At 38.5% G+C, this 283,693-nt stretch overlaps 9 protein-coding genes and 2 long non-coding RNA genes across 17 annotated transcripts; 5 read left to right on the forward strand and 6 right to left on the reverse strand.

Moving 5' to 3' along the window:
- Positions 1–15,544: 15,544 nt before the first annotated feature.
- Positions 15,545–16,507, forward strand: LOC131676298 (uncharacterized). Its single transcript, XR_009303112.1, has 3 exons — positions 15,545–15,942; positions 16,012–16,155; positions 16,216–16,507. It is a non-coding gene; the product is annotated as an uncharacterized LOC131676298 (long non-coding RNA).
- A 13,476-nt stretch (positions 16,508–29,983) lies between these two features.
- Positions 29,984–32,064, reverse strand: LOC131677431 (uncharacterized). 3 transcript variants are annotated; one of them, XM_058957258.1, is made up of 6 exons: positions 31,925–32,064; positions 31,752–31,865; positions 31,586–31,701; positions 31,011–31,070; positions 30,424–30,941; positions 29,984–30,362 (listed from the first exon to the last, which is right to left on the reverse strand). In XM_058957258.1, exons 3-6 carry the CDS (start codon positions 31,670–31,672, stop codon positions 30,257–30,259), a joined length of 771 nt encoding a protein of 256 aa, XP_058813241.1. In that variant the 5' UTR covers positions 31,673–31,701; positions 31,752–31,865; positions 31,925–32,064; the 3' UTR covers positions 29,984–30,256. The 3 variants fall into 3 exon arrangements, with proteins under 3 accessions (XP_058813241.1, XP_058813239.1, XP_058813242.1); XM_058957256.1 differs by having other exon boundaries at positions 31,586–31,865; XM_058957259.1 differs by lacking the exon at positions 31,752–31,865 and having other exon boundaries at positions 31,925–32,056.
- Positions 32,065–37,959: 5,895 nt separating this feature from the next.
- On the reverse strand, positions 37,960–157,700 carry LOC131677432 (unconventional myosin heavy chain 6). 2 transcript variants are annotated; one of them, XM_058957260.1, is made up of 16 exons: positions 156,572–157,700; positions 105,576–105,694; positions 91,865–91,927; positions 57,055–57,162; positions 56,026–56,997; positions 54,794–55,959; positions 53,220–53,720; positions 52,096–53,032; positions 51,675–52,037; positions 51,390–51,619; positions 50,537–50,714; positions 49,526–50,480; positions 48,962–49,468; positions 48,601–48,902; positions 48,096–48,539; positions 37,960–41,252 (listed from the first exon to the last, which is right to left on the reverse strand). In XM_058957260.1, exons 1-16 carry the CDS (start codon positions 156,594–156,596, stop codon positions 40,971–40,973), a joined length of 7,152 nt encoding a protein of 2,383 aa, XP_058813243.1. In that variant the 5' UTR covers positions 156,597–157,700; the 3' UTR covers positions 37,960–40,970. The 2 variants fall into 2 exon arrangements, with proteins under 2 accessions (XP_058813243.1, XP_058813244.1); XM_058957261.1 differs by lacking the exons at positions 91,865–91,927; positions 105,576–105,694; positions 156,572–157,700 and adding an exon at positions 60,099–60,293.
- LOC131677434 (uncharacterized) lies at positions 70,337–71,225 on the reverse strand. The gene is made up of 4 exons (XR_009303349.1): positions 70,973–71,225; positions 70,851–70,916; positions 70,643–70,799; positions 70,337–70,587 (listed from the first exon to the last, which is right to left on the reverse strand). It is a non-coding gene; the product is annotated as an uncharacterized LOC131677434 (long non-coding RNA).
- Positions 157,701–158,698: 998 nt separating the features above from the next.
- Positions 158,699–159,221, forward strand: LOC131695017 (cytochrome c oxidase subunit NDUFA4-like). The gene is made up of 3 exons (XM_058983554.1): positions 158,699–158,814; positions 158,890–159,036; positions 159,102–159,221. Exons 1-3 carry the CDS (start codon positions 158,773–158,775, stop codon positions 159,219–159,221), a joined length of 309 nt encoding a protein of 102 aa, XP_058839537.1. The 5' UTR covers positions 158,699–158,772.
- Positions 159,222–159,227: 6 nt separating this feature from the next.
- On the reverse strand, positions 159,228–160,219 carry LOC131677435 (cytochrome c oxidase subunit NDUFA4). The gene is made up of 3 exons (XM_058957262.1): positions 160,054–160,219; positions 159,771–159,917; positions 159,228–159,466 (listed from the first exon to the last, which is right to left on the reverse strand). Exons 1-3 carry the CDS (start codon positions 160,093–160,095, stop codon positions 159,404–159,406), a joined length of 252 nt encoding a protein of 83 aa, XP_058813245.1. The 5' UTR covers positions 160,096–160,219; the 3' UTR covers positions 159,228–159,403.
- Positions 160,220–166,543: 6,324 nt separating this feature from the next.
- On the forward strand, positions 166,544–168,364 carry LOC131677437 (NAD(P)H-hydrate epimerase). Its single transcript, XM_058957264.1, has 3 exons — positions 166,544–166,886; positions 167,465–167,982; positions 168,047–168,364. Exons 1-3 carry the CDS (start codon positions 166,839–166,841, stop codon positions 168,270–168,272), a joined length of 792 nt encoding a protein of 263 aa, XP_058813247.1. The 5' UTR covers positions 166,544–166,838; the 3' UTR covers positions 168,273–168,364.
- Positions 168,328–183,006, reverse strand: LOC131677436 (osmotic avoidance abnormal protein 3). The gene is made up of 6 exons (XM_058957263.1): positions 182,756–183,006; positions 172,375–172,856; positions 172,159–172,308; positions 171,401–172,090; positions 170,348–171,341; positions 168,328–168,711 (listed from the first exon to the last, which is right to left on the reverse strand). The coding sequence occupies exons 2-6, from the start codon at positions 172,444–172,446 to the stop codon at positions 168,422–168,424; spliced, it is 2,196 nt and encodes a 731-aa protein (XP_058813246.1). The 5' UTR covers positions 172,447–172,856; positions 182,756–183,006; the 3' UTR covers positions 168,328–168,421.
- Positions 183,007–192,390: 9,384 nt separating this feature from the next.
- On the forward strand, positions 192,391–196,098 carry LOC131677438 (wolframin). The gene is made up of 4 exons (XM_058957266.1): positions 192,391–192,607; positions 192,729–194,185; positions 194,247–194,947; positions 195,383–196,098. The coding sequence occupies exons 1-4, from the start codon at positions 192,529–192,531 to the stop codon at positions 195,843–195,845; spliced, it is 2,700 nt and encodes an 899-aa protein (XP_058813249.1). The 5' UTR covers positions 192,391–192,528; the 3' UTR covers positions 195,846–196,098.
- Positions 196,099–206,207: 10,109 nt separating this feature from the next.
- Positions 206,208–261,866, reverse strand: LOC131677439 (sialin). 4 transcript variants are annotated; one of them, XM_058957270.1, is made up of 5 exons: positions 260,962–261,866; positions 209,330–209,498; positions 209,152–209,260; positions 207,722–209,028; positions 206,208–207,083 (listed from the first exon to the last, which is right to left on the reverse strand). In XM_058957270.1, the coding sequence occupies exons 3-5, from the start codon at positions 209,234–209,236 to the stop codon at positions 206,826–206,828; spliced, it is 1,650 nt and encodes a 549-aa protein (XP_058813253.1). In that variant the 5' UTR covers positions 209,237–209,260; positions 209,330–209,498; positions 260,962–261,866; the 3' UTR covers positions 206,208–206,825. The 4 variants fall into 4 exon arrangements, with proteins under 4 accessions (XP_058813253.1, XP_058813250.1, XP_058813251.1 ...); XM_058957267.1 differs by having other exon boundaries at positions 209,152–209,498; positions 260,962–261,865; XM_058957268.1 differs by lacking the exon at positions 260,962–261,866 and adding an exon at positions 249,058–249,501 and having other exon boundaries at positions 209,152–209,498.
- A 5,031-nt stretch (positions 261,867–266,897) lies between these two features.
- On the forward strand, positions 266,898–281,600 carry LOC131677440 (RNA pseudouridylate synthase domain-containing protein 1-like). The gene is made up of 3 exons (XM_058957271.1): positions 266,898–267,670; positions 267,736–267,979; positions 278,912–281,600. The coding sequence occupies exons 1-3, from the start codon at positions 267,434–267,436 to the stop codon at positions 279,331–279,333; spliced, it is 903 nt and encodes a 300-aa protein (XP_058813254.1). The 5' UTR covers positions 266,898–267,433; the 3' UTR covers positions 279,334–281,600.
- Positions 281,601–283,693: the final 2,093 nt, after the last annotated feature.

Raw genomic sequence — 283,693 nt, forward strand, 5'->3', positions numbered from 1 at the left:
CGCTTAAAAAAATTGGTTTTTGAAGTGCATTTTTTTCACGTTTGCTCGAGTTGCAGTTTTCCAGTTTCGTTCCGCCGGTATTTGCGGCTAAATTAGGATAAAACGGGTCAAAATAGATCCGAAGTTGCGTGGGATATAGCAGTCATCCGTGTGCGGGAGGTTGAGCCACAGCAAATTAAATTCAATTTGCACTGCAGGTAAATTATACGCATTTAAAACATAAATCTAATACCGGGAAGAATGGATCTGTGGATGTGATAATCCATCATAAAAAGCCCGCTGCTTCTAATACTGCCCAAGTAACCAATAAGCATGCTGAATGCGTCTTAACGGCTACTTGATAAGCACTTAAGTCGTTTTAAATGCTATTTAAAAGTCGCTTTTGGCAAAATATACGGCTACATTACTGCTGTGCTATGAAAATGCTTTTTTACTACTGTTGTGCACTCAGAATGCTGCTTACTGGCAAGAAGTTTTTAAACAGTTTTTCAAATGCTGATTAACAACAGTTATGCATAACGAATGCCAGCATACTGCAAGAAGCATCCGGAATGCAAATTTTACGCTACTTTACTGCATACACTAATGCTTGTTGGTTACCTGGGTGATCTTTCTCTTCTATCTACAGGAACCGACTCTGAACTAATTTATTTCAACCGGCCCCAAATCAATAATCGTACAAAGAACCGTATGATGGAACCAGTATACGAAGAACTTGGGCAAGATGTTGGGAATAATTTGAAAGGTAAAAGTTTATCATTTTTTCAAAGGCGACTTAGTTTTGCGGTTTTTAATTTCGTGGATTTATGCGTCCATAGAGTTCTTTACGGATACAGTAAACTCTATTTTCTTGACGTTTATGAGTGTTGTTTACATGAACTTTGTCGATTCGATTCGGTCGCAGTAAATCGCGAAGGATTGAAGTCGATGTAAATAGTACTAGCAAACTATTTTAATTTATGACGTCACTGTAAAGTATTCAATTCATGCACGATGTTATATTTACGTTGGTGATCAATCATTGAATATAATTAAAATATCCCGTTCTCTACGTTGTAGATACCATTCCATGGAACAGTAGATAAAGTTTTGTACAAAACCCAGTGAGGTAACTCCCAACAAAAGTGTTTCCCGATCAGACTCTATATAACAAAATGGAGTGCTTCGATAAAATTGTATTATAGACTCAAGAGATGTTATAATATTTTCAAACAATTTTAGATATTTATCGTGCAATCGATATTTGTGAAATTTTAGGTATCATGACATAAATCACCCACCCATGGGATCCATTCTTATATCGTTATTTATTCATATATTATTTTTCTTTCTTTTATTTACCACGGCTCGATGCGTTAGCCTAACTGAGCCGTGCGAGTTTTTCTGATTTTTACAATATGTAAAAAAGAAAAGTTAATTTTCACTATGCCTGTACATTGGGTCTTGTTTACGCAGCTGCGAGATTTGTTTTTTTGTGCTTACGGGTCGCTGTTGTAGATCGGTTTTCATCGGCATCTGATCAATTTTTGGTGGTGTTGGTAGTTGGTTGGGAAGCATTTGGCATAATTGTTGTAATTTCGCTGTTCGTAACGGTAGTTGGTTTAGTGGTACTGCCCAGTTAAACATATTCCGGAGTCAGAATGGATTCCAACTCAAATGCAACAACCGATTCCGACTTCGGAATTTCGGTTTCGGAATCGATTGTTGAATTTGAGCTGGAATCCATGCTGACTCCATTCAGGATTCCGAATCAAATTCGGAATGGTTTGACCGGGTGAGCCCGATCGTTGTTGAGTTAAGGGGTTACATACCTTTTTTGCGAAAAATGTCAAGCAAGTTCGAATTTAGGTAAAAGCATAAATCAACGATTTCATTACATCAAACTTATAGTATTTTGGCAGAACATTTTTCTGTGAAATAAACAACAAGTTTTTACATTTCTTAGAAAAGAAATGTATAGAATTCGATCAAACTTTCAAGATTTTTTCCGAGGCCCGAAGGGCCGAGTCCTATATACCAATCGACTCAGCTCGACGATTTGGGACAATGTCTGTGTGTGTAACGGACAAACTCTCATTCGTGTTTCTCATGATAGGCCTCATTAAATGAAAGGCAAATCACCCAGACAGAACGATATTAAATAGTTTTTGATTCTGATGTTTAGTTTCCAATATATGAATGTTTGAAGGTGCAAAAATCGCGTTCTTTGCAGTCTTTTGAAATTTTCTGCCGAAATTGACAACGTAACTGAACAATTTATATATTTTTAGAAAGTTTATACGAATACCTTTCGAACTATAGATAGCTATAGACTACGGGTGAATGACCTGATGGTTAAAACCCCAATAAACAAAAAAAAAGATAGCTATAGATTGTTGAAATCGGACTATCATCAAAAGAGATATTTAACATTAAATGCGGACAAGATTTTTATCATTTTCCATAGCCAGAAATAAGACCAAAAACATTCAATGTATTATTAGCATCAAAACAAATTATTTTAGGTCAATAGTATCTTCGGAGAATTTAAAGCATACAATATGCCCTTTCTTTTGGCCCCTCCCCAAGGTTTAGGGGTTTGACGGTATTGCAAACATCATCAAGCATCAATTGCTTTAAGATGGGTATTGCATTACGCTTCGATAGTGGTACATCGAGGAGACCGAGAGGGCTTATGCGCCTTTTTTATGTTATATGTTTTTTCATACTCCGCACCAGCGCATACCAACGCTAAACCACTGGTCTATGGGCGGTGGCGTGGCCGACTGGTGGATCGACGTAGATTGACTTTTGCTGTGTGCCGTGTTTGCAAATATTGACGGGGCTCACGGAGGGAGTCATTGTGTGTCCATTTATCGGTCGACTTTGTCATCGTGCATATACTAATTAAATTAATTTAATAATTAAATTAATTTAATAAAGTAGAATAAGTAGAAACCTATTAGTTGTAGCTTTGTGATAATCGTAGTTTTTCGTACTAGTGTACAACTGTTATGTGCTAGTCGTATGTGTATTTATGTATGTATTCGTCTGAGTATTTGTGACAGTTGGGTTAGGGAATGGATGCAGAACTGACGTATATGATAGAATAGTGGCTAATACTTCTGGTGATCAATCTGAGCATTTGGTTCTATTCATTAGGGAAAGTCGGGCTGGATAAATTAGGGTAAAATAAATTTACCGACGCACGTGAGTCATCCATTCCCGGCCAGCATAGCACGATGAAAGTCTAACAGCATGCAACGGTCACGTCCGAAAGTTTTACCAGTCTGGGCTAATGCCTTCAGTTGAACCAATCAAAAAAGTGACGCTCATATTCACTAAACAACACATTCCATGGTGACATGACCTAGAACTCAAGTTTCCCCATAGGGAAACGTACCATAAACTAAAAATTAAGCATCAGATTCACGGTCCGCGCGCGATCAAACAAGAATACACGCTACATCATTATAAAATCAAAATTATACACGCGAAGTCACACACACACGTGACAATCACGTTAATATACAAATGCTTGAGCCCTTCGCGACCATCCCCGGCACCTACACCCGCGATCTCGTAAACATGATAGCATCTCGGTGATAAAGTGAATGTCACAGCTCCTATAAATTTTCAAACGCGGTCTCAAGCGTGAACCTAAAAACTCCCACACTTACACGATCATGAATCGGTCACTTCCGGATGTTTCTATCCTTGATATCAGCAGACCAGGTGCATGCCTTCAATTGGATCAATTAAAAAAAGAAAGCTCTCATATCCACTGGACACCACGTTACATGGCGACATGACCGAGGACTCTAGTGATATGGGGATAACTTACTCCCTGTCAGTATGTGAATTGTGCACCAAAGATCAACTATCAGAATGAAGGTCCGCGTGACCATCCAAGAACGCACGCGTATATAGGAAATGCCACACGGTTACAAAATCCAGTCTTGTACACGCGAAGTCACATGAACGCGAGCACACGTGACAAACACGTTAGCATACGAACGCTTAAGCCCTTCGCGATTAACAACGCACACCTACGTTCGCGATCGCGCAAACTTAGTAACATCCCGATAATAAGGTGAACGTTTTAGCACTCACAAAGTCTCAAACACGAACCTACAAACGTCCGTTTTCGCGCGCTCATGAATCTGTCACGTCCTGAAACCATTACTCTCTGTCCTAAAAACTTAGGTCCACTCTAGTGATATGGAGGATCTCACACTCTTTTAGCTTCTTAGCAGTACACCAAAAATAAAGTATTAGATTCACGGTCCGCGCGCGATTATCCAAGAACACACGCGAATATGCGAAAGGCACACGGTTATAGAATGGAATTCATACACGCGAAGTTACATACACGTTAGCACACGCGGCATACAAACGCACACGCGACATACAAACGCACACGCGATCGAACACGTTAACGTACAAATGCTCGAGCTTTTCGCGATGATACACGCGATCGCGAGTCCCTACGCCCGCACATACCTGAACCACTGATAACTGACATACAAGTTAAGTTTTCAACTTGTGTAAGAAATAAAACTGTCGCTTTGAAACAGCGAGTAGCAATTTGCCATTGGTCGGCGCTTCGATCGGCCAGCAATCGCTATACGGAACCTGTGTGCAAACTTGGATACAATGGTGATTCACGTATGCAAACCTGTATGCGATGGTGATTTTCAACGTATTTTCATTTAAATGTTTACACAGGTTTTTCGGGAAAGTTTGTTTTAGCTTATATGTCTGTTCTCTGTGCCTGAACCTTACAATGAATATCACATTCAGAATCACGGCCCGCTACAATTGGCCTAATGCAGTGTTTTAGTGGGCGACATTGTCTGTCTCGTCTGCAAATTGTAGTATGTGATTCTGACGGGGAGCCCTTCCGAGAACCTAGCTCTACAGCTCCAGTAGGACAACTCTCGAAAAAAAAAACGATATGCCCTTTCTTTTGGCATTGTAATTTTACTGATTAAACCTCCTAAGAGTGAGATATTTTCATGAATTTTCTCGGAAGTGATTTTATTGAAATAATGCCTTTAGCAAATTTGTAGCTTTTACTTTTGCGAATAACTTTACTGAAGTCATCAAATACATATTTCAAATACTTTAAAAGTTATGACTTGTTGTTTCTGGATTTCCCTTTGTCGCCTATTTATTGTTCAATAATAATCCATTTAAATGAGCCAAATATTATTTCGATAAAGCGAATTTCGCATTTCATTTTTCTATCTACAACCGCTAGAATAACTACCGAACAATTCCAAGTTGTCTAGATGGAACTTGATCACTTATCGGTGCAAAAAATTCATTTGCGCGAACCTTTTGACTTATAACCATCGGATAGATCTGAAACATATCTCGAAAAATGAAAAGCGAAATAAATAACTCTAAGCAGTGGTGTAGCCAAGAGGATGCTTTGGGATTTAACCACACCCCCTTCCCCCCAATACCCAAAAAAATTGGATTGAAGTTAAAAAAATTTTGATGCTGCCTGATTTAATTCAATATTACAATAATTATCTGATCGGTACATTGATAACCTATTGTTTGAAACATCATGAGGACCTTTGAAAAATTGTGGGAATGCGATCCTGATCTGTAACTGATCTATTGGTCTTGATCTCACAGTTGTCTAATAACATCAATATAAAACGCCTGCCTAAAAACATTCCAATAGAAATTCATTCCAGTGTTCTGAAATCAATCATAATCATAATTTCCTATCATATTGAGTTCAGTTTTGAAAGGGTTTACTGCAATATGGATTGGGGTAATTTTTTAATAAGAAGCGAAACTGGGATTGCTTTAATGTCTATGAAACTTAGAACTGTTCATCGAAAAATTGCATAACTTCCAACATTTGCTGAAAATATTTTTATTTTGGGAATGCGTCGATTTGAAACAAAAACGTTATAGAGTTAATAGCTGATAAGATAGAGGTACGGCTACACAACTTAGCGTCGCGTACCTCCAGTGAACCAATTACAAAATACGGAAAAAGGTAAACTTGTTACACCTGATACTACGTGATTCAGGTAGACAGATTCCTACGTGCCAGTTATAAAATCGAATGGCACACCATTGAAGATCTTGTGCTGCACTCAAATTTAGCCTACACTCTTTAATATTTTTAATTATATCACAACCCGTCGTATGAATAGTAGGCGCTGTTCAGGCAGCAACGAATACTTGCTCCATAAAGACTGAGTCTGGTTCCTCTAAACCAACACACAGTACTGCCAGCAAACAAACAGATGACAAACAAGACCCGTAAGACCAACGGACAAACAAAAACATACAATAGTGTCCCCAAAACATCATCAGCGATGACGAGTATGGTAGGTGAATAGAAAGCGGACTTACTGACCCTCAAGTAGCACATGGCGAATCGGCAAATGGATTCTCTAAGAGAAAGAATATCTTCACTCGTAATAACAAATTCAGTAAGCAGTACTGTAAATACAGAAAAGACTCACAGCTCTATTGAGCGAGCGAACAGAACTGTGTCAAATAAACAAATATTAATGAACCTGATTTGATAGACATGAAAAGCATCGAAAAATTGCATTACTTCCAACATTTGCTGAAAATATTTTTATTTTGGGAATGCGTCGATTTGAGACGAAAACGTTATAGAATTAATAACGAGAAAACCACCTTCCAAAAGTGGGGAAATTTATGAATAATGGCATTTTCCGTTCCACAAATTTAGTATCTTCGATGATTTTACAAACGTTATATATATATATATATATATATATATATATATATATATATATATATATATATATATATATATATATATATATATATATATATATATATATATATATATATATATATATATATATATATATATATATATATATATATATATATATATATATATATATATATATATATATATATATATATATATATATATATAATTTTGTCTTTTTTCGGAACGGTGCTAATTCGAATGGTAATTGGTATTGATAATCATATGCAAAATATGACCTTTTTCCGATAGCTCTAGTTCACTCACAAGAGTATTCAAGTTTGTATGAGAAAATATATGAAAACTAGGCAATTGAAACAATAAATTCAGTACATAATGCCAGTATCATCTTGTGCATCCCAAAATCGGTAGATATATAGCTTAAGGTGTAAGGATCAACATTGCCGAAGACTGCAAATTGATCCGGTTTTGCAGTATAAAGATACTCTCATATAAAATTATATGTTGCCTTTCTTTCTCGCACATGCTTAGAAAAGGAAATTTCAAAAAAAATTGGTTGGTCTTCAAAGTTAAATAATTTTTTAGGGGAACCTCCAATCAATATGCGATCTTCAACAAAGCTATTCGCTATAAAATAAACTACGCGACCGTAAGCTTTAAGGTACGTAGAGTTATTATGGAATTTTTTATTGGAATTTAAGTTTTTATTTCCGAGTTTCCATATATATTACTATAGAAACATGAAACCTCTTGTGGGTGGACTAGAGCTATCGGAAAAAGGTCATATTTTGCATATGGTTATCATTACCAATTACCATTCGAATTAGCAGTGTTCCGTAAGAAAGTCAAAATTGTTGCCAGTCTAAATGTATATACATGTGTGTGTAACGTTTTTGAGTATGTACAAGAAAAATGCTTGGTGGTATGCTATCGATAAATCGATAAATTAGGTTTTTAGGGAAAGTTTCCATTATATCATTCGTTACTAACGTCTATTGCTAATGTTATTTGTAGGCTGACTTTTTTTGGAAACACAGCGGTCGTAGCAATGGAGAACACACAGGATACATTCAAAATTGGGTTCGAAATCAACAGAACAATGCTCCTAAAACTGTTCGACGTAAGCGACAGGCAGCTCCAGAATTGAATGAAGATGAATTGCAAGCAATTGATGAACTATCCGCATTCGACAGTGAAAGAGATTACCAGAATGTCTCCCATCTGGTGTCCAAAACATTACCCTATCGCCAAATGCTACGTCAGCGGAAAATTGCTCCTTCGATGTTATGTATGGAATTCTCACACCTGCTGAGGCATGGTATCATAATGATAATACTCACCATTACTTTGCAAGAGCATTTTATGGACCCCTTTCGTTACGCAGAGTTTTCCTTATTATATTATTGATTGCTTTTTTTCAGATCGATGATGAGTTTGATCGAATGTATCCAAACAGAAACGCTATTGGAACAATTTCTTCAATTTCGTCGTTCTGCATGATGCTCGATCATTCTTACAATGAGATAGCTTGTCGTAAGTACAATTAAATGCTAACTAGACTTGACTGATGAAAAATTAGCGTCACCTAAATAATTATCATTTAAATGTTGTTAATTGCGTGACGCTAAGTCCAGCTTGTTAAATTAATTTTATAATTAATGTATAATTAATTGCTATATTTTTTTAATTAATTGAATTCAAATATCTTTAGTCAACATACAAAAAAAATATTGTGCAATCGCTCATAACAAAACATTATTTAAATACAGCTGCGATTCATTCGCTACGCTATGGGCTCGACTAAGTTATCTAACTTGGTTTGTTAGTTGGATCGACAGATAAATGGCCTGCGTTAAGCCAAACCGAGCTAAGCGCCATAATTTCGTGTATTTTTCGTACCAAAATTAATTTTTCGATAACTTATCATTTACATAGAAAGTTAAAGAACACTGGCTTGCTTTCGTTTGCTATTTGGGTTCCCAAAACATAACAGATATTAGAGTTCCTGGTGCTACATTGGATGCTGGAGCGATTTTAGATAAAGTACCTCAAAATGGCGCTTGGTCCTCTTTGGCTTAACACAGGCCAAATGTTAAAAGGCAAAATGGCTATGGCTGTAGTTGCAGTGTAGAATACATTTTTACCTTTAACCCTTGTGAAGGCAAGCTAAAATCCTAACATTAAAGGGCAAGCCGGGCCTCTAAGGCCCGTCTAAATTCAAGCTCCTTTTTTGCCGTTCTCATATAGAAAGGTTATGCAATCGGTCGAAATTTCGACTTTTTAACCGAGACCCGCAGGGCCAAATCTCTTATACCATTCGACTCAGTTCATCGAAATCGTAAAATGTCTGTATGTGTGTGTATGTATGTATGTATGTATGGATGTATGCATGTGGCAAACAATCTCACCGATTTTTCTCTGAGGTAGCTGGACCGATTTGTACAAATTTAGTCTCAAATGAAAGGTGCAGCCTTCCCATCGGTCGCTATTGATTTTTTTTTATTGATCCGACTTTTGGTTCTGGAGTTAGGTGTTGAAGAGTACAATCACACAGCAAATTTCCATAGAAACTGATACCACCATGATGTCCAAATGATGCAATATATATTAAAATATGTGCAACATTACTTGGCTTTGCATGTCTAGATCATTAATGACCCACCGAGGGTACTTCGACCACATTGGCCAGCTATGGCGGTTCTTGATGCCCCGGGGGAACTTACCAAGTTCCTAAGATAATGTCATACCTATCTCTCAGCGAATTCTTTTCCGATTTTTACAAACTTGGTTTCAAATGAAAGGTACAGCATTCCCATTGGCTGCTGTTGAATTTCTAATTGATCCGACTTCCGGTTCCGGAATTACAGGATGATGAGTACGAACACGCAGTAAATCCCGATTTCAGCGTATAAGGCGATGAATGTAAAAAGCTCAATTTTTTTTCCAAAAGGGTAGTACTCGGAAGATCACGTCGACTGTCGATTGGTTCTAAGCTCCATTTCGTTTGAACACGACCAATAAATGTTTCTGGGTTGCTATCAATTTCTTCTGATGCATAACCGGAGTACATATTCATATTTTTCTACATCAAATTCATCATCGGAAGCAATATCATTCACATCTTCTTCCTCGCTTTGCAAATCAGTTTCGGAATCGTCTGCTGTTGAATTTGCTCAAATTTCTTCCATTACTTCAGATTCTTTGAGACGATTGAAAACATGGGCATATCGTCTTATAGCCATTTCAATTTTTTGTTGTTTTTAGATCCTACAATTTGAATTATTACGAAAACTATAACAGAAAGAATAGACAACAAATAGACAATAACGACAGAGTTAGGTTATGTTGTATCCAAATAATTGTCAAGTAGACCACAGTGAGTGAAATAAAAGTATTTACCCAAAAAAATATGACACACGTCATTATCGTATGCTATTTCTACATTTCTTATAAAAGAAATGTATAGAATTCGCTCAAACTTTCAAGATTTTTTTCTTAAAAGAAAAGGTAAAAAGATAAAATCAATCAAAACATGAAAAAATTCCTGCTAATATGACGATGAACTCATCCAAATGTTTTTTTCAGATAAATATTAATGTATAAAACCCGTGGTATTCCTAGTAGTAGTAGTAGCCTAGTATTGCATGCACACCGGGCCTGCCAGACCCGGCTTGCCTTTTTGTGCATATAAAAAATTCAAACATAGCTGCGCAAAACTCCATAGATGAAAATTTCACAATTCTTTATTTTTGTTATAGATTTCAAAGCTACTTATCAAAATTTCCATGCCCAAGCTTATACTGCATACACATTTTTTTGTAACTAAAAAATTGTAACGTGCCGGGCCTCTTAGACCCGGTTGCCTTTTTGAGGGTTAAATATTTAATATTATTTGATCGTCAGAATTAGAAATTTGATAGTTGCTAAGTTGCTTACAACTTACAAACATCATTTATAACATTTATAACTTACAAACATCATTTATAATATGTGTGAAATGACATTAAGTCATCCCTAAACACAGAAAATATGTAGTAATACATGTAGTAATAATAATAAAACACAATAGACACTGTTCCAACAATTAACATTTTCTTATTTCCAACAGCCTCGATTCAAGCATTGCTGAAGGTGATGTCCGAACTAACATCGCAAGGCAATATTCGCAAAGCGGAACCATCAGGATTACCACCTCTCGAAGAATTCGCTTCAGTATTTGTTAGATGGCTGCAACCGGGAACCGACATCGATCATTTCCTTGAACATGTCCCAGGGGAGCCACCGTATATCCTATGTTCAACAATGGCCTTCGCCGAAAATAAGTATTATATTGTTGTTTTGAGGACGGCTTTTGATTGTGGATTTATGTTCGTTGAGGCTTTAGATTTACTTATTAAGGCATATAAAGTTTTCAATTTCGAAGTACCAGGAAAGGCTAAGAAAGTTTTGGAGTTTTTTGACCTAATCTATGGATTGCACTCAAATAGTAGACTTAGCAGTGTAAATAATCTTTTTGCAAAAATTAAGTCAGCTACTAACATGTAAAATTAGATTTAGGTGATCCCATAATGATCAGGTCTTAGAAACCTTAGAATATTCGTCGCATATTTGAAAGATTTTTAGTGTCACCACTTAGCTCCTATGATCTGGAACTAAAACATGTAAGAACAAATGATAAACTACTGCTACTGTAGGTATTCTATGGGAATCCCCATACATGTGAAAGTTGTGCGTGGATACTATAAAATCTTATAAAATCCTTGTAATAAACATTAAAATCGAATATGTATGATAGGCGATTTTGTTAAATGCTCTATCAATTTCATTCAAATGTTTCGCTTAGTATGTAACTATACCGTTAATGCATATAGTAAATTATCATTACAATTATAGACGACAATTAGAATGAAATTGAGAGAATATTTGATAAAATTGTTTTACTCTTTTTATTTCATTTCAATTCACAGGATAAAATGTATAGAAAACAAAAAATGCATTAAAAAACTAATCTACCGTTGGTTAATCCTATTTTATGCATTGTTAGAATAAAATATCAATAAGCATTCCGAGAATAAAAATACATTATGCTATGATAGCATATTACCCAGTTTATGCATCCCGATGGGTGAATAGACCGAATATGGTTTTTGCATAAAGTTTATGCTATTTAGTATTTTTCTTTTTCTCCGTGTGGGGCCCATTTTATTGGCTCGAATACTCGTCGAAATGCCAATTGACGATAGGATCCGGAGTGTTCATTTGTGTTTACATTTTGCTAGCGTTGCCAATTTTATTTTGTGTCCACCAACCAATGTGGCTACATTTCGACGAGTTTTGATTCGAGCCAATAATATGGGCCCGGCAAGCAGCAACCCACTGAGACGTCCAAAAAATTGTTTCAAAATCGTTCAACACGGGTCCAACGATGGACGCTCGTTGAACGGTTATTTGGACGTTGTCCAAATTGGTCCAACGAACGTCCTTCACTGAAAATGAAAGTTACTTATTTTTTGGGTTAAATTTGCTCACTGGGAAGTTTATACATGGGCAACCCAAAATTAGGTAGAAATTTGAACATGGCGATTACCCATAATTTGAGTTGGTCGCTGTGAACTTCGTGCTGGGTAAGAATTGAATAATGACGTCAACTCAAATTCAAGTCCATCGCTTTGTACTTATATTTTGGGTAGCCCATTTCAAACAAAGTAGTAGGTAATGTTTTTGACAGGCATTGTTATTGCTGTGAATAAAATTGCATGAAGGGGCTCTGGAAAAGAATGGTAATTATAATGCGTAATGCAATAATTTCAATTAAAATTAATGATTAATTTATCTCAGCCTAGAAACTTAGGATAAAGCAATTAGCGCTGGATCTAAACATGAGTCGGTGAGTACTGAAACGTTGTTTATTTTTTGATTGTGGGTTCATGTTGAGTTGCTCATATCATTTAAATAGCGGCCACCGCATCATTCCGAAACCTCATCGGACCTCGAAAGACACATTGAACTCATGATGGGACGTTGATGATTCATATTTTTTGGAAATATCTGAAATGCATATCGCTAGAATTAAAATAGAATATAACTACTAGAGGGCAAAGGCAGCGGCTAGCGGTGATTAATTATTTTCTCGCTCTTACATATGATGGGCCCATTAGATTGACATTTGTTGCCCCTGACACACGCAGGTTAAAGTAATGAGTAACAATAGCAGCTACAAAGTGATACAGTTTGGCAATTACATACCAAATGTTCCAGGCTGCAACAATTCTAATTCGAGTCTATTGATCAAAAGCAGGCAAAAACCTCAAGCGGTGTGAATTTAGTAAACGGGGTAATTCTAAAAGATGCGACGAAATGTTGAATGATAAAAGGTCGAATATAGCAAATGATTGAAAATAACAAAGGTTCCAATGTTACTAAAGGTTTAATGAAAAAAGGTTAAAATTCAAAAAAAGAATAATGTATTCTCACCGTTATGACGCGTCACCTCACCTAGTTTGGTGAGGTGAGAGCGAAAAAGCGATCATCGCAGTCACTTAGGTGACTATAGTCACCCAAGGTGACAGAAGTCACGTGGCAGAGCGATTCCAATAATTATTTTGAGTGACGACGGTCACCGTAAGATGGAAAAAAGTGACCAAATTCTCACCTAAAAAATGTAGGTGATTAGAACCAAAAAGTGTTGCGTTTACTTTCAGATTTTTTTTGAATTTTCGGGTAACATTTCCTTTTGGATAATGGCAGTTGGGAAGTTTCTGAATGACGTAAATTGATGATAGGCGTTTTTTTGAAATTCAAGATGGCGGCTTCTGGTTACAACAAACACTTAAAACCACCGTTAATATAGGTGTCATTTGAAAGGTAGTGTTTAGTAGAAGGCAAAAAATGATGGTTGGAGCCATTTAAAAATCTAAGATGGTGGATTCCGATTATCACAAAACACTGAAAACCACCATCAGCATGGGTGTCATTTGAAAGGTAGTAATTAGTAGATGGCAAAAATTGATAATTGGCGCCATTTTGAGTTCAATGATGGCGGCTTCCGGTTACTACAAAACATTGAAAACCATCATCAATATGGGTGTCAATTAATATGTAGTGTTTAGTAGAAGGCAAAAATTAATGATTGGCGCCCTTCTGAAATCCAAGATGGCGGCTTCCGGTTGCCACAAAACACTGAAAATCACCACCAATATGGGTGTCATTCGAAAGGTAGTTATTAGAAGAAGGCGAAAATTGATGATTGGTTCCATTTGGAAAACCAAGATGGCCGCTTTCGGTTATCACAAAACACCGTAAATCACCATTAATATGGATTTCATTGGAAAGGTAGTAATTAGTAGAAGGCGAAAATTGACGATTGGAGCCATTTGAAATCCAAGATGGCGGCTTCCGGTTACCACAAAACATCAAAAACCATTATCAATATGGTTGTCATTTGAAAGGTATTGATTAGTAGAAGCCAAAAATCGACGATTGGCGCCATTTTGAAATCTAAGACGATTGCCTTGGTTTGTTTGATAGAGCCAATCAAACGAATTTTCATGCGAGAGGTGACAGAATGGGGTCAATACACTGACAAAATTGGGGGTAGACTGAATCAGGCACAAGTTTGGCAGCCCTGTCAGATTTCTGCGCGTATCCTGTCGGGTTAGTTCAGCTAGGATGAACTCGGTTTCGCTCGCGTTTTCTGGCAAATTTTGACAGGAACCGAGCTAAACCCTGGCATAACTCGGATATAAACTGTGTAAAGATCCTGGCAATTCTTACCTGGTAGAATTTAGCATGAATCGAGCAAAACATCTGACAAAGATGTGGCAGGAACCGTACAGAGATCTTGGTCGTACATTTCTGGCTCGATTCTGGATAAAAGCGAGCAGCATCCGTTGGTTTAACCGCTTCTGTCAGAAACGGTTGTTGCATTTGAGCGAATTCGTTGCCAGAATTCTCGCACAAATCGCGCAAAATGCTCGCAGAAACTCTGTCAGCATCAATTTCGCTTTGTTCAACTTTTGCTAACTTTCTGCTTGCCACGCTGACCGGGCGGTGGCTGATAATATCGGGTCTTCCCTATATTTCTAAGTACTTCGAAAATTATGTTTCTAGAATCATCCATTTCGTAAACTAGCATACGGTGAAATGGAAATCGTCGTACTGACGCTCTTCCTTTTTTCAAATCATCTATCTATTGCTTTTAACCCTTTCATGTCCAAAGTTTTTCTAGTGCATGCAGGGTTTCAAAACTATTTTTCCTTGAAAACAGTGAGGTTAAGAAACACGAAATCTTTTTTCATAAAGATAGGAGCTTCCCTCGCAGCGCTAGAAGCTGCTCAATTTCTACCTTCTAATGGTCAATTCCCCTAGCATATTCGATTTGAAACAGATTTTGCTTAGTGACCGCACCCCACAACCCATAACTCTGGAATCGGAAATCGGATCGAGATGAAATTTAATAGCCATTTACGGGGATAAAACACCTTTCATTTTAGACCAAGTTTGGTCGAATCTTCGGGAAACAAATGAGACTGTAATTCTGAATTTGGATACTTCCGCCGGGGCTTCCGGAACCGACGATGGTGGCCAATGTGTCCAAAGAGACTTTTAATGGCTGTTAGTGACCTAGTACTACAAATCTAAGTAGATGTGGCACCATTTTGAAAAAGTTTTCACCTTTATACATTCATTACAGAATTTTGAAAATCGACATTGTCTGGCTAATCGTACTCTTCACTCTGCAATTCCGGAACCGGAAGTCGGATCCATTATAAATTCAATAGCAGCCTATAGGAATGTTGTACCTTTCATTTGAGACTAAGTTTATGAAAATCGGTTCACCCATCTCTGAGAAAAGTGAGTGAGATTGCGGTCACATACACACACAGAATTGACGGATTGTATCGAATGGTATGTCACTCGGGCCTCCGGGTCTCCGTTTAAAAGACGGTTTTCAGAGCAGTTTTCTATTGAGAAAGGCAAAACGTAAGTCGTATGAATAAGTTGTAGCAAATAGTGGCACATTTTACACTTTTATAATTAGTGGCTCATGTCCCTTCAGATTTGACCGCACTTACCACTTGATGACGTCCCAGTTTGATATTTCTTTTGAGTGTTTTGAGAAAACTGAGAAAACGAAAATCGTCAACGCAGGCCTGGATACGGTTAATGAAATATAAACAAATTTTGGTATCCTCGCATCGTTGTCCGGAGCAGTTGGATATGTAAGGATATTTATTATTTTTAATCTAGTCCTGTAATTTAATTCTATTAATCGAATCGTATATTTAAAGCATTGTCATCAATAACCCCAGGGTTGAAAAATTGATTCGGTTCTGTGACTTCGAATCTAAAGACTATGGCGTGTGGCATCGAAGAATTCATTCCGTGCATTTTAGGTCGTCTTGTTTCAAACACCTATTAAATCTATCTAAAGGGTAAATGTTGCAAAATTACACAAACTAAACATTAAAAATCTGACACGTTTCGTTTTGTAGATGATGATCGAGTTGCACTTTTTGTTGCCAACGAACGGAAAACAGCGACCAGCTGCTGCATTTGCTCCACCACCCGTTTTTTATAAGAGATCAGAGATGTGTATTTTCGCTCTGCAGTTTGTTGCTTTTAGCTAAATAGTTGAAGAAATTTTTCTCTTCAAAATATTTGGTAAGTAAATAAGAACAGTTTTGCATGTGATATAAGTTGTTATCGTGGGCGTGGAAACGACATTTATTCACTATTACTTATGGATACACTGGAAGATAAACTAATGGCGTTTTCGTTTTTGACTCAGCACTACACCAGTGTAGTCGAAAAAACGAAAGCGCCATAAGACTAATTTAATTTCTACCACTTTTTATAGATTATTTCTGCTGCCTCTGCACTCCTTGCTGTCGTTCGATTCCGTTCACGTAGCTTCGACGTGCTGCCTCGTTGGTAGCGAGCCGCGTGGCTTGTTTCGATATTCCACCTGTTGCTATGGGCCTTGGTTGCGTTTAGATGACCTCGCATCTGCGTGGTGACTTCAGGTATGGTTAAGATGATCGGTCGTGGTATAACGTATATATAATAACATTTTTTGCAGGAAACTATTCAGTCATGTCAAACTGAGGCTTCCAATAGTCAACACCGGTGAAACAACGTCATCTCGGTTATTGACTTCAGATACATCGAGCAATACGGAACATTTGAACAAGACTGTAGCTTACCCGAGCTCCGAGCCACTACAATTCCATTTGACTTTAGTCATACCGGCTGGAATATAATATAGAATTTTGGCTGTCTAAGAGACAAGTATTTTAATTGTGCATTCATTTTTTTTTGTTTTTTGGTGATGATTAATTCATTTCAAATATATTTGTAGTTGGGACTGTGGCCACATTTGCAATTATGGCGCCACTGACATATGAGCAAGCGTATGGGGGATAGACCACTAGTGAATAATTGTTCTTAAACCTGAGGGGTAACCACCCATATTGAAGTGTTTTGTTACCAGCCGCCATCTTGGATTTCAAAATGACGCCAATCATCAATTTTCACTTTCTACTAATTACTACCTTTCAAATGACCCTCATATTGATGGTGGTTTTCAGTGTTTTGTGGTAACCGGAAGGCGCCATCTTGGATTTTAAAATGGCAGCAATCATCGATTTTTATCTTCTGCTAATTACTACCTTTCAAATGACACCCATATTGATGGTGATTTTCAGTGTTTTATGGTAACAGGAAGCCACCATCTTGGATTTTAAAATGGCGCCAATCATCAATTTTCGCCTTCTAACAATTACTAACTTTCAAACGACACCCATATTGATGATGGTTTTCAGTGTTTTATGGTAACAGGAAGCCGCCATCTTAGATTTCAAAATGGCGCCAATCATCAATTTTCGCCGTCTAACAATTAGGGACCATTCATAAATTACGTAACGCAAAAATTGCCCAAAATTGACTCCCCCCTGCCCCTATGTAAAAAATTGTCACAAATTTTTCCATCCCCCCTCCCCTGTTACGTAACAAATTCCAAGAAAAAATTTTTTTTCTTCGATGAAAACATGTTACGTAACGATCTAGTTAACACCCCCTCCCCCCTATGTCACAACTTGTCACAACTTGTCGTACCCCCTCCCCCCCCCCTAAAAGCGTTACGTAATTTATGAATGGTCCCTTACTACCTTTCAAATGACCCTCATATTGATGGTGGTTTTCAGTGTTTTGTGGTAACCGGAAGCCGCCATCTTGGATTTCAAAATGGTACCAATAATCGATTTTTATCTTCTACTAATTACTACCTTTCAAATTACACTATTGATGGTGGTTTTAAGTGTTTTGTGGTAACGGGAAGCCGCCATCTTGGAATGGCGCCAATCATCATTTTTTTCAAAATGGCGCCAATCATCAATTTTTGCCTTCTACTAATTACTACCTTTCAAACGATTTTCAGTGTTTTATGGTAACAGGAAGCCGCCATCTTGGATTTCAAAATGGCGTCAATCATCAATTTTCGTCTTCTAACAATTACTACCTTTCAAATGACCATCATAGTGATGGTGGTTTTCAGTGTTTTGTGGTAACCGGAAGCCGCCATCTTGGATTTCAAAATGGCACCAATCATCGATTTTTATCTTCTACTAATTACTACCTTTCAAATGACCCCCATATTGATGGTGGTTTTTAGTGTTTTGTGGTAACCGGAAACCGCCATCTTGGATTTAAAAATGGCGCCAATCATCAATTTTCGCCTTCTACTAATTATTAATTTATTATTTAAATGATAGCCATATTGATGGTGGTTTTCAGTGTTTTGTGGTAACCGGAAGCCGCCATTTTGGATTTCAAAATGGAACCAATCATCAATTTTCGCTTTCAACTAATCAATACCTTTCAAATGACACCCATATTTATGGTAGTTTCAAGTGTTTTGTGGTAACCGGAAGGCGCCATCTTGGATTTCAAAATGGCGCCAATAATCAATTTACAGCTTCTACGAATGGCTACTTTTCAAATGATACCCATATTGATGGTTGTTCTTAGTGCGAATGCCAAGCATCCATATAATATATATTGGAAGCCTAAATTTTGGGTTATCCGAACGTTACAGAAATTTTGGGTTATGCGCTCGTTATAAATTTTGGGTTATGCGCTCAGTACTCAAACTTTGGGTTATCCGCTCTTTACTCAAATTTTGGGTTATCTGCTCAGTACTCAAATTTTCGGTTATCTGCTCAGTACTCAAATTTTGGGCTATCCGCTCAGTACTCAAATGTTGGGTTATCCGCTCGTTACTCAAATTTTGGATTATTTCATCGTTACTTAAACTTTGGGTTACCCGCTCTGTACCCAACGCTTGGGTTATCTGTAACCCAAACTTTGGGTAGTCCTCACACTACTCAAAATTTAAGTTCAAAGCTTGTTACCCAAAAGTGAGGAGATGCACTTTAGTCCATTTTGGGTAGGATTCTACCCAAAATTAGGTAACGGCTGGTAAGCGTGTTCATTGGACGATTTTGAAACCAACCGTTCTTAGAGGGAACCCACTGAGACGTCCAAAAAATTGTTTCAAAATCGTTCAACACGGGTCCAATGATGGACGTTCGTTGAACGGTTATTTGGACGTTGTCCAAATTGGTCCAACGAACGTCCTTCATTGGACGATTTTGAAACCAACCGTTCTTAGAGGGAAGTCGTATAGTCGTGATTCGCCGGCAGGGTGGTCAGACCTACCGATTTTGGTCTTCCCTACCGATTCACGGACGACCAAGGCAAAACTACCGATATTTTGTTATTCCTACCAAAAACTACCGATTTTTATCGATTTTGGACACATCCTACAAAACATTCATTTTTTGGGTTGGAGCTTATTAGGATTTGGTCAGAGATCTATGTTGTCAGTAATTTAAAATTCTATGTCAATACTACGTTTTTGGGACAACAACCTGGCCTACCGATAACTACCGATAAACTTTTAGTGACCCTACCGATATTAAGGAATTCTATCTGGCCACCCTGTTCGCCGGTTGGGCCACAGCCTCTGTTCAAGTAATGAATTTTATTCGCTAGTCGGACCGACTGACAAATGTCAAAAACTCGCAAAAGAAGACGTCAGTAGTGTAAATTCATCTGATAACATCTTTCATTGTCAGATTGACTATCAAAGTAAATTCACCATGAGATTTTGGCATTTAGAAAGTTAAAAAGTGACCAGCCAGCGAATCACAACTGTACTTGTCTTATGGGTTCGGATATATTATTGTCCTAAAATAAAAACTAAAAAAGGTTTTCTCGATAGTTTGGCTCTTGGAAATGAATGAAGGATTCAGATATTAATTCACAGTAATAATCTGATTTAATCCCTATTGGATTAAAACAAAAAACGATTGATTTCAACTTTCTAAATGTAACGACAAATATTTCCAACCAAAAAAACTTGATAACGATTTTAAATTGACTTTCTGTAAATGTAACAGTGAAGTGGATTCTGACATGATCAGAAGAAACAATTCATAATTCAAATTGCTATTTATCTTAAGATTTACCCAATATGCGCAATATATTTCTTTAAGCCACATTATATTTTTTAATCCACATTGCGACTTTTCAGCCATGCACCATCGGGCCGTGCATTAAATTACGCGCCCATCAAATTTGCATCAGTGCCAGTGAGGCAACTGCAACAAACGTCAAATGTTTTTTGTTTCGGTCGCACTCCAATGTTTCCCATATAGAGTACTTGACAATCTGTAACTGCATTAGTGTGTTCAACGATTTGTTTTCTTCTACCTGCCATAACTGGAGGAATTGTTTGTTATCTTTTCGTATTATTTGCATGATGGAACTTGACCAACCGATATTATACGTCTCCGGAATAAGTTTTAACAGCAACGTAGAGCATTAACACCGTTAGAAATACTTTAGATGAGCTAATTCAAGTGTTTAAATTGGCTGACAGTTTTAGATATGACAGCTGGAGGAAAAGAAACCCCCAATTAGGCTGTTCGCAACGCTGATGTATTCTATATGGGATGTTCTATTATACATCACCGAGTAAAACAGATCGATCACAATGCTGAGATGCAGTTCTATTTTTCGAGCACTTTTTTTGGATCAGATTTAAAACAGCTCGACTATTCTGTTTTAAATTTTCCACAATTTAAAACACGAATAGAACACGGTTCTAAATTTTTTCATTGGTATCCCGTATAAATAAATACCATTCCAGAAATCTTCGGAACCATTTGCTAACTATTCATATAATACTCACCATATTGGGAATACTTCTGATACATTCCACCATTATAATTCAACTATTCTCGACAAACATATGATTACGGCCTAAAAGCCAACTGTCAAAATCCAATTTGAAGGGAAATTCCAGACAAACCGTTACTAGTCGAACACAGTTCACAACAGTTTATGAAAGAGAAAACTTTTCTCTTTCATTTACTACCAACATCTGTGATTGGCGTGTAACGGTTTGTCCGGAATTTCCAGTCAAAGTGAATTTTGACAGTTGGCTTTTAGGCCGTAATCATATGTTTGTCGAGTATTATACTATCACACTCATTTTAGTTACCATTTCCAATACCTTCCGTGTATCCTATATTGAAGATTTGTATACTACATTGTACTTTTGCGCTAGAGGTTAATATTGTTCTGGTGGTCCTTGTTATTCACATATCTGTTCACGCTGCTCCAAAAACCTGTAGCTTAACATGATCAAAAATCCTCGTCTTGTAATATTACGGCGATAGCTCAGTTGGATAAAGCGACAGTCCAGTTAGTCCTCAACCAAGCTCTCTTCAGAAGATTGCGTATAACAAATTGCAATTTCATCAATCGATAGAATTGAAATGTGAAAGGGAAGACATTTTTTTTGCGCCAAATATTTTATGCATCGCTAGATCTAAAATATGCATGCCACCATAATCTGTATAGTTCTTGAATGGTATGTTGTCAAAATGTATATGGAAAACAGCACATTTTGGTATGGTGACTGTTCTTAACGACCCGTTGTTTGTATGGTCGAGCATGGAAAAACGACACTGGTTATGTTCGATATTATACCAGGCAATGGGTAATTTATTGTTGAACGAACCATATTGAAAATGGTTTTTCGACGTTTGATACAATGGTAGGCATATGCAGGGCCGTCGAGAGCCGCGCCGGGCCCCGGGGTTCGAAGTACTGACGGGCCGTACCATATATGACTTCTTATTTCAACATCGATTAGAGGAACTATACAAATGTAACCGTTTCAATTAAACTATTTTTTATGAAAATTGTTTATTTGATACGATTCAATGCGTTAGCTTACCAGAGTCGTCAGTATTTTAAATAAGTAATAGATGAAAAAAATAAAAATAATAAAGGAATATTTGTTTGTGGCTGGCCATTAGAATGACTTGCGTCCGATTTGCCATTGCAATTGGAAACCTTTTTTGCGACATTGCCATACAGTCCATATCGCCATCGTTCATACTCCCTTGACGCACGTTAATGCTACCATCGTTAATGCTGCTCAGAATCCGAGCTTAGAAAAATTGACATCCCTTCGTGAGCTTGAAAGAGAAATAAAATTCTATTTATTCCCGCCGCGATGAATCGAAGGTTTGTTTGTTTTCCTCGTCCGTCCGCTCTGAGATCATCAAGCAAAAGTGCACCAGATATAGATTATGCAGTTCAGTTATGCTCGAAAATGTAAAAGAACTTCTGCTTTCAAACTGTCCACATAATAACAAATGAATGCTTTGGTTTGTGAGTGAATTTATATTTCCTCTGCACTCAACCATTCGATTCTGCATAAAATTTCAGTCAGTTTGGAAGTGAATGAATGAGGGAAGCATTGAAACTGAATATTAAATTCAGCAAATTAATCAGAAATAGGCAACTGAATGTAAAATTTCACACCACTGATGCTGCCTTGTTTCTTATTGTTGGTACATGTTGATGATTTTGAGGCACTGGATGCAGCTATTGCAGTTGTCACTATGACCTGAACGAATTTTCTTTATTGGTTTCTGAATATGGTAAAATCGGTTTTGGAATCAGTTGTTACATTTGCGCCAACATTCAGAGAGAAAACATTCCGAATGCGATGAATGGGATCCAACAGCGAAGTCTGCTGTTAGAAAGACTGAGACAGAGAGTTGTGAGAGAAAGAGTTTCAACTTTTGGTGAATACTAATAGGTAGAATAAGTATCTAGTTCAATTCCCACATTTTTCTGCATCAAATGTGTACACTGGAACCTCTATTTACGGACCAAGCCAAGGGTTCGTAAATTGAATTAGTTCGTTTTTTGGGATTTAGATCATAAAAAATTCGCTTCACATTCTTATCAAAATTCGTTGGTTGAGCAACATTATCGATAACCCTAACAATATGGGTATTTCCGGAACGGGCTTGACAAGTACATGATGAAAATGGATATTTGGCACCTTTTTGAAATCCAGGATGGAGACTTCCGATTGAACAATAATCTCGATAACCCTAACAATTTGGGAATTTTTGAAACGGGCTTAATGAGTAGATGATAGAAATGGTACCTTGGAGCTATTTCAAACAATATCTGTATAAACTATGAGGGTATTTTTAAGCGGGTTTGCCGAGTAGATGAGCGATGCCCTTTTGAAGGCCAATATAGCGTCTTCTGGTTCAGAGAAGTTTTCTATAATCATATCATCCGCATCACAAATCAATATACCTATATCAATTCTATGATTATCTTTTTCGAAAATGTCAATATTTTAGGTTATAGAGATGTCTTAACTGGAATTCGCCATCTTGGTTTTCAAAGTGGCTTCATTCATTGATTTTCGTCATCTACTCGTCAACCCCATTCCGAAAATATCCAACTTTTATTAGTAACATTAGCTAAGAATATGATAAATTGTAAACAACTTCATACTGTACACTTTGACAAACACTTGCGATAAATGAAACCAGAATGGTTCTATTGCACTGTTGAATGAATCTAATTGGGTTACGTTCACGTACTTCAGAAAACCATTGGAATGATTGGAACGTAGTTTTTATTATTGAGAGGGAAAAAGCCGCGGGAGTGGATTTTCAAAAGCTCCTTCTCCCGTAGGCACAAAACCTCTATCTTTTAGGTATCAACATTTAACAAACAAACCAAATGATACAATGACTAACACTAAACACTGCTTAAAATAAACACTTCTTAAACTCTATCTTACATAGGTAAAGTATTAACATTAACATAAAAAATTGGCTAACACTATCAGGTTTGGGAAAGGGTGCGCGAAAACAATTTTTTTAAAGAAGTGCGAGACAAATTGAAGTCAAAGACATTGTAACATTGATTGAACACTCTACACATGCTGCTGGCGGGTTCATTTTTGCCATAATTAGTACGAGACACTGGAAGACGGACAAAAGAGTAGGAACGAAGGTTTCGGAGGCGAATATCAATGTTGAGAAGACGGAGTAAATCAGGGCAGTCAATGCGAGACAATAACAGATCAGACACAAAAGACGCTTTGGTCACATTGCGGCGCAAAGACAGTGTTTCAAGACCAATGAGGTTGCAACGATCTTCGTATCTGGGCAGATTGTAGGGATCGCTCCAAGGCAGGTGGCGCAGCGCAAAACGCACAAATTTACGCTCAATACTCTCGATGCGTTGAATGCTGTTCTTGTAGAAAGGAGCCCAAACAACGGCGGCGTATTCCAGTGTGGAACGAACGAGCGAGCAGTACAACGTTTTTAAGCACTGTACGTTAGTGAAATGCTTAGTAACCCTAAAAATAACTCCTAGATTACGCGAAGCCTTAGACGAGATAAAAGCAATGTGATCCTTAAATGTAAGCTTTGAATCCACAAGAACCACTAAATCTTTCACTGTAGTTTCTCTTTTTAATTTGTTTTGCAAGATAGTGTAGTCGAATGTTACGATGGAGCGTTTTCGTGCAAACGTAATCACAGAACACTTCGAGGCATTCAAAACCATCCTGTTAGTCATGCACCAATTAGCGAAAATGTCTAACTGAGATTGCAAAAACAAAGCATCAGAGTAACTTTTAACTATATGGAATAACTTATAATCATCGGCATAAGACACCTTGAAGCACTTAATCAATGAATCCAGATCGTTTATGTATAGAAGGAAAATATAAGGACCGATATGGCTGCCTTGAGGTACGCCGGACGTTACGTCGAAGGATGAGGATAAATGATTCCCGATTTTAACAGACATTTTACGGCCTGACAAGTAAGATCGAAGCCATTGGTTGATTTTAATGAAGGCGGCCGACAGATCGGTGTATATTGCATCAGCCTGCAATCGATCCTGTAGCGAGCGAGCGATAAATGAGGTGTAGGCTACTAAATTAGTGCAAGTAGATCGCCCGGGTATGAAACCGTGTTGAGTTTCTGAGATGTATCTAGAACAACAATGTGTTAAAAACTCGAGAACGATGAGCTCCAATAATTTCGATAGTGCACATAAAGATGCGATTCCTCGGTAATTGGGAACTTCGCTTTTGGATCCTTTTTTATAAACCGGAAAAACGTAAGATGATTTCTAGATGGTAGGAAACACTCCGGAACTTAACGATATATTGAAAACGACGGACAGAGGTAGGCAAAGCAACGACGAGCAATTTTTAATGATAGATGATGGGATTCCGTCAGGTCTAGGAGTGTTAGAACACTTGAGTTTTGTGCAAGCTTTTTGTACAATATCGGAAGATATCGTGAAATGAGGTCCAATACTAGTCCTACGGGGAATGTTGTCGGCTGCTGCGGAGACTTGTTGATTATTAAGAGTATCATTGGTAAAAACACTGCTGAATTGTTGGCGAAATAACTCACAGATGTCCGGCAATGAAGTCGCTTCTAAATCACCCAGCGACATAGAAGTGGGTAAACCTGACTCACGCCTCTGTTCATTAACGTAATTCCAAAACTTTTTTGGATTGTTACGAAGGTGACTCTGAATACGATGAAGGTAGGAATTGAAGAGAGACTTATTAAGTCTCTTGTAACAATGATTTAAAAAGATTCTGATTCTTTGCATATCGGTTCGGTATTTCGAAAACTTTTTTAGAGCTGACCTTTTGGCCAATTTAAACTTTTTTAGTGTACGATTCGACCATGGAGGATATTCACAGCCATGATTGAGTTTTTTAGGAGTAAACTGGTCGATAGCATAATTCAGTACGTTCGAAACAATTTCAGCCGCTGCGTTTGCATCAGATTGTGACAAGATTTCATTCCAATTGATACGAGACAAGAAAAGGTGCATTCCTCGAAAATCTGTCTTGCGATAGGCATATGTCAGTTTCTCAGTGGTATCTTCGTACAAGGTACACATTTTCGGAGAAAACAATGAAGAGCAGGGTGGTGTTGGCATAGTTTAACGAGAGGAGCTGGAGCACGACAAACGGCAAAGTGATCGGAGAGCTCCTGGCTTCCAAAGCAAAGATCCAAAATACAGTTGTTGTCATTAGTGACGTCACATAGTTGAACTAGCCCCGCGGTGCTGTAACCGTCGAGTAGCTGAGTGATACACGTGTTAGTTGATGAGTGTGATGAGTCTGGGTACAGAAATGATGTATTATTGCGAACCCAATTAATGCCGCTAAAGTTGAAGTAGTTGATTGTAATATATTTGCAGTGTCGACAGAAACAATAAACTTCATCAATTAAATTAAAATAAATTTAATTCAGTTAAAAATGCGGGCCCCCAAAACAGACCCGGGCCCCAGGGTAGTTGCCCCCCCTGACCCCCCCTCTCGTCGGGCCTGGGCATATGGTACAGATTTATGCGGGATGTGTGGCGACTGGCAGCAGAAAAAAACAATATGTGTCACATAAGACACAAACAATAACAAAATCAAATAAATAACATTTAGAACAGGGGGCTAAATCATCGCATTGGGAACCCGCATAAATGTGTACCATATGCCAACCATTGCATCAATCGTTTCAAAACCATTTTCAATATGGTTCGTTCAACAATAGATTAACCATTACCTAGTATAATATCGAACATAACCAGTGTCGTTTTTCCATACTCCACCATACGAACAACGGGTTGTTAAGAACAGTCACCATACCAAAATGTGCTGTTTTCCATATACATTTTAACAACATACCATTCAAGAACCATACAGTTTATGGTGGCATGCATATTTTAGGTCTAGCGATGGATAAAATATTAGTTGGAGAAAAAAACCTCTTCCCCTTCACATTCCGATTCTATCGATTAATGAAATATTATTTTGCTCTCGCCATCTTCTGAAGAATGCTTCGTTGGCACTAAGTGAACTGACACTTTATCCAATTGAGCTATCTCCGTAATATTGTTAGACGGGGATTTTTGACCATCTTAAACTACAGATTTTTGGAGCAGGGTAAACAGATATACGAATAACGAAGCCCACCAGTGCAATTATAAACTCTGGCGCCAAAGGACAATGTAGTATATAAATCTCCAATATAGGTATTGGAAATAATAACTAAAATGGGTATGGTAGTATAACAGTTCAATTATAATGGTGAAATATATCAGTAGTATTCCCAATATGGTGAGCATTATACGAATAGTTTGGAAATGGTTCCGAAGATTTCTGGAATGGTATTTATTTATACGGGAATACTATGTTCTAGATGTATTTTGACAGATCCAAATTATCCGACGGCTTGTCATTTTGAAACAAATTTACATCATAGCATTGCGAACAGCCTTAGGGTGAATGAAATAATTTGCGTAGAACTCTATAGAAACAACTCGACGAAATGCTAGATAATATCGAGATAAACAATATTGCTTTTTTTCTGGGTGTATTGGACAAGATTGCATGCAAAATTATCACAGTTGATTTGTCGTTTTTAGCCATCACCCAGTCAAAAAGGGCAAGTTGCTGACTAGCGGGGGGCTATTTGCCAACTCGGATGCGCTAATTGCTCCACAATTTGCCAGCAATTTGCTGGCAATTAGGGGGCTATTTTATATGCAACATTTGGGCGATTTGCCGCCGTCATTTTTTTTGCCGCTCTACCCGCCCTTAAATCGCCCCTAAATCGCCCAGGGAACGCGCCATTTAATCGCCCTTAATTGCCTGATATGAAAATTAAAAATAATAATTATTTTCGGATTCACTATCTACTCACATAATTTTTTTCGGTACACTAGGTAATCACCACCAGACTATAGGAAGAATCGATGGAGAAATTCGTATTGCACACCAAAACTTATCACAATCTGACTTTCATTTAGACTCAGAGATCTTGTTCCACTATACTTACACACGATTCCACAATAGGGATCTTTAATTTGGAAAAATTGTGCCAGTTTTTCATATGTATTGGTAGCGGGTGTCCTTACGAGTACACTCATATTATTCTTAAACCTTAATTCAATAGTAATTCTTCAAAAGGGCGAATGAGACTTTTGTAAACAAACTTATTTCGCTCATTATTCCGCCACCGAGTTGAATTTCATGAAAAATACACATGAATCAACATCTTTACCCTTGGTAGAATCATTTTCAAATGTTTTCTGTCTTGAAATGATAACAAATTAGGAGAAATCAGCAAAACAAAAGTTTGTTTACAAATCTTATTAGCCCTATTCAAATGTTGATATGGAATTATTCTTTTATGATTTTTAAATTAAAAAAAAACCAAATTAAATTCAACCAGCAAACTGACAGTTGTCCTACTAAATGACGTATCTGCAAATATCTCGTTCGCCTCATTGTTAACCGGGACAGCACCCCACACAGCATAATCTGGTACTTTGTCAATCCGCTAGCAACCTGCCATCCCAAGTTTCATCTGCAAACTATGGTAGATCTGATAAGGCAACCTATAGGGTCGTGCAAGTCGCATGGGTTTGGATGTGTTATTGTCCTAAAAGGAAACAAACTAAAAAATGTTTTTTTCAATAGGTTCGGGCCAAAAAATTGAAAAAGGACTGAGATATAAACTCACGGTACTAATCTGCATCAGAATATGCCTTAACCCGCACACCCCTAAAGGTCCCTATTTTCCACATTCGTTGGCTAAATTAAGTGCACTAAACAAACAAAATACAAGCGGGAACACGCCAATTGTTTTAAAAAAAAACAATTTTAAACTTAAGCCAAACATGAACCGCCATGTTTGAAAAACGCAAAAAACAACCAAGTCCATTTCAGCCGCCAGAAAATTTGTCTAAGTATTGAAATTGCCTTTAAATCGCATTCGCAAATTGCATTTGTTCCTAGGGGCAATTAGCACAGGCGAGTTGAGTCAAACGTCAAACTTTTTAAATCGCCTGACCATGTTCGTCCGCATTTTTTTTGACAGGGCATTTCTGATGGGGAGTCCCACAAAGAAGTCCAGCATTGTCACAAAATCGTGCAACACTGGTCCCACACTGGACGCCTGTTGGGCAGTTTGTTGAATCAATGTATTACTTATTTAACGATCTTGAAACATCTTTTTCTTTAGGGGGTGCAGTGACATTTTTTTGTTCAAATCGGTTGCTGCTAGTGATGTTCAAGTTTTCAATAATCGACTTTTATACGATCTTTATTATTATCTATTGTCTATCTCGAGATAATCTACACGGAAACGAAAAACTACCTAAAATTGAGTTCCTTTGACTCAATCTCGTGGTATCGTGGGGGAACTTAAAATTAGGTAAACCGTGTTGAAGGTAGTTTCCATTTAACCACGGCAAAAATTACAACTCATTGATAGGTTGTTTATACTCAAATTTAAGTTGAATTTACCTAATTTTGAGTTCACCCCAAACAACTCAAAAGTACCTTCCTCCACGGAAGACCTCCACTGAGTCGAATCTCTCTTTTTGTTTTTGACAACACTAATAAGTGCGAAAGCGACGCACAACTCAAAAGTAAGTTAAAAGAACTTTTCTGCAGGTTGTTTTATTTAACCGTGTAGCATCTCGTCGAGTTGCTCCTATATGGGAAACACTCGAGCGCCAACGTAACAAAAATAAACGCCAAAAATCTTTTCCTACCGCGATCTGCATTCGGGCCTGGTCGGCGCGGTTTTTGATCTATTACTAACGTAGTAGTAGGAAGAGTTATACATTGAAGGATGATTTGCTACTCCCAGGAATTATCATCCATTGATTCTCGATGCAATTACAGCTGATCCCGTACAAGAAGGAAGCCTCAATCAGGGATCAACTTTTAGCTCAACATCGAAGAGCGATGAATAACAGCCGTACAGATAGCTTAGAACAGGACATTTCTTCAAATTCGCGCTAGAATTGATTACACAGTCAATATTCTTCATAAACAAAATCTTATTTTTTTAAGTATCAACATATATAAAACATTCAAAAAGACTAAGAAAAATCTGCTTAACGTTTAACATGAACCTCATTTGCTCAAAACAGGTTTAGTTTCAAAGCCGCTAACATCTCTCTAAATGGAGGCACTTTCAGTTACTTCATTTCTTCAGAAGATTGGCTTTATTCATTTAGCCGGTTGCATTATCGAATACTTTTCAGTTGTATGCCAGCCGGCTGTCGTTGGTCAGCTAAAGCTCTGCGAAGATTCTACCGAACCAATTCCGGCAAACGCCGGGACACTGGTACCACCCGCAAAGTTAGACTATCCCAGGCGTTCTGCAAAATTTTTACGGGCCACAGTTTCGGTGGCAGTCTGAAATTTATGCGATTGCATATTAGTCCCATAATTGATCCAACTATAAACGGTGACTTACGTTTGCTGCCATAGTCCAACCCGGCGGTACTTGGCATTATTCTCACTCCTGGCCAACGTCTTAAAATAAGTTTGTATCTTTCTCTCGAACGGATCCTTGGTCGTTATTTTCTCCTTCGACACCGGAACAGTTAGCTTAGCGAAGCCCAGATTGAGCAAGGTTTGTCCCACATCTATCTGCCGGATCCACTTCTTATCGCTGGACAGATCGTGAAAGTAGACACTACATTCGGCGTAGTGTTCCGAGGCGGTATTCCCGATGGGGATGAAAGTAACCTTCCGATCGACTACCACCGATTGAAGCCACGAGTACCCATTGGCGTTAACATCGATTCCGGCCACTCGTACCGGTAGTGTTTTCCTAGACCAAAAGATCAAATTCAGCGGAGGACGATGTTTTATCATTAGCAGGGGACCAAACTGAATCGATGGTTCAATCTTCTGGACGCGACCATACTGGGGCAGCTGCTGTCGGATGAAGTGCTTCGGAATGTCCGATGGTTTACCGAAGCGAGTGATCTGGAGTTTGGAATAGGGATGACGAATGAAAAAGCTATCCAATCTTACCGGTTTAAAATTTATAATTACCGGACGGATTTTGTTGTACGCAATGACAAATAGAACGCCGGATAGTGTGTAGGTTGCGATCTAAAACGAATAAAATGGTACGTTCAAAAATAATTTTGTGATATACGATTGAGCCAGCGTTTTGTCACAAAAAAATATAAGAAATTGATCGAGTTTTCTTCAATTTCCTCAACAGAACCTATCTGGCGGCGCTAGAGCTCGACTAAACTTGACCTAAATTACATGTAACAGGTTACAGTACGTTTAACAAATTACTGAACGGAATTCCAACTAATCACTCCTACCGTGTGCAGCTGGGCAAACTTATGCATTAACACCTCTTATATGATCGGCTCAGTGCAAAAATTGTGAAAAGCGAACAATACATACTAACAGCGACATTATGCGCATTTATAAAGTTAGAGAGGATTGATGGTCGCAATACGGGGTTTCTAATTACTACAGCAACGAGAATATCGAAATTACCATGTTTAATATAACAAAATATCATTCTGTGAAGATATTTTTCGTGACTATCTAAAATTAGCTTTGCCCCCCCTCCTCTACAACCAAAAATCCCAACCATAATTAGTTACCTCCACTCCTTTGGTATCACGCTTCATGTAATCGCAGAAGCGCTGGAAGTAGCTCTTATCTGCACTAGGCGGAATTCCTACGGCCATCTTTGAGCGATTTGGGCAGGCGCTTTCACCTAAAATAAAATCTATCAGCGTTGTTATATTTCGGTACCAGCAGCTTGACTTTTTCGGTGTTGTTATTGCTTGGTTGTTGACTGTCGAATGTGTGGGAGCATAGGGGATAAATGTTGTATACAGCAGCAAGCAATGATGGCGCTACGTTTCAATGTCACACGATCTGTTATGCAAAAGGTGATAGTCGTCAAACGTATATATCACAACACTATATTAACTAACCGTCTACTTAGCACTGCCACTGACTGAACACTAGAAGATAACACCGATAACACCAGCGTAAATACTGTAAACAGCGCGTACAGGTTGAGGAGGTTGATGACATTCATTCAGGACTCAGGATGATAAATGAAAATATTAAACAAACTGAGTAGTGAGTGACTTTTAACTCACGAGATGAGAGTCTGATGACAACATTGTCTCACTAATGCGATTTGCAGCAGGGTTACCAGAAATCAGAAGGAATTTTATTTATACACTGAGAAACAAAATTATGCAGAATTCAATGAGTGGAATATACCGATGCATAAAATTTGCAGTAGAACAACATAGTCTCTTTCCCTATTCTCTTTGCCAACGACATTCGTATTTTCTCTGGTACTAAACAATGGAATCATGTTGGGGTAGGTGTAGCGTAGTTGGTAAATCGATTGCCTTGTACGCAGCGCACCTGGGTTCGAGTCCCGACCCCGCACATAGGGTTGTAAATTTTTCATAAGAGATTTTTCTAACCTGAAGAGGCAAATGACCTTAAGCTTAAAACCTCTATAATTGAAATAAAAAAATGGAATCATGTCGGAAGTAGTGCGCATTTTTCGAATAATGATACGTTCCCGAATAGAAATGTACAATAAAAAAACCATGATTTTCACCGTGACAGTACAGTAATTTTACAATAATTTACAGTAAATTCTAATGTTGTGCTACAATACAAAAACAATAAACTTTAACGTTTCTACCGTATATTTCAATGTAAAATTGACATTTACAGTAAAAAAAGTGGAGTGGTTATGTATCTTAACATTAAAAAAACGATTTTTCTCCATGCATTTTTTCTCGAAAACAATAAAATTTAGTGTGAATTTGCTGTATCAGTTTTTTGCTGAACAGTAAAATTGATTGTTACATGGAATTTGGTATTTTATTGTAAATCTACTGCGAGAACTCTGCGTCGAACAATGTTGAAACAGTAATAACTATAATATTTATTGTTTTGTGATTGTAGGGTAAATGTTATTGTAAAATTATAATCGGGTTATAATGCGCACTACTTCCGACATTGTGGATTGGCACTGAACAAGAGAAAAAAAACAGCTGCCGCTTGCTGGATTTTCCAGTTTTATACTGTAACCGAGACTGTAACAATAATACTATAGACTAGCGAAGTTTCGAAATCATGATCGCTTTTGATTTACAAGTGAACTATTTGACGAGTGTGCATGGAAGGATGCTTGATTTAGTGTTCATTGGTAACACAAGCCGGTGTGAAATATTGAAACCATCCCTGCCATTAATGAAATTGGAACGACAATACGTTGGTAAATGAAAATCGACGCCGTAACATTATTTTATGACTTTAATCAAGGCGAGCGAGATGAATTGAATGCTGAAATTATACGGCTACCTGATTATTATTTTAGTCGCCTAAAGTCATGTATCGTGTTATAACAACTATTGTAGACTGTTGTGCAATGGAAATGGATTTCGAAAGGGTCATGGATTTAGGAATATTTTCTACGATTAGAAGCTGCAGTAGAAGAGCCATTAATAGTGTTGACTGCGCTACACCGACCGACGAGCCCCACACGCCCCACATAGAAAACAACACACACAGACGGTGTACCAAATAAACCCTTGCCAAGGCATCGTCAGCGAATCTGACCATGGGATAGCAAGCTGAACGAGCGACCAACGAAAGGAAAAGAATAATATAGAATATAGAGCGACCAACGAAAGGAAAACAACGAATATAGAATTTCGATTTTTACGGCGTCACTATAACACTTTTCACTTATTTTACAGTACAGATCGAAAGACGGTGGTTTTAACTAGCATATTATGCAAAGAGTTGAGGGATAAATGTTAAAGTGACCGAATTATTAACAGAAGAGAAAGTAAACAAAGAGAGTAACTCATTGCAGATATGACGTTTTGAAAAAAACGCTCAAGAATTGGCAAAGCGAGTGCAGCGTGTTAGCAGACCGTCTCAAAATTATTTTCTTAAATTTAACTTAATTATTATACTACCTAGTGGATTAACTAAAACTTATATCTAAATTGTTACTACTTAGGTGAGAAATGGTTTATTGAATTTAAATTACTTGAATTAAACCTACAACTTAAACCTAATGTAAAATTACAACTAGGGTGTATACCAGTCACGAGTATAGTACGGATAGGTTAGTGATTAGTACGTACACGCAAAAGAATTATCCATATTTGATTCTACAAATTATTTCTTCATTTTTAATCAAGATTAAATTTTCATTTTAAATCAAGGAATTCTAGAGAAAATTTTCAATAGGACGTAAGTAACAATGAGAGATTCTCTTTGGGGTCTTTCTCTTCTGTTCATTACTCGGCCATTTCAACATTTACTACTCTACTCTTTGCATAATATTGTAGTAAAAGCCGTCGGCTTTCGATATGTGCTGGAAAATTAGTGCAAAGTGTTGTAATGACGTCGTAATAAACGAAAGAGAAAGTAAACAAAGAGAGGCTCTCAATGTTACTTACGTCCTATTGAAAATTTTCTCTAGAATTTATTAAACTAAGATGAATTTTAGGATGGGATCAACCAAGGTATTTATTAAATTAATCTTACAGGTTTTGTTATCTGTGTTTTTCGAAGGTCAACCAAATTATTGTTTATTTCAAATAAATCGGTGATTGAAGCATAAACATGTGACTGATTGATTCCAAAAGTCTTCCTGCATTAATTCGACAATCCTTGCTAGATTGAAACAAAGAGATAAAAGTTTGTTCCAACCAATAAGAACGTTGTTTACACGTGCGAATCGAATCCTGAAGCGATCGTAAGTAATTGGTTTTTGATGCGCTACATCCCAAAAAAAATATACCCTCCAGCGATTTGTTGGATTCAATAGTAACAAAGGTCAAGTTGGCATTACTGCCTGATTCGTTGAGTGGTTCGAATTCAATTTCAAGCTAGTATTTGACCGAGGAACTAACTGAGCGAAAGTGTCACGCGGAAGTAATGGTCTTACGCGAGCAGGCCGTCGCTATGCCGAAGATTCTAAACAGAACAAAGCTCTTCAGTGGTAAGTCACTAATCATTTAGTCTTGCGCAATAGGTTGAGAACAATTTATTCATTTGAAGGTACAGCGAGTGCTACGAAAAATCTGCTATTGGATTTTTCGACGCGCCAAAGAATTGAACAGAGACGATCGCATCCATAGAGTCTTAATCGTTTTCAATTTCATTTTATGGAGAAACTCTGCAGAAGACACAGTTTCAGTAGTACGAGATATTCATCAGGCTACAGCGACGGTAGCGATGTTTTTTCACGCCTAAAGAGTCCTTATAGATAATACTGAAATTGGCCTTGAATCAGTGAATTCAGCAGATGAACCGGAAACGTTCGATAGTGTCACGGAAAATATACCGATTGTTACTACTGAAGTTGATGCAAATGTACCAGGTGAAGGAGCGATTGACATGTCTTGCAAAAAATATAATTGCGTTTTTTCAACAAAATTGGTTTTGACTCAACATTTCAAATGCATTATTTTGAACGTTTCTTATATTTAAAACAACAAAATGTACAATATGATTTGATAATATAGTTTTTTTCGATTCAATCTTTCATATGTATTGATTCAAATATTTGTATTGTTTAAAACAACAAAACGAACTTATCAAAACAATAAATTTGTATTTTTGTTTCGATTGTTGTTATGATGAGATCAACAAAATATTTTTTTAATTCAACTTTTTTCATGTTTGACCCAATAAATTATTCAGAGTTATTTCAACAATTGTTTTATTTATATTAACATACATTTTTTATTGAACACAGAACAACTTGATAAATTTGTTGTTTTAACTCTCATATTATTTAAGTTTAATAATTATTTTTCTGCGTGTACATAGTTCAAGGTGAGCTTTCTTTAAAATCGCTATTAGTGCTGTGGATTAAATAATTACTCCGCACATTTCGAATACAGCAGGATCATATATCGCACGTTCAGGTGCTTATGACTGATTAGGAAAACCACTGTACTAGAGCTACGTTATACCCGCGGGTTAGGATACACCGTTGCTCGACAGCTAGAAATACTAAGCGTAAGTGAAATTAATCTATACTTAACCTAAATCTTACATTTTTTACTAATATGCTAGGAATTTTATAATACTAATAAAGGAATTTCCTGTCTCTGTCGAATAACAAATAGAATACTCCGATGATAATTGGACTACGAAACAAGTGAATAGGCTATCGAACTCGGGAACGGCATTCTTTTTCATTGGTGGTTAGATTTTGAAGACAAACCGTCGGTAGCTGTGTAACACTCTCGTCGATGTAGGTGAAGTCTGTTGGCTTCACAGAAACTTTCCAAGAGTCCATTTGGTTGAGGTAACTTTCTCGGAATTTTGATGCGGTTCAAGCGGACTACAATCAAGAAAGATAACCAAGGCTGTCTTCTGTTTGCTCAAACCGAGAGATCCAGTCAAAATTTCAAACACATCATCAGTACTGTCGTGAACAATAATATTCCCTTTACCCAACCCTGCCCAGTTAAGTTCAGTCGGAATTCTCTAGTTAGCATTCAGCTTCTGTGACACAACCAATTCTAATTACTGCTTGTGTCACTATAACCGGAATACTTTTTTTTACTTACTAAAACCAGCCAGAATTCTAACACATTTTCCCGCTGGACTTACTTGGTTCTGCTGTCGCTTGTGCAATTGGGCAACCTTGGAATCGAGCGTGATCAGGATAATTTCCAGTAGTAGGAGAAATTGGAAGTACGACGGAGCAAACAGGGAGAAAATCGTTCCAACATTCTCTTCTTTTTCTTCTGGTAGGAAACCGGAGTAAAAAGGAGCAAATTTTTTGCTCCTGTTTGCTCTGGGGCATCTAGGAGCAGGAATCCTGTGCTGAAACAAACCTTTTAACTCGAATAAAACTTCCGTTTTAGAATTCTAGTATAGATTCTACGTCGTTTATGTCAGTTTTGTCATCATCAGCTCAATCAGTTCTGTCGACATGCCATGTTTAAGAATTTTTCTCCCTTTCATTTCGTTCCACTGAATTGTATGTTACCTTGAAATCTACAAACATTCTCGATTTTTATCCAGAATTTGTCGCAGGGTCGACACCTGGGTCGTCATTGATCATCCTTGAAACTCCCTACGTCATTTTTGATGCTCATGGATGTCACGCGCAGGAGACATAAATTCGCATGATTTTTTTTAAATGTGCGTCATTGATAATCGTTACACTCGAGTTAATGACCCTCCTTGTACATATGCAATATGATGCCATCCAACCAGTCCAAAGGTATTTCCACTTCAACTCAGATCATCCCGATTTCGCAGTGTAATGCTTTGTATAGTTGGTCACTCCCGACTCATCGAGGTTCGTCCTTCCCAAAGGTATTACCATTGTCAGCTCTCGCACTTCGACTAATTAGGAAAAACCTACAGCTTGTCCAACTTCCCTCTCCGGTCCGGTTCAATAATAACTCAAAGCATTCCTTCCACCTGACAGTTACTCCCGTACAATCTGTCAAGATTCCCGTCCCGATCGTTCACCATAGCTGGTGCTTGGACACTAATCCTGTACAAGTTTTTGATCATTTTGTGAAATCTTCGCGTGCCGTTCCTGGTGAAGCTTCCCTCTGCTCTATCAGTATCTTTTAGTTGTACCAATGTTTTTTCTGGCGCTGAAAAAGATTTTTCTGAGCTGCCCTCAGCTCACCAATTCGTTTTCTGTTCTGCCATGTATCCGCTGCAAGCGTTCGGCTTTTAGCCTGATTTCTTTCGGTAGTTGCAATTTCGCTCTCGGCGTTGAATGAGCCATTCCAATAATTTCCACGTGTGGTACCCAACACTTCTGTGGCTGTTGTACTGATTGAATTGTGGATCAAAATGCCATTCAGTTCTGAAAGTTTGAACTCTTAAACCTATGCCATGCGCCTAAATGGCAACGGTCAGTCATTCGAAATACCAGTTCGAATCTCTCCGTTAGTTTGTAGGCGATTTCGGAACAAAAGAAAAACACTTCTTACAGTAAATTTCGATTTTTTTAATTCACCTTGAATTCCGTTTATTCCATCAGAAGACTTAATGACGTGGAGAGCACCGTTAAGCTCTCTGCTCTAATATACGTACGCGTTTCTGATACTCATAGCGTATATAGTATGAACCAAAATGGAAGTAAACCCAAATCTTCGCATCCTACATAGATTTTCTCTTAAACTGAACCGATTCCGGTTATGATCAATTTTATTATCTTATTGTTGTGTGATTAGACAAGTATACTAGCATATGCTTCTTGTATTGCTCACTAGAGGGCCAGAAAAAAAGGTTTTCGACCCCCTCCCAGCAACTAGAGTGAGTTTGTTTGTGTTTTTGCTCGAGAGAAAGCATAGCAAATTTAAACTAGCATCGTGTGTTCTATTTTTGGTAGCAATTCACTAGAAGAATCTGTTTATTTTTTTTCATCGTTTGACTAGTGTTTTTTTGTTTTTGGATCTGCTGCTTAGTAAAATAGAACTATTGAACAAAACCATGGTTTAATACTATAAAGTGAGTAGTAGTTTCTGTTTACTTCTGCTTGATTAGTTTCTAGATTAGGCATTCAGATCGAATATATTTGTTCCGGTATTAACGATTCTCCTTAACTATTTTTAATATTTTTATTCAACCATTTTCAATAGCTTTTTTTTATTAAATATTTTATATAAATAATAAAAATCTCACCTTAGCAAATATAGAAAAAAAGTTTTAGTCGTGTAAGAAGCATTTTTTTCATAGTTTTAAAAGATATCATTAGGTGTTAGGTTCAGTGACAGTCATAACTTAGATTCATAAAACAGTAAATAGAACTATTTATGGCCGACGTTTCATATAAAAAAGAATAGTATAAATAAACACGTTTAAATAAATTATTCACTTCAATACGTATCGTTATTGGTTCTACTAGTACTAAAAATCGTTTTTTTTTTTCAAAATCATCATTTTATATTTTCCTAAATAAATCGGCCTGTTGCAACGCCGCCAAACACTGATGGAAAATTATCACTCGGTTTGTTGGTAAGTTCGTTAGGGGGAATAAAAAAACAGATTTCTAAGGACTAAAGGTACTAAATTTTACTCGTAATGGCCTGAGTCCCAAAACAATTCGTGAAACAGTTTGAATGTGTAGAATTGTTGAAAAAAAACAATAAAATAAAATTAAAAGATGAGATGGCTCTAAAGAGTGTTTTCATTTTGGGAAGTGGAAGGCGTCTCGGATATCTCACACTGTCCGATTTAAATCTAATGATTCTAACAGGCCGAAAACCGTCCAGGTACTGGCTCAGCTTCCAACAACTCTGTGAGCAAATACTGTAGCAAACCGGATGGTTTCGGGAAGAGAGGGAGTGGGGAGAGGGGAGTGGTCTTCACACTAAATGAGATCGACGATGCGTGACGCTTAACAAAGTTGCTACTGATTTGTATGTTTGCTCATCAGGTAACGGAAGAAACTCGGCAAAATGTTTGTTCAAGGTGCAAAGAACTATTTTTTTTTCAGAAGCAAATTTTTGAGCGACCATCAATCCATCAATAGTGGTCGATAATTTTCACTTCACAAACCACTCGCCGCCTAAATTCAGTTAAGTTTTGCCAAATTTTTATCAGATGCAAGGTTCAGTAATTTAAATTTTATTTATTGGACAGATTCGCATTGTTTAAAATATTCCCATTCTTTAAATTAATTAAATTAAAATAATTTATTTTCTCTATCGTTTTCGATTCTTGAAATTACACAACAGATTGTAGTTAATTATCCACGAAAACATAAATATGTTTTTGTTTGACACTATCCGTCTTACACGCAACGACGTTTCAATAGCGTACCAATGTTCGTTAGCATCTATTTAAACCGGCCTAGTCGCCTTTTTGTGGGTGGCCATGGTTTTAGTCACAGCGGTTAGGTGTTAGCACCCCACTGAGAAGCGCAAATAAATGTTTCAAAATCGTTCAACACGGGTCTAACGAAGGACGTCTGTTGAACGGATATTGGAACGTCGTCCAACGTTGGTCCAACGAACGTCTTTGATTGGAAGATTTTAAAACCAACCGTTCTTAGGGGGATATTTGACAGTTAACCCAGCAACGGAAAACGAAACGCTTGGAAGGAAATCTGGCACCCGAAAAATATCCCAGTGAACGAAAAGGAGATTATGCCGATTTAAATAGATGCTAGTGAGCGGTGGACTATTCACAATCTTTTCTTAAATCCACTTTGCGACTTTTTATCCGTGCGCCACCGGGCCGCGCGTCAAATTACGCGCCCATTCAATTTGCATCAGTGCGAGTGTGAAAGCGATTTGACGTTTATTTTTGTTTCATTCACTCTCGAGTGTTTTCTATATAGTAACAACTGGACAAAACGCTAGATTATCTCGAGATAGACAATATTGTAAAGAGACTAGAATATTTTACACTAAGATAATCTGTCCAATGGAATAATTTAAAATATTAAACTTTCAGTATCTTTTGGATTGCTGACACTCTGCAAAATTTTGCTGACTTTTAGCGACGTACGTTTGTTGTGCATTTATAAGAGCAATCGACCCGTTATAATAAATATGCTTCCTTAAAAAACTATCAACTTCAATGACGCAACGAAAATCAAAACTTCGGCGATCTAAGTGCGAGTATATATCAATGCTGTAGTGTTCGATTACTGTAACTTTGCTGCTACTTGTAAGGTATACTAGATAGATATTCTGGTTAGTGGATCTCAAAGGGATAAAGGAGCATAAGCTGATACTAGTGAAAATTTTGATTTCCATGCGCCTTGATTGAGATCTATCCGTTGATTTTGATTCTGTTACCTTCTTCACCGAAGCGGTTGGTATCCTGTACCGTCAGTCTCTTTCACACATTCAATTACCCTCCCAAGTTCTCTAATGCATCTCTCTCTCGTGATAATAAATTGCTACCGATTTATATACTAATATTCTGCAACTTTCGAATCATTTTCTTAAAACCTTTTGTTTGCGATTCTCAATAAATAACGTTTAGGTCTACTTAACTCGGTTGTGGTGCGACCAGGGCTGCACTTGACTGCCGTAGCAGCATCGAGGCAGGCCTCTGGGTACCTTTGCGCAGTTCCAGCGCCTGCTGCTGTTGTTGTTGCTGTTGCTGCTGTGCGGGTGTCAGATTCTGATGAGGCGGTGGCAGAGGTTGATTGTGCGGTGGCACTTGGGGTGCTCCAGTATTGCCATCGGTGTTCTCCTTTTGAGATTCCTCGTTCAGCTGCGACTGGATAACTTCCATGTATTCCCGGATGAGGTTGGAGATTTGGAAGGCCTACAAGTGGAGGAATAGGAGAACTTAATCGCCATTTGACCACAGACTAACAGACATAACACTCAAACATAGTTGTAAAATTAGGCGAAGGCCCGCTTTAACTGTAATTTTAAATATGTTTTAAGTTGGGACTGTGGCCGCATATGCGAATATGGCGCCATTGATATACATATGCGTCAGTATACGGGGGATAGACCACTACTGAAAAATTGTTTCCGAGCCTGAGGGATAATCCACTTGCAAATGAGTGGTTGGGACCGTGTATTAAAGCTGGAGCTAGTGTTCTGGCATAATTGGCGGATCGATATTTTTCGAAGGATTTTCCTCATTGTGTTATGTCTCTATAGTCTCTGATTTGACAGTCATTAAAAAATCGAACAACTTCTCACACCTAGGAGAATAATTTGATTTACACATGCCAAGCAATAGCCAAACTAAGGTTTCAAAAGCGCATAAATTCAGGTCTACATCGCTTAAAGAACAAGAGATTATAGCGAGATGCATTATAGTATAGGTGTTCACATTCGTCAAGTTTGAGTGTGTTGGTTTGTTGCTAGTGAAATTAATCATGGCGGCCCAGGACCGCGAAGCACATTATCAACAAACCGACCAATAGAAACGAAGCTTGTAAGCACGTGGTAAAAATAAGTATGGCGTTAGGGATCGCAAAAGAGCAAATGCTTACATCACTAACCACTCAGAATGAAGTATGGGACCACGTGCTCCTGTTTTTTTTTCTTCATTTCTTCTTGTTTGCCCGAAAAAAGTGACAGCTGATGCACACACAGAAAAAAAAAAATGTGTACACCTTTGTACCCCTCGGGCTTATAGGAACAATATTATACTAAAGACGCTGAATCTCTCTGGATAAAGACTCGACACGTCTATCGTTTGTTTCCCAATTATCTGTCAGTGCCATTCCAATCGAGCGCAAGACCTGTCAATGGCCCTCGTTCCAGGATTCGAAACGATTATTTTCAGATTGAGTATTTTTGACAAGTCTCGACATCGATTGGAATGACACTTACAGATAAATAAGAAGAATATAGAGATAGCGAGTCTTTATCCAGAGGGATTCAGCGTCGTTATATTGTACTTAGTGCTGCTTAAGACACTTTTGTTGAAATATAAGGCAGATATACTGACTACTCCCACTTTTTGCACGCGTCTTTGTCAAAACGATTTGTGTCGTGGGTAGAACTACACGGAGAACTTATCGATAGTATATATTTTTCTATCTATCTCTCGTTTCTTCTTCTTCAAATTTTATGCATTGAACATAATCGATCTACATCATACACCGGAATGTCAGCCAGCCATTTTTCGCCCGCTAGCAGCCGGAATACTAACTGGAACCAGCCGGAATTCCGGCTCATTTCCGGCTGAACTTTACTGGGTTAGTTCAGCTAACGCAACAGAATGCGTGCAGAAATCTGACAGGGCTGCTAAACCAAATTTCTAGCAGAAGTGCAGAAAACTGGGTATGTTCCATTGACACTTCTGCTAGAAAGTGCAAAACCAGTGCACTCCACTACACTGATGCACATCAATCGAAAATCCCATTAGATTCAGACCACATTGTTAATAACAATCTTTGTTCAAAACTCTGAACCCGCTTAAACATCCGGTTGAGATTCCGGTCGCGAAGCTTGGCGAATCGATAGGCTGCCAAACATGCCGGTATGAATGTGGTCAAGATGAAAAGAAAGAAACGGCGGAGCATTTGACAACTTTGAGTTAGTTTTATACTTGTAAAATTAAACATGGCGTCCGGGCCACTGGTAGTAAACATAAACATCCGGACGAGCATCCTGATTCTTTGGCGCACAATAAAAAGAGAGAAAAGGCCGAGCTTCACTTCGGATCTTCCGATTTGAACTCTTGGGGATACTTTTTATCTCAAAACTACTGATAAAAATAATTATGACGGAACCGAAACAAAGCTTATGGCAACAAAAAAGCTTACTACGTCATTTGTTTGTACTTTTCTTCTTCATATCCTCTTGATTTTCGGCTTTGTCGAAGAAAAATGATAACCGTACTCACACATAGAAAAAAATGTGCCCACCTGTGTCTGTCTTGGATTGTGGTAGTATCAAACGTCAACGGTGCAGGAGTAAAGTGCACTGACAATCTTTTCTCTGTAGTTTAAGTTAACGAAGCGGGAATGAAAGTAACATACGAAAATGGTCGAGTAGCAATACATCCCGGATCGGAAGTCGTAGAGATGGGTTAGCGTCGCGGTAAGTTTTATTGGCTGCAAATTAAGTTGACAACAAAAAGGAGAGTCCAATACAGCTCTGGTCCTCACAAGTTCCTACCTCACGACTGAAAGATGACAAATGAACGCCAGCTGAGAGTTGCGTGCTGCCTGGGTATTGTTGTCCCCCTGACATCAGCGAAGTGAGGAGGTGCGTATCCGAGCGTCTGTTCGTCAGCAGGTGCTACTCAAAGAGCGTCTGACTGACATCCAGCAGCTGAATGAGAAACATGCATCGCGCCAGCTACACCTAAGGTGGCAGCCCCACCAGAGCGATGTAGGTAGCGCCTGAGTGCATATAAGGAGAGTGAAGACACTGTCAAAATTGGAACAATTATTATTTGTCAGTGCCATGCCAAACGAGTCACATTCATGTATGTTGACAGGTCGTTTGTTCGTTTGGAATATCACTGACGGATAATCATCTCTTCACTCTCCTTACATACTCAGGGTAGCGCGACATAAATAAGGTAGTCTACCGAAATACCCAAACATCACGAAAGGCGAGAGCAGAGTAAAAAACGAACTGCATTTACGGAAAATGACCTCTGACAAAGAATAAAGGATAACAATTGGAAACTCGGATGTTCGAACGTAAGGACTTTGGTTCGCGAACTGCGTAATGTTGCCGTACATGTGGCAGCAATACAGGAAGTACGAAAACCGGAGAACGCGAATTCAGAGCAGTGAACCCCATTGCGAACACTTCATTCAGAAACCACATCTACTACAGCGGTGCTGAAAGAGCAGAACGTGGTGTAGGTTTCAGTGATCGGGAAGCAGGGGCCCTATTCTCACCGTCACCTCACCTCACCTCACTTGAGTCACCGTCACCTCACTTACCAGTCACCTCACCCACGAAGAGGTATTCCGAGACTCACTTTAGGTGAGGTGACTGTTGGGTGACCGTCGTCACCCAGGTGACTCTCAGAATCGCAATTTTTGAAGTCCCCTCACGGAAATTGTAAAGTGACTGCTAGCATCACTCAATCACTGACCCAGATATTTCGAAAGTGCATTGTGTCGATTGATTGATTGGTTGGCATTTTGAAATCCAAGATGGCGCCATTTTGAAATCCAAGATGGCGGCTTCCGGTTACCATGCTTATAATTTCGAAAAACAAATGTACGACAATAAAAAACACGATAATCCAAACAAACTTCAAGAATTCCGCCGCTTACAGGTCTTTGATTTTCATCATTTATTTACTTGCCTCCTATAAAAATTTCATTCGGATTTTTAGTATTTTGTGGTAACCGCAAGCTGCTACTTTGGATTTCAAAACGGCGCCAATAGTCAATTTTCGCCTTTTACTAATCACTACCTTTCAATTGACACCCATATTGATGGTGGTTTCAGATGTTTTATGGTAACCGGAAGCCGCCATCTTGGATTTCAAAATGGCGCCAGTCGTCAATTTTGGTCCTCTACTGGTCACTACCTTCCAAATGACACCCTTATTGATGGTGGTTTTAAGAATTTAAGGGTAATTGGAATCTGCCATCTTGAATTTCAAAATGGCGCCAATCGTCAATTTTCGCATTCTATTAATCAATACCTTTCAAATGACACCCATATTGATGGTGGTTTTAAGTGTTTTATGGTAACCGGAAGCCGCCATCTTGGATTTCAAAATGGCGCCAATCGTCAATTTTCGCATTCTACTAATCAATACCTTTCAAATGACACCCATATTGATGGTGGTTTCAGATGTTTTATGGTAACCGGAAGCCGCCATCTTGGATTTCAAAATGGCGCCAGTCGTCAATTTTGGTCCTCTACTGGTCACTACCTTCCAAATGACACCCATATTGATGGTGGTTTTAAGAATTTAAGGGTAATTGGAATCTGCCATCTTGGATTTCAAAATGGCGCCAATCGTCAATTTTCGCATTCTATTAATCAATACCTTTCAAATGACACCCATATTGATGGTGGTTTTAAGTGTTTTATGGTAACCGGAAGCCGCCATCTTGGATTTCAAAATGGCGCCAATCGTCAATTTTCGCATTCTACTAATCAATACCTTTCAAATGACACCCATATTGATGGTGGTTTCAGATGTTTTATGGTAACCGGAAGCCGCCATCTTGGATTTCAAAATGGCGCCAGTCGTCAATTTTGGTCCTCTACTGGTCACTACCTTCCAAATGACACCCATATTGATGGTGGTTTTAAGAATTTAAGGGTAATTGGAATCTGCCATCTTGGATTTCAAAATGGCGCCAATCGTCAATTTTCGCATTCTATTAATCAATACCTTTCAAATGACACCCATATTGATGGTGGTTTTAAGTGTTTTGTGGTAACCGGAAGCCGCCATCTTGGATTTCAAAATGGCGCCAATCATCAATTTTCGCATTCTACTAATCAATACCTTCCAAATGACACCAATATTGATGGTAGTTTTAAGTGTACTGTGGTAACCGGAAGCCGCCATCTTGGATTTCAAAATGGCGCCAATTGTCAATTTTCGCATTCTATTAATCAATACCTTTCAAATGACACCCATATTGATGGTGGTTTCAGATGTTTTATGGTAACCGGAAGCCGCCATCTTGGACTTCAAAATGGCGCCAATTGTCAATTTTCGCATTCTACTAATCAATACCTTTCAAATGACACCCATATTGATGGTGGTTTCAGATGTTTTACGGTAACCGGAAGCCGCCATCTTGGACTTCAAAATGGCGCCAGTCGTCAATTTTGGTCCTCCACTGGTCACTACCTTCCAAATGACACCCATATTGATGGTGGTTTTAAGAATTTAAGGGTAATTGGAATCCGCCATCTTAGATTTCAAAATGGCGTCAATCGTCAATTTTCGCATTCTACTAATCAATACCTTTCAAATGACACCCATATTGATGGTAGTTTTAAGTGTATTGTGGTAACCGGAAGCCGCCATCTTGGATTTCAAAATGGCGCCAATTGTCAATTTTCGCATTCTACTAATCAATACCTTTCAAATGACACCCATATTGATGGTGGTTTCAGATGTTTTATGGTAACCGGAAGCCGCCATCTTGGATTTCAAAATGGCGCCAGTCGTCAATTTTGGTCCTCTACTGGTCACTACCTTCCAAATGACACCCATATTGATGGTGGTTTTAAGAATTTAAGGGTAATTGGAATCTGCCATCTTGGATTTCAAAATGGCGCCAATCGTCAATTTTCGCATTCTACTAGTCAATACCTTTGAAATGACACCCATATTGATGGTGGTTTTAAGTGTTTTATGGTAGCCGGAAGCCGCCATCTTGGATTTCAAAATGGCGCCAATCATCAATTTCGTCATTCAAAAACTTCCCAGCTGCCATTGGCCAAAAGAAAAAGTTACCCGAAAATTCTAAAAAAAATCTAAAAATAAACGCAACACTTTTTGGTTCTAGTCACCTAAATTTTTTAGGTGAGAATTTGGTCACTTTTTTTCCTTCTCGCGGTGACCGTCGTCACTCAAAATGACTCTGGGAATCGCTCTGCCAGGTGACTTCTGTCACCTTGGGTGACTATAGTCACCTAGGTGACTGCGGTGATCGCTTTTTTCGCTCTCACCTCACCCAACTAGGTGAGGTGACGGTGAGAATAGGGCCCCAGATGAAGCGAGTTATTCGATGGAAGCCGATAAACGACCGAATCTGTGTGGTAAGAATTAAGGGCAAGTTCCTCAACTACAGTCTGATCAGTATTTATGCGCAAACTAACGACAAGCCGGATGATATAAGGACGCGTCCTATGAGAGCTTAGATAAAGCTTACGGAGATTGCCCAAGACAAGATGTTAAAATAGTCATCGGAGATGCTAACGCATAGGTTTGTAGAGAGCAGTTCTTTCACCCAATTATTGGTACGAAGAGTCTTCATTCTGCTACCCATTATCATTGGTAGCCTGCGCCATGTAAGATTCGCTGCTGCCAGGGGGACGGCAATCAGTAGTACCTATTTTGCATGTAAAGATATCCGAAAGCACTTTTTTCCAAATAGACCACGTACTTGTAGACGGACGGCATTTCTCCGACGTCATTGATGTGAGGACATTCAGAGGCCCAAACAACGACTCGGATCATTATCTGGTAGTAGCGAAGATTCGTGCACGATTATCTAGCGTTACGAGTCCAAGAAGCAACATAACGATGCGATTCAATATCCAACGAAGAATTCATATATTCTAAGAATATGGGCGGACGAAGAATTGCCTGCTAGTTGGCTGCTGGATGGACTCATTTGCCCCATTTACAAGAAAGGCCACGACTCGAGTGCGCTAATTACAGGGGGATATCTCTCCTGAACTCGGCGTACAAAATACTGTCGCGTATCCTGTTTAGCGGACTGAAACCGCTTGAATCCTTCGTCGGCGTATCAGATGTTCAGCCTGCGAATGATGCTAGACAAATTCCGGGAGTACAACTTATAGACCCACCGCCTGTTCATTGATTTTAAGGCTACGTACAACTCAATGCAAAGACATGAGCTGTTGGATGGTTCAAAATTTAGTATTTGGATTGCATATGACATCAAAACCTCATTTGTGACCTTAGATGGGCTGAAGCAAGCCGACATGTTACACCGGCCCGCAAACCTACCTGCGACGTGGTCAGGATCACCTTCGACTGCTTCTTATCGGATCCGGTGATGATCATCAGACAGTTCATGTTCGGCGAGAAAGACAGTATCGACTGGTACTCGTACGTGCACAGTGTATTCCTCGACCGATGTTCCAGCAGATGTAGCCCCTTTTGGTCTACCGCCAGCCACAGTATCCGGGGCCAGTTGGAGGTAAACGATTGCATCACATCAAAAATGGTCGCCTTGTGTAGCGGCCAGCTTTGAATCAGATTGAGGAAGGACTTCTTCGCCTCGGCCGAAGTCATTCCTCGCAAGCTTTGATGATGCATGGCCACTCCCTCGTGCGGGATGTTCGGAACGAAGCGTGGCGGTAGACAGTGGGTCGCAATCGCTCGGTAATCCTGTACTACTTCCGTGCAGTCTCCCAGCTCCAGCTGGGCCTGCAGAGATGTTAACATAATCTGCAATGGAGAAAGTCTTGATCTTCTGACCAAAGCTGTCAAAATAAACACGAAAATTTACCGCTTCCATTTCGGAAATAGGGAACCGCTCGGTGCGCAAACCATGCAGAACCTGATGATACAGCAGCTCCTTTTCAACCGGATCATCCAGATTCATGTACTGATCGCAGAATAGATGCTTCTTGAACAAAAAGAGATGATGCTGTCTGCGGCAGGCCGGAGGAAGACTAGAGCTTTGGTTTTGCTGAACTGCTTGAGCGGCTGCGGTACGATACTTTTCCCATTTGGACATCACATCTGCTACCTTTTCATCCGGGAGTAAACTACGGTCGGAAGCACCGAGAACTTCATAGATAGCATAGCCTAAAGATACATACAGGCAGCGTGAATACAGTTATCCAACAACGAATGAAAATAGTTACCTTGTGCATTTTCTTGCAGCCCGATTTTCTTTTTCACAATCTCCATCACCTCACGTGAGGTGGAGCTCGGATGGAACTCGACTGAATGGTACTGCCCATCCATGAAGTGGAATCGGGCGTATATCGGTCTTCGGTTGATAGTACAGACGATCTCCTCCCGACTGGGAGGCCACTGCCGTCGGCGTGTGCCCTGCGTCTTGAAGAAACACTTCTCAGCAAATCGTGCATACTTGCCTTCTTCGGTGATGAAGTCGCTAGCACACCGTTTCAAATGACCTATCAAATATTTTCTAACTACTTTTTGCGGGGGAAGAATGACACTACATGCCAACGATAGCAGTGCCCAGTGGCGTAGGTTAACGCGTGAATTGGGATCCGGGTGATCAGTGGTTTGTTTGATCAGCTGCAGATAGAGTTCGTTCAGTAGAGATTCTTTGCGCATGCAACGATCCATGATCGATTGGATCAGGGTGATGTGTTCGTCTTCAGCCCGTTGAACAGTTTCTCCTGAAATAAAACAAAATTCTTTATTGAGTATGAATATGATCGTATCGGCAATGTTACCGTTTTGTCCCAGACCGGCGTAGGTTAAAATCGAGTTAAACACCTGTACCATAGCCTGTTCTTCCTGATCTGGTAGCTTGCTCATGCTCTGCGGTAAGGGTTGTCTACTGAAGGCCCAGTAAGCGTGTGGGAAGCCTTTGTAGGTTTCACCATGATCATGTACGGGGCTGCCGTGTTCGGCCCTCAGTTTCTCCAGGCGGTGCTTTGACAATCTTCGCAATGTGTTTCTTAGAAAACCACCGCTAGGGTCTTGAGGCTTCCGCAGGATTTCGGCATCCACCAGGTGTCGCCGACATACAACCACATTGTGATGCAGCCTGACGCGATCTTCGTTGGTGATCCCCTTGCTTTTCTTCGCGGGGACCTCATTCTCCGTGATCCAATTGGAGAGCGCCGGGAAGTAGGACACTATCAACGAACCAATCTCGTTCTTCTGTGACGTTTCGAACACGAAGCATCGCTGCTGATCAGTGGTGGTGGTTGTGCTTGTATGGCGGTTCAGGCTGATCGTAATGAAGCTATCGCTCGGATCTAGCATGATCGACTCGATTTCGCTGTAGCGGAACTCGTACAACACAAACTTGTCGTCCGGTTTGATCAGTATGATACCTTCGCAGTTCACACCGAGGATCAGACTATTTCCGTAGCTCCAATAGCCCCGGTACGATACAGCGAACATAGTCGTTCCGTACAGCGGATACTGCATCACACAGGAAAGATACAAGACCTTAGCGGTTAGTTCCGTACGACCGGAGCCGTACTGGCGATGGGCCTGGGCCAGAATCGGCACCCAGAACTGTTCCTCACGGGTTTTCGAAATGCGCTCAGGCAGGTAGCTGGCCACGTCTGAGTAGTACTCCGGTTTCGGCTGATTGGAGGGATCACCGAGTGCAACCTGAGCCTGCAGGCCGGCCAGCTGGAGGGCTACCTTCTCGGACACCGGGAAGTCGTCGCACTGGAAGCGGCAACAGATTAGTACAGATAATAGGAGAAAAATCGGTTGGACTATACCTTCACGACACTGTAAACGGCCTGAGCATACAGCATGTTGACTTCCACTGGATCTTGCGACAATTCGCGGGTACTTTTGAACAGACGCTTCTTAAACACGAATCGGTTCTCGCCGGAACCTAGCGTTGTGGCGTTCTTCCGCAGTGTGGAGCTTCCTGCATGAATTTTCGTTTGTTTGCTGCAATGAAAATAATCCACCATACGGAAAACAAACAGCAGATTAAAACCAAAATTCTAGTTTCTATCCGGCTGTTGTGAAATGTTAAGGTCCAATCCCTGACGTGTCAGTTTGAAAGTAAATTTGATCATGTGGTGTAGTAGTTCGGCACGTCTTTGCTCTGTAGCTCTTCCGGCAGTTTAAGGTATAGGAAAATGCGATACGCTCGCCGGTTGACTTTCTTCACGATGTTACTCTGGCGGCAGCCTTGATCACGTCCACTGGAAGGAAGCGGCAGGACATTCGGAGGTTAGAATCTGTTGTAAAATGTTTAGCCCTGTGCACAAACTTCCACAGCAAACCCAACTTCCATTATTGGCAAACAGTACACCTCCAGAAGTCCCTAGCTACCAGGTTGATGATCGATGAACGCTGTATACAAATGTACTCGATGGTGATTGGGGGGAGGAACTCGAATATTACCGGGACCTTCCTAGTAGTATCAGTAACTCTTTCTCACTCCTGGTGTTAAATTTGGCACGTCCGATGTCAAATAATTTTTTACATATTTACAGGTTCGTTCGTCACAGTCGTAAAGTCAATGTCCATTTACAGCCAAGCCAAAAACCACTTAATGTTAGCAACAATTTTGAACTCAAAAGTCTTGTAACATATACAATCAACGAAGGTACTTACGCCTCCCAGGCAGCAATTATGTCGTACAGGTAATCGTGCGACTTAACGTGCTCCTCCCCGTCCGGTCGAGACTGGTAAATGGCCCAGCCTTCGATATTGCACAAACCTAGCTTCTCGGCTAGCTTCGCTACGGCATCACTAGCCGTGTCCGTCGGATGGACATCAATTGCTTTGGTGCGGCCATCCAGGAAGAAGAATCGACAGACAATTGTGCCTAAACGACGCATAGCCTGTAAGGAAAAACAGTTCGAGTCCTGTTACGAGTTTTTACTTAAAAATACTCACCGCAACTTCCACGCTAGAAGGTGGATACTGCCGACATCGAACTTTGGTGTTCTTGCAGTTGTCCAAGCACCACTGCACATATTGTCTCAACTTCCCCTCTAACGTTTCCAGATTCTTTTTCAGGAAGCTTACAAAGTATCGGAACAGCATCTTACTTGGCTGAAATGCCACGATTGTTAGGCAGAGCAACAACCACACGCGATCAGTCCACTCCACGCTCGGGTTGTTGGTAGACTGTCGCATGCATTGCACAAAGATCTCGTCCCGCAATTCTTCCCGCTCAATACCATGCCCGATGATGAACTGAATGACTTGCAGTTCCCGCTCGTTGTTCAATTCACCTCGAATGTATTTGCATAGATCCTGGAAAGTAAAATTTCCGTTAAACGTCTTTTGTCGTCTAGTTCTAGCTCGATCCTACTCTAAAAATATTGCACGCAATGGTGACATTCTCCGGATCGTACATATGAATGTGCGACGAAGGAATCGTGTTCCCGCGGTAGTACGTAATCATCTCATACTTTGGCACCATATCCACCGACTTGCGTCCCTTCCGGGTCAGTGTAGCCATGATCGTACCCTCGGGAGACCTCTCGTGCGTATTGTAGAAACTCTCGGCAAACTCCAAAATGTCGTAGTACACATCGTCCCGCAGTAACTCCTTCTCCCGTTCGGTAATATCCATCTGTTGCATTTCCTGTAGTTTTTTCTCAACTCGATACTTCCTTCGCTGTTCCCGTTCTGCAAATGGATGCCCCGTACCGGTCGAGGAAGCTCTTGAACTCGGTCGGCTGTGCTTCGGCGAAGAGGGACTCATTGGTCCGCCAGAACCACGCTGTACGGGACTCGCCGAACGGATCACCGCCGGACTCTTCGGTCGCAGCTTGTGTCCTGCTGTTCCGTTCTCCATGTGCACCGGTTGATGAATTACGCCGTGAGCATGCACTGGTGGTGGCGGAGCAGGAGCGTGACTATTTTGCTGCTGCTGCTGTTGTATTTGTTGTTGTTGTTGCAGTTTCTGTTGTAGCTGGTGCTGATGGGCGACTAGTTGCTGTTGTTGTTGCTGCTGCTGCTGTAACTGTTGCTGCTGCTGCAATTGTTGCTGCAAAACGGCAGAATGATGCTGGTGAGTTTGCGTCGCTGGTAGTTGGTGCTGAGGAACGGGAGGAACTTTCTCGTGAATCTCCGGTGGTGGTGGAAGTTCCTTCAGATGTATAACAGCTTCATAGATAGGCTCCTCCGTTCGTCTAACCTGGGTCAGTGAGGACGGAATCGGAACCGGAGCTGGCAGTGCGCTGTTGTTGTTGTCGATTGGGATCGGAGGCGGGGGCATCGTTGGTTCGGGTAACGATGGAACTCTGTGCGAGAAGAAAAAAAAATAATTATTACTTTCACAATAAATGCATTCGAATCGCTGTAGAACAGATCGACGAGAATAGACAAACAATTTATTGTATGCGGATCACGTCCGATCTATTCACACAAAAAACGGTTAACGATCGTAAAAGAATTGACGTCAGCAAATCAAATGAAAATTACACATACCCCAATGGCTTCGGCGTAGTCGGTTTGGTGCTAACAATGGTGTTATTATTATTGTTGTTATTATTATTCGGCCCAATTCCGTTGACAAGTGACGACTTGCTGTTGAAATTATTATTCCGCTCACAGGTCAGTCCTTCAATTTCCTGCTGGATCACCGATTCCAGCTCGACGTCCAGATCCTCCACCAAATGGTCCATCTTTTCGCCGATTTCATCAATGATGGCATTGCTGTTCGGTTGCACCTCGCTGAGGAAGGCGAACAGATTGTCAAGATCTACCGATTCGTTACTCTGCTGGTGGGCATGATTAGCGGAAGCGATCCCGGCAGGAGCACCGACCGCACCCGGTGCGATATTTCCGTTGAGCTGCGAATCTTTGCCGGCACCGGTTACATTAGAGTTGTTATTATTATTGGCCGCATGCTGCTGCTGCTGCGAGTGCAGTTTGGAGTTAATTTGTTCGGCCATTTGCGACAGCGCAAGGATCTCTTGCTTTGCGGCTCTGTGAAGTTAGGTAGGCGGGTTAGGGGGAGAAAAATTATGTCGATTAGATTCGGAGTCTGTTAGTTTGGGCGCCGTTGAAAGCGTACAGATAAACAAAGCTGGCCATGAAATGGAAAGTCAAAGTTTTGGTTGTGTCAATTCGCTCGCCAAAGCGAATTTAAAGTTGTGAAATAAATGTTAACAAGTGTCCTTTGTATTTTTTCAGATTTCGGCTTCTTGGAATCAACCGAGTATGAATATTTTGATGTATATAATCAGAATAAAAATAGAAACTATTGAGTAAAAAAGCAGCGTGATGAACGTTACGACTAGAAAATGTAAAATTGAGAAATAAAAACGGATTGATTTATTGTTTCAAAATGGTATGCCGCAACATTCTGACAACGATGATAACGCAATGACGACGTAAATGTTGTTCTACGCTAACAAACACTACAATCAAAAGCAGCACAGTACAGTGATGATACGACATGAGCACGGCACAGAGCAAGCATCTTTCAGGCACTATACTAACAAAGACAGACAGAATGTTACCGACTCACCCTAACTCAGAGCTTACACGGTGTCCATCACTACTATTACGCATGCTTTGTGATTTAGTCATAATTTGAGGTCATTTCAATAAGCAACAAGATTCCAAGCAAAATCGAGAAGAAGGATGCAAAGATGTTTTTAGATGAACCAACACACTATCTATCGTTTTCTAGCAATCGAATCGTGACGTTATTGATTTAGTTTTGGCACTTATTTTCTATCATTATAGGATACTCATTCACATTACAACAGCGGTTAGAAGTACCGAAAGTAAGATCAAAAGTAGGACCAAGGTTAAATTGGCAAAGCTGAAAACGTCGATAAGTTTCAAATTGTTAGTATTAAATAGAAGCAGTTAGCAATGGAAGCTATTCACTATAGCAGCATTCTGTCAAAATATGTTTTTTTTCGTTCCGATAATTCATAACAATCATTCATAATTCATCCGTTAGAAACTACACAAACACTACCAAATATCAAAAGTTACGAGCAAACCATCCCACCCAATACATAAACAGAACCTCCAAACCAACTGACCTCTCGCTCTCCTCCAGCGCCTTCCGATCGGCTTCGGCTTGTGCCGCCTCACGCTCCCTCCGTTCTGCTTCCATGCGTTCCCGTTTGCGCATTTCTTCGTCCACCCGGCGCATCTCGCGCAACGCCGCGGCTACCTCCCGGGCGAAAACTCCCCGCAAATGACTCTGAATAACAATGGCCGCCCGACGTTTCTTAAGAAACTCGATCCGTAACTTCCAACCGTTGTACGCGTGCTGAATACGAAGAGCGGCAGCGCGGAACTTCCGATAACCTTGCTGCTGGCTGAAGCGTTTCCAGTTCCGCTGAATGACTAGAGCTTTCGAGTTGATAACTTGCTTGCGAGCGTCTTCCAGCGGCTCGTGCACCACGCTGCGCAGAAATACTTTGGTTTTGCCCATTTGCCATTCCGTTGGAGGTACGTTCAGTTCTCGGATCACGGACAGGGCTTGGTCGACGCTGGGGAGATTCTGGAAACGTTTCGTCAGACATTGATACCGCTGCACAAAGTCATCGAAGGTTAAATGTACGGGAAATCCTTCCCGTCGAATTCGGATGATGTCCAGCATCCCGAGGTACCGTAGCTGATCGAGCACCATCTGATCGTCGTAGTCATTCGATAGTTTGTCCGCGTTTGGCTTGATACATCGCACGTACCATGGATTCGTACTCTGCAGTACGTCAACCAAAGCCTGCAGTTGCTGCCGGAAGGTATCACTGACCGTCAGTTTCCCCTTGGACGTTCCCCGCGAGACAGTTCCTACGGTAGGAGCTGTCTGTACCTGTTGGATCGACAATAGATCCTGAAAGGATGCGATTTCCTGGACAAAAGTATTCGAACTTCTACTCATATGATCGAACAGCACGTCCTGTTGGACGTCACGATTCTTGTCCACGAATCCTTTGACGGTGTAACTTACACAACCCGCGTAGTGCCGAATACCGAACTCCGATTCCCAGTGCCGCCGGTCTTGACCTTTAACGTAGCTCGGGTGACTCTCGAACTCCGAGTGAAGGTTCGTAAGGTAGGCTATGTCCGAACCCTTCGGCATATGGCACTGTTCGGTTAGCAGTTTCAGAATACATCGTGGAGGCTTCTCGATCAGCTCCAAGCACTGGGTGTTGTCGGTGAACTGAATGTGGGAGAACTTGATCTCCTCTTGGCGGTACTGTTTTAAAACAAATGAGTTTAAAGGTTATATTGTGAATATCTACAAGTGACTGGTTGTACTTACGATTTCCTGTTCCAACGCAAAAACGTAGTGATTGAAGAATTTGTGCAGTTTCTCATTGGTGTAGTTGATACACAGCTGTTCGAACGAGTTGGTGTTAAAATTTTCGAATCCGAAAATGTCCAACACTCCGAGAAACAGGGACGCATCCTGCCCTGGATTGATACAGGTGTTTATGTGACTGATCAACCAGGCGAAAGTTCTGGAGTACAAGGCTTTAGCCATAGCATGTCGATTCTCCCGAGCTTCTTGCAATTTCAGCGGGATTTCCGTGATATTCCCGCGCACGTTGATCTGCCGTGTGATCAAAGCCTGCTCCAAATCGTCCTCCTGAAGTCCTAACAGATCCGCTACTATCGGAACAATAGCTTTGTCCTCCTGAGCCAGCTCGCACCGTTCACCGTCAATATCGGCGAAATTTAAATTACCTAACCAAATTATGGCACTTAGCACCCTAAAGATCCCATCGATCAAAGGCTGCGAGATCTGAAGCACATTGAACGCCAGCCTTAAGGCTTCAAATTTTTTCGACTCCGCAGCTACATCCATGATAACCTCACCGGTCGATCCGCACGAGTTCAGATACCGATAGAAGGACACATCGTTCAGATGCAATGCGGTGGCCAGTTCCTTATTGTTCCTGCCCTCGGCCACCAACTGGTACAGGACGTGGTAGTTCCGCTCGCCCGGACTCTGAAACGTTATCCGGGACTGTTCGAGCAGATAGTCCTGGATGATGCAACCGCGAATGCACCACTTGGAGTCGAAGCAGACCTGCATGAACTTACCGAAGCGGGAACTGTTATCGTTTCGGATCGTTTTCGCATTTCCGAACGCTTCCAGGATCGTGTTCGCCTCGAGGATCTGCTGCTGAACCCAAGTCGACACGTCACACGTCACCGAGCAGAGATACTGGAGGATGAACTTGGTTGTTTCCGTTTTTCCAGCACCCGATTCGCCCGATATTACACATGACTAAAATGGTAGTTTGGAATAAAAGGTTCTCTGTGAATTAAGGATTGATAATCTGACCTGATTTGTACTGTCATCTCGAATATTTCTGTAGGCCGCCTCCGCTAAGGCGAATACGTGGGGTTCTAAATGTCCTAATTTTTGGCCGTGGTATTTGGTTACGTATTCCTGAAAAGTAAAAAAAACAATGTTTCAATTACAAATGTGTTCTATTGTTGCCCAGTTGCTACACAGTCTGTGTCAAGAAAGAATAGGTGAAATGGAAGACACTCTATTTTGAATGCTCTTAAAATGTCAAACACATTCGAATGACCTATTTCTCCGAACAAGCTCATTTTCCATCATACACCGTACGACGACATTATGAATTCAAATGGTATCACAACTATAGCTCCAATTCCCACTGATCCACCACCGTCCATTGATTTCACAATTCCATCAGCCGCCGTTCTGTCAGAGCGCAAATTACCCACGGGAGAACATTAAATACCCGACGACCGAAGAAAGAAAAAAACGAGACCCCTTGAAGGTGTAATACCATTTATAGTGAGCTCAGGAGTGCTATCGCCACAAACAAACAGATTCGTATTCTTTTTCTTGTTTACCGAATGCACCGAGCTGCAATCATAAAGATCCAATCGCAATGCAGCGGAACGCTAGATTTTGACGTTTAAGTGATGAACGATGCAGTAGGCGGTTCACTGTGTATGAAGGAATAGGTGACGTTTAACAGAACGGGGCTAAGTCAGTGCCAGATACTGAGGAAACGACGCTGAAGGGCAATTTCCTCAACTTACTACCATAGAACTACAAATGTTTTGTTAACACTAATGGAGCACGTAGTGTATGTCAAGAAAAACTAGGTTGGAACCCTATCCGATAGTGTTTTATACTAGTTCAATGAGATGTGCAACCAAACTATACCATCCGTTACGTCGGTTTGTCTGTGACAGTCCCATTAGGCAGCTCAGCTGTGAAGAACGGTGATGATGACGATGATGATGATGTTGACGATGAGGGTGTGTTTTTATCGTCCTAGAAACCAACCAACACCCTGTTACCAGTTGGTGATGTATATGTATAGTGAAATAAAAGAAATTCACCACCCTTCGTTCATTCAACGGAGCACTGCTTTGTCGTATTTACTGACCTACATTTTGGTCGTTTGCAAGAAGTGTTATGTTTACGCGAGGATGAATCAGAAATTTGAGCTTAATACGTGATTAAAAAATTCGGAAAGACAAGAAATCACGAGGGCGAATTCAAAGCGTCCATTGAGATATCTGACGTTTAAAATAAGCTTACTAGATCCGCATTTTTTCAACAACCGTCCCCTTCTTAAGCCCATAATGTCATAATCTTGAAAGATCTCGTTGACAGATCAGACAGGCTGTGGAAAACCACACATACAGTACCTGATTTACTGCACGCACCCTAAAATCCCCTGCCATCGTTGGGAGTTGTGATTGATCAAAAACCATGCGAACAATTTTATAACTTCTTGGAACAATCAAGATAACTACACGTTGTAAGCAAATTGAGTACAGCTCTCGAAGAGGTTCACTCAAAATTCAAAGCGTTCAAACCAACCATAAAACGAAGCAACCTATCTAATGTAATATTCAAAAAAAAGGTCTCCGGTTTTATGACGATAGCGATCAACATCTCCCACCGGGGAACTCATTGTTTGATTTGTACTGCTAATGAAAAAGAAAGATAAAATGCAAAACAAAACATTAATAACAAGACCGGCACTAAAGCAAGGAACGTCTTTCTTCTTCCCGACACCCTCTTGCGCAGTAACGCTTCGATGCACATGGGCTCTTTTTGGTTCCCACCACACTGACACGACACAGCACTAGGCGTGACGAGTGCCATGGGGTGGACAAAACAATGAACCACGGAGTCTCGGATGCCGTCTTTCCTCAGCCTTCAAGTTAGCATAAATGAAGGCAAGAAGGTTCCGGTTTGGATTAAATATAAGGGATTTCCCAAGGAATTTGCGTTTCGATACATTAAAGCTGTCAGTTGTGGGGGCAGAGATAATTGACACATAAGAGGTCGAAATAAATGTTGATGAGAATAACTTATCTTCTTTACGACAAACTAAAAAGCAAGTAGGCGGACATTGGCGCTGTCGCGCAGTCAACGATATTTAGATGGTCTGTTAGAATGACTAATGCTATTTTCGGTTTTAGAATCGAGTCGCCCTAGGTTCGCTCTAATGTTTACAATATTCATGCAAAAGTGACAGTTCCGAGCGAACCTAGAGCAACTGATCTAAAAAAGTGACAGTTCCGAGCGAACCTAGAGCAACTGATCTAGAAATCAGCATAATTCTTCAGACACGTTCAAAATAACAATTCAGCTGTCATTCAAAATTAAAATATGTCGCATTATCACAAAATTCCATATCGAAAATACAACAAGCTACCATTGTTGCCAGATTGCATCGTGAAATATACGGTGGAATATTGAAATTTCGAGCTCCAAATTACCTGTTTCGTAAATTTTAAATTTGTGGAGTCTGGAATTCATCCCTCTGAACACATTTCTAGAGCTTTTATTCAAAACGACATATCTACAATGAGTGACTCTCTTTGTTCACTTTCTCTTCTGTTAATAACTCTGTCGATTTAACGTTTATCCCTAAACTCTTTGCATAATATGCCAATCGAAACCACCGTCTTTCGATCTATACTCTAAAATACGTGAAAAGTGCCTTAGCGATAGCGACGCCGTGAAAATCGAAAGAGAAAGTAAACAAAGAGAGTCATTCATTGTAGATATGTCGTTTTGAATAAAAGCTCTAAATTTTGTTCCCGTTACGGCAACAATACGCAAACAACTTCAATTCGTTTATTATGAACTGTTGTTGATTGTTACGTTGTTTGACTTAGGCTTAATGTTGATAGTTATTTCCATGATTTACAATAAGAGATAGTTTAATTCTACATGTTTTAATCTGTTATTTAGGTTTAAGTTTAATAAATCTTTTCTTTGCCTTGAACTTATTAACTACCGGCGCAGGTAAAAACTAGCTTTGGTAGTTCTGTGATCAATTCTAGGTTAAATTCATTTGTTATTTTTATCGCACATTTTACCTCTTGTTTTAATACACTCAACTCTACTACTAATAGTTCACTCAGCCACACTAAGAATTCTACAACCATACTTCTAGTTATAATGATGATAATTACAACACCGTGTTCTAACTACTAAGGTTTTAATTAAACTCGTTTTTCATAAATCTTTTTACTGAAACCTGCTGCGAACTTTATACTTTTCTTCGTTCAACATTTTCCTTCGCTTGTTTGACAGCTCCCTGCTGTCCCGCTTGCACAAGCGGCGGCTGGTCCAGTTGAGGATAAATTGGTAACGGAGGCGCGTTCGCAGGTTGCATAACAATAATATTTTCATTCTACGATGTTGAAGCTCTGATTTTTCCATTTATTTATGTTTCAAATTCCTGATGAAAATCTCGGAAGTAACGAAGTAATATATTTTTTGACTGATGTGAAAACTAATGAAGACTATCCAGGTATCTGCCAAGCATTAGTATGTGCCATAAAATAGTATATTATTTGCGTTTCAGATGCTATGTGCGGTCTATTAGCATTTTGAATGCATAACTATTGTAAATCAGCAAACGAAAAGCTATTTAAAGTCTTCTGGTCAGTAATCACTATATTCGCCATTACCAATGCTTCAAACTTTTCTTGATTGAAGTACTCAAAATACTCGGAAAAGCCTATTTTAAAGCTAGAGATTTTTTTGACGCTTTTAAACGAAGAAGGTTAAAATGACGCACTTAAAAAATTGGAAATTATTGTTAAGAACGGATCATATAACCGGAATTTTAAGCGATATCGTGAAATTATAGTGATGTGCAGAATGTTCGAACTTATCGTTCCGTAATCTGGATACGGTTTCTCCGAAGAGTACTATAGTGAAGATCCGATTTTATCAGCCCCCCATTTTATCAGATATTTGACCTGATTTCGTCAGCCTCATATGACGGCCGTCTTTAGACCACTCGGGACCCCCATAATTAAAGAGGTTTAAATCGCTATTTGTACTCCTTGCCACCCTGAGCTAAATCGGTCAATCATGCGTTGAAGTTTTTTTAGGAAAAGTCATGTGGAAATTAAAAATCATGTTGAAAAAACAAGATTCCAGTTTTTCATTATTAGATGTCTTTGCAAATGTCCAACAACCGCCGATAAACGCAAATTGATTTAAGTCCTCCTCAGACGATATAATTTGACCTTCATAGTTGTAAAACGTTGCTTGAGGCTGAAAAGTGTAGTTTTCACTAATGGGGAGTTGTGGAGTATAGGGCTGGTCGGTTATTATTTGAACGTTTCCAGACTAATAAAAATCTCTTCGCGTCTAGTCCATAAAGTGCCACCTTAAACGAAGCGCACTGCTGTTTATAATTTCAGGAATATGTAGTTTTTACATGTTAAATCTAACTTTCCTAGCATTAAGATTATTCAAGCCAGGCACTCAGTGTGAGACCGACAGAAAATAAATTTTAATAAATACAACAATTGGCATGTTTATCATTCGAAAGAAAAAATGTTCCACATCTTAATTGATATTTACGTAGAGGTCGTTTGAAAATACCTTCAAAACGAAACAAACATTACTCTAACCTATTAATATCAGCGGTATAATTCATTTCAATGCCGTAATATAGTCGGAATAGAAAACACATCGAGTGCACGTCGCCATATTTTGATTGGGGACACAAAACAGGAATGTTCATTACAATCTATTTCGTGGCGAAGTTATGGGGACCATTCGAAAAAAATAGGTTCTTCAAATACCCTCAAAGGTACACACATTAGCCTTAAGTCCTTCATTCAGATTTAGGGTAAAGGTAGGGTTGATATGGGTAGACACTATCAATCACTCTTTCGCAAGAACATTTTAAGGCTCAAGTTACCTTTTTTGAGCATGTGTTAGAATTGAGCGTTTGGTAGTATGCGTAGGAAAAAATGTGTTCAGCTTTGCCACCGGATTATCCATATAAAACCTTTTCAAAACTCTAAAAGAAGAAAATCAGTCGATTTATTAGATCATCATGATTCAAATCATGCTAAATAGCTGCTGGAAAAAGTATCGGCTTGGCTGAATGGTGCTTTTGAAAATTGGCTGTGGTTTTTTCATTGCGCAGTTGTGCTGCGTACGCCAGCACGTTGTGGTAGTGTGGCAAAAAATCACAGCCACTTTTTCAAAAGCACCATTCATCTAAGCCAATAGTTTTTCCAACAGATATTTTGCATGATTTGAATCGTGATGATCTAATAAATCAACTAATTTTCTTCTTTTAGAGTTTTGAAAAGGTTTTATATGGACAATCCGGTGGCTAATTTTGTCGTCGTATTATGGTTGCCGCTCTTGTTCGGTGCCTTTTCGAACGTTGTATACATTACCAAAAAAATTAAACTGGAATCGAAATGCTGGATTGACGTCTGAATTGGTTCAATACCATCCTGCTCCTGCGGGTTTCCTACCGCTACCATCATTCCGCGCGGCGGCCTGATTCTCTTTAAAGGTCTTGCTCACATAGAATAAGGTGCAATGAGCCATTCCGAAATGCTACCGATCCATTGTTATCCACACGCCAAAGAGTTATAAACAAACAAACAATAGAGAGCGACTATTTTTTGGAATATAATCTTTAGAGTAATTTTATATTCATCCTAAGTTGGGGGCCCCCAAAATCCCGGAGCCCCTGGCACTGGTGCAATGTGCTCATGCGTTAAGACGGTACTGTCATATGAAAATACGATTGATGGGCTTTAGCAAACGAACCAAGTCAAATTTGGGAAAATACTTTCTTGAGCATATTTTTCTTATCTTAGAGATGCTAAATATACAAAAAACAACATTCATTTTTTTAATTTTGCGCTGGAAAATTTATACTAAATAATCAACAGCTTCGGTTTATTAGAACGGAAGAAAAAAAAATATCCCCGTTTTGTCAGCCTAAAATTAACCAAGGGGCTAATAAAAACGAGTCTCACTGTATTCATCTACCTTCAGCGAGTTCCCGCCAGAAAAGCGTAGGGCCACCACGAGACCTCAGAAGCGGAAGTAGGCGCTTTTGGAGGCATTGTTCCACGTCACGAACGTGGCTCCCGTTCCTCTTTCCACACGAGCAAATTGCCTGCCAAATCATGTATTTTTGGCAAACTTGAACATCTTCTGGTTTCTAGGAAGAATGCTTCGCACAGAAAAGAAGAACACTTTCCTTCGAAAGTATTCTTTGATTGCAATGTTTTGATTCCTTTTAAATATACTGCCACATGATTTTTTCAAATGTGATTGGTTCAGTTTCTGTATTGATTTTGCAGTATTCAGTTTTCAACAGCAAAAAAGTGAATTCCCCGAAAAACGACGAAACGTGTAAAATCCGAGATGCAGGTCCGCACATATGTAATAAACAGGGGAGTATGGAAACCCAATTATCGAACAATTTTGAGTAGCCCTAGGGAAAATTTCTTTTTGGCTTACAGAAAGCAATCAATCTTTGCATTTCCCATACCTACCATTAAAACACTGGTTTTCTAACGGGAACCTACGATCAAAATGCAACCGTTGTTGGAAACTAAAAAAAGTAAGTAAATAAATTATTTGATAGTAATAATACCTCTCGGCTTCACAGCACATACCGCCTAGCGAATAATTATAATTCGAACACATACACACATACCGCGATAACCGATCGGAATAAGCTTAGAGTTCCATCAATGAACAACTCTTTAACGCAAGTGGTTCCAGTGAAAATGCTACCAGCCAGCCAATCTGTAGCAGCAAATTAGCCTAACCGCAATGCAGCGATTCTGATTCGTACCAGCTACTACTCCGCGATGGAGCAGAAAAGGTGTACGAAATCGATTGGGAATGCTATTTTAATTCTCACTTTGCGTTTGTGGGGTTGTAATGATAGTGTTTTTTGGTTCTTCTGAACTAAAAGCAAAGGGAACATAAGTTAAGTCAAGAAACATAACTGTAGTTTTGAAATAACATCAGCAGCTAGCATCTCGGAGTAACCGCTTCACGAGAACTTGCGTGCATTGATGGGTTACACAATTTCGCGATAGATGACACTACAGATTGTGAATGGAATTTTTAAATGAGGTTGTTCCGAACGACGACTAACCAACATCGGGGCGCGAAAGGATCATCCGGGCGACGCACAGTGGCTGGAGGCTGGCCAAAACCTCAAAAATTTATTTTTGAAATATTGATATTTTATATTTTCCCTAATTTTCTCATGTATTGAATGATGTATATTCAAAATTTTATGATTTTATGATATGGATAAGAACACAATTTTTAACATGAGTTTAAACGTAGCAAAGTCCGGACTTTTTAATGATTTTTATTTCCGAAACCACCATTGCTCTGTTCACTTCAAATGCATGTTGCTCTTTTGATTTTGGTCCGATTTTTGCACAACTAGTTTCATTTGTAGAGAAACGAAAGAACATGGTTCGTGAATAATATAAATTTGGTAAATTCATTGGAACTATGTCTTTTTAGTTTAAATATGTTTGAGGTGGTCTGATCAAAAATACTTTTTTCACTAATGTTTTCTGTACAAATTTCGGAATCATTTCGGAACGGTCACATAGTATATATTCTATGGGAAATAACCTCTACTTTTCGAATATCATGGTCTCGTTCTGCGCCAAGGTGCGCAAATAGTTTTAAGGAGATTTTGAAGCTTTGTTGCCGATATGGAGGCGCATGGTGTTTTGTGCAAAATAGTTAGACAATCTACAGTAAACCAACACGTTATACAATGGATTTAAAGTAGTGTTCTTCATTTTTTATGATATTGCTGACATTGGTGAACAGTAACGGAAAATCTATCATGAAAGCGGGATCCTAGTTATAAGAAAGGTTCAATGATACTGTATGGAAAAATGCATTTCATATTTTATGACTTTTGACATCAAAAATGAGCTCAGCACATCAAAATTAGCTTAAATGGTGATTTTCAGCCAAATTAGGTAACATTTGAGGTTTTGTCCGACTTTTGTTTGAAGACCCGCCACTGTGCGACGCGCAGCAGAAAATGAAACCATAGTTCATCAGGAGTGCTAACGCAAGTTAAAATAACCTAAGTGTCATGCAGATGAATTGTACCTAGTTATTGAATACTTTACGCTGACGTCACAAATGAACTCAAGTGCTCATTTTTGACAGTTCGCTTGTACTGTTTACATGGACTTAGAAAATTTCTTGCGAATTGCTTCGAGCGAATCTAGTAGCCCACAAAATTTTTCTAAGTCCATGTAAACAGTACAAGTGAACTGTCAAGAAAAGTGAGGTTAACTGCGTCCGTAAAGAACCTAATACACAAAAAAATAGTTTACAATTTCTTGCAGCTAGGACGTCATACAAAAATTATAAAACTTATAAAAAATTGTAAACCCTAGCAAAAATTGTTGGATAGTGGACACAGAAACATATTGGACTAAAAAATGTTGATAATTATGAATTCAAATAACACCCAGTGAATTAAATATATTTACATCTTAAAAGCTAACTCCAGCTCAAAGGCAAACACGAATTCTGCTAATCGGAGGTCCGAAATCCACAGCTGCTCTAACAGAGGTCATTAACCATTTTTGGAGTTTTTCGATGCTGTTTCCGTTAAATATAAGAAGTTAAGCGTTTTGTGATTTTCTAGTAAGTATTTATTCTATGAAATTACATGAACACTCCTATACTTTTGCTGGTTAGCTGAGTTATATTTATTCACACGGTTTGGTTTTAGGCGATTAAAATTTGCACACCTCCAGCTGTTGACCGTTTTGCTAGCAAACCTAAGCTTTGGATAGGCCACCAGTGAATGTGCGGATGCCGCAAAGACCGACAAACCCACTATCCAAGGATATGATAACGCCGCGTAAAAGTATCCACCTAAGCTCAGTCCTAGGACCGTTTCACTCCGTCAGCCCCGTTCGATTGATTTAGCTCTGTGTGAAGGTTGTCACATTCGAACCCCGGCTGATGGCTTCGAGCGCCACCGTTCAGCTTTTATGACTTTTATATGTAAATCGCCACCGCCACCCTTTCCGGTTTGGATAATCTTGGCGTTCGCTGTCCGCGTAAGAGTTGCTCTGCACTGCCGCCGCCGCCGATTAACGTTGTCCAGAAGCACTACTGAAAACATCAATTACCCACTTCTCAGCCGCAGGACAATTACATAAACACCTTAATCACCATTAAATTTTATGCAAACTTTCTCACGCCAACAACCAACACGTGGTGGGCTGGAGTGAGGAACGATTGGGTGCTGCTGGGTTAAAAAGATACACATAAAGCTCAGCACCGCCTGGATTGTGGTCGCAGGTTGCTTTTATTCTGGTTAGAATATTAAATCGAGTAACACCTTGTAAGGGTGGAAAAGACAGCTGTTAAAATTCATTTCGAGGGGAATGCCCGGATGAACAACATTGTTGAATAACACACTAATCCTGATTTCGTTTTTTGGCTCAAGCCTCACGAGGTTTGCTCGAAACTGTCATTTTTATATGGATTTTGTAGCCAGCAGAGCAAAGCTAGAGTGATTCGAACCCAAAACAAATCTGAATAAGAAAACGTTAAAAGATAACGTAACAATCATTGCTATGGAACTGAAGCGCAACTGTCAAGCTACGAGTAGCAATGGTTTTAGTAGACGACCGTAGTGAGCCACTAATTCTCAACGTATATCGATTTGAAACTTTTTTCAAGCCAATTCCAGGTTGCCTAATTTCATATCCATTTTTCTTTTTAGTACAATCAGAATATACCGAATGAAGGAAACTCTCATTCCAGGAAGCTACTTACTCCACAGATACTATATACACCGAAATCGACTTTTGAAGCGCAATCAAAAACGCGCGATTTCGCACAATTGGCACCACTGTTCACTGTGCAACGGAAGGTGACTGGCAACAAATCCTTCATTAAGTAGCTTATATTTTATGCATATTGTTCACTGCTCTCGTAGTGCAGTAGCATACACCTGCCTGCGATCTGACTTTGCTGAACACCAACGACAACAGACCCGTACCGGTGAAGGTATAGCCACTTTAAATATATAATCCACCGGTGAGCAGGCAAGTGCATCGATTAAGAATGCATTATTATCTATCAAGCACTGTTAGCGGTGATTGACGGTCGTGTATTCTAAGGACCATTGTGTACAGATGGAAGTCGTGTGAGGCGAAGCGCGCTATTAGATCCTATTACGGTAAGATAGATGCCTGTGTGTTTCTTTAAGAGCTGTACGATGTCGACACAATGATTCGTGGGAAAATCTTGGCCATTTTGTGGGAGAAATTTATTGGTCACATGGACAGTAGGATCAATAATAAAAATACATATTGAATAAGACTTAATCACCGATAGGATTAAACTGTATCGCTAGCCGCCATTTTGAATTAAAAAAAAAATCTAATCAATTAATAAACAATTAAATAATAAACGATAAATAACGAATAAAAGATCAAAAGCAGAATTTCGTATGTCTTCACTTTTCCACAAAAAAATCTCAAATATTGCTTTGATTTACCGCTGAATCTAGGAGAAGGTCCCTGTTGCAGCACAGCATCATTTACGACCGTCGTTACCACTGCTGCCGTCATCAATCAGCATACAAGCGAAGCGTTGCTGTCATCATCTGACGAACGCCACAGCAGTGCGCACAATGCAGTGCGTTGCGCAAGTAACAATGTTGCCAGAATACTGTTATAGTTGATATGTATTATGTTTTCGTGCAATATTTTTACGTGGTAAATACAATGTATAAATCGCCCTCTTTCCATATCCGACCACCGCCGTGAGCGGTCGGTCTTGTAGTTGTACAAACAAGTTTTAGCTTTAATTTTTTAATAATCCGCCAATTTTGGACTACAAGATGAACACAATGTTGGACTACAAGGTGAACACAGCGTATGGCCTACCCGAATAGAAATGTACAGTAACAAAACCATGACCTTCACTGTGACAGTACAGTAATTTTACAATAATTTACAGTAAGTTTTAGTGTTATGCTACATGACCAAAACAATAAACTTCAACGTTTTTACAGTAAATTTCAATGTAAAATAGACTTTTACAGTGAAAAAGGGGGGTGGTTATGTATCTTAACATTAAAAAAATCAATTTTTCTTCATACATTTTTTTCTAAAAAACAGTAAAATTTAATGTGAATGCACTGTATCAGTTTTTTGCTGAACAGTGAAATTTATTGTTACATGAAATTTTATTGTAAATCTACTGTGAGAACTTGGCATCGAACCATGTTGCAACAGTAATAACTATAATATTTATTGTTTTATGATTGTTTGTAGGGTAAATGCTATTGTAAAATTCTATCCGGGTAGGCACCAGACGTATCAGTCCCCTTAATTTATTCTCGCATATCTTATCTTGATCGGAATGATTGTGAATAGAGCTGTCAAACGCCATCAAAGCAATGTACCTCGACGGTCGCTTTTCGACCAAAACCACCACGCAAAAGCGCTGAGGGAAGTTAATAAATGAAAAGTGAAAACTGACAATCAAACTCAAAATTTCCCGATAGGCCATCATAATAGGTATATTTATACTGCTTCTTTTTTTGGCTCGATAAAAAGCAACAACCATCCCATGTCTGAAGGCTGATTATTTACCTCTAAAGAGTGATTATTTCAAAACTATTTACCCCGTTCCCAAATTTCACTTTTATTTACCTCTGCCACCATACTGCGGCGCGTATCATAGAAGACAATAATCTTCAAAGCGATCGGTTAACGCCGTGAAAAAAGTGATAAAGAAAAAAGATAGCTTCCCGCACACTGGCGATTTGGGGGTAACCCGTCATGCCACTACCTACCTGTGAAGTATCTAATCCACAAATCTATGCTTTCGGCCGTTTGATTACGAACAAGGTGGGTGGTGTGAGAGGTTCAAGTAAGCGACTACACGGTTCGTTCAACGAGCGAACCCCGGAGCATCTGGCGTTTGACCCACATTTAGCCTCTTAGCTGTGAACGCTGGTGGCTGCGGGTGAAGTCGCTAACCTCTTCGCTATAAGTTGCTGATGTTTGTATTTATGCTTGCTGTATACTTTATTCATTAGTTAGGGTATATGGTTTCTTATTCTTTTTCTTATCACACCAAAAAAAATATGAACTTTATCGTTGACGTAATTGCAACCATGACACAGTTTAACAAACCGTAATTCACGAAATGAGTAAACACAACCGTGTTCCGTTTAATTTTACATGACACATATTCTTTACTTGCGCATTGACCTAAAATTACACTTATCACCATTCAGAACAAACGCTATATGTAAAGTAAAATTACTCGATTTACGAAATTCAACGTCATGTAAAATTAAAATCAAACGTAAAACTAAGTCATTTTTTATGCTCGTATATGTCTGGGTAAGGAGACGTAATATCACACGATTTTTTCTAGGTGTGTAGCCATTGATGTTATACGGGTTATTTACAACTAATAGCAGTATAAATAACTACAAAACAGTATAGCAGTGCATCACAAAATACACAGAAAAAAATATTTTGTAATTTTAAGTTTATTTTCATGAACATATTTGGAGCATGAATATAAATGTAAAATTAGGTTCCACCACAAATACACACGACTTGTCGTGCTTTCTTCGACGATTTTTATTATAATTATACACGTGGATTGAAAATTACAGTTTCTTTAAACGGAAAACCAATGCACTTCAATGTATTTTTACTCGAATACTGCTGTAAAATGAATGACATGTAATATTACACGAATGAAACTTCAGGTTTAACTAACTTAACGTAATTTTCAATCAAATTTTTGATTCAATCGTTGTATGTTTACATTCGTATTGATTTACATGTCGTTTAAATTTCATTATTTTTTGGTGTGTAAGTAAAATACTCGTGTTTGAGTGAAGCAAAAAGTCGCATCCCACTATTCAAGTCATTTCAAACTACCTTCAACACGGTTTACCTAATTTTACCTTCCTGCACGATACCACGAGATTGAGTCAGAAGTACTGAATTTTAGGTAGTTCTTCGGTGGCGTGTAGGTTTGACTTGACAGTGGTTCTAGCAGCGTTGCCATAGTTGCGGATTTTTCCGCAATCCTGCGGATTTTCCGCAATTTGAAATAGAGTGGCGGATTTTTCTGCGGATTTTCTGAATTTGCGGATTTTCTGCGGATTTTTCATGAATGAATCAAATTGTTGGCCTTAATTTTTGAATTTAAAATTTCATGTTTAATCACAATACGTACATTATATTATTTAAATAAATTTAATTTTGCAATAATTGGCGTACAGGGATGTAACCGACTTTCACATATAGGGGAACATGAGGAGACTTGACCAGGTTTTTGGCTTAACCTGTATAACTCTCTAAAAAGTTTTCATTCCCTCAAAACTCATTGAGATATGATGCACTAAGGTATTGTGCGTGGTCATGATTTTTCTTGCAGAATTTTTAAATTATTTTTGCAAAAGTTATAAAAGTTTTTCTGCGAACGCTTTTCTGGTCAACTGCGGAGAGACTTCACCAAGGCCTGGGGAGACTTGACCAAGAAAATATTAAAAAATCAGGACAAAAAATAAAGTTATAAAACATACTGTAATCCTTTTTTTCATATTGTCCAAATCCTTGGGTAGCAGCAAAAAATACAAAAGGGTTGCGTTTCATAAATTTCCATTTTTAAATGTTGTTGTTTCTACAACGTGCAGGAAAATTCCGTGATTGTAACGCTTAATTAGGGTCGTTATAAATCTCCTAGAAAATACAGTAGGTTAGCTCAAATACAAATTAGTTCATAAAGATTACGTTTAGTGGCGTCCTACTATCCAAGTTCTCGTTCATCAACCAGATTCTAACCTACTTTCCTAGTACCTAAAGTTATGTTAAATTGTAAATATATTTTATAGAACAATATTAATTTTTCCTACCAGAATTTCAATATTCTTCAAAAATTCAATAATACGCAGTACAGCGTATAGCGGCAATAAATCTTTTAAATCAATAAATAGCAAATAGCAAATAAACAATTCAATCGTGATAAATTTCAGTGCACTCGTAGCGCGATCTTTTTCTTCTGTCTTTTTTGCGTCGACCAGTTATTCCTCCTCTTCGTTTCACAGCTTCCGCTTATCTGTCGATCGTTGCCCAGTAGGGTTGTGCTTTGCAGTATCTTGACGAGGGGCTTGCGAAGGATCGCAATAAATGTGTTTCCTTTTAAGGATTATCTGTACTGCTTAAATTGCATATTCACACGTTACGAAATTATCCATAACTTTGATTACTAATACTAAAATATATAGACTGATATTTTAGGTGGAATTTTTATGTGACGTGATAACATTTACAGTAGAGTAAAGCCATGTCAAGTGAACCTCGAATTTTTCGCAAAATCACCGATCTTCATGAGGTACACACTCAGGTTTTTTTTTACGCGGGGGATACGAGCCGCGTAAATGAAAACCGCGTAAATGAAAACCGCGTAAATTTCAAAATCCGCGTAAATGAAAACCGCGTAAATTTCAAAATCCGCGTAAATGAAAACCGCGTAAATTTCAAAATCCGCGTAAATGAAAACCGCGTAAATTTCAAAATCCGCGTAAATGAAAACCGCGTAAATTTCAAAATCCGCGTAAATGAAGACCACTTAAATTTAAGAATCCGCGATAAAGGGAACCTCATTGATGGATACCGCGTAAATTCCAAAATCCGCGTAAATGAAAACCGCGTAAATTTCAAAAACCGCGTAAATGAAAACCGCGTAAATTTCAAAAACCGCGTAAATGAAAACCGCGTAAATTTCAAAATCCGCGTAAATGAAAACCGCGTAAATTTCAAAATCCGCGTAAAAAAAAACCGCGTAAAAAATACCGCGCAAAAAAAAACCGCGTAAAAAAAAACTTGAGTGTATTTTATTGGATAGGGATTATGGTGAATAGCTTTTGGTATAAATATTTCGTTAAAACACCTTTTATTTTTCAAGATATTAACCCTTAAACTTTATTGCATGATAAAATTGTAAATTTTATATCTCAAAAACCACTGAAGACAATTCAATGATTTTTTGCACACTTATGGAATGATATTTGCTCTATCTCATAAAAATATTTTTTCTGTATGATTATGTGAATAACGGTACTTTGCATCTATTTAAAAATTTAAATTATATTTTTTCTTGTGTTCTTCACGCTAAAAATTTTCAATAAGTATGTCAAATTATGCGGCAATCTTTCACCTTCAATAATCTGTATTGATCATTTTTCATTTTTGCTCCTATCGAGAGTTATGGAGGATTTTGTAACAGTGCGCTCTTTCAACGCACGGCCCACTTTGATGCAGCCCGCGAGAACGTACATATTGGCAACGCCGCACGTCGCAACGTCAGAATGCGCATCGCGTTGGAAGTGCGCATCGCATGACCAAAAGAAACCACATCTCTCGATTAGTGCAAAAGGGTAAACTTTTCTATACGGATTATCGAAGATGACTTTTTTCCAGATATTTTGAGATGCGTTAAAAATTTTTGACCGAAGTAAACAACAAAAATTATAGTTGCTTAATATTTTTTCTATTAATATTATTTAACGTTTCTAACAATTAACATCATCAAAAACCATTCTGTTAGTCAAAGTACATCTATGTTATATCCAAATTCATTTTTAGTCTACAACATTAATATAGGAAAATCTTATGACAACAGCATTTTATTTCACGTTTTTATTTTCACCGAGTGCTATTACCTTTAAACAACGATGTATCTTTTGAAAAAAGTTTATTTTGAATCTGTTGTTCAATCGCATCGATGCTTTTTTATCGCTATTGCTTCTGTTAATTCTGTAAATTTGTGGTGCTCCAAGTTCTTCTAAGATATTATTTATTTTATCGAATTTCTGTTAATCATCAACGACCTTTATTTATAAATCATCGTTACAGTTTTCCGCATGAACCTGTTGAGTCAACGAATATTTCAGATCCGTTACTTTGGCAAACACTATAAGAAGAAAAAAATTCTTAAATTCTAAACGCGTAATTGAGAAACCCATTACTATAAACATGGGATGAAAAATTGAAAATTTAACGAACATTGTGTTTTGTTCATGTCCATATTTATTTTCGTTGTTTTTTTTTGCACCCATTACGACATATGCCGCACATGGGTTGACCAATATAATTTTTAAATTTATCACTTCACATGGATGCCACAATAACCAGATACGACGAACATATTTATGCATTTTTTTAACGGAATGAATGATTCGTGTGATCGACCCATATTTATAACATGAAACAATCGAATGTTTTTTTAGCAAAGTTTGAGATAATCTAGCATTTAAGCATTGTCGAGTTCTTGCTATATGGGAAACACTCGAGTGCGATCGAAACAAAAACAAACGTCAAAACGTTTTTTCACTCGCACTGATGCAAACTAAATGGGCGCGTAATTTAATGTAAGGCCCGATGGCGCATGGCTGAAAAGTTGTAATGTGTATTTAAGAAATGATTCGCAATAAACCACGCTACCTCTCAGACAAATGAACTGACAAGAAAATTTGGTGAAGTATGTCAATTTGCAAAAAAATATGTCAACGCAGTCAACATGCCCACTGCTCAACTTTGCTCATCGGCTGCCAATATCCGAGCGCGTTTGTCCGAGGCGAGTGACAGAAAATTAAATAAGTCCTGAATAAAACATTCACCTACAATAATCCATAAAGAAAAGCTTGGCTTTTTTCTTTAATCTCATAGATGCCAATTTTGCACATGAGATACGCTCCTTCAAAGCGATGCGCATTAGGACGTTGCAACGTGCGGCGTTGCCAATATGTACGTTTTCGCGGGCTGCATCAAAGTGGGCCGTGCGTTGAAAGAGCGCACTGTTACAAAATCCTCCATAACTTTTGATAGGAGCAAAAATGAAAAATGATCAATACAGATTATTGAAGGTGAAAGATTGCCGCATAATTTGACATACGTTTTGAAAATTTTTAGCGTGAAGAACACAAGAAAAAATATAATTTAAATTTTTAAATAGATGCAAAGTACCGTTATTCACATAATCATACAGCAAAAATATTTTTATGAGATAGAGCAAATATCATTCCATAAGTGTGCAAAAAATCATTGAATTGTCTTCAGTGGTTTTTGAGATATAAAATTTACAATTTTATCATGCAATAAAATTTAAGGGTTAATATCTTGAAAAATAAAAGGTGTTTTAACGAAATATTTATACTAAAAGCTATTCACCATAATCCCTATCCAATAAAATATACCTCATGAAGATCGGTGATTTTGCGAAAAATTCGAGGATCACTTGACATGGCTTTACTCAGTAGGAACCACAGCATAGTAAATATCAGAAATTTGGTATCTTTCTTCAGCTTATCGCCACTTGGTCAAGTCTCCCCATAGAATCTTGGTCAAGTCGCCCCAACATTGGTTCTTACGTTCAATGTCGTGCAAATTTTAGTAATAATAATTCCAATGTTCCGATTAATGTAAAATCGTTTTGCTATTTCACAAGGAATAAGATGTGATATAAGTACTTTGAAAGTAATTATTAGTCGAGTAGATATGTCCATACAAAGTTTGATAAAAAATTACATCATTTATCTTAAATTTATTAATTACTGAATATATGTTATAAGGATAGGATTTTTCATTCCAAACATTTAAAATTACCTTTTAAAATTAACAAAGAATAAAAGCATTTTTGAAAAAAATTGCCGTCATTGATAACAATAGAATTCTGCGCTTGGTCAAGTCTCCTCATGTTCCCCTACTCACTTAACTCAGCTAGGAAATTTCCGGAACGAGTAAACAATTGATTTCGAAACGGCAAAGTAAATTTTGGTTGCTGAATTTCAGCGAAATAGTTTCCGAGTTTTAGCAACCATTGAGAACTAAATAAAAATACATTAAGGCAAAAAATACTATAAACTGAGATTCTTTCTTCGATCCCGCTTTTCTCGTTGTTTCAACTATTCGTTAAGTATTATTTTAAATTTTTAAGCATTCAGAGTTAAAAACGCTAAGGTTTTAAAATTTCAGAGATTTCAAAGTCTATAATTTTGAAAATATGATGCTTTAATGTCAAATTTTATATTTAAAAATAAATATTTATTTTTTTTCTTTTGAATTTTTGAATATTTTTCAATTCTGAATTTATTAAATTTCAAAATTCTTTGATTCTTAAACTTTTATATTTCCGATTTTTAAATTTTGAGAAGAAATTGAACTCTAAAATTTTTGAATTTTAAAGTTTTTAATGTTTAATCCTTTAAACCTTAATTCCCAAATTCTGATATAATTTTTGTATCATAAAATCTTAACTTAACAAATCTTCAAATTCCAAAATTTATAAACTTTTAAATGTTTAACTTTTTGAATTCTCAAATATATTTATTTTGCGATTTTCAAATTTTTATTCATTTCAATAATTAAAATAAAAAAATCAGAATTTCAAATTAAACGTTTTGGCCTGTAATTTTTCAAATTTCCAATTAAACATACAAAAAAATTATATCTCAAACATACATTCAAAAAAATTATATCTAATAAAGATTTTTAAATGTTCAATTTTTGGATTGCAAATTTTTAACTTTGAAAATTTTTGAATCCTCCGATTTTAATGTTTTTTAAAAAAATTTATATCTTTCAATTTTCAATTTTTCATGCTTTTATTTTTTAAATTTTGAAATAATTTTATTTTTGATGTTTTAAATCACTGTTTTTTAATTTTAATTTTTTTAGATTTCAAAGTATTTAATTTCTAAAATTCATTAAATTTGAAATTTTGAAGCATTTCGATTCTAGACGTCTTAGCCTTAGGGTCATTTGCCTCCTTTTTCAGGATAGAAAAATCTCTTTAGAAAACTCTTTAACTCTATGTGCGAGATTGATAATAGAACCCAAGTGAGCTGCGAACAAGGCAAACGATTTTTCAAAGATGCTATGCCCGCCCCTTTGAATTTGATTGACGCATCCTTAAATTTTTGTGTTTTTCATCATTTTTTCAGTTCATGTTTTTTTTTTAATTTTCGATGCTTCTATTTTTTAATTTTAATTGTTTTTTATTTTTTATTTTGGAATTTATTAGGTTTTTATTTGTGATTTTTCAATCATTTAATTCAATCATGAATTTTATATTCATGATTTTTTTAAATGTTCCTTTTTGAAAATTTCTGGAACAAGGTGCGCAAAACTAAATATGCGTCTGGTCGAATTCCCGCAGCTCCTTTAGTTCCCTGAGAAAGTAGATATTCTCCTACATTCAGTTTTCAGCCAAATATTTGAAAATTTAAAAATTAAAGTTATGCATGTGTAATGATAATAGATTGTTAAAAAGCTCGAAAAGCCCTTAATGATGGAAAAAATAAAAAATGGGGCTTTTATTGCTTGCGGATTTTTGCGGATTTTTACATCAGCCAGGGATATAACATTTGCGGATTTCCCAAAATAAATAATGGCAACGCTGGGTTCTAGTCACATGGGTTAGCTTCTTTAACCCTCCAGCACTCGCGCCGGAGCGGCTGCTCAATTCAATTGGTTGAGACAATAGTTCCATTCGAATTCCGGATACTTGGAAATCTCTTGTTTAATATCGGTTAGTAGCAAGCAAATCCGATCTTTTCTTCAGGTTTAACTAACTGAAAACGATCATTTATTTCTCCAATAGTTAGATAGATGTTGATGTTATAGCTGTTGAAGTCGAAAACAATCCTTTCGTCAATTTGAAAAACTGTAGCATACCTATATTATTATCTTCGAGAATCTGAAACAAAATCGATGGGCGAAAATTGTAAACAAGAAGGGAATATGTTAACCGTCTGGGTGACATTGTTTACTAGCCTACTATTCGGTTATTCGTGCGCTTCTAAGATATTAGGTTCTTTACTGGCACAGTTAACCTCACTTTTCTTGACAGTTCGCTTGTACTGTTTACAGGGACTTAGAAAAATTTGTGGACGATTAGATTCGCTCGAAGAAAATCATAAAGAATTTTTCTAAGTCCATTTAAACAGTACAAGCGAACTGTCAAAAATAAACATTCAGTTCATTTGTGACGTCAGCGTAAAGTATTCAATTGTCCGAAATTTAAGCCATTCAAACATTCCAATCCAACCGGTAAATTGCTAGCTGTTTTCATATTTGCTGTCAGATAAAATCAGGTCCCAATCAGTGAATAAAGACCTAGTCTACTTTGATCTAGAATCATTCGTGGGACCCGAAAACACCTCTCGAATACACGAGTCGAAAATGCTGACCAACGAATACACCGCCCAGCTTGCTTTGTATTGCAGCACGAATTCCCACTGTTACAAAAGTTCGAATTTCGCTTCGAACAGTTGGTCAGCGAAATGCAACAAAACAGCTGCAGGTACGCCCAAACAACCGGCCACATAATATAGTTCCAAGGCAACATGTGTCCCTTGTAAACAGTGCGTGGGCCTGACCCCGAAAAAAACGGCAAAATCCAGATACATACAGTTGTACAGCCCCCGGTGGGTAATCTGACACGAGTCAGGAAAAATATTTGTGCGTTTCGATGCTCTTCTATCGCTAGTAGAGTACACACACTCGGAATGTATATGCGCATCAATGCAGATGCAAGACTCCGAGAAAAAGCTATTTACATAACACGCGACAAACAGAACGCGTTTACAAACAAACAAATTTATCTGAAGCCCTGCTGCCTGATGCGTATATGTACATGTATACGATCTGGTTTGTTTGCCCTTTATCAGGGCTGTTCGAGTTCGATTGCTTGGATGGGTTTGTTGTAGGTGGTTGGTGGTGGCAGAGTTGCTTAGACCCGATCCCGAATGCTTGGATGTGTCAGTATAATTTATAAGGTAAGAGTTCGATTTGATACTAAGGGGTTGTCCCCTTAATATTAAATTGAAATCACGTTTGTGAAAGAAAAACAAAACAAATGCATACTCTGCGGTGCGCGTAAATTAATTTTTTTTGTTTAATTACGATGCACATTCTTAAAATGATCTGCTTATTGTCTAATGCTGTATATTGTAATTCTCCAGGGCTAGAAAAGCTTTTCGCATTTCGGGTGCATTTTATAGGTTGACTTATAAAGTTCCAAAAGTTATTTGGAATTTGAAATTTAATCAAATTTGAAGTGAAACGAAATTGTTAAATTGTTTTTATACGCGTACATCAACAAGGTCCCATTCTTACGCACACTCTACCGAAGTATTTTGAAACCATTATTTTTGGGCTATTTTACTAGGACCTTAAATAAACTTTTCATATCTTTCAATCCATTGCCAATTAATTTTCCTTAAAACAATTTACTTTTAAGCTTGAGGGCAAAATTGACTCAGAATTCCCCACTGTATGTAGTTCACAGTATTACATTTAAATCGGTCGAGTTTTATCAAATTCATTCGAGTAGTTACACTGATGCCTTCGGAATAAGAAATCCTAATTACTCACTTCAAAAAACACCTGTCATGGATCAAGTTAAAGCCACACATTCAACCAAAGCGATGAACCGAAAACGGTGGTCAAAACACGAGCAAGGCAACTGTACAAGTAGTTCAAAAAATCGTCCTACGTCTTAATCAAAGACCCTATCACCGGGAGAGGAATCCTAATCCAGTCACCAATAAAATGTCTGGCAAGCGATATGTAGATGTTGCACCTTCTATTCATTTGATAACTTCTCTCAAAGAAGGTGGCTTGACGTGTAGTCTTCGACAAAGTTGTAGTCAGTATACCTAGCGGTGAAAATGCAACTTAGTGCGCTTTCTCCACGTAAATTGCCAAAAAAATGCCATACAAACTTCGAACACATTGGTCCGGTAGGTGGACTTGTCCGCAGGCATGTCCAAACACGCCACGGCACCGTGTGCTGCATTTTACCACCGCAACCAAGTGTATTGAAATGAGCGCCCCAAGCCAGTGCTCGATGCGAAGCACCGATACACGATAAACGAAGCACCTGCGTCGGTGGCGGTGTTAAATTTTCGATCCGGTGCTTGGATGCTTCGGAAAACACTCGGGCCGGGTGCTTTAAAATTTCTTAAGCACCGGAGCCGAGCGCTTTCAACTTCGGATAACATCTCGGAAACTCTTTGACTTTGCACCCGTATCAAAGCGAGAATGTTTAAGTCCGCTAGCATATGCACAAAAAGAAAGAAAAAAGATTTTTCGGTGCGACGGAATAAAAGAGAACAGCAAATATACTTCTATTATCACGGCAGTTTGATTTTTAGTTAGATATGTTATTATAAAATATCCAAAGTCGATGCAAGTATAGATCGCGGATGGCGGATTTTTTTTAATTTTGCGTCTTGGAAATACTGGTCAACGAAAATTCTATTTCTTTATCTTCTTGCAAATGTATATCTAATTGAAAGCAAAAGATATGAACTTTGCCATCGATAAACATCTTTTTATTTTTTTATGATTCCAATCTATACGGATAACGCACACATGGTGCTTAGCTCAATTTGAATCTATTCCTATTGCCGCCATTTGGGGCACACGTTTCGAATTTTCGATCAATCAATCACAAGTATTTCACAGTACTTGGATATTTTTTATTATACGAAACTTTGTTACCAATTTTTAGACATTCTATCTATTGCTGGTCGTAATAATAAAGTATTGAGTCATTTCATGTCGCAAACTCTATTACAATATTTAGCTAAAATAGTGATGAACTGCCTCATAGTGCTTTTTAGGCTGACAAAATGGAGACACTGAAAAAATCAGCTTATCCGGTTACCAGGTTGTTTTGAAAAAAGAATTAATTTCAATTAGAATATCAAATTACAGTACTAATTTTATCATTGCGGTCAATAAAACGTATTTTCAGAGGAGCTAATCTCATATAAAATTGTGGCCCTTCGCTAAAACAAGGTCATGTATAAGGTGATCATATTTCGCAAATATTTTATATTAATTCCAAGCACCCCGTCCTGGTAAGTTAAAAGGGAGGGATGCTTTGCTTTACTCTAATGGAACTGGAATTGTTCATATCATTTGTAGCAAGTTACCTACTGCAGAGAACTTCAATTTTCAAAATTACCTGAAACACGTTATCGTATGTAAAGGCGTTAGGGCACAATCGAGGTGCGCCCATACGATTTATTTCCGCTTTATACGTCATTAACAGTGCCATTACAAAACTTTAAACACAGCACAATGCATAGAAATTTTGGCCGGACTTCATTACTTTTCTGGCACATCCAACGGCGTCCGTGTGTTGACGTGCCGTTTGGTTCGCTGTACTATAGACTTATAGAGCATTAATTTAGAAAAAATCTACGTTATCATGAATATCGCTAGCTAGTGTCCTAGTCCTTATTAGTTCTTCGATAGTTATACTATATATGCTATATTCATTATTCCGCATGTAAACTCAATAAAACAAAGACAAATTTAGTTGACAAGATGGTAAGTGATCACCCAAACCACATTCTGAAGTGATACAGTTTGAAATCTGAAGACTAGATTTTTGTCTTGCTATTTTCTGCACTTTTAATAATTGAACCGATACCTTGTCCTTTTTATATCTATTCTGCTAAAAATATAAAAGTATAAAAAGCCAGCTTCAAATGGGTTTTTACAATTTGATCGGCAAAATTTAATTTCTGCATGCATTTTAGATTCATAAAATTTTATTTGACTGTCTAAAGAGATTTCAATTCTTGCACAGTATAGTGGGTGTGTAGACTTACCAGTCATAGAGAGTATAACTGTACTGGAAACAGTGATCGATGTAAGGATATGCGATGATTTCTGCTGATACGGTCGGGCATCTATCATCGACATAACTTTTTATAGTCCGTCGGAGATGGCAAACATGAGTTGGAAAGTTTGTGAAAACTAAAAGCATATTGACCACCAGACCATCCAGTACAATATTGGTCAATGAAGTTATGCTTTGTGAAACCACTACGCACAGGAAGAGACTCCTCTCACTTAAACGTCGAGAAGCTAGCTAAAGCATGTAACACCACAACACCAACGAAAAGCTCATTAATTTACTTTATTTTTTTTAATAGTTGAAAAATTAATTGACTTACACTAGAAAATCGAATAACAGGTAAATGATTTCCCGGATAATGCGACCTGTAATGCATTAAATACACCTTAAGTTTGTTTGAGAATTCATGCACAAATAGCTATACAAAACTGAAATATATCATGAACCCGTTAACAATATATTATATAAATGAAAAGCAACTGAAAAGACAAATCACACCTTGGAATTTTACAAATTGAATAGAGCCAAATTGATACATTTACATTAAACATATTTTATTTTAGATTCGATTACCCGGGGTAAGATTTTTTAAATCCCCGGATATTCGAATCTGACCTGTTTATTATTTGCAATAAATTTCCCTTATTCCACAGCAAAACAAAAAATATTATGTGTGCATACTTTGCATCTATAAGATGTGAACAACGTTCTTAAGAAATGATACTTGAATTTGGCTTGGTTCGTCAAAAGACCATCGGTATAATTTGTGTTGGGTTTGTGTAAGTCATAGAAATTTAAACGCGTATGTAAATGATATGTTCCCACGCGAGTTGACTTTATTCGCTTGCGTATTATCATATGATAAGTTGTTTCTTTTTACTTTTACTGTAAATTTTGTTTTGAAATATTTGATTGAATTTATTAGAATGACAAAATAGGATGATTTGTATTGAACAAAAACCAAGATCTAAAAATTGCAATACAAACTAGTTGGACCCACTACCATTTGCCCGAAAGGTAGACTGAAAATATTGGTCCTAAAGTTTTTGTTTAATTCATACACGGCACTCATGAAGTCATTTGATGGTAGCTGAAGCCGCAACTTTAGAAATTTTACTAAAATACTACAATTTCATGTTTGATTTTACCTATGCGGAAACCAAAGAGAATTTCCACAGATTTTAAATATGGATCTTTCTACCTAGAGTTAAAAACTAAAATGTTTTCTCAATCAGTAACATATTCACTTTCCAGACTGATTGCTGGAAACATAATTTGTTTTTGAAGTTATGACTAAAGCTGACGACCTTGACTTATACTACTTTTTCAGAAATCATATTTTTATTAATTTTATAATGACGGGACATTATTTTGGGCATTTCGAGACAAATGAAAAAAAAAAACAACCGTCAAACTGGGAACTTGCAACACTTCTGACATCCTCTGTTAATGTAAATTTAGCAACGGTAATAATAATTTTAACAATTTGGAGTCAAAAGTCTTAAAATTATGCAAAACATATGAAAGGTGTTGACCGAATAAAAATATTTAAAATCAACATTTTTTCTATCACGCATTCCTATTTGCTTTTCAATTCAATTTAGGCGCATATGTATTTCCATACCTGAATAAAATGTTCAAACTGAGCTATTTAGTACCAAGTAGCGGAAAACTTTGACACTTTAGTCTTTCAATGATACTTTTAGTAATACAAATGTGGAGGTTACAATCCAATCGCTATTAATCGTTAAATAGTTAGTCTCAATATTTATTTTTTTAGTTTTTGGAAGAGAATTTTCTCTTATTTTTAAAGAATACAAATGACCGGACGATATTTAAATTTCGAAGTGCAGAAGAATCTTTTTAATTTTGATACTGAATAAAGATCAGTTATGGTCTTCAAACGTAATACTCGGACTGAGGTTGTTTGATGTAAGTGTTGGCTAAGATGTACAATTTGACTCCAGTACCAACGCCAATTTAAATCCATTCATTCTTCTATTTATAATTCCTACTTGCATACCTACTTAATCCTTCCTTACTGTATAATGCATTACAGATTCTTCAAAAAGTACCAAGCTCGTTCATGCATATGAACGCACCAAACTGCTTTGAGCCACTTACCAAGCGACAGCAATAGCGCGGCGATAATCGCTACCGAAATATAAGCTGCCGTGTTTTACGAATTTAAAAACACTCGGTACGGTGCCTGCCGATGTCAGAAACACCTCGGTTGCGGTGCCTGCCGATGTGAGATGCACCTCGGTTACGGTGCCTACCGAAGTCAGAAACACTCGGGTCGGTGCTTTGCCGAAGCAACGAGCACGGTGGTTGAATATCATGCGCTGGCACCGACACCGGTGCCTTGGTATCGGCAACCGGTGTCTGCTGTTGAGCACCGGTACGGCGTGCCAACTTCAATCCTCTTGGTGGCGTTTTTATTGGTAGAAGTGCCCACCGTGCAGCACCGTTCGGTGCTTTTGCCATGCCTGCTTGTCCGGCTCATATTTTGAGCAGACTCCCGGTGGTGCTAGGGGTGCACCGATTGAGTTTTCAAGAATTCGTATTTATTCTGGGCAGTATAGGGTATACCCTGTGAGAGCGGCTTGAAACAGACGAAGAAAACACTCCCAATTAATCCCATTCGGTTTTTTACAGCTGTTTGAAAATGTCGTGTTTTTTGCTTTGAGCAATAAAAAAAAGCTTAAAAACATGTGAAATAATTTTGGCCATGGATTTGATACAGTTACGCCACTGTGCGTCGGCGCTACAGCTCTACAGCATTTAGGGCAGTGCATAGCACTTATAAGATATGCCTTCCCGAGCGAGCTGGTTGACAAAAAAAAACAATGTGCTAATAACTCAAGTCTGAACGAGACTAGCAGGTTTAATTTGAAAGATTTTCAGATTAACTCATTGAAAGCCACAGATGATGTTTATGTGATTTGTCTGATTCTCGACAATTTTCAGACTCCATTTTGGCGATTTTAACTTGTGAGCACATACGTGGTTACCGGTGAATCGGTCAAGTGAGCAGTTGACAGCTTTGCTCTATACAATTCTGTCGAAAAGATGGAATCTAATCTGGGAGTATTCCTCGATATTGAGTGAGTTTTAACAATGTGTCTTTCCAGTCTATTGTGGAAGCCATACGCGGTCATGCAGTATCTGCATGTATCGTGGATCGGATTGCCGCAATGCTGAGTCACCGCATAAATGGCAGAGATAATGAAGTTGATGACTTGCGGCTGCCCTCAATGTGGCGTTCTGTCACCTTTGTTATGGATCCTGTTTGCCTACGGCTTGTTGCGGATATTCAATCAGCTTTAACTCCCGACCTTCGGGTTTGCAATCTTTGAATTATCGTCATCGGGGGTTACTTTACGCCACGGAGGCTACTTTACCCCACAATTAAAGAATGATACTTGAGCTTCTAGTTCAAATTTAGCGTTATATTTTGACAAAAAACAAAAAAATGGAAATAGGTTTAAGAAAATGATTGCAAATAATCGTAGTAGGCGATGAAACTGAAATATAAAATATACGCAAAAAGCATTGTAACTTAAATTCTCTTGGGAAAGTGTGATATACTAGTCAAATTATTAGATAAGAGGATATAGATTACGCGAAATTAACTTGGCAATGTAAAACAATTATTTGTGTTTGTAAAAAAAAATTGGCGTAAAGTAGCCCCCCCTGTGTGTTTCAAATTTGAATGTAATGTATGTAATGTACAAAACGTTCTATTTTTGGCGTAAAGTAACCTCCGATGACGATAATGCAACAAACAGAGCTGTCGAACAGTGGTGTCAACAAGTTAAATGAAGAGGCGAATGACGTTAAGGTTAAAACCTCTATAATCGAAATAAAGAAAACAAGTTAAATAATCGGTTAATCGACACAAGCCATCAATGTTTCTTTTTACGAAGAAGCGACGTAAAATAGCCAGTCCCCCGCCAATCATTGCAGTTGAGCGTCAGGTATGTCTCATCGTTCATGGTCACAACCACGCTGCGCTTCGCAGGGAAGACATCTTTGACGAGCACGATTGCGATTTCGACACGACTGGCCTCTTCTTCCTTTCCTCCTCATGACGATGCTCATCCCGGCCCAAAGTACGTTAGCTTCCGTCTTTTGCTTCAGAGTTTGCTACCCATTCCGGTCCCGTATAACCGGGAACCCAGCTTGCACTCACCTTTCTCCAGTATTGCGACAGAATCTTGTATATGTGCGCTCGGATATTTCCAGCCGCAGACATCTTCGCTACAAACTGGAGCCGCCGCACAGTGGGATAGGAAGCTACTTTCGACGGTCAAAACCATTACTACTCTAGATATCTCGACAAACATATGATTACGGCCTAAAAGCCAACTGTCAAAATCCACTTTGAATGAAAATTCCGGACAAACCGTTACTAGGCGAACACAGTTCACAAGAGTTTACGACAGAGAAAACTTTTCTCTTTCGTTCACTACCAACATTTGTGTTTGGCGTGTAACGGTTTGTCCGGAATTTCCAATCAAAGTGGATTTTGAGTTGGCTTTTAGGCCGTAATCATATGTTTGTCGAGATATGTACATTAACGGTTGGGTGTCTTCGACAAATACTTCGCCCAAAGTTGTGTTGTATTTTGACAACTTTGGTTTTTATCGAGATAAGTGGAAACTGATCTAGATAAGATTTATCTTTGGTAGGGGCATCATAGAAATTAAATTTCTTCTGCCAAATTGATCGCTTTGGCATTTGTGACATATTCTGTGATGACATTCTTGCTTCAAAATGTATATAGATAGCGCTGCATCGTATTTCATGATAAATAATTCTAAAACGAATTTTTACCGCATAAGTCAGGTGAAAAAATCTGTGGTCACGTCTTCCTTCGGAAGGGAAGTAAAGCCGTTGGTCCCCGGTCCATGAAATTGGTGGATCGATATCTAGTCCAGGTAGTGGAATCACCTCTCTGGCGTCGGTAAAGAAGAAGTATATCCAACTTCTATACTCTACTAACAAAAATATCCTCCTCCCGTGATACTTGTGGAGTGCGCAGTAGTATATACGGCCTCTAGCAAAAGCAAGTATCGGACTAACAACTCCCTTCCCTTACCTTCCGCGATCTACGTTCGGGCCTGGTCGGCGCCGGTATTGATCCGCCACTTTAGGATTACCAGGAGTTGCACATTGAAAGATGTTTCGCTAATCCCAAGCATAATTATCTACTGATTCCCTGTGCAACTTCAGCTAGTCCCGATCGATAACGGAGTAGCAGCCAGGGGTGGTCGCACAAGCTCAAGCTCATAAGTCACTGAGAAAAAAATATGTTGTCGCTTTCTAACACAATCTTGTTTGCTTTACTAGTTTTGATATACACTCCGAGATCACATATCGTCGCTGTTGTGCTATCTTATGACAAACGCCATTTTGGGGCAAACTGAGTTAGATATGCCACATTACTTATCTGAAAAATTTCTACAAAGTGGCATTTTCAGAATTTTGGAATTCTACTTGGTTACTAAGATATAGCGAAAAACATGATGAGAAATTATTAGTTTTTTGATATATCTTATGATTTATGATATGATCACTATATCTTCAGATTTGCTCAAGTTATATTGAAGTTTTAGATGTTTTTATACGTAAAAATGTCTGAGGAACACAATGGCATAAAAATTTTCAAAGAAAAATACACGAGTTGCGAGAAAAACACAGTTTATGTTTTAAACTGGAAATATAGCATATTTGGCACAACTGCAACCAAAAGATGCTATTTTTTCTAGATTCCTTGATTCATTTCCTTTAAAATGCATGTAACCGATTGTTTATAGACCAAATTAAACTAAAGATATGAATAAAAGTTTATAATTGATGTTTTTTCTCTATGGAAAATTTTCCATGTATGATTATGACATGCCATACAAATTTTGTCATCAATACACACCTATGACACGTGTGAGTGCGACTTTTGGCTAGTATGTTTCTTTTTGACATTAAAAATGTCTTACTCCACTATCTGGGGCTAGGTGTCATTCTAAAATCTAAACTATCTCCCATGTAACGAAACTATGTAAGGTTTGCACGCTTATAACTCCGATATTACTAGATGGATTTTAATCATTCATACACCAACCGATTCAGAAACACCTAACTTAAATATTGGTAATAATTTAATATCTCCCCAATAAAAGTAGACTTTTGGAAATTGGTAAAATTAAAAAGTTCACGAAAAACGGGAAAATTACCATTCGTGAGGCAGATTTCTCAGACACAGCCGTCAAAAGAGGGCAGCTTAGTGACTCAATGAAAGACGAAAAGTCATAAATAGAAGCGACGCATGTCCGTTTAAATCAGTTGTTGCTCTTATCCCATACGATCGACATCGTCTCCGGGCGATGCAATAAGCGCTATCGATTTTCGGCAACGTTGGCATTTGCACACACTCGCACCTAAGTGACTAAACCATTTACGGTTAGTTTATAAATAGAGGTGACGCGTACCCGTTTGAATCAGTTTTTGTTCTTACGTCGAACGGGTATGATCATGGCTGCAGCGTCTGGGCACTACAATAAGCGGTAGACGCTATGCATTTTCGGTAGCGGTGGCCGTGTGCGGATTTTTCGGGTACCAGCACGGTGTCACAGAATGATTTGCAAAGTGGGTGGGTGGGGTGGTTTGGATTTAATTCAATACGGTGTGTGCTGCTTAAGAGTGTTGCGTTTGAAAAAAATATATTTATTTTATGCATGCGTGTGCGTTGTAACTTGTTAATCCATGTTTACGGCGCTTTATAGCTGCGTAGGGTAAAGAGCCTATTGGTTTTCATATGTTTCATATTTCGGTTATATGTTTTTTATCGGTAAGGCATCTGAAAACGTGCTTCTGTAGTTATTGCACCGTTCAGCAGCGTAGTATTTTATATAGGAGAGTACACTCAGGTTTTTTTTTACGCGGATTTTGAAATGTACGCGGTTTTCATTTACGCGTTTTTTTTTAATTTACGCGGTTTTCATTTTCACGGCCTGTATCCCCTGTGTGAAAAAACCTGAGTGTAATTGCATCGGAAACAATCACATTCCCAGCAGAGCTTTTTGTTTTCTAATTTCAAACACTTTTGTTTCGTACTGCACACAATGGAAAATTTCAAAACAGAACTTACCGTCCCAGCAGCAGTTTAAGCGGGTGTTCTTTTTCGATTCAAATTCAAGCCATGTCTTAAGCGTTACTGGACTTAAAATTGTTTTTCCAGTTTATCCAGTCAGAGTATTTGTCCTACCCTATGTATTTGAAACACAGTTCTAATTGCGTTTTAAAGTTTACAACAAATAGAACGGTTGGGTATACAAATTTTAATTTTAAAATAAATCTTTTTTTAAATTATGAAACAAACCGCTGTACTGAAGATATAATTATGTCAGTCCTATTACCACATAAAACACCTATATAACATAAAACGCTGCAGAATTGGTTTAATAATACAATGTTTACACTACAGAGTTATAACACGTTTTAATAATTAGCAACAAGAAAAATGTCACCAAGATAGCATAAAAACCCGTTTTAACTGGTAGTGCGAACGTTGCATAACAAAGTTTTTTTTTTTCAAATAATTTCATTTTTTCCACCACTAATCGATCAAGAAATACTTAACCTTAAGATTGTTTACTTAAGTTCATTAGTACATTATTGAAAATTTAAATGGAAAATGAAATTTCATATTTCATGGAGAATCTGTATATTTCCGTTGGCGGGCGTGGGCTTCCTCATCACAGTTCTCAATATGGAACATTTCTTTTGAATATATTTTCTGGACAGACCAGCCTATTTTTACTAGATGGATCAGCCAAATAATGCCAATCACCTAGTGAGATACTTGATTAATTAAAAGATTACCGTTGAAAGACCTTCAATAAATTATGTTTTAATGGGGAGGGTATATAGCAAATTGTAACATATGAAAACAGGCGAGTGAGCTAGAACGTGAGTCGATATGTCTGATAGATACAATTCATTTGCACGCTCTTGAAAAAGCTACATTTTTAATGTCACCGTGGTCGTGTCCTGTACACAACCCTTTAATTTTTTTACTTTTTAACGATATTCACTTAGCTAAAGATTACTAAATAGGGAAAGTTATAAAATTTTAAAGCCATAGTACTTAAGTGAGAGCAAGAATATGAAATATACAGATCAGAAAGCTTGAAGTGACAGGGTCATTAGTCATTAGGATTGAAATCTTACAGACTAATCTTTTGTCTTCTGCTGGCAGGAGTCGAGCTTAGGCAGAGATACTACGAATCGTTCAATTCTACCAACATGTCTCACGGCAAAGACATGCCGCTTCACCATGAGAACCGACAAAAGCGAAGTCATCACTAGAAGCCTATCGACGATTCACAGCATCAATGAATAGTGCTGTTGTTCATCTCTGTTTGCCTTTCAAATGCCAAAGTAGATTTACATTAGGCTATTGCCGTTACCCTTTCAGTGGAAGCTGGTTTGCTACTGGGTATAAATTGGTGGTGCGCCAACATCGTTCTACTTTCTTATGGCGCTGTCACTTTTAGTTTTCCGGTTTGTATACTGCCTATGATCACAAATTTGTCCCATAAAGATAGGATATCCGAGTTGTAGAGTTGTTTTTCCAATTAGCCCTCAGCCACTAGTATGAAGCTGAACAGACTAAATACTGCAGTCAGTCAACGGAGGCGGCCGCATACCAACCATCGCCTTCTCACATTGTGAAAATGAACATCGTAAATCAACGTGTGTACAATGTACACTGTACATCTCATTCAATAAGCACCACTCAAATTCATCCAATTTGCACACGCTCGTGCGTCCCCACAGAGTGAAGAGCGTCCACAGCTATGAAATGGGTGCATGTGGTGCTGGCCGTTGGCATCCGAAAAATGTGAACCCTGTTACTGTTGCTCGTTCAAAACCCAGGCAACGAGTGATGAAAAACGCAGACATGTATATTAAACTTCCCGTGTTTGATTGGGTCTCTCAGGTGCCCCATATTGACGGCTCAGCCTGAAATAGACAGGGAAATTTCATTTTTTTCACGTCGCTTTCGAAATCGGTTTTAGCTTTATTTATAGAGGTCATTCATGCTTCAAAATTTAATACAATGTTGATGCACATTTTTTCGACTAATTAGTACAAACATGGCGCAAATCTGTTCAGTACAAAGCAAGTTACTAGCATTCAAAAACTTTACCTGTTGTTTCCTCCGAAATTATGACAAGGAGTTCCAATATTGAATAGTATGTCGTACTTACGACATAAATGCTATTAACAATAATTATATCAAATATACAGGTAAGCGCACTATGTTTACAAATTCCATCTAGAGTAGAAAAACTACTTTCTTCGTGATATGAGGGAGATCTCTGTAACGAGTTTTGCATAAATAAAAAAAAAATAATAACTTCTAATATTTTAAAAACGTACATTTTTTCATAACGCATTCGAAAACTCTCGAATCAAACCTCTTAGTTTTTTTCTCGTGAGTTTAGTAATTAAGATTGTTTTAGGAACACAATGTTTTGCCATTCAAAAATCGATCATGCTACGACTAACTTCACGCTTCCGAACAAATCCTGCGTTGTATGAATGAACTTACATGTTTAAATTATTTAAAAAAACGATTAGCGATCCAAGAAATGAAATCAAGCATCAATTTAGTGCACGATACAACTCGGGTTGCAGCACTCTTTAACTAGGGCAATGGAGCACAGCTGATACGATAAACTTCTTCTCGATCTGCTGCACATTTCCTCAAGCAATTTATTGGAGTCGGGCCTATTATGAAACATGAGAACGAAAATAGATTTTTTCTGTTTTTCCTGTTTATGAAATGCTGTATGTATTCCCCCTTCTATCTCGAATCGTTTTATGAGACTACAGATGATGTCGTCTACAAATATTTGTCGGAAATTAAAAAGCGACAGTTGTTGTAATCTATTGTCATCGTCATTCACCGAGACCGATGGATAATCTTCACCATCACACAACTAACCACGTGTGACCCCATAAATCTCCCGAAGCGAACAAAAACCAAGCTACTGCTGGCCGTTAATCTAATTGTGTCTAACGAGCTCCAGTTTCATCGCCTTAGTACCTCGCTGCTATGCTACTCCGCAGTTATTAAGTTGGACAAATCTGCCTGCCCGTAGGTACGACCGACGACGAGCAGTTCAAAGACCTGTCATGACACCGGCGACCAGCAGCAGCAGTGCGCCATAAAACCGCCATCAAACGATCCCATATAGCTACAAGGCGGAATTGAAACGACCCGAAAAGTGCAAGACTGGCGTGTTCCATGAAGTGTTTGCCATCAATCATCATCACCATCATCGAAATTGCTACAACCATCATCATCGCAGGTCCCACGGTTTATCGCGAACATTTTTTTTTGCTAATACATACACGTATATAGGACATTGCATAATAAACGGTGTGGGCTTTGCGGAATGTGTTCTGTTGAAAAAGGTCGACGCACGTACTGTCTGGTCCCTGTCTTTGTGCTACACTGTATGCAATAAGACAGAGTACATACAATGTCTCAATCTATTTGTACTTTTTTTAAGATTTAATTCTCCATTCTCTGCCCAGCACTTAAGATTTCTCAGCACGGCGCTGCGATACAGTCAAAGGGATACCACGAAGATCGATGGCTGATGCCCTGATGGGGCTGGGAACCATAAAACTTTTCCCAAACAATTCTACTCCAACACTTCCACCACAAATAACTAGTCTCTCGACCGTATAAATCCTTCATCTGCCGCCCCCGAGTCGACACGGTTGAAAGAGCTATTAAAAAAAGTCCACTGAATAAAGAAGTGAAATTTCAGTGCACTAATGTTTGATGGAACTAATTCCCTCCAGCCCCGAGTATAAATCACATTACCCGAGAACAGCGCATCAGTTGATCATCGAGCAGGGCTGGGCCATAGAATCCGACAGACGACGGCACATGCTATGGTTCGGTCTATTAAAAGATTTTCCAGTTCATCACTTCATCGCAGAAGTAAATCGGTTCTAAGGAAGGAATAGAAAAGCGGCACATTCTTTCTATATTTGGAACACTTACCTGTGTGTAGCACTCGATTTCCTTATACGGATTGACGGCGACCAGAATGGATCCCGTGTAGGTCTGCGTGGATTGCAGCGTGGATCTTGAGTTAAGGAAAATGTTTGCTTTCACTGTTTCGGAAAATGTTGTCTGGATGAGGTCTGGTTGGTTGAAACTGAAAGTGATCGCTCCGCTCCGGTTGCGTTCAGAAAAGATCTTCTGGCTAAACGAGCGGCCTACTTGATCGTCACTCGTCATCAACGTCATTTTCACACAACTGTTTCGGTATAGTTTATGTTTTTTTTATTTCTAGTTATTTTGAATAGCGGAGAGAATAATTCACACATGTGTCTTCCCGGGATCCGGAGAAATTTCCGATGCGTTTAGGTTGTTTAAAGTAAGGCTGTTTTTCAAGAAACTATTTGTTATGCTAAGCGTTTCTAGTATATCTTTATGGACATACTGCGATGAGACGACACCATGGATGACACGCTTTAAAAATGATTTCCATATTTTTTACTATGTCTCATTTTCAGAGCCCCGAACGTTTCCAGTTTCCTCTACGTCATTAAAAACTGGTAATAACTTTATCAGCAATTGTGACGCCGGGGGCGACGAGCCGTTTGACTTTTTTATTAGCCTATCACCATGCTAGCATTTATTATGACGGTGAAACAGTGCGAGCAAGCTCCGTGTCATGGCTCTCTTATAGGTGCTCGGAAGAATGCCAGTACAAATAGAGATTGGAGATGGCATGACGTTCGTCACCAGTGACATTAAAATTTGTGACTGCTAATGCTGTGTGAGCTGTATGATGAATGACCGCTTGCGATGCATCCAAGACACGATCAAGTCAAACGATTACAAGCGGATGACGATGAGTCATGTCGTGAGGAATTTTATCTCTATCAGAGCCTTTTCACGCTAACAGAAGTAAATATGATATGATGTTGGAATAGTTCGCGGAAGGGATGACGACGATACTGGGGAAGCGCTGATGGTTTGGGGCACATTCTTGTGCTGGTATTCTTTTGGCTGCGGTTTCGCAATGGAATGTAAAAGCGTTTGTTTTAGGGCCCTTGGTTGTAGCTGCTGAGCTGCAACCAAGGGAGGCTTGCTCTGAAAGAAGGTAAGCAGTGTATGGACACCTTACAATGATTGGAATTGTAAGGCATTCCGCTGACTCATCGTGTATAGTCGCATCTGGCGGAAAGGAATTGATAAATATAAGATACAAATCAAACGACTTGAATTGTTGTACACAGCGAAAACAGTTTTTTTCTCAAAATGCATGTACACTGTAACTATAGCGCTATATTTCTCGACAAACATATGATTACGGCTTAAAAGCCAACTGTCAAAATTCTCTTTGAAAGGAAACTCCGGACAAACCGTTTCTTGCTAAACACAGTTCATACACCCAAAACGCGAGCCGTATGAATTACATGCGAATAAGCATGATTCTAATGAGAATTTTGCATTGTAACTGGTATAATGCATAGAAAGCGATATTGGTCCGGGACAAAAATGCATTAAATGGCGATTACACCACAGAAACTTACACAAACCCACAGTTGAGAATGTATTAGTGAATTTAACGATATCGGAGTATTAGTATTGAAATGACTCTTCACTAATACACATGTAAAGGACATCTCCACTCGGATACATGTGCGCTCTGAAAATACTAATACACGCTCAAGGACCTGTTTCCATTTCGCCTTTCTACTGATCACATGCTGCATATTGGAGAGAACAGTTTATAGCATCATCAAATTGAAGGGGTGTGGGTGATGATTATGTGTTGATTTTATATTGAGCTTTCGGCGTTCTCTCAACCCTAAATTTACCAGCGATATGCGAGTTCTAGCCACTAGATAGGTTCATAAATGTTAATAATGATTAATGATTATTTAACCGCACTATACGCAGGAGAAAGTTACCTATATGGGAACATTGGGCTAACAAATTTCAACATTTGTCTGATAGAAGCCGTCCGCCAATCATTTCTGGCATTCCTTATATCAATAGTACTTTCAGGTGATATCATATCAGTATTTCGCAGTAAAAGTATTTAAGTTTAAAGTATCATAAACTATAAGGGCAGTGATGACATGGTTTTGCACTTTTGAGCAGCAGTGGCAGTTACTCATTTCAGTTTGTATTATTTCCCGAACATGCGAATCCAGCGCACACAGAGTGTGACAATTAGGTTTTACATCAACCGACATAACCCCACAAAATGAGCCGGATGAACTTTGTTTGACAATTCTCGGTGGTTTGTTTACATGGGAGTTACATGAGTTCGAATGTAACAGATGAGCACCCGTTGCACTCGCACTCACGCAATTGACAAAGTAAACAAACCACTGAGAATTGTCAAACATGAACTTCATTCATCATAAGTTCATTGTAGAATAGGTATAGGTAACATCGTTTTTCAACCGATCAATGGGGGTCAGTTTGACAACGTCAAAATCGCTTGAAATGTCATCAACAAATAGCAGTAGCAGTAGACAATAGAAAACAATGCACACTTTCTCTAATTTGATCGAAACTCGTGCTTCTCGTTTGTATTTAGACAAATTTCGTTAATTTTGTTACAAACAAAGTTTTTTATGTTGACTACACCAATATTACGCCATGTCATCCAGCGAGCGCACATCATCGCCCTGGTCAACGATCATCGCAAATCAATCTGAGCACAAATCATTTTCTTCCACTCTTCTCTGAAGCGTAGAATGAGAGTGATGATTATGGCAAAAGCCATTCGCTATGGGAAAATAACGCGTATATCACACACTCTCATAAACGAAAACTGTTCACGCGTTTAGTGTGATTGGAATTGAGCTGTTTGCAGACAAAAAAGCGTAACTGTGTATGAAGACAAAACTTCTTACAAACACCACAGAGGTATTCATGTATAGAATACACCACCTTTTTTGGAGACTCAGCAAGCAAAACCAACTAATACTTTTACATGCGGGCAGATAATATGGTAGCGTGTATGCTCAATCGATTTATTTCATCATGAATTAAGCTGTGTTGGTATAATGCAGTAACTATGCTTGGTCTACAATGCGAAGAAGGTATGATTCTAATTCGGAATATGCACGAAAGGATGTAATGCCTTTTTTGCATTGGGAAATTGTTTTGGGTGTAGCAGTTGATGAAAGAGAAAACTTTTCTCTTTTGTTTACTACTAACATCTGTGATTGGCGAGTAAAGGTTTGTCCGGAATTTCCTTTCAAAGAGAATTTTGACAGTTGACTTTTAAGCCGTAATCATATGTTTGTCGAAATTTTAATAAATCTGTGGGATAATTTGCTTGTTAAATTTCATAAAGTTGTACGTTAACACAGCAATTAATGTCGTTTTCGCTTGAAGCAGAAACTAACTCAGTTTCGGACCTAACTGCTGTCAAACCGTTTGTTTGAAGCCAGTTTCCAACCTAGGTTATGCGCCACTAAACTGAAAACCGGGTTGGGTTCCAACCTGAAATATATTTCGGGTTCGCTCACACCTCCGCTGTTTGGCGAGAACCCAACTCAGTTTCATTAAAAACGTTCGTTTGAAGCAACTAACCTGGGTTAGTTTCTAGGTTCTCAATCGAAAACGACATAAGATAACACGTACTAAGAATTTCATTTATGGAAAGAAGTGGCATCACTGCCGAATGTTTAGGACGTGTTTTCGTTTTTGCGCAATGTTTTTCAATATTTTTCAATGAAATATAATGTGTTTTATAGGAAATCGAAACTAATTGTTCAGTAGGTTTCTCCTCCTGTTAAGTTGCGTGTTAGTTGGTTGAAATGTCACGAGAAGAATATTTATTTTCATAGTGATTTTGACGTAACACTTCAATAAGTTTCCCATACATGTGCGTGAATCGAGCAGGCAAAAAGAACACCGTTCGTTCCACTAATGCCTGCAGCGCCATCTAAACTTGACTAACTGCTGCAACGATTTCTGACTGATAATAGAGAGATTCGTAGGGAGTGGGCGTAGCGTATTGGTAAATCGATTGCCTTGTACGCAGCGCACCTGGGTTCGAGTCCCGACCCCGCACATAGGGTTAGAAATTTTTCCTAAGAGATTTTTCTAACCCGAAGAGGCGAATGACCTTAAGGTTAAAACCTCTATAATTGAAATATAAAAAAAGAGAGATTCGTAGCAAGACGCTGATGCGATCGTTTTATATTATTTTTCAATGATTATATGTTTATCCCAAACATTTTACTTGTGGTAAATACGAGCCAGAATCAAAAATGTTATTTTTCATACTGATGGAAGTGCGAATATATTGCACATATACAATTGATAGCGGATGTATTCGCGCGAGGCTTATTGTATCTGAAGGCGATCTCAATGTACGTGTATGAACAGGCCTTCTTGAAATAGATCGTATGTTGTACAATAGAGCTACCACCTTCTATCTCCAGGGCTAAAATTGGATGGACAATAGTAATACTATAAATAAATAGGTGCAGACAAGTTTCTTCCGTAAAAGCTCAGTAGAAGATGGATTGTATTCTTACATGCACACAGAGGGAGCAGCAGGGACAAATCTACCGCCGGGGAATTTACAGTAGGGTAGATTCATCGCCGTGGACTATCCGACTATATCGTGACAAAAATTGCAGCTAATTGGGTCACGAAAGAGACACCGGTACTGAGTGAAATTCCGCCGCCAGGGATCTTTCGGTCGGAGTAGGGTGAGTTCGGTGCTGGCGACTATCCGAGTAGATCAGGATAAGGCTGTGAGCTGAACAGCAGGAGCTAAATGGCGACGTAATAGATGCACACCAAAAAATAATGAAATTTAAACGACATGTAAATCAATGTATGTAAACATACAACGATTGAATCCAAAATTTGATTGAAAATTACGTTAAAATCAATTGGAGCATCAAACAGCATACAATTTTACACTTTCATTCGTGTGATATTACATGTCATTCATTTTACAACAATATTCGAGTAAAAATATATTGAAGTGCATTGGTTTTCCGTTTAAAGAAACTGTAATTTTCAATCCACGTGTAAAATTATAATAAAATTCGTTGAAGAAAGCACGACAAGTCGTGTGTATTTGTGGTGTAACTTAATTTTACATTTATATTCATGCTCCAAATATGTGCATGAAAATAAACTTAAAATTACAAAATATTTTTATCTGTGTGCCGACGGAAAGCAAGAGGAGAGTCGAGTGTTAAATTGTTCAAATGTCGAGCCATTTCATGGATCAAGTGAGCATCCGAGATAGCTGTGGAAAATTCGAGAACAAAAGAAAGAGGTACGACGAAAGCACAACGAGCCTCCCTTCAACAAAGGCCTCTTCGTCGAGGTACTTCGGCCGAGCGGCGGGACCAAGAACGTGGATGCGGCGGGACCAAGAACGTGGATGCGGCTGGCATAACAAGAAGGATTGTGACGCCACAACGCCGCGAAAACTGACGGCGTAATAGACGGCGTCCAGCTTACTGGTGGAACGAGACGCTCAGTACGCTACGCGCTACTTGTTTCAGATCCAGAAGGCAGACTCAGAGAGCAATATCGGAGCCAAATAGAGAGGACCTCAAGGCAGCGTTTCGGGAAGCTAGGGCCGCTTTAAAACGGGAGACCAGGTTTAGCAAGTCAGATTGCCACAGGGAGCTTTACCGAGATGTAGACACGAATCCCTAGGGCGACGCGTACGAGCAGTAATGGCGAAAATGAAGGGCTCGACGACGCCAGCCGAAATATGCCCGGATTAGCTAAATATCATCGTCGAGGGTCTTTTCCCCAAGCACGATCCAACTGTCTGGCCACCGACACCGTACTGCGAAGAAGAATAAGAAACAAACACGGACGATCGACAAGTGACTAACGATGAGCTCGCAGTAGCGTCGAAGCGCCTGAAATCAAAGAAAACGCCCGGTCTGGATAGAATACCAAACGTGGTGCTGAAAGTTACTATCCTGGCATACCCGTACATTTTCAAGGTGATGCTGCAGAAGTGTCTAGATGAAATGTGCAAGGCACAGAAGCAGGTGTTACTGCCAAAGCCAGGGAAGCCACCGGGCGACCCGGTCTCGAATAGGCCTATATGTTTGCTGGATACACTCGGAAAACCTTTGGAAAGAATCATTCTTAACAGACTGACAAAATTCATGGAGGGCGAGCGCGGACTGTCCAAGCTGAAATTCGGATTCCGCAAATGAGCATCTACAGTGAATGCGATTCGGATAGTGCTTGCTCGAGAATCCCGAGAAGGCATCTAAACAGAACCGAAGAGGAAAGTGAAAACCGTTGGTTTCGCGGATGACGTATGGCTAACGGTGATGGATGAGACACTTGAAGAAGTGGAGGTGTCGATGACGGAGACAATAGGCTCGATCCAGGATGAACGAGATCAAGCTGCAGATAGCTCACCACAAGCCGGAGTTGTCGATCGGCATCTGCAAATCAGTTCAGCGGATGCAGATCGACGGTGGACGGCACGTAATTGCATCGACGCGTGCTCTGAAGCAATTGAGCGTGAGAATCGTCTACCGGTTGAGCTTCAACAACCACGTCAACTACGCCTGCGAAAAGTCGGTGATCCCCATCTGCATCACCCTGATGGAGGATATGGAGGGCTACAATCGAAGAAACGCCAGAAAACTGAGTCAGATGGTGAGAATCGATTCGATGGTGACGTGGCAGTAGGAATGAGACAGTACGGAGAAAGGAAGATGGACCTACCGGCTCATCACAAGTCTGTTGACGTGGGCAATAGAAAACACAGAGAGGTCAACTTTCACCTGGCATAACTGCTGTCGGGCCATGGCCGCTTCAGAAGGTATCTTCATCGGTTCGGGAACGCAGCATCACCGATATACCCGGAGGGTGAAAACGTCGAGGAAATACCAGTGCATGTGGTGTTTGAATGTCCTAGGTTCCAAGCGATACGCAGAAAGATGCTTGAAACGGGAGGATCGGACATCAACCCGGATAACGTCGTCTACAGAATAACAAGCGACGTAAACACATGGAACGCGATCAACAGAGCTGTGACGGAGATCATGACCGCCTTGAAGCGGAACAACGAGCAACGGTTTCGGGAGAGCAATTACCGCAGGGGAACTCTCAGTCGGCGTAAACTAGATTCACGGCCGGGGACTAGACCAAGTAGACCGCGACGACAGACCACTAATCGCGGATCGTCGGTGCACCAGCGAACCTGACGCCCTGCTCCTCAGAAATCGCCGAACTCGGGAGAATTTCTGTCGCCGGGGAACTCTCCGTCGGAGTAAGCTAGGTTAATGGTCGGGGATTAAACCGAGTGGTTTGCGAACAAGTCGGGAGCTCAACGAGGGAGTGGTGCTAAATTTTACAAGCAGGGATCCAAAGGTCTTAAAGGAGTTGCGGTGCTAAATGGCATTGGATATGAAGCCAAAGGGCTCAAGAAGTAGCGCTGCTGAATGACACAAGGGAGCCAAAGGGCTCAGTAAATTAGACAATGTGGAGTTTGCCGTCCAGATTGTCCTCGTAGGGGAAGAGCACTAATTCTCGACCCACAGCTAGCCTTCCTACTGCCATACAGAAATTGTGTGGATGGCCGAAAACTGGTAGTGTGCTGTAACCCTACTGAATGAACTAACTACTACAACGCTTAAACTCTGAATAAAGACTTGACATCTCATTTACCATTTATCTATCAGTGTCATTACTGTCATTCCAATCGAGCACGAGACCTGTTAAAAGCATTCAAGTCGAGGAAAATCTCTTTGAATCCTTCTCGAACGAGGGCCTTTGACAGTTCTTGTGTTCGGTTCGAATGGCGCGGCCAGTTAAATGGTAAACAAAAAATTATCGAGTTTTCATACCAGAGATTTGGCGTTTTGGAGTACAGTCGTGATTTTCTGGTTGGTCACTTTTTAACTGGACCGCTTGTTAGTTGGACCTCCGCTAGTTGGGCCATTATCCAAGTAAAAAGCATCTGAATGTAAAAATCTCGAGTCAAATTCACTTTGACAATCAAACTGACAATAATTAGAGATGTGAGCAGATGCATTTTTGGTCCAACTAGCGAATCAAATTCGTTAGTTGGATAGAGGGTGTGGCTCAACCAGCGAATCACGACGGTATAGTAAAACAATTGAGTCGTCAAACGCAACTGTAAGTTGCCAAATAATCACGTCATGAAATGCCAAATTACATGACATTCCAATACGATATTCTTTCCTGCATTCCTGCTTTGAAAAATGTTTACAAAGCCTTTCTTATTACAAAAAGAACGCCTTCCAATTACCGCTAACTAGCACATTACCAAAATTGCTCCACACATTAGACTGCTTGATCATCTGTTACGAGCGAACACAAACTAACGATCGTCATTTACCACAAATGTGAGAACCAAAATCTTCAGCTACTCAAGCAAAACAATTTCAGAGATCCAACAGATTGCACGCTGGGAGCTGCTTGGCCGGTTTTTGTTTTGTTCCCCCGATGCGGTGATGGATGACGGTCCCTCTTTGGCGTTAATTACCTAATTGGGGGCACGCGGCTACTCTGGATGCAATTTTTCAATTACCACAGACCCATACACGCGCACATATACTCAGGTCCGTTTTTGGGGGGCCGCTCGTTTCTAACATATGTCTGTGAGCGGGTGCGATGCTTTTAACGAGATAAGAAAATAATGAGTGATAAGTGTTCATTTTGGCGCAGTTTTGGTTTTCGTTTTTTCCTATGTTTTGTTGAAAAAGAAATGTTGCCGTGGCAACAATGCCGGTTTACTGTGGGAACCAAGTGTATTAATTATGCGGAAAGCGAATGATACGTATGATTCGGTACAATTGAAGTTTTAATTAATGATATTTTATTAATTGATATGTGCTGTCAACACTAGAATGATAAAATCGAGTCTTGTAAAATAACCGCACTAAACGAAAATTGTTTCTTATCGTAGTAGGCGCACCTTGGCGAATAGTTACAATAGCAGTTCGCATCTCCAGTACTCCAAAATGACAGCTTACAGCATGTAGGGTAGGTCGAAGCAAGATGAGCACTCTAATCTATCAGCGAAAATTTAAATGTGCTTTTAAAAATCTCAATGTTAAGTTTTTAGGGCCTAACTTATAAGTGACTTAGGTTTCAAGAATTTGCGTACAACACAAGGTGGGTCTGTCCCAAATTGTCATATTTCAGTACTATTTTATCCTTTGTGCAAGACACAAAAAATTGAACCATTGACCAATTTTGTTGATTTAATTGATATTTTCAAAGCAATTTTTTCCTTATTTTAGAAATCTTAGATTATTCATTGCAAAAGTTGGTTCACTAATAATAGGTCATAACACCATTTTAGTGGCTCAAAAGTGCTCATCTTACCCCCGCATATCTATATAACATAATATAAAAGACAACTCAGAAACTGGTCGCTGCAGTCATCTATCAATCAACATGGTTGCAGTAGTTCAACTTCTCTACAGATGCATACTACCTAGAACGTCCCATCTAACTGTTTAGGAAAGAAAGCAAACGGAGCAACATTTCCAAACCCAGAAAACGGTACACACTCATGAAAATTTTCATCACAGCCAATTCCAAGCGGACGCAATTTATGAGGCAGTTAGTTTATCCAATTGTCTAAGCGTGCGTTATTGGTCGCTATGGTTGCTGGACACGATTCGGTGCAGCAGGCAGCGCCAAAGATTAGTTTGGTTCGTGAATCAACCGACGTCGAATTAAATTATTTTTTTTTTCTGGGGGTAATAAAATTCCTTTTTGCAACAATAAACTAGTCTTAAGAAAATCTTAATTTAACAAACACATTATACAATAGCCCATCTAATTTTAAAATAAATTCAAATTTCTTCTCCGTAGTTTGGCGTTTTGTTCTTTACTAATTTAGTTTTTCACTAACACTTTATAAAATAGGTGTGCAGGAATATAATTGCCGATTGATTTGTTGTAATTTATTGAAAAAAAATGTTTTCTCAACAGATCAAATTATGACCACTCACCCTAACTTACTGCGTGCCTTTGTACCCTCTCTCTCAGCTCTAACATCGAAGCGGTCATTTTCAGTGAGCTCCTCAAACGCAAATCAAAAACAATCATCCAAGTGTGCGGTGTCGCTGTTCACTTGACCTCACCGACCTCAGCTCGTTCTTCTTCGGGGGGCTAATAGAATTTGTCACGGAAACAAGCCAGTGTGGGACGAACATAATTCACTGCTTGATGATAGTTACAGGCATGTGTATATTTCCTCCACAGACAAGCGGACACAATTCTCTTTGTTCACCATGAGAATCGAATTTTCTTTTTTGTTTCATTTTTATCCTAAGTACCATTCGCATTTTTTACGATAACGCACCTCCTATGCGGCGGTTCAGAGAATGTGGCGCTAGTCTCCCAAGCCAGTCGTCACATGTTCGAGCCTCGACCAGTAAGGACTCTCAGTGTCGGTAGGATTTTGTAGCACAAGTTACGCAATACCCTGCAACTAAGAATAAGCTGCGAGGTTTGTTAAAACGTAAGATGAAAATTTCGCGAAGGGATCGTAATGCCAAGGCTTTTATTTTGCCCGCTGTGTCTCTCCCAAAAGTTCGGTGAAGTATGCTTCATCTTGTTAATCATTTAGGAATGGCAAAATTTTTGAAGAAAATTTCGCTAGCTTATCCTTTCAACAGCACCAGGTGTGATGAAAAGAGGTCTTCCACATCCACAAATTCCTTGCCGAATCAGATAGTTTTAATGCCATTCGATCATGTTCTGGTTTATATCTGGTCGAATTCCCTTTAACCGAATTATATACCAGTTCAATTTTTTCATCACTTAGTATCCACCTTGACATAAATCCTATGGTGAAAAAGAATAAAATATGGAATCACTGCATCGACGGTTCTGTTGACCCGGCGGCAGTTCAAAAACATAGTGAATTACACAGCAATAAACAAATGACACACAAACTCAGTGAAGCCGAAGGGGCTGAGCACTGAAATAAATAAACACGTGCTACCACATGTCATTCGCTATTAACGAGATTCCCTCTTTTTCCTGAGCTACTGAATCGAGGAGCCACGACCGACCGTCCGACGGGTATTGCCACCAATCATATAAACGATTGTCATAAATTTAATTGTAAAATGTTGTTCGGTTAATTTGTCTAATGGGGCTCTTTGCTAGTGTTGCTTGTGCGTTCTGGATGTTCTAATATAGTGACAACTGAAATAAGATTATATAGCTTACAAAATAGATTTTTACGAGGAAGTTGATCGAACTTTGAATTCAATTGCAGGCGAAAAATAAATACATTTGCCGCTTTACGATTAACGTTTCTCAACTGAGTCTCATCAGTGTAAGGCAGCCAACTTGACAACCGCATAGACAATAAATGCCAAAAGGACCATTAATTGTATTTTCAAACAAACGTCTGGCAACGAATGATGTCGCAGAAGCACAGAAGTTCTGAGTATCGATGAGAACATTGCGAAATCAAAATAACATTTGGCGAGGGAGCCTTTAAGCTATTTTCTCCAATATTGTTCTTCTACAGAGAAAAAGTAAAGCGCATAAACTTATGCTAGCCAAATTATGTTTTGATTTCGCAATGATCTGATCAGCACTCATAAATTTTCTGCTGATGGTAGAGTAGAATTCAATTAAAGTGAAAAATGTCAAGTAGATAATTGAAAAAAAAAACATGATCGAAAAAGAGAAGGAAAAGGAATGCAACAAATTACTCCGAAGCGCAAACGTAATCATCGCACAGCTAAGCAACCACGTGAGCCGTAATGCACAACTTCAATTGCACACGCTGGCGACGACGAGGACACCGAAGAAGTCATCCGCAAAAACAAAACTAGACGCAGCTGCTGAAAAAATGTTTTTGTTTCAACATTTTCTTCCGCGCAGTTCCATGATTTTTTACATTATTTGCCACTTCTTCAGTTTTTTACCTGAATGACATCAATGGATTGCATGTATTATTTGTGTGATTTTTGAATAATCGGCAGTATTCATGCTCTTCAAATAATCGTTGAACCGCTGATTGTCTAGGCGTGCTCATTGTTTTATTTAATCTCGAATATACTGACCTATCGTACCACCAGATTTTAAGAACATTGAAAAAAAGGACCTTTATTGGATTTAGCTTGAAAAATATTTGGCCGAGCATGACATCATTATTGCCAAAGCGTTGCCAGATGTATAACCTTTCCAATGAGTGCTTTCAGTGCAAAAATACCATCCCACGAGCTCGCCAAAGAGAACTGACCTACTTGACCCCACTCTACTCTATACATCATTTGTATCATGAAAACAAAATAATTTTGTTGCATTCGGTTACGATCAAAAGTTAGTCAAACCAGAATGTGTGCAAATCGGTCAAACTTTTCATTAAAAAATCTAATCATGTTTCTTTTGCAAGTTCAATTCATACCGAATAAAGAAAAAACTCATTCAAGTTACCATGTTAAGCAATGCGAATTGCCGGATTTTTAGTTTGACTCGTTTCATTAAGTTTTGCGCAGCCACCTTGGTCGCTTTCCTTGTTAGAGAACGCCAGTTTGCCTTAAACTGCATCTTGCTGACGACTGTTTTAGCGTCTTCTCGAGGTTCTGGTTAGCAATTGTCCAATATTTTTCTATTCGGCGGAGCTCTGGCATGTTGGAAGGTTTCATGTCCTTAGGTCTCACCTGGACGTTGTTCGCAGTAAACCACTTCATGGTCTATTTTCGGTGATGGCCGGTAGATGCCAAATCAGGCCAAAACAGAACGCAACAATTGTGTTGCTTGAGGAAAGGCAACTAAACTTTGGTTGACATACTCCTGCGCATAAATACCCTGGTCGATGGTCCCGGTTGCGATGGAAAGGTCGAAAGGAACAGACCACCTGCCCCACGAGATATTTCTTTGTGAGCTTCTATAGCTTCATGTGTTTGAAAATCTTTGCCACCTTTCCTTTTCCAGTCGGCGTAGAATCTTCCTATCCAGGCAGCTGTTTTAAATCTTCCTTGACGTAGGTTTCGTCATCCTGTACCACGCCATAAAACTTCGTAAAAAGAATCGTCTGTTCAAAGCATAAGCTCCACACTAATAACCCACTTAATCTAATCTGGAGGTTTCTTGTTTCAAAACCAACGAAACACCACATCAGTTCATTCTACCGGAACATTTGAAAAAATGACCAGAAAATTGATAAATAGTTTAAACACCTTCCTCCAGACGACTGCCGGCAGCCGCTTCCAAATCGCATCGTATCATCGCCACCTTCTTTGACAGTACATCCATACGTTTAGTACTCTCAGGTCTTCGGTACAAACGCACAACTTTTTTTGCCGAACACAAAGCAGACACGGTTAAGCTAAAACATTGAATCCTCTTTGCTGACCCCCGTGCGTGATCCTCTCCGCCACGGTCTGGTGAGACGCAAAAGCGCAATCGGCCACGTGTAATCCCATTATCATGCCCGGTCGGTTCTTCACACATGCGCAGCCTTGTGGCAGGATGAATGGATGAAATGAGAAGGATGACGATGATGATGATGATGACAATGAAATAAAAACTGAGCTCGCCGTCAAAAATTTGCCTCCATCCGTCATCAAATTTTCAGCTGTCTCATAAAATGTTTTGCCGGTTGACCCTTTACAGGATAATCTCCGAGTTAGACATGAGAGAATGGGGGACGCTGTTCGCTTTGAACTGAAACATAAGAATTTAAATTGGTAGGATTTGTCATTGTTTTGGAAAAGGATACATAAATCTGATTCCTTTCGTAGCGAACTTTCAGATTGCGGTTGATTCCGTTCTCGTCGATGTCCGAAATGCAGGTCATATCCGGAACGCCCTTATCTGGAGTAGACGAACCAACATGGCCTGTAAATGAAGTAAAAAGAAAAAAAACAATAACTATTAGAATTTCTATCACACAATTATTCTAGGTTAGAAATTTTTCATGACTAGTTTGAACGTTTCGGTCGATCGATGTCTACATTCATAAACGTACAAGGAATCCATCATTTCCGTTACCTCAAAGCAAAATAAACCTTCAGCTGATTTCGAAACCAGCACGTGTTTCCCTCTGTTTAGATACCGTTGCCAGACCTACGAAATTATGTCAGTCGGATATTGAAAACGCGTCGAATATGTGTAAATCCGCCTGTGCAACCGCCGCCATTGGTCATGCGATGAGTCACAGTCGGTCGGTTAGGCAGTCAGTGTGTCAATAACGTCCCATCACCAAATCCAGTGTGATTTCTACTAGGTGGTCACACTCGTTGGAATGTACACATAGACCGCACATCAACCCAGCTGACTAATTCCAAATTATGGTAATATATGGAAGGAAGAAAAAACCCGCCAACCTTTGAAAAGTGAAATTCCCAACCGCTCGATAAGCTTGCATAATTACGCACGGAGTGAGCCCCCGGATGCCGACAACAACAACAATAACAATGCAATTAACCACCAAACTTGGATCAGGGTGCAGAGTACTCTACGGCAAGAGGTGAAAATCATAACATGTTGGACCACCGTACTGAATTTGTATTTGTATTTATTCAGAAAAAAACGTTAGCCTGTAGTTTACACTCTTGGTCAGATTAAGGAAAAGAGAGAGAAAAAACCACAGACCGCGCCAAACGATAATATAGTTAGGAATGATGAAAGGCACTTTCGAACGAAGTTTTTTTTTGTTCACTGACATTTGGCCAGGTCCAATTTGCTGTGTCAAGGTGGACATGTTTAAATCGTTCATTTTGTGCACCGTCGTGTAAATCGATTTACTCTAAATTAGCGTTCATAAGTAGATGATAATTATTCAAAACTACTGACAGCTATAGTTTTTAACCATTAGGTTCTTTACTGACACGGTTAACCTCACTTTTCTTGACAGTTCACTAGTACTGTTTACATAGACTCAGGAACATTCTTTGCGATTTACTTCGAACGACTCGGGCCGTCCACAAAATTTGTTTATGTTCACTGACTGCAAGCATTTATACAAAGACGAAAGAGACGAAACGTTCTAAGCACCGATTAAGCCGATGATGAAACATACCGGCCTCCCCCAACCATACGCAACGCAAACCGATTCACGGAGTTTTGAAGGAGCGTGCAAGTTTCTCTGCGTGCAGCCTCAGAGATGGTAATTAGAAACACATTGCGCCCGGAAACAACGAATCATATAAATCGAGTGCCAGGTAATTTGCTATCGCTACAGTCGGATAACAGTCACTTTTTTGCTCTGATACACCAATACTCTGCAGTCACCGGGGGGTTCATATGTAAGAACCAATTAAATTTATAGTTAGAAGGTGGAGCGTAGGGGCTACAATCGTTATATTTATATTTCAAACCTTTTTTTCGAACTGAATTACCCTAAATGTGGGATAGGAGGTGATCGGGTGAGGTTGGTCATTAGTCTAGCTCACCATAGTTATTCTAGGTAGCTCGAACGAACACAGGCTGCTGGAGAATAAATTGATCATTAGCGGGTCGTAAAAGTTCCACTACTATGGAACGCCGGCCGTAGCTAATGTGCATACATGATCTGGTTGGATTATAAACGATGCAATTCGTGGAAAAAAAAATTTTACGTTTCTATCGTTTTTGTATTATCTATTGGATTCGGGATCAAACTTAAGCTTTTTAAGATTCCGATCAATTACGATTTGAGATACGGAATTTGAGATTTATGGTTCAGGATTAGGACTTCGGATTTAAGATTGAGACTTGGATTGACTTTGGGTTTGAGGTTTTAGAATTGTCGATTTGAAATTCAGAATCGGGAACCCATCCGCTTTTGGACCCTAATAGAATATGATGATATCTGGTTCCTGGAAATCTGCGATTCCATAGGAATACTATTTGTGAATTTCGAGAAGAAGCGATGTGATACTTAGAATTTTGTAAACTGTAGATAGTGGGAGATTTGGAAGTCGATTTTTGGGATTGAAAATCAGGATAAGGGTATTTAAGATTAGAACTTGGGTATTTAGCAGGGTTGCGAAACGAGCGAGAAGCACATCAGGCCCGTTCGTTCGCAGGCGTGTACGAAAAGCATGCCTAGCGTTCTTTATCGTTCGCGCCCGGGTGAAGCAAAACCGCAAGCGGGATGCTCACGAGTAACCAAAGCTTTCATCTAGTAGGTAGTAATTCCAGGAAGCTTTGCTTCTCACAAGCGAGAAATGCATTAGGTTCTTTACTGGCACAGTTAACCTCACTTTTCTCGACAGTTCGCTTGTACTGTTTAAATGGACTTAGAAAAATTTGTGCACAACCAGATTCGCTCGAAGAAAATCGTAAAGAGTTTTTCTAAGTTCATGTAAACAGTACAAGCGAACTGTCAAAAATGAACACTCAGTTTATTTATGACGTCAGCGTGAAGTATTCAGTTGAAGAGCACAGGCGAATTTGAATGTTCGAAGGGCATGGACTACTAAGTGTGTTCTCGCTATTTCACGCGAACGAGAAAGGCTTTTTACGCGCCAACGAACGAGAATAGCATCACTGATATTTAGTATTGGATTTGGGATTTTTTTTATAATTCGTTTAATTGACACAGCTCAATGCGTTAGCTTAGAGGAGCCATGGGTCTTTTATATATTTACAAGAAGTTAAAAATAAAAATAACAATAAATTTTCTTTTGGGTCTGTAAGATCCCGTGCGCGCAACTTACTATTGCGAGCGCAGATCTTTTTTTGCGTCGGGATCGGAAAGATGTTCCTTCTTTCGCCAACTTCGGGGTTATCCATGTCTGTCTCGTTGTTGTTTACGTCCGTATCATCATCTTTATCACTGCCATGGTACTCGCGTTCAGATGTTTTTTCTGGCTTCTTGCCCTTGCGGGTCATGAATGATAACACTCCATCCTTGATGGTAGCCTCTTCACTGGTGCTATTAGTTGTTAAGTTTGAAGCTTTTCCAGTTGTCATTATTTCCTTAACTGCAGCCACAAATTTGGCAACCGTTTGTGGTTCAGGTAAAGATACTGGAGCCTGTGTGTTGGCATATCTTTCTGGAGATGAGCTTTCCTCAGCTGTTTCTGGACAGGGTTGTCCGTAATGTGCCGGTTGTTCACAAAACTGGCACGTATTAGTTTGTCCTTGATATGTACAAAGAGTTCGCTGTGTAATGGTATCACCCCCTTCTGTGTTGTACTGCAGGGTAAGGTAGGAGGGAGTGGGTTGGTCTACCCGCATTCTCATCACAAAGACACCATTTGAAATACTTGGGAAGTAGTTTCTCCATGTGTCCTCCGTAATAGATTCCACTACTCCTAAATGTGGCATGAATCTTTTAATTGCCACTTTGCAAGTAAGTGGAGATAAATCATGTAATTTAACTTCAATATTCCCATTATATATGTATATAGGGATCTTGATTTCAGCGTTGTCACAAACAAGCACGTGTTTTAAGTTGTTCTGCGAAATGAATCTTTTCGCCTGGGCGAATTTGTTGAAGGTTATCAGCACCGCATGCCTGACGCACGCAAGCTGTATGCAGGTGACTTCCGAAAACCAAAGCTGCATTTTCACCTTCAGCAGATGTTACACATCACGAATACTTGGTCTTATCCGAAAAGACCTAAAGTCAATGGCCACTGTGTTAGGCCGAATAATCACGTTTTGTTGATGAGACTCAGTCATCTTGATAATAGATCACGCAAGAATACAAATAACGGTATCCTTTGTTCTTCAGACAATGCGCACAAGTAACTGTTTTTTCGTTCGCTTTGCACTGGCTTGGACAGAAGCAGGAGCACACTGAGTATCGTGACCGATGCCTTTGATGGTTGAAAATAGACTGAATTGGATTTGGGATATGACATTTGTGTGCTTAAGATTTAGGATTTGGGTTTAGTTATTAGCATTTTCTTGGAAGTCATGGATCTGAAAATCCAGGATCCTTGATTCCCGACCTGAGAAAGGAGGATTTTTGATCCAGTAACTGAAGGAATCTAGAATTCTTAGAACTCAAGGATTCTTGATTTTCGAACTCAAGTATTCATTGATCCTGGAACTCAACGTCGTCAAATGGTAATAACTTTCCAGCTACCGAAAGATGTTCAAGCTCTTAATGAGATATGTTACTTATCATCTCGACTTTCTGCTGCTTATCGCCCGTCACAGACAAATTGACGTGGAACGTCTGTCATGTTGAGGCTCAACGATATATTTGATTATTTGTTTGGCGTGTTTATCCGCCTTCGACTCAGGCAAGTTTTTCACTGATTTTACGCCAAAGTGGTGAAGTAGTTATAAAGTGCATGATGCATATCATTGTCCTTACCATGATTAGGGCACATTCCACAGCTTACCACTAATGTTCCCATATAAATTAGCCATCCAAGTTTAGTTGTTAATGCCGTTGAATCGCCATCCTTCCCGATTCGTCTGTCAGGACTACGATTGGAAACTTGGAACATGGAAGTGCAAGTCGCTTCTTTTCCCCGGGGTTCGACCGTATCCAGCACGACGAGTTGCAAACTCGCAACTTCGAACTAGCTTTGCAGAAACTTTGTTTAACGGAACAAACGGTGCAGAAACCTGAGCAAAAGTCTCATGAACTCAAACACCACACAACCCTTTTACTGCAACGAAGCAGTTTCTTACATTGTAAACAGACTAAAAGAACGAGAATGTGAAAGATTTAGTGTGCGTTGCACGAAATTTATCTTCTAAGATGCATTTTTCGCGATTAAAATGAAATGTTTCGTTATTTTACTAAATGTTAGTATATATCGTTAGTCGCACAATTTTGTTTTCGTTCATCGAACAAGTTTTTTTGTATTTTTAATGTTACAAGCCTTATGTGTTGTTGACGAATGGTGTCTACTTATTGGACTATCAGTAAATCTAAATAAAATATCAATAATGCTTTTCACGCAACGAAGGATTACAACCGGAGCTCGTCCATTGTAGTTCTTTGACTCTGAAATTAGTGTCGCAGCTCAAGTTAAGTACTTTACTCAAAACTTAACTTTGACAGCTCACATCGATTTCAGAATCAAGAAAGCTTGCATGACCTTTGGCCAATGTAGACGGTCTTTCGGCAAATCTTGGGACTCAAATCCAAGTACATTCAGGGGATCTACACTGGCATAAGCGTGTCTTGTTTGGTGACAGAAGGGAGAAGTTATGACAAACCAATCAAAGTTATACCATCTTCAAAGGATGGTCTTGATGGTGCGTTTTCGACAACACCTACTGCTATTGAACATAAAACCACTATATGTGTTTCTGAAACTAGAAGCACTTTCTTGTGCATACCAACTTAAGCTTACTGAGCTTTGGTACAGTAGCCCAATAGATCGTGTACCAATCTACACAAGACTACAAAGTGCACTGTCCGTCACTGCAGTGGGACGAGCCCGGACATAAGTCCATATATGAAGGTTATGCGATATTCTCACTAGTATTTTTCTCGTATCAGCTGAGCCATCAGAGACATTTTCGCGAGATTTTAGGTGATTTGAATGTAAAATGAATTTTTGACAGCTTTTTGAAGGGCATAACTCAAGTGTTTTTTGCAATATTTGGACCACAGGATCTACATACGGTTATTCTCGTTTTTCAAAGAAACGGTTGATTTTATGCATTGCAATACTTCACCAAAATTATCCGTGTGATAAAATTACATCGTAAAATCGCCAAAAATAAGTCACTAGTTGGTATAGTTAGTGTTTGGATAACTGTTTGTCATAAATTTTTATTGAATTCGAACTTCTAATGCGATATCAACAACGACGCCCGCGAATACCCGCAATCACACTATACTCATTCGAAAGCTTTTAATTTTCTCTTTAAAATAAGCCTATGCTAGTTTTGTGAAAACTTGCGATAAGCAGTCAAAATTTAGAAAAAAAACTGTGAATGGAGACGCATGGTTATTGCTGATATTGAATTTGAATAATCACTTTTAGCTAGAATAATGGCACGTATACATGCACAACTTTCAAATATCATTGGGTGCATGATCTACAAGGGTTTTACTAGTGAACAAGAGTAAGGAGCGGAGTGGAAGTATGGTTGTTAGATGGTAAAGGTAAAGGGTATGGTTGTTAGATGGTAAAGGTTTTTTAAAGGAATTTTTTTTAAATCAGTAAATATTTTCAATCATCTGAAATATGTCATAAAATGTTTTTGAAACTATTTCTTGCTAACTTACGCAATAACTGTCAAATTGAGTGAACACAGCTCTAGTCATTTGGTGAGACTATTGTTATCCGAATTTGCATAGCACTGATATAGCTTAAGGTTATGCAACATTATCCAAATAAAATTAGACCATTTTAAAATGTACCATATACGCGAAAAAGCGTCTTGGATTTATTTTTATTTAAGATAAGAAATTGGCATCCTAAGTAACTTAAAACACACCTGCGAAATAAAATCGTTAACCATATTGTTGATTAGTGAATGTAATTAAACACATGTTTGTTTTGGAAATGAAAGAAAATTTAGTTTCCATATCAAGTAACTTACTAATGAATTAAACGTTTCAATATTAGTTAAACACATCTTATTTGATCCGTAGAAACAAAATAGTCATTTCTGAAGCCCCATAATGAGATGTCAATCAATTCGTTTCAATATAGAAAATAAATTCCAAAATTACTATTGAAAAAATCATTATAAAAGACAAAATACTTACTTTTGAGCCACTCTAATAAGTAGTTAAGTTAATTTCTATTTTTATAACCAAAAAAGGAATTCAGCGCACAAAAATTTATTGAAACGTTTTTTTTTTAACTTTCACAACAAAATAATTATTTTTGAGCCACCCTAATGCATAATGACTTTTTTACAAATGTTAATATCAAAACCGATTTAGCACACGAAAATTGATATACACAAATCTTAAGAACGATTTCGAAAAAAAAAATATTGTTTGAGGCACCCTAATGAATAGTAAATGTTTATTTTTTAAATGTTTTAATAACAAAAACGAATTCAGTGTACCGAAATTACATAAAACCATCTTGTTTGAACCGATAAGGCCAAGTTTGGACTTAAGTCCACCTTTTGTTCTAAGTCGTGCCACTGTGGACTGTGGGTCCCAAATGGTTACTTGGGTTTCGTTTACACTTGCTCCCAGTGAGCTTACACTCACACGTGTTTTCCTTTTAAAACTTTCAATGTGAGAATTCCTCCTCACGAGGAATGGCTGTCTGGCGACAACTTGAAGAATACGCAGTTTGTTATACTGACGGTTCTTTGTTGGAGGGCCGAGCCGGTGTCTATTGTCATGAAATGAGATTAAACCAATCTAATTCGCTTGGTAGATACATTACCGTATTCCAAGCAGAAATCTTTGCGATCCTATGTGGCGTACAATCAGCACATCAACTGGGAATTTGCGGTAAAAGAATGTATTTTTGCTCTGACAATCAGGTTGCGTTGAAACTACTTAGCTCGACAGATTCGATATCGAAATTAGTAATCGCATGTCGAACTCAAGTCGAAAAACTTAGCATTTCATATGCTATCTACCTTCTATGGATACCCGACCATTCCGGTATTACTGGAAATGAATGAGCGGAAGAATTGGCTAGAATGGGCGCTGCGACTGACTCCGTTGGCCCAGAACCAGTTCTACCACTTTCGATAAGTTGGATAAAGCACAATATTCGCTCTTGGGCTGCATCCGAACATGCCAACCATTGGCGTAGTTTGCTAATTTGCATTCAAACAAAGACTTTTCTGCCGGATGTGAGTCCGATGATGTCAAAGAATTTGTTGCATTTTTCCAAACACAATTACAGTATTTTAGTCAGGGTACTGACTGGACATTGTAAACTAAATTATCCCATGGCTACTATTCAGCGTGCTGAGTATTATTCGTGTGCTCTTCGTGAATCCGATTACGGAACTTCATATCATTGATTTGTAACTGACTAACAGTACTGCAACTGCGTATCTGGATTTTTGTTTCTCCATTTATAGATGAACCTATGTACAGAGAGTTTCATCTCAAAAATATACTATTGTTCCTAACCTAGTGTAGTAAAGAGCTATAGTTTAAGTCGCATTTCAGTGACAATATCTCTTCAAGGGCGTTGTCGTTCTGTTATCTCAATATCCCCTCAGGGGTGATAATATATCCGCTCACTGTTTGAATAAAAATTTTAAATACCTCCGGGGGTTGGAAGTTTTATTTCTACCATTGTAGCGCCTGCAGATCGTTCAGCATCCTTCCGGGTGTGCAGAATGCTCTGTTTTAATTATTCTGTATCGCTATTTTCCTTACCACTTCCCCAATCCTTCCCATTCTCAATGCATGAACTTAAGAATTACTTACTGAACTTTGATACTTGAACTCAAGGATTCTCGATTTTTGAATTAAAGGATCTTTGATCTTTCAATTCAAAAAATCGTGATCATGGAAGTGAGGACTTCTTGATCCGTCAACTATAGGATCCTTGTTTTTGGAACTCAAAATTACTTCACCATCGTACTCAAGGATTCTTGATTCTGCTATCCTGGAATTCAAAATCTTCTGCTGTTGATCCTGGAGTTAAAAAATCGTTCTTCCTGAAATTCAAGAATCCATGATCCATGAACTCATGGATCTTTGATCTCAAGGATACTTGATCCTGGATCCTGGAGGATCTTTAATCCTTTCACTCAAAGGGCATCCAACCTGGAATGAATGAACTTTGGTACTGAAACCCTAGGAACTCAGGGATCTTTGATTATTGAACTTAACGATCTTTGATTCTTCAAAACAAGGATCCTAGATCCTTGAAATCAAGGATGCTTGTTCCTGGAGCCAAGTATTCTTGATCCTAAGACTTGAGGATCCCAGATCGAGAAACTTGACGAGCCTTGATTCTGAAATGAAGGTTTTTTGAAATCCACAAACTCAAAGGTCCCTGATCTTGGAACTCATTTTTTAACATCGTCGCAGATTCTCCACAATTATTATATATCAAATGATTTTTAATTCGTCGCCAGTGTTGGGAAAAAATCAAAATATCAATGTTTACAAAAAGAATCTTTCATCGGCGATTTTCTAATAAAAAGTTCACTGATATAAAATATCGCTAGGGAAAAAATCGTCAGTGAATTTCAAGAGTGCCGATATTTGGGAACATTATTCGGCTCAAGCAAATATCGGAAGAAGAAAGAATCGCTTGCGAACTTTTGTATCGGCAAAAATATAGAAAAAAGTTCGCCTTATGAAAACATCTTGCACAATCTTCGAACAATTGATTCCTGAGGGATTTCCAAAGTTTCCAAAAACCTGTAGATTAATATAATACAAAAAACCTCACCCTTTCATTATTGCGGCGACAGCTCAATGGGATAAAGCGTCAGTCTACTTTTAGTCTCGACGAAGCTTTCTTCAGAAGTCGGCGTGTAAAAAAAACTTTTACTAATCGACAGAATTAAAATGGGAAAGAGAAAAGATTTCTTTCTCCACCCTAATATTTTATGCATCGCTAGATCTAAAATATCCACAAACTGTATGGTGCTTGAGTGGTATGTTGTCAAAATATATATGGAAAAAAACAAATTCTGGTGATGGTGACCTTTCTTAACAACCTGTTGTTTGTATGGTCCAGTGAGGAAGTTGATATACAATTATATTTTCCATATAATGTGCACATCACTAAAAGCGTTTTTCGCTACCGAATGTCTCTTTTGCGATGTTGCTTTGGGTGAACATTCTTTCAAGAGTTTCACTGAGGCAGAAGTTCGCGTGCGAACTTCGATTCAAAGAACCATTGAATATTTGTCTCAAGAATGATACACTCGGATGCGATGTTTGGTTTCACAGATTTTTGTTTGGAAATGTTCTGGGAAAGATTAATTCGTGAATGAACCTGGAATGAACTTGCATTGATAATGATTTTCCCAACACTGTTCGTCGCTAATAAATTACACTGCTAGTTGAATAGATAAACTTGGTTTCAACGAGTGATAAGTACTACTGCATCATGTTGTTTTCTCTTTATAAGTTAGCTAGTATGTACAACCAATTAACGCCATCCACTATCGCTCCAACCAGCTTCAGTCTGGTAATTAAAATATGAACAGCGAATGATTTAGATAAAACAATAAGTACAATATTTCAATTATTGACCGTAGCCTAGTGATAATTTTATGCTGCGGGGGATGAATTATTCCTATCGACAGCACGTGAATTGTGAACTACACAGAATAAAGTTACGGAAGTGAAGCCCTGAAAATGAATTATTGTCCCAGATATCAGAATTTCAATTTATGCCATAGGTAATTAGTTACAAGAAAGAAAAAAACGCCTAGCGGCGTCGGACGACCGGTGCAACCAATCTCAAACGACTAGTGCCTATTGTTTATTCAGCAAACAAACTCTTGACAGTTCTGCATAAATTAAAATTACGAAACCGTTGACGAGGTTGATCTACTTCAACTGATTTAAAATTGTGTTCACAGCTTCACCTTACTGACCTAACGAACCGGTAAATGATTACAGCATTGCGGGTCGGAATGCGAATCGCGAGAAAAGCAAACGATTGCGGGGTAATTGTTGCGTATTAGTTTAGTTGAACTCTTTTTGACGTTCCCAATATGAAAAAAGATTGGGGAATATTATTATGTGAAAAAAACTGCAGGTGGGTCATCGAATTATTTAATAAACACGAATGAGCAAATAATCCCAAATTTTCAATTCACGAAGGCGTCCACAATTGTCGCGCACGGCAGCGCCATTGGCGCGACACTAATGCCATACATTATTCATCAACAAGCGACGCGTTTCGTTGATGGGAATCCCGCTGCATAATTTTGTTGATGGCAAAAACATGGTAACAACGAAATAGCAGAACCGCCCTAGTACGGGGACCCAATCTAGTATATGAAAAACTACAAAGGAGAGACCTACATTGACCACCGTTTGCTAGTGTGCACTTATCACACAATTCGAGGTGGCGCGTGTCAATATCTCAGTTGTATCAATTTAAACCGGGAAACTATTCACGCAAGGGGTGTAATTCAGTTGAATTGCTTGGGGCGTGTTGAGAAAAAAAAACGATAAACGGTGGAGATTTGTTCACTTGTTTGAAGTTTTGCTAATCGTTTCGTACAAGTGCAATTGTATAGTCAAATGTGATTGGCACTTGTTTGAATGGGAATTTGGATAGTCAGCTATTTGGAAGTGGAACTGAAGTGATGTATAACAACATAGTTATATAGCGAGGTTCAAAACAAGATGTAAGCCATTTTATTAATTTGACAATCTCATGCGTGCACACCTAGAAAAAATCATGTAAATTTACGTCTCCTGACCCTGACATATACGAGCATCAAAAATGACTTAGTTTTACGCTTGATTTTAATTTTACGTGACGTTGAATTTCGTAAATCACGTAATTTTACTCCACATACGGCGTTTGTTCTGAATGGTAGTAAATGTAATTTTATGTCATTGCGCATGTAAAGTATATGTTTCATGTAAAAATAAACGGAACAAGGTTATGTTTAGTCATTTCGTGAATTAAGGTTTGTTGAATTGTGCCATGTTTGCAATTACGTCAACGATAAAATTCAGATTTTTTTGGTGTGTGGTTTTGAGGGTATGGAAACAGTATTTCAGTAAGAACCAAATCTAAACTTAGAAAAAATCATCCTACCTTCATTGCTTCATTCTAAAGTTTAAACGTTTAATTCTAAGTGAAGGTGAATTAAGGGTCATCTACCCTATTCCTTTATTGTCCATTTCATGCGGTTAAAATTCTACACGTGTCATTATGTGGGACTTAACCCACAACTCGGTACACTTTGATAAAGGTCCAATCGCCTACCCAAATACCTATCGACACCTACGATGCGTCAGACCCACCATCTAGTGACCCAAATTTCAGTTTCAAACTACACCTCCACCAACATTGCAATCATACCAATCAGTTCCAACATATGGTCTATCCGCCAGCTGGAGGCCGCTTTGGTAGGTAGTAAGCAAGCCAAAAACCGATGGAAACCAACTAAACAACGCAAACGGTCAGCGATCATAAAATGCTGCACAATGTGTTTACTTAATCCTGATTTGCGCGCCTTGTTATCGACTCCCAATAGTAATAGACACAGCAGGCAAAACGACTGTCGTACGACTGTCCTATTATAATATAATGATTAATCAGTATATTAAGAGTGTACGATAAAGCCGATCTGTTTGTAGGAATAAAATACACACGAGTCACTGCAGGTGGGGTTTGCACTGAATAAGCACCCCATTCAGCCGTCCGACTTCCAGATAGAGCTGTCTTTTAATACTACACTATTTACATGTTATAATATGGCAATAATTACACAGAAATATAGCATTGCGCACCCCACTGCTGGCTGATCTATCTTACTGGGTAAATTTCGATAAGACCCCTGCGGCTGGAGTGCGGACCAAATCGGTGACCGTTTGAGCAGTGTAAACGGTATCGTGATTTTCTCACGGACGGCCTTATCAAAGCAACCCGGCAAATCAGTCCATTTGAAATGAAACCGCAACTGTCCATAGTAATTACATGGCTCCCCTGCTGTGACTAACTCCGGTATATGGTAAACTAACATTATTAGAAAGAAGTAGTCAATCATGGATACCGCACCGAATCGAACATGACAGCAAGTTTGATTTAGTGCCGAAACCAATCCAATAACTGCCAATGACTCAGCAGGACGAGCCGTCGGTTACATTTCCTGAACTGCCTTCCGAAAGGCATCCTCTGCCTTCGCACAATGAAGCGATTAGATTACACAACTAAATTGCTCTTTACGTTGGTTAGCTTCCCTCTAAAAGATATACTACAATCGATACCATCAAAAGAATCCTTTCTTCTGCCTGGTGCCGCCAACTGTACAAGAAGGGTGATATTCCTTTGAGTCATCCTCCCCCTGTTTTGTAAGATGGGACACCGCGTGAAAAGGGGATAACCATAAGTTACTCGCTTCTTTGTGAATGGTTCCTTCAAAGGGATGTCAGCCTGACTGCTTGTTGACTAGACAGCATCCCGCCAAAAATGAAACTTTAGGTGAAAAAAAAAACCTACCGCATCTACTGGCTCTGTGAGAAGCGGAACAGTTAGAAGGAAGTGTATTTCCTTCCGCAAGGCTCAACGCTTCCGAACTAAGTTGGGACAGTTGGTCTCAATCTGGGTAGTTTTCCTTTGGCTCTTCATGGGAAATATGAGACATAACAAAAATGAGTAAGGAAGTAGACTTAAACCTGATGACCACCTGTAACCATATTTAAAGGGTGTCCACGGTAAAATATCACATCACTTGACAGAAGCTCAAACTTTTTAGTTTACCGTTTGGTTAAAATTAGTTCTGTGTGTATTTGTGAAAATTGTGAAAAAGTTTTATGAACGCAACATATAAATCCTTATCTTTTCTAGCCACTAGAAATCACTAAGTTAGTGTCTCCGGTTGTGGGCCACCCGTCATTTTGACGTATGCGTTTTGCGAGCACTGGAAAACTTTGCACAGTATCACCTCATAACTAACATAAGCTTTTTTTAGTGCACTTCGAACAGAAGACATTTATTCGCCATTTTTATGATGAAAATAATGTTTAAAAATCGGCCGATTATCCAAATTTCAGTGATTGATTATTTTTCTTCGTAAAAGCATCGAAAGACCCAAAAATGCATAAATGAAGTGTAGGAGGTGTAATTAATGTAATGTAATTATCGCGCGGGCATCGAGCGTTTATATGTTAGTGGGTTTGATCGTGTGGGCATCTGCGTTGGTGCGTCACGTGTATAAATTCGTTTGGATTTTTAGACTTCTAGTGCATATGAGTTTGTTTTTTTAGACGAGGGCAGTTGTTGGAATCAAAGGTATTACGATCGCATGAGAACGAGCGCTGGTATAATCGCACTTGGGACCGCGATTATAAATTCGTAAATGCTAACATATTGACTTGATCGTTGGATCGTTTTTAATATGCGTAGGACCGCTATTGTACGTTGGCATGCGTAACCACGTTTGTATTATCGTGCAGGCACAAGCGTTTCTGTGTTAACGTGTTGGATCGTGTGGCTAATTTTATGTCGCACATGCATAATTTTGCCTCGCGTGTGCATAACTTTGCGTGTGTGAATTCGTTTATATAACCGTGTAGCCATTCGCGTAGGCTTTTGAATGTTCGTGTGAGCCGTCATTCTGATGCCTAATTTTGAGTGGGTGGTTCACACGAAGCTAGTCTCCAACTAGGGCTGAAACTTCTTGTCTAGTGTAGAAAACTTTCGTGATCTTCGCTTGGAGCTATGGCATAGTTGCTGGGGTCCATTACTGCGCTGCTGGTTGACTGCAGCTTCAATAGTTGACTGCTCGCAAAAACGTCCGAAAAATTAGTAATCGCAATATTAATCAAAGATTTATTATTCTTCCATCCTAATTCTACAATAAATTCCATATTTTAGAATGGGATATGCCTGTACGAGCAAGATTCATGATCGTGAGCGTAGCGAAGCGTTTGCGACCAGGTTTATATTATTGCGAAAAGCTCGATCGTTTGTATGCTGCGTACAAGGCAATCGATTTACCAACTAGACCGAGTAGAAAATTGTTTAGTACCGAAAGTCCCGAAAAGTAGCTTTTGTTTATATAAGGGTATACAGCATTTTTCATACATTATTTTGTGTTGCATTTGATGAGACCAACAACCTATACTAGGTCATATGAAAAGTACAACATCACTGTAGCAACGTGTTATTAATAATTTTAATATATTTCTTTTGTAAGTATAACCAATCAACGTCGCATGTTGATGTGTGCTTGAAAAATGTGTGTTTAAATCATGCACAGAACAAGGGAAAGCATGTGTTTGATGTTCGTTTGGTACGATACGCTCAGTCGCCTGTTGAACGGTGAGCAGAGCGCTGCGTTGCGTACCTTCTCAGCCAGTGTAGCAGATTCATTACCAATCTTCGGTGATGAGGGATAAGTTTGCTACATTGGCTGTGGAAAAACGCAGCGCAGTGCTCCGCTCGCCGTTCAACAGGAGACTGAGCTTGGCCGACTAATTTTGTTCATTAAGTAGTCGATAATGATATCACTCATGCACGGAAAAAAATCCGTTCATAATGTCATAAACAAAAATTCATGATTTCGTGAATTGAACGATTTACGAAAATCGTGATCAAATTCCTGAAATCATTGATAATAGACCTCGTATCCATGAGACTTTGTGCGTTTTCGAAAAGTTAGTTCGCGCAAAAATGTACATGGCGTTAAATTGAAATGTTTGATTTGGTTACTGTAGTTATTCCCTGGACATGTTTGGTTTTTGTTATGAATCTTGTTCATACGATGTTCATGATTTCAGGAGCTTAGACGCGATTTCCGTAATTTCTCATCACGCTACTGTAATATTTTCTGGCAGATTTATGTTCATGATATCAGGACTTTATTCACGATATTCATAATTTATATTCACGTTTTCGTGATATTTTATTCACGATGGATTTTTCTGGCAGAGTAATGTGACTTATGTTCATGATTTCAGGATCTTAGTCACTTTTCCTGTAATTTTATTTCGCGTTATCGTGATGTTTTAGTCACAAGTAGACTGTTTGTGTTCATGATTTCAGTCAAGATTTTCGACATTTTAGTCACGAGTAGTGAAATTTATGTTCAGGATTTCAGGATCTTGGTAACGATTTTAATAAGCTTAAGCTCACTTTTAAATTGGACACATGGAGTAATGTGACTCATGTTCGTGTTTAATTACTGTCGGTTTTTTACTAGGAGTAACGTCACAATATGATTTGGTTAATAAAAGCGTAACTGATTCGCGGTTTTGTGTATTACATCACGAACATAATGATGGCGCTATAATATATTTTTGGTGCAAAGCGCAGTTTTCGTTTTCTATCCAGACATCACATTGAACCTTATCAAATGTAAAACAATGTTCGATGTCTTAATAATTTTCTTATATCTGCTACTCGCACCTATTACTAGTTGCTGGAAATTGGACATAACTAAATAATATTTCATGTAAAAACCAAAACTTTGTGAAAAAATTCGCGTGAAAATTTGAAGACCATCTGCAGAATTGTATGAAATTGATAATGATTACGGGTGTCTTCTAAGTATCACAATCACTCAAGATGGATCATAAATCATGTGAACTAGTTCGCAAATCCATGAATAATATTTAATGTTTTTGTGATCTATTGCACGGACACACATTGTCAGGTGTGACTACTATACTAGGAGCCATGAATCAGTTCACGTTTCCAGAAATAAGATTTCATGATTTTGTGAACTATTTCACGAGCAGGAATGGTCAATCACTAGAAATCATAAATTAGTTCACGTATGCATGAATAATATTTTTCGATTTTGTGAACTATTTCATGAGCATGAATGGTGAGCTGTGACTAAATCGCTAGAAATCATGAATCAGGTCACGTATACACGAATAACATTTTATGATTTCGCGAACTATTTTACAAGCATGGATATTGAATCGTGACTAATATATGGGCGACCGAAAATTAACAGTCGCAAGGACAGGACATGCTTCGTATAAGCTGTTTCAAATATATTAGAATATAAAAATCGGAAATAAACTTCAAGCGTAAAAATCGGACGCTTAAAAGATGATCACCCGTAAAACTCGGCTAGGATGAACCTTCAGTATAAAATTCGTTTAAAATTAAAAAATCGCGCGCAGGACCATCCGTAGATTAAAAGTCGGCTAACAAAAACTTCTTTGTAAGAATCGGATGTATTTTTTCCGATTTTTATACTAAAGGTTTATTTTATCCGACTCTCGCAAAGAAAAGTCCCAGTCCGATTTCATGCTTGAAGTTTTATGTTCTAATATATTTTAAGCGGATTTTATGAAGCATGTTCTGTCCTTGCGACTTTTATTTTCAGTCGCTATTGTTGGAAATCATGAACTAGCTCACAATGATTGAAACGTTTTATGAATAATATGCCGGGTTTTGTGAAATAGTTCACAAGAAAATATGTTTTGATTTTGTAAACTACTTCGCAACAACGAAAACCAGATTAAGTTCAAGATGTCACAAATCATGAATCAGTTTGCGTCGCATAGTCTGATTCTGATTAATGTTCCAAAAGCTATGAATAAAATCACGACTTAACCTTTGGTTTTATGAATAATGTTCCTAAAGTTGTGGACTAGGTCACGTACAGAAAATCGATTTAGTAATAGTAAGCCGGAAACCATGATTGAAGTTCGCAAAACAAAAACTAATATCTCCACTAATGAAAGCGTTGTATAGGCGTTACTGAATGAAAATAAAACATAGTTATAAAACACATAATTTTTGTTCATGGTCCTGTTTTCGTAACGTAAAAACATGATTGTTCCGGAATTAATGAAACTTTATTCACTATTTTGGGAAGTTTTTTTTTTCGTGTAGAAGCGTGGCGTGCCAGACTTGGGAAGCGCTACCTGCTGAATGTAAATGCGTGGTATGTACTCAGCTACTGAAATTTTGATGTTATTGAAAAATTTCAAATTATTCACGATTTCTGTAAAATTTATGTACAGTGGCAAACTAGGTAAAAAAACCTGTTTTAATCCACCTAGTGATGCAATTGTGCCTTTCTCATTTATCCAACCTACATGGGAAAAAAATTGTTCCCAAAATCGTGAAAGTGCCATGAATCCTGGAACAATCACGTTTCTACGTTATGGAAACAGGACCATGAACAAAAATCACGTGTTTCATAATTATGTTCAATTTCCCTTCAATAACGCCCGAATAACGAATTTTAGTGAAACTATTTGTTTTTGTTTTGTGTCACTGTTTCCGCCAAGCTATTTCTAATGCGATTTTCAGTACGCGAACTAGTTCACAAGTTTATGTCATAAAACCAAAGGTTGGCTCGTGATGATTTTTATAGATGTAGGAGCCTTAGCTCACAAAATCAAAATATTCTGGATATGTTCTCGTGAACTATATCACGAAATTCAAAATTTTATTCATGAATCCATTCAATACTCGTGAACTAATTCATGATATTTATTATATTAAGTACGATCCAATATCCGTGCTCGCGAAATAGTTCACAAAATCATTAAACATTTTTCATGTATTCGTGATCTGGTTCATGATGCCTAGTACATGATTTAAATCTATTTTGTGTGCTGGTGATATTTAGAAGATATCGCTAAGCATTTACAATTTCATGCAACATGATAATGAAATTTTCCCGTGAACTCTTTCGCAAAATTTGGAGAATTATCATTTTTATTCCATGCACTGTTTTATGAAATGTCCAGCTGCTAGCGACCATAGTAATAGACACGAGCACTACATATAAAAACTATTAGGACCTCGAACATCGTTATTCGTTTGATAAGGTTAATGATGATGTCTGGATAGAAAACGAAAACTGCGCTGAGAATCCCAAATAGTGTGCGTGATATAATTCACAGAACAACATATCGCGAATCAGTCACATTTTTATGATCCAGTTCATATCGTCACGTTATTCGGAATAAAAAACCGATAGTAACCAAAAATTAATAGATCACAATTAGGCGAAGAGAATTTACGAATACCATGGTAAATATTACGATAACATGAACAGCAGTTACAAAAATCGCGACTTAGATCCTCAATCATGAACATGAATCACTCTACACATAACTAAAATATCACGATAACGTGAATAGAAATTACAAAAAATCGCGACTAAGAACCTGAAATCATGAATTTTAATCTCAGTACAGTGCTTATCTGTCTGGGTTAGCGTGGGCGTTTACTAATTGTGTAATAGTGTGATCGCTAAAGGCTCGAGCATTTGAATGCTAGCGTGTCTCTAACTTTGCGTGCATAAATTCTATTTTAGATTCATGTGGCCATTCGCATATTCACGTGTATTCTTGAACGATCGCGCGCGGACCGTGAATCTGATAATTAATTTTTAGTGTATGGTAGAGGGACGTGTGGTCTGGTGAATATGAGCATCATTCTTGATTTCTCCAACTGAAGGCATGAGTCCAGGCTGATCGAGAGTATAGAATTCCGAACGTAGCCGGTCTATGATCACCGCGAGTGGTGGGTTAGTTCTTGAGACCGCGGTTGTAAAGTTAAAGTTCACTTAAGTAGGGGGTGTTTTAATGTTAGCGAAATTGTGAGTGTATATGGGAGAATATACAATTGATTGTGTTAGTGAGTATTAGTATGAACCTAAGTTAAGATATAGTAATAAAAGGAAAAATAACATGCCGAATGTTTCTTTTTTATTTTGGTTACTAACCGTGCATTGAAGAATGCCCACAAACTCTGAACTAGGCCCCGTCGACTAGTCTGTCGGGCATTTGGAGGTTCACTCTCGAGATCGGGATTGTTAATTTATAAGTGCTAAACCATCCACTTAGTCACCGGGGTGTTATGCTTTTAACGAGATCGTGGGTGTGGTCGTGCGTGGATGATCGCGAAGGACTCGAGCGTTTGTATGTGGACTTTTTTGTCGCGTGTGCTAGTATGTATGTAACTTCGCGTGGACACATTATTTTTATAAGCGTGTGGCCATTCGTATGTTCGCGTATTCTTCAATGATCGCGCGTGGATGTTTTGTCTAGTTTTTATTTCTATTGGTCCAACTAAAGGCATAAATTTGGGCTGCTAGGATCAAGGGCGGAGACTTCCGGACGTGTCCGATTCATGATTGCGCGAGGTTAGGTTCTTAGGTTCCAACGTTCACCTAATCAATCGGGGTGTTTAAATTTTGGCGAGATAGCGGGCGTTCGTATGTCGTCGCTGTTGTGCTATCTTATGACAAGCGCCATTTAGCACTTTTCGAGAAAAAACGATTTTTAAAGTTTGAGATTGAATATCTTAAAATTTATAAATGCTACAAGCTTTTCGAAGAAAACATTCGATGCTTCTATCTTTTCTGAAGTAATCTCTCGATTTGTGTGAAGATCGGTTGACTATACTTTCAGTTTTTGCTTAAAATGTAAACCAAAGTCGCTCGCATACGTGTCATAAGTGTGTATTGATGATAAAATATGTATGACGTGTCACAAATATGCACAGAAGATTTCATATAAAAATGAATCATAACTGATTCGTGAAATTATGCGTTATAGATAGCTATGTGCAATATTATACTTTTCCATGCGATAGCAGCAATATCCGGTTACAAAATGATAGTATTGGAACACAAAGTTTTCCCAGTTTTCCTCCTTTATTCGGGAAAAACAATAAACAAAAGATGGTTCCATTAACAATTTAGAGACAATATATATCAAACAATGTTTGTGTTGATAGGCGACTAGACGAAACAAATAGTCTTCTTGCATAATCCATCACTACATTTCGGTATACTTTCCAAAACTAGTGGAAATCTCAATATGAAATTTGTTCAATAATGTTGAAATTATAAGCCAACCATTCCCAGAAAAAAACTATGGTAGGAACGGTTCTGCTCCCGAGACAAGAACCTAGCTAATGGTTATGGTTTATCTGCATAGAAATTACCTATGTCATGAGAGACATCTATTGGCTTGCTATAAGCTTTTTGGCTTATAGCAAGCCAACAAACTGGATATGTTGTCTGATATTTCTTTGTCATAAGACAGCACAACTCGATCACTCGAGAAACTGGCGCTTGTCATAATCGTGTTTCGCTATATCTCAGTAACCCAGCAGAATTTAAAAATTCTGAAAACGCAACTTTATAGAGATTTTAAAATTTAGTAACATGGCATATCTAACTCAGTTCACCCCAAAATGGCGTTTGTCATAAGATAGCACAACAGCGACGATGTGTGACCAGGTTTGTGTTATCGCGTAGGCCACGTTTGTACGTTTCGAATGAGAGATTGTTAGTGTATATGAGAGAATAAGCAATTTGTGTTAGTGAGTGTTATCATGGATCTAATTGAAAATATAGTAACAAAAGAACCTGCAGAGAAAATTGGGCCCTAAACCCACATTGTATATTATTTGAGCATGGCAGTGGATAATAAAGGTCGCCAAGTTAAGTACTAAAATTGATCACAATGTAGCTTAACTAAAAAGAAAATAATCGTATCCCAAGTTTCTGTGATATAATCACTGTAATACTGCTTTGGTGGAAAAGCCCCCGGACCACATCAAGGTACAGTATCATGCCGAGGGAACATCATTTGACTGTCGGCTGTATATTCCCAAATCATGAACTAGAATCACAACAAAAACTAAACATGTCCAGGGAACAATAGCAGTACCCTAACCAAACATTCTAATGTAACACCATGTATATATTCGGGGCGAACTAGTTTTTTGAAAACACAAATAGTTTCATGAATTCGAGGTTTATTATTCATAATTTCAGGAGCTTGGTCATGGTTTTCGTAAAATGTTCAGTTTACGAGATCGTGTTCATGAATTTATGACTGGTTTTGTCGTGTACGATTCCATGGATAGTTATGTTCAATATAATGGTGGAAATGTCCATTACATATTCAATATGATTTGCACATACATAGAATGGATCGACAGCCACGAACTTGAAAAGCTATGTGTAGTAGCTGAAACACTTGAATCCAGCAGCGGATCCAGGAGGAGGGTTCGAGGGGTTCGGACCCCGCCAAAAAGTTTCAACTTGTTAACAAATTTTAAATTAATTTCAATTTTAAAGTCTTTTTCAAACTCAAAATGAGTTCAAACCAAACTTTTCACTGGTTTTACAGACCTACTAGGGAATTTTATTTAGGAGGGGGGGGGGAGGTGGGTGGTTAATTGATGAGGAACGGTGAGTTTAGGGAAGGATGGTGTGATGGGGGGATAGACCGAGATTAGGTTGACGATGTTCAGATTGATTGCATAGCCAACAAACAATTTAGTTAGATAATAACTTAAACAGTTCTTGTTCAGCTTATTCTCTCGGATTTTCCACTTAAACTACCATAATAAACGAACAAAACGCGCTAGGGCTTCTAAATTTTGAGAATATCGTTGATTAAGCTTCAAAACAAACGCTAAAAAATTGGTGCAGTTTGTTTGAATAGAAAAAAAGTTATTCTGAGAAGTTTTGGTGAACGTATAAATGTGGGACACACTGTATTTTCCCATGGAATCAATGTCAAAAACATCAAGCAAAGTGGGCGGAGGTCCAAAGTTGTCCAAATGATATGAAATTTGGCATCTGAGTTTACTTTGCTATTTGTCACAATAGGAGGCCTTTGAGATTTCAAAAATGAGTGTTTTTTTGCAATGCTCTAATGCGGGTGCGAGGGGGGGGGGGGGCGGTGTTGATGAAAGATGGAGGTGTCAGGGTAAGTGGGGCGATACTACACCAAACTGCATATTATACCTTCAATTTGAGACTTGAATAACCGATGTGCAATTGTTGGTCACACACAGAAATACACACATACGAAACACATGTTTTTCGAACTCAACGAAGTGAGTCGAATGGTATAAGAGTGTCGGCCAACAATTTCAAGCAATTTGTAATTCATTTTAATTATTTTTGCATCATTTATACATATATTGATTACCGGTTTATATGGAAATTTCGCATGTGGCCGCATACTTCAACCCGTAACACAGGAACCAGAACTCCGATTCAAAGAAAATTTATTAGCATTCAATAGGAATATTCTAGCTTTCATTTGAGCCTGATTTTGTGAAAATCGAGCAAGACATTTCTGAGAAGCAGATGTGAATTCAACTCAGGAACATAACCACTTTCCCGAAGCTTCCGGTTCCGCCGAAGTTGTCCAATGTGGTCAACATGGGTTTAATTGAGCATCAGTGAGCTGAAACTAAAAATCCAAACATTTTCGAACACATTTTATGATGTTTTGCATCTTTCAGATACCATGCTGATTCCGATTTATATGGGAATTTCGTGCTTGTCCCCACTCTTCAACCTGTAACTTCGGAACCGGAAGTCGGAATAAAATGAAATTCAATAGCAGCCTATGGGAATTGTACCTTTCATTTGAGACTAAGTTTGAAAAAATCGGTTCAGCCATTCCTGAGTAACCGATGTGCTTATTTTTTGGTCACATACATACATACACACGCACACACACATACGCGCAGACATTTGCCTAACTCGACGAACTTAGTCGAATGGTATAAGAGAGTCAGCCCTCCGGGCCTCGGTTAAAAAGTCGGTTTTCAGAGTGATTGCATAGCCTTTCTATAGGAGAAAGGCAAAAATCATTATTACGTTACACTTAACTTCTCAAATTGATTTACTCTAATAAAAAATCGAAAGAAGCTGTTTGTGGCATGTGCAAGCAATGCGCCTTTTCGCGAGAAATTCCTCCTTCCCGGCGCTCACTCATATTTTTTGGTAGAATGAATCCGTCTTTGAATCCATTAAAATGAAACCGTCAGCTGAATCAAACGAGCGATACATCCGTGAACTTTGGTGAGTTGTAATATAATTTTATAAAACTATGCCTACTATGACGATCGCCACTCGATTTCGAGCGGGTTTCAAAATCCTGCTATAACAAGGTCCTACCAAGCGTTAAAATTGCACGTGGTGGTGAACAGAGACAGCAAGGGTTTGTTTATGTCGAAGGAAGTAATAAATGAAATCAACGACTGTGATGCTCCTCAAAAACATTCTCGTGTATTACTATATGCAATAGACCCAAACGAATACCCAATTGAAAAGCATCCATTCTGAACAAGATACTTGTACTGCGCTGGGCTTCGACTGCACTGCCACCGGTCTGTTCCTCATATATCACAGTGTCTATATGTGTATACTGTTGCCATGTTCGGTTGCAGCAAACTGATAGAAGGTCCATCGCAATCATAATAACTGTCTGCCAACAGTGGCAGGAAGACAACCGATTGACCAGGGTGGTTCTGAATGCTCTTCAGACTATCATGTATTCCAGCAAGTAGTACCGAACCACTCTGAGAACCGGGGCGAAGTCAGCGAACGAGGTGCGGAGGGAATTAACCAAACGATATGCAAATGACTGACTACAGCATATTCCCTCCGAACGGGATAGGCCTCGTAAGACTGTCATATCGTCGCTGTTGTGCTATCTTATGACAAGCGTCATTGAGCGCATTTCGAGAAAAAACGATTTTTAAAGTTTGAGATTGAATATCTTGAAACTTATAAATGGTATCAACAATTCAAAGAAGACAATTGATGCTCCTATCTATTTTGTATTAATCTCTCAAATATTACGAAGATCGGTTGACTATGTTGCAAGTTTTTACTATAAATGTAAACAAAAGTCCCACTGACACGTTTCATAGGTGTGTATTGATAATAAAATTTGTATGGGGTGTCATAATCGTGCATGGAAAATTTTCCATTGAAAAAAATCATCAATTATTAACTTTTATTCATATCTTTGGCTTCATTTGGTCTACAAACAATCGGTGAGATACATTTTGAAGGAAATGAGTCAGGAAATCTAGAAAAAAATATATTTATTTTTGGTTACAGTGTTGCCAAATATGCTCTATTTCCAGTTTAAAACTTAAACTGCATTTTTCTCACAATTCGTGTATTTTTGTTTTTAAAATGATTATGCCATTGTGTTTCTCAGATAGTTTTACACATAAAAACATATTATGCATCAAGATAACTTTGGCCAATCCCCAGTCACAGTCATTTGAAGCAAAAAATTAAAAAATTCTCAGCACGTTTCTCGCTATATCTCAGTAACCAAGCAGAATTCTGAAAACGCCACTTTGTAGAGAATTTTTAGACAATCAATGTGGTATATCTAACTCAGTTTACCCCAAAATGGCACAACAGCGACGATATAACTCCGTCGTCGCAGCAAGGAAAACGGAAATTGGAAAAGCAAATATAAGAACCGTATATAGTAATCATCGCTCGTTGCTGCTGGCCGACGTATTTACACGACGTCAATTTTATTTCCAGCAAGGCGACAACTTTACGATGTGTCATCGCCTTTCCGTTGAGCTGTTCTTTAAAGTTCAACATTGCCCGACTAGACAAAGAAATAGGATATTCGCTATTCAATTGACTTTTCTTCCTGAATTTCCAATCAATTGTTTTTTAAGTTTGCTTGATGAATGGATGGAATCTCAGGTTCGCATTCAAACACAAAGCTCAATTACACTTATGTGCCAGCATTCAATTACACTACGGACAGATTGCATCCGCCGATACATGCGTGATACGGAATCATGCTTGTTAACCAGATTGGATCGACGACTTTCCACGATGCTGCTGCTGCTGCTACTCTGGGCGAAACTGCCCTCACGACTGCACCAGCGCCTCATATATCATAGCATAATATTCGCGTAAGTTATGCGCAATCACTCAACCGTCGTGCAAATTAAATATTATACTGTTCGCACCAAGGGTGGCCCGATGGAAACAATGATAGCGACCGCTTGAGTATGACGACGGGGACCGACGATCCGCGGTGCGATCATAAATTTGCAAAATTAACTCATGTTAGTACATTCAGTCGGATCAAACGAATCAAAGCCTTTGTTACATTCGAATGCATCACACTCGAAACTGTGCGTGGTTATGGTCGCATTCAAACAATGCTCTTGCCCCTGAATAAGCATACCTAGCGTGAGCCATTTTTCTCATCATCGCTCTCGGTAAGTTCACCGCAACATGCTCGACTTAACCCAATTCAATCGAATCAAAAATGTTTGTGAGTATGCTACATCAACAACAAAACAAAACAGACCGACCGGCTTCGTTAATAATGCATAAGAGTGCAATCGTGCACTCCGGCGGACGATAGATAGCTGGTAAATGGTAGCAGCAAAAGGTAGTCGGAAATAATTACTTCAAACGATCATGGAAGTTGTATGTTCGTATGATCGTGCCCATGCACTGCACACTATATCCAACTGACAGTTCGACCGATTAATGTTGCTTGAGATGATGGAGCGAAGAGGAGCCCCCCTCCGATGGATTTGTTATCGATGATGAGCCTATTTTATATGATTTAATCCGCTATGTCTGTGTGTGTGTATGTGTGTTTGTAGATGAGGTATTGAACTGATTTGCTAGAGAAAGATAAGCACTCGTTTGTTACGGTGCTAATCTACCATGATCGCAGGCGGTAATCCGATTGTGCATGCTAATTTTACCGATGAAAGTGGCTTTTGTTGGTAGCTAAATCAATGGAACGATTAGCGTTTACCTTTTTTGCTACAAACCGGCAGGGTTGGGTAGGTATTTGAATCTCGATAACTTTTATTCGTTCTGTATCAGTGACGCAGGGCGGTAGGGGGGATTTACATTTAAATATAATTCCAAAAGGGTGAAATTTACTTCTTCCGAAGAAATTCCCCTTACTTTGAATGTTCGACCATTACACTTCATGTAGGCGAAACCATTACGCAGTTTATGTGTGCACAGCACTTCCAACGGCTGTTGATAAGTAGAATCTAAAAATTAATTTTAAATTCACCTAACTGTGCGATTGTGCCTTTCTTATTTACACGAACTAAAGCTTGCTTCGGCTACCCAGTTAAGAGTCCACCGGCATCCTGCATACCCTGCTCATACGTTTTCAGGGACACTAATTTAAAGTTGGGCAAAATTGGCTCCGGATTAACGATAACTCCAAAAACGGAGACACAATTAGCGTTCCTGAACAAACGCCTAGTCAAGCGTGATGTCCCGCATGAAAAGGAGTTCTGATTGGGCTGGTGGTATATTTAAGTTTATTTTCTGTTGTATTTTTGGGATGGTTTCCTAGCGTTTTTATAGTATTTTTATGATAATTTTGCAGTATTTCAATGGAAATATTATAATTAATTTATGGTTATGTTGCAGTATACCTATGGTGATTTCGGGATACTTTTAACTCCTGGCACTATGCAATATTAAATCCCAAACGGGAAAAATTGGATTAAACCAATTTGCGTATTAAATTAAGTTTGATTTTTTGTGTGTTTCGAATTCATTTATTTATGTTAGGTTTTGTGCCCTTAATGCGCGAATTGGTTCAATCCAATTTTTACCTTTTGGGATTTGATATTGCATAATGCCAGGCGTTTGTCTCCCATAAGACAAGAGTTCGCTTTCGCTTTCTTATCAGCAAATCAGAGCTTCTGCTTTTGCTTCCAGGGACATCACCCGGGATAAGTCAGTTGCTTAGACGTGGTCGCTGTTGTGCTATCTTATGACAAACGCCATTTTGGGGTAAACTGAGTTAGATATGCCACATTACTAGTCTAAAAATTCTCTACAAAATAGCGTTTTCAGAATTATGACATTGTGCTTGGTTGCTGAGAAAAGCGCTGAGAAACTCCTACTATGTTGCGTTTCGGCTTCGCCTCATCAGAAACCGACACTAACACATTGTCGGAATAGATTAGCGCCGGCTTGACGCAAATCCCTTAAAACTAAAACACATTATGTGTTTCAATCAAACGACTGATCAAACGTGATGTCCCGTTCGAGCAGAAGTTCTGTTTATGCCGATGAGACACAAGTGAAGCCGAAACTTGTCTTGGCTTAGCAGGCCTATGCGAAAGCACTATGCTATATTTCACCCTATGGAGGAAAATTTGGTAAAAACCAAAATTTCTCACCAACAACCTCACCCTAGTGAGAAATTTTGGTTTTTACCAAATTTTCCTCCTTAGGGTGAAATATAGCATAGTGCTGAGAAACTTCCAATATCTTGCTTTGAATAACTGTGTCTGGGGATTGGCTTAAATTATTTTGATGCATAAGATGTTTTTATGTGTAAAACTATTTGAAAAACACAATGGCAAAATCATTTTCAAAACGAAAATACACAAATTGTGAGAAAAATGCAGTTTAAGTTTTAAACTGGAAATAGAGCATATTTGGCAATACTGTAATCAAAAATACCTATTTTTATTACATTCCCTGACTCATTTCCTTCAAAATGCATCTCACCGATTGTTTATAGACCGAATGACGCCAAAGATATGCATAAAAGTAATAATTGATGATTTTTTTATGGAAACTTTTCCATGCACGATTATGGCAAGCGACACAGACGTAACGTAGATCTCGAATCGACCGGGTGTGTTTATCGAGTCTGTGCGGTGTTATTACAAACGTTTTGTTTCGGTGTCGCTTTGTGCACGTTGCTCGTTGTATTGTTCGCATCGAGTGAGGAACAATAACCAGCTTTGTAGACTGGATCGGTGTGTCGCTGAAAGCCGGATTATAGATAAGTATTCTTTATACTCCCCAACACATTATTTATTGCTGTTGGTGTCTTTCTCGTCTGCGCGGGCGTTGACCCCGTGCGATGACGGTTCCTCCTACGCCAGATGGTAATATGGAGATCGAAGTGGGCTCGACTCCTAAGGCTCCTCGACTCAAACAGTAAATAATCCAAATATTTAAATTTAATCAAAATTTCTAAGGACCTGACGGAGCGCTTCTCGCCTGTAACCGAAATAGCAAAAGTCCGTCCGGACAAACTTAGAGTCGTGGTAACCAGTTCAAAGCAGGCAAATGATATCGCTTGCTGCGAGCTCTTTAGGCGGGACTATAACGTCCATATTCCCGCTCGGGATGTCGAGGTCCAAGGGGTCGTAAACGATGAGAGTATGACGTGCGAGATCCTGCTGGAGTACGGGACTGGCTGTTTTAGAAGCCGCTTACTTCAGCCGGTCAAAATACTGGACTGCAAACGTCTGCACTCAGTAGTAATAGGAGACGATGGAAAGAAAACATACCCCGAATCAAACTCTTATCGGGTGACCTTCGCTGGGTCCGCTTTGCCAAATTACATCCTCTTACATAAGGTTCGGTTGCCTGTCCGTTTGTTTGTACCGCGGGTCATGAACTGCCTTTATAGTAAACAACTGGACCACACAGCCACCCACTGTAGCAATAAGGCCCGCTGTGGAAAGTGCGGTGAGAATCATGTGGACGATACTTGCAGTAAGAATACCGAAAAGTGTCCTTACTGTGCGGAGAATCTACATGATATCTCGTCATGTCCTGCTTATAAACTACGTGGGGTCAACTAAAACGTTCCCTAGCGGGTCGTTCCAAGCGTTATTTCGCTGATATGTTAAAGAAAGCTGCACCATCTCCTTTATTCTTATCTAACTCTTTTGCTCTCTTGCCTCGTAACGAGGGCAACACTGATGACCCTCCAGAGGGAACATCCTCAGGAGTGCCTAGAAGGTAAGGGAAAAGACGGAACAATAACTCTCTTATACTTCCTTGTAAAGGACAGAAGGTTTCCCTTGACGGGGCTCCAAACGTGACATCTCTTGGAAGTGCTGTGACAAAACCGAAGCAAGTAGCTCCTGGTCTCGGAGGATCAATATCGGACAAGGAGTTCCCAGCACCTTCCGGAACACCAAAAACCCCAAGTGTTCCTCTGTTTCAGTTCGAGAATAATCGCGGCACTGGAATTACCAAACTCTCGGACATTGTGGACTGGATAATAAAAACTTTCAATATTACTGATCCTATTAAAAGCCTACTGTTAGCTTTTCTACCAACAGTTCGAACATTTTTGAAGCAGCTGACTGCTAAATGGCCCCTCCTTTCAGCGATCGTATCCTTCGATGGCTAATTCATCGAAAGAGGTCACGGAATCGATCACTGTTCTACAGTGGAATTGTAGAAGTATCATCCCAAAAATCGATTCTCTCAAAATTTGAAATGCGATGCATTTGCATTATGTGAAACTTGGTTAACTTCCGATATAGATCTCAACCTCCACGATTTTAATATTATTCGTCTGGATCGAGAATCCCCTTACGGAGGAGTGTTTTTGGGGATCAAAAAGTGCTATTCCTTTTACAAAATGAACCTTCCCTCGATAGCAGGCATTGAAGTTGTCGCCTGTCAAATGACAATCAAATGCAAAAACCTCTGTATAGCTTTCATTTATATTTCCCCTAAAACCGCGGTTGGGCACAGATCTACTTTAATCCACGATCTTTGCGACAACTTCAATTTAACAATTTTGAACACGGGAGAAATGACACGGATTCCTCCCCCACCAGCGCGCCCAAGTTCATTAGATTTATCTCTCCGCTCGACATCGCTACAGTTAGATTGCACGTGGAAGGTAATCTTTGATCCCCACGGTAGCGACCATTCTGCCGATCTTAGTCTCAATCACCAACGACTCAGGGCCATCGGAATCAATCAATGTTTCGTATGACCTCACACGAAGCATTGATTGGAAGAGCTACGCTGCCGCGATATCCGAAACCATCGACTCGACACAGGTACTTCCTCCGGAGGAAGAATACAAGCTTTCATCTAACTTGATCATCGATACCGCGATTCAAGCTCAGACGAAACGTATACCCGGCGCGAACATCCAAAAACGTTCTCCCAATCCGTGGTGGAACAAAGAGTGCTCAGATCTGTACGCAGAGAAGGCCGCCGCGTATAAAACATACCGTAACGACGGGTTACCCGCTAGTTTTCGACAGTACGCGACGTTAGACACGCGAATGAAGAGTTTGATGAAAGCCAAGAAACGTGGTTACTGGCCCCGGTTCGTTGATGGATTAACGCGAGAAACAGCGATGAGCACTCTTTGGGGCACGGCCTGGCGTATGCGAAACCGAAACACTACTAACGAGAGCGTGGAATATTCAAACCGTTGGATATTCGATTTCGCCAAGAAGATTTGTCCGGATTCTGCCCCGGCACAGCAGATCTACCGCGCCGCGTCCCCCCACGATAGCGCGAACGAAACACCTTTTTCGATGGTGGAGTTCTCACTTGCTCTCTTGTCGTGTAACAATAAAGCTCCAGGGCCAGACAGAATCAAATCCAACTTGTTGAAGAATCTGCCAGACTCTGCCAAGAGACGCTTGTTGAACTTATTTAATAAGTTTCTTGAGGCTAACATTGTCCCACACGATCGAAGACAAGTGAAGGCCATCGCCATTCAAAAACCAGGAAAACCAGCCTCCGACCACAATTCGTATCGACCGATCGCAATGCTGTCCTGTATCCGGAAGTTGTTCGAGAAAATGATCCTATCCCGCCTCGACAATTGGGTCGAAGCAAATGGCTTACTGTCAGATACACAATTTGGCTTTCGCAAAGGCAAAGGGACGAACGATTGCCTTGCGTTGCTCTCAACCGAAATTCAAATGGCCTATGCTAGCAAAGAGCAGATGGCATCAGTGTTCCTAGATATAAAGGGGGCTTTTGATTCAGTTTCTATCAACATTCTTTCAGAGAAGCTGCACCAGCATGGTCTTTCAGCAACTTCAAACAACTTTTTACTAAACTTGTTGTCGGAAAAGCACATGTATTTTTCGCATGGTGACTTATCGACATCACGATTTAGTTACATGGGCCTTCCCCAGGGCTCATGTCTAAGCCCTCTGTTATACAATTTCTATGTCAACGACATTGATGAATGTCTTGACAATTCCTGCACGTTAAGGCAACTTGCAGACGGTGGCGTGGTTTCTGTAACGGGACCCAAAGCTGTCGATCTACAAGGACCATTACATAATACCTTGGACAATTTGTCTGCTTGGGCTATTAAGCTGGGTATCGAATTCTCCACGGAGAAAACTGAGCTAGTTGTATTTTCTAGGAAGCGTGAACCAGCACAATTACAGCTTCTATTAATGGGTCAAACCATCGCTCAGGTCTTCACAGTAAAATATCTAGGGGTCTGGTTCGACTCGAAAAGTACTTGGGGATGCCACATTAGGTATCTGAAACAGAAATGTCAACAAAGGATCAACTTTCTTCGTACAATAACAGGAACGTGGTGGGGTGCCCACCCAGGAGACCTGTCGGTAATGGAATACGGATGCTTTTGCTTTCGCTCCGCCGCGAACATATATATCATCAAACTCGAAAAAATTCAGTATCGTTTTTTGCGTATCGCCTTAGGGTGCATGTGCATTAGAGTGCCCAGAAATATGATGAATTTTTGAAAACTCTATCTGCCCCCTGAGTCGATTCCTAGTCCCACTAGGAGTACTTGCTTCAAATTTGAAGTAAATCGGACATGTCTAGCTACTGGACCAACGTGCCTGATGTTTGTATGGGATTTTTCGACAATTTACATGGAGAAAACCCACTAACTCGCATTTTCGCCGCTAGATGGCACTGTATGCATCGTACTATCACTGTAAGTGAAAATAAGAAAGATAATTTAATTGCCTACAACTTTGTCGAAGACTGCTAGTGAATCCGGCTTTGTTAAAAGTAATTTTTTTTTTTCGAGAGTTGTCCTACTGGAGCTGTAGAGCTAGGTTCTCGGAAGGGCTCCCCGTCAGAATCACATACTACAATTTGCAGACGAGACAGGCAATAAAGGCTAAGGCCCAATAAAACACTGCATTAGGCCAATTGTAGCGGGCCGTGATTCTGAATGTGATATTCATTGTACGGTTCAGGTATGTACGGGCGTAGGGACTCGTGATCGCGTGTATCATCGCGAAGGGTTCGAGCATTTGTACGTTAACGTGTTCGATCGCGTGTGCGTTTGTATGTCGCGTGTGCTAACGTGTATGTAACCTCGCGTATATAAAATCTATTTTATAACCGTGTGCATTTCGCATATTCGCGTGTGTTTTTGGATAATCGTGCGCGGACCGTGAATCTAATACTTTATATTTGGTGTACGGCTCAGATGCTAAATGAAAGTGAGATCTTCCATATCACGAGTACCCGGCGATGTCGCCGTAGAGCGTGTGGTCTAGTGGATATCAGCTTTATTTTTTTGATCGGTCCAACTGAATGTATGGACCTAAATTACTAGAATGAAGACTAAAGATTTCCGGACGTGACCGATTCATGATCGCGCGCGTTTGCGGATTCGCGTTCGTAACTTCGTAAGTACTAAAACGTTCACATAATTACCGGAGTGTTATCAAGTTTACGCGATAGCGGGCATAGGAGTGCGTAGATGATCGCGAAGGGCTTAAGCGTTCGTATGTTGACGTGTTTGTCGCGTGTGCTCGCGTGTATGTAATCGCGTGTATAAATTCGATTTTGAAACCCTGCGGCCATTCATATATTCGCGGACCGTCATTCTGATATTTAGTTTGGTGTACGGATCACATTCTGACAGGGAGTGAGTTATCCCATATCACTAGAGTTCCCGGTCATGTCGCCATGGAACGTTTTGTCGAGTGGATATGGGAGCAATTTTTTTTTAATTCTTCAATTTTATTTATTTTTTTTTAAATTAACATGGACCTAGACTGTTGGTACCGAGGATAGAGACTTCCGGACGGTTCCGATTCATGATGGCGCGAACGCGGAAGTTTGTAGATTAACGCTTGAGATCGCGTTGGTAAGTTTATGAGCGCTGAGACGTTAACCTTATCACCGGGGTATAATCATGCTTGCGAGTTGGTGGGCGTAGGTTGTATAGAAAATCGCGAGGGGTTCTAACGTTTGTACGCTAACGTGATTTTCTAACATATTTGCGTGTGTTGTGTGTTCTTAAATGGTCGCGCGAATCGTGAGTCTGATATTAAATTTTCGGTGTGCGGCCAGAATTCTGGCAGAGAGTGGGATCCCTTATATCGATAAGCTTCCCGGTTATGTCGCCATGAGACGTGCCGCCGAATAGGTATGAGCGTATTTGCCCAATTGGTCCAGCTGAAGGCATGGACCCAGGCTTCTGGGATCAAGGGTAGACCTCCGGACGTGACCGATTCGTAATCGCGCGCGCGAGGGCATTTTTGTAGGTTCCCGCTTGAGACCGCGTTTGAGAATGTGTGAGTGTTAAGATATTGGCTATCACCATCTTTGCTGACCCAGCTGAAGGTGAGAGTAGAATGGCAGTATAGGATTCGAAAAGAAGAGATAACAGACAATATATGAGAGACGCAATAGATAAAACAGGTACAAGATACAGCTAAAGTTATGATCATAACATGAAAGACATACATTAGTACTACTAATACTTGAATACCCAACCACCAAACATAGCACATCCTTTCTCAATTATCTATTTGTTACTAGTTGATTGTTGTTTATGAGCGGGTGAATAGAAGAAAGATAAAGAACAGCAAAAAGGCTCCTATCAGCCCTCCCGGCCTCCTCGATACACCACTATCGAGGCGTATTGTAATCAACATCTTGAAGCGGGCTTCCTATATAAATAAAATCTTGCGTCATAATGATTGGTGGATTATTGACATAAGAACTAATTAACCTCTAGTAGTAGCACTTGGTGCAAATAGAAACCAAAAAGAGCGAAGGGTCCTTATATTTAGATAATTCTATTTAGTCTATTGTGGCTTGATGATGTTTACAATACCGTCAATCCTCCTGCGAGAGGGATAAAGAAATAGATATTAATAGATAATAGAATAGATAAGATAATAGATAACACAGAAATAGATATTACATGCATCTAAACTACTTTTAGGTGTTTGGTGATGTGGTTCACGTGGATTGGATTTCTTCAAAAACTACGTGTTTCAGTTTATTAAGTTGATCTAGTTGAGCATTAACTAGTGGCTGAACAGTATGTTTAAGAGAAGGTTCCATCCATAAGAGATTGTCATCTCTGTTTCTGAAAACAGCGAATCCGATTCGTTATATACGAGCGATTTAAGAGATAAAAACACCCACCTTCAGTCTGATCATCTCTTATAGATGACAGTCCATCGATCCGAATCGAATGACTCGATCACTATGCTCAAGATCAAATGAGTCCCCGAACAAGCGAACCAGCATGTTCCCCCATTTGAAAGTAGAAACATCCATATCAGCCGCCCGCCAAAACACTCGATCGAATGATTATTAGTCATGAGATTCAGAGGTCAATGAACCAGCACTCGCTCGGATCTCCCACTCTTATCGACCAAGCAAGAGTACGCGCCCATTAGGCTCATCACCCAAGCCCAGGGGCTTTGTTAAAAGAAGTTATTAAACTTTTAACAAAGTGATGTCTGAGTCAGTTCTGCATGGGGCGTAGCAGTGCATGGTTGTGTATCGGTACTCGATTCCCACCAACTATACATTTTTGTGAGATAATGGCTAGATTTAGCTGAATACTATGTTCAGAAGAAGTGTTGTACATAATACGAGCTATGTTTTGGTTGGAAAATTTTAGTTCCACCTGTGACCTCATAGAGGGCGCCAACACTAACTTTTTATAGAAGTGAGATATTATATCGATATGTTCGGAAGAATTATTTAGAAATGCTTGTTCTACAACTTTGTGGAAGACACCTAATCTCTATCTCTTACCGGTGAAAAGTTAGTGTTGGCGCCCCCTATGCGGTAAAATGGGGAACTTAAATTTTCTAACCAAAATATGACTCGTATTATTTACTATAAATCTTCTGTACATACTATTGACTTAAACCTAACCATTATTTCACAAAAATGTTTAGTTCCTGCGAATCAAGTACTGATACACAACCAAGCACTGCTACGCCCCATGCAAAACTGACTCAGACATCACTTCGTTAAAAGTTTAATAACTTCTTTTAACAAAGCCGGATTCACTAGCAGTCTTCGACAAAGTTGTAGGCAATTAAATTATTTTTCTTATTTTCACTTACAGTGATAGTACGATGCATACAGTGCCATCTAGCGGCGAAAATGCGAGTTAGTGGGTTTTCTCCTAGTAAATTGTCGAAAAATCCCATACAAACTTCAGGCACGTTGGTCCGGTAGCTAGACTTGTCCAATTTGCTTCAAATTTGGAGCAAGTACTTCTGGTGGGACTAGAAACCGACTCAGACATGGGCCGATAGGGGTAATTTTTTCCTGTCACTCTAATGTGCATGCAGTCGACCCATACGATGAGCCTCGTAGTCCTGTCGGGCGTTCTCCCACTGAAAAATCGATTTTGGGAACTCTCATATCGATTACTCATTCGATGCGATATTTTGAACCCGGTGGTGATTGAAAATTTCGAAAGGCTTATTGAGCTCAATTCTCAGACCCGTTTCATGTCCCTGTACTTTGACTACATGGCGCATAATATTATTCCTTCTTCTTACAATCCAAACCGTGTGCATTTCATAAATACTTCTGAATCTACTGTTTTCTTCGACACATCCATGAATGACGAGATCTGTGGAATTCCGAACCAAATACGCCCACAAGTGGTTCCAAACATTTTTTATAATAAATTCCGAGAAGTCGACAGCTCTAAGATGTTTTATACTGACGGATCAAACCTCGAAGGGTCCACTGGCTTCAGTATTTTCAATCAAAAGTTCACCGCCTCCTACAAACTCAGTTACCCCGCTTCAGTTTACGCCGCAGAACTAGCTGCCATTCAGTATACCTTATGACTCATTGTAACATTACCCGCAGACCCCTACTTCATCGTTTCGGATAGCCTCAGTTCCATTGACGCTATTCGCTCGATGAAACATGGAAAGCATTCCTCGTATTTTTTGGGGAAAATGCGGGAGCTACTGAGTGCTTTATCTGACAAATCTTTCCAGATTACCTTGGTGTGGGTCCCTGCTCCATTCCGGGCAATGAGAAGGCAGACTCCTTAGCTAAGGTGGGTGCCCTAGATGGTGACGTTTATGAAAGACCAATTTGCTTCAGCGAATTTTTCAGTATTACTCATCAGAGAACCCTCTAAAGCTGGCAAAACTCGTGGAGCAATGGGGAGCTAGGAAGGTGGCTACATTCGATAGTCCCCAAGGTATCGACAAAACCTTGATTCAAGGGGATGGATGTGGGTCGTGACTTCATTCGTGTGATGTCCCGACTCATGGCAAACCATTACACGCTGGATGCACATCTCCAGCGTATTGGGCTCGTGGATAGTGGAATCTGCGCTTGTGGCGACGGCTATCACGACATCGTGCATATTGTCTGGGCGTGCACCGAGTACAGTTCCGCCAGGTCTCGACTAATGGATACCCTGCGGGCCCGAGGAACACCAACCAACGTTCCGGTTCGAGATGGCCTGGCAAGCCGCGATGTCCTCTATATGTCCCTCGTTTACACCTTCCTAAAAACCATCAATATACAATTTTACTGCCCCTTCTTATTTCCTATTATTCTCAGAAACGCTCTCTTCCACCTGTACCATACACCCACGAAGATATGATGCGACTCCAAGGCGACACAAAACAACTCTGTCAAATGAGCCAACAAACACGGGACCTACAGTACGAACATCACACGCGCAACTCGAAGTGTTGCCAATCCATATCTGAGCCGTACTACGAAATCGAAACCTCTGCCGTCTTGAGGAGGACCACCCAGCGTCTCAGTACATGATTCTTCCTGATGAAGGCCACCCGAGTCTGTAATCTATGCCGTTGATCTCCCGATGCTTGAAACTGAAAGTTTATAATTTTCTCCCCCCCCCCCCCTGCCATCTTTGTCCACCCTACCTCCCCTGACTCTTACACCCAGAAGTATAACCCCTACCCTCCCCCCCCCAAATATCTTCGCGTTCTCGTTGAAAATGCCCAACTCCACTACCACATAAAACTAACTCTAATTAATTTCCCCGAATCTTTACAAAACTCAATCGCGCCCTTTAGTTATTCCTACTTTTAAGATAGTTGTAAAATTGACTCCCTTAGTTAAAAATTATTTGCTCCAATAATCTCCCTGCTTAAAAAGTCAAACCATATTGCCATAAAACTAAATGACTTACCTAATCTAACGAAAATTAAATTGCCTCCTTGCGAATAGTATAAGATAGCTATAAAATCTACTTAGTTTCATTAAAAAAATCAATATTTTAATCCCCTAGTTTTAAGTAATTTAAAATGTAAAACAAAACAAAATTGGCACCTTTAAGCTAACGCAAACGTGCCTTATCAAATAAACGAATTGAAAAAAAACGTGGCATAACGCAGGGCTGATTTTTTGAACAACTTGTGTTCTCATTCGGCCATTCGTTATGCAATTTTGCGATATTATGACAGAACGCGGTGTTTCATGAAGCGCGGCCATTTACGGCGATGGAATTTCGGGTCGATACTAACTAACACAATACAAACTATAGAAATAGATCTCTTGCTTTTTGATTAATCTTGCCCCATAGGTTGCTACGGCTCTGCTCAGTAATAGGAGCTTAGCACGAACTGAGACCAACAAAAATCATCATATAAAATGGTCCTATGATGATGATGATGTAGTGAACCCACCATCAGTGCAAGGGCTACGCCAGTGGCTGCAGTTGCTTTTACGAGCAAAGCCAAATGTTGTTAGCAAACGACTTTCAATTACCATATAAAATGGTCCTATGTACAAAAAAGAGATCCTCTCTTTGTTTGCTTCCTCTTCCGATTAATATGACACCATTATTGTTATTGTCTCCAAAGTTGCCAGTCTTCTTAATATGTGGCAAAAGAACGAACGCAGAAACGACCAAGTTATTACCGAAAGCGAATAAGTGTTGTAGAATTGTTGTTAGAAGGGTTCCTCCGTAGTTTGCTTACTCCTCACCAACTACCTCTACCTTTATAATTCTCTAACAACCCGCCAAGCACACCTGCATTGTATAATCCAAATCACAAATAAAGCAGAATGCCATTAGTCTATACCGAATACCACAATTGGAAGAGAACAAAGATTGCATGACCAGTCAAGCGACTAACCTTGAAGCGAAAAACCGCCGAGTCGAGGACAGGTTTTATCAGCCGGCAGCTGAATATTTACAGCAAGTTTCACTATCGCTCCGTACGAGATGTTTGTGGCAGTGGTAACACAGCGCAAGTAGCTGATGCGAACATACATGTAGTCCCACCATCTAACACCGATAGAGCCTTCTCAGCGATAAAACCCCCGGAGGGCACCATCAGCGCACACTATATTGGCTATTGTTTAGCCGCACGGTAGGATGACTGATGAGCACCGCTGCGGCACTATATGTAACTGATGTGCTGAGGGAAAGCAGATGCCACTTCAGGGGGAGGCCGTCTCACTCACTGTGTTGTTGTTGATAGCGTGCATTTTTGTTTACCTCCTCGTATCTTGCGGTCGATGATTGAATCCACAAGACAGGGGAAATCGCACAGCGCAAGGCCACCGAAATACAACGTTTTAACTTCCTGTTGCAAATCGAATGTAGGGGATGGTTAGCCATGGTTTAGTAATCACTTCGATTGGTTTAATTTGAAACATATCCACCAAAAAATTGTAATGTGTGATATTTAATGATGGAAGATTACATGTTTCCACTTTGTAGAATAAACTTTATCTCATGCACGTGTTGTAATAGATTTCAAAATGAATTGGAATACCCACATTGAGTTCAAAGCCAAGAAAGCGTGCATGGGCTTCGAACAGTGCAGACGAACTTTCGGGCAAACTTGGGTAAGGCGATGGTGTTATTAGAGACTCGTCGTATGTTCGACTCCCAGTTAGGAAGGATTCCTAGTGATCTGTATACGAAGAATCGGCTGCGAAGTCTGTCGAAGCAGAACATAAAATTCCGCAATGGAGGGTATGATGTTTCGACAGTTATTACGGCACATATACCTGCTACTATGTGTAACCGCTGCATGCAGACGGCTCCTTGTTCGGTTTTACGGTTTTCCTCAAATGTTCTATCAATTGTGGTTGAGTATTGTCAAATGTAACTGAATTTAGGCTACAATTTTAAGAATCAGTTCGTATATTTTAAGCAAAACTTCGCCGAATACTGATTCGACTGACCAATTCAAGTAAAACATGGCCACACCTCTACAAACTGCACTTCTCGAGTTAATTTTCCACTGTTGCGATTCAACTTGTACCGCCTCCTAACCGCCGCCCGATGAAGGTCGAGTGCTGGGCGAAAGAAAAGAAAAACTGTCCGAAAACAAAAACTTTCTTTTACATTGTCGAATAGTTAGTTAGCGGTTTGCACCTTCCCCGTCCGAAAGCGTCGCCTGTCAGTTGTCTCTCACAACGGCGGTAGGTGAAGCTCCCTTTGCACTTCCACACAAACAGTTACTTTAACTTAATTAATGTGCTTAGGTTTGGGGAACTGGAGTGGAACTCTAGACACCGAGGTTACCCCCCATATGTAAGTTAGGGTCGAGGCGATTTTAGACTCAAACACTTCAAAACATTGATCTCGTAAAGCGCGAACAAAACACACAGCCAACAAGGATAAACATAACTACCGAGACAAGGCCGTCAGTCAGTGCGTAAATCCATTTGTTGAACCAATCCTTCGTCTTAGTTTGCATTGCTCCGACATATTCCAATCGATTTAGGTCATACATCAACTGTTGTTCGCGACCGCCAGAGATTGACGAAAACAATCACATGATCTGACTCGATTCAATAAATAACACTCTTTACCTCCGTCGTCGATCGCTGAACATGATTCTCGCTAACTTTTTGCATCAGGACCAGCTGCTGCGGGGCCGGGTCACCCTTGCATGCTTCAGTCCGGATTAGATCATGTTAGATAGACACACAGGTAGCACAGGTAAATGTCAATCCGGCCGTCATTAGACCTGTCCAGTCCGAGGGGAGATAGATTTATTGATTAAAATCGGCTGCCGTGAGTTGGAGTAGTTGGGGCTCTTACGGAACCTTACGGAACATTCATTAGAGTTGTCCCGTCACACGGTAGATAGTAATCTGCTGGGAGCGACTTGATAATCGGCTAGAATTAGACTGCACTCCGTTCCAAATTTGTGAACTTTTTTGCTATCTTACAATATTTATCGCCCAATCTCCAGATCCGGACAGATTCTGAATCCACGCAGTCAGTCGGTTTCCTTTAACGTTTTTTTTTCTGCAGAATAATTGAATAGTAATAAGCACGCGGAGGAGAATGTTGATTTGGATTAGATTCAATTAAGCGACATAAATTGGTACAAACTGTTCCATAAATAGGCATAACATTGCACGCTGAGTTGCTGCTGCAACACACCCTTGCTCTGTTGTAGCCGCCCTCTCTCCCGGGGTGCAGTTTTGGCATGGGCACACGCCTGCCGGCCAACGCCCATTGGCGCAGATTGGTACCATACAGCAAGGAATAACATGATATATGGTAATTAGGCATGCAGTGGAAAGTAAACGAAATGCACTCGGCCTGGGACAAGTACCGGTTAGGTTTCACCTCACCGTGATTATTGGCCATGGGTCGGTTTTTTTCGAATCGGATCAAATGAGTAGGTTCAAAATTTTAAACCTACTGATCTGGTTGTGTCAGGAGGTTCTACCTTCTGCTGATATTTATATTTATTCATTTATATGATATTTACTCTTACATTTTTAACCCTTTCCGGACGACAACGTGTCGCTTGAACGATGAAATGCGCTAGTACAAGTCGGAAGAATTGTAAGTTATGACAAAAAAGTGTACCTGACAAAATATCCAAACCTGTCATATAAAAGCTTCTGAGGTAAAGTGGATAACTAAATTTATATATTATTATTATGTCTTCGGTATATACCGTGTGTAATTCAAAATCGTGCTTTTCATAGCAAACTCTAGCAACTACAATTAATTGAGGTCAATTTTAGTTTTTCTTTGTCATTTTGGGGTAGATTTTATAAAAGTGCTCACTTTTATCAATTTTCCACATATTCGTTAGTAAAAAAAGTACCTTGTCAGGCAATGTCGGGTGAATCTGTCAAAAGGAGAAGATTATTTGGAGTGTCCTCTCACTGTTCCGCGAAGAAAACATTCCCAATTAATCCCATTCGGTTTTTTACAGCTGTTTGAAAATGTCGTGTTTTTTTGCTCAAATTTAAGAGAATACAATTAAAAAAATCAGTATTGGGGCTATTTAAAAAATCTTATGCGAAAAGAATAATTTGAGACGGTGCCGGTGGTTCAGTGCTAAGCGTGACCGCCACTTATTTCAGTTGGCCTGGGTTCAATTCCAGCCAAGGTCATTGAGATTTTTCTGAGGTGAAAGAATCTGTGGTGACGTCTTCCTTCGAAAGGGAAGTAAAGCGATTGATGGATCGATATCTAGTCCAGAAGTGAAGTCACCTCTCGGGCGTCGGTAAAGAAGAAGTAGTATCCAACTTATATACTTACTAACAAATATCCTCCGCCCGTGATACTTGTGGAGTGCGCAGCAGTGCGGCCTCTAACAAAAGAGGAATTCCACGAAGATCCGTCCGAAAACCTCTAAAATCGTGACAGACCATCTTAGATTCCGATGAAACTTTACAGGTTTAACCGGTATGGAAGACTAAACGTTTTCCACAATCAATAAGATTATTTTGACTCAAGCGCAATTTTTTAAAAGGGCGTAGGCGTTTCTACGTGCAATAATTTCAAAAGTTTATTGTTCGATTACACTATTTTATGCAGTAAAACTATCTGAGAACGAGTTACACGGAATGAATACTTCTGCACGAAATAAATATACACGGAAAAAAGGCGTGTCATTCTTCACAAAAACAAAAATTTATGATAAAAATTCAAATTGCAAAAAAAAAAATTTTCTAATTTTTTTATATTTTGTCACCGAAAACCTAATGAGAAAAGAAACATTTTGAATGTGATTTTATGATGGAGAAATGCTGATAATTTCTCCATTTTTCTTTTCAATAACTTTATACAAGTTTTTAAATTTCATACTAATTGACATACAAAACTGTAGTTTTATTACAGAATATAATTCTAAATATTTCCAATCAAAATGCATTGAACAAATATCTTCCAAAATGCCAACCTTTTTCGAGATATTTGGAATTTTGCTCCAACAAAAACAATTAATTCTCGCGTACTTTTTGAAATGGACCTATGTGCAAAAGAGAGCCTCTCTTTGTTTACTTTCTCTTTCGATTATCACGATTATTAATATTTCCAATAATGTTCCAGTACATATTGGTAGAGTACGATTTCGACTAGCATATTATGCAAAGAGTTAAGCAGCATACACAAATGCGACCGTGTCAGGGTTGTTAATCGATAATTAATCGTCATCGTCGATAACGTTAACCACCCGTCAACGTCATCGGAAACTCCGTTAACGATAATGTATCGTCAGATTCATCGTCATCGTCGATAATTCATCGGTGGTTATCGCGATACATTTTGCGTTACTTTCCCGTTTATTGGAGTTGAAGTTGATGCGGTTAACTTTCAATTGTTTAGAAATAAATAGCTATTAAAGGACATGTTATAGGCAGTTGAAAATCAATAGTATTGGACATTTTCTATGTACGGGGGGGGGGGGGGGGGGGGGTTCGACGATGTGTCAAAATGGAATTTTTTGTCAACTTTTCGGGAGTGTTTTATATTGAAGGGAAAGTTATTGGCAGTTGACAATCAATAGTTTTGGACATTTTCAATACACAGGGGGTTCGACGATGTGTCAAAATGGTTTTTTTTTCAACTTTTAGGGAAAGTTTATTATATTGAAGAAGTTATTAATAAGTGAAAATCAATAGTTTTAGGCATGTACCGTCGGTGCGTCAAAATAGAAATTTTTTCAACCTTTCGCAAACTTTTTATATTGAAGGGCAGGTTGTTTGCAGTTGAAAATCGATAGTTTTGGACATTTTCAATTCACAGGAGAATCCACCAGGGCACAGTGTTTTCAAAATGGCAAAAAGGTGAAAGAAATTCTTTGAACCACGAAAAACATTTTTAGCTACAGTGTCTTCAGCAATATTTATTTATATTTTTTTGCATTTAAAAAGTATTAGTTGGGTGATTAATCCCTCTAAAGCTGAGAAGCAAGTTTTTGTTTGGTCATTTATGAAAATAAAAGAAAACTTTTTTTGGCAAAGTTGTTGAGAATATCTTTAGTATTAACTTCGCTGAAGAGATTATGTGTCTATCTGTCGATTAAATTATACGTTTGTGAAGATTTCTTTGATATACCCCACAAAATTGCTTATTTCAAAATACTTTTCCTGGTAATTTTGTAGAATTTCAAAATGTTCCAAGATTTCGTTCAGCATAAGAAAATACAGAATTTTTGTAATGTTAGTTTATTTGTATCTCTTACAACTTAGAAGTTATCGAATGATTTAGTGTCCAAAACGCAATGTTTTGGTATGGAAGCCACAAATTTCCGCAGGTATAGCTTCACCAAGACTAATCTGTAAAACAAACACTATCAAAATCGTTTGGTGGTCTCTAGTCTACGTTCAAGTCAAATTCGAGTAAATTCCTTCTTTAGCATATCTTTCTTATCTGACAGATGCAAAATATACAAAAATAATACTACTGTATTGTAAGACCTCCTAAGGGAAATTTTTACTAAATAATCAGAACGGGTTATGAGGCTTTGTCGAGGGACTAAAGAAGATTATTTTAACTACTGCAGTTTATTAAAAAAAGGAAAAAATATATTAATCTTCGTGTTTGCGTTTCGACATCGTCTCTTCAGAACCAGAAAAAATATGTGCCGATTTTGTCAATGTCAATTCACCAAGGGGCTGATAAAAACGGGGCTTCACTGTATTCAAAAACGACTGAAACTCTATTATGAGGCCGTTCATAAATTACACTACATATTTGAGGGTAAAAGAAGGAAGCATGAAGCATCTTGTTACATAGTGGATTGAAGAAACGGAGGAGGGGCTAAAAGCATCCCAACTAGAAAAAAAATATACATTGGAAACATGTACATTCTCCTTTTTAAAATTCAAAATCTTCTAGTTTAAATTAAAATTGTAATAAAATCTGTTAATCACCACACCACTTAAATGTGTAGTATAATTTGTCAATGGCCTAATAATAGTGGTTTAGTAGTTTTTTCAATATATGTCTTTGCGTGATAAAAATTACTAATTACACAATAGCTCAAAATTTGTTTTCTTCATGGTCAAAACAATTTTGATCACCTTTTTGCCACACTGTGCACTCGAAAAGTTAAAAAAATTCCATTTTGACACATCGTCGGACCCTTCTGCGTATTGAAAATGTCCAAAATTATTGATTTTCAACTGCCAACAACTTTCCCTTCAGTATGATACACTTTCCCGAAAAGTTGAAAAAAAATCCCCGCTGTGCATAGAAAATGTTCAAAACTATTTATTTTCAACTGCCAACAACATGTCCTTCAATAGGTATTTATTTCTAAACAACTGAAAGTTAACCGCATCAACATCAACTCCAATAAACGGGAAAGTAACGCAAAATGTATCGCGATAACCGATGAACCGACAATGACGATGAATACGACGATACAATTATCGACTATGACGATGAAGGCGACGATACATTATCGTTAACTGAGTTTTCGATGACGATACATTATCGTTAACGAGTAACGCCGATAAATTATCGCGAAAAATGTATCGTATTAACAACCCTGGACCGTGTTATTAGCGGAAGAGAAAGTAAACAAAGAGAGGCTCTCATTTGCACATAGGACCTTTTCAATAAGTTTGCTTGAATTCATGTGATTATGTCCTTTTTAATAGTTATTCGCGGTACCCCATCTTTATTTGTCAAAAGTCTAATGTTTATCGTTTTATAGACCTAAAAGAAGCTTTTTCAGTGTATTTGGATCATGGAGAAGCTTTTAATAAAAAAGTTTTCCTAACAACAACTTTTGACAAATTTTTACAATTCTTACTATTTGCAGTCAAAAGTAGAATTTAATTTTTGAATAAACGCCATTTTAAATCAAAATGCTTATAACAAAATTTTTCTGAAATGTAGTAGTTCTCGAGATATTTTAAATTTTGTTTTAACAACACAATTATTTTGTTTTATTACGACCTTTTCAGAAGTTATTCGCGTTCCTGCATCAACAGCAATTAGTTTTTCGTAAGGCCCATAACATTTCCTATAACTTATCCATTGACATCAAGGCGATATTGCAAACCATTTGAAAGCTACATGAAATATAATTCAACTATATAGTTTAATCAACAGATCCTATGGTTGAATAATATTTTGATTGTTTTTGTATAGCTTTCAAACGTTTACAATATCGCCTTAATGTCAATGGGAAAGTTATAGGAAATGTTATGGGCCTCACGAAAAACCAATTATCGTTGATGGCGAAACACGAATAACTTCTGAAAAGGTCGCATTAAAACAAAATAATTGTGTTGTTAAAGCAAAATTTAAAATATCTCGAGAACTACTACATTTCACAAAAAAATTTGTAAGAAGCATTTTGATTTAAAATGGCGTTTAGAATCATATTAAAAAAAATATTCTACTTTTGACTGCAAATAGTAAGAATCATAAAAAATTGTCAAAAGTTGTTGTTAGGAAAACTTTTTTATTAAAAGCTTCTCCATAATCCAAGTACATTGAAAAAGCTTCTTATATGTCTGTAAAACGATAAACATTAGACTTTTGACAATTAAAGATGGGGTAACGCGAATAACTTTTTAAAAGGAAATAATTACATGAATTAATTGTTTTTGTTGGAGCAAAATTCCAAATATCTCGAAACCGATCGCATTTTGGAAGATGATGTTAATGAATTTTGATTTAAAATGATACTTAGAATTATATTCTGTAATAAAACTAGTTTTGTATGTCAATTAGTATGAAATTTAAAAACATGTATAGGGTAAGGTGGGGGCAAATCCGACCGTTGGGTAAACCCGACCTCCCTCTGTTATCGAAAATCGGAAGCACTACGCGAACTAATATCAATGTTGTCGTGTAGAGCATCGAAAATAATCATAATGGTGGTATGACAGCATTTTATTAGTCTACATTGAGATGCTCAAATGACAATAAGTGTGTTTTTACAATTTTTTATTTGATTTTTGTGCACCATTGCCTACAGGATATTTCTGATTGTTAAAGTGATTGCATAAAAAATGTAAGTAGATTTAAATTTTTTGATTAAAGTCCTACAAAGCGCATATTTTTTTTCGAGAGTTGTCCTACTGGAGCTGTAGAGCTAGGTTCTCGGAAGGGCTCCGCCGTCAGAATCACATACTACAATTTGCAGACGAGACAGGCAATGACGCCCACTTAAACACTGCATTAGACCAATTGTAGCGGGTCGTGGTTCTGAATGTGATATTCATTGAACGGTTCAGGTATTCGCAGGCGTAGGGACCTTGCAATCGCGTTTATCATCGCGAAGGACTCGAGCATTTGTACGTTAACGTGTTCGATCGCGTGCGGGTTTGTATGTCGCGTGTGCTAACGTGTGTGTAACTTCGCGTGTATAAATTCTATATTAAAGCCGTGTGCCCTTCACATATTCTCGTGTGTTCTTGAACGATCGTGCGCGGATCGTGAATTTGATGCTATATTACTCCCTAAGGAGAAAATCTGATACTTTTTCGTGTACGGTTCAGATTCTAGAAAACAGTGTTGCCTTGGAATGTGTTGTCTAGTGGATATGAGAGTTTTCTTTTTTAAAATTGGATTTACGTATTGGTGCTACCGAGGACAGACATCCGGAAGTTACCGATTCATGACAGCACGAGCGCGGGAGTTTATAGGTTCACACTTGAGACAGCGTTTGAAAATTTACAAGTACTGTGACGTTCACCTTATAACCGGAATGTTATCATGTTTGCGAGATTGTGGGTATAGGTTTCGTGGATGATCGCGAAGGGCTCAAGCATTTGTATGTTAACATATTTGTCGCGTGTATGTGACTTCGCGTTTATAAGTTTGATTTTATAACCGTGAAGAAAGAGTTCTCTCATATCACAAGAGTTCCCGGTCATGTTGTCTAGTGAATACGAGCGTCATTTCGGTTAATTGGTCCAACTGAAGGCATGAGTCTTGTTTCATAGGACATAGACTTTGGCCATGCCAATGTGCACAGGCTTGTGGTTGATCGTTTGTTTGGGCAGGTGCAGAGTATGAAAAAACATAAAACATACAGAAGCCCATAAACCATCTCGGTCTCCTCGATGCACCACTATCGAGGCGTAATGCAATCACCATCTAAAAGCAGTTGTCTGTCTGAGGTTCTTTAAAACTGATGCGACGGACTACCTAATATTACGTTGAGGGATGCCCGACCGTCTTTACGGAATGTACCAGCGAAGCTTACATTTCACAGTCTTACATCCACCAGCTTCGCCAAGGTATTCGACAAACCTCTTGCGTTGGTCAGCCAGCTTCCCCACTCCATGGCGTAATAGAGATTAAGCTGACTTATTTCCAGCATCATTGGCCTGCTTTTGCTTTTTTGTACTCTGTCCCGGCATGTGGTCCTATACATGCGCCTCGGTTGCTTTGTGCAGTTTCTAGCAATGTGTCCTTTCCTGCGCAGATCAGTTTCTTGCTTGATGGCCGAAACCCAGGCACCTGAAACACCTTTAATCTTACCGGTCGACATACACGGGAGCACGTCGTTTGGCATAAGTTCGTTTGGCATAAGTTCATTTGGCATAAGTTCATTTGGCATAATGTTCATTTGGCATAACCGTAGGTGACACATACGGTCGTTTGGCATAATGTTCATTTGGCATAATGGTCATTTGGCATATTGGTCGTTTGGCATAATGGTCATTTGGCATAATGGTCGTTTGGCATAATTTGAAATATACATTGAAATCTCTGTTATATTAGGCGTTGACGATGCCTAATGTGGCTACGCCAAAGAACTGCTCATGTTTGAAAGAAGGAGTCAACTCCTAAGTTTAAGTAATCCGGGCAAACGAGTGGATCACAGATTCGCTTGCAAGGGGCTGCCGTTCCGACGGGGGTATACAGATTCAAAGAACTGTTCATGTTTGAAAGAAGGAGTCAACTCCTAAGTTTAAGTAATCCGGGCAAACGAGTGGATCACAGATTCGCTTGCAAGGGGCTGCCGTTCCGACGGGGGTATACAGATTCAAAGAACTGCTCATGTTTGAAAGTCAACTCCTAAGTTTAAGTAATCCGGGCAAACGAGTGGAATCTGTGATCCACTCGTTTGCCCGGATTACTTAAACTTAGGAGTTGACTCCTTCTTTCAAACATGAGCAGTTCTTTGAATCTGTATACCCCCGTCGGAACGGCAGCCCCTTGCAAGCGAATCTGTGATCCACTCGTTTGCCCGGATTACTTAAACATAGGGGCTATCAGCTAGTTTAAGTCCGACGGAGCGGAGCGATGTCGGACAGCACCACGTTTAAAGCGATGTGGCGTAGCCACATTAGGCATCGTCAACGCCTAATATAACAGAGATTTCAATGTATATTTCAAATTATGCCAAACGACCATTATGCCAAATGACCATTATGCCAAACGACCATTATGCCAAATGACCATTATGCCAAATGAACATTATGCCAAACGACCGTATGTGTCACCTACGGTTATGCCAAATGAACATTATGCCAAATGAACTTATGCCAAACGAACTTATGCCAAACGACGTGCTCCCGGCTCCTTCAGTTTGGGGTCTACTCTTACCCTTTTGAGGATCGCTGAATAGGTCACGCCGTCGTTTGCTTTGACGACTAGACCTCTCCTGACGCAGTCGTAGGTCTTCCTTCTTTTCATCCTTTCTTTCTGTTTTTCTACTCTGACTTCCACCGGAAGTCCTCTACAATTTCGACATTCCGCTGAACAGGCGTACCAGTCACCCTTCCGCATCTGCCCATACGCTTCGTCATCTTCGGTCATTGCATCATTCGCACTTAAATATTGCGCGCTTCCCACCAACCTGAACTCCGCACTTTCAAAGTGCGAGTGATCAAACTGCTACTGAAAACTGTTAGCTGTCAAAACACACGTATTTCAAGTGATAGAGATGGTACTTTCATAGACCAGTCGAACTAACCAGTCTATAAGAAGAATTTAATAGAAAAATAGTAAGTGCACAGCGCGGTTTGAATCCAGTTTTAGTGCCACAAGCAATATATTATTGAAATTTTCTCTCCACGCAGCTGCAACACCACTGGAAAAAAATTAGCGCGAACATTTCCTCACATTTTTCCTACTCGCTTACAATTCTAGTGCCGGATATCACCAAAATCTCCGAGCATAAATAAACATGAGAGGGAGGGGGCCGCAGACTCTGCGATAAAACAAAAAATCGCGTTTCGCAGCGGTTTCGCTTTGCTTCGATTCTACCCCAGATGCGAACCAAGTGCGTGTGATATAAACTGAACCTAGGAAGAGGAAAACAGAAACAGCGGGCGCCGAATTCCTCTATTTTTTGTTGTTCAAATTTGTATCAAACGGTTCGCATCGCCATAAAAGTGCTCTTTGTGTACTTCAGGCGACAGGCGAGATTAGCGCCTCTATCAAGCGAAGACCAGAAAGGAAATCACACGCGCTCTGAAATATTTCTCACACTTATAAATTACAACTGCCCGAATGGATATTGTAACCTTCCCTCGTTCTCGGCAATATTTTGTGCGGGATTATTACCGCGTTAAATAGAAGTTGATAGTCCAACCCGTCGGCAAGGATAATAAATAATAATAAAGCCTGGTCCTATAAGCTCCTGGCTAATCCGCAGTTGTCTGTATGCATATCGTTTTGAGGACACTCTCAAATAAGGGTTGCGAGATATTTTGAAAAATTAAAAAGAAAAATGGAAAAGGTATCAATATGATACTTATGATATATACTTAAAGTCAACCGCAACGGTGTAGTTCCGAAGAGTGTTATTTGCTATGTTTGAATTTCGGAAATTTTTCTATTATGATTTGTAATTTTATTGCAGGCGAAATTTTTTATGCATTATTCTCGCAGCAGGAATAGTGGCCATGGTTCTTTGTTACTGGTAAAATTTGATCATTTTTTTGGCTGACTGTTTTTCAGTATCCTTACCTGTCCTAGTTTCGACTTTTAGTTTTAAAATTAGTTTTAGATATTTTTTATATTCTATAACCTCCCTAAGGAGAAAATTGTTTTAAAACAATTTATATGTAATGCTCTCAAAACCTATCTTCGAATTTTCATTTCGATTTCGTCTCCTCAGAATCTAGCACTTGACATAATCCGAGATGCGGTGCACAACTTTTAAACACACCGATCCACCCAGAGATCGCCATATGACTATCTATGATTAAATAAGATACACAATCAAGAAATCCATTCTATCAAATTCCACCTACCCTCCAAAAACACTGGTACAGCCATCTTTCCAACCAGCTCCACCAACACACCAGCTGCTGAATGACTAGTGTCCTGTTTCGCAAAATGACAGCTCCTTGTTACAAAAACCCGAAACCTCGCTCCGATCAAGCGCTCCAGAAGCTCCGAGACTGTGAGCTACCAGTGAGAAAGAGAGCTGGTGCAACGAATCCTTGTCCTCGCTCACAGGCACAGCCTGCTGTTCGCGGCACACTGGATCTGCCTTGCCTGGTAGCACACAAATGTATCCTGTTTTTCACCCCCGCGTACTATATTCTGCCGCTTCCAACCTAGAGCAGCGAGGTGGCTATCGGAAAATTTTCACCAACTTTTCCCCATGCACACACACAGCACGTACCACACCTTTTTCTGGCGTGTATCTTTTCATTACAATTTTTATCATCAATTCAACTGCAAACAACACCTTCTCACACAAAATGACATTTTTCACCAACGAATGGAACGATAATTTCTCACACTCAGCCAAGGATCGTCGGCTGGCAGTAAAATTGATTTTTCGCCTGACCCCTGCGTATTCAGCCTGCACGGCCGTGTTTAATTCCATACAGATTTATCGGTTTTCTCAAGGCTCCACTTGCACCGCACTACCACTAATAATGATCGACGACCAACTAAGCCCGTCTTCTAATCTAATTTCAAAGTAAGTTTACTTTTCTCCTCGCGCTTGACGAATTTCGATTTTGCCTATTTTATTCACGCACCCTTTCCTGCAGCCATCACCTTTGCTTTTGCCACAACAGATGGCGCTTGCCGACTGCCGAGAACAGGATCGAAAGGATATTAGCGAAGCGAAACGGCACGAGCGACCGAAGCATAAGACTGGGAGCGCCCTAAATTCTCTCGCACTATTTAGGCGAAAAAAAAACCTTTCTACCATTTAAATGTTGCTGATTAACTGCTGAATTGCGACCGAAAAAACTGATATTAATTCACACACAAACGGGGCTCGTACAAGAGTCACCGTTAGCTAGCCGATTCAGTGCATCTCAGCAGCAGCAGGATAGGGAATTCCCCCTTCCAGCTGATTCTCAGTTTGATCTTATTCAAACAACGCGACGAAAACACTAAACACATCTAGCACGACCGAACGCTAACAGGAGACTGACTGAGACTGAGTAGTGAGTGAAAAAGCTGCGTTTGTTTGGTTTGTTGAAGTTAAAATAGTTCTCATGAGAGCTGAGTGCGAAACAGCGAGAGAGAGAGTCCGCGATTCATTCTGCTTTTTGCTGTAAGTACTACTGTTGCGAAAGAGCAACACAAAGCAGACTTGCTGAGGAAATCCGTCAAAACAAATGCCGGGTGCTAGACCTGACCGTTAGGTGGTGTAGTGATAGCTATCAGTATGAATGGGTTAGATTGATTAGGCCTTCTCCCTCTCGCGTATGAATGAACGAAATTCATATTCTTGATGAACAGAAATGGCAGAAACGCATTTTGAATGGTATTGTTTCGATTGGCATAATGGCAATTTGGCATAATGTCATTCGTCTTTTGATCGATTGTTTTTATTTACGTGACTTTAAATAAAATTATTCATTCGTCACGTTAATGTCAATCGTCGTGATTGGCTTTTGTACGATATGAGTTAATTGCCGCCTAAAGAGCGTAGGTAAATGAAAAGATCTGATGCCATCCCTCAGGTCTCTACAGCAAGTGGAACCAAACAGAATGAGAAGAAGAAGAATGAAAAGATCTTACAAATTGGAGCACCGAGATCATTTTTCTTAACATCCATAAATTCCGGTCAGTCTGCAGCCAGGACTAACTTTGCGAATTTCGCATTCAAAAAGTGATGAATTGCTTCCAGTCGAACTACCAATACAGCTAACTCTTCTGATTGATCACATATTGAATGACCTATTTTCTCACTAGCGTAGGTAAATTGAAAGCTTATTCGGCATCTTCAATCTATATTATTCTATCTTCAGGAATAATTGAACCTTCAAACTAGGTATGTCAAAACCTTCACGACCCGCTCGCGGCATAAGTTCATCTATTTAGGGTCTGTTGTTTTTGACCCTTCTGAAATCGTCAAAAAAATTCATATTTCAAGTTGAAAATTCATTTCCATCGAAGTAATCCTTGATTATCGACTATAACCGAACCTGTCACTATTTTTACGCAACTCACTGTTAAACGCGGTAGATTTCAAATTCAGAAAATGCGTGGCTTGGGCATTCGTGAAGCGTTTAAACATCCACTGGTCAGCTTAACCGACATCTTATCCTAGATATTTTTAAACCCATTCACTAAAGGTAACCCACTCCTTACCCCATAGGTACTTCCAATCTACGCTCTCTGCATACTCGACGCATGCTGGATGTCCTTCCACATTGTTCGAACCAGTCTGTATAATCCAGATGTGGTTTGGGATCACAAAAATAATCCAGAACCATGGCAGGACCATCGGGATAAACGCTATCGGGTATATCGCAGCAATGACTGTTTACCTTTCCCACGCTAACTTCTCTCAATTTCCACGTCCTAAAGCTATATGCCGGAACCTACGATTATTCCAAACGTCCCTGCTTAGCACCCATTTTCAAGGACGGCGATGTGATACCAGTCGAGATGCCGAAAGATGCAGGAAAATTCAAGGGAAATAACTAACAAAAATTATGTTCAGTTTCATGAATAAACTTTTATTTCTGATACTTATTAATCACCAAAATTTAGCATCCTGGTGAAACTGGTACTCTGGAACGCAGGTGTTCCTAATTCACGCTCAGATGCCATTCGGACACTAGTGTGGAACGAAGCTACATTATTGTTGTTCCTCTGCAGGACGAGATTTATTCGCTAAACTTGGGGGCCTGGCTTTCGACCTTGCTGTAATCTCTGACCGGAGAGTAGAACTGTAGCGGAATTCAAGAAGAAACAGTTAGAAATAAGAAAATTCAATAATATGGTAGTGCAAAAGTAACAATAAATGCACGAACTTTACTAATAGACATTTTTTGACTGCAAAATCAAATGGCATCTTGCTCAGGATACAGTATAAATCATAACCATACGTATCCCATAATTGACATTTGGAAGTTACACCGGTCCAACCGAAAATCGCGAGAAAGCATTGATGGTCAATTTCGGCGATGACATTCATTTCATTTTGTAGTCTATGAACAATGACTGTCACTATTAGAGCAACGAGAAAGTCACCTTATGCTGCTTATTCCTGTACTCCTCCCACGGCTCCGGGTTGTTCTTTCGGCTCCAGGTGACTTCGGGGCTACGAAGAGCCAAACGAGCGGTGTAGTAAACAGCTCCAATGGCACCAATGCCAACGCAAACATACAGCGGAATCAACTGACGAGAAAAGTGCAAATTTTAAGAAAATTGTCAATGCTATGAAAAATTGTCGTGTATGACGTTACATAAGAAATGAATATTTTTCCATTCGTCACATCACTTCCGAAAAACAATAATTCATGCGACTACTTACGGCTGGATTTTTTCTAAGACTAGCCAGGCTTAATCCCTGCATTTTGATTGATTCTTTTTCTACCGGGGCAACGATTTGCAAGAAACAAAACTCCGATCACTTCACTCACCAATTCTGCACAATGCACAAAATATGGTCGACGATTGAAAGATGAAAGTTTATCGTGTTGCAGTCAGGTGGCGTGCATGAGAGAAAACGAAATTTTTTGACGTTTCTCGAACAGTTGTGAACCGGTTCGAAACGGTACTGAAAACAGCGGAACGCAGCCAAAGCATACCCGGTCAAACATTTTCAGTACAAAGAAAAAATTGGAAAAAGAAGTTTTTTGTTTGTATAGTTAAAACAACCATCACACACTGTCCCAGTGAGCAAATTTTCTGGCAGAGATCGCTCTGCTAGATTTCTGTAAGTCTTGGTTTGGCAGCCCTGTCAGATTTCTGCGCGTATCCTGTCGTGTTAATTGAGCTAGGGCGAACTCGGTTTCGCTCGCGTTTTCTGGCAACTTTTGACAGGAACCGAGCAAAACCCTGGCATAACTCGGACATAAACTGTGCAAAGATCCTGGCAATTCCTACCTGGTAGAATTTAGCACGAATCGAGCAAAACATCTGACAAAGATGTGGCAGGAAGCGTACAGAGATCTTGGCAGTACATTTCTGGCTGGATTCTGGATAAAAGTGAGCAGCATCGGTTGGTTTTACCGCTTCTGTCAGAAACGGTTGTTGCATTTGAGCGAATTCGTTGCCAGATTTCTCGCACAAATCGCGCAAAATGCTCGCAGAAACTCTGTCAGCATCAATTTCGCTTTGCTCAACTTTTGCTAACTTTCTGCTTGTCGCGCTGACCGGGGTTAGTTTGAAAGTAATACCACAGAGAACAGACATCCATGATCGAATAAAAATATTTAAAAAACGTGTGTAAACATTTGAATTAATATACGAAAAACACTAGCGCCGCCACACCAACCTATCCCAACTATCCATCAAATCGATTCTGGAACCGGTTCGAAATCCTGGATGGATTCTACATGGAATCTAGCTCAAAGAAAACAACCGATTCCGACTCTATCGGTTGACGCATTTGAGCTGGAATTCATGCTGGAAGTCCGAATCGGTTCCGGACTAGTTTGACTGGGTAGAGGAATAACCGCTGTCAATTCTGTCGCACTCAGCCACAAAAAAACATGACGACAGTAGCGCACCTGGTTTAGATATCCAAACTACCTTCGAAACCGTTAGAGATTTTACACAAGTTGAATGCTGAAGATGGACGTCTGTTCTCTGTGGTAATACATTTAATTTAATCAAAACTATTGCCCGTTTCGTCTGTAGATAGACTTTCGTGCACATTTTGCAGCAAAATAAATATTCTCACGTTAAATTTGTTAGCAGAGTGTATTTGGGTGAGAAAACCGGGTAGGGTCTTCACCACACTTCCGAACCTGTAAAAGGGCTTTCTTTCATAAATCATAGATAATACCGCATCTCAGAATCACTTTAAATAATATGCCTTTCCCATTCTTTATTTTACCATTCTTTAGTATCGGTATGATCGACTCAAAGTACCTTCGAGTTTAGAGTTACATTCATTGGATCAGATCGCCTATGTTTATATTCTACTCCCTAGTTCAACCAACGATGGATGTCCATCACTTTACTACCTTCCCTACTCAGAGCGTCGGCATCGTCCTTACTGATGGCAAAATCTTTCTCTCGCTCTCTCAACATTGCTTTCTTTTAGTATCCCGAGTGTACAGGTGTACAGAATAAACATAGTAATGATGAATTGATATTATATACATAAAATTCATTTTCCCAACAAAATTGCACGGGAGACAGCAAATAAACAAACCGAATATCTTATGCACAATCCTAGAGAGGGCGTTAAATGTTGTTTTTGTTAGCCACCGCAACAACCAAACTATGGTAGATGCGGTGTGAGAATATTTTCGTGTGACAAAATTATTTTGTTGTGAGTCTATTTGGGGGTAAAATTCGCATAATAATCGAAATAAACGTTTGACCTTCATTTTAAAGTTTTATTTATGTGCTGGCGGTTTCAGTAATGTATAAATATGTATTTTAGCTTGTGTACGGAATGCCTGCTTAAATTCAACAACCCCCCTAAGAACGGTTGATTTCAAAATAGTTCAATGAAGGGCACTCTTTGGATCAACGTTTGATGACATCCAAATAACCGTTCAACAGACGTCCATCGTTGGACCCGTGTTGAATGATTTTGATATTTGTTTTGGGCTTCTGATTGGGTTCCGGACCGATTCGGTTTCGATTATTGCATTTGAGTTAAAATCCATATATCTGACAAAATAAGATATAATATATAAGATCAGATCAGATCAGATCTGATCTGATAAGATAAGTAAGATAAAATAACTACGAATTGGTGAAGCTTCTGAAATGGCGAAAACAAGCATTACCTTATTACGATAATTTCCAGCACCATTGGCATCTTCGTTTCGGTTGTTCAAAGAAAATCTAACAACGATACAATCTGTCTTATGACAATTGGGTCATTAAATGAGAGAAAAAAATCATTTTTTATTACATACATCGATAAAGCTGATTTTCGTGATTGCAACAATGTTTTTCCCAACTCAGGAAACGTAAAAATAATATTAAAATTTAAAATAAAGAAATATGTTGACAGTCTGGATTTGACACTATCAGAAGCATTTGACATATCGAATTTCACGACAGATGACGCCCTGTCAGAAAAAATTAATACATGTTTTCCCGGTTTTCCCGCAGGGTTATTTTTATTTGACATAAACACCATCCAATGCATATAGTTTTTTTTTTTTTTCATTTTGGGTTTCATAGGCCAGATGTAAACAACCGCAGTTTTTCTATGTATGGTTGCAAGGTTACATAAGATTTATTTAAAAAAAACAAAAAAATCGTTTTTACGTATTACAACGATTTTTTTTAAAATAATGTTATATTATGTATATTGGACCTAAAATTTATCGAATGGAACGGAAAACTATATATATATATATATATATATATATATATATATATATATATATATATATATATATATATATATATATATATATATATATATATATATATATATATATATATATATATATATATATATATATATATATATATATATATATATATATATATATATATATATATATATATATATATATATAAAAAAAAATCAAAAAATGCTGGTGCAATGCCAAATACTACCAAAAAATTGGATATTCCATCGAAATTGTAATTTCACTTAATTTGAGTGGTCCGTTTGAGAAATTTTGACTCAGTTCGCTTGCCGTTAATAAAACTTTTTTTTAAAAATCTTCATAATAAATTAATGTCGTATATGCTGATTATACAAGGACTATAGTGATGTCTTTGGACATCATATCTAGCTAGCGTTGGACTTAACTTGAACACGTTTTTATTCATAACAATCAATTTCAATAATGAGAACAAAGAGCAATTTCACAAAGTGAGGTAAGAATTTCTAGCTGCTACCCGGTCAAACCATTCGGAATTTGATTCGGAATCCTGAATGAAGTCAGTATGGATTCCAAATCAAATGCAACAACCGATTCTGAATCGGAATCCGTTGTTATATTTGATTTGGAATCCATAATGACTCCATTCAGAAATCCGAACCGGTTCCGGAATGAGTTTAACTGGGTAAGCGCTCAGTTCTTAATTTAAATATGCAGCGCTGTAAAAAAAAAGCTTAAACAGTGATAAATAAAAAGTAAGCTTTAGGCCAAAAACGTACCGATAAAATCTATTTCAAAATCACTAGTCTGATGCATGCTGTTTGTTTACAACTTTTTGCTTTTTCTCTAAATTTTTTGAGGTGGCGCTAGTATACACGGGAAGGTCCAACCCAGTAAAATTCAGCCGGAAATGAACTGGAAATCTGGCTGGTTCCAGTTCGTATTCCGGCTCCAGTGCAACAACCGATTCTAACTAGAATCGGTTGTGTCACTGGAGCCCGTGTACGAACTGGAACCAGCCAGAATTCCAGTTCATTTCCGGCTGAACTTTACTGGGAACCCGGTCAAACCATTCGGAATTTGATTCGGAATCTTGCATGGAGTCAGTATGGATTCCAACTCAAATGCAACAACCGATTCTGAAACCGATTGAGTCTATCCCAGTTAAACTCATTCCGGAACCGGTTAGGATTTCTGAATGGAGTCATTATGGATTCCTAATCAAATGCAACAACCGATTCCGACTCAGAATCGGTTGTTGCATTTGATTTGGAATCAGCCTCCTGGCAACCCTATACCATCATTTGGAGTTTGACAGCGACCAACATATTAGGTTTTACACCAACCGACGTAACCCCACAAAAAGAGCCGAATGAACTTCGTTTGACAATTCTCGGTGGTTTGTTTACATGAAAGTTAGTGAGTTCGAATGTAATAGATGAGCACCCGTTGCACTCGCACTCACGCAACTGACAAGGTAAACAAACCACCGAGAATTGTCAAACATGAACTTTATTCACTATGAGTTCATTCGTGTCGTCATCTTGTAGAACTCAATATGGGGCGTTATAGCTATAAAGCCCCAAACAAAGAATTATGTTCGGCACTATACACGATATTCAAGCATTCCACACGACGTTTTGCATCTTGTGGGATGATATAATACCATCTTATTCAGAAAATCAACATTTAGTAACTAATTACAGCTTTTAAACATTCGATTCAAAATTTATGTTTTGATTCTCATGGCAGTGATGCTGGCTGTACAGAGACGTCGTCCTTGACAGGGGGCTGTTTGGAATCCATAGTGACTCCATTCAGGAAAATAAGTAAACAAATAAGTTTTTACATCGTAACCACCCTCTAAGAACGGTTGGTTTCAAAATCGTCCAACCCACTGAGACGTTCAAAAAATTGTTTCAAAATCGTTCAACACGGGTCCACCCGGATAGAATTTTACAATAACATTTACCCTACAAACGATCATAAAACAATAAATATTATAGTTATTACTGTTTCAACATTGTTCGATGCCAAGTTCTCACAGTAGATTTACAATAAGATTTCATGTAACAATAAATTTTACTGTTCAGCAAAAAACTGATACAGTGCATTCACATTGAATTTTACTGTTTTCGGGAAAAAATGTATGGAGAAAAATTGATTTTTTTAATGTTAAGATACATAACCACCCCCCTTTTTCACTGTAAAAGTCTATTTTACATTTAAATTTACTGTAATAACGTTAAAGTTTATTGTTTTTGTATTGTAGCATAACACTAAAACTTACTGTAAATTATTGTAAAATTACTGTACTGTCACAGTGAAAATCATTGTTTTGTTACTGTACATTTCTATTCAGCTTTTTGCTGGTGGCTGCGTTTTCAAATGCGCACTCTATTTTGACAAGTCGTCTGTACAGTGTCAACTTTGACAACTCGTCAGCAGTGTCAATTTTGACAAGCTGTCTCATCAGCCTTGAGTTTCACGGCTATCATGTATCCTGCTTATTTATTTTTTTAATAAACGTTAAACGTCAAATTTAAAATTTGTTAGTTTATTTTCAAACGTCTTTTTCGATGATTTTAATTTCTTCGGCAATTTATAAGCATATTTTCAGCTGTTTGAAAGTGTCGAGAGAATTGTGCGATTTGAACCTACCCTCTTACTTAAATTCATCACACATGAAATGACTAATAATAGCACATGAAACTTGCTTTTAAACTACCCGGAAAAGCATCTTCTAACGATACAGTATTTAAACATAGACCTAAACAATGTTTGTTTACACCTGATTTTGGATACAAATTTGTAGCAAAATTTAGCACCAAGAATTGACAAATGTCAGCTACAGCTGCGTTTACCGTAGAAATCGGTTGAAATCCACCTGACTTATTGACCACTGACACCTGACCGATTTTTGTATGCCGATTGCGAGTAGCGAATAGTTTTGAATAGCAGATGTTCTGTATCCACATTTCGAGTTGAGTGCCGCTGTTGAATGGGACTACAGTTGACTGTGCGGATCCGTACCGAAATCAGTTTAGTTTTTCAACTGAAAAACAATATTTTTTTGGCGTTCAATTTTAGTTGAGAGCAGAAGTGAACGCCTACCACGATCAAAAAATTGAATCTGAAGGACGGTTTGTCAAATTTGACAAGACTGATGATTTGTCAAAATTGACATTGGACGAACGACTTGTCAAAGTAGGGTGCGCATTTGGGGACGCAGCCACCAACAAAAAGCTGAATTCGGGCAACGATGGATGTTTGTTGAACGGTTATTTGGACGTCGTCCAAATTGGTCCAACGAACGTCCTTCATTGGACTATTTTGAAACCAACCGTTCTTAGAGGGAATGAAGGACATTCGTTGGACCAATTTTGACATCGTCCAAATAACCGTTCAACGAACGTCCATCGTTGGACCCGTGTTGAACGATTTTGAAACAATTTTTTGGACGTCTCAGTGGGCAGGGGTTGCCACGGAAGGTTGTTTAGAAAAAATAACAGATTATTCAGTGTTGCAGGTTTCATACATTTTCCAACCAAATGTCATATTTGACAGTACCAGTTACCTGAGTTACTGAGGGGTAATCAGATTTACGATACAGTTTCGGAATGCAAGTGTCTAGTCGTGTCGTTGGGGATACTGTGCAACATTACAGAATGCAGCCATAAACTAAATATCATCGCAGCCATCGCGAAGATTGTCACTTTTGTCGTTGTCGTCCGTGAGAAAACGAAAACAATCGAGATTCAAAACCGGTAAGCTTGCTGGTTTGCGAGTGATGATATTCCGAAAATTAACAAACAATATCGTAACCAACATTATTAAGGTAAGTGAACGAATTCCAATTAGTATATAAAATATTCTAATTTAATGGCTTGTATGTAAAATAATTAAGTGCGTAGAAAAACGCATGAGACCTAACGTGAACGAGCTGATTGTTATGATAACGATACAGTCAAACTTCTCTAACTCGTCCATCTAACTCAAATTTTATATCGTCAAAACCAGCAATCATTTTCTCCACAATGCTACAGAAGTTTTACGCTCTTAGATAATAAATTAAATTTTACTTTCAAGACTGGCAAATGGAATTTGCTTCTTAAGAACCGTTCTTTGAAACTCCGTGTGATAAATGCCTGCAAAATCAATAACGACTTATGAATGGTTTTGGTTTTCTCCCATAAGTCATTCGTTTGTATTCGAGTCCTATTCAGGAAGATTTCTTAGTGGTCTGTAGAATCGTAACACTAACCATATATTGTTTTGTGTGCTGAGAGTCGGCAGCAAAACGCTCCGCAACAAGATGTAATATCGAGGCTTTGCTTCTGCTTTTACAAATTCTGAACGTTTAAGTGTCCAACGTAAAATGTTCATAAACATCTTTTTATTCTTTGTCTTCAAAAGAACATTTCGGTTTTCTCCGTTCCTACCGAAGCCATCCACGGACTCTGCAAAATGAAATTCCTCAATCAGCAGGAAGCGATCGCGGTAGACGAAGAACTTTTTAACCAGTACCGATTCAGCGTCGACCAGTTGATGGAGTTGGCGGGCCTTAGCTGTGCCCATGCCATCAACGATTGCTACGGCACCAGTGCTATAAACAAACGTGTTCTTGTTTGCTGTGGCCCCGGTAACAACGGTGGCGATGGTCTGGTAGCTGCCCGCCATTTGGTACTGATGAACTACGAACCGTATGTATACTATCCAAAGCGAACGCCGAAAGAGTTATTTGCAAATCTTCAGCACCAGTGTGAGTCGATGGGAATCACGGTTAGCCAGGAATGTCCAACGTTAAACTGGGTCGATGACCGATTCGGACTGATCGTAGATGCGCTGTTTGGATTCAGTTTCAAGCCCCCGGTTAGGGAGTCCTTCGTTCCTATTATGGAGGTGTTGAGACGGACAAAGGTTCCCATCGCGAGGTAATTATGCACATAACATAATGAGTTAGTTAAGTGAATCTCAAAGCTCCAAAAAATTTTTTAGTATTGACATTCCGAGTGGTTGGCATGTAGAGGAAGGTCCGCAGAGTGAAGAGGATATTAAACCGGACTGTTTGATTTCGCTGACAGCACCTAAGATGTGTGCAGCGCATCTTGCAAGTGTGAAACACTACCTCGGCGGTCGTTTTGTCCCACCTAAGTTGCAGGAAAAGTATTCGTTGCAACTCCCAACATATGCGGGAAATGATTTGTTTGTTAGACTAGTCTAATTTATTGTTTGGTTTAAAAAAGGACATTTCGGAGATTGTTGAAACATTGCATTGATATTTCATACCAAAAAATAAGCTCTGTTTAAAAATACATTTTTTTTCTAAATCACAACACACCTTTGAGATGAATCCTTTCCTAACTGTTAAAGCTACTTCTGTAGATTCCCCCAGCCGCTCCGGTATACCAATTCAGCAGCTCGCCGTGGTCGAAAGTAGGACATCGCCACATCTTCTATCTTTGGAAATGGGTTGCAGTTGGTGCTTTTGCTGAGGAATTCCTGTTTGCGAGATGATTCACTGGCGGATGAGTTGGTACTGTCGAAATCGGGTAGCTTTGTTAGGATTAAGGTTGAGCTACGCTCCAACCGACCTGGTGCCGTGAGGGACGTTTGACTGTCGCGGCCGTTCTTCGGGGACGATCCAGGCTGGATGGGATCCGCTGAAAATTAACGGTTTTGTTTGTACTTTATCTGTTGTTTGAGGGTAGAAAACTGAATAAGGTATGTAGTTGTTTAGGATGCTGATGTCAATTGGTACACCTAAACTAGATGAGGTTGGAAAAGTTATCAAGGAGCTGAAAAACAACAAAGCTGCGGGAAAGGACCCGCTCCCGGCTGAATTTCTTAACCACGGCAGTTAGCAACTATATGAAGTCTTACTATGTCGAAAATATGTGAGGAAGAAGAATTGCCTGCTAGCTGGTTAGACGGCCTCATTTGCCCCCTCTTTAAGGAATTGCATAGACTGGAGTGTGCTAATTACCGAGGAATAACTCTTCTTAATTCGGCGTACAAAATCATGTCCCGTATTCTGTTCAACAGATTGATACCGCTCGAGGAAGCCTTTTTCGGCGAATACCAAGTCGGTTTCGTAAGACTCGATCAACGACGGTTAAATGTTCATAGATTTCAAGGCGGCGTACGATTCAGTGAAACGAAATGTATTATGGTAAATTATGCTAGAACAGGGTATTCCGGCGAAACTAATACGGCTGATTCGTGTTACGCTGGATGGATCCAAACCAAGTGTAAGGGTTGCGGATGACAATTCGACATCCTTCGTAACCTTGGGCGGATAGAAGCAGGGTGACGCACTGTCGAATCTACTGTTCAACATAGCGTTCGAGGGAGCGATTAGGAGAGCTGGTGGGCAGAGAAGCGGTACCATCATGACACGATCACACATGCTCCTGCGGGTTTTGCGGATTATATCGATATTATCGGGATCGATCGACGTGCCGTGGAAGAGGTATTTTTGCCTTTTAAAAGGAAGATAGCGAAAATTGGACTCATGATTAAAACCGGTAAAAGAAAAGAACATGGTCACTGGTAAAAAACGTAAGTCCAGTAGTGGCTGTGGTAGTGTAGTGGTGCTAGATGGCGAAAAATTTGAAATTGTAGTTGAATGTGTGTACCTTGGAACTCTAGCGACGTGCGATAACGATGTTACCCGCTAGGTGAAAAGGCGTATTGCATCTGCAAATAGGGCTTATTACGCACTTCATAACCAGTCTGCGAACGAAGCCGAAATTCGATCTATATACGACCGTTTCTTCCGGTGGATTTACACGGTCATGAAGCATGGACGTAAAAGGATGCCGACCGTGGAGCTTTCGGAGTATTCGAGCGACCAATACTCGGCGGTAAGTAATAGAATGGAATCTGGCGGCGTCGCATGAACGATGAATTATACCAAGTATATAAAGGGACGGATGTTGTGAAGCTAGTACAACACGGCAGACCGAATGCCGGATGAGCGTCATTCAACCGGGAACCCGGAAGAGGCCGTCGATTTCGTGGCAGTCCGCGTACACGATGGCTTCGTGCGGTTGAGGAGGCCTAATGAGGATGCTCCATTCGGCGTAGGCGCATCGAGGATCAGCTGTAGCCTATCAAGTATCAAGTAAGTTATTGAAAAGTTTTTTTGGATCGGAAATTCAAATTCAGAATGTTTTTTGTGCTACGATTCAAACAATAAACAAGTTGGAGCTAGTTACTGACGAGATTAATTCGAAAAACCGCGCCCTTTACAGTGTAAATTTTGCATGAAACAATAGAAAATGGTACCCCACATACCCGGCGGTAGCCGCACCCTCAAGAGTGTATCATCCGGCAGTTTCCATTTCCTCAGATCATCATTCCACTCGGAGTTGATCTCCAAACACTCAAGATTCCAGTAGCGTCCGTCCTTCCGCAGCACGGGCAACGCTTTCTGAAAGACGGCCTCGTAGAAAAGAATCTTCTTTTCCAGCAGTCTTATCGTCGCCAGATAATCTGCTCGGTCAGTCTGAAATTCCCCTTGAATATCCGAGATATCGCTCTCTAGGGATTTTATACGCTTTCTCTGCTGCCGTATCTGTTCGTGTCGAACTTTGAGCTCCTGCTGAATATCGGTGTAGTGGCCCTGCAGTAGATCCCGGTCTTCACTTTGCTGCACCCTGCTGATTGCGTGTGCCAAAGCGTTCAGTCGTTTCTCCGAGGCCAGTTTGTTACGATATCGTTTTTCCTTTAACTGTACATCATTAGCCCTCTCGCCACCTATCAGAGCATCTTTAATCAGCTTGATCCGATCGTATATTTCCTGCTTATCTACAGGAGCTGCCGGTTCCAGGGCTTTTTCGGTGTCTCTTTTCGATACCAACTGTTGCATCTGTCCTTCGTAGTACGACTTGATCTTTTCAATGTCCTTCACCAGCTGTTGTTTGGCGATTTTCTGTTGTTCGTATTCCTTTCTCAAACCGTTTACCTCTAAATCGTACTGGCCTTCGTGAGTACCCTTCTCATCGTCAATTGAAGCGTCAGCTTCAACTTCATTCGGTTCTTGAACATTGCCATTAGGAATCATGTTATCATCCTTTCCTTCACTTGCCAACAGATATTTCAGTCGTTGGATCTCCTGTTGGTACTCTCGAAGCATGGTATCCTTGGGATCCTCGTTCACTTTTGGTTTGTTGGCGATGTTCTTCGCCCGATTTGCGTAGCGCAGCGTGGATAACGTTTCGTCGTAGTTCGAATCAGCCGGGGAGATACAGGCTATCATCAGAGTTTTTGTGTTACCTCCCAAAGAATCCTAAGAATAACAAACATTTCAAGTTTTATCATCAAAAGTCCGATAATCAACTGACGTACCTGTAACAGCCGTGTTAGCTTCGAATCCCGGTAAGGCACATGTTTCGTTTTCCCGTCAACCAATGCCGATATCACATTGCCAAGGGCCGAAAGTGAAAGATTAATCTTTGTCGCTTCCTTGAACCGCTCTCCGGTTGCACCGGTTTTACTCTGCCGTTCCGAACCAGCCAAATCAACCAGATTCAGCTTCCCTCGCTTTATCACAGCATGTTGACCTTGGTTGGTCGACATTTGTTCTAAACTAATGGTAAAAATCGAATGCGACCGGGAGCTCTCAATGTTCATCAACGTCGCACCTACGATACGGTTCTTGGCTCCCGCTTCCAACAGTTCTATGCACTCCTTCATTCCGTGAATCGTGTGCATCGATAAGCCCTGTACTGTTACACCTTCCCCGGGAACTTCCTTAATCGCTAGACCGGTGGCACCCGCACTGGACGGCTGCAGCAAATCTCGAATCGTTTCGTTGTAAATTTCCAGATAGCTAGCGAGCACCAGATAGCGCATGTCGCTTGCGACGGCAATCGCTTCGAACACGTGCTCAAACGATCGCGGTATGATACCGATATTATTGGCATTGTTCGGATCCGCTGCCGCTAGGTTGTACGTGGTTCCCTGCATGGTGTGCGATTTTCCACATCCTGTTTGTCCGTAGGCAAAAATGGTGGCGTTGTAACCCTCGAGGACGCTCTGCAATTGTACGAAGAAGAACAATCATCCGCGGATATCTTACCTAGAGGAGTTCTCCCTATATGTACCTCTACTAGTGGATAACAGATGTCGCTGTAGATGTTCTCGGTGGTGGCTGCATAGCCATAGGCGCTATCAAACTTGAACGATTTCTGCGGGGCACTTTTGTCGTTGGGATTGTCCAGATTAACCGCTGCGTTGTCGATTTGTGTTATGTTCTAGAAAAAAGTGGGGAATTAGTCTCACAGACAAACAGATAGTAACGCAATCCGACGTAGCTTTACCTTACACCCCGCCTGCTGTTCCCGTTTATTCATCGGTCGGCAACGTACGACAACTTTCACGTTTTCCGCCATTTTGAATCACGCTTTCATTAACAAATTACACTAAAAATCACTAATTAATCACAGTTTCTAGCGTGTAACCCAGCACGGGTGAATAACTTATGCGCGGTAAACTAACGGCAAAGTTCGAGATTACTAATTAACGTGTTGTTTCCAGCTGCCTTTGAATCCGCCTTGCTATCGTTAGCGTATTTTCACCACTGTATCAACGGGAAAAACGTCGTATTTGTACAACCATTCAGTTTCACACCCGTTTCTCGCTTGGTGTCGCTTGCGGATCCGACCGAGTGGCGACCTTGATGCAGCCATCTTCGCATGTGTGTCCAGTTCTCCTCGCACGCTATAGTGGCATTTTATGCTTGCACGGTCCTATACACAAACAAACGCGCGCGCGCTGACATTCGACAATCTAGCATGGAAATCTGTTGGAGAAATGGAAATATGAAAATAAATAGAGAGTGTTAATAATTTATGTGACTCACGATGGACGGTTTCTGTGTAGGTAAATATTGAGGAGTTGGAGCACTGTTTCGAAGAGCTAATCTAGTTTTGATTCTATTTTTTAGGAACTGACTGAATAAAGTCTTGTAAGTCCATGAAGTTTGATACCCTTCATTGTTCAAAAAATAATCAGCATGAGAAACCTTTCAAAATTATTTGACAGCACTACAAATAACAGATATTTTTCTAGTTTGAAAATCTGGGTAAACTATCAAATCGACATACATCGGAAAGCAGGGGCATTCTGTTTCCTAGGGATATGACTGTTTACTACACAAAGTTTGACAGTTGCACTTCAGCTGCTTAACATCGATCGCTGCGCCACCTACAAACGTTTGCATAACGTGTTCCATTTATTTACAATGGCAATCTCAGGAACTTTTACACATTTCGAAAAACATTTTTACACTTAGTTCGGCTAGTCGATTGGCTTATTTACATCGAAACATGCCCGGAGGTAGTGTTTTGCATTGGAACTGTCATAATGATAGGAAATTTGCTACATATTGAGCCATTCTGACATGTTGGCGTAAATTGAATATTTTGCTATGAAAAAATGGAACCGATGAAACATCAAAAGACCTTCCTTGTTTATATCACTACATTTAATCATATGGCGCAATGTAATAATTGCATCCTTTATACAAATGGCCAGCACGCAAATTGCATGGGTGGTGTCCTGCATTGCTAATATCCATTCCATCACCCGACGTTTGTGTTCATAGACCAAGCAGACATACGTTGCGTGACAAAAAAGCGGTACAGTATGATAATTGGGTGCAGGAAGCGATCCAAGCTTTGGATATTACCAACGACTTTCTACTTTAAGCAGTTCCAGCATATTGAAGGAAACGGCATATTATCCAATCTAAACAGACTAGTCTCTTTAAATCACATACAATTCTGCTTGGAACGAGTCACTGTTCGCCAACCGACTTATTGAAGCGTGTTCCGTCTATCTCGTCTAACTGGACTCTGTTCCAATAATGGAATAATCAATACACACATGCATGTATGATCAGAGGAACCATAATAAAAATTGGCATCAGGAAATGTAAGGATATCGGTATGTTTACGCGATTTGCTGTCCGTAGCAAGGTCAGCAGAAATAAGCCTTTTCTATTTGGTGTCGATCAATAATTAATCTACTACCAATCAACTAAACCATTAGGTCAAAGCACCTGATGGTCGAACGTTTACTGGTCTACTGAAATAAGAATGAGGCTCTGGACTGGTAGAATAAATACTGACTGTTGGGAAACAATATTAATAGTATTAGGCAATCTACCACGACGTTTGTTTGACAATTCAGCGAGGGGTTTTGTCAACAAGGTTGCTCCTGCGAACAGAAAAACCTGTCCGATGACCATAGGATGGAACCGGTGATTTTGTCGGACGTCGCACCCACCCGAGTTACGTCAGAAGAAATAATCAGCTGATCAGAAATGTTTCATAGATTGCCTAGTTCGAGGGAGACGTCGCTTTTGAATAATAATCGGGTGCCACTGTCAATAGATTTTTCGAAAAAATCTGTGTTATCAAAAAAACTACAAGGGGCAGCACGAGCTGTAGACGTAGGACTGTACTACTTAATGTAAAATATTTATTTTCTTAGTACATTTGAGGAATAATAAATCAAATATATTTCTTACGCATAGTTTACCCGGTCAAAAAAATGCGGACGAACATGGTCAGGCGCAGAGTTAAAAATATTCAAATTCATTGAATGAAAATTGATCATATTCAGCAGCATTCTTTTTCAATATTCAGTGACGCAGCTGAAAACGTCAAACGAACAAATCGCCCATTCATCCATGCAGATTTTCATTCAGCTCCGATTATTACGCGAAGCGACCGTGCAGCAACGAATCAAACGCATCAAAGTAGGCCCTGGCACAATGTAAGCGATGATGATTGTTGTTTCATATGCTTTATCTGCATTTGAAAACATTTTCCTAGATAATTAGTGTAATGAATATATTGTACGATATTCAACTGAATGAGTAAGATAGATAGTTGAATGAATATTTTTTCTATTCACCGCGAGTCACAACAGGTTCATTTTCGGCCGTCAAAAAAGAGCTTCGATGATTTTTAACTCTGGTCAGGCGATTTAAACAGTTTGACGTTTAACTCAACTCGCCTGTGCTAATTGCCCCTAGAAACAAATGCAATTTGCGAATGCGATTTAAAGGCAATTTCAACACTTAGACAAATTTGCTGGCGTAGCGTTTATGTGAGTAGATAATGAATCCGAAAATAAGTAATATTTGTAATTTTCATATAAGGCAATTAAGGGCGATAAAATGGCGTGTTCACTGGGCGATTTAAGGGCGGGTAGAGCGGCTAAAAAACGGACGGCGGCAAATCGCACAAATGTTGCATTTGAAATAGCCCCCTAACTGCCAGCAATTTGCTGGCAAATTGAAGGGCAATTAGCGCATCCGAGTTGACAAATAGCACCCCGTTAGCCAGCAACTTGCCCTTTTTGACTGGGTAAGCACAACCAATCAACATCAAATGTTACATATTGAACCAAACCTTCTTGGTTATCAGGTCATTTCACTTGTAGTACCGTAAAACGGAGCATCTTTGATCATCGGGGTAAGTTTGATTAACTGAGTCCTTTTTCAGTAACGTGCGATAAGATGATTCCCTCTAACAAAATCATTAAAACAAAATACATACCATATTCTAAACATGTTCAGCATCTACCGGCAATGATTATTTTGTCATTTAATGTACCTTTTATGAACATAAATTCAAATTGAAAATGATACAACTTTCACGCATCGTTTCAATCTGTTCAAACAATTCCTTGTATATTAATGAAATCAATCAACTTCAACTGAACTAATCACTTTTTTTTTTTTATTTTTGTCCAATAATTTATCTAAAAAGTCCGAGATTTTTACTGCTAACTATTTAATTTCGACTATTTTCTCGACAAAGCTCGATAAAAGTCGGCCGTATCCTTCCAGGCAATTTTGTTTTCTTACGAGACGACACGACACGGCCATAAAATTGCCTGCACATATGCAATTTACATAACATTTGGAGCGTTATTTCTTATTTTGATGCGCATATTTTGCTGATCAAAGTTACCCCGAAAGCAACGAATGAAAATTTACAACAAATTTATTTTATTTTCATGGTAAAACGCAATAAATTACCAAACAATTTGGACGTTTTCAATCAACGGGTACCAGTACTTATTTCAAAAATGCAAACAGTTGCGTCTACCTGATTTGAAGAAAGGTATTCGAAAAACTGTAAAAAAATTGATCAATGTCCCTCCGTTTTACGGCAGGTGATCGAATGTGATTAAACTTATTTGAGAAGATCTGAAGAAAGAAGACAGAAAACTGTGACCGAACTAATATCTGGAACTAAATCTTTATAGCATAAGATTAGCTCGTAAAAATTTTTCGATTGTGTATGGTAAAAATCCCGGACCAATGAAGAAAAATCATATTTAGGTAATGTAATCATATTTCATGTATAGACCAAGCATTCTAGTTATATTTTGCCATTATTGTAACTTCCTTAAAGTACGCATACAAATGCGAATGTAGGGGTCTTAATCATATATCGAAACTATAAATATACAAGAATCGAAAATAATTTTATATATGGACTAAGATGGGTTTTTGCAACGCTTTTTCAAGTGGCAAAGTATTCATTCATAAATAGGGTTTGGTCTATTAATAGAATCAATATACTATAAGCTGAGTGGAAATGAATCACGTGAAGGGGAAATGAATCAATGAATTGATCGAACGTAAATAATAAACTTTCGTTGTGCAATTTAATAACAAACTAACAAATTAGATCTACCTACCTACACATTCGCCTCAAACACTGAACCCAAGCGCACAAAGCAAAATGAATGAACGCTGATGATGATGGGTAGAGCGAAAGAGACAACTAATACCACGACACTATGTTAACCGTGTTTGCAAATGGAGCTCGCATGTACAAACGATTTTGTGTACGAATAATTATACTTAAAAGTGTGCTGGAAACGAGGACAACACTAATAAATCATAGTATTTGAACGGACAAGCTCAGTCGCGTGTTGGACAGCACTGTGCAGCGTACTTCGACAACCAGTGTAACGAACTACTAACTCAGCTTCACTGGCTGTGAAAACACGCAGCACAGTGATCTGCTCCGCATGCCGTTCAACAGGCAATTGAGCTTGTCCGGCCAAATCCGTTCTTTAAATAGTCGATGATGACGTCATGCATAGAAGCTCTGCGCGCTAGGTACACAAATCTGTCGTGCTGGACTTGGGAAGCGCTATATTCAGAGTGCAAATGCGCAATATTTTGACTAGGTTGTACATTATTTAAATTTTCAATTTTTAGGTTTATCTATTGGAATCTATTCTTAGAAGTATTTTGGGGTGATATGTGCAAAAAATTGAAAATTTATCGTGAGATGGCTGAATTCTATGCATTTAAAATTGGACCATTTTTCGTTACATACCATTTTTGTAGAATTTGCAACGAAAACAAAGACGTAGTCCTACGTCAAAAAGGAAGTACGGGATTCTCAAAAATGAACACAAAAATCATTCTTCGATAGAAAAATATATTGTTTTTCAAAATGATGCGATATCAAATTTCATTGTAATGCAAAGTAGCTGATGCACTCTATGATAAATCGATTTCTGATTAAAATACGAACGGGTGCAGTTAGTTAAAATCAATTTTATTGGTCGTGATCCAATTGATAAAGTTGGATTTTTATTTAGTTATGGAATTTGCGTTTCGACTTCGTCTCATCATCATCTCATCATCCGACACTAAGTTAGGGACTGACAGAACTAAACTAGCACCAAAAATGAAAGCACGATTTGTGTTTATAAGTAAACCCCTAGTCAAGCGTGATGTCCCGCAAGAAAAGGAGCTCATTTTAAGCTGATGAGAACTAATGAAATCGAAACATTTGGTTTGGCTTAGCAAGCCAATGCAAGATGCACTATGCTACATTTCATTTTAAGGGAGAAACATTTTTTTGTAAAAACTCTACTGATGAGACGGAGTCAAATCGCAAGTTCCATAACTAATTTGTAGGTTTTGTGACCTTAACGCGCAAGTGTGGTTTAAAACAATTGTCTTCCTAGTGGAGAAAAAATTGAGTTTCCCGAGGTAAGTCCCTTTGTCTTCTATAGAGTTATCAAATTCACTTAGCATCCGGACACTTTATTAATTCTGCAGCAGCACCTTTGGAGGTCGGATTTTGAAGGTTCGAACCACGATTTGTTTGGAAAATACACGTGTTTGAGTGGTGAAAGTTTCGTCTTGATACGGTCAGTAAAAAGTTGTACTACACATGGAGGTACTAAAGTGGTACCGTCACAAGAAAGTGGATTTTGTCCAAAAGAATATCAACCCCTAATTTACCCGCAATTCCGTCTAATCGAAAAGTATCGGCCAATTATTGAGCGGGAGTTACAGAACACTAGAAATGCGCTGCACAAATAGCTCTATGTTGTAGCAAAATACTGGTGAGGTTGATAGACCAGTGTCGGATTTTCGACGGATTAATTTTCTTTTCTCATCTTCTATCTTGCACAACTTTTTTAAGAGGAACGTATCGTGGTGAATCTTTCACCACTGAAACTCGTGTATTTTCCAAACAAATCGCTGTCACCGTATTCTACATTAGACCACCAGATGCGTTGCTACAGAATAAATAATGTGTCCGAATTCCAAGTGAAGCAGACTTTATTCATTTTTGAGTAAAAGAATTTTTGATTGCTATGAGACGCGAAAGGTATGGATGTAAGAAACTTTAGTGACAAAAACAAAATGGCCAATTAAAATGATGATTAAGAAGGTTCTTTCTCTCAGAAGTAAAATGGTCTGAAAAATGTGAAATGTTAGAAACTAAAAAGAATGACATTTCCTTTAAAATAAGGGTAAATGGTAACCTTATCTTTTACCGTACATAAGAGTCTACGGCATACCCAGACAGTGTAATATAGCTTATAATGGCGCAGTATTGAAAAATTCTATACGTTCGTCAAAAATGAGCCTAATGTTTTATATAGTTATTCCTTAGGAAATTTTTTGAAGTTACTTGTAGTGAAAATTTGCGACAGACCTCGGCACCTACCGGTATGCCCGTTCAGGCTATGTCAACCATCGGGGTTAGGTGGCTCACTAAGCGGACGTGGGTGCCTAGAAAAGCTCCCATCACCGCTCAGGGAATCGGGCATCGGTATCGGGAGAAATTTCGCCGCTGGGAAACTCTCAGTCGGAGTAAGGTGAATTCCCCTCCGGGGACTATCCGAGTAGATCGCGACAAACCTTGGATCTAAATATGGAATTAGGAGCCAAATGGCTTGCGGTAATTTATCGCTGGAAAATATCCGCGTGAAGTGGCAGAGGATTGAAACGATAGATATTGATGGAGGAAATGGTGGAAAGCAAGAGGAAAGTCGGGAAAGGGTTTTTTAACCTTAGGGTCATTCACTTCTTTTCGGGTTAGAGAAATCTCTTTTGAAAAAATCTAACCCTATGTGCGAGGGTTGGGACTCGAACCCAGGTGAGCTGCGTACAAGGCAATCGACTTACCAGCTACGCTATGCTCGTTCCCATGTAGCTGTTATGCTCCCCAAGATGAACAACAGAACAGTACAATCGGATGTTGGACACATCAACCTATTCATTAGTCGGACAAACGCTGCCTGTTATAGAAGGAGACTTAAACGCTTGGGTCGTGGAGTGGGGTAGCAGGCTGACAAATTTAAGACTATCGTGAAGGGGCCTTTTACCGAAGCCTAACCCAACCGCCTTTACGCCGTACGTCGATGCAGACGGTGGAAATGTTGGTGACAATCGAATCTCCAACGACCGGTTCCTTACAGTGGAAAAAGGACCTAAAGTGAAGAAGTCTCCCGGTCAAAACGGTATCCCCAACGTGGTACAGAAGATCGCAATCCTGGAGTTTCCGAACATGTTCAGGACAGTACTATGGAAATGTCTGAACGAAGCTAACCTGGATGGAAGATCCAGAATATGGTGCTGCTGCTAAAACCGGGGAATCCGTCGGAAGATCTAGCAGCGTATAGGCCTATGTCAGCTAGATGCTCTCTGTAATTGCCGCTGGTACACCACAAGACGGAGGCAATCATAAAAAATCCAACGTGTCGTAACCAGCGCCGGTGGATCCTTAATTACATCGATGCGAGCGCTAAAGCCACTGGTTGTGATGGTCGACGATCGGTTGAATTTCAACAGCAACTGGCGCTAAAAAAATTGTGGCACGCAGTAAAACATTCAATACATGAAACCCTATCAAAATTACTTTGAAAGTTTTTTGCATAGATTTAGGAACATTAGTTCACAAAATCAAAACATTCTGGATATTTTCTCATGAACTATTTCACAAAACTCGAATGATTTTTAATCATGAATCCATTCAATCTCCGTGAACTAATTCATGATTCTTAATATATTATTCACGATCCAAAATCCGTGCTCGTAAAATAATATTCGTTAATTGATTCATGATCCCTTGTGTAATAGTTACGACTTACCATTCGTGCTCGTCAAATTCATATATTTGTGAACTGGTTCATGATTCCTTAGTGTACGTTTCGAGAGTTCTATATTTTGAAATGCTAATAACGGCGCGGCACAGTGGCTGGAGGCTGGCCAAAACCTTAAAAATTTATTGTTGAAATATTGATATTTTATATTTTTTCTACATTTCTCATGGATTGAATGATGTATATTCAAAATTTTATGATCATCATATGATAATTCAAATCATCAGTTTAAACGCATCAAAATCCGGACTTTATAATGATTTTCTTTTCAACCACAATTGCTCTGTTCATTTCAAATACATGTTGCTGTTTTGATTTTGGTCCGATTTTAGCCCAACTAGTTTCATTGTGTAGAAGATCGAAAGAACTTGGTTTGCGATTAAAATACATTCGATGAATTTGCTTAGAACTATGACTTTTTCGTTTAAATATGTTTGAGGTAGTCAGATCAAAAATGCTTATTTCACTAATGTATTCTGTACAAATTTTGGAATCATTTCGGAACGAACACATTCTATGGGAAATAACCTCTACTTTTCGAATATCATGGTCTCGTTCTGCGCCTAGGTGCGCAAAAAGGTTTAAGGAGATTTTGAAGCTTTGTTGCTGATATGGAGGCTCATGGCGTTTTGTGTAAAATAGTTAGACAATCTACAGTAAGCCAACACGTTATACAATGGATGGAAAATATTATTCTTCATTTTTTATGATATGGCTAACATTGGTGAACAATAACGGAAAATCTATCATGAAAACGGGATCATAGTTATAAGAAAGGTTCAATGACACTGCATGGAAAAATGCATTTAATATTTTACGACTTTTGACATCAAAAATGAGCTCAGCACCTCAAAATTAGCTTAAATTGTGATTTTCAGCCAAATTAGGTAACATTTGAGATTTTGTCCGACTTTTGGTTGAAGATCCGCCACTCTGCGCCGGCCACGTCCTTACAGTCATCGGGGAAGGGAAGAAAAATGCTGAGATTCGGCAGAAAAAAATCAAGTGCGTTATAACGGACGCAAACAGTGAGACTCTCAAGTAGGCACTTTACCCTATATGTATATAAATACTGTAACAAAACTAATGCATGGACCTGAAAATTCTTTATTGTACGTGATTGAACTCCGACCACTCAAATATACAATTAATAATTAAAAACACCGGAAAACGCTGTGCTCAAATAGGTCACGGACACATTTTGAACTACTCTTTCCTAACACATCCCTATGTAGTTCCTTTATGTTCCATTTGACACACAGCAAAGCCGGATTTTCCCCGTTCACAGCAATGAGTATTAAAAGGGAGAACGTTTCTAATAGGTTTTAACTGTTGGTCACGCGAGATTAAAAGCATTCCACAACACCAGCGACAGGATTCACGCGATGCCAGAATTTTCAATACGTTTAGTATTGGCCAGCAGCAGTGAAAAATGCACAGATAAACAAGATGTGTCTGTTCTCTTTCCGGCATGGAAATAAAACTTCGCCATCTAGACTCTAGATATCGGTCCATCAACATATGGACCGGAATCAACGCCTTTACTTCCTTTCCGAAGACAGGGATTGACAGAGATTTTTCACTTCAGAAAATTTGAGAAACTACGTCGACTGGAATTGAACCCAGAGGGGTGGCAGTCGTGCTTACCACTCAAACACCGATGCCGTCTAATATTGCATTGACTCCAAAAATCACGGTCATGGTCATTAAACCATAGTCAGCTAGCGTTTGTTTCATCAACCAAAAATTTGACAACGTTCAAGCTCAAAGCAACCAGTGATTTTATCTTCGCTGACCACTCTCACACATTCATGGTAGTAAGTAAAATCACCAATTCACCATATATACGCAAATTGAACATGTTCTAAGCACTACATAACTTCAGGCGATTTCAATTCTACTCTATCCCGATATCGTGTGCCCCGACCAAACTGTGGTTGACCTGTGAGCCATTACAAATCAAATACCGTCGATGATAACCAGTACGTAGGGCACATCGCGAAGGCAACCAAGACTCGGATTGGACGTCAGTTACATATACACACACTCACTAATGACCATTCTATCATTATCTTCCTTGTTTCGTTTACGAGCTGTTGGATTTCATATATTTTATAGTTGTGGCACGCCGGTCACCAACGCAACAGATGTCACTGTTTGATGCTAATATTCGTTTTTACCTTTGGTACCTATATTGAAACTTCCGAAAAAAGGCGATACACGAAAAGAGAATCGAACAGCTGAACGTTTGTTTACCTTTCAACTGTGATATGCTTATTCGTGCGGTTCCAACTCAGTAAGCTTTGAGTTCGTTCACTGGGGATTTCGATACAGGAACAAACACTACTCACGAATGCAAGTTCAGACTTGAAAACTTCAAGGGTACACTTTTCTGGGTCACTATAAACGTTCTAAAACCACGAACTATATTCAACGATGATTATCAACGTATTTTTAATTTTCAATCCAAAATGTGATCCTTATACAACCAATTCAACGTCCGTCCGATGTCGCGTACCGCGTGTTTATGGTACCGTCAGATATGGGGGAGTCGCATAGCATGTGTCTCACCATCGTGTGCTTTGGTATTGCGCCGTGCAGTACCAATAGGGGGCGCCCGAGAATGATGCACCATATCCAATTTCCAAAGAAGAAAAAATTAAAATTGCTATCATGATTGAGGTACAGGAAACAGACAAGTATGTTCGAAAACATAAGTTTATAAACATTAGATGATGAAAGATTAATGAAAGTAAAGGGTGTTACGATAAAAAATTGGTCAACTTCAGCTTGATATATTTCTTTCATCGTGCATTAAAAAAACCTGTCCACCCCTAATTTTAAAGATGTATATGTGTAGCATTATGTCTACTACAGACACTTTATACATAGAATGGCGAAGTGTCGAAAATTGCAGCCAAACGGACTGTCAAAAAAAATAAAGGGTTGTGTACAGGACACGACCACGGTGACATTAAAAATGTAGCCCTTTTCAAGAGCGTGCAAATGAATTTTATCTATCACACATATCACCTCACGTTCTTGCTCACTCGCCTGTTTTCATATGTTACAATTTGCTATATACCATCCCCATTAAAACATAATTTATTGAAGGTCTTTTAACGGTAATCTATTAATTAATCAAGTATCTCACTAGGTGATTGGCATTATTTGGCTGATCCATCTAGTAAAAATAGGCTGGTCTGTCCAGAAAATATATTCAAAAGAAAAATTTCTATTTAGAACTGTGATGAGGAAACCCACGCCCGCCAACGGAAATATACAGATTCTCCATGAAATATGAAATTTCATTTTCCATTTAAATTTTCAATAATGTACCAATGAACTTAAGTAAACAATCTTAAGGTGAAGTATTTCTTGATCGATTAGTGATGGAAAAAATGAAATTATTTGATAAATTACATTGTTATATAACGTTCGCACTACCAGTTAAAACGGGTTTTATGCTATCTTGGTGACATTTTTCTTGTTGCTAATTATTATAACATGTTATAACTCTGTAGTGTAAACATTGTATTACTAAACCAATTCTGCGTTTTATGTTATATAGGTGTTTTATGTTGTAATAGGACTGACATAATTATATCTTCAGTACAGCGGTTTGTTTCATAATTTAAAACAGATTTATTTTAAAATTTAAATTAGTATACCCAACCGTTCTATTTGTTGTATACTTTAAAATTTAGAACTGTGTTTTAAATACATAGGGCAGGACAGATACTCTGACTGAATAAACTGGGAAAACAATTTGAAGTACAGTAACGCTTAAGACATGGCTTGAATTTTAATCGAAAAAGAACACCCGCTTAAGTTTGGACAGAGAATGCGCAAAATTCGCAAACCTAAAAGCGGACCCTACACGAGCAGGACTAATTATTGATCAATATATTGATCATGTAAGGACACTATGAAAATATTGATTCTATAGAATTCAAATGGGATTGATGGATTGAAGTAGTCTTGTCAATATTTTTATTGACAATATTCTTGTCTCGTGTAGGGTCCGCTAAAAAGCAGTTTTTTTTCCACACCGTATGTCAGATCTTCATAAAAATTAATCAGCGTATGTAGAATGTTGTTACAGTACTGCTGATTGATTTTTATGAAGATCTGACATACGGTGTGGAAAAAACTGCTTTTTTCGTTTGCGAATTTTACCCTTTCTCTGTCCAACTTTAAACTGCTGCTGGGACGGAAAGTTCTGTTTTAAAATTTTCCGTTGTGTGCAGTACGAAACAAAAGTGTTTGAAATTAGAAAACAAAAAGTTCTCCTGGGAATTTGATTGTTTCCGATGCAATTACACTCAGGTTTTTTAACGCAGGGGATACAGGCCGCGTAAATTTCAAAATCTGCGTAAAAAAATACGGCGCAAAAAAAACGCGTGAAAACCTGAGTGTACTCTCCTATATAAAATACTACGCTGCTGAACAGTGCAATTACAACAGAAGCACGTTGTCAGATGCCTTACTAATAAAAAACATACAACCGAAATATATATCACATATAACCGAAATATGAAACATGAAAACCAATAGGCTCTTTACCCTACGCAGCTGCAAAGCGCCGTAAACATGGATTAACAAGTTACAACGCACACGCATGCATAAAAATAAATTTATTTCTTCGCATCCTGCCGTATTGAATTAAATCCAAACCACCCCACCCACCCACTTTGCAAATCATTCTGTGACACCGTGCTGGTACCCGAAAAATCCGCACACCGCCACCGCTGCCGAAAATGCATAGCGTCTACCGCTTATTGTAGTGCCCAGACGTTGCAGCCATGATCTTACCCGTTCGACATAAGAACAAAAACTGATTCAAACGTGTACGCGTCACCTCTATTTATAAACTAACCGTATATGGTTTAGTCACTTAGGTGCGAGTGTGTGCAAATGCCAACGTTGCCGAAAATCGATAGCGCTTATTGCGTCGCCCGGAGACGATGTTGCTCGTATGGGGTATTAGCAACAACTGATTTAAACGGACATGCGTCGCTTCTATTTATGACTTTTCGTGTTTGATTGAGTTACGAAGGTGCCCTCTAATGACGGCTGTGTCTGAGAAATCTGCCTCACGAATGGTAATTTTCCCGTTTTTCGTGAACTTTTTAATTTTACCAATTTCCAAAAGTCTACTTTTATTGGGGAGATATTAAATTATTACCAATATTTAAGTTAGGTGTTTCTGAATCGGTTCGTGTACGAATGATTAAAATCCATCTACTAATATCGGAGTTATAAGCGTGTAAACCTTACATAGTTTCGTTACATGGGAAATAGTTTAGATTTTAGAATGACACCTAGCCCAAGATAGTGGAGTAAGACATTTTTAATGTCAAAAGGGCAGCCAAAACCCTCATTGAGAGGGGAAGTTCAAGAGCAAGCCCATCCCGCATAAACCATATGCCAACCATTGAATCAAACGTTGAAAAACCATTTTCAATATGGTTCGTTCAACAATAGATTAACCATTGCCTGGTATAATATCGAACATAACCAGTGTCGTTTTTCCATACTCGACCATACAAACAACGGGTCGTTAAGAACAGTCACCATACCAAAATATGCAGTTTTCCATATACATTTTGACAACATACCATTCAAGAACTATACAGATTATGGGGGCATGCATATTTTAGATCGAGCGATGTATAAAATATTTGGCGCAGAAAAAAATGTCTTCCCTTTCACATTTCAATTCTATCGATTGATGAAATTTCACTTTGTTACACGCAATCTTCTGATGAGAGATGGTTGAGACTAACTTGACTATCGCTTTATCCAACTGAGCTATCGCCGTAATATTGCAAGATGAGGATTTTTGATCATGTTAAGCTACAGGTTTTTGGAGCAGCGTGAACCTCGGCGTGAACAGATATGCGAATAACAAAAACCACCAGAGCAATAGTACAATGTAGTATACAAATCTCCAATATAGGATACACGGAAAGTATTGGAAATGGTAACTAAAATGAGTATGGTAGTATAATAGTTGAATTATAATGGTGGAATGTATCAGTAGTATTCCCAATATGGTGAATATTATATGAATTGTTAGGAAATGGTTCCGAAGATTTCTGGAATGGTATTTATTTATACGGGATGCAAAGCTTTATGGGAGCTGCCGTGATGCCAGTTTACACTCATGGTTACTAGTTTTACTGTTTTTCTCTCCGCAAGTCTGTGGTATAAAGTGTCTGTGATGTCTACTGTTTGATTTTGACATTTGCTCTTCAGTTGTGAAAATGACATCGAAGGAAGAGCAGCAACGGAGCAAAGCACGCCAAGTTGGCGAAATCGTTGAATGTGGCCAAATAGACTATCTCTAAGGTAATAAAAGTGTTCGGAAAACGCTCGTCGACAGTCAGGAAGACTGGATCGAGAAAAGCCGAAGGCTTCAAAAAAGAAGAAAAGAGTGACCAGCTGCTTCAAGCGAAACTCCACCTCTTCGTTCTAGATGTCGCAAGCAAGGTGGGAGCGTCGTCTACAATAGTGCATCGATTAAAAAACGAGCCAGACTGTCGACTTACAGGAAGTTGGTGATTCTAAATCGTAATCATAAGCAAAACATGTCGGTCAGAGAACGATCGCGGAAGTTGTACATGACGCTGCCTGTGGTGGGTCCAGGGGGAGGGTCCTGGGGGTGAACACTACAACTATGTCACGGCTGATTTTAAATGACTTCCTGGACAGGAATATTATACGCCGACTGGAAGGGGAAGATTTTCAAACAATAAACTGTTGAAGTCGACAATGAAATAGCTCGTGTGGCAGCCCGCATAAATCTGTACCATATGCCAACCATTGAATCAAACGTTGGAAAACCATTTTCAATATGGTTCGTTCAACTATAGATTAACCATTACCTAGTATAATATCGAACATAACCATACGGTCGTTTTTCCATACTCGACCATGAGAACAACGGGTCGTTAAGAACAGTCACCATACCAAAATATGCGGTTTTCCATATACATTTGGACAACATACCATTCAAGAACTATACAGATTATGGTGACCTGTATATTTTGATCTAGCGGTGCATAAAATGTTAGGTGTAGAAAAAAATGTCTTCCCTTTCACATTTCAATTCTATCGATAGATGAAATTTTATTTTGTTACTCGCCATCTTCTGATGAGACGCTTCGTTGACACTAAGTGGACTGTCGCTTTGTTCAACTGAGCTATCGCCGCAATATTGCAAGACGAGGATTTTTGATCATGTTAAGGTTCAAGTTACCTTTTTTTGAGCATGTATTAGTTTTGAACGCTGGGTAGTATGGGTAGGAAAAATTGTGTTCAGCTTTGCCACCGGATTATACATTTAAACCTTTTCAAAACTCTAAAAGAAGAATATCAGCCGATTTATCAGATCACAACGATTCAAATCATACAAAATAGCTGCTGGAAAAACTATCGGTTTCGCTAAATGGTGCTTTTGAAAAAGTGGCTGTGATTTTTTGTCACACTACCACACCGTGCTGGGGCATGCAACACAACAGCGCAATGAAAAAACCACAGCCACATTTTCAAAAGCACCATTCAGCTAAGCCGATGGCTTTTCCGGCAGGTATTTTGCATGAATTGAATCGTGATGATCTAATAAATCGACTGATATTCTTCTTTTAGAGTTTTGAAAAGATTTAAATGGATAATCTGGTGGCAAAGCTGAGCACAATTTTCCTTACGCACACTACCAAGCCTTCAGGTAACTTGAGCCGTAAGCTACAGGTTTTTTGAGCAGCGTAAACAGATACACTCAGGTTTTTTTACACGGGGAATACAGGCCGCGTAAATGAAAACCGTTTAAATTTCAAAATCCGCGTAAATGAAAACCGCGTAAATTTCAAAATCCGCGTAAATGAAAACTTCGTAAATTTCAACATCCGTGTAAATTTCAAAATCCGCGTAAATGAAAACCGCGTGAATTTCAAAATCCGCGTAAATGAAAACCGCGTAAATTTCAAAATCCACGTAAATGAAGACCGTGTAAATTTAAGAATCCGCGTTAATGGGAACCTCGTTAATAGATACCGCGTAAACTAAAAAATCCGCGTAAATTTCAAAAACCGCATAAATTTCAAAATCCGCGTAAATGCAAAGTTCGTAAATTTCAACATCCGCGTAAATGAAGACCGTGTAAATTTAAGAATCCGCGTTAATGGGAACCTCGTTAATGGATACCGCGTAAATTAAAAAAACGGGTAAATAAAAAGCGCGTAAATTTCAAAATCCGCGTAAATGAAAACCGCGTAAATTCAAAATCCGCGTAAAAATACCGCGCAAAAAACGCGTAAAAAAACCTGAGTGTATACGAATAACAAAGACCACCAAAGCAATATTAAACCTCTGACACAAAAGTACAATGTAGTATACAAATCTTCAATATAGGATACTAGCTAATACCCATCGCGCGTTGCTGTGACTTTCAACGAAATAGGAGGAAAACACAATTTGTTCCAAAGCGCCATCTGGCGGGCAGATAATCTCCAACTAATAGCACACAAACACGCCCCATATCAAACAAATGTATAAATTTTTACGGAAATTTTACGGAAACGGCTTAACGTTTGGTAGTCTATAAATCATATACATACAAACTTTGACTTTTATATATATAGACGTGGAAGATATTTGAAATGCTTACTAAATGAGCATGGTGGAATAATAGTTGAATTATAATGGTGGAATGTATCAATAGTATTCCCAATATCGTGAGTATTACAGTAAAGACCCGTTTTTATCAGCCCCTTGGTGAATCTTAGGCTGATAAAACCGGGACATTGATTAAATCGGGATATATATTTTTCTTTCTTTTTAATAAACCGAAGCTCTTCAAATATTATTCTTTAGTCCCTAGAACTTTCCTGATTATTTAGCTTAAACTTCCCTTAAGGGGGTCTGCCAGCGCAAAATAAAAAAAAATAGAAAAAAATCATATTTCGGATCTCTAAGATAAGAAAAATATTCTCAAGAAAGGATTTGCTCGAATTCAGGTTAGGTCGTCTGCTAGAGCCCATCAAACTACCAACTACCAATTTTCATAGGAAGCTGATAAAATCGGCGTAGCTAAAACCGTGGGCTGATAAAATCGAGTCTTCACTGTATATGAATAGTTTGGAAATGGCTCCGAAGATTTCTGGAATGGTATTTATTTATACGAGTATACACCACTTGCTGCTTAACGTGTGGTTAAGACGAAAGCTTGGACCTGACTGACGATTCATTTTCCGGTTGGAAATACTGTGAAAGAGTGGCTATTGGCTCTCAAACGTGAAACTTTTTCGCTCGATGCGCCAACTAGATTTCATGTTTGGTACTAGTCAAATGATGATGAAAACATTTTCTTGCATTGATAATATAGGATGGTTGTTCTATTTTAATTGTTTTAAAATAAATATCACATAGTTTCACAAAAAGCTTGATTACAGGTGATAAGAAAACACTTTTTCTTTCGTTTGACACCAAAACATTCAGTTGAACTCAATATTTTATTGCGAATTATTGAGATCCGGTATTATTTTCGTAATGTTGAGGTTAGGTTGATTGTTTTAGATATGGAAAATGTTTATCTAGAAATTGGATTTATCAGTAGATAACCTCGACTGCCAACAACTGCTCTCTTTAATCCACTGATTTTTGCCCACCATCGTGTTTTCTATCGAAATTTCAATCTCTGAATTTCATTTTAGTATAAATTGAAACCGGAAGAACAAATGTGAGTGAAGTAACAAGAAATTTACCATCTGGATATTTTTCAGAGGTAGGAAACATATTTTCTTCATCAATATTACTTTTCATTAGAAGAAATAACATTTAATTATAATATTGATTGACTTTAAAAAAATCAGAGTTTACTTTCCAATGTGTTTTGACAGCTGAAAATAAACACATCATCATTGCACTTTCGTGCCATCTTGCAGTCTACATCCTGCTTTAGATCGCGAATCTGTTCGCTACCCGAATAGAAATGTACAGTAAGGGGCCATGCATAAATGACGTAGCATTTTGGGGGGTAGGGAGGGTATACCAAATTTGTGACGAAGTGTGACGAGGGGGAGGGTAGGGTCAGAAGTTGTGCGACGTAGCTTTAAGTTTAAAACCCATTGTTTAGAGAAAACAATTTAATGATCATCCATTCCCAAGAGAAATAAATTTAAATTCAAACGTTACTTTTGATGCGGTTTTTTTCATGAGGTAAATTTTACGATTCGCGGAATTGCAAGTTCGCGAAAATACAAAAAGATTTTGTATGCGGATTTAACTTGCTACATTAGTTAGCTAATGTTGCTAATTAGTGGACTTAGTTTGAAAGCTGAATTAAATTTTCACTTCGGATTCAACCAAACAAAATTTAGTAATTTAGATGAACGTATGCTTCTTACAATCTTTGGCGGCTGCACGATTGTGAACTGAGAGAACTTCTCTTCATGCTCCCTTTGACTTATAAAATTCAGAACAAAACTATCAACACTATATTTGTCATGAAATGGGCTTATTTTGCACGCAATTTGCTGTTATAATGAAAATGTTGATAAAAGTCGTCAACATTTTGAAAGGACATGTATTTAAAATAATTGAAAAACATATGTAATTTTTTTTCATCTCCCGGGCGCTTTGCATGGGACGAGGGGGAGGGGGTAGGTAAATGCTACGTTATTTACGAGGAGGAGGTTAGAATTTTGTGACCAAATGCTACGTGGGGGGAGGGAGGGGTCAAAAATTGCCGAAAAAAAGCTACGTCATTTGTGCACGGCCCCTAACAAAACCATGACTTTCGCTGTGACAGTACAGTAATTTTACAATAATTTACAGTAAGTTTTAGTGTTATGCTACAATACAAAAACAATGAACGTTAACGTTTTTACAGTAAATTTCAATGTAAAATAGACTTTTACAGTGAAAAAGGGGGGTGGTTATGTATCTTAACATTAAAAAAATCAATTTTTCTCCATCCAGCTTTTTACGTTCCATAATGGTGGTCTAAATTGCTCAGTTCGTAATACGTTTAATGGCCCTTTTTGACAATAATTTTTTACGCCAGCTTGACAGCAACGCCCAGTTGAAGATATCGGGCGTCCATTGAATAATCATCCAACGCATTGGGCTAACGCAGGATAACTTAATCTCACTGGGCGGTTGACGTAAACGATTATTGTCAAAAAAGGGCCATTAAACGTATTACGAATTGAACAATTTAGACCGCCATTATGGCACGTAAAAAGCTGGATACATTTTTTTCTCGAAAACAGTAAAATTTAATGTGAATGCACTGTATCAGTTTTTTGCTGAACAGTGAAATTTATTGGTACATGAAATTTTATTGTAAATCTACTGTGAGAACTTGGCATCGAACAATGTTGAAACAGTAATAACTATAATATTTATTGTTTTATGATTGTTTGTAGGGTAAATGTTATTGTAAAATTCTATCCGGGTAGTTCTGTATCTCAGAGATGCCAGATACTTTTTTCAAATGTCCGCAATAATAATTTTAAAAGTCTGGGAAGAACAAAAAATGTCAGAAAAGCTAGTGTAACCAAAAGTCTTTATATTCAAAAATCTGTAAATATCTGCAACCAAACAAAAAAATCTGCAACCAAACAAAAAAATCTGCAAATATCTGCGTCATCGAAAAAATCTGCAGCTAAAATTAAAAGTCTGCGAATTTGCAGATATGTCTGCAAATCTGGCATCTCTGCTGTATCTACTATTTCGTAGTTGGCCGAATGTGCCGACGAAATCCGAATTAATTCGGTGAGAAAAACGAAGATTTTTTATGAGATGGTGTAGTGCGCTATAAAAAAAGAAAATGTTTCCACCTTTCTTTCGCCGTCATGCACCGGAATGTTTTCATCCACAGGGTTTTGCATCGGGGTTTGAAAACATTAGCCAATGTCAAAAATACGTTTAAAACGTTTGTGTTCTCGCAACAGCAGCTGGAGTTTTTCAGTTTTATTTCAAATTCTTCTGAACGACAGAAATTGTGTAGCGGTTAACTGAAAATGGCCAGCTGGGCTAATCGTCCTCCAATTGCAGACGGCTCTAATACTCCTTCCGGCAGAAAGAAATGGAACCTGGAGGGTAAGTATACGCGTTCCTATTATAGACCTATTGTTGATCGTTTGAATGATGATCTCATACAGCATTTTTGATTTTCTACCAAAACAAAAACTAACAGTGTGATTATACTTTTATATTACAGATAAAAAATCTCTGCGTAACTTAAAGTACCACTTTGCGGAGGATGGCTGCTCGGAGGTACAATACACTCTGGCCAAACAGCTCCTGGAGGAGAATGTTGAGGCGGATCCGCCGCATAATCATGCCCAGGGTGTACACTGGTTGTTACGGGCTGCCCAGCAAGGTCACGAACAGGCCATAGCAATGTTAAACGAGTGCTATCAGTCTGGGCGGGGCATCAACGAGGCAAACGAAGAGGACGTGCGAACCTGTTTAGCAATGAGTGCCGGCGAAAGGTCTGCCAGAAGAGCGGCGCAGGAGTTGTTCGCGTCGCTGTCCAATGGTGAGGAGTATGTAACAGCTGCTCAGCTGGAAAAACGAATGAGGGAGATTTATAAGCTGGATAAAAAGAAAAAAAGGACCCGACCCGATGGTGCTGAAGCTGGCGAAATTAGGATGGAAGCTAGTCCAGAAAGAAATGGATCGCCCAACGCGAATAGATTGAATCGAAGATCTGGACAATTTCAGCAGATGAATCACATTTCGGAAGCTAATCTTCTGTCGGCAGCTGTCAATTACTCTAACGGAAGATTGCCGTTTGTGAGCAATGCTATGACTTTATCCATTCCCAATCCTCAGAGTTTAGATCACGTACCTTGTTTTCACAGACCATTTTTCCATCCCATAATGTTTTTTTCGTTACTCTATCACCGGCTTCTAACTATGATAGCTTCGTTCCCCGGTTCGGGGATATCAGGATTCCAAATGATCCTAGTGTTGCTTGCCTACTCGCTATTTGCCAGCGATAACCTCTTTACCTTAGTTCCGATTGGAGCATACTACGTGAGCCTAATTGTAATGGTTCTCTGCAGTTTCAAAATGCTAAAAAGCAAGCACGAGTTTATCGATTTCCGAATGTGGTCCGGATTATTTCTTCGATACGGCGATGAACATCTCAATACTGATGATTCCGAAAATCAGTATCTGCGGAACAATCTGCGGCCATATCTGTATTTTTTCGTAGCATTCTTTATAAACGTCATGCTCCATCCCAACATCAACGATCAATGGTTGCCTTTTTCGGAAATTACGGTGGTAGCTTTCGTGCTTACATTTATCACAATGTTTGCATTTATGTACACTTCATCGGATCCCTTTCCGGACTCTATGATCCTTTTCTCATTTGGTTTGAATGTGTTAGCCAAATATCCGTACGAGATGGACTCAGTCGTCACAACCGGATGGCGTTTTCTGGATCTGAAAGTGCCTGCATTTTCCACCTTCGTCATCGGCAATGGAATTGAGTTCTGCCTGAACTGCCGTGCTCTACTGTATCTTATTATACCGGTGTTTTTTATGTTAATTTCCCGAAGACGCAACTGGCGGGGAGTCTATCAGTATCTTATTCCTCATTGCGTGACACTGGCTTGGTTGCAAATCTGCATCATCAGCTCGCAATCGGCAACCATGTTTGGACTGGTAATTTGTTTTTTTTACTATTAAATGATTTTAACTAATCGAGGATTTTTGCTATTTTTAGGTACGCGGCGCACTCGGTCTTTCCGGACTATTGCTTTTTCTCCCTCTGTTTGGTATTGTGACCTTGTTAATTCCTGTATTCGCTACAATTGAATGGCTTTCGCTAACCGATTCCACCGTTCGACTGTGGTCCTCCATCAGTGCCGCCATAATTGCCATTCTGATCTCATTCTACATGGCCGCATCTCGCCGTACAGAAAAGTACATCACAATTCTCCAGATATCTATTTGTCTGATTGCAACCATCTTTTTGACGTTGCCTCACATGATGTCCAATTTCGAAACCCTGCATACATCGGAGGCAGCCGGACTGTACGATTCGAGCACTGTCTCGTCGCAATCCAAGAATCAACCAATGCCACCCAATAGCCTTAGTTGGGAGTCGTATCATAAATTTTGTCATCAGCCTGCCTGGGATCGATTAGGTAATAAAATTCGTACTCAGCTGAGATGTGCCCATCTGGATGGGACGACTGTTCGCTGGGAGGGAAGCGTGATTGATTTGGAAATCGCCAGCCGACGGAACTTGCGAGCAGAATTTATACATAGCTATTTGCCCAGGTTGCTAGCGGATCGGATTGCGTGTTTCTACGGGGAAAGAGTGGAACCAGCCTGTGGACCGACAGAGGAACAGCAGCACTGCGAGGAGATGAAGAATTTCATGCAGCAGCAAGTGCGTTGTCATCTGGACAAGTGGAACACGTGAGTAATTTGATTATTTAGATCCACCATGGTTTTTTTCTGATCCAATTCTCATCAATCCCAGTAAAGTTTAGCCGGATTTCAGTTACAATCGGAATACTAACTAGAATCAGTCAGAATTCCGATTTATTTTTCGGTTGGATTTACTTGGATGTTTTGTGTTTGTTTTTGAATTTCACGTTCGAATCTTCGCTAAACTACATGCAGCATCGCATTGACTCCCACAAAACCTTCCGGTCTGTAATTTTTATTCTTGTTATTCACAAGTTATATTTTTTCCAATTTAGAAATGGATAATCATTGCGCTAATTCCTTGACCCGAATATATAGCTAACAGGTTACCGAATAACAAATTACAATTAACACGCTTTCATCAAAAATTCTTCTCAAATGTTTTAATTGAACATAAGTCTGATTCGATTCTTGATTTTGCAGGTACGAATACGAAATCAAGGTACGCATGCCTTCGCTGGGACTACTTGCGAAACCGGTCGAAGTGACGCTGCGAGCCCAGCACGCGTTTGGTAATTTTACCCAGAATTTAAACAACAGCGATCGCATTTGGTTCATCGGTATTCTGCGCAACTTTTTGACCTCCGGTGCTGGTGCCACGGCGGCAACACATACGGATCATTCTGGCAGTGAATTCGATGATATGCATCTAGATCTGGGAGGAATAACCGCCGGTGAACGTTCGGATCGCAGCAATATGCGCCTGGGACGGAAGAACCCGTTGGTTGAGCTGCGCTCGGTTGGTTGTATCCGATGCCAGAATAGCGAACTGACTTCGATTCATGTCTCCGATGGATTGAAGGTAAACGCTCGGATGCGAGATTTGCTGCGAGGGATAAAATATCTGCTAAATGTGATATTCAATCCGCTGGTGATCTTCAAGTAGAGAATTTCCAGTCATTTGGTTTAGTTTTAAATATTTATATCTATCGTACTGAAGAATCTTATACTTTGATGTTTGATTGCGTGTATTTTGTGTGTTGCCAGTTAATTTAATGTTTGAGCAGGTTGCATTTAATGAATGAGAGAATTTTGAGTAACTATCAGAAGAAATAAAGCTGTGCACACTTGTGTTTTATTTTTTCTGACAAATATATCTATTGTTTAATGTAAATATAAATCACAACATATAAGTAAAATGATTTTTTTTGTAACTAGGCTTTGAATTAAACGATGACAGTCAAAAATGAATAGTTGTAAGAGACACAATCTGAATGTTCCGACCCCTTTTAAAACTTCAAATTCAGCCTTACGCTGTATTACGGGTCTATGCTCATTGTCAAAATGGGTACACAAATTACAGCAGTGTCCCTACAACAATTTTATCATTTGCTTTGCTTACAATAATATTAAAAATGGATCCAGACTTTGTAATTTTGCTTAATTCATGCAAATTTCCCGCAGATCATTGCTTCATTAGGATATCAACGATAATGACATCTCAACATGATCCATCTCCAATTCCGGAGTAGCTATGCAATTTCCAATTAGGAAAAAACCGTTATTTGGAAGAATCTGGGACATATATACTAATATGCGTGGTATTTCCTAATTTGTGTGATAACTCATTTTTGCTGACTAAGAATTATGCAAGCTCAATGTTTTATATGAAAATTTGACTGATTTAATATTTTTTCGTGCACAACTTTGCATGTTACGCGGTAGGTAAATTTTCAATTTCGACCGCTTTTATTCAGTGTTAGTTTTGAGATAAGTGAGCAGGTTAAACAAGGATTAGGTACGGGAGAGAAAATATTTAGGGTTACCGTTACCCTACCTAATTCATCTTAGCACCTCCATTCATCCCACCCATATGAACACATTAGTTAGAGCAGTATCTGCTATATCTATTCGACGCATTAGCTCAAGTGGCAGGGTGAATAAGGGTGCGTTGTGCTCGAATTTTCGCCTGGCTCTAACGCGAGTATTTTACATTTTCCAAGCCAAATTTTTTTATTGATCTGCTTCTTAAAGCAGACCATACACGAGCAGAAATATTGACAATAAACCAATTATTGATCAATATATTGATCGTGTAACATTATGAAAATATTGATTCTGTAAAATTCAAACGTTGGTTGACGGATTGAAGCAGTCTTGTAAATATTTTTACTGACAATATTCCTGTCTCGTGTAGGGTCCGCTTAAGAAGAGATGTTGATACCTATATTTAAGCGCAATCCAATCAGTGTAAGCCGAGATAACATCGGAATAATGTGGCATCGTGACTAATGATATGAATAAGAGCACGTCTCCTCTACAACTTTATGCTGAAGCATAAAAAAAATAAAAAAGGAGTCTGGTTCGTGCTGTGAATACTACCCTCTACACCTACCGGGAAAAGTCCCCGAAAGACTTCTTCTCTTTCGAAGAGATTGGGGGCGCCCCTACCGGGAAAAGTCCCTGAAAAGACTTCTCTGTCGAAGGATTGGGGGGGGGCACTTACCGAAAAGTTCGAAGATTAGTGGTGGTGGTGTATTAGCTTGATTGGCGGTTTGTTTAGTAGTTGGGTTTTGTAGGATTTTTCTGACGATTAAGGATGTCAATCCTCATTCACATGCACTTCAGACTCCCTCGTAGCAAGGGTTTCTCAATAGAATATATAAACTATAGGTATAGTCGAAATGGATCTATCGATGTATAAATGTCATATTCTTTAGCATAATTTCTAGCAAATTTATTGAAAAGTCCATGCAAATAAGAGGCTCTGTTTACCTATGACACATAGCTTAACATGACCAAAAATCCTTGTCTTACAGTATTACGGCGATAGCTCAGTTGGATAAAGCGACAATCCAATTAGTCTCAACCAAGCTCTCATCATAAGATTGCGAGTAACAAAATGAAATTTTATCAACCGATAGAATTGAAAAGGGAAGACTTTTTCTGCGCCAAATATTTTATACATCGCTAGATCTAAAATATGCATACCACCAATCTGTATAGTTCTTGAATATACCATTCAAAATGTATATGGAAAATCGCATATTTTGGTATGGTGACCCGTTGTTTGTATGGTCGAGCATGAAAAAACGACACTGGTTATGTATAAACTTAGGCAATGGTTAATCTATTGTTGAACGAACCCATATTGAAAATGATTTTTCAACGTTTGATTCAATAGTTGGCATATGGCTGCATCTCAGCATTGCCATCGATCTGCTTTAGTCGGTGATGTAAAATAGACCATCCCATATAGAATATATCAGCGTTGCGAACAGTCTAAAACTTTGGATGGTGAAACAAAAAATCCTTCTTTCACATGTTCAATTCTATCGATTGATGAAGTTTTTTTTTTGCGCACAATCGTCTAAGGAAAGCCTCGGTGACTCAAGCCATATTCTCTCGCAACCCGGAACGCAAACTGAAAAAAACGTGTCTACTGTACGGGGTTGTAGGTATCTCTCTAATGCACTTCAGTTAGCCATCAAACAAGAACATCGTCCGGAAACGTTTAAACGGGCAATAATATGGCTAAATTAAGCTTTGTTTCATTGTAACTTCAAATTTTGTTTGCTCTAATCAAGTTACTTATATCATACAAAGCATATTTCTTTGTCCTGATACTAGGTGCAAACCGACAGCAATTACAATTACACGCACAAAAATATAGTGATAAACAAGATTCAGGTTTGATTTAATCAATAATCCTGCTTGAAATTACCAACAAATTCATTTGTTGTTCATAAGTTTATCCTAACAAACAGGTTCAAAGAAAAAAAAAAATCTTTAGTAATATTATAACCAAAGGAGAGAACAACTCAAATCAAACAAGATTCTGTTGGTTTTTAACAATGGGAACAGTTCACAGATTTTAAACCTTTTGTTTCGCCACTTTTTTCGGGTTCGAAAAATGCCTAATCCTATTGTGCGGTGTTGGCAATAGAACCCATGTGAGCTGCGATCGATTTACCAACTATCGCTATGCCGGCCCCGAGAGCCAGTTTTTGTCCTACACGCAGAAGAATCAAGCCTTTTTGAAACAACAAAACGTTTAGTTGAAGTTCAAACTGGACGATTGTTTCAAACTATAATGAGCGTTTCTCGAAAGCATGTATTTGGTTTAGTCCATCAAATACTTCTACTAAATTTGTTAGATCGAAATGATCCCTTGGTTGAAAAGCTACAGAAGCTATATTTGATTTCAACTAAATTTGAGTTGTTCTCACTTTGGGTTATTACTAAAGATTTTTTTTGTTTCTTCGAACTTGATTGTTCGGTTAAATTTATCATGAAGAAAATCATTTCAAATGTTAATTATAAAATTTGTTGGTAATTTCAAGCAATAGTATTGATTGAATCAAACCTGAATCTTGTTTGTCACTATATCAAACAGGAAAATTGTTGATTAAAACCACAATTTGTTTATTCTTACTGATTTTTTTCTGCGTTTAACACAGAAGCGTACAGTCGCCGGCGGATTGATTGATGAATCTGTCCCGAAGAGGTGATTGTTACGCATATTGGTTGAGTTCTATTTTTCGATCCAATATTGATTTATATCGTTTTGAGATTGTGTTGTTTTTGCGTATCCAAAATTGCGTTATTTTCTGGGTGTTCTTGGTGGTTGGTTTGGAACAGCCTCTTGGCTACCATATACCAACATATGGTGTTTGGCAGCGGTCTACATATATGGGGCTTTATAGCTATAAATCCCCAAACAAACAATTGGTTTCGGCGTTATGCTCAGTATTCAAGCATTCCAAAGCACGTTTTCGTTACCTTGTACCCAAATGCGGCATTTAATAATCCGATAAAAAATGTTGTTTTGATTTTCATGGCAGTGATGCTGGCTGTACAGTGAGGCCCTCCTTGACAGGGGGCTGGTTTGGAACCATCTGTTTTTCATGCTGTCACAGCTGTCAAATATGAAATATGAGGATTTTCTCCCTATAGAGTTCTATGCAAATCATTTCACACACACTAATTGGGGGTTTGTTTTCCTCCAGCTGTCATATATAAAATTGTCAGCAAATTTGAACATTTGAAATAACTCGCCTAAAGTATTTATAATGGTGTTGAAATGCTCTATGACACTGTAAAACTTATTACGGACACGTACAATACCGGTTGGTCAAGCTCCATGATGAAAATAATCCGACCGAAAAGCTATTTTCGTTGAACACACTAATACAGTTACACATTGTCAAGTACTCTATATATCGAATTTTTTCATGTTTTTTAGGTTGGGACGCCCTACGGAATGTAATCTTCACTTCGGTTTACTGCTTGTAGACGACGAATTGCGACCTGTATCGTGCCCGCAGATGAGGTCGGTTTCAAAACACCTTTTGCTGGAGCTGCCATTTTGGACGCCATTTTTGACACCGCTGCACTCGAAATTTTTAATTTTATAGATGAAACCTTAATAACCATTTTGCAGAATAGCGCACATGTCTAAGTCATTTTACTTCTTCAAAAAAAATATCAAACATTAGGTACTTTTTGCACAATTATGTGAGGACCCCCTTAATAGTTCCAAAATTACACAGCGCTTGGATTCTCGCATAAATGTGTACCATATGCTAAACATATTATAAACCATTTCCAATATGTTTCTTTCAACGATAGAATAACCATTGCCTGGTGGAATACCGAACATAAGAGCATGTTCAGGAGTGTTTCAGTTCTAGATTCATAATTTTGACAGTTCTATAATATAAAACTGAAAATTTTAAAACTATAATTTGCTGTCCCCAGCAGCAATTTTAGCGGATGTTCTATTCAGTTTAAAATTCATGTCTCGCCATACCTTCAGCGTTACTGCATTCAAATTTATTTTTTCCCAGTCTACGTGGTCTAAGTGTCTGTGCTGAAAACTTTGCATGTATTTAAAACACAGTTCTAAACGTGTTTTAAAATCAGCAACAAATAGCACGGCGTCGGATAAGAGTTTTCAATTTTAAAAGAAAACTGTTCGAAATTATGAAGCAAAACGCTCTGCTGGGGATGTTAATGTTTCAGTTCCAGTTCTACTTTGAAACTCCTGTACAAAATGAAACGCTCCTGAACATGCCCTAAGCATTATCGTTTTTCCATACTCGACCATACAAACAACGGGTTGTAAGGAACGGTCACCATACCACCAAAATATGCTTTCTTCTATATGGGTCATCAGACATCAGATTTACAACCAAAATTTAAATTCCTTCAGTTTTTGTTGCATTCTTTAGGTAAAAATAATTTATACGTATTTTTTGTTTTGGCTAAATATGATATTTTTAAGCTATTAGTTTTTGAACTTATGAAGTTTATAAAATTGAACATTTTTAATCACTGATACTCAGAAATGCTTCGATATACGGCAAAATATTGAATAAAAAAGTTTCCAAATAAGCTTACCGAAAAAAATACAGAAAATTGTTTTTCGTTACATAACTTACGCAATCTGCAATTATTAGAAACAAATTCAATTTTTTTAAAGTTGGATCAACTTTTTTATAAAACGTTATTTTCTTTAAATATTAAGAATCATGTCAAAGCGGGAGCGGATATAAAAATACTTTGAGAGATAGTACAAATATAAACTTAAAACAAGGCAATTTTACACTAAACTCCCACTGATAGGCCTATTATAATAGAAATATCTCGTAAAATACTTCGAGTTCCATTCTGAAATTTTCACACAATCATACATCATAAATGTGTACCATATGCCAACCATTGCATCAAAAGTTTATAATTAATCATTTTCAATGTGGTTCGCCAACTATATAAAATAACCATTGCCTGGAATGGTATTGAACATAACCAGTGTCGTTTTTCCATACTCGACCATACAACCATACAAACAGGTTGGTAAGAAAAACAGAACATTTTGAAACATATCATCCAAGAACTATACAGATTATGATAACATGCATATTTTATAGCGTTTTCGTTTCTTCTTGGTGCTACACCGGTGTAGTGCAAAGAAAGAGATAGACTGATTACACCCAAGTTTGAATGAGTGTAGCACCGACTACACCGGTGTAGTGCACTGTCAAAAACGAAAATGCCATTAGATCTAGCAACGCACGCCGAGTTTTATTTATGGGATTTTCGATTGATTGACACCGATGTAGTGGAGTGCACTGAAACTGCACCGTTGTTGCACTTTCTAGCAGAAGTGCAGAAAACTGGGTATGTTCCATTGACACTTCTGTGGAAAACCAGTGGAAAGTGCAAAACCAGTGTATTCCACTACACCGGTGCACATCAATCGAAAATTCCATTACTGTCTGCTTTTTATTTATTTCTCACCAACATCATCAAACGCAGTAGTGGCTTATTAATTACACACGAGGCAGCATCGAATTCCGGATGTGCTGATTGTACGAGTTTTAACGCTCGGCTTTTATGTGTAAGAACAGATCAGTGCTTATAGTCTGTGCTACATGCATGAGTTCAAGTCTGGGTACGTCCTTTACTTTTTTCATTGATCGTGAAATCATCCAAATGTTTATATATGACTTTTATCGACTCGTAACTATCTGATAGCATGGTTGGATGGATAAACTATTGGTTAGTGATCTGTTCGTGCGGGTACGTTTTTCAATGCCTGCAGTCTTTTTTATCTAACACATATTGGTCGCCAATACACATACATCGCTAATACAAAGGCAAAACTCATTTTTTTCTGTTTCTTGCATTACATGCAAGGAAGCTTCTTGCAATTTTTGCATATTACCAGTACGTTTGCAATTTTCACACGCATTTATTGCAATAATGTAAGCGAATCTTACCGGGTACGTTTTGGGTGTACATTTTGCAGAATAGCGCAAATGTCTAAGTAATTTTACTGCTTCAAAAAAAATTATTGAGCTAAACTTTAGGTACTTTTTGCCACAATTATATAAGAGGATCCCTTTAACGAAACAGAAGTTCATTGGAGTTATTCTGGTTGCAGTTGAAAACTGGAAAATCCAACCAGCGACAATCGCCTTTTCTCTTGTTCAGAATCCATAATGTTGAAAGTAGTGCGCTGTATAGCGCATTCTTGTACGAATACAGCGCACTACTTCTGACGAAAGCTTGCTTGGTGTGAATCGAAAATTTGTCTGCCGGTGCAAGAAACGATTGCAAGATAGAAATAAGGCATTGATTAAAGCTGTGCCCAACAAAATTGCAATTAATGTGGCCAGATCCATGAACCAAAGGACTACAATGTGTCACGTAAGATGATCCAAACTGTGGCCTAAAAAGACTTTGGTTTGTATCCATACAAACTCCGACAACTCTAGCTTCTTTCTGTGTCAACGAATAAAAAATTCTGGAAAGATGCAAAATGCTAAAAGGTTAGTTCGTAGATAATCCTGCCGTCGCCATCATCTATTAGGATGAGAAATTTTTCAATATTTGCCGCAAATTTAACCATTAAAATAATGGGGGGTTCTTAGTAAAAATCTTGATTTCATTATTCGCAGCGATAAATGTGTATATGGTCAAGGCTTCTGTCTGTCACGTTACAAGTTTACGCATATCTCATAGGATACGTCTGTAAAAACAATTAAATCAGATTGTATCGCAACTGCATATTATTAAGGTTCCTAAACCCTACATTTTTTCTAAGGAGTTATTTTTGTATGTGTATTCTATTATTAAATTATTTAAAGTTGTTTAAAATTGAATGAATTTTTCAAATATTTTTAAAGTATTTATTAAAAAATCTCTTATTGTCATTTTCTCCATAATGAAATTATATACAAGCGTCAAGTCGTTTCGCGATCTTCGAGACTTTATTCATTATTAAATTTGCTATGAAAACCACATATCGATTTATTTTTAGGAAGTAATGCGCGACTCCTGGAGGAATTATTTTGCGCGAATCAATTTTCCCATATAGTTTCACCGATCGAGCTAAGAATTTGCACGGTTGTTCTAGGATCCAAATGTTACCCAAAAGTTGATCGGAGCTGGATTCTAATTTTCTTCCCACCCTATTGACTATATGCTGATTTTGTGCTATACATATTCGGTGATATAAAAACACGTATTAGGATTTAGTTGTAACTTGGATATACCAGGCCAGTTGGGTGTCAATCTGGTCGAACTTTGGATCAGAAAAGTGACGCTAAGTCAAGATCAAGATGGTGAAGGTCGCCACATTTTCCTATGTGTGCGTGTAATTTGGTTTCGAACAGAAAGGTGTTTTGGAGAGAACATAAATACGTGGTACCGCGTGTAGTTCGTTCTGATTGTTTATTGATGTTAATGGTTGTATACCATTCCCCCGAAAGCCATTTCCCAGAAAGCCATTCCCCAGAATTCCCTTCCCCAGGAATGTACCATTCCCCCGAAAGACATTTCCCAGAATGTACCAATCCCTAGAAAACCATTATCCAGAATGCTCCATTCCCCAGAAAGTCATTCCCCAGAATGCCCCATTCCCCAGAAAAGTTAATGTTTTTAGTAATTATTTGTGGTTAAGCCAATGGTTTGCGCATACCTAATTCAAGGAACTTATGCTGTGTTAAGCTGCTGAGGATGTGCCGTCGAAAGCAGCGGCCTCCGCAAGCATACATGTTATCCTCCCGTATAACCGGTTTACTCGAACATAGGACTTGGTTCCTTCTTTCAAACATGAGCAGTTCTTTGCATTTGTACGCCAAGTTGATTCCTTTTTTGGAGTTTTGGTTGAATCCATATCAAAATCGAAATGAATACATATTTTGACAAATGGTTTCGTGGGTTTTTAGAGCATTTATCTTTCTTTTGTATTGGGAATGTTTCGTACGCAAATGTACGATCCAATCGAATGTATTTAGTCCAACAGGTTGCACTAAATACATTCGAAAGTATTTTCATACCTTACACCAAATGGTACTTATACCACAGAGTTACAGACATAATAAATATGGCGCCACTGACACATGCGCAAGTATACGGTGGATATACCAATTGTTCCTGGGCCTAAGGGTTAACTAATTTGTAAATGAGTGGTTGGAACCGGCCGAATGGGTGCAACGATATTTTTGCGAGGAGCTTCTTCCGACGGCTTATCCTTCAGCTTAACATCATGCATCAGTTCCTTGACTTTGGTAATGTACAAAGTTTTGGTTTCGCCACATAACCTTACTTACATAACACTGTTTCATTCTTTTGGATTCTAAGAAGGAGGCTACCGCTTTCTATGGTTGTTGCGAAATGGCACTGTGAAACACACCTGTGCTGAATGTTGCGATTTGTCCTATATGTATGTTTATATTATTAAAAGAAAAGTAAAAATATTGCAATTGTCTAATGCTGCTACCAGTGCACTCTTCGAGGGGAGCAATATGGCCAAAGCCAACGTACTGAAAAAATGTTTTGATTTTCATCAAAAAAATTTCCCACCTCAAAAAAATGTGTGGGAAATCGTTATAACTGTGGAATGAACTTATGAACCAATGCTCATTCTGGATATGGTTTTCTGGAGAATAGTTCTTTCTGGGGAAAACACTATGGTATTTTAGTTTCTGTGGAATGGTTTTTGGGGAAAGTCAGCCATTCTTTATTTTAATTCGGAATAAATAATGTCATCCTAACTTTCGGTTTCAACACAATGCAAATCATTTCAAATGTGACCGAATCGAAGAATATCGTTCGATGGAAGTTGGAACGACTAGTACGTTTGAAAAGATCAAATCACTAAAAAAATTAATCTTTTCCGGGGAATGACTTTCTGGGAGATGGTGCATTCTGGGGTACGGAATTCTGGGGAATGGTACATTCTGGGAAATGACTTTCTGGAGAATAGTATATTCTGGGGGATGATATTCTGGGGAGTGGAATTCTGGGGAATGGCTTTCTGGGGAATGATTTTCGGGGGAATAGTATACAATCGATGTTAATATCCATCTTTGCGGGCCCGGACGCCATACTTATGTTAACCACGCACATACAAGGCATTCTTTCGATTGGTTGCGTTTGTCGATGTTATGCTCCGCGGGCCTGAATGCCATAATTAATTTTATTAATTTTTTTTTTTTTTGAGCGGAGGCTCAAAACGACAGATGTTCACTCTTTTTTTTGGTTATGCACAAACACACCATAAAAATCACAGACGTGCTCGCCATTTTTTTCAAAATCATTCGAGTGATTCGCGATGCAGTGATGATCCGATTTGATCAACCAACGATTTCGTCAGCTTTTTGATCCGATTTTGTCAGCCAGCCAGTGTTATGATGCCTAGGGACTAAAGAAGAATATTTCAACAGCTTCGGGTTATTGAAAACAATGTAAATGTAACTAAATACACCAACGAGCTGCATAGAAGATTTCTCAAAAAGTAATAAAACGTACATGTTCTTAAGATATAATTGTCTCGCTTAAGTTTGTTATAAAACAGTGTTATGTTGACTACTGTCAACTTTAAAAGAAAGTGAGATCTTTAACTAAGTTACTAATTAACAATCCTAGTAATAACTGTTCCACATTATTTATTTCTCCTTCTCACCTAGTTCAGTTAGTTTAGTAAATATACATACCTTATATATACACAACACGTGTCTGTTTAGTTTTATTTGGAATAATTCAACGTTAAATACTAACTGTGCATGCAAATGACAATGATGATTTCTTTAGTATATATTTTTTGAATTTGTCATTGGAATTGGTTTATCACCACTGTATGCTTCACAATATTGAACTTTTGATTAAAGCACAATTCGAACCAATGGACACACGTATCGTATACATAGTGTGTATTATATACAAAATGAACCATTCAACTGATTTAATTATCCCCTAGGAGACACCCGGAAAAAGGTATTCAAACCTCAAATCACGTTGTTCTACATCTTAGTCTATTAGAATTTGTTGCCACTATCTGGAATTTCAATTTTTAACAAACGAATAGTATTGATCCGACACATGTAGGACTAGGTTTACACATACAAAGCTCACTCTAATTATCGCTGTTATCATTATTGTCATCGTCGTCGTCCTCGTCATCGAACTTGAGCCCATTTCCCGCGCTTCCCACCTTCAGCATCGGTTGATTCGCAATGACGGCTGAATCGTCGGTCGATATCACTTCCGCGTCCGGTAGCGGATAGTTCCATGGTTGAATCTCGGCAGTACCGAATATCTGAAACACCAGATAACTACTGACGGCGATCACCGAACTCACGCCAAACACCTGAAGCCATTGGTTGATATTTTGCTGAAATTGGAAACCGGACATCAATCAGTGCACTGTTGTTAGACATTTTTAAAATACAGTGGAGACCCGATTTTATCAGCTTCATATGAAAATTGATAGTTGGTAGTTTGATGGGCTCTAGCAGACAAACCAAGTTGAATTCGAGTAAATCCTTTCCTAATATTTCTTATCTTAGAGATCCGAAAAATGCAAAAATTAAAATATTTTTTTTTAAATTTTGCACTGTCAGACCCCCTCAAGGGGATCTTAAAGTAAATAATCAGAAAAGGTTGCGGGGCAATATCTAAGGACCAAAGAAGAATATTTTAAGAGCAGGAAAATATATGTCCCGATTTTATCAATGTCTCTGTTTTATCAGCTTAAAATTCGCCAAGAAGCTGATAAAAACGGGTCTTCACTGTATACCAACGTTTCAACGATAACTTTGACAAATTCCCTAATTGGGTCTGACGCTGCGTCAGTGACCCTTAAATCATGTTTCACTTATTCAACCGGAAATGTTTACTACTTTTTCTTGTGCTAGAATGAGGGTAAAGAAGAAGAATTCTATACCGACGTATTTCCAATGGTTTTTATTGGAATTTCTATCAAAGCTATACGGAACGTGTCCTGAAATACTGAATGAACAAAATACTCACCGCATCGGTTACCATGACTCCACTGACCAGTGGCTGGAGGAACGACGCTGTCATGTGTATCGTCTGTGCGAAGGCCAGCACCGGTCCGGCCAGGTTCGGTGCAATGTCCACTATGTTTGCCATGGCGCCGGCATACGATGCCGTGATGAAGGTGACTGCCACGAACCACAATATCAGCACCACCAGAATGTTGTATCCTAGATAACCGACTAGCAGCACCAGCACGCCGGGGACAATCTGCGATAGAGCCGTGAAGAGCTTGCGTACATTCGTCAGGGTCATTAGTCGTTTGTCCATCAAATAGTCGGCGATGTAACAAAACAGCACCGACGATAAATAGGAACATAGGAAAGGCGTCCCGCTCAACAGGCCGTTTTCTTTAATATCAAAGCAGAGGATTTTCTGCATGTACTCGGGACCAGACATAATGAATGTGTAGTGCACCCAAATGCGACCAAAGGTGGTTAGTCCAATGGCCCACACTGGCATCGAGGTGAAAATCTTTTTCCAAGGCACCTTCATCCCCTGTCCATTTTTGATATCTTCGCTCACATTCAACTCGATGTACTCTAGTTCTTCCGGTGTAATTCGTGGATGTTCCTGTGGAGTATTGAAAGCCAAAAGGTACCAGAAAATACACCAAACCATTCCAATCGTCCCGGTTGTGTAGAAAACCAATCTCCATCCGAAGTAAGCTATTATGAACCCGCACAGCGGATACGTTAAGCCGATTCCAATACTAAAACCTTGAAAACTGGACATAAATCGACTTCGCTCGACTGGTGGAATCCAGTAGCCAACAATAGCATACATCGCCGGCCAGGTTAATCCACTGGCGAAGCCTTGAATCGATCGCAGCAAAACTACCGCACCGTAATGTATATCCGATGCATATGGAATGCATAAGCTACACACAGCCGTCAGGAACTGACTCCACCCGAACACGCTCTTCGTTCCAAAGTATTGAGTAGCAACACCACCAACGACCTGCGACAGCACGTAGCACCAATAGAAGGAGCCTTTGATGACCGCTTGGACGGTCGAGTCCCAATCGAACTCACCGATGATTTCTCGTGTCACTTCCGGCAACAGAACGTCTGTGTCGTCTGTATCATTGAGCAACGATGAGAAATTGCTATCTGCGCTGTTCGACATTGAGGGCACACAGTGATCATTGACCGATGAGTTGGAGGTTCCATCCCGCACCATTGCCACCAGGGCAAAGTTGATGTCATTGCGCATCATGAATGATACCAGAAATCCGGACCAGGACAGAAAGTATAGCACCAAACGGGCCGGTATCCGATCTGTTTGTGGTGAGGGGAGAGGATAAATTAATTAGTTTTTTTGTAATTTAAATTATACTAAGGGTACTATTTCAGATTACCACGACTTGCAGTTTCTGTGGTGGATGATGTTCTGTGACTCACCTGTAATTGACCGCATGCATCCCACCTTAGGCATTTTTGCTTTGGTTCTTGGCTTTGGCAAAAACTGAATTTCCTTTTCGTCCATTTTACGAATATCCAACTAACGTGTCTAAGGTAAATTAGGTTTAAATTGTCTTACTGTGAACAATACTTTTTGGGTTGAAATGTTGTAGTCCACCTTAGATAGGCTAACTGTGCAGCGCGATGTAAAGCACCATCGTCTGGATCTTTTTGATCATTTGGCCGGTTATTGATGAGGAATGTAGTGAGAAGAGCTTTGCAGTTTTCTACAGAGCGTGGTAGTTTCGATTCACACTCGATACTGCACGTTGTTGGAGTGTAGCCCTCTGCAATGAAAGAAAAAAAAACATTTACCCAACATTATTATTGACTGAGATGTATAAATTTGGTCTACGTCTAATAGTATATCATATCATTGACATAAAAAGGTTTTGCTATATGTACTGCATCTTTCTCATTCGAGGTATGTCAATTAGTACAGAGTGTAACACGTCAGGGTAACAATTTTGAACTGGGTGGAAATATACTTATTTTTGTGTACCCTCTCTGTAGAGTGTATTTGTTTACATAATATTGTGCTCACCGATGTTCGATACCGTTCACATTTAGTTGTAGATTTTCGTTCATTTTCGTTCATTTTCGCGTTTGTGAACGGTTTTGTTTGTGCAGATAGGTGTAGTAATTTTTGTTTGACAGTTGCTGCTCATCGGCGATGCGGTCTGGGCTTGTTTGACCACGGTTTAGAACAGACGTCTGGAAAATAATGTTTTTTTTCAGAAAAGTTTTCCGCCACGATTAACCAGTGAGGTGAAGGGCACGCGTGCAACAGTAAAAATATCTGTCAAAAAGTGCCGGCCCGTGGTCCGGGTACTTAACAAAGAGTGGTGCTGGATCGCCGAAGTGAGATAGCTAAGTGCCAAGGAGTTCTCGCTTCCCCGCCCAATCGTCAAAGATCCTTAGCATTCGCCCCTCTCGCTGTAGAGGATGAGCCGGACGAGCCTTTCTCTCCTCTACAGCTCAAGGAGAGGGATAAGCAGGTAGGACAACGGCTCCGTCTGGGAAGAACACTGCTACTTCTTCCAGGATTCTTTGCGGGAAGCATAGAATCCGGTGATTCGTCACCACTGTCGCTAGGAAGGTTCAGGCGGAGAAGCAAAGCTCACCTCCCTGGCTAATTGTTAAGGACCGCTGCCGGAGCAACCAATGACCAAAGGAGAAGGCGGACGTTATAGTCCCGGCTGGTCGAAAGAAACCGTCCACCTTCCCGCCATCGCCAGCATTAGCGGACAGTAAAAAACGACCGGCAGTTAAGAGTTGTGGGAGAATACACGGTAAAAATAATTTGCTAGTTTAGATACGAAAATCCGAAATTCTTGTAGAGGCACCTTGGCCACCCTGACAAGAAGGCTCCGCCAGGCAAACAAGAATCCGAGTAGTAGGCAACCCAGTACTTACAAGCGTCTACTAAGTTGTAAAAAGTACATAAACAGATCTAGCCTCTTTTTTCCAGTAATTAAAAGAGCCCATTACACACGTAATAAAAGTACATTTCTAAGTAATGTCATAACTGAAATTTTATGAAAATCCCGTCATTACTCGCCTAACACGATCATCAAAAGTGACATTACTGCTCAGTAATGAAATTACTAGCGCCTTGTGTAAGGGGCCCTAAAGAGTTTACAATCAGAACCCGTCCAGGTAATAAATTAGCACTGAGTGGAAAAATACCACGTTTTGTGTATACACTCCACGACAATGTGCTCACCGTTGTTCTGTGCCGCTCACATTTATTTGTAATTTTTTGTTCATTTTCGAGTTTTGAACGGTTATGTTCGTCCAGACAGGTGTAGTAAATTTTGTTAAATATTTTTATATTAATAACAGGGCTTAGGTAGGTACTTAGGTCACCGCTCTCCTCTCGCTGCAAAAGTGATGCTGATTATGTTGTACCATAGCGATGACAGCTATGCGGCGGTGGTTTTTTGGTGTTGCTTGTTTTTGTCGAGCGCGGTAGGCGGTCATCGACATAGTTAGTGACGATCCACAGCAACCAGAAGACGTCGTTGATAATTTTCGCGATAGTTTACCGCCACAAGAACAGTTGTGAAGTGCGCGTGTGCGACGGATGCAAAACCCGTCGGAAAGTGCGGGCCTGTGGTTCGGGCGCTCGTAGCCAAGGAGAGCGAAGCAGGGTGGACCTCTTGGGAAGAACAGTGCGGTGCCTTCTGGAATTCATTGCGGGGAGCAAAGAATTCGGCGATTCGTTCCCACCGTCGCTAGGGAGGTTCCAACAAAAAAGCCTGGCTCACCTTTCTAGCTAATTGATAAGGACCGCTGCTGGAGCAGCCAACATAGACATACCAGGCCGTCGATGTCCCAGTCATACGGAGAAACCCGCCCGCCTGTCCGTCAGCAGTAACCAACGAAGTAGCGTAGTGTGCAGCGAAGGGGATCGGTGAAACATAAACACTGTAAAAATTGTTTTGTTTACTTTGTTCATTTTTGGACGAATATCCGAAATTAAGATAGAAGCACCTAGGCACCACCTGGAAATGAAATCAGGGAAATTATTTCATCAATAGGTGCCCCAACCCAAAAAAAATGCAAAATGGCTAGTGCAAGAATTTCAAAATATGCCAAAAAAGTTTTCCAGCCGGTCCATCACCAATACACAAGAATTCACTCTCAAACTTCAAAACTCAGGTGAAATCAAAGACGATGAGATTGTGGTCTCCTTTGACGTAACCGCACAATTCCCAAGTGTCCCTGTAAAAGATTCAATTAACCTACTAGAGGATTGGTTATTACAACAAAATAACAACAGTCTATGGAAAAGCAAAATAAGATCTTATATCCAACTTACTCGCCTTTGCATGGAAGAAAATTATTTCACATTCCGGGGTGTCTTCTATAAACAAACCACGGGTGCTCCGATGGGTAACCCACTCTCTCCATTTCTTTGTGAACTTTTATGGCAAACTTAGAAGAATGTTTAAAAGAAAAAGGTGAGCTACCAGAACGCTGGTGGCGATACGTTGACGATATCTTCTGTATTATCAAACGTAAAAATTTATCCCGGATGTTGGAAACCATTAATAACATGCATAAAAATATCAATTTTACACACGAAGAAGAGAAGGATAACAATTTGCCCTTCTTGGATGTGCTTGTAAAAAGAGGAGGGGGGGGGGGGGGTCCTTGACTTTCGAAATATTTAGGAAACCTACAAATACTGAGAGAATTATACCAAATACTTCAAACCATTCATATCAGCATAAAATGGCCGCTTTTCACCACATGGTCCATAGAATGCTTACTCTACCATTAGGGGAAGAAGCAAAAACTAAAGAAACAGAATTCATTTTCGAAACAGGTAAGCTCAACGGGTATCCAGAGCAAACCATCCAATCAATAATTAATAAAAAATCTAGAATACTTCATAAGCAAAACCTCACAACCTTAACTCCAACAACTGAAAATTTAAAAAGGATATCAGTAGATTTCAACCAGAATACGGCTTATCCACTTAGGAAAAAATTAAAAAAGTTTGGTGTAGATCTAGTTTTCAGTAGTAAAAATTACCAGCTAAAATCAATACTAGGATCCACAAAGGATCCGATAGAAACACTGAGCAAATCGGGGATATACAAAATATCATGTTCAAATTGTGATAAAGTTTATATTGGACAAACCAGGAGAACATTAGAAATTCGATTCAAAGAGCATATTGCGGAAATAGCAAAAGCTTCTAGAGAATCTGCTAAAGATTTACCATTCCACTTCAAATCCAAGGTAGCGGAACACGCTTTTTCAGAAAAACATAACTTAACTATAGAAGATATTAAAATTCAGCTTCAAGTCTCTAATCCTTGGAAATTAGACGTAGTTGAAAGCCTGGAAATTTTCAAACATTCGTCTCCTTTCTTATTAAATCGAGACCAAGGTAACGGATATTCATGGCTCTTCGAAATTTTACCTACACCCAAAATCCGACGGGCATGTTTCTATTACTTTTGGGTAAGATTCTATTGTGTTTTCGGTAACAGACCACGCAATTGCGCATTGCGGTATTAAACTCATATTCCCGTAAAGGTAGTAAACGGTGGAATGACGAATTTCGGTTGCTGTTCATGTATGCGCATCACACAATCAAACACTTTTTCAGTGTGTGTCAACCTCGGTTCTGTTCGGATGTAGGATAATTCGGTCGATTGCTATGATAGTGTTAGTACCGAGCTAAACCAACCGGAATCCTGGCAGATCTCTGACCAAATTCAGGCTGAAATCTGCCCCAATATTGGCAGAAACCAGCCAGAATTACGGATTTTTTACTGGGTAGGTTGGATAGTGGAATAAAAAGTTTAGGCGGTTTCCGGATCTGGCCAGGCTGCCAGATCTGGACCAGTCCCCAAATCCGGACCTCCCGGATCCAGACCAGTGCCCAGAACCGAACCAGTGCCCGGACCTGGACCCGGATCTAGCCCATCCCCTTTTCCCCTTACCAAGTCCGAACCTGAACCAGACCCAGACCTGGTGCTTAGATGCAGACAAGTGTCTGTATCTGGACCCTCGGTTCGGATACGTGGATCCAAACCATAGGTCTTGCTTCCCATACATGACGGGAAGGACTATTCATTAGGGTGTCCCAAAATGACATCATGTTAAAAAAGTCATCGGGCTCACTTCTTAAATGAAAGGTTAGGGTATTAGGACCACTTTCTTCTTCGGAGTGAGTTTGCTAAAACGCTTCCTACTGGTGGCGACTTTTGATTTTTTGAAAAATGGGCCGATTTTGGATAAAATTTCAAATTTATGCCTGTTGAAGTGGTCCTGAACTGTCTTAGATATTTTTTCAGCATTTTTTATTTTTTGGAGATCCAAACGGAGAAGTTTGGTTAGTTAGTTTGTGCAAATTTTGAATTATAAGAGCGGCAGAGCCATTAAAACTTAGTAAAAAGTGAAATTTTTGGTGCTTTTCAGTATTTTTTCTTCAAAACTGGGTATCTACAAAATTTTAAAAGTACAGAAAACACTTTATATAGTTGAGCCGAATTCAGGGGCGTAATTTTGCTGAAGAAAGTGTATAGCTACGGCCAATGGAGTATAAGTTATTTACGTTTTTGTTAAATAACCTTTTGACATTTTATGATATTCATAAAAAATAACACTGTTCTACAAAATAAAACAACTTAGGTGGGCTTAGTCCGCATATTATTTTTCGGAAAATAGAAGGAAAATGATGAAAAATTGCGTTTTTCGCTTGTCTCTAGTACATCAGAATCGATTTTTATGAGCATTTGACGATTTTTTTTTAAAAAATATTTTCTATATTAATAGCCTCTTAGCGGGCTGGAAAATAACTAAAATTAAACAAATATGTCGAGTTAACGGCAAGTTATGGCGTATATTTGAAGGCTGAATTGATTAATGTACTTACATTTTGTATATAAAGTCTTATTTTCATGTTAGGAACTTTGAAGTGGAGAAAAATGCAGAAGAGTGAGGTGAGTGTTGAAAAACTGAAATTTACTGTTTAGATCACATAATTCCGATATAGTCAAATTTGGAGCAAATATCCTCGAAAAAGTTTTACAACAGAATACAGCGCATCTTCTGACACAATCGTTTTGTTGAAGATGCCTCCTAGAAGTAATTATGGAGAATTAACTCTTCAAAAAATAATTAGAGACTTGGCGTCATTAGCAAAGTTATTATTTTTATAATTTAAGTTACAAAAAAAATCATCAGATGCTCATTAAACCTCGTCCTGACATACTAAAGACGTACAGAAAACGCAATTTTTCATAATTTTCCTTCTATTTTTCGAAAAACAATGTGTGGTCAAAGCACATTTGAACTGATTTACTTTTTGGAACAGAATTATTTTTGATTAATTGCTAAAAATGTCAAAGGTTATCTAACAAAAACTTAAATAACTCATACCCCATTAGCCATAGCTATACACTTTCTTCAGCAGAATTACGCCCCTGAATTCGGCTCAACTATATAAAGTGTTTTCTATACTTTTAAAATTTTGTATATACCCAGTTTTGAAGAAAAAATACTGAAAAACACCAAAAATTTCGCTTTTTACTAAGTTTTAATGGCCCTGCCGCTCTTATAATTCCAAATTTGTACAAAATAACTAACCAAACTTCTCCGTTTGGATCTCCAGAAAAATAAAAAAATGCTGAAAAAAATCTAAGACAGTTCAGGACCACTTCAACAGGCATAAATTTGAAATTTTATTCAAAATCGGCCCATTTTTCAAAAAATCAAAAGTCGCCACCAGTAGGAAGCGTTTTAGTAAACTCACTCCGAAGAAGAAAGTGGTCCTAATACCCTAACCTTTCATTTAAGAAGTGAGCCCGATGACTTTTTTAACATGATGTCATTTTGGGACACTCTACTATTCATATTTTGTGCAGTCGCTACCTTGCTGTTAACGTCCGTGATAGAAAAGAAATTTCAATTTAACACCGGCCGAAGTACCCCACCACTATTCCGAGTCGTTTTTTCTGACTGTGCTTTGAAGCTATCCGAGTGTGAGCCGATCTTCAAATACGGAATGCGTCGCGTAGAAAAAATCGAAACTCGTCCCTATCATCATTATGTTCGCTTTGCTCGATGCGCAATACAATGACAAGCGAAGTGCTACACACTTCCAGACAATTCGACGCGTTAATATTTATTGAATAAGAATTGATGAAACATGAGTGCGATGCAGAAGAGATTTGAATGTGTTCCCGCATAAATGTATATCATATGCCAACAATTGCATCAATCATTTCAAAACCATTTTCAATATGGTTCGTTCAACAATAGATTAACCATTGCCTAGTATAATATCGAACATAACCAGTGTCGTTTTTCCATACTAGACCGTACAAACAACGGGTTGTTAAGAACAGTCACTATACCAAAATGTGCTGTTTTCCGTATACATTTTGACAACATACCATTCAAGAACCATACAGATTATGGTGGCATGCATATTTTAGATCTAGCGATGGATAAAATACTAGCTGGAGAAAAAAAATTTCTTCCCCTTTACATTTCAATTCTATCGATTGATGAAATATTATTTTGCTCTCGCCATCTGCTGAAGAAGGCTTCGTCGACACTAAGTGGACTGACACTTTATCCAATTGAGCTATCTCCGTAATATTGTAAGACGAGAATTTTTGACCATCTTAAACTACAGATTTTTGTGACCAGGGTAAACAGATATACGAATAACAAAGCCCACCAGAGCAATACTAACCTCTGACGCCAAAGTACAATGTAGTATACAAATCTCCAATATAGGATACACGGAAGGTATTGGAAATGGTAACTAAAATGGGTATGGTAGTATAACAGTTCAATTATAATGGTGAAATATATCAGTAGTATTCCCAATATGGTGAGCATTATACAAATGGTTTGGAAATGGTTCCGAAGATTTCTGGAATGGTATTTATTTATACGGGTTGGTATTGCCATTTGGGGAATTTTTTGTTGGGACCGTTTTAGCATGAGACGTCTTGCTATTAGAGCTTTTTTTTCCTATTACCGTAAGGGTATTACGGCCGAGTTTTGGGTGTACATGCAAAAAACGGTCAGCTTCATGCACCTAGGTACCCACCGACCACAGCCTACCCGCTTCCCTAGATAAAACGACTTTTCAATCCCGTAATTTCCTATAGACTGATACAAACACTGAAGAAGATTACAAGTAGTAATCGAAATACCGGCATCTGTTAAATAGTGAAGTGCAAGTGCATCTAACTAAATAAACATAGTGGAATTAAATGGAAGAAAATCTTTGAAACATTACGTACATTCCACTAAGACCTCCGTTCGCGTATACCTTATGTTATCCCTGCGGTATGATGACGTCCCAGGAAGAAAACATGCTTATCGCATTGGCGACAGTGATCGTACCCTGCCTGTAAAGCGAGATCACACATAACCGCAGCTGCCACCCAACACATTTGATCTATTTAATTTTCCCGTTTAATATGAGGGTCGTGTATGTATTATCGTCTGATGTCTAATTTTAACTCATTGCCCATCGGACTACGGTGGGTGACAGTGCTAATGGAGACGGTCGATTTCTGGTCTCTTGCCCTGTTAACAGAGGTATGACGGGAGCGAACGAACTTGTAAAAGTCAGGATCACTGTTCGGTCTCAGGTAAATGCAGCAAACAGGTAACGATCGACCATTCACCATCGTTTTTGGTACAGTCCCAGTTAGATGTTATGATCGCATCTATAGATTTCAAGAAGGTCTGAGTTTTTTGTGTTCATTCCATGGACGGAAAAAATACACTCGAGCCGTGTAGACACATAGCATGTCATTTGAGTTTGGTCACCCTAGAAACAAGTCGTTGAAGAAACCTTGCGAGAGTAGCTGGAAAGGGATATAAGTCAAGTTGATCGGTATCTCTGAATCAGTTTACGTTTCGACAAGTTTCGATCTTAGCAAGAGTTGGACAGTACAGGGGCGGCGAAACATTTTACGCCCGAGTGGGTAGAAAGCGTAATGATTTTTTCCCTTTTCGCAATGCATACTCTTACATTACATTCACATTAAGTCACGTTCGTTTATGCAATTGGAATTGTGGTACATCGATGTTTTCAAATGTGTGTAGTGCGAGATACTTGCGTTGCACATCTAAATTTTTTGAAATGGTTCAAAATTTTGAGTGGGTAATTACCCACTCGGTTATTTTCGAGTGGGTAGTACTACCCATACTAACCACGCTTTCCGCCGGCCCTGGGACAGTAAAGGTAGATCAGCGAGCTAGCAAACGGGAGCTAAGTGGAAAAACAGGAAGTCGGAGTACATCGGGATATCGTTGCCTGGAGAAATTTCACCGCCGATGATCTCTCCGTTGGAGTAGCAAACAGCTAAATGGCTCGCAAAAATGGGCATCGGTATCAGGAGAAATCGCCACCGAGAAATTCTCAGCACCATTCAGCAGATAAATGGGAATGAGTAGCGCCAAGGAGGTATAAGAAACCCTGCGAAGAGGTTTGTTAAGAGATGTAAATCATTATGGTCGACACCTCCGGATCGGGTTGTGTCTCAACAGATGACGATATTTGCAGCAGGTCAGAAATACCGCGAAGGTTGGACAGCGAGCAAGAAAACGCAACGATGAAAAGAAAACATTTATGGTTCAGATTCTAGAAGAGATTAGGTTTCCCCGTATCACTAGATTTCCCGGTCATGCCGCCATGGAACGTGTTGTCTAGTGAACATGAGCGTCACTTGTTTTGAATGGCCAACTGACCTAGACTGATAGGACCAAAGGTAGAGATTTCCAGATGTGACCGATTCGTGATCGCGCGAACGGTGGGTTAGAGTTTGATACCACTTTTGTAAAGTTATAAGTGCTAAAACGTTCACTTAATTACGGGGGTGTTTTAATCTTGGCGAGATCGCGGGCGTAAGAATGTGTGATGTTTAAACTTGTATGTTCGCGTTTGTGAAAACAATGTCGAATAAAGATAACAAAGATGTAAAGAAATTAAGTAGAAGCATAAAAATTGAACGATATTATTTTTGGTATACATGAGTAGTGGAAAACCCAAGTAACAATTGAAGTTTTATAGCATGCTACAAGTGCAATCTAAGTTTTATGAGAGGCTATAAAACTACCATAAAACCTCAATTGTTACTAGGGAACCCACCATATAGAAGTACAAGAAAAGCAGACTAATGAAGTAGAAGAAAAGCGCACATGTAACATGCTATCAAACTACTTGAACTCGTCTAAATGCCAGCAAATAGCATTTATTTGCCATTAACGACAAATCTAGAGCGTTTTTTCATTACATCATATCTAACAGAAACGTCAAACGGAGAAAATCGCGTGCAAAAATTTCCTTGCAACTTTCAAATTTATTTAACAATTAAAGCACACAGAAGGCTATTAGGATCGTATAAGCATATTACTTATTTTTCGCGAAGATAATAGAGAGATAATTGATAACTATTATTTTATAACATTTTGCCGATCACTTTTGCTATTATGCTCTTTTACATATGTAGTCTTGGCAACTTCGTTTGTAGATGGCACATTTTACTGTTACGTTTAGAGAGACGGGCTTGTAGTTGTGATATATTTCATGTGCTGTATTGCAACCGAGAGTGTAGATATGAGGTTTGGCATTGGAAAAACATACTAACTACAGTCGACTTGGAGAAACATCACAACGCAAAACATCACATCTACAAAATATTAGCAAAGCTTTGGTATACTATATGTGACATTTTGACTTAAGATTAAATTAACATATAAAGAGTTATCATTTTTCTCTATTATTTGTGGACGATAAAGAGTCAATGCTTAGCTTTTATTTGGCATAATAAACTCAGTTTGTTCACATTTGTTAGATATTACGTTTTGAATAAACGGTATAGAAATGCATTCTATTACGATTTTCTCATGCTGTGGTGACCGGAAATGAATGATTAACGTGCATTGGTGCAATAATCGTACCGTAATTTATCCAATCCGATCTTCCCGAATGAATCGAATCGAATGCTCGAACTGAATACCAGAAAAAGTGACCAACAATTCCTAAGAAGGAAAAAACTGCACGCGTGACAATGGATTACAAACCATTCTACAAACCAGCTTGTTCTGCATCCATTCGCTGATACTCAGACGAACACATACACATATATACGACTAGCATATAAAAATTATACACTAGTATTAAAAATTTAATTATTGTTTCACTAATACTAATAGGTTTTAGTTTTTGCATTTCTTTAATCGTCGATCGTTAGTTTGGGCTTGTGCAAAGTAAAAAAAACAAAACAGAAAAAGGCCCATAAGCCCTATCGGTCTCCTCGATGCACCACTATCGAGGTGCAATGAAAGAACCATCTTAAAGCAATTGTCTGTCAGAGGTACCTTAAAACTAATGCACGGAATATGCTTGATGATGTTTGCAATACCGTCAAACAAAAAGATTGCTTATTAGGACCAAGGCTGGAAGAAGTCATTTCAAATGACATTTTTAAGCGAAAGTTCGGGAAAAAACCAATACGACAGCACCGCTGCTAGTTTGACTTCGGCTGCTGTGCATGTAAACGGACGAGAGAAAAGCAAAAACGTTCGTGCTGCTGATCGTGCCTGTTACATGTTCGTGAAAGTTTGGTTATTCGGCTTGCTGCCGTAGTTGGGTTTCGTTCGCTAGCTGTTGCGAATGTATGTGAATGGCCCGTGTGTTTTACTTGCATCATCCGTTGCGTTGGAACTGTTGCAAATAAATTTCATAGCAGCGGCTCAAAATGAATGTAGTGAACGACATTCATGGCTCATATTTGCAAGATTGGAATGTGCGGCAGTTCGTTTTTCGCTTGCTATAGGAAAGGACTGCAAGCAAAATGTTAGCGGTCACATAGTATCGTTGAAAGGAAAGTTGTTGGCCATTGAAAATCTATAGTTTTGTATATTTACAATTCGCTGATGCGTCAAAATGGAAATATTTTCAACTTTTTAGTAATGAGTTTTATATTGAAGGAGAAATTGTTGGCCGTTGAAAATCAATAGTTTTGTACATTTCCAATGCGCAGGGGGGTCCGCCGATGCGTCAAAATGGAAATGTTTTCAAGTTTTCAGTAATGAGTTTTATATTGAAGGGAAAATTGTTGACCGTTGAAAATCAATAGTTGTGACATTTATAATGCGCAGGGGGGTCCGCCGATGCGTCAACATGGAGATGTTTTCAACTTTTTAGTAATGAGTTTTATAGTGAAGGGGAAATTGTTGGCCATTGAAAATGAATAGAAGTTGTTGGCCGTTAAAAATCAATAGTTTTGGACATTTACAATACACACGGGCAACCGGCAATGTGACATAATGGAAACTTTTTTATGCGGTAGTAGCATAATCAAGTTACAGAATGATGGTATTGCAAGACAAAATTTTCATTATTTTTCTCCTTTCATCAGGAAAATAAATCGTTTCATTAATAATTTTGTGCCAATACATAAGAAACAATTAAACGAACAAAAAGATTCTTTTTTCATAATCCACCATTACATTTTGGCATATTTCGATAGTGGAAATCTCAAAAGGAAATGTTTTCGATCATTTTTACCGCTACCTTGCAGTATTTTAGTCGCATAATATCATAGTAGCGAAAACTCGGTTTGCTTACATTGGCGATTTAGGCCAGTATTGCCACAATTAAATCTGTACCGGGATCCTTTCTATCTGCACTCTTCTATCGAAAGAAGGACCGGATTATGTACCCAAACAATAACGAGGTTGTTAAAAAAAATCATTTTTCTTCTACATATTTTCCATTCGGGGAAATCAAACCAGACATTCTGACTCGGTTGTTTTATTTGAGCTAGAATTCCGCAAGAACCCAGTAAACTAAAAGGCGGCGCCGTAACTTGCCGTTCACTGTAAAAGTAGTGTGGGAAATCAGTTAGAATTCTGGATGAGTTTGACTGGGTAATGTCAATATCAGCTCCAGCTCAAATTTTCACTGCCACTTTGTTTACCAACCAATGGTGGCCAACAGAGTAGCGGCGAGAAGCTGAGATGGGGTTGGAAATATCAATAAGATGCGAGAAACCGGCTTGCAGGAATTCAAATGGAGTACGTCAGAGTAAACGTATGCACTCCGAGAAGATTCGCTCAGCTTTTATTAGACATCATCCCTTTGATTTGCTAGAAGCATGTTTCTCGCATATTGCATTATAATGTCAGCTTCAGTTCAAGCTCAATCAGTACCAGCTCCACTTCAGATTCTCGCCATCACTGCTGCCTAACTCAACTGTTTACTGGGATGCATCGCAGGGTTAAATTATTTTACCTTGCTGTCATGTAAAAAATCTGTACCAATCTGTACTTTTTTACAAAAATCTGTAATGTGTACCCTAATAAAAAAAATTATACACAAACTTTAACCCACATAGTCCAACGATTCCACATAATGTATGAATGATACCCTGAACAGGTCGTTAGGCTCTTGGATCATTAGATGTTTATTCGGGTACCGTACAGAATCTGTGCCAAAAATGCTTCAGAAATCTGTACCTTTCTACATAAATCTGGACTTGCGGCATCACTGATTTAGGCCCTCATGAAAGATCTATGTCGAAGTGAGAATTGCGTATCAAAAGAAAAATGCGAAGAGTGACCAATTGGACAAACACAAAGTCGTTTCAAGGTAATCATCATAAGGTGTAGGCATGTGTATAATAAGATTATTGGTGGCAAACTCTGAAAAACTCAGAAAACTTGAAAATGCTAAATTGTTATATTCAAATCAATTTGTTCCAATTAATGATTTGTTTTTTAGAATGATGTAGTATTTACGCCATCCCAATCCTGTCGGATGTAAAATCAAAACATATGTAAAAATCTTATCCGTTATCATATTGGGGTTTATACCACTTGCTGTTTGACGAGACTATAATTTAATATTGTAAACGGTCTATGCAAGAGAATGATCATTGGAGGATAGTCCTTCGTGAACACAGAGTTCGCTAAAATTTAAAACTGAATATATGTAAATTTGTAATATCTCGATGTCACAGCGTTCACACGATTCAATAACACGCGACATGACAATAGGGGGGCGTTTTGTTCCAATTTTACGTCAGAATGGTCCAGCTCCTGATTGGTTGATTCTGACTTTATTACCGTACGCAATGTTACTGCAGAGATAGCGAAATGATGTTTTTTTTAACGTTAAATATTTATTGTTTCATTTTTGTTACATTTCTGTATAATATACAAATTAAGTGATACAGTTTCGATAACTTTTCATCTTTGGTTACTTTTTTTGTTTTTTCTCTGTTCAGTGGTATTTTATTCTTGTTTTCGTGTTTAACTATTTTTTAGTTTGGAATGTAGAAATGATGTTTGGCAGTGTTGCAATATTTATAGAAAAGATTGTCATTACTTTTGACAAATAAAATTATTATCGTTAAAGACGAAAAATTGACTAAATTGAAAAGAAATTGTACGGCAAAGTGAAACAAGTATTTATCATGCATTTACCGTTTACGTGGTTGATTATCTTTAACAAAAATAAGACAGAAACCACAATATAATCTAAAATTTTTCAGAAAATGGCTTCATCAAACCTTACTAAACACCCATGATATAGAAAAACGGTGCCATTCATCAATATAGTGGATTCAAGATACAAAATATTGCCGGCAAAACATAAATTAACAAGCCTTCATTTTCATTAATAAAAATAGCAACACTGTTCGGAAGATGGCAGGAAGAAAATGCGCGAAAAGAAGAATATCGAAGGAAAAATAAGAAGCCGATTGTCACGTCTTGTCTTAGTGTTGACCTAACATCGAACAATTTGGCTATCAAGAAACACACCCAGACCAGGGATGCCAAATTGACATCTGTGTTTCGGCGAAAAAATCTTTTTACCATCTGTGATGGCAAAATGCAAAAAATCTGTCATCTGTGAAAAAGAATCTGTGATCAAAAATTGTGAAAAAAATCTGTGACATTACAGAAAAATCTGTGAATATGGTAACCCTGACCCAGACGCGACAATGTTCACACCTTTCTAACATTTACATCTTGATTCCATATTAAAATTTTCCAGAGCTGTCAGATAGCTTTGTTAGAAATGTGCATCCTAATAAAAAAATCTGTACAGTCTTCCCTAATAAACATCTAATGATCCAAGAGCCTAACGACCTGTTCAGGGTATCATCCAAACAATATGTGGAATCGTTAGACTGGGTTAAAGTTTGTGTATAATTTTTTTATTGGGGTTTATTCTCTGGTTCGTAACTCTTTGACTGGACCGTGTTTTAGTTAGACCTCCACTAGTTAGACTGTTGTTCAACTAAAAAGCAGTTTTGTGGTTATTTACGCATAATTTAACTATTATTTCCTAACTATTGATTTTGAACGGCCAACAATTTCCCTTTCAATATAAAACTCATTACTAAAAAGTTTAAAACTTCTCCATTTTGACGCATCGGCGAACTCCCATGCGTATTGGAAATGTACAAAACTATTGATTTTCAACGGCCAATAATTTCTCCTTCAATATAAAACTCATTACCAAAAAGCTGAAAACATTTCCATTTTGACGCATCGGCGGACCCCCCTGCGCATTGTACATGTTCAAAACTATTGATTTTGAACGGCCAACGAATTCCCCTTCAATATAAAACTTACTACTAAAAAGTTTAAAACATTTCCATTTTCACGCATCGGCGGACCCCCCTGCGCATTTTAAATGTCAAAACTATTGATTTTCAACGGTCAACAATTTTCCCTTCAATGTAAAACTCATTACTGAAAACATGAAAACATTTACATTTTGACGCATCGGCGGACCCTCCTGCGCATTTTAAATATCAAAACTATAGATTTTCAACGGCCAACGAATTCCCCTTCAATATAAAACTCATTACCAAAAAGCTGAAAACATTTCCATTTTCACGCATCGGCAGACCCCCTGCGCATTGTAAATGTACAAAACTACTGATTTTCAACGGCCAACAACTTCTCCTTCAATATAAAACTCATTACTAAAAAGTTGAAAATATTTCCATTTTGACGCATCAGCGAATTGTAAATATACAAAACTATAGATTTTCAATGGCCAACAACTTTCCTTTCAACGATACTATGTGACCGCTAACATTTTGCTTGCAGTCCTTTCCTATAGCAAGCGAAAAACGAACTGCCGCACATTCCAATCTTGCAAATATGAGCCATGAATGTCGTTCACTACATTCATTTTGAGCCGCTGCTATGAAATTTATTTGCAACAGTTCCAACGCAACGGATGGTGCAAGTAAAACACACGGGCCATTCACATGCATTCGCAACAGCTAGCGAACGAAACCCAACTACGGCAGCAAGCCGAATAACCGAACTTTCACGAACATGTAACAGGCATGATCAGCAGCACGAACGTTTTTGCTTTTCTCTCGTCCGTTTACATGCACAGCAGCCGAAGTCAAACTAGCATCGGTGCTGTCGTATTGGTTTTTTCCCGAACTTTCGCATTAAAATGAAATTCGAAATGACTTCTTCCAGCCTTGGTGGTGGGAAACAAAACTGCTGTGTGGCGGCATTCACACACACCAAAGAGATTACATTCATTGAACGACATTCATACGTACACAAACCATGAAATTCGTCTATGACTTTCCTGCTCGGGCAGCAGCGTGAAAGTTTGTAAGCTTATGACGTTCATAAAAAAAAGTCACGTTTCCAGCCCTGATTAGGACCCATCCATAAATGACGAAGCATTATATGGGGCAGGGGGGAATTTTGTGTTGTGTGATGATGTGTGACGACAGGGAGATACACACTTAATTTTTTCTGCCGAATCTTAGCTTTTTTGCATCTTTTGCCGAAATCTCAACATCTGAGATTCAGCAAACACTATTTTTTGCAGAGATCTCAGTAAAAGTGACGTTTGAGTACTGAGACTCCATTTCACCGAAAATCAGCAAACTAATCTCACTTTACTGGGATATCAGTTTCTAAATTTGCTGACTACACAGCTGTTGGGAAATTACCGAGCCGAATTGAGTGTGTAGGGGGTCATGTCATACTACGTAGCTTTTTTAAAGGGGAATAGGAGTTAACCTGATGTCACGACAATGTTATCCGTTTCATCTAACTAACATCGTTTATACGTTTTTATAATTTTTTTTACGTGGTCGAAGGGGGGGGAGGGTTATCGTCAAGCTGCGTAATTACTAGAGAGAATAATTTTGAGTTTTGCGACAAAATGCTACGATGGGTGAGGGTGTTAAAAATCACTCAAAAAATTCTACGTCATTTATGGGTGATCTCATAACCAATTTATGCATTTACAACCACTTGTACCACTATAGGAACACCTCTTCTAATAGTGGTGAAATTTTTTATTTCGGTTTGAGCCAATTTCAAGGATAACAGTTGAATTCGGAATTTTAATGGCTTCAGTTTGGATTCCAGCGCAAATGAATCAACCGATTCCGACTCAAGTGGATTTGGAATTGGTTGTTACATTTGAGCAAGAATCTACCTTGCATAATGTATATGCCTGGTTTTTTACACAACATGTGCTCTCATTCAGCCTTTCGTTATGCAAATACACGATATTACGACAGATCGCCTAAGTACGATGTTGCATGTAGCGCGATGTTTTTCCAGGCACTCCGGCATATAAATTTCAAGCCACAGGAACGGATGGCCTGCCATATGCGGTAATTCTTTGCAAACTTCAACAGCTTAATGTGATTGCCACCTTTCATCTTCCAATCAACGGCTTGAACGGAGAGGTTGGGGTTCCGCTTGAAATAACTGGCCACTCTTTTCGTCGTTTTTACGATCTCCGTCTTTCGATTTTTCCCCGATCTAGTCTTTCTGGCTGTCGTTTTCCGAACAATTTTTTTACGTTGGTGGTAGTTGATTTAGCCACATTGAACAATGCGGGCGATCATTTCGGATTTTTGCGATACGCGAGCAAAATTTTGATCCGTTGCTCCTCTTGCTTCGATGCCATTTTCACAAGTGATAAGAAAAATGTCAAAATTAAATAGTAGGCACATATACTAGGGTGTCCCAAAATGACATCATGTTAAAAAAGTCATCGGGCTCACTTCTTAAATGAAAGGTTAGGGTATTAGGACCACTTTCTTCTTCGGAGTTAGTTTGCTAAAACGCTTCCTACTGGTGGCGACTTTTGATTTTTTGAAAAATGGGACGATTTTGGATAAAATTTCAAATTTATGCCTGTTGAAGTGGTCCTGAACTGTCTTAGATTTTTTTTCAGCATTTTTTATTTTTCTGGAGATCCAAACGGAGAAGTTTGGTTAGTTAGTTTGTACAAATTTGGAATTATAAGAGCGGCAGGGCCATTAAAACTTTGCAAAAAGTGAAATTTTTGGTGTTTTTCAGTATTTTTTCTTCAAAACTGGGTATCTACAAAATTTTAAAAGTACAGAAAACACTTTATATAGTTGAGCCGAATTCAGGGGCGTAATTTTGCTGAAGAAAGTGTATAGCTATGGCTAATGGGGTATGAGTTATTTAAGTTTTTGTTAGATAACCTTTGACATTTTTAGCAATTTATCAAAAATAATGCTGTTCCAAAAAGTAGATCAGTTCAAATGTGCTTTGACCACACATTGTTTTTCGAAAAATAGAAAGAAAATCATGAAAAATGACGTTTTCTGTTCGTCTTTAGTATGTCAGGACGAGGTTTAATGAGCATCTGATGATTTTTTTTGAAACTTAAATTACAAAAATAATAACTTTGCTAATGACGCCAAGTCTCTAATTATTTTTTGAAGAGTTAATTCTCCATAAACGCTTTTAGGAGGCATCTTCAACAAAACGATTGTGTCAGAAGATGCACTCTATTCTGTTGTAAAACTTTTTAGAGGATATTTGCCCCAAATTTGACTATTTCGGAATTATGTGATCTAAACAGTAAATATCAGTTTTTCAACACTCACCTCACTCTTCTGCATTTTTCTCCACTTCAAAGTTCCTAACATGAAAATAAGACAAAATGTAAGTACGTTAATCAATTCAGCCTTCAAATATACGCCATAACTTGCCATTAACTCGACATATTTGTTTAATTTTAGTTATTTTCAAACCCGCTAGGTGGCTATTAGTATAGAAAAATTTTATAAAAAAATCGTCAAATGCTCATAAAAACCGATTCTGATGTACGAGAGACAAGCGAAAAACGCCATTTTTGAGCATTTTCCTTCTATTTTCCGAAAAATAATATGCGGACTAAGCCCACTTAAGTTGTTTTATTTTGCAGAACAGTGTTATTTTGACGTAGGACTTACGTCTTTCTTTACTATACTGGGTGTCATTTCAAAATTTTCAAAACGGATGCGTTACGTACACTTTGAACTCTAATAACTTTTCTCCTACTCAAGGAATTACTAATTTTGTTTCATAAATCGAAAGGAAAACGTTCAACGCTTGCTATTGATACCTTGTTTGCTATGTAAAACTTGTTTAAAAAGTTCAAAAACTACTTTTAATGCGAATCAACATTAATGCTAAAACCTATAAATATGGGTGTCACAGTTTTTCTTAAAGCCAGACGTGTGTAAGCCACAGAGCAGAACACACGTACGTGTGCTGCTCAACGAGAAGCTGCATTTTGACCACCAACCAAATCATAGCTACTGCCTAATCGCTGCCAACCAAGAACAGTCGTCGCCCTGCGTGAAATTCATTGCTCTCAGAAGTGGACAGAGTTACTAATTCGCAAGCTGCTCTTCCAGTGCCTGGTCCGTGAGATTGCACAGAATTTCAAAACCTACTCTTCCGGAGCTCAGCCGTAATGGCCCTTTAAGAAGCCAGCGAGGCCTGCCTGGTTAGTTTGTTGGAAAATACCAATCTGTGCGCTATCCATGCCAAGCGAATAATCATCATGCCGAGCGGGAAACGGCGAAATAATATTCACAACAAACGGTCCTTATTAGGACCACAAAATCGTTCTCAGAAGAATTACAATTGAAATTTCCATTTCGTGCTTTGGAAAATAACTTCCCTCTTATCGGGTTAGTTATTTTCTATAATAATATCCGAAAAATGTGCGATAAAACCAATAAACTGACCAATTGGACGGAAGCAATAAAATACCTACAACAATTTGAGTCAGAAAAGTGATATTAACGGAAAAATGCTTCGATCGTTTCTAAGTGTTTGGCAGCTGAAGTTGCCGATTTGTTTTCCAACGTCAATTATTTGCGCTGTGCTGTACGGAACAGATTTTTGCGCGATTTGTTGGGAAATAATTAAAACAATTGTGTAGTAGATTCCGTAGATTTTACCGTAAATTTTGATAGAAATGATTTTGTAAAAGCATTAATTAGCCGTGCTTTGAATGGTGGTTTTTGCAAATCTTTCTAGAACATTAGTGAATGTGGAATGATGAAAATATTTTCATTTGTCGCACAAAGGGATGGACTACCATCTGCACTAAGAAGTTTATAAAAGAGATCGCATTCCGATATACAATGCTCATTCGATGTGAGCTGCGAAAGGGGAATGTTCGTGTATGTACGCAGCAGATGCGAATTCGGGCAAGGTTCGAATCGTTAGCAAGAATTCTCGTCTGGTATCACCAAACATAGTTATCTACAAACCGTTCTTTTTAGGATGAAAACATAATGGAGAAAGAATTGAATTAGAAAGTCTGGTATCACCAAAAATAGTTATCTGCAAACCGTTCTTATTAGGATGAAAATATAATGGAGAAAGAATTTATTTAGAAAGCTCCTTTTAATAACTTGGATTGAGTTACTGAGGATACTTTATCAATGACACATATAAACCAATGTTTATCGAATTAATCTACAATGCAAATCTTTCTAGAACATTAGTGAATGTGGCAACCCTGCTACTAAGCGAATGCCACGCCAAAACGAATGATGAAAATATTTTCATTTGTCGCACAAAGGGATGGACTACCATCTGCACTAAGAAGTTTATAAAAGAGATCGCATTCCGATATGCAATGCTCATTCGATGTGAGCTGCGAAAGGGGAATGTTCGTGTATGTACGCAGCAGAAGCGAATTCGGGCAAGGTTCGAATCGTTAGCAAGGATTCTCGTCTGGTATCACCAAACATAGTTATCTACAAACCGTTCTTTTTAGGATGAAAACATAATGGAGAAAGAATTGAATTAGAAAGTTCCATTTAATAAGTTTGCGCCTGTCAATTCTTGAGTACATTTACCAGTGATTCATATAAGCAAATGTTTATCAAATTAATCTACAAACCCGAAAGTTTTTGCAAGTCCTAGAAAATCAGTGAATGTGGCAATCTCATTCGACATGAAATTTCCAGTAAACATTCATTCAAAAAGTGCATTGGCTCAAATTATCCATGAATGTCATATGATATGCCCAAGTTTAGTCCTACGTCAACACCGCGGTTACGTCCCGGACATTACCCACTCCTAGTTTTTTATGAATATCATAAAATGTCAAAAGGCTATTTAACAAAAACGTAAATAACTTATACCCCATTGGCCGTAGCTATACACTTTCTTCAGCAAAATTACGCCCCTGAATTCGGCTCAACTATATAAAATGTTTTCTGTTCTTTTAAAATTTTGTAGATACCCAGTTTTGAAGAAAAAATACTGAAAAACGCCAAAAAATTCACTTTTTACTAAGTTTTAATGGCTCTGCCGCTCTTATAATTCAAAATTTGTACAAACTAACTAACCAAACTTCTCCGTTTGGATCTCCAAAAAAATAAAAAATGCTGAATAAATATCTAAGACAGTGCAGGACCGCTTCAACAGGCATAAATTTGAAATTTTATCCAAAATCGGCCCATTTTTCAAAAAATCAAAAGTCGCCACCAGTAGGAAGCGTTTTAGCAAACTCACTCCGAAGAAGAAAGTGGTCCTAATACCCTAACCTTTCATTTAAGAAGTGAGCCCGATGACTTTTTTAACATGATGTCATTTTGGGACACCCTAAACATCTTTAAAAGGATGGGTGTGTAGGTTTTTGTAATGCACGATGGAAAAATGCGTCAAGTTGAAGTTGATCAATTTTCGATCGTAACGACATTTAAAACCGAATGACCCAATTGTAAGTATTTGGTGTGGCATATCTACCTCACTTTGATAGGCAGTGACGGTAAGTATACTATAGGAATTAATTTTAAATTCATACCTTTATAATGTATTAATGTAAAAACAACATCACAAGGCGACGAATATCTATTATTGATGACGTCTTTCTGGTAATGAGTATGCCACTTACCTGTGCAGCTGCTTAAATATCTTTCCGTTGCAGGATGGTTTGTTTGTTATAAGAACCAATTAAGCGAACACGAAGTAAATTAAATTGATATGAAATGGCTTAGTTTAGCCGCGGATCCAATTTATCTATCTAAAAATGTCTGCCTAATTTTTCTTTTAATGCACAAGTACACTTTTCAACCTGTGTCGCTCACTACATCCCTTGATACAACAAACTAGAAATAAGTTCACTGCCAAGGATTGCAGACTTCCAAGGTCCACCGCACTGCAACTATTGCACCACCAGGCTCCGTGTTGCACGGAGTTCTATACTTCCTCCCGTAATAATATCAATATTTGCGATATAAACACTGACTGTTATCTGTCTCATCTGTATTTATTTATGGCAGGATGACTTTTCCGTAATTGAATCAATTGAGAGTTATTATTGTGATACAAAGCTATTTTAAAAATCTGTTGATCTCCTTCCAGGGTGGTTGAACTTTCCGTTCTAAGCTATTCCGATGCAAAGTGTTATGTTGGTGAATGAGGTTATGATTACGAAAAACACATATCCCCTACCTGACAAACGTAATAATTTTCAATTCGAAAAAGTACACGGATCTATCGAATTGACTATAAGCGACTTTATTTAAAAAAAACTACTTTCATTCCCGACAGAGCCCAATGCTTTTCTTATCGTGAGACTGATATAAATCACATGAACCGAATCAGACTGACGCGATCGCAAATTTCATCAATTTGCTCAGATGAAGCGATTCGATTCTACACTCTACAGTCCAGCCGACAGAGTGGTAGTTTTCCCAGCACATGTTTCAGATATGCGACAAAGTGCACGTGCTTGGTAAAGTGCGGAGGGTCACGAGTTAAATGATATGCAGTCGTTGAAATGCTGTTTCACGATGAACATCAAAACCACTTCGTTGTTTGTTTTGAAATATCAACGGTAGACAGACACGTTAGCCATTACACCTACATACAGTGCACAATACACATGGCATACGGAAGCTGGAATAGCGTGGGAATTAATTCTGTTAACCATGTGATAACTTGTTTTTCTGGTGGAGGAAAAGCAGAGCTAAATAAGGATGTTGGCGTTAAAAGGGAATATTTTAAGCGACGGTTTAATTTTGAGGTCATTTGGTATTAAACCTCACCTATTAACAGAATACGAACACGGTGAAGATAATTGCCGAACTTTCTCTGTAAAACAATTTCGTTTGACTTAACTCATTATTTATTTTTTTCTAAACAATTGTTCCGAATACTGCTAAATACATTTTTCATATACAGATCTAAGATTTAGATAGTTCAAAAATACAATTCTGGAATAACTTAACGTAGTTAACCATTGAATATGCTTCAATGGTTTGGTACCCCAATATGGAAAACAAGAGGGTATGTAAGAAACTGCCAAAGGTTCAAAGAGTGGTGCCCGTATGCAAAATAAATACCATTTTAAAAATCTTGAACTGTTCCCGAACAATTGATACAATACTCACCATATTGGAAACATTACTGATATATTCCAAACATAATAATCCAACTATTAAAGAACCATACACTTTATAATTACCATTTCAAATATTTCCTCTGCGTATGGAATAGTATCCTACATTGCACTTTTGTGCTAAGTGTCCTAGTTCCGCTCCGGTTTTCTTTGTTACTCGTATGACTTATGGCCTAATTTATTGACTCATTGTAGAGTTTCAAATGATATTAAGAATCCTCTTCAAATCATCGATTATATGAGTAATATAGCCATTACTAGTACTATTGCAATAACTGAACCACTTACCCTATGTAGATTAATACGTAGAAGGAAAATTCAAGCATTGTTTGAAATCTAATCATAGCATTACTACTCTGCAATAAATGTCCATAATTACACTACTTATGAACAATAAAACGTCACAAGATCATTTACGTTTCACTATTCGTTCGAAAACGATGGCAACTGGGTCCCACGTGTAATGATCAAATGATCATTTGAATGATACACGGAAATACCGTAGCGAGAACATCACAACAATATGTTAATTAGATAGGTACCTACCTATACCTAAATAGTGACAAGTTGATTTATTATTTATTTGTTACCTTTATGTATTTCAATTGCGTATGGAGGAGAGGAGTAATCTTCATCTCCCCTTCAACTGAAAATTGGGCCAGTTGAAAATACTTTCGGAAATTTATACCCTGCACACTGCCTGCTAAGCCTGTGAACCATTTAGCGATTTATTTTAACTTTTAGTTAAAACTTGACAGTTTGAAAGTTATTTTCTCTCGAATGGTAAAATTTAACCGAAAGAGTGAACCATTTCAAAAGTTGGCCTTTGGATAGTTATGTAGAATTGACAGCTGCGATGACCACAAGTTGATAGAGGTGTGAATATGAAGGTGGTCGCCAAAAATGTGCGAACAATTATTTACGCGAAAACGGTAAAGCGTACAACAATGATGTCTTCTGGGCTGTTTTAAGATGATCCAAGACCTTTATTTTGACGATATAGTGATAGTGATTAATCCTCATTGAAGTGCGATATTTGCTACAATTTTTTCAAAGTATTATGAAAAGTAGGATAAAGTATTTAGAAGTGTCAAAGGCCTTGTTTTTGCGAACATTTTTACAGAAGACCAAAAATTTCTATATATAGTACACTCGAAGTTATTGCCCGTTGTTTGTGAACGACCCCTTAAAAACTTTTATTCAACATAACTTCGTAAATATCGAAGATAGAGCTTCAGCAGGATGCCTAAGGTACCGGTAAACTACTATTTTTGTCGGTATATTTACATTTGCACAAGCTCTTGCCAGAACGGTAGCCAAACCGAGTACATTTTCCCGTACAGCAGTAGAATACTTTTTTGTATTCTACTGCTCCGACTGCTCGGTGAGAGTGTAGCGTAGTAAAGTTTGTTCTCTCGCTTTGTACACTTTTCTCTGCATAGTCAAAGAGAGAGGCCCGCGCGAAAGCGTTAATGCCGGTCGTGGCATAAACGAACCGCATTCATTGTTGTCGTTTGTGATTGAAAATATTGAATAGATTAAAAATATTAAACAGTGTAAAATAAGAAAAGAGAAGCTGTACCGCTCGCGTCTGGTGGCTGTACTGGTGGCAGTATTTTTTGTCATGTTTCTGCTTTGCTTACAGACTGCCGTTCAGCACTGGGCGTCCTGCAATAGCGAACGACAGTAGCGTTGAAAGAGAAATGAGAATGTAGGCAGAAAAATTACAGGCGCACAAAAGGTAGGCATTTTGCATCCTTGAGCTTCAGTATGTTCAAGAAAGCTGTTCGTCTTATCAAGATATATAACTTTCCAGAAGAGATCATGGGTCAATCTCTCGTTATTGGGTAATTTTTGGTAAGATTAGCAAAAGTTTTAAAAGCAATAACTTTTGAACGGGCAGCCAGCTCTAATTGCAATTAAAAATGCTACATCAACACTATGAAATGAAATAGAGTTCACTTGTCTCTTGTTGTCTCCAGTAGAGTTATAGATGGTTTAAAAAAACTATTGCTTTTCAAAAAATGTCAAATATCTCCGAAAATACTCGAGATAAGAAAAATTTTGCCGTAATAAAATTTGTGTGTTTGACGATTACTTCGTAGAATATATGAAATGATGAATGGAATGATAATCGAAAAGATATTCAAAAAAATATTTCTGGGGGTCATCCAAACATAACGAGCTATAACTTCATAAGCATTTAAAAAAGACTTCTTGTATTCAGCAAAGATCTTCGTAAAAGCAATCTACACATCTTTCCCAAAGACGTCATTTCTTTTACTAAAATAAAATTTAGTAATACGATTTTTGATGAGTAGTCTGAAAAAAACTATTGACGTAAACTCATCCGTTTTCCCGTTAACAACCAATCACCATTTGAAACACTTTATTTTTCAAAAAATCTCAAATACTCTGAAAATACACGAAATAAGCCATTGTTGTAACATAAAAAGTTTTTCATTTTGATAATTTAAGGCTTTTTACTGAACATTTCGAGTTTGTCAGAATGATATTTCATAAGTTATATTATTAAATTGGTTTTAAAGGCAGGCCTAATGTCGAAGATATTAAAGATAAAGACTTAGTGTCTTCAGCAAAGTTGTTAGCAAAAGCTTTCTCTACAACTTTATCGAAAACATAATTTTGATATATGCATATATGCAAGAAAGTTGGTAAATATATCTTACTTTTAGGGAGATTAATCATTAAAATAAAAACACCATAAAAAGGGCTTAGTTTCAACAAAACTCTCCTAAGACATCATTGATTCTAATTTAACGATTTAGGCGTAAATAATAGATCGCACGATTTTGGCGAAAAAGACCGTTGTTGAGTGGGACAAAAATTAGATTTCCGCTCCGAGCAACTTTTTTATGTACCATTCGGGTTCTACGACAACTGTGCAAATTCTAAGCTCGATCTCTTTTTTTGCGCCCACTGTTTAAAGTTTACATGGGATTTTGCATGGAAAAATTTACTTTCACAAAATAATTCCTCCAGGAGTCGCCCATTGCTTCCTAAAAATAAATCGTTATGTGGTTTTTATAGAAAATTTAACAAAGAAACAAAATCTCGAAAACCACAAAATGATCTGACACTTGAGAAAAAAGTTATTAAGCAGAAACCGATTGACGAGGAGAATCCGAAACACTAAAACAAACAAAAAAAACCCATACTTCATGTAAGGCATGTGCCCTCATGCACAAAGAAATTGGTCTTGTCCAAAATTTTCTCACTTGGGAATTTTGCATAATTCCAGGCGTTTGGTACTTATACCAAAAGACAGTTTCGGTTCATATTCCTCGTCGGCAAACAGAACCTCTGTGCTTACTATCGAGACATCACTCGGTATAAGCCAGTGGTTTAGTGTTCACGCAAGACGTGTGACTTTTTGGAATTTAGTGTCTAACTAGTGCTAATTTGGGTACTAGTTCAGATACATAGTCTAACTGGACACCCAGATGGTGCTAGTTACTGACGAGGAGAATCCGAAACACTAAAACAAAAAAAACAAAAAAACCATACTTCATGTAAGGCATGTGCCCTCATGCACAAAGAAATTGGTCTTGTCCAAAATTTTCCCACTTGGGAATTTTGCAACCGATTGATGCTATGACGATTGATAAATTTTTTTTTCTAGTACCACTGCTGTTGGTTGTCCAATTATATGTAATTTTGTTTTGATCTTCTCTTAATGTGTCCAAATCATTGACCTATACTGTTTGGTCAATTCGCAAGAGTTTTGAGGGATAAATTGAAGCTTATTTTGTACATAATAAGAGAGATTGCTATTTCAAGGGTTTTTTATTTAAATTTTTCTTTCATTTGCTTATCCATCCATAAAAACTAAACCAAATGAACTAAAAAACTGTTGAAAGGTAATCCATATATCAGTTTCAAAAATTATTGTACCCATGTAGTAACGCTACAACAAAAGAATAAAATAAAATAAAAAAAAAATAAAATAAAAAGAGAGTTAAAAATTTTGTATGTAATTTGGTCAGCAGCAGTGATGCTATGAAAAGTGAAATCTTCAGGGCATCAATCAGTTTTAATTTAGGGGGGGTAAAGGTTTCAGCGTGAAAAAAAACACTTTTTTGCGAATTTTTTTACAACTTTAAGTGAAGAAAATTTATCAAATCTTTTGTATCATTTCAACAACATGCTGTAATATTTTTATGCAAAAACATCGACAAACGACTCGGTGACGCAGCTTTTTGTACAACATCTCTGGAAAAAACATGATTTGCGGTGTTACCTGCCATTCAAAAACTACTTAACCGATTTCTTTCAAATTTTGCATACATATTCTACGTTAAAAATACCTAACCCCATACGTTGAGTTTTTGAGATAATTTTTTATTTAAGGGGGTGTTTACTCATAAAAAGGCGCAATTTTTCATAAAAATAGTAATTAGAACCAAGTTTGGAAGAGTAGATCCGACGAAAGGCTCGACATGAGACTGATTAAAAATAAGTTCTTATACTCCACGAATTTTGCTGAACGCAATTGCTTGCAAACCAGAATTTTCACTGACTGAAGCAAAGGGTTCTGGAAGGAGCCAACCAAATTTTTCACAATTAAGGCCCCTGTCAAAGACTACACCATTAACCTCTACTTCCCAGGCGGGTACGTAGACAAGATACTTCTTCGTACACGGCAGAGTGTTGTTTAGTTAGTTTACGCGATATATCGATTATGTTAAATGGGTTATCTTCGGTCCGGAAGTAGACCTTCCAGGGGCCTGTTGTATTAGATGAATAACATTTATATCGAAAAGGAGACTTATTGGCATTATTTTGCCATCGGAGAAATATGCAAATCGACCTCCATTAAGCCAGAGAGGCTGTCTGTTGTCAGAAATACCTTCATGCGGTCTTCAGTACCCGCGCAAAGATGGTTTTATCGGAGAAAACAGAAAACTAATGCAACGAAATTTAAACGAATAGAGTAATTGGTACTGTGGATCATTTGTAGTATCAGTAATCAAAAAGCACATTTTCGCTGAGCCATCGGTCACACAGTCGGTTAACAAAGGGTATTTCCAAATAGCCACCAGGTCGGAAATTTTCACTTTCACTTACATACACCATATCTGAACTTTCGTCACTACGAGTAGAAATCACTCCGAATCTTACTACCCACTCGGGAAAAAAGTGTTTCGCCGGCCCTGGATACAATGAGCGAAAATCAGTAGAGTAGTGCAGAAGAATAGTGGGATCTTTGGCCACACTTTGGCAAAAAGGTCATTACATTCCAGCTTGGCAAATTTGTTTGTGAGAATGTTGCCATTCGTAGTATGTCAGCAAGCATGGCAACAAATTATGTTTGCTCAAAAGTACGCCAGGAAATAGTACAAGCATGTATAACGCATGTATTTAAGTGGACGCTTCATCGTAATAATGAGCTTTGGATAATCCTCAGTCTAAAATTTAACAACTATGAATCTTAGTAAATTTCACTTGTTTTCGTATTTTTGTCATATTCATTTTTTAGTTACTGCAATTTGTAAGCAAACTTGTTGTCAATTTTCACTCCATGCATTTCGTAGGCTTATTTTCTATAATTTAGAAATATGATATTTTTCGCTCTTTGAAAAATATGTGCATCGGACAGTAATTGAATATTAATCGTACCGAGTGAATAATAATCGTAAAGAGAGTTTAAAAGTTTTGTAACAATGTTGTATAATATTTAAAAGTACCTAGTTTGAAATGACTAATAACATCATTTCGCATAAAAGCTACATCATCTAGACACCCAAACATCTCAATGCGTGTAAATCGACAAATTCTATCATTTAACTATATACCATTTAAAATTATACATTATAAACGGTATTGGCGTGAAAATTTACTTATATTTAGATTAAAATGTCGGCCATTTTGTATCCGCCATTTTGAATTTTGCAAATCTGTCATCAAAATCGTAATCTGCGCTCCAAAAAACCGTGGTATGTACCTTTGCCGGACAATCAAAACCATTTTAGACTTTTGGCCAGGTTTTTAGTTAAATCCGCCACTGTGCATAGTGCTAAAAATAATAAAAATATATTTTAATTTTATAAATAAAAAAATACTATTTAGAGGTCGGATTTGCCCCACCGACATAACGACGCAATTAAAAAAAAATATGAAAAAAATTAAAGGGTTGTGTACAGGACACGACCACGGTGACATTAAAAATATAGCTTTTTTATCTATCACACATATTGACACACGCTCTTGTTCACTCGCCTGTTTTCATATGTTACAACTTGCTATATACCCTCCCCATTAAAACATAATTTATTGAAGGTCTTTTAACGGTAATCTATTAATTAATCAAGTATCTCACTAGGTGATTGGCATTATTTGGCTGATCCATCTAGTAAAAATAGGCTGGTCTGTCCAGAAAATATATTCAAAAGAAAAGTTCCATATTAAGAGCTGTGATGAGGAAACCCACGCCCGCCAACGGAAATATACAGATTCTCCATAAAATATGAAATTTCATTTTCCATTTAAATTTTCAATAATGTACTAATGAACTTAAGTAAACAATCTTAAGTGTAAGTATTTCTTGATCGATTAGTGGTGGAAAAATGAAATTATTTGATAAATTACATTGTTATGCAACGTTCGCACTACCAGTTAAAACGGGTTTTTATGCTATCTTGGTGACATTTTTCTTGTTGCTAATTATTAAAACTTGTTATAACTCTGTAGTGTAAACATTGTATTATTAAACCAATTCTGCAGCGTTTTATGTTATGTAGGTGTTTTATGTGGTAATAGGACTGACATAATTATATCTTCAGTACAGCGGTTTGTTTCATAATTTAAAACAGATTTATTTTAAAATTTAAATTAGTATACCCAACCGTATTTGTTGTATACCTTAAAACGCAATTAGAACTGTGTTTTAAATACATAAGGTAGGACAAATATTCTGTCTGGTTAAACTGGGAAAACAATTTTAAGTCCAGTAACGCTTAAGACATGGCTTGAATTTGAATCGAAAAAGAACACCCGCTTCAACTGCTGCTGGGACGGTAAGTTCTGTTTTAAAATTTTCCGTTGTGTGCAGTACGAAACAAAAGTGTTTGAAATTAGAAAACAAAAAGTTCTGCTGGGAATGTGATTGTTTCCGATGCAATTACACTCAGATTTTTCACGCAGGGGATACAGGCCGTGTAAATGAAAACCGCGTAAATTTAAAAAAAAACGCGTTAATGAAAACCGCGTAAATTTCAAAATCCGCGTAAAAAACCTGAGTGTACTCTCCTATATAAAATACTACGCTGCTGAACAGTGCAATAACTACAGAAGCACGTTGTCAGATGCCTTACTGATAAAAAACATAACCGAAATATGAAACATGAAAACCAATTGGCTCTTTACCCTACGCAGCTACAAAGCGCCGTAAACATGGATTAACAAGTTACAACGCACACGCATGCATAAAAATAAATATATTTTTTTCAAACGCAACACTCTTAAGCAGCACACACCGTATTGAATTAAATCCAAACCACCCCGCCCACCCACTTTGCAAATCATTCTGTGACACCATGCTGGTACCCGACAAATCCGCACACGGCCACCGCTGCCGAAAATGCATAGCGTCTACCGCTTATTGTAGTGCCCAGACGCTGCAGCCATGATCTTACCCGTTCGAAATAAGAACAAAAACTGATTCAAACTGGTACGCGTCACCTCTATTTATAAACTAACCGTATATGGTTTAGTCACTTAGGTGCGAGTGTGTGCAAATGCCAACGTTACCGAAAATCGATAGCGCTTATTGCATCGCCCGGAGACGACGTTGCTCGTGTGGGATAAGAGCAACAACTGATTTAAACGGACATGCGTTGCTTCTATTTATGACTTTTCGTGTTTCATTGAGCAACTAAGCTGCCCTCTTTTGACGGCTGTGTCTGAGAAATCTGCCTCACGAATGGTATTTTTCCCGTTTTTTGTGAACTTTTTAATTTTACCAATTTCCAAAAGCCTACTTTTATTGGGGAGATATTAAATTATTACCAATATTTAAGTTAGGTGTTTCTGAATCGGTTGGTGTATGAATGATTAAAATCCATCTAGTAATATCGGAGTTATAAGCGTGCAAACCTTACATAGTTTCGTTACATGGGAGATAGTTTAGATTTTAGAATGACACCTAGCCCCAGATAGTGGAGTAAGACATTTTTAATGTCAAAATTGAACCAAATTCATCTATGCACTTAGAAGGACTTTAATCAAAGAATTTAAATCCACTTAGGGTAAGGTGGGGCAAATCCGACCGTTGGGTAAACCCGACCCCCCTCTGTTACCGAAAATCAGAAGCACTACGCAAACTAATATCAATGTTGTTGTGTAGAGCATCGAAAATAAACATAATGGTGGTATGACGGCATTTTATTAGTCTACATTGAGGTGCTCATACGACAAAAAGTGTGTTTTTACAACTTTTGATTTGACTTTTGTGCATCATTGACTACAGGATATTTCTTGTTTGATTGTTAAAGTAATAGCATAATAAATGTAAGTGGATTTACATTCTTTGATTTAAGTCCTACAAAGTGCATAGATGAATTTAGTTCAAACTTTTTCATATTTTTTCAATTGCATCGTAATGAAAAATGACGCGGTGGGGCAAATCCGACCTCTAAATATTGGGGTAAATCCGACCGCTTTTTTGCTAAGAAAATTTTTATTTATCAAATTGAAATTTTTTTTGTTATTGTTTACTATCCTTATGCCAGATGGTTCATAATTACAAACGAAAGACACCAAAACGTGATGATTATAGTATTCGTCGAGCAATTGCTCCGATGCAATTGAGAATATCATTACGTGCAACTGCTCGTAATTTTAGCATTCCAAGATTGACATTGAACTCCATTTTCTTCATGTTATAATTCAATAACACAACATTCATTGATTTATCATTGAAAACCCATAAAATTTGAGTAATATCTGCACTAAATCAACCAAAAACATAGGGGGTCGGGTTTACCCCACCATTTTTGAAAACAGTAAAAATGAACATTTTTGTAAAACGCTTGTATCTCAAAATATTCCCAAGATCCAGGTAAAATGCTATATACAGAAAGTTGTCCAGGAGTCTAACCTTTAATTTGGTATATAAAACGACTTGATCCGATGTAAAATGAGCATTTTACAGCCAAAACCATTTACTAGGTCGGATTTGCCCCACCTTACCCTACCTTTTTTATGCGATCACTTTAACAATCAGAAATATTCTGAAGTCAATTATGCACAAAAATTGAATCAAAAGTTGTAATAACACATTTATTGCTGTTAGAGCATCTCAATGTAGAGTAATAAAATGCTGTCATGCTACCATGCTGTGGTTATTTTCGATGCTCTACACGGCAACACTAATATTAGTGTGCGTAGTGCTTCCGATTTTTGATAACAGAGGGGGGTCGGGTTTACCCACACGGTCGGATTTGTCCCACCTTACGCTATTAAAAACAAGGGGATTTTGAGTTCAAATTTCACACATTTCAGTTAGATCCATGTTTGTACAGTTCCAGAGAGGTAAAAAAAGTTTTAATTTTTAAAACAAGTTCTTTGCTAGGGGATTTTTTGAAATTCCGGTATTGTGGTCCCCACATCAAGAACTAAAGCAAAATTCATAGAAGCCTTCAAAATTATAAGAAACTTGTCAATCGGAAATATAACGATTAAACGTGTCCGGATTTTCATTCTGTGTTTGACAGTATGGGTTAAAACCCACTTTCACAAGTTCCACCCGATTTAACTTTAATCGCCACACTAATAGAACCGAGAACACAACCACTCGTGGGTTTAATCATATAGTTAAGCCAGGCCTCGTTGGGAAAGTCATGCATGTTCGATTGCATAATCTTTTTAGATGAGAAAAGCATATGACGATGATTGAAGGTTATATACATGTAAAGTAATCGGAATCGATGGCATCGCATTACTTATCGAAATGAGTCGAGTGATTTTTGAAATGTTGTTCAGAGATTACAAACATATCTAGACAGGCAGACGTACGAGACCTAAGTAAAGCACAAAGTAATGATTCAATGAAATAGAGATAAGCAAGAATGCGACCGATTACGTCAAACCGCCACACTTTATTCCTTATGTTGCCCAGCCCACAGTTTATAGATTATGGGATCACGTAATAGATGCAGAACACTATTACGATAAGGATTTTCGGAAGCGTTGTCACTCTTTTCGCGAAGGATCATAGTTACTTGTACGAACCTATTGTTTAATTGTGGTAGTGTATGTGAAGTAAACATGGATATAATCGGAACGGCCGTATTTCTGAATCACGTCTTCATTAAATTCATTAAATAACAAACAATTTCTGAATCACGTCTTCATTAAATTCATTAAATAATTCGACCTATTTTTATATCAAAATGTCATTGGGCTGAGCTCGGTACCTCTAGAGTTGGTTTCTAGTTCTCTCCGAAGGTATCTCACCAAAGATTATGACGGAGGCATGCAGAGCAAAGTGATGGAATTTTTTTTAAATTCTGGCTTGCTCAATATTGTAAAGGAGTAATGCCACTAAAGTTTTTAATGAAATAATACTCAGGATTGTGATTAAATTCTGAAAAGATTTTTCATAAAAAATACCCGTTCAGGATTCTGATCGAATTCTCCTGAGAGTTTTCATGTACTCTTAAAATGGATTGATGGATACTGCAAAAAATTAGGGAAATGTGTTGAGAAGGGATTTGAAGAAGATAGTGTCAGAATCATGAGCTTATGCCAAAATACTGAAACGGTTTCCGTCGAAATTTTGAGCAGAAGTTTCATTAGAACATTTAGCAGGATTTTATTGGAAACCTGAGCATTATTTCATCTGATTCCTAAGAAATTTGTAATCATCTACAGAATTAAATCTTGTGTTGGCTTCTATCAGAACTAATAGAGGCTTTCTTTCAGAATCTTGCATATCACAGACATGCTGAGGATTCTTTCTCCTGGTCCTATCATACGAATCCTGGAAAGAATTACATCAGAAATTCGCGAAATATTCCATCCGAATCCCACAAGCATTTTGAAATACATTTCATCAGAATTCTGAGAAAAATTTCATTTAAATATTAAACAGGATAACGTAAAAATATACAGAGAACGATTCCTCAGCTTAGAAAGATTCTATTGGCTAAGAATAAGCATTAGATTGGCTCGAGGTTGCATGGAAAAATTTAAAAATTGTCCTAATTAGCGAGCATGAGCACTTTTTGGGGTCTCCAAAAACTATGCAAATTATGGGAGATGTGGGAGATGCAATAAAAGAGTAGTCCAGAATGTGGGTAACTACTTTACTGAAAACAGCAACTTTCTAAGATTTTTTAAGAAAATTTTATAACGATTTAAAGATAGAAGTGTATTTCAAAATGACGTTTGGTCCTCTTTGGCTTAACACAGGCCAAATGTACCACCAACACCTGCGTTTCACTCCTAAATATCTCAAAACCTGTTCATCGCAGAGGTTCGTAATTATCGAAATAATTTTTCGGAACAATTTTCTGAATTCACCTAACCGTGAGATAGAACTGTTCCGACATTATTAATCAAATGTGGTATTTGCATTTACTAAAGCAATTACCAAGGTCTGGTGGTACAAGTCTTATAATTAGGCTGCTATTTGCTTGAAATCAAATTGGGAAACATTGTTTCATTAACCTTGTAGTGGTCAAAAAAAAAAAATTTGGAATCATACCACAGATTTACAAACTATCGATCCGCTCATTTTTCCAGAACACTAGCTTCACCTTTTATACATGGTCCCAAACACTCATTTACTAGAGTATTACCCCTCACGTTTTCAAGTGTTATGTCTGTTAGTATGTGATCATACTGCGCAGTAAAAATGTTATGCGATCAAAACAGCCTTCCAAATAATGTTTAAGAAAGAACCTAAAACATTTCCCAGGCTAATAACTAGGATTCGCAGTACCGACCCTTTTTGGTGAGAACCGGTGCTGCGGTACTGAAGCCCTCGGTACCGGTAAAGTACCGGTACTCGAATATTTTTTTGCTCTAAAAATTCGGAAAAAGCTTCAAATTGAAATTGAATGCTCAAACTGATGACCTTATTCTCAGATGATTGATTTGTGCTGATCAAAAAACATGTTTATTGTTTTAATTGATTCGGAATGGCATGATCCATTTCAGCAGAAAATATTTTTCGTACCTTCTTTTATTTCGAAATCTAGGGAACTTACGAAATGTAAGAAACACTACTAACAACAGTAAATCAAAGCGAGAATGGCAGTAAATCCGAGCAGATTGCTCGCATTTCCTCTCTTGATTTTCTGTAGATTGATTTCAACATGCATACCAAGGCTCCTTGCTTTCCTATAAACTATGAAGTTTTGCTGAATATTCCGATCACCAAAAATTAAAAAGCCTCCCATTTGGAGTAGTTCGCTAAGTCTAAAATTGTTAGCTACTGAATCGCTGTTCGTTCTTTTATAAATAAAGGTTTAAGAGCAAACCAAAAACATGACTTAGACCATAGTCTTACTACGCGCCACCCAGTAAATAAGGGAACCAATCAGAATGTCGCTAATAAAAAAATTCATAGCAAATTTTTACGTCTCTTACGCTAGATGTGAATATTTTGAAATTTATTATAAGATCGTTAAAATTTAATTTCGACAAAATAAAGCAGGACATTAACATAAACATACCGTTCAGTACAAAGGGAGCTAGTAATGTTTAACTTATAGAAGGTAATTAATATAATTAAAAGTCATCTTGCAGATCGATATTTTGAAACAGGTCCCCCTAGAGAGTCCACATATTTTTCATAAAAAAATTGTATGGTACCGAAAATACCAGTACTGACTGACCGGTATTACGGTACCAAAAATGGGTCGGTATTCCCGGGATTTTCAGTACCGGTATTACCGGTACCACAACCCTACTAATAACATGATGCTACAGTGATTTTGTACGTTTCAAGAGACCTAGTATAGGTTGTAGATCTCATCGAATGCTACACAAAACAATGTAGGAAAAATGTTGTATACCCTCAAAATTTATATTTATAGAGAAAAAAATTTTCGGAACTTTCGGCACTAAAAAACTTTTACGCGGTCATATTTCTCCCGGTTTTGGAACAACAATATGAAAGTTACCATTATTTTGAGATTTTTCATTAAAAATATGAAAATTGCCCAACATTTTTATTAGAAAACGTCTTCGTTTTATTAAAAATTTAAGGAGAAGATTTAATTCCGCATCCAACGACTTATTTAGGACTTATTAATCGGTTGAAAAATGGCTGAGTTATTTTTTTTCCAAATTAGAAACCTGTTCGCATGAACTCTTAAGGGGTTAGTGAGGTATTGTCTCGCACCATGAGATGGTGTAATTATATCTTCCGTTATTTTAGCTAATTTCAAATTCAAAGTTCACATACATACTTTTGAATGTATACGTAATCGAGCAAAAAACGAGTTTTTTTATATTTTATATGAGACCGTCCCCTTAAAAGTTCATGCGAGCAGGTTTCTAATTTGGGAAAAAATGAATAACTCTATCATTTTTAAACGGATTTTGATCATAAATAGGTCGTTGGATACGGAATTAAGTGTTCTCTTTAAATTTTCATTAAAGCAAAGATGCTTCTTAATAAAAATGTTGAGCAATTTACATATTTTTAATGAGAAAATAGCAAATAAATGGAAACTTTCAAAATGTTGTTCCAAACCCGCATAGTAGTTTTAACAAAAGAACATAACATAGCATACTGTTGGAAAGGAAATTTCTTTTCTTCTTTCCAAAACACTCAAAAAATTTAAAGTCGGTTGAAAAATGACCGCGTAAAAATGTTTTTAGTGCCGAAAGTGGTTTGTGTGGTTTTGTGTTGTATTTGCAACCTTTACTGTATCACTTTAAAAGTACATTACGCTGAAAACAAGCACATGCAATACAGAGCAAAACACACCACGGCTTTTCTGAAAAACAATCAAAACGAAGAAATAGGATAAAGAAAAAAAAATCAAATGAAATGTTAAATGGAAAACACGAAAAAAATATGAATATAAAAAAATGGAATTAATGAATAGAGATAAAAACTTACACGAATGGAAACAACTCTATAAATGAAAAAAAACTCAATTTAGAAAAGTGGAAAAAATGCATTAGAAATCATAGGACAACAAATTCATTTGAAATTTAAATTCGAAATTAACGATTCGCTTTCGTCTTATCCATATGAGGATACTGACTTGAACGCACAAATAGGTTAAATCCAGTGTAGAAGTGCCGATGTATGGCAGCTAATTTCATCGTGCACAATGTCAAAAATTGAGAAATGAGAGTATTGAAAGAAAATTTTAGCGAAAAACGACCTAAAAATTAGATTTACAAAATTAAAATTTACAAAATTCATAAAGTTTCACAAAATTTTTCAAATTTCGCAAAATTTAGCATAAAAATTTTCGAAATGCACAAAAAAAATTAAAATACGCGATTTTTTTTAAATTTCAAAAAAGAATTCAAAATTTTTCAATTTCATTTTTTTAAATATACAAAATATAATATACGAAAAATTATTAAATATGCAACTTTTTTTAAGATGCCAACAAAATTTACAAAACCGGCAAATTTACAAAATTTTCAAAATATGCAAAATTTATGAATATACTATTTTTTTGAAATATACAAAACTTAATTTTTTTCTTCAACATTTGCATTTTTCAGAAAATTTTCAGCATTTTTTCACGATTGACAAAATTACTCAAAATTTGCAAAATTTATCAAAAGATGCAAAAATTTTCAATATTCAATATTTAGGTATTTAAAAAAAATTCGAAAAGTGACATTCTTTAAAATTTATAAAATTTCAAAATTTACAGAACTTTGAGGATAACAAAATTATCAAAATATACAAAATTTACCAAGAGATACAAACAATTTTAGTCTTTAAAATTGGCAATAAATTTCAAAGACACAGCACTTACACTTAATTTTTTTGCAAATTTGAATTTTTTTCGATAATTATAAAAAAAATCAATATTTAGAAAAAAATTTCAAAATTTAACAAAATGTACAAACTTTACATAATATACAAAATTGACAGAATTAATAAAATTTGCAAAATTTACAAAATTTATGAAATGTACAAAATTTATGAAATTTATGAAATGTACAAAATTTACAAAATTTACAAAATTTGCAAAATTTACAAAATTTACAAAATTTACAAAATTTACAAAATTTACAAAATTTACAAAATTTACAAAATTCACAAAATTTACAAAATTTACAAAATTTACAAAATTTACAAAATTTACAAAATTTACAAAAAATTTCAAAATACCTATTTTTCAATATTTTTAAAATACCTATTTTTTCAAAAGATAATTTTTTTTCAAAATGTACAAAAAATATTACAATTACTTCCAATTTCTTCTGAATGTAGATCAATTTTGATAACTATTTTTTCCATTCAGCAGAAAATCTTTGCGCGTGAAGAGCACAAAATACATAACTAAATTATTTATGGAATTTGCGTTTCGACTTCCTCTCATCAGAATACGATACTAACTTAGTGACAGCTAGCGCCATAATCGTTTGTGTTTCTTTGGTTTCAAAAGCATGCAACTGTTTGCGTTAACTAGGTTTATGTACATACCCAAGTAACCATAGTTTCAAAAACCAGTATTGCTTTAAATATATAGCTGAACACAAATAAGTGGACATATTGGCATATCATATCAATAAGTCACTGATATGCTTAGGAATGGTTTTTTTTCCGAAATCCTGTTAGCTGTTAGACGAATTGTTCCTATTAAAACGAGTGTATTTCATATATGTAAAATATATGTAAAAATACCTTCACTCGTTAAAATGAGTAAACAATTCAGTGTGACGGACCAGAGCCGACCAAATTGGCTGCCAAAGCAAATCGGTGACTAATTTGATTGCGCTGACCGGCAATCGACAAAAATTTATTACTGTTTTGCGTAATGCCTGCTTATTCTTTAACAAGGTACATAGCACCACTGCACTGTAGCGAACCTCACCTTGCAACTTAAAAAAGTGCTTAGTCAGTCAACGTTCTTGGAAGTGTGACCAATCAATTACTGACAACACAAGACCTTAGCGAAAGCTAGAATCGAAGTCACACATAAACATTTGTTCTGTTTTTTATGATTCAATTTTTGAACTAAGTCGTAATCAACCGCACTGGTCAATTTGAGCACATTCAAAACTATGTATTTATCGTACGATTGCCACTGCATTGTTTACTGGTAATATCATATAATGATATCAGGCATTGATATTTATTTATATTTTCTATATATTAGAAAATTAGCCCCAATCTAACAGTCTTTTAACTAAACCATAAAGCTTCCTTATTTTTATTAGCTGTTAGATGTGTATTATCACTTTATGTTAGAATTCATTACACTATTCAGCAGTTTGTTTCTCACTGATATATTGCAAAAGACACAGACTTAACTCTGAGTAAATGGCACCACTGTACTGCAGAAGAAACGAAAGAGCGCGGCTCACATAAACAACAAATCGCATGCCAAGGAAAACAACCGGTATGAATTCACGGTCTTTAGGCGGGTATTTACCTTTCACTGATTCATAGCCAGACACACAACACTTGCCACCACAAAAGCGCTTAGATGATTCGTTGACACGCGTAATAATTACGTCCTCGGTTCGTTTCAGAAAACTTGACAAACTTATGAAATCGAACTAAACGTTTATGGTTTCCGGAGATAATAACTATCACTCCCTCATTCTGTACTTTTTAAGAAACGGACTGGAATGTGCCTGTCACGAATGTATACAAAATGTACACGTTGCATTTTGGTCTATATTGGAATGTTGACGCCAAAAAACAAATTAAAAAGGGTCGATTGTTTATTTAGTACACTGGCTATACGCGTTCTCTTATTACACATACTAAACCGGGTAAACTTCAACCGAACGTGCGATAACAGATCGAAATGCTGAGTAAGTGGATCATGTACTGATACTGCTTCGATCAAGTTGACACTAACGACTGAACGGCAAACGTCATGCGTTTTTATTTATACACAGACAGGATCAAAAATCTAACATGCTCTCGCGAACTTAGTGAAGAGTCTCAGCTTGTTGATACTCGACATCAAAGGCTATGTAATAACGTTGTAATATTGTACAACATTATAGCAAAATTATTGTTATTAAATATTCTCTTTACTTTGCACTTGGTTCTCTCGCGAGAAAGGTTATAAAAATAAGAATGAGATTTTTTTCTCCGGTCAGCATGCTGTCGCGCCTGGGAAGGCTTACTGCGCTCAACTGATAACTCCGCTAAGACGTCTGGTTAAGAGATTTCAACTTATAGAGGTCTCGTGTCGCTGCATTGCATTGCACAGTGGGACGAGGCGGGACTTAATAGTAAATACTAATCACAAGATTATGGGGTATTTGGCCGAAAAATGGATTTTGACAGCTTTTTGAAAAAATGACTAGCGTGGTGCATAAAATTTGAGCCTATAAAGTCATGAAAATATTAGAAAATACACCAATTGAGTTTAATTCGCTTTTATTATTCTCTTCCCATATTGTAAACACTTTTTTATTATATATGCAGACAAATTTAGAATATGTGAGCCAAAAAAATGTATTACTGAATGTATTCATTTATTGTTTATTGCTTCAACCGACAAACTGAAAATATTTCTTCATTAAAACAACAATGAACTTTTATCTTCAATAAACATATTTTTAATACCAATCATTTTATTTTAATTTCAATAAAATAAATATTAAGAAAGTGTACGACAAATCTTTTCATTGAAACAATAAACAAATGTTATCCTCATTGGTACAGAACCTATGAATCAAATTGACAAATTGATCCTTATTGACGAATTTCGCGCCAACTCGAACAAATGTTGGCAGCACCCTCTCAGATTTTAATGAAATTTTCTGTACATGAGAACTTTGTCACAAAAAGCCACTTTGCATACTTTGTTTTTCCAAAAATGATCTAGACTGTTTTTTGAAAAGGGCCAAACTTTTTTTTACCATTTTTTTTTCAAATGGCTATAGTCTAAAAATGACAAAACCTACAAAAAAAATGTTGTAGGAGTGGTTTTCACAAAATTAGTCAAATTTTCTAATAAAAATATTGAAAAAAAGACTGGCTCTTTTGCCCTTCGCTTGAGAGTGCCAACAATAGCTTCACAGGGTCCTTTTTCATGGGATGCTGCAACGAAATGCCATTCTACGCTTAACTCATACATTGACTGGAATCTACACAAGTTTTTCTTATTTTTGTGTAGTGCAGCTGCTCCATCAGACATAAAATAAAGTTTAGAAAAGTTTGTCAATTGTTTCATAAAAATTATCAGCTTTGAGAGGAACAAATGAACTGCAGTCTTCAAGTCTTCCAGTTTTCCAATCTTCATTCAAGTTTGTTATGAATATATACCAAATTCGTTACTGATACTTTTTGCATATCTCAGGCAAAAAGGATTCTGAGATGATTTTGACTTTCATTGGTTTAGTTTTCGATAAAATTACACTGAAGAAAAAAAATTCAGTTTGGACAAGGAAAAGTTTTTTTCGAATAATTTTTTTTCTTGAAAGTGCCCAACTTGAAATTTTGACGGTAGGTAGGGAACATAATTATCTATCTTGGAACAAAATTTCATCTAAATCAAAAATGGTTTTTTTTGTAAATCGACTTTAAATTTTTATAATCGATTTTTTCAGTGTAGAAGTCAATGAAGAATTTTTTCAATATTTTTATTCGAAAATTTGACTAATTTTGTGAAAACCACTCCTACAATATTTTTTGTAGGATTTGTCATTTTTAGACTGTAGCCATATGAAAAAAATTGGTAAAAAAGTTTGGCCCTTTTCAAAAGACAGTCTAGATCATTTTTGGAAAAACAAAATGTGCAAAGTGGCTTTTTGTGACAAAGTCTTCATGTACAGAAAGTTTCATTAGAATCTGAGAGGGTGCTGCCAACTCTGAATACGATTTGGCGCGCAATTCGTCTATTGGTAATGAACCTATGAATCTTTTTTCTTCGTATAACGTATATTAATTTCGTCGACTCGAAATCAAGTTGCTCGTACCGGGTCAATGTAAACAAGCTTTCTGAACTGTCATAAAAGTGAGGTTAAACAGTTTCATACGATGCTCTATTCACAGCGTGGAGTGATTCTCTTGAATAATCTTTGCTTCACTTTAAAATATCAATTGTTTAATTTTCTAACAGTATAACCTTTCGCATTACCGAGCGAATCGCTATCCTTGAAGCGATATTATTAAACTATAACATGATGATGTGGGCGAGTATGTTCATGAGTGCATTCCTGTCCACGGATGTTATGACTTTAATGTGTATATTATCGACATAGAAAGCTCCAATATAACGCTAGGTGCTTATGACTAGTGCTCCGCAGCCAATGACGCTTTAAATATTTTCACCGCCCATTGATAGTGAAGCAGCAAACACCCACTTGTTGGGGCTTTCCGAGAACGCCATTTCTTCGTGAATAATGAATTTAGATTACATAATACAGTAAGCGCTCATACGAGTCCACTGTTTGAGAAAAGGAAAACCTGGGTCTGTACGCCACTGAACGCCACTGTATTTTTTTGTTAGTGTAAGTAAGAGCAGCACTGATTGTACTTAAATATGGAAACGAAAATTGTGCAGTTCACTTCCAGGCAGCGGACTAATACCTAACTATTCGAGTCACAGCTGTAAATTCAAAGCGATTGTATCGGCAACGACAGACAATACAGCAAGCTCGTGGGTCTACCCCAGGAATGTTCTGTTCAGCCTATACTCTTCAACCGAAGAAAAATATATATATAGGGGACGACCGTCAGCAGTTAGACAGCTGAAATAATTCGGAATAATAATTTGTGTGAACGAAAAATTAAAAAAAACCTTATGGAAAGGATAGCAAGAATAAGTAAACGAAGTTTGAACAAAACAATTAAAAAACGCAAGGCAAAAAGTGTCACACTATTGTCGATGCTCCCCTATAGTGAGTAAGAGAAAGAGTGTATGATTCTACATTCGGAACCATGGAATAGTCGTATATAAAATCATCGATCCAAATGCCAAAGGCGGAACATCTGGAATACTGACTTTGCCTAGATAATAATACATAGGTATTTTCAGTGGGCCGACAATGGGAGCAGGCATCCTGCTATAGTGCCGCCTTTCTAACACCATTAGATAAGACGGGCAAGCGCATGTTGATAATGGCATTGAAAATAGTTTCACGTTCTGATATCGGTCAGTACGTGGCAATCGCTGAATGAGAGAATTTTTTTAAGTTGAATTTTAAATCGATTGAAATGAATATTCCCGGTTTAGAAATGCAAATCAGCATAACGGTCTTAGTATCCTTTGGTTCACATTGCGCTCTAGAATTACATTGACGAGCTGAATAATTATTGTTATGCGGTCACACACAATTACGTGTTTTAGGTTGATACACAAAATTAATTCTTCTGCCTGGATCAATTTGAATCTTTTCACCTGGGACGTCGTGAATACTGTATGCCCGACATGGTGGAATTGGATAAGTTCGGCGTAACCATTAGCTCATTTTTTCCTCTTCATGAGTGTTCCAGATTGCGAGTACTTTTCGAAAACACCAATAAGCAACTGTCAAAGCACATTTGAGAGTGGATTGCACAAAAATACATGCTTTTTCATTCCATTCCATTTACATTGCTCGAGTTATTTGAATTGACATACTTTTGATACTTCTTTCTGAGAAACCAAATTTTTTGTACACTTTTCTAACACGTTAGTTGGAACAGTTACTTTGTTATCTAATGGAATTGCTTTACAGCAGAAAATATCTGTCACGTTACATAAGTTCAACTGTGTTTAAAAAAATGAAAAAAACGAATAAAACTAAGTTTATGCAATCTTAAATTCCCATATAGGAAAATCGGACTGAACCACTCTGTACATTAAGGGCACAAAACCTAACTTAAATTAAGTTTTATTTTTTGTGTTTCGAATTCATCATGATGTCCCGGGAAGCAAATACAGAAGCTCAGGTTTGCTGACGAGAAAGCGAAAACGAACTCTTGTGTTTTGGCTCGGGAGCCAAACGCCTGGCATTATGCAATCTTAAATTCCCATATAGGACAACATCACTCGGGACAAGTCAGTTGCTTTGAAAGTTCACATGTGTCGTTCGAACTGTTTGGATTTTTTTTATGTCTAACTAGTGCTAATTTGGGTACTAGTTTAGATACATCGTCTAACTAGACACCCAGATGGTGCTAGTTACTGACAAGATGAATTCGAAACACAAAAAATAAAACCTAATTTAAAACTTTAAGGTTTTCGCGACAGTATTTCAAAAAGTAGACTCAAAGAAAAAAATGTAGGTTAGACATTCTATGCAAGCTGTTGGTGTGGTCCAAAAAACTTTTTCAAATTTTCGATCTGTCACGTTACAGTTATTTGCTTTTCATTACATCACAATTGAAAATAAGCATTATTCCATTTTCATTTCAAATCTTCAAGCAATATCATCAAATTTAAATTAAACTGCAATGGAAAAATATGGTTCCAGGCAATAAGTTGACAATATCGATTTTATTAACCTTATCATCTCCTTACGGTCTTTTAGTCTTTTTGATGTTATGCAAGAAGCTGCAACAAGTTTTAATAAATCACAGACTTAAAAATTGTTTAAGGCTCGCCATTCATATTATTCAATGTTAGAGGACAGATACATACGGAAAAAAAAGTTTGGCGCAAAAATTTATAAAAAATATTTCGACTGTGGTTGCCATTTTCGGAGCTTTGACCATATAACGTTAATTGCACATAAAATGAGTCCTGAAAATCATCCAAATGTGTATGTTCCTATGGAAATTTATATGATTCAGTTCGAGACTTGCGCGGTACCCGTATAAATAAATACCATTTCAGAAATATTTGGAACCATTTCCAAACTATTTAGATAATACTCACCACATTGAGAATACTTCTGATATATTCCATCATTATAATTCAACTATTATAATACCATACTCATTTTAGTTACCATTTCCAATATCTTTCTTTAGACATTTGTATACTACGTTATGCCAGAGCTCATTTGCTTTATAAAATAAGTGAGGTTAAGTCATAAATAAGTCAGAATAGGAATATCATCCCCAGGTACTCATAAAATTATTGTTTGAAACTGATAAAGAAAGTCAAATCAGACAGCAAAAAGGCGCATAGCTGAGACTCTACCAAATGCGCCAGCAGACTATGGTACGGTCCTGTTAATCTAGAATAAACATCGAATAAGACAAAAACTTCAAATTTCAACAAAAATAGCCAAAATTATTGCAAACTTTTTCTGCTCGTTTTCTCAGTTTCATTTGGAATAAGGGGAAAGGAAATGTGATCAGGGGAGTAAAGCAGGCCGCCTTTATAAAGCTGTAGCAAAGATCGTGTAGTAAGCTAGATCAATTATCATCGAGAAGGTAAACCCATGCCATACCATAAAAATTACCAAGAGAGTCACATGAGATTTTCGATGTTCCTGGAAGCGTTGGAAACACTTTATTTCTTCTGAATTGTCTAAGACCAGGTGCTGTTTGCTTCGGATTTGTGGCAGAACTTTTTCTTCCCGGTATATTTAGCGACCTTTCAAAAGAGAGAGAGAGAGAGAGAGAGAGAGAGAGAGAACAAAATAATTCTTGCAATTTAGTGGAATACTGCATGCATGACGTGCGGCACAAACAATCAACCATGCAGATGATCCTTGTCGAAGAAGAGGCGAAGCAGTTTCGCAAAAGGTCACCCGACATTAGTTTGAAAGGATACCTGATTTTGTCCCGTCCAGTGCGATTGTCACTCAAAATCTTCGCTCATTGGAGCAAGAGGTCATTGAAACAGACAATCCCGTTCTTCAGTAGATCACGCAAGTCAAGTTCGAATCGATAACTACACCATCGATCTCAACTTTGTGAGCGGACATGTAAACGCGTTAGTTCTTCATGAAAGTCTTGTAACGTAATTTGTTTACTTTACAAAACTATCGCAATTCTGAACTTATCTAGGCGAACTTTCGAGATATCTGGCACAACTGAATACTTCTGCGTCTTGCGCAATATTAGATTTCTTCGCGGACTATATTTGATCCGAAAAAAGATCGGATACGGAAGCTTGGAGTCTTTGGCGACGATCTTGTTCGACATCCATTTTAGGATCATATGTCCGATTGAGCTAAACGAGACGATTTTTAAGTGGTGCTAAGGCTGTTGAGGTGCGTCTGGTTATTAAATTCGATGATCACCTGTTTTCCATACATGCCATTTGCAGCCTAACGGCTACGGCTACGGCTCTGCTCATATGTATTGCTTTGGTGGCCTTTGTTATGCGTAGGGGACGGTGGGGAGTTGTGAACATAGTTTTGTTTTCGTGGCATAACTCCCATAAACATTGGTCGATTTGCAATATTTGAACTGATATTGGTAAAGGACTCCTTAATACATCCACAGGCTGAAGCAATTTAAAACAACCAACATCGTGTTTGAGATATGGCAGATTGCGTGGAATCGGCATTTTTTAGTTCACTCGTATTCGAATACACATTTTTCAGTGAAATTTTGCTAAACACTATTAGTCTTAAAAGTTAGTAGATTTCTGGCTACGTCTGTAGGAGACTATCAAAAGTCTGTAAAATACAGGCACGTCTGAAAATCTGGCACCGCTGTTCACAACTCCCCACCTTCCCCAACATATGTTCACCTTGCTCCAAAAACCTGTAGATTAACATGATCAAAAAACCTCATCTTCCAACATTACTGCGATAGCTCAATTAGATAAAGCGTCAGTCCATTTAGTGTCAACGAAGTTTTCTTTCGGGGTGTAACAGAATGAAACTTCATCAATCGAAAGAATCAATTATATGTGAAAAAGGTAGAGTTTTTTCTCCACTTATATTTTATGCAACTTTAAAATATACATCTAGAGAAAATTTTCAATAGGACGTAAGTAACAATGAGAGATTCTCTTTGGGGTCTTTCTCTTCTGTTCATTACTCGGCCATTTCAACATTTACTACTCTACTCTTTGCATAATATTCTAGCAAAAACCGTCGGCTTTCGATATGTACTGGAAAAATAGTGCAAAGTGTTGTAATGACGTCGTAATAAACGAAAGAGAAAGTAAACAAAGAGAGGCTCTCAATGTTACTTACGTCCTATTGAAAATTTTCTCTAGACATATCAAAATGTATATGGAAAGAACATGTTTTGGTATGGTGACTGTTCTTAACAACCCGTAGTTTGTATGGTCGAGTATGGAATTTAATTGTGCCAGGCAATAGTTACTCTACTGTTGAACGAACCGTATTGGAAATGGTTTTTAAACGTTTGATAAAATGGTTGGCATACGAGTACACAAATTATGCGGGATATTCATTCAACTTTCTTCTTCTTCTTCCAATTATGTTTATTTTCCGTCGGGCCTATTTCCGCTACGAGGCCAAACACCGCGACGCCAGAGAGTGCTGACACCACTCCCAACTATCTGGATTGGATATCGACTCATCAAAACTCATGGACCGGGGGACCAACGGGCTTTGCTTCCCTTCCGAAGGAAGGCGTGACCTCAGATTTTTCTCACCTCTGAAAAATCTCAACGACCTCGACTTGGGATTGAACCCAGACCAACTGGGGTGGGTGGCGGTCACGCTTACCACCCAACCATCGGCGCCGTCCATTCAAAAAAATATATATTATTTTTACACGATTTTATACAAAATGGTGTTGAGCAAAGAGAAAAACTAACTGCGATATACACAAAAATGCACAACTAGCAGATCGATGCACTTGGACTATTCACGCTCAAGCGAAACTTATGTACGCTACTTTGTAGTCACCTTGTTATGTGGCACTTTGCCTTAGTCATTGAGGGGGTGTCTTGTGAGTCAATGATTGTCTTGTGAGTCTGTTATTTATCGGGATTTTTTTTATGTTAGTATAGTCACCAACACATACGAAAGTTATTTATAGTCCGATTCGTGGCCAATAATTTAATAGTTGAATTATATATCAATAGGATTCCCAATATTATGAGTATTATATGAATAGTTTGGGAATGGTTCCGAAGCTTTGTGGAATGGTATTTATTAACACATGTGACACAAAATCTCGTGGCCCGAAATGCGTTGGTAGTGGTGAGCACCGAAGCATTCCTGTGCGTGGAATTCAAGTTTAATGAAACCTGGTTGCACACACTGTTTGATACTGGGTGCCGAATAAATTTTGCTGCGTGAAAGTGTATACGTGAACATCAAAAAACCGTTGTTGCACCATACAACGATTAATTTTAGTACCCGCGGTACGGTGGAGTCCGATGTGTGTGTGTGTGGGAGCAGATAGGTAGAGCGCTTTGAATTACATGGATGTGGAAGGGAATCAGACGCAAGTGAATGAATCCGGACGCTGTGGAAGGGAGTGGAATTATGCAGATTCTGAATGCGTGTGAATGGGAGAAACGGTTGACCCCCGTGCGCTAAAGTGATAAAGGAAATAATCGCAAATTACAATCCAAAAAGTGATGTGTTGAAGCAAAAAGTCATCTTAACCGATGACAACCGGTTCACTTTATGACGGTTTGCGGCTTACGAATGTTTTGGTGGGAATTTCGATGAGTGGCTGAGAATAGGAATTGAGCGCGAAAGCGTTAGAGATTACGCAAGCGCCCGGTAGCACTGGCTCCGAAGAAAAATGGAATGCTAAGGGTGTGTGTCGATTACTGACAGATGAGCAAATAGTGAGACTCCCAATGCGAAACATTGCAGACCAAAGCGATAAATTGAAAAATGTTAAAGTGACCACCACTATACTGCCGTTAAAAGCATATTTGTCCCATGTTCTATGGGAATCCCTATATACATGGGACAATTATGCTTAGAACGGCAGTATAGTATACTCTCGACTTAAAGAATTCTTTCTTCCACGTGCCGGTGGACACTACCAGCCAAAAATACACAAGTTTTGTGACGCGTATGGGGGACAAATACGATTGTCTAAAACCCCGTTCGTGTTGTACAATAGCCCCGCAAGTTTTAGTCGGTTTGGGGCGTATTTTTTGAGATTTAAGGAGTGTTGATCATTTACGTCGACTATATTGCGAAAAGGCGATATCCCCTTCGATACTTATGTTGATAACCATGGATACGGTGTATCGTTAGCGAAAAATGATCGGCTTTTTTCTTCAAACGTTTTGAAGGAGTATTGTACCGAACAGAATGTGGAAGAGATCACCATAGGATTTCCCAGAGTAAATGGCCAAGTGGAAAGCGTAAATCAAGTGATCAAGTGAAATTGAGTGTAGAGAATATACGTAAATGGTATAAACCTGTTGGCAGTATCCATGTGAAAGTGAATCGAGTCTGGACTCCAGATCCCTCTCACGATGATCAAAATGTAAGGAAGAAAGACACAGACGAAGAGGAATCGTAACATTAGCGTACCGCGTGCATCCCTAGCAACAGATCAAACTTTCATGTTGCTTCGTACAAAGTGCTTTAAAATTACAACATTACTTTCTCACAATAATAATTACTTGTGGATTGAATAGCTTAGATACATTTGCGATTTTTCTGTTAAAATCAGTTAATTGACAAACATCAATGTTCCATTGAATTTCCATTAAGTTTCAAGTGGTTAGGTGAAAACCAACACAACTGGCAGCAAGCCAGCGCCCTATCGATGCCCCTAACTGGCAACAAGGGTCGGTTAATCTGCTGCGGCACGAATGTTGGTTGCTTGGTGTGGACATATTTTTCGACCATGCAGTTCGCACTAAAATGATAAGGGAGACTGAGGAGACTTGATCCCATTTTTTATTTTTCAATCCAACTCCGTGGAATGATAAAAAAAACTATGTATTTTTGTAGTTTTATATTGTTTCTAGGGATGACTGATAATCAGAAAAAAATTACATGGAAATATTATACTGGACATGGCCTATGAGCATTTCTGGAAAACAACAAAAAATGGAAAATTCTTAGATTAGTGGAGGCTCGATCCCTAATTTGGGGACACTTGATTCTTTTTTGAAAACGTATTTAAAAGAGCATGTTGGGTAATAAGTCAATTTTTACCCATTTTTTATTATCACTCTACCCTGAAGCCTTTGGTTAGAGCAGCGTCTGTCATCTTTGCTCAAATGCATTGGCTAAAATTGTATTGCGATAATTGAGGTACTCGATTAAAGTTTTTGCTGCGCTCAAACAGAAGATTTTCACCATTCTCAAGACAATTTTGTTATTATATTGGCTCTTAATAAGAGGCGAAGGACCTTAAGATTAAATCTACTATAATCGGAATAAAAAATAATTGGCTCTTAATAACAAAGCAAAAAAGCCCAAATAATAAAATTAATAATGAAATAATGTTGTACCCTTCCTAATAGGGCAAAAATAGATACCTTATCCCATTCAATGTTATAAATGGATAACGGTATTGATTAAATTGTTGTGATTATACATTGTTATTTTTGTTACTACATATTACGCATCTCTTACCAGATTTTTTACGAATTCACCAAATCTCCGTGCAATTATTTGAAAGCTGTTTTTATTGTGGATGAGGAACGTCAAATGTGGGATGCATGGTTGCTACGTATACTGTAGTAAACAATTACAGTTAAGCTTCTGTACGATGAAGCCTTCATTTTTGACAATTTTTTTTATGGCAATTATTTTATGGCAACAATGACTTCAAATGTTCTGGCGTGAATTTGGTTATTTTCAGTGGTGTGTATGAAGCATGGCGAAGGGGATCAAATCTCCACGAATTTGAAGGGATCAAATGGACCCATAGCATCTATTTCAGCAAATTTTAGTAAAAATATAGTTGAACAAAAAATCAGCTCAATCATAACATATTCATACAAATGACATTCTCCTGTATGGGGGTGGGCGTAGCGTAGTTGGTAAATCGATTTGTACGCAGCGCACCTGAGTTCGATTCCCGACCCCCCCGCCAATAGGGTTAGAAATTTTTCATAAGAGATTTTTCTAACCCGAAGAGGCGAATGACCTTAAGATTAATTTAACCTCTATAATCGAAATAAAAAAAACATTCTCCTGTAAAATTCCCACATACAAAAGTTATTATTATAGTATGCAGTGGGATGATTTTATCAATTGCATGTTTGAAAATTTTGAAAATAAATCTTCTTCATCTGAGATTCTTTTTTTAAATCGGTAAAAATTCGGTTACACATGTCAAATTTCTTTTTTGTGTTAAAGAAATGTATGTTTAGATAAAACTACCTTTGAGTTACAACGATGGGATCAAGTCTCCCCGGGGATCAAGCCTCCCCTATATGATTTCTTATTTAATCTAGAAATATGTTAATATCTATCTCCTATGTAAATCAAAGCGTATCAAATTTTGCTGCTAGTTACAACTTCTTACTTTTCTTTACTCTTTAACACGACAAACCTAATCACCAGTTCACACTTACCGCATTTCGTAGAACTAAACTAGATGTTGCTGGCGATAGTATTTAGTATACACAAACGTATGCAATTTGTGCACGTGTCAACACTATCGGTGCTTTCCCCGGGTTACAATAACTTCCGCTCCAGCTGTTACTACCGTTGCACGGTTTTGCAGCAAACCGCTTATGTTGTTTGATGTCCTTGGAACTGATTCGGTTATTGAGCAATTATTCATGGGCATTTTCCTTTCACACTTTCACAGAATTAGCACAAACCCACTGCAGTCGAAATCACAGCCCGTTGCACAAACTTCCCGTAGGTTTTTACTTTCAAAGAAAAATATTGATTTTATGTTAAATTAGGAACGGCTATTATCCTACTGGCATTTCGTAACACTTCATAAGATATTGCATACTCATCGGTATCGATATTATAGAAAACAATTTCACAATCCACTCCCTGTATATCACACACATTAAATTTTTGTTTGTTCTAATAATTGCTCATCCATTAGTTCCGTGTTGAAAATTCAGCCTACCAAACATATATCACACCAGGATGCACTGCGTTAATCATTCGGCTATAATACAATGCAATCAGCACACAAAGGGATGACCGATTCCGCAGTTCTAGCCCCGAAACACAACCACAAACGAACTACTGTCCAAAATGAAGGGATCGAAATACGGCGAAAGACTGACACTGGAATCATACATGGCCACAACTAAATAGAGGGACGTGGACCTATGTTTGGATGGATTGCAACTGCAATGTTGATTGGAATTGTCCATAATGCTGAGTCGTGCCGAAATACGTGTACTTACAGTGACAGCTGAGCGTACTACTACTACTACTTGGAAACGAATACGTGCGTCCCACACAAAAATATAGACCAGAGAGGGTGGTTTTGTTGATGTTTTTCCGAGAAGTTTTCCACCTCCCATCACTGGCGTGTTCGTAGCGGTAATATGCCATATGTTTTTGGGAGTTGTGTATCACATCAATACTATGTCACACTCCTAGCTGTCATCAAGCGAGGGATTTGGATGTGAAAGTCGATACTAGGAGCGAAGATATTGTCAATTTCGAGATGATCTCGAGCGCTTCGTCAAGTGCGAACTAATCAAAAAGAAACGCCAACAATATCAGAGATGCCAGGTACTTTTTTCAAATGTCTGCAACAATAATTTTAAATGTCTGGGAAGAACAAAAAATGTCAGGAAAGCTAGTGTAACCAAAAGCCTTTATATTCAAAAATCTGCAAATATCTGCAACAAAACTAAAAAATCTGCAAATATCTGCAACCAAACTAGAAAATCTGCAAATATCTGCGTCATCGAAAAAATCTGCAGCTTATATTAAAAGTCTGCGAATTTGCAGACTTGTCTGCAAACCTGGCATCTCTGAACAATATAGCGCATTGCGCATATAATAGGTTTGTTCCAGTACACGGAAGTCACTCTCTGAAGAAGAAAAAGAAAAGAAGATAATACAGGAACGATTTTCTCCCTGTTTGTTCCGGAGTACTTCCAGTTTCTCCTGGTACTGGAACAAACCTAATAAGTGCGACTAAAAGTGCGGAAACGCTTATAGAACTGCCCGCATAAATGTTTACCATATGCCATCCATTGTATCAATCGTCGAAAAACCATTCGTTCAACAATACATTAACCATTGCCTGGTATAATATCGAACATAACCAGTGTCGTTTTTCCATGCTCGACCATACAAACAACGGGTCGTTAAGAACAGTCACCATACCAATATATGCGATTTTCCATATACATTTTGACAACATACCATTCAAGAACTATACAGATTATGGTGACATGCATATTTTAGATCTAGCGATGTATAAAATATTGGTGCAGAAAAAAATGTCTTCTCTTTCACACTTCAATTCTATCGATTGATGAAATTTCATTTTGTTACACGCAAACTTCTGATGAGAGCTTGGGTTGAGACTAACTGGACTGTCGCTTTATCCTACTAAGCTATCGCCATAATATTGCAAGATGAGGATTTTTGATCATGTTAAGCTACAGGTTTTTGGAGCAGCGTGAACAGATATGCAAATGACAAAAACCACCAGAGCAATATTAACCTCTAGCGCAAAAGTACAATGTAGTACAAATCTCCAATATAGGATACACGGAAGGTATTGGAAATGGTAACTAAAATGAGTATGGTAGTATAATAGTTGAATTATAATGGTGGAATGTATCAGTAGTATTCCCAATATGGTGAGTATTATATGAATAGTTAGGAAATGGTTCCAAAGATTTCTGGAATGGTATTTATTTATACGGGCGCGCTTTTACATTGAATTGTCTTGGTGTCTATTACGCACTTATGTATTATCCAACGAGGAATAAGTGCGCCTCATACATGAAAACGATTCAATGTAAAAGCGCACTTTAATAAGAAAAATCGCACTTTTATGGAGTCCAGTTTTAAATGCCATCAATAATATATTTTTGTTTCAGTATTTGCAGTATAGTCTTTTACTAAAATAGAATGTTGTATGGAACCTGGTTAGTCACACTTTCTTGATAGTGTCTTCTACTCGCGAGGCCTTAAATTGAGCCCTTTTTGGGAATAAAATGTAAGGCATCTATTCAATGGATTTTTAAACTTTTGTTTTTATTTTGAAGAAACATGTTTTGACTTTTCAATTTTACTTTTGAAGACGAAAAGAAAAATCTCTCGCGACCTTGAAACTTCATTGATGACATTGATGTTGAAACTGCGTGGGTTCCGCTTAAGTAAAGTTGTGGTAAGCTGGGTAATCTGTAATCGGAAAACTCATATTTTTTTTTATAATCATAGTCACGTTGGCTATGTTTTCCTGAGAGGGATTTTTTTATTTTATGATTTGTAAAAGTTATGTAACGATTTGCGAAAAATTTACATTATTTTTTGGCCTATTAGGGGCTTTAAAAGTTGAACTAACTGACATTTTGCAAATCCCTCTTGAGCGATCATAGCGGTATGTTTTCGGAGCAATTGAAGAAAAAATTATTGAAATCGGACCAGTACTTCTATGAAAAGTCTTACTTGACCGCTCAAAAAACACTACAGTCGTGATTCGCTGGTTGGACATTTTTTAACTGGACCGCTTTTTAGTTGAACCTCCACTAGTTGGACCATTGTCCAACTAAAAAGCATCTGAATGTCAAAATCTTATGTCAAATTTACTTTGACAATCAATCTGACAATTATTAGAGATGTGAATAGATGCAATTACACTACTAACGTCTCCTTTGGAGAGTTTTTGACATCTGTCAGTCGGTCCAACTAACGAATCAAATTCGTTAGTTGGACAGAGGTGTGGCCCAACCAGCGAATCACGACTGAACTTTCGGGAAAATGTGTTAAAAGATAAAGTACGGTGTATAACTCAATGGTAGTACCTTACTGGCTAATCTGGTATGCCGAGGCCGTAGAGCTCACTTCCACATCACGAAAATGTTCTTGGTTGTCCATATTTTGCTCCCTCTGTTGAGCTCGGGCCTGTTTTGCCGCGACACCCACTTTGCGTTCTGAACGAGTTAAACGTTCACCGTGGAGCCGAGTAGCACATCTTTCAGTTTCAGTCACCAAGGTAATTCCCCTTGGTTGGAGATGCTGACTGCCAAATAAGTCGCAACATTGACCACCTGCCTGCCAGAATTTGTGCAAGTGTTTTGGCGCTAAGGCCCAAATTCCACTATTCAGAGACTCGTTGTTTTGGGTGTAAGTTCTTAACCATCTTTCTAATAAATCATTAGATGATAGACTTTCATAGATGGGTTTCAATAATTCTACGATATAAAGAGGCCTGTCATGTTCGAAAGTGTTAAAGTTCCTTTTGCATCGGCCTGACGCCACTTGGACCAACTGTTCTCACCGGGTAAACAGTGCTGTGTTGGGGATTTTCGTTCGATGACGAGCAGTGTTCGAGGGAAGCCCACATTGCATTTCGCATATGTTAGAGTGTCTCCGAATCGCCAGCCCATAAAATTCTGTTAGCTCGCCGATTAATTTGTCCGTCAACTTTTCCTTTCCTACCGATGCCTTTGTTTTCTTTCTTCAGATTTCGTAATCTCGTTCCCATACGCTTCTCAACATGTATGACACATTCTTTCTTCCGTACGATTTTCTCGTCCCAAAAAAACAAGAAACCGTTCGCAGACGCTCACACATACATAAACCGTCAACAATGGACCGGTGAATTCTTTAAACAATGATTTTTCCGTAGATGAGCGCCATCGTGGTGCACCGCGTTTAGTATCTCAGAAACGGCCGGAGATGGATTTTCGGTTCTCAGAAACATGCCAAGGAATTTGATTCTCACCAAATCCTTTCTGTGGCGTATTCTCAGATAGATATAGATTGAAAGTAAACAAAGAAAAAAATCGATTTTTTGAAAAAGGTAAGAGTAAAAGTCCCCCTTAATTCTATCATGGTATGATAAGGTGGGCTCAAATTACCTATAACACATTCCCGCATAAACGGCTACCATATCGCCCAACCATTGCATCAAACGTTTAAATACGAGTTTCAATATGGTTCGTTCAAAAATAGGTTAACCATTGCTTGGTAGAATATCGAACATAACGATTATCGTCTTTCAATTTTTGACCATACAAACAACCCGTTGTTAAGAACGGTCACCATACCAAAATTAGTTATCCTCTAGGGAGAGATATGCGAAGACGCCATCTTGAGCCAGCTTACTGTCAACATTTTGAGCCAGTCGATCATTATTTGACTGCATTGGTGCAATATTTTTGGATAGTAATGTTATTTTTTTTATTTTTGTTGATAAACATTAGACAACAAATTATAAATAGGCGCTATTGTAAGTTGAACTTTCCTGACAAGAATAATGCTGTTCAATTAGGGTAACCAACCTATATCCAAAGGTAGGATTCCCGGCGGAATCGTCGGTAATACCTTCTATCTGATTTTTTCCAGATGGTTGCGTTGCTGGCAGTGTTGCTTTTGATTGATCTGAAGAGATGATTTTTTGTCCGAAAGCTACCGCATGGTATATTTTATGCATCTAATCTATCTTCTTGCTTCCGTTGTTCGATAGGGTCAAGAATGGTTTTCTGCGGGAAATAGATCCATCATCAAAAGTTTGCTTTTTTGTTTTTCTTAAGCTCCTATAACTGCGTAACGTGCGAATACACAGGAACGGAGTTTTTCTTTGCAGTATTCTCTTCTTATTATATACATATTTACTGATTTTTGTTTGAATAATACTTGCGCTACATAGCCGCAAAGAATCCAGCAACGGGAACGCCGGAACTCGAAAAATTCAACCCATTTATCGCGTAATGCAGCATCCTTCGGGTTCCGAAAAAAAACTTATTTCAGCTATTAGAGCGTAATTACAAGGCCGATTCGCACAAAATTTTCCAATGCACTTCATTTCTTATTTTTAAAATAAACGTTATGATAATAAAGTCACGCAAAACTTGGTTCGCAATAAGTGATGCTAGTTTTTTATCGCGATATTTACCGTTGCTAGTTTGTCTTTTTTTTCCTCCGCATATCTCTCCCTAGAGGATAACTAACCAAAATATGTTCTTTTCCAGATATATTTTGACAACATACCATTCAAGAACCGTACAGCTTATGGTGACAAGAATATTTTATATCTAGCGATGCCTAAAATATTAGGTGGAGAAAAAAAGTCTCTTCTCTTCACCTTTTCGATTCTATCGATTAATTTTTGTTAATTTACATGCCATATTTTTGAAATCGGTTTGACAAACGAACAAATTCGATCATCCAGTCCACTCCCCATATAATCAATACATATACCAAGGCAACCCGTCGCGACCAGTGTGAAAGAAAGACCGTCAAAAAGAGCCAGAGCGTACATGCGGGAAAGAAAATCCCGATGACATTCTGCATGAAAAGGATCCCCTATACAGATAAGATAAAGATGAAAGCGGGATAGCAGACAAGAATGATGAAAGTAGAGTGTGTGTGAATTGTGCAGTCGATCGGAGTACCGTCCTGTGATGTCTGCGAAGAAAATTCCATTATTTGCCAAGTGGTAAGCATTTTCCGTGATCATACTGGGGTTGTAATGATAGTTCGAAAACTGGAGAAGTGTTTCCCGTATCGAGCTGGTCCAGATCGAATGGCTAGTACGACGAAAAATGGCAGGAATTTGCTGAGTACTCTAGAATCTAGGATGAATTTTGCTTGGTGCTGAAGGTATAAATTTTGCAGCAGTAAAGTCCTGTGAGAGCGACGGAGGGTTCGCGAGAGAACCAGAGAAAGAGCGAGAGAGGAAAGTCGGCGTGCGATTTGAAGGGACGAACAAGACAAAAATAACTGGAGAAGTGTGTTTGTTTAGTGCATTCTGAATAAATACTTGACAGTCCTTCAGTTAGTACCCTCTAGAAGTAAAGCAGATAATTGTTTGCAAACAGGAAGATTTTGACGGTCTAAAGGATCTAAGTAAGAGGATTTCTGTGATAGTGTCCTGCCAGTATGATCGATGAAATCATCGATAGGATCATGCAGTTTTTCGCCACAGGATTGGTGGAAAAAATCATCAAAGCGATATTGGTCTTATGTGACCGCATCGTAAACTTTATCTTATCACTATGTGAGGGAAATAACTACAAGAAAAAGGACGAAACGGTGGATGTGTTGTACAGCAGTGGGAACTTTCTCGTGATAAACAAAAAGCATGATTTACTCATCAATTCAAACGATACAAAAAAGGTAAATCGTAAACGAAATTTAGCAACAGGTGTATATTACATTTAAACTGATTTTCTTATCTTCAGAAAACTGTTCAAACGATCATGCGGAAGCAATTTCCAGAGTACGTGCAGGACAATCTAACACACGACTTCTATTTCGCCCATCGGCTGGATTTTGCTACGAGCGGGATACTGTGCATTCCACTGAACAAAAATGCATGTAAAGAAGTTTGTCAGGTGTTTGAGGAGCAGCGAGCTAGAAAGTATTACCTGGCCTTGCTGCGGGGTCACACCGACTTTGATGAAGAAGTCATCGATATTGCGATTGGTAAGTAGTGTGGATCAGTATACAATCAATGCAGCTTCCGGGAGATCAAAAAAGATATTATATCGTTTTTTAAACTTCAAATTTGTGGGATTTATCAAACAGTTACTAACTGGCAAAAGCTAAAAAACAACCAAATTGGTGGTCAAATTTTGTCAATTTTGTTTTTCCGTTAATCGTAAAACAATGCGGTGTCCCCAGGAGTGCGACATGAGGTCGTATTATGGTAGTTAACCTAAGAACTTTGCTTGTAACAATATGAATGAAATACGTTCTCATTACGAACGAAGAGTAAAGTAGTTTGCATCAAATCAGATAAAGTGTGCATTGTTTTATTTTGTTTACTGCTGGTTGACAGACTTTGACAGTAGTTAACATGAGGGGCCTAGCCGCTTCTAGGCCCATGTCGTCCATTCTATTGTATTGTTTTGTTTTGATAACAAAGGCAGATGTTGGCTAGAAAAAAAATGGTGGCCTAGCAGGAGCCTGAGTTTCAGTTTTAAACTATCATCGAGCAATTTAATTGCTTGAAATAGATCGAATTCAACAGATTTCGTTGATCATATTTAATCGGCTGTGGCGTCGGTAAACACCCATTTTGAACTCCCATAAGCGTGGGTGTAACAATTGACCGATTAATCGATTGCACAGTCTGAAATATTCAAGTATAAGTGAAAATAATACTTGTATTTTAATATCAAACCAAGAATTTCAAAAATTGGGATAAAAAACTTAAAAAAAAATTTGCTGATTTTTGTATCGAAAAGTTAAAAAAATATGATAAGGTAAGCTTACCCTATTCATAGGGTTCTAGAGTGCCACGCACCAAACCTTCCTAACTTTATTGTACATAGTACATACATAGTACAAGTTCCTGTTCATGCATTTTGGTTTGCACATTTCTTTCTTATGCGTAGTTGAAGTTGGTGTAAAAAAAATGTAAAAATATTCAATAGTTTTGAAACGAATGAGTATTTTTACATACTGTCTTCGACAATATTATGTAGTTTTGATACCTACACATTCGTTTTGAACATAGTTTGCACGAAAAGTCACAATGAAAAAAGTTATATTAAAAAAAACTAGGTTTAAGGGGGTTGCCATAGAAAACGCATTATAAATCGATAATCTTTAGTCCTACCAGCTCAAGTTTTTCAACAAAATTCTTCACTATGAGCATTTCTAAAACTTTGTCGAAGACATTAACTTTCTATCTCGTCAGTATAAAAAGTTAATTTTTTTAGTTCGATCATAGTAAGCCATGCCTAATTTCAATTGTTATCAGATTGTGGGTATTATTCATACGAACAATTCCTCCAAAGACACCCTGTGAATATATTCGATGGATTGGCCTGTAGTGAATTAAGTTTACGTTTTTGACCACTGTGCGTACTGCCGCTAGAAGCATAATTGTCCCATGTGTATAGGGATTCCCATAGCACATGGGACAACTATGCTTCTAGCGGAGCGTAGTTAGCCCACTTTTGCTGCGAAAGGAGAGCGGTAACCTAACTAAACCTTATGCTATTTATTTACAAATACACAACAAAAATTACTACACCTATCTGGATTAATGATGAAAGCATGAACGAGCATAATGAACAGCGGTGAGTTAGGTTGCAATAACAATACACTCTACGGAGAGAGTACGCACAAATAGGTATATTTACACCCAGTGCTAAATTGTTACCCTGACGGGTTACACATTTTGGCAACCGCTTCCACAGGCTGCACTTTAAATGACTCCTATTGTTTTTTGAAAATAAACCGTATGATGATCGTAGGATTTGTTTTGCAAATGATGTGCATTTCGAAACAAAGAGATGAAATAATTCTGAAGCTTGTTTTTATTATTACATATAGGTATACTCTAGAATGCACCTTACAATCACTATTTAACTAAATTCTGATGAAATTTTAACTTTCTTTTTTGATGGATGTACTCAGTGATATCCTACAACACGCAAGTGTGCCTGTTCTTCCAACATTAGTGTGCCACGTGCTCGAAGAACGTGTTCTCGTAAATGTTAGCAGAACGAGTGTTCGACGCGAATACGAAGTTAGAAGAACACCGTCCTGTTCGTGTTCCGACTTTTTTGAGTGCCGTGTGCTTCGTAGAACCGATACGTGTGTCGGCTCTGAGCTGCGTACCGATAGCATCGCGGTGCTGTACTTTTTTTATTTTCTTATAGCATGTCAAGGCTAGCAGCAGTATGCGTATTGATGATTTAATATATTGATGGTGCGAGGTTGTGTGAGAGGGTGTCGCGAAAATATTTATTCTAAAGCGTTGAAATCTCATAGAGAAACAGAATAATAAAGCTGGCGTGAAATTTAGTTAAGCATCACTAGAGGTGGGTAAGAAAACCAACCGGTACGTACATTCACCGGTACGGTTGTCAAAATCTCAACACGTGTAAACGAGTGATGCACATCGTATTTGGTTTTGATTTCGTTCACACGGTAAACTAAGTCAAAACCGAGTCACTCAGCACCGTTTACATGTGTGCACGAGTTTCTACTTGTGTTGATGTATTCTTAGCAGCGGTTTCGGTTTTTTTTTTCTATACACGGTGCTGCGGTTAAAAGAACAAGCAGTAAATTCGTGTGCAGTGCTGCCGAATAGACAACTGAATTGAGATCAATTAGTTGTTGAGAGTCGATGGGGCAATATCGAAATGGTTGGTTCTGAGCAGGTGTTAATAGTTTAACAATTTATGTTTGTTTCAATGCTGGAAACCAAGATTGCGTATACCAAACTAAAAACCGCTACCTTGTGTTGACGAATAATTGCATGAAACCGAGAAATGTAGATATATTTGATTCGGTAAAATTTATAGAGTATATAAATTGATGTTAATGTCAAAATGTTTAAATTGAAATTAAAGAAAACAATGAAATCAGCGAGGTCAATGAAATAACAAAAACAATAAAATCCATCAAATTAATGAAATCAATAACTTCAATATTAATTCGTCAAAAGGGCTAAAGAGTTTTTTGTAAACAAACTTGTTTCGCTTATTATTCCGCTGCAGAGTGGAATTTTATGAAATATATGCGGTAATCTAAATTTTTACCCTTTGTAGAAGTAATTTCAATTGTTTTCTGCGTTGAAATTATATTGCATTAAAAGAAATCATCAAAATAAAAGTTTGTTTATAAATCTTATTCGCCCTTTTGCAAAGTTAATATGGACTTCACATTCATATAAAGAGGCCGGTTATATTTATATCGCCAATAGTCGTATCAATGAAATCTAATCCATGTTTGGTTGTGCTGGTTAGGCGATTCTCGAATAATCTCGAGCACATACTCACATTACGTATACATATATCCCTATTATTACTGTATGGCGCATCGTATTGATACATATATCCTTGCACAGAGGCAATTGCGTGTATGTGTGTGTTATTCACATATGGTAAGCAACTCAGACGCAAGTGGGGGAAACTCATTGTTAAACGAGTAAGTCCTTATTTACTGCACTGAGAACTGACATACAAGTAAAGTTTTCAACTTGTGTAAGAAATTAAACTATCGCTTTGAAATGACAACAGTAAGTAGCAACTTGCCACTGGTCGGCGCTTCGATCGGCCAGCAAACGCTATACGGGACTAAGTCGCGCTTATCAACAGAGTTGAATGTTTTTAATTATTTTTCGGTTGTTTTGTGCGCCGCGATAGCTTTGATCGTTGTTTGTTTGCTGTTTTCCGTGTGTCGTCGTGTTTTCGAGTTGAAGTTTCCGGGATTTGCGAGTGAATTTTCGAAAGAATCGTGATCCGAAATTCTGGAATTATGTGTTGATATTTTTTCACTTGTCATCACCACTGCCAGCACGCCCGATTTCTCTGTCCGAAGCGACATCTGCTGGTGAATAGCAACACATCTCTGCTCGAGTAGTGCTCAACCGGCATTGCATACAAGTTGGCAAGTGCTCGAATCTGCTCAACATACATCGCGTGCAAGTACAAGACACGAATATTGCATACCCGCTAGGCGTTATTCCATTTCTCGGAAGCATGGTTTGCACTAGCTGCTCGAAAGTCGTTAATGACTCTGACCGCATCATCTGTCGTGGATACTGCGGAAACTCGTTCCATATGATATGTGTAAAAGTGGATTATGATATTAGAGAAGTCTTAGGAACCCATCCACGAAACTTGTTTTGGATGTGTAACGGTTGCGCTGACCTGTTTTCAAGCGACTACTTCCGTAAAATGTCTTCACGTTGTTACGAGAATCCAATTCCCGACGACAATTCTCTAAAGTCCTTAAAGGACGACATTGCTGATTTGAAAAACGTCGTAAAAGCTCTTTCGGTTAAAGTTGAGTCGAAACCGTTATCTCCAACCGTAAATACGCCTTGGAATAGGATTGCTGGATATAATCCAGTTCCAAATACACCTAAGCGCAAGCGTGAAGATGACCAGCTAAAAACCAAAATCACTAATATTCGTGGAGCTAAGGCTGCGTTTGAAACGATAAAAACAGTCTCACCACCTGAGGAGCTGTTATGGGTTTACTTGTCTGCATTTGACCCCAGTACGAAGGATGATGAAATTTCGACCCTAGTGAAAGAATGCCTGGGCGAGGATATACAACCAAGGATAGTTCGTCTAGTTCCTAAGGACAAGGATGTCACATCTCTGAGCTATATAACATTTAAGATCGGCGTTCGTAAATCTTATAGGGATAAGGCCCTCTCCAAACAAACCTGGCCAGAAAACATTTACTTCAGGGAATTTGTGAATAACTCAACAAGTCAACGACCAATTATCAGGATTGCTGCAGAGAGGAATTCATCTGGTGGTGCTCTGTAGCTCAACGCTATACCGGAAAATCTCTTTCCAACTTTATTTTCCTCGGCAATCAACATACCTGACGAATCGGAGACTCCTTCTGTGTCAGGTAAAGCCAAGGAGGGTATATGTCCTTCCGAAGCAATTATAGATTCTGCACACCCTCAAAACAAATCTCAATTGCAGTCTGTCGACAAAAACAATTCGTTTGATTCTACCATCATTGCAACCCTGGCAAACAACTTCAATGTCTAAGTGGAAAGTTAGATCGCATCGCTTCTGCTCGCTCAGAACGCCTCCCACTACAGACTGCTGCTGAACACAACAGTTTAGACGCCGTCACCGAAGATTATCTGCACAGTAGTCGACTGGAATTTCACCCTCCTGACCCGGTCGTGCTCTCTAACGATTTTAACCAACTAAATGAAGGTGCACTTTGTTCGTCGCTGCCATCACCGGGACGCCCGTTATACAGTACTACGGAAGCCCCCGAGCGCTCCGACGCAGTCGCGCTACCAGCCAGCGACCCGCTTAGTCGTCCCGGCCCTGCGTTTGGAGGTCGTAAGGGGGTCTTCCGAACTCCCTTCTTAGGCGAGTATTTTGCTTTATATGACAGTTCGCTTTCTGAAAACCACTCGGTTTCTAGCGTGCCATCGGGTACAACACGTTCGTGCAATTTTCCGTTACTTGAACGAAGCATAATTTCCTTGCCATCGCCAAGACCACATCTACAAACTCACGCTGCACTGCCATCACCGGGACGCCCGTTATACAGTACTACGGAAGCCCCTGAGCGCTCCGACGCAGTCGCGCTACCAGCCAGCGACCCACTTAGTCGTCCCGGTCCTGCGGTCGGAGGTCGTGAGGGGGTCTTCCGAACTCCCTTCTCAGGCGAGTATTTTGCTTTACATGACAGTTCGCTTTCTGAAAACCTCTTGGTTCATAGCATGCCGTTGCGTACAACACCTGATTTCCTGTCCGTCTACTACCAGAACGTTCGTGGAATGAGAACAAAAACGCAGGCTTTCTTGCTTGCGCTCACTTCCTGCGACTACGACATTATCGTTCTCACCGAAACCTGGTTACGTGATGATATATTAAACACCGAGCTAACGACGAACTACGCAATCTACCGATGCGATCGCAACTCTTCTACCAGTCACCTACGTCGCGGAGGTGGTGTTCTCATAGCGATAAAGAAACATCTAACTGGGACTATACTAAAAATACCTGGATGTGAATGTTTGGAGCAAGTTGTCGTACGCGTTTCACTGCCTGGTCGATCGTTATATATTTGTTGCATTTATCTAAGGCCGAACAGTGATCCTGACTTGTACAACCTTCACTCTTCTGCAGTCCAAAGCATCCTGGACAAATGTAATAGGCGCGACAATGTACTTGTTGTAGGTGATTATAATCTTCCTAATCTTCGGTGGGTTTTTGATGACGATTATAAGTGCTACCTTCCTGAAAATGCAACCACGGAACAAGAGACGGCCATCACAGAAACTTTGGTCGCTGGTGGCTTGTATCAAATCTGCTCTGTTAGCAACGTGAATGGACGGACCCTCGATTTAGCTTTCGTTAATGACACGGACGTGTTCGAACTGATTGAGCCTCCCACATCTATACTGAAGGTTGACCCTCACCATAAACCCTTCGTTTTAAGATTTGATATGCATTCTGATGACGATGAAGGTTTTGATACAATTAACGACGACTTCAATTTTGACTTTACTCGATGCAACTTCGATGAAGTCTCAATGGCCATTGGTGCACTCAATTGGCGTGAGATACTGGTTGGAAATGACTTAGATCAGGCAGTTGTGGCGTTCTATGATGCCATATATGAGATTCTTCGCCGTTATGTTCCTAAAAAACGTGTCAGCAGAAAAGCAGAATATAAATTTCCGTGGTGGAACGCTGAGCTTGGTCGCATACGCAACGTACTCCGGAAACAACGAAAGCGATATTTACATCATAGGACCGACGACAACAAAACTATTCTTCGTCAAACTGAACTGCAGTATGAAACAGCCCGGAACAGTGCATTCGGTGAATATCTGAATCAAGTTCAGCGCAGCCTTCGAAATAATCCTTCGACATTCTGGACATTTATAAACAGCAGAAAACGTTCCGTGGGTGTACCAGAAAATGTCTATCTTCGAGACCAAAATTCACAGTCCGCTGCCGAGTCGGCGAAGCTTTTTGCAGATCACTTCCGAGATGTATTTACCAGCCCTCCTGTCTATCCATCGCAACAGTACCTTGAAACATTGCCAACGCATAATATCAACCTTCCTCTTCCTAACGTAAATGATTCTGATGTAGCGAGCGCTCTGTCCAGCGTTGATCCTTTGAAAGGGCCTGGTCCGGATTGCTTGCCTCCTGTGTTTATAAAGCATTGTGCCCGAGCACTTTCTGCGCCAATAAGTATTATTTTTCAGCGTTCAATCTCGGAAAATATATTCCCAACAGCATGGAAAGAAGCTGCTATAGTTCCTATTCATAAGGCTGGAGATAGGCACAATGTTGAAAATTACAGAGGAATCTCGCTGCTGAACTGCCTAGCTAAAGTTCTGGAAAAGTTTGTGTACAATGCGATGTACGCTGCTTCTTCCAACATAATCAACGAACGACAACACGGATTTATAAAAAACGCTCCGCTACTTCGAACTTGATGACGTACACGAGCTTTCTAGTTCCAGCTGTAGAGAAACGTCAACAAGTGGACGCTATATATTTTGATTTCGCAAAAGCATTCGACAAGGTGCCCCACAACATTGCTGTTTTGAAGCTGGAGCGACTAGGCTTTCCTGAGTGGGTTACCAGATGGCTGCATTCTTACCTCTCACAACGATCTGCCTTCGTTAGAATTGGCACTAAATGCTCAAACGCATTCGAAACGCCAACCTGTGTGCCTCAAGGAAGTCACCTAGGCCCACTGATATTTCTCTTATTCATCAACGACCTCTGCACCCGCATCAACTCTGAAAAACTGCTCTATGCTGATGATCTGAAAATCTTTCGTTCAATTGCTTCAGCACTGGACTCTGCTGTGCTCCAAGACGATATAGCCAATATAGAGGAATGGTGTTTGCTGAACGGTATGCAGATCAACATTGATAAATGTAAGATGATAAGTTTCGGACGTTCGGCAAATATAAGGCGTTGCGAATATACTCTTCAAGCCTGTGTCATCGAGCGGGTGGATTCTATCCGTGACCTGGGAGTGTTATTCGACAGAAAACTTCGTTTCGCCGACCACATCACTGCAACAACGGCGAAGGCTTTTGCAACATTGGGTTTTCTAAAACTAAACGCTGCCGATTTTGTGGATTTCTACGCACTTAAATCTTTATACTGCGCACTGGTCCGGAGCACTTTGGAGTATGCTGTACAAGTATGGGCGCCATACAACGCCGTTCAAAGCAGCCGACTGGAGCGCGTTCAGAGAAGTTTTGTACGATTTGCTCTCAGAAAATTGCCTTGGAACGACCCTATCCGTCTTCCGCCGTATAATAATAGATGCATGTTGCTAGATTTGCCAACGCTGGAGTCTCGCCGCACGTTCTTGCAAAGAATGTTCATTTTCGATATGTTGTCGAACAATATTGACTGTCCCGACATTCTCTCAAGGATTCATTTATTTGTACCCCCTCGTGATATATCGTCCGCTTCTGTGGATTCCCAGGCACCGCACAGTATATGGCCAGAACAATCCACTAGACAGATGTTGTAGCAGATTCAACGAAACTGTTTTAGCTTATGACTTCCATACCACTAAATCTAATTATAAGTTAGCAATTAGAAATTTTTAACATTGACACTAGCAATAGCATTAAGTGTAATCTGTACGATATATATCGAAGATGTAATAATAATAAATATGCAAACTTGGATACAATGGTGAATCACGCATACAAACCTGTATGCGATGATGATTTTCAACGTATTTTCATTTAAATTTTTACACATTTTTTCGGGAAAGTTTGTTCTAGCTTATATGTCTGTTCTCTGTGTTTACTGAGTGTTGGTAAAACATATTGCTGTTATTGTTGCTGTTACTGTACATCGTTTTGATACATTATGGAGGTCCTCTAGAAGGTTTGGTCGCGAACATTCGAGTTAAAAGAAAACAACCACTCATTTATTCAATTACTAAAAAAAACTTAATTCATTGAGAACAGCAACCAACTAACATTGTCACCAATCACGAAATTGTCTGTCTCATTATAACAAAACATATAAAACAACCTTCAATCATTAATGTAGATATTGGTCCATACTGTAACCATGATAGTTGTTAAATCATCATGAATAGGCCACAATTTTTAATATAATTCCGCCAAATTGAATTTCTAATTTACAACGCAATTCAAGTTTCGTTTACTTGGAATTATATTCCTATTTAAATATGCAAAAAAACAATTGGCGACGAATAACAATTTTTAATCTCTAGACAACTTCTTGATATCAAATATACCCTTGTTTCATGGTTTTTACCGACGTTATTGAATGCCAGTAGTATTGAATATACCTCGCCATATCAGATTTTAAATGACGGCATATCAGATTTTAAATACCGTCATCTTAACTTTTGATCTGCTATCTTAGATATAAAAATAGCGGAGGCTATTAAATTTTCATTTTATTTTCGATTTTTGGGCAGTTTCCCATACCAAACATACCCATATTGCAAACTTCCTGATGATAAATATTTTTGAAAATGTCGCAATATTGAGTTAAGGAACGCCATTTATGACAACGAACATAATGTCAGAAGAAAGATGTCTGAAGACATTTTTTTCAATTACCGAAAAGCCGAACCTTATATTATACCCAAAAGAAATTTGTTTAGAATTCGTAATAAAAATACTAGCAGCACTAGCATAACCGATAAACATCAACCCGAATACACAACCGCAACACAACCGAAGTTTGGTTTCGTTATTCTCGTGTTTCCTTCCCATACTCGTGCTCCGGTAAACGTAAATCAAAACCATACCGCGGTGCTGTGTAAGCGAAACTCGGCTTGGCTTTCGTGTCTCGTTGGAACACAACCAGCGATAAGACCGCACACAATGTAAAGGAAACACAAACACGTGTGGAAATTTGGTTTACCGTACCGGTACTCAACCGGTATTTTCCCACCTCTGAGCATCACTGTCCCCCAAAATAAACCAATCTGTTACTTTGCTAACATAGGATAATTCTCATGTTCCGCATTTGGCAAAATGTTACTACACATTTAGAGATTATTAAAATTGGGAAGATTATTTAGGCAATTAGAAGCACTGCGGACTGTGAGACTAATCAACGTTACAAGTTGCATATTTTGATTAACTGAAAAGAACTCATTCTTGGTTTCAATTGTTTTAGGGCTAGTGTCAGGTTAATTGAAAAATTGCGTTTTACCAGCATACAAGATCTTTGACAATCACAGAAAATTTTCCGGATATCTTGCGGGTTTGAAACAATAATTTGAAAAAAAGGATGTTGGCCTAACAATACGAAGAGTATCAACACTTCTTAACTTATAAGGCAGATTGTGACCCCAGTTCCCGATCAGAACACTGTACCGCCAAGAGTCAAGAAATTGCTGTAGCTGCTCCAAAACTATCGACAATTAAGGTGCTCCTCACGTTGGCAACATTCAACAAAATTTCATAACTAATTTAACAATCATATTTTGCAACTGCAAACGCACAATTCATGGTCCGCCCTTGCTTGACCATCATGTACAATATGTAAAGAATATTTTTCTTATCGATTTCCTTTTTCATACTTGTTTTATGATACTACGTAAGCAAGGACGAACGTTTCCTTCCCGCCAGAAAGGAATTTGTAAGATATTTTGAAACTCCCCATATGCCCTTACGTAATTAGTGTATAACCCCTATGCAAACTAAAAAATTGTTCAATGACGAAACCCAACAACAACACATGAAATTGTTTGTGCCATGCTCAGAACACATTTGGCGGATCGAACTCTTACGGTTGCGCACGAAATTATTTTCCTGACATTAGAGGCCCTTCTTATGGTTTCTTACGTTCTCCCTAACTAAATTTTTCCTAACAATTGCCCTCTAAATGTGTATAAAAATTGAACACAACACGTACTTCTCCATTGCAGGTGAGGACATTCGCTTCAAGGACACCAGCAAAAAGATGTGCACCATTCTGGAGGATGAGCTGTGCCAAAACCCGCGCCGGAGCATCACCAAAGTGCTTGTGCTTGACCGGGGCTACTACAATGGGAAACCAGTTACCAAAGTGCTCTTGCGACCAATCACTGGCCGGCGGCACCAGCTGCGGCTCCACTGCTCCCAGATCGGACACGTGGTTGTGGGAGACTACACGTACAGTCTGAAAATCGACACTTCACCACCACGAATGTTCCTGCACGCGTTCCGTCTAGTGCTGCCCAATTCGTACGAGAACATCGACATCCAAACCGATGATCCGTTCACGGAGAAGGCACTCAAGTACAAGTGGAAGGTGGCCGAACAGGTGAACGGCATTGGGAACGCATTCGATCTGATAGATTCTTTTTAACATTTGTGGGAACCATGTAGTTACCTGCGTAGAACACACACGTTTTCGTTTCGGCTGGAGCAGTTTCGTCGGCGTTTAAATGTAAATATTCGATCGTTTTCGCGAATTTACTCGCTCTAGGTATTCTTGTCCTCTTCGCTTTCGCCCCAGCCCTGCGATTGAAGGGGACAACTCCGTTTTTTCTAAAATCTGCGCTAATTTACAATATGTATGACATTTATAAATTGAAGAACACAGCAACACACAGACACATACACAAACACACATATAGCAAGGAAGTAACACGAGTCACCATCTAGTCATTTTAGCGATGATTAGATGACAGAAATATTACATAGAATTACTGATTTCCCACATTTTTGCGGGCAACGTGAGACTGTAGGTAATATATTACAAAATCCGATAGAATTTTCCCGGAATGTTTCCATAGTTGAAGATGCGATGAACTTGCAGCCACGCTAGAAACCAACACTCAAAAATGTTTGCACCTTTCTGTCCCACTCATTCTTCTTGTTGAACGATGCGGTCCAACGAATTTGATCAACGCAGGCCATTTGTTGTTCATTTTTCATAGGGATGATTGGCAAGAGTTGTGAACAAGACATGTTAGGCGCCTTCATCGCACTGTGAAACCCTGAATTAACGACGGGAAAAGCCTACCGGAAACACAAGTTATCATCAGCCACAACTTCACAAATAACAATCTAAACAAAACTAGTTACACATTTGGTCTTATTATTAGTTAAAGTTTAGAAATATTTACTAAGGACAGAACAATTTAGATAACAAACCGCGAAAACGTAGAAAATATCGAAGAAAAATAAAGTCTAGGCACAAGGATAGATAGTAACTTACGTACTTAATTAATTAGAGTGGGGGCGGTGATAGTTCGGAAATGGGAAGCGAATTTGTTTAGTTGTTTCTTGCTGAAATAGAGGTTCAAGAGAGACGTTCAAGAGAAACGAATCAAAGTTCCAAGTTAACCACATTTCATATATGTATTACAATTATAAGGCACCCGTTGATTTTCCACATTTCAGTCAGAAAGGTTTGTGTTTGAAAGATCGAACGGAAAAACAAAAAGACCAATTCATATTCTTTCATTTACCTCCTCAACCAAATAGCTTACCCAAAAATGCGAGCAATCGATTCCGCTGTCCGAAACGTCACCGCCAACGCTTGACAAGCAAATGATTCCGATAATAATTACTGAACTTTCACCCTTTACTACGCCAACCATGGAGTTAACCCGAGTAAATCCGAAAACCCTGAAAACATTTCCGCGAAAGAAGCCGTTCATAGTTTTGCACGTGGCTCCTCTTTCGCCAGCCCGCAAGCATTAAATGAACAAATTTCTTATTAGTCTAGATTGAATCTAATCAACGCAAACGGATAAAAGTAATATAGGTAATTAGAAATCGCAAAAATATCGCCTAGCACTACTTTTTATATAAAAACCTTCAGAAATGAGGCTATAGTTGGATAGCCCCAACGAAAAAAAAAAGTCGAAGTCTAATCTGCTATTTTTTCCCACTTGTAAACTATTTAACATAGCTTTATCAGATACAGGAACAATTTTCATTTTGAATTGAATAAAAAATCGTTTTGAGTTCTATACATTGAATTTTAAGGTTGATATCGATTAGCTCGTATTGAATGTTACTTTTGTGTTAATTGTTTATATACTAGTAGACTACATTCAAGATAACCGTTTGGTTCTTAGGTAATTTCCCAACTTTTGAAATTGCCGTAACTTAACAATTAAATAGTTTGATAAAATTAGATAACGGTGTACCGTATTTTTGCGAAAGTTAATTGTTCTGTACAGTTATCTACTTTATCTTATTCTAAAAAATGGTGATTCTTAAGTTCTTATAGTCACACTGCCATGATATTAATCCTTTACAAGAATTTTCAACGCAAAGCGAAGGAAATCTCAGGAACATGTTATAAGTTTTCGATGCAAAACGGCGGTTTGGGTAACCTTGTAAATTTCGTTCGCCAGTCGATAATGATTCAGTGATCTCTTGTTTAACGTTAGTACCTAGTAGTTTTGCGATATAATCGTATTGTTAGAAAGCTTATCTTCATGAATCGAGTTTGTTGAATGGAACCAATATTTCTGCCTGTAAAACAACACAAACAATAGTATAGTTATCATACAAAAAAACAACAATCGTACGTAACAGTATATTACAAAACAATTCTTTGTTTTACTATCAAGAAACGACAGAAAATAAAATGAAGCTTTTTTGAAGTAATTGAAATTCTGTTTTGTTATTTTGTCTGAAATCATGTTGGAGCTGACACGTAGTAAAAAGAATGTTCCCGGTTGTGAAACTATAATGACACGGTGCTACAGTGATTTTGAACTTTTCAAGAGACCTAGTGTAGGTTGTAGGGCGCATCAAATGCAATACAAAAAAATGTTTGAGAAATCTCGATTCATAGCAAACAGTCCACTTTTGGGACTTTCGGCACTAAAAAATAGCTGCGCTGTTTTCCAGCCTATTTGCAATTTTTTTTATCATTTTTTGAAAGCCCCACTTTATACACAGACTTGTGGAAATCAGTAAAACTTAGTTATATAGAAGCTTCCCTTCACAATATACTCATTAGGGCATTACGAAAAATCATTCATTTTGTCGTGACTAACGACTTACCTTTCAATATAGGGGCCTCTTTTCAAAATTTCGGAAGAAAAATGATGTAAGGTTATGAACGGTCTTTTATTGTACCGAATGGATTTAATCAGTTTCTTCGGCATGTTGTCGAAAATATTTGTTTTGAAAAATCTTTCGAAAACGACTCGGAAAAGTGAAAATTTTCACCCCATGCCCATCCCGCACAGAGCCGTCAATATGGTGCACCAAACGAACAATAAAATGATGAAAAGTTTTAAATATAGGTCCACTACATGTTTGTTCCTATGATTATTCGTATTGGGTGGCTTGACGAGAGTAGTTGGTGGGGGAAAGCCGGCATATTCGTTATGGTTATGCCATTAGAAGCCGGACGGAAAGGAAATGCTCATGCACGGCACGAGAACGAGTGAGAAAGCGATAGTAGTGCATATTAGCGAAAGCGTTACGTACATTTTGAACCTTAATAACTTTCCTTCTACTAAACGGATTGCTCGTCTTGTTTCATAAATCGGAAGGAAAACGTTCGACGCTTGCTACCGATACGTTGTTTGCAATATATTTTTTTTAAATAGTTCAAAAACTACTTTAAATGAGAATCAGCATTAATGATAAAAGCTAAATAAATAGGGGTGTCGCCGCTTTTCTCAAAGCCAGACGTGTGTAAGACGCAGTGCATAACGGACGTGCGTGCTAGGTGTTAGGTCGTCCATTGAGAAGCTGCATCGGACGACCAATCAAATCGGCTACCACCGGAGAGAAGAAGAAAAACGTTGGTGGAGGTGGTGGCGGTGAGAAGGCCAAAAAGCCAAAGGCTGCTGCTAAGAAACGGAGTGACTGAAAAGACGGTAGCAAACTGCCACTAAAAATGCCACCAAAACATCGAAGGCTGCAGCAAACAAGCCGAAGACTCCAAATCCAAAGAAGACCGCCAAACCTGCCAAGAAAGCTGCCCGAAGAAGATAGGTAAATTCACGCGTCTCTAATGTTGCCAACAGTCCTTTTCAGGACTAACAAAATACTTGTAAAGAATTAGTGGTGCTTATTTTCCGTTAGCGCTGTTAATTATGGATGGATTTGTGTCATAGTTATATGCAAACCGTCCTTAGGATGAATATATAATAGAAAAAGAATTTTATTAGGAAGTTTCTTTTATTAATTTGTATAATTAAAAATAACTATATAAGAAAATATTTTTCAAATTAATCTACAAACCCGAAGGTTTTTGCAAATCCTTCCAAGAAAATCAGTGAATATGATAACTCTGCCACTATGTGAAAGCTACACCAAAACGAATGATGAAAATATTTTCATTTATCGCACAAAAGGATGGCCTTCCATCAGCACCGAAAAGTTAATAAAAGGGATTCGCTTGATGCAAAGCGTGCTCATTCAGTATGAGCTGCGAAAAGGGGAATGTTCGTATGTGTGTGCGCAGTAGCAACAAATCGTCCGCAAGGTTTGAATCGTTTCAAAAGATTCTTGTCCTGTATCACCATAGTTATCTACAAACCGTCATTATTAGGACGAATGCATAATGGAAAAGATGGGTTATGTATATGACATAACAGGGGTGTCGTGACCACACCACAAACTAACAGACATAACACTCAAAAACAAAGCTTCGCCCACTTTAAAGGGGGGACTGTGGCCACATTTTAAATTATGGCGCCACTGACATATGAACAAGCATATGGGGGATAGACCACTAGTGAAAA

This window comes from Topomyia yanbarensis, chromosome 1 (assembly GCF_030247195.1).
Source record: "Topomyia yanbarensis strain Yona2022 chromosome 1, ASM3024719v1, whole genome shotgun sequence".
Taxonomy (NCBI): Eukaryota; Metazoa; Arthropoda; class Insecta; order Diptera; family Culicidae; genus Topomyia; species Topomyia yanbarensis.

Excerpts from the sequence above, each read along its gene's own strand:
- LOC131677431 (XM_058957258.1), bottom strand. The coding sequence starts at position 31,672 with ATGGCCGTAGGAATTCCGCCTAGTGCAGATAAGAGCTACTTCCAGCGC. Across the intron at positions 30,942-31,010 it reads CGTACAACAAAATCCGTCCG|ATCACTCGCTTCGGTAAACC; the intron begins GTAATTATAAAT and ends TCCAAACTCCAG. Across the intron at positions 30,363-30,423 it reads GTTGGACTATGGCAGCAAAC|ACTGCCACCGAAACTGTGGC; the intron begins GTAAGTCACCGT and ends CATAAATTTCAG.
- LOC131677432 (XM_058957260.1), bottom strand. The coding sequence starts at position 156,596 with ATGGCTGTACCAGTGTTTTTGGAGG. Across the intron at positions 52,038-52,095 it reads TTGCGTGCAATATTTTTAGA|GATCTATGCAAATACATTCG; the intron begins GTAGGATCGAGC and ends TTTACTTTCCAG. Across the intron at positions 50,715-51,389 it reads ATAATTGCTGCCTGGGAGGC|CAAACAAACGAAAATTCATG; the intron begins GTAAGTACCTTC and ends TTTTCATTGCAG.
- LOC131695017 (XM_058983554.1), top strand. The coding sequence starts at position 158,773 with ATGCGTGGCTTGGGCATTCGTGAAGCGTTTAAACATCCACTG. Across the intron at positions 158,815-158,889 it reads AAGCGTTTAAACATCCACTG|GTACTTCCAATCTACGCTCT; the intron begins GTCAGCTTAACC and ends CTTACCCCATAG. Across the intron at positions 159,037-159,101 it reads ATCGGGATAAACGCTATCGG|CTATATGCCGGAACCTACGA; the intron begins GTATATCGCAGC and ends CACGTCCTAAAG.
- LOC131677435 (XM_058957262.1), bottom strand. The coding sequence starts at position 160,095 with ATGCAGGGATTAAGCCTGGCTAGTCTTAGAAAAAATCCAGCC. Across the intron at positions 159,918-160,053 it reads GTCTTAGAAAAAATCCAGCC|TTGATTCCGCTGTATGTTTG; the intron begins GTAAGTAGTCGC and ends TTTTCTCGTCAG. Across the intron at positions 159,467-159,770 it reads ACAGGAATAAGCAGCATAAG|TTCTACTCTCCGGTCAGAGA; the intron begins GTGACTTTCTCG and ends ATTCCGCTACAG.
- LOC131677437 (XM_058957264.1), top strand. The coding sequence starts at position 166,839 with ATGATATTCCGAAAATTAACAAACAATATCGTAACCAACATTATTAAG. Across the intron at positions 166,887-167,464 it reads TCGTAACCAACATTATTAAG|AACATTTCGGTTTTCTCCGT; the intron begins GTAAGTGAACGA and ends TGTCTTCAAAAG. Across the intron at positions 167,983-168,046 it reads ACAAAGGTTCCCATCGCGAG|TATTGACATTCCGAGTGGTT; the intron begins GTAATTATGCAC and ends AAAATTTTTTAG.
- LOC131677436 (XM_058957263.1), bottom strand. The coding sequence starts at position 172,446 with ATGGCGGAAAACGTGAAAGTTGTCGTACGTTGCCGACCGATGAATAAA. Across the intron at positions 171,342-171,400 it reads AGCTAACACGGCTGTTACAG|GATTCTTTGGGAGGTAACAC; the intron begins GTACGTCAGTTG and ends TGTTATTCTTAG. Across the intron at positions 168,712-170,347 it reads GAGGGTGCGGCTACCGCCGG|CGGATCCCATCCAGCCTGGA; the intron begins GTATGTGGGGTA and ends GTTAATTTTCAG.
- LOC131677438 (XM_058957266.1), top strand. The coding sequence starts at position 192,529 with ATGGCCAGCTGGGCTAATCGTCCTCCAATTGCAGACGGCTCTAATACT. Across the intron at positions 192,608-192,728 it reads AAAGAAATGGAACCTGGAGG|ATAAAAAATCTCTGCGTAAC; the intron begins GTAAGTATACGC and ends TTTATATTACAG. Across the intron at positions 194,186-194,246 it reads CGGCAACCATGTTTGGACTG|GTACGCGGCGCACTCGGTCT; the intron begins GTAATTTGTTTT and ends TGCTATTTTTAG.
- LOC131677439 (XM_058957270.1), bottom strand. The coding sequence starts at position 209,236 with ATGGACGAAAAGGAAATTCAGTTTTTGCCAAAGCCAAGAACCAAAGCA. Across the intron at positions 209,029-209,151 it reads ATGCATGCGGTCAATTACAG|ATCGGATACCGGCCCGTTTG; the intron begins GTGAGTCACAGA and ends CACCACAAACAG. Across the intron at positions 207,084-207,721 it reads GAGTCATGGTAACCGATGCG|CAAAATATCAACCAATGGCT; the intron begins GTGAGTATTTTG and ends TTCCAATTTCAG.
- LOC131677440 (XM_058957271.1), top strand. The coding sequence starts at position 267,434 with ATGATCGATGAAATCATCGATAGGATCATGCAGTTTTTCGCCACAGGA. Across the intron at positions 267,671-267,735 it reads ATTCAAACGATACAAAAAAG|AAAACTGTTCAAACGATCAT; the intron begins GTAAATCGTAAA and ends TCTTATCTTCAG. Across the intron at positions 267,980-278,911 it reads AGTCATCGATATTGCGATTG|GTGAGGACATTCGCTTCAAG; the intron begins GTAAGTAGTGTG and ends TCTCCATTGCAG.